General features: G+C 38.8%; 3 protein-coding genes, 1 long non-coding RNA gene and 3 pseudogenes across 4 annotated transcripts; 4 read left to right on the forward strand and 3 right to left on the reverse strand.

The window, feature by feature from the left end:
* Positions 1-10,288: 10,288 nt before the first annotated feature.
* Positions 10,289-37,605, forward strand: LOC150012141 (pygopus homolog 2-like; annotated as a pseudogene).
* Positions 28,746-28,899, forward strand: LOC150012142 (U1 spliceosomal RNA; annotated as a pseudogene).
* Positions 37,606-52,587: 14,982 nt separating the features above from the next.
* On the forward strand, positions 52,588-183,699 carry FRS2 (fibroblast growth factor receptor substrate 2). Its single transcript, XM_090273597.1, has 10 exons — positions 52,588-52,715; positions 112,081-112,175; positions 113,087-113,129; positions 147,130-147,231; positions 163,670-163,764; positions 177,004-177,096; positions 178,029-178,215; positions 178,971-179,129; positions 179,492-179,655; positions 181,291-183,699. Exons 6-10 carry the CDS (start codon positions 177,031-177,033, stop codon positions 182,239-182,241), a joined length of 1,527 nt encoding a protein of 508 aa, XP_090129723.1. The 5' UTR covers positions 52,588-52,715; positions 112,081-112,175; positions 113,087-113,129; positions 147,130-147,231; positions 163,670-163,764; positions 177,004-177,030; the 3' UTR covers positions 182,242-183,699.
* LOC150012144 (mitochondrial import inner membrane translocase subunit TIM14 pseudogene) lies at positions 65,491-65,763 on the reverse strand (annotated as a pseudogene).
* Positions 183,700-193,274: 9,575 nt separating the features above from the next.
* Positions 193,275-213,349, forward strand: CCT2 (chaperonin containing TCP1 subunit 2). Its single transcript, XM_090273598.1, has 16 exons — positions 193,275-193,359; positions 194,227-194,301; positions 194,396-194,461; positions 195,126-195,237; positions 195,556-195,632; positions 195,758-195,870; positions 196,688-196,890; positions 198,329-198,429; positions 198,637-198,764; positions 200,531-200,634; positions 205,618-205,737; positions 206,110-206,238; positions 206,422-206,525; positions 206,812-206,911; positions 207,786-207,927; positions 213,070-213,349. Exons 1-16 carry the CDS (start codon positions 193,357-193,359, stop codon positions 213,098-213,100), a joined length of 1,608 nt encoding a protein of 535 aa, XP_090129724.1. The 5' UTR covers positions 193,275-193,356; the 3' UTR covers positions 213,101-213,349.
* Positions 213,350-216,685: 3,336 nt separating this feature from the next.
* Positions 216,686-220,305, reverse strand: LRRC10 (leucine rich repeat containing 10). Its single transcript, XM_090273599.1, has one exon. The coding sequence runs from the start codon at positions 220,220-220,222 to the stop codon at positions 219,386-219,388; it is 837 nt and encodes a 278-aa protein (XP_090129725.1). The 5' UTR covers positions 220,223-220,305; the 3' UTR covers positions 216,686-219,385.
* A 5,521-nt stretch (positions 220,306-225,826) lies between these two features.
* On the reverse strand, positions 225,827-228,832 carry LOC150012147 (uncharacterized). Its single transcript, XR_016510498.1, has 3 exons — positions 228,537-228,832; positions 226,783-226,978; positions 225,827-226,547 (listed from the first exon to the last, which is right to left on the reverse strand). It is a non-coding gene; the product is annotated as an uncharacterized LOC150012147 (long non-coding RNA).
* Positions 228,833-240,975: the final 12,143 nt, after the last annotated feature.

Raw genomic sequence — 240,975 nt, forward strand, 5'->3', positions numbered from 1 at the left:
ACTTTGAGGATTAAATATAACTAGATTGCTGAGAAGAACATGGGCAGGAATCTTGACTAAATTGCATGTCTCATTCTTTCAGCTACTGAATGTAGAGCAGTAGAAAAAAATGATCACAGCATGTTTTAGAAGGGTGATTTTGCCAGGGTGCGAGGAATGAGATTTGGACAAGGGGTAAGAGGCTGGAGGGCCATTTGGGAGGCCAGGAGTTTTGAGGGCCTGAAGACCTGCGTCGTAGGTCCAAGGAAAGGGGGAAGTGAATTGCAGCCTAAATCACTGTGAGAACTCTATCAACAATTAACTAGTTGTGAGGGACCTGCTTTGGTCATGGGGAGGGGGCAAGAGGTAGGATGAGTTGTATTTCAGATGTATTAAATCTGAGGTGCTGGAAACACATCCTGCAGGATATTTCCAGAAGACCATTGGAGATGTGTGAAAACAACATGTTGAAATGGCAGAGAGAAATTTGGTTATTCTTTACATGAACGGATAGATAACAAAAGCATATGACTTCATGAGCCCATAGATATGAGTGGGTCCTAGATAGGAAATTCCAGGACCAAAATTTAGGGAAAGTTTTCACTGGGGGGCAGGAGGGAAAAATATTAGCAAAATTGGCATTAGGGATCCAAGAGGGCCAGGAACAAAATGTGCTGAGAGGTGACAGAGAGATGCAGAAAGTTCAAGGACAATGAAGATGGAGCAAACACATGTGTATCTCATAACCGGAAAATCACTGATGAGTTTCAAGAGGGTGCTTCCAGTTGAAAGGTCAGGATTTAACCGAAAATCTAGCAGGAGACTGCAAACTTAAAAGCTTCTAAAGACCTGACAGGTAACAAGTGAGCAAAGCGGGTCAGAGGAGACTGAGGTTCAGGTGATCACATTCCACCCACAAGCAACAGCTGTGTCCGTCAGACCACTGTTGCGACATGGGAAGGCTGGCCCAGGGTAGCCAGCTGTCTGACCTTTACAAAGAAGACCAACTGAAATCCATATTTTTAAGTGAAATTTCCAAATTTAAAAACACTGTAAGAATCAAGTGAAATACTTTTAGAGGCTGTATCTGGTATTTGAGCCACCATGTATAGCAACCTCTGCTAGACTTGAAGGCATGGATGACAGAACAGGAATCTTCTGAGATTAAAGATAGTGCAAGAGTAACCAGTCTGACGGGTGTTTTAGAGACCGAAGAGCTAGCAGATGTCAAAATAAAAATTAGATGTTCTGGGGAGAGAGGTCCAAAGAGGGGGCAGAGAGCATGAGATATGTAGGGAGAAGAGATGCCTTTTCCTTTTAGATGAGAGGGATGAAGACCATGAGAAACAGAGGTGTCAGATATTGGCAATGAGGGTTGAGGGAAATGAGGGAAGATTAAGGACTCTGGACATGTCATCAATGAGCTCTGAGAAGAAAGTCTTGAGATTACGTGCTGAAGATGAGGGAGACAAAGACTGCACTTGAGCCATGGGAGACTGGGTAGTGTTTGCAACAGTTTCCAGGGTCAGGATTTAATAAGTGACTAATCAAACAAATAAATACCTGGTTAAGATTGATAAAAAAAAATCCATCCTTTGGGATTTTCCATTTAGTCATTATTTGTTACATGACTTCTGCATTCTGAGCACTGGGCTAAGCCCTGGGGATTTCCAGTCAAGTTAAGGAGCTAGATGAAGAAACAAGTAATTATCACAAGACTTTAAAAGTCTAAAAGGGGCATAAAGAGAGTTATATTGAGAAAAGAGGAGAAACATCCTGGAAGTCTTTCTGAGGAGGGGACATTTAAGACTGTATTTGAAAGATAAGTTGTAGTAACTATGAAGAAAATGTGGAAAAGTCAGAAGAGACAATATATACAAAACACTGGAGGTAATGACCAACATGGTACATTCTTGGAATTTCAGTTCATTATGTGTGTCTGAAATGACAGAGTGAGAGATGAAATCGGAGTTAACATAAAGAAGCATGAATGGTTACAGGACTTGGATTTGCCCTATAGACAAGGAAAAGCCACAGAAGAATTTCAAGCATGACAGTTACATCATCAGCTTGTTTGTTGGAAAGAACACACTGACTAGAAGCAAGAAAATCAAGGAGGCCAATTTTGACATACAATTATGTACCTAGCTACAAAGAATACATCTTGATTGTTTTAAATTAATTATGTCAATCTTAATCTAGGGTTGGGGTATGCAACCCACTTTACGTTAATGGGGTATAAAAGGATATTTACAAGGAGATACTGGGAAAGAGCTTTCTGATAAAGAAGAAATGCTTGCAAGGAAAGCTTCTATTGTCCCTTTCCTTCCTCTCTTTCTGCTTCTTACTCTGTGAAGGTGTAATGTTTGGAGCTGTAGCAATCATTTTGAGACTATGAGGCAATAAGTCAAGGGATGAAAGCCACCAAGTTGAAGATGGCAGAGCAGAAGAAAGACCCTGGGTTCTTGGTGTCGGAGGAGGTCATCGAGAGGATGTGACTGACCATTGACCCTCAAGCTGGACACAAGCATTTGAAGGCTACTCACCCTTCCTCTGTCCTTGGAATGTACATTCTACCCACTGTCTCCATAGTCAGAGCCCTTTCAAGGACACAGCCTTGAGAGAGTCATGTGTTGTTGGTTGAGACCATCTGGACTGTGTATGTGACTGAACCTCATTAAAGCCTCTATATACACTTTTAAGATTCTGGCATTCTGGTTGGTATGAGATCTACTCAACCTGCAGTGGCCCAAGACAAGCCTTGAATGTGGGTTCCCTTGCTTATTAAACCTGTCCCCTACCTATTTGGAGTGGTCTTCCTCAATCTGCAATCTCTCCTTGCCCTCCCTATAAGAGGACCACTTTTGGATTTCATGGGTTGTGAACCAACCCACGGTGACACTGTTCTGTTTCCAATATCACTCTGAGATGGCCTGCCTTGGACTTAACCAAGACAATCATGATTAGCTGGATTTTTTGTTAATTGCCACATGCCTTATAGTGGCCACAACAGTAGAAAGTTTAAAGAGCAAGAATTCCTAAATGGCTAGAGGGAGTATATTCAGGTAGAGTCCTTTTTCTGTGCTCAGGAGACAAGATGCATACTCTGGTTAACCTTTAACCTCCCTCACCAGTCTTTATCCTTCCCTTTCCCATGTCTCACCTGGAGTAGGGAAGCTGCCTTACTCATTCTTGTGCTCTTCTTTGTAGCTTTCCTTGCTTTCTCCCAAACAGAATTCATTTTTCTCATTTGAAGTCTCAGTGTCTTGGCATTTATTATAGTAAATTATAGTTAATTAGGAGGCCAGGGGTCTTTTTTATCTGTGTACCCCTGGCACAAAAGCTGACAAATAATAGATGCTCAAAAAAAATGTGTTTTAAGTGGTTTTTTTAGATAGGGGGCCTGAATAACATTACAAAGCATATTGGACCTATTTTCTATATTTCCCCAGATTTGCTTCACTGGTTTCCAAGCTACTTGCTAAATGGAGAGTCCTGGTGGTGTTTCCCTGCCCTGGTGTGAGGGCCATCCCAGGCCTGGCCTCCATTGCTTACATACATTGGGAGCTGCAGTGCAGCCAAGAGTGTGGAGGCAGCTCAGCCTGACTCATGGAGTTTCTGTCTCCTGCCACTTGCAAGCAGCACTGCGGCTACCTAGAGAGGTCTTGAGTTACAAGTCCAGGCATGCAAGGGAGTTATCACCCTGTGGAGTGTCTACTTTGTCCAAAGAGAGATAGGAGGTGAGAAGGAACCAGCACATTAACTCCTTCCCCCCCTCTTGGACCACTCTGCGTGTATAATTTCATATAGCCTGACCAAGTGACTCTGTTTCCTTATGAAGCCGTCGCCAGTTCCCGTATGCACCACTTTGTATTTGCTGTTCCTCCACCCTGACTGACTTTCTTTTTACTCACTCTCGCTGCCCTGGAATTGTATTCCTTTCTTTCCAGTAACATTAGCATGTACTCTTGCCTCAACCTTTGTGTTCTAGGCTAATACAAAGAATTATGGATATGATGCAAAGTCGACTTTCTCTTTGCATATTTGTGGATGACCCTTCAGTTAAAATTTTTCTTCAAACATGTCAGCCAGGGATGCCAAAACAGCACAGGGTCTTTCAAAGCTCTTTGTGTTTAAGTAAACCATTGTTCATAAGTGGCATTTCTTAAAAATCAGTCTGTCCATTTTTTAAAATGCTCTAAAGGGAGTGAAACAAGGCCTCAGGGCCAGTAAATTAACTCCTAGAATAAGCACATATTTAATTGTCCTCGAGTTTGAACACTTACTTGCCAGTTTGAGCTTGATAAGGATTCCTTTAAAGTGATATTATTTCTCAAGGCATCAAACCTGTGTTGACAAGTTTCTTGAAAGAGAGTTGGAAGAATAATGGAAAGATACATAATTATCCTTTGCTTGATGTTTGGTTATCTTAATGTCATCTAATATCAATAAAAGCTACAGCAACTGATCAGAATATCTGAGTTATTTTCTTTTGACAGATGTGGAACACTATAGTATTTATTAGGCATTATTCTATTTATCACAGACAACTTTTTTGGTGTAAATTTGTTTTATATTGAATACATGTAGGAGTTATATAAAATTAATAGAAATGTCCTCAGGGAGGCTCTGACCAGGTAGTTCAGTTGGTTACAGCATTGTCCCGATATGCCAGTGTTGCAGGTTTGATCCTCAACCAATGAACACACAAATAAATGGAACAACAAATCAATGTTTCTATCTCTCAAATCAATAAAAAGGCATTAATTTACCATAAAGATATTAATCTACATAATCTTGTCAAGGATATAAGAAATAAATTCAGAACATTTTAGCATACTGCTAAACAATCCAGAAGAGAAGCACATGGACAAACTGAAGAGGTAAAAAAGAATAAATACTGAGTCTGTTCTGGGAAGGATCAGCAGGGGAGCTGTACAAGTTGTAACGGGTTCCTCAAGAAGGAATTCAAAAAAAGTGGTACAAAAAAAAGGCAGCCCTGGCTAGTGTAGTTTAGTGCTGGCCTGTGAACAGAAGGGTTGTCGGTTCGATTCCCAGTCACATCACATGCCTGGGTTGCAGGCCAGGTCCCCAGTTGGGGGCACACAAGAGGCAACCACACATTGATATTTCTCTCCTTCTCTTTTGACCTCCTTTTCCCTCCCTCTGAAAATAAATAAATAAAATCTTGAAAGAAAAAAAAAGAACAAGAAAAAGAAAACATAGAATATAATAAATCTGGCAAAGATTACATTCTTGATAAATTTAATTTTAGATTATTTAACCGTACCTTCTTGAGAATAGAAAAATTTTCAGAACCTTCCTAAATGAGACTGGAAAAGAATATTGTAGCATTCACATTGAAATATGTACACATTATACACAGCCAGCTCTCAACCATCCTAATGGATAAGGGTACAGTGCACCCCAAGTCAATCAGCAATTGCTTGTTAACTGCTAATCATGAGGATTTTGCCTAGAGACCTCAGCTTATGTGCCTGCAACTAGATTTCCTGGCTAAGCAGGAAACTGCCAGCATCAATTATGACCTGCTTTATAATTGAGTTTTTCTAATCACCAAGGCCTTCTGGAGAAGAGAAGATAATAACAAATAGGGAAAGAATGAAGAGAATGGTAAGATGGTTTCAAAGGAAAATTTTAAGAAGACAGTGATCCAACTGTCATAGGGGATGGAGGTAGGAGGGACTGGATGAAAAAAGGTGAAGGGATCAGCCAAAGAACATATATGCATAACTCATACCGACAACAGCATGGTGATGGCCAGAGAGAAGGGTGGCAGGGGCTGGGTGGCTGCAGGCAAAGCAAGGGGGTGGGAATGGGGACATCTGTATAGTGTCAACAATAAAAATAAAGGAGCCCTGGCTGGTGTGGGTTGGTGGATTGGGCTCTGGCCTCTGAACCAAAGGTCACTGTTTCAATTCCCGATAAGGACACATGCCTGGGTTGCCAGCCAGGTACCCAGTTGGGGGTGTAGGAGAGGCAACCACATTGATCTCTCTTTCTCTTTCTCTTCCCCTCTCTCTAAAAATAAAAAATAAAGTAAAGAAAAAAAAGAAAAAAAAAAAGACAGTGATCCAAATGTTGTCCCAGAAACAAGAGGAATAAGGCAAAGCCTTTGGATTTACTTAGAAGCAGTCACTGGTGTTCTTCATAAGAGCAGTTTCAGACTCTTATCTTTTTGCCATCATGGAATAATTGGAACTGAGATTAACCTTAAACAACTAGAAAACTGGACAAAATATATGAAACAAGTATTTTCAGATTTTGGACAAATCCTGTGGGACTGTAGTCTCTGAGAGAAGGTGGCCCTAGGGTCATCCTAGCTTTCTGCCCGGAGACACACGCCTGCCATGAAGTGGGGAAGGGGACCCCATGTGACATGTAGTGGTCTTACTGAGTGGAGCAGGTGAAGATCGGAGCTCAGAGAGCTGAAGCTGCTTGAAGTTGTAGGGCAGAGTTGCAAAGAGGAGGAAGGTACCTGAAAAAAAAGCATGAAATTTGCATGGGCTCATTTTGAGTTTTTGCTGAATACAGTGAAACTCTACAATGTGGATAAAGAGAGACTGGGGAGCTGTGAACTGAACAGTTCCTGATCTTATCCAGGGCTGAGGTTGCTCACATTCTGACCTGCCAGAGAGGTATACTTGTTGAGACTAGGAACCTTCTATAGAGACCCTTGTCGATGTAAGAATATCCAAACCTGTAAAGAATGTTTGTAAACATTTATTTGAGCTCAAAAGAGGATACACTTGGAAACAAGATCTCCACAGACTGAGAATGCTTCCTAGTATGGCAGGTTGTAGCTTCTTTTACACATTTTAAATTAAAGGGGGAACTACCAAAGATTCCATGATAGTGGGAGAAAGGGAGGCAGGGATTGGATTACAACATAGTTAAGATTACGTGCTTTCTGGAAGGTGGCTTCTAAGGGGTCTTACAGGAGGCATTTGAGAGGTGTGTTAACCTAGATTCACAGAAACAATGGACCAAGCTTGCTTAAGGCAAAGAGAAACATTTACTAAAATGTTATGTGCCTGGGGGCGTGTGACCACTCAGCCATTACCTGACCACTTAGGAATTTATGATCAGATCACCCTGTGAGGTTACATTCTGTAGAACCCTTTTTCATCCACACTCTAAAATGGCCATGCTTAGTAGTGTTGCTAAACTACTCCTAGAATAAAGGTTATTTTATGTCTGCCCTCAAAAGGCTTAAAAACAAGCTCAAAAGGATCAACAACAAAACTGGACAATCTTTAAAGGAAGACAACAAAATCCAGACACTCAACAATGTAAAACCCACTGTATCTAGCATGCAAACAAAACAAAACAAAACACTAAGTAGGCTCAGAAGCTGGAGCATGACCTGTAGGCAGAAGAAAAATCACTCAAAGGAACAGATCCAGATGTGTTAGAGATGGGTAGAATTAGCAGACAAAAATGTTAAAGCAGCTATAATAACTATGTTTGACTAATTAAATGAAAACATTAAAAAAGTGAGGTGATCGATGGAAGATATTTAAAAAAAATAAAATTTCAGCAAAGTGGTGGAGAAGGACAGCAGAGTGAAAAAAAGGGAAGGGATGAGGAGGATAAAATGAAGGTAGTGGGCAAAGACCGTTTATTCAAGAAGTATGGCTGCAAAGACAGAAAGGGGCAGCAAGAACTAGGAAAGGCTTGGGTTGTTTTTTTACTCTAATGATAGAATAAAAAAAGGAAAACTAAAAATGAAAGCTAAAGAGGAGGCAGTTGAGAAAGAAAGATTTAATTAATTAATTAAGTTGTCAAATGGTCTTTGTTTTTTATTTTTTTTTAGTTTTTTTGGTTTTTTTTTTTGGTTTTTCAATTACAGCTGTCCCATTTTCCCCCATTGCTCTCCCCCACCCAGCCCACCCCCTCTCCCGCAATCATTTTCCTCCCCCTTGTCCATGTCTATGAGTCATTCATACAGGTTCTTTGACTAAACCCTTCCCTTACTTATCCCCCTTCTCTTCCTCTCCCCTCCCCCCTATTGACTGCTATTCTGTTCTTTGTTCTATTTAGTTCTTTTGTTTGTGTTGTTCTTTAGTTTCCTGTATTAGGTGATATCATATGGTATTTTGCTTTCTTTGCCTGGCTTATTTCACTAAGCATAATTCTCTCTAGTTCCATCCATGTTGTTGCAAATGGCAGGAGTTCTTCTTTCTTTCTGCTACATAGTATTCCATTGTGTAAATGTACCACAGTTTTGTGATCCACTCATCTACAGATGGGCACTTAGGTTGTTTCCAGCACTTAGCTATTGTAGACAGTGCTGCAATGAACATAGGGGTGCATAAGTTCTTTTGAATTGGTGTTTCAAGATTCTTTGGGTATAATCCTAGTAGTGGAATTGGTGGTTCAAAAGGAAGTTGCATTTTTAATCTTTTGAGGTAATTCCATACTGTTTTCCATAGTGGCTGTACCAGTCTGCATTCCCACCAACAGTGCAGTAGGGTTCCCGTTTCTCCACATCCTCGCCAGCACTTGTTGTTTGTTGATTTGTTGATGATGGCCATTCTGACTGGTGTGAGGTGGTATCTCATTGTGGTTTTTATTTGCATCTCCCTGATGGCTAATGATGTTGAGCATTTTTTCATGTGTCTATGGACCTTCTGTATGTCCTCTTCAGAGAAGTGTTTGTTCAGTTCCTTTGCCCATTTTTTAATTGGGTTGTTTGTTTTCTTGCTGTTGAGTCATATAAGCTCTTTATATATTTTGGAAATCAGTCCCTGTCTGTGATGTCATTGGCAAATATGTTTTCCCATATGGTTGGTTTCCTTTTCATCTTGCTGATGTTTTCTTTTGCTGAGCAGAAACTCTTTAGTTTGATGTAATCCCATTTGTTTATTTTTTCCTTTATTTCTCTTGCTTTAGGAGATGTATCTGTGAAGAAATTGTTACGTGAGATATCTGATATTTTCTTGCCTATGTTTTCCTCTAGGACTTTTATGGTGTCATGGCTTACATTTAAGTCTCTGATCCATCTTGAGTTTATTTTCGTGTGTGGTGTAAGTTGGTGGTCTAGTTTCATTTTTTTGCAAGTCCCTATCCAGTTCTCCCAGCAAGATTTGTTAAAGAGGCTCTTTTCACTCCATTTTATGTTCCTTCCTCCTTTATCAAATATTAGTTGACCATAGAGTCCTGGGTTTATTTCTTGACTCTCTATTCTGTTCCACTGATCTATATGTCTGTTCTTATGCCAGTACCAGACTGTTTTGAGCACAGTGGCTTTGTAGTATTGTTTGATATCTGGTGTTGTGATTCCTCCTGCTATGTTCTTCTGTCTCAAGATTGCTTTTGCTATTCAGAATCTTTTTTGGTTCCATATGAATTTATGGAGTATTTGTTCTAGATCTGTGAAATATGTCATTGGTATTTTAATAGGGATTGCATTGAATCTGTAAATTGCTTTGGGTAGTATGGCCATTTTGATGATGTTGATTCTTCCCATCCAAGAACATGGTATTTGCTTCCATTTATTTGTATCTTCCTTAATTTCTTTCTTCAATGTTATGTAATTTTCAGAGTACAGATCTTTTATCTCTTTGGTTAAGTTTACTCCTAGCTACTTTATTTTTCTTGTTGCTATAGTAAATGGTATTTTCTTTTTTATCTCTGTCTCTGATATTTTATTGTTGGTGTACAGAAATGCCTTAGATTTCTGTATATTTATTTTGTACCCTGCTATTTTGCCAAATTCACTTATTATATCGAGTAGTCTTTTAGTGGAGTTTATAGGATTTTCTAGGTATACTATCATGTCATCTGCATATAATGATAGTTTTACTTCTTTCCCAATTTGGATGCCTTTTATTTCTTTTTCTTGTCTGATTGCTGTGGCTAGGACTTCCAACACTATGTTGAATCGGAGTGGAGAGAGTGGACAACCTTGTCTAGTTCCTGAATTCAGGGGGAATGCTTTCAGTTTTTGTCCATTGAGTATGATGTTGACCTCAGGTTTCTCATATATAGCCTTAATTATGTTAAGGTATGCTCCCTCTATTCCCATTTTGCTGAGTGTTTTCATCATAAATGGGTGTTGTACTTTATCAAATGCTTTTTCTGCATCTATTGATATGATCATGTGATTTTTGTCTTTCATTTTGTTCAAATGATCTGTGATTGAAATATTTTCCTTTGTAGTTCTTAACTAGTCTGGCATTCACTGCAACACTGATGATGTCATGAGAGTGGTGGCTATCAGCATTGCAGCCCACAGACAGGGCAGCCCCCAGGATCTCTTTAGTGGTTTCAGGGAGTTTTCTAGATGAAGATTGATCGGTGCCGAATCTGTTCTTTGAGGACTTTGATGGTGAGGGAGAGGCAGAAGCACCACCTCAACCTGGGCCTATCTGTTTTGAATGGTCACTTTCACTGTCATCCTCAGACCCTTCCAATCACGGGTTGCTTTGGTGATGTCATCACCAACCTCTTTTGGAGACAGGCCAATGAGCTGACCCAGGAGGCTGATCTTGAGGGCCAGGGCACACGTGGCACCAGCTTCCCCGCCAGTGCACCTCAGGTATATGACTTCGATCTACTTGGGGTTGAACTTCAGCAGTGGGGTGGAGGCAACTGGTGGCAGATGGACCTGGATTCAGTTGACAGAAGAAAGTTGCACCTTAGCCTCCTCTGAGATGAAAGCCTAAACATATTTGATTTATAGAAAGCGGAAATTACATGCAGTTACTGGCTTTAGGAAGCTTTAGGAGGGAAAACTTTTATCTGTAAAAAGAAGAATTATTTTTCCCTTACACAAAGGAAATAAGATGAATATAAAATAGAGACAAAAAGTTCAAGGGAATTAAGGCTCAGTAACTAATGGAGTCTCAGTAAACAGGAGGCAAAATTTTTCACTAAGAGGCCACATGAGTGGGAAAGCCAGTGAGTGAAAACATGAGAAGAGGGAGCCTGAACCAGTGACTGTGGGAAACAAGCTTCAGAGAAAATATAAATGATGAATAAAAGGATTGCAGAGATGTAACACCAATTAGCCCAATTGCCCCAAACACAAGAATTGATTAGATTTTACAATTAGTGAGAAGGAAATCATCAAATGCAAATGAGGAGGGATTTGAGTTTAAGTGTTAAAAGAAAAATGATTTTCTTTCTTTTCGTATTAGAGTGCTAAGTCCAGATGAAAACATTCTGAGAGGGTAATGATGTCAAGGGGGTTAGAACTGTGAAGGAACTGTAGGCTGTATTGCATGGTGAGGTAAAAGTCAGGCCAAGAGTCAGAAGACAGAATACCGAGTCTGGTCTCTGACGCTGACCACCATCGTGGGTTAGCGATCTCATCTCTCAGCATCTGTTCCTGCATCTGTAAAATGGGCAAAATGCCAGTTATGCCTGCTCTGTATGTATTGGCACAAGTCAAATGAGGGTATACATGAAAACACTTTGTATGCTGCTAAATGCTATAAAATGTGTTTAAGATCTTTTGTGGTTATTTACCCAGTTTACAATGACTCATCTTTCTGAGAATGGCCTTCCTGTCTGCTGGGAGGAATCCACTCCCCCAGCTGTTTTACTACGTCACTGTAACCACCTATCCACAGCTGACTGGACCAGAATTGAACACCGGCTTCTGAATGGGCCAATCAGATGTCCTCTCTTGAGAATTTAGAACTCAGTACAAGATTATCCAATTTGAACTGGTCATTTGAATAGAAATGTAAACTCTAGAGCAATGGGTAGTCATCTTCTGCCTGCTGAAGGCACGGAAATGCACAGAAGGCAGGCAGGGGAAGACCAAGATAAGGAGAGAGGGCCCTGACGGGTGTGGCTCAGTTGGTCAGGCATCATCACACAAAGCAAAAGGTCACTGGTGCGATTCCTGGTCAGAGCATATGCCTGGGTGGCAGGTTCCTCCCTGAGGCAACTGACTGATGTATTTCTCTCACATTGATGTTTTTCTCCCTTTCTTTCTCCCTCCCTTCCCCTCTCTCTAAAAATAAATAAATGTTTAAGAAAAAATAAGAAGAGAGGACCAATACTTTTGATAGCTGTGCAGTTCCAGGTTCCTCCTCCTGAGGACTGACTGCTTTACTGCCTTGAGGGCCTGTAAAACACTCTTCTATCCTATTAATAATTTCTTTTTGCATAATATGGCTCAAGGATTATTCTGTAATTTTCAACTAAAGAGTCTTAACCAAAACAATATAGTGGGTTGAATAGTGTCCCCCAAATCATGTCTACCCCAAAGCTCAGAATGAGAACTTATTTGAGAATAAGCTCTTTGCAGATGTAATTAGTTAAAATGGGCTTATACAAGATTAAAGTGGGTTTAATCCAATGACTGTGTTCTTATAAGAATAGACGAAGACACAAGAGTACAGAGAAGAAGGCCATATGAAGACAAAGGTAGGCAAAAGTTGGAGTTTTGCTGCCACAGGCCAAGGACTGCCTGGGGACACCAGAAGTTTGAAGAAGCAAGAAAGAATTATTCCCCAGATCCTTCAGAGGGGGCATGGCTCTGTTGACACCTTGATTTTTTACTTCTAGCCTCCAGGACAACGAGAGAATAAATTTATATTGTTTTCAGCTACCCAGTTTGTGGTACTTCATTACAGCAGCCCTAGAAAATGAAAACAAGGAATATTATAGGACAATCTACCTCAAAATTGCTGCTTTTGAGCTAGTTGTCATGGAAAGGGCTGGACTCTACAGTAAGGAGAAACCCTTGAAGCTCTTAAGTGCCTTCTAGATCCACAGCCCTGTTTTGAGAAGCAAGACTCTAGTGGTTTGCTCTGCATAAAGTTATTATATTTCTTGCCACGTCGAGCCAGCCTGACTACTCCCGCCACACTCAGTTGGAGCCAAAGTCCCCTGGGAATGGGCCAGTCAGAAAAAGGCCAAAAAGAGTTTGATGTCAAACTGTCTAATAGGGACACTGTGCATTAGACATTAACAAATCGACTCAACCAGGGAGTATAACTACTAAACAAACAAAGAATAGGCAATATCCCAGTCCATGCTGAGCCTTTGTTTTATTTTTCCACAAGCCTAGTGACATCCTTGTCTGGGAAGCTCTGTGATCAAGAACTGCTGCCCAGCCCTGACAGAGTAGCTTGGGTGGTGAGAGCATCTGCTTGATGTGATACACCGAGATTGTGGGTTTGATCCCTGGTCAAGGCACATGCAAAAATCAACCAATAAATGCATAAGTAGGTGGAACAATGAATTGGTGTCTCTTTCTCTCTCTTTTCCCCTCCCTCTCTAAAAGTCAATTAAAAATAAATAAATAAAAGAATGGCTGCCCAGCTAAGGACAGAGGACATCCATGCTACCCCACAAATCCTAGCAATAAACCCCCATTATTAGGGATCTTATGGGTATGCTTCCTGTTTCAACCTATTTTAGTCTGCTCAGGCTGCCATAATAATATTATTGATTGGATGGCTTAATCAACAAGAAATGTGTTTTTCACGGTTCTGGAGACTGGTAAATCCAAGGATCAAGGTGCCAGCCAATTTTCCTGATAAGAGCTCTCTCTGGCTTGTAGATGACTGCCTTCTTGCTGTCCTTATTTGGTCTTTGTTTAGTGTGTGTGCGCAGAGAGAAGGAGAGATCTCTCTTTCTCTTCTTATAAGGCCATCCGTCCTATCAGATTAGAAATCCAACCTTATGACCTCATTTTAACTTTAATCACCTCTTTAAAGTCCTATTCAAAATACAATCACATTGGGGTTTAGGGCTTGCACATATGAATTTGGGAGGAGAGGCACATAATTTAGTTCATTTAGTTCATAAGGTTTAGCAAACCTTAAAGGATCCAACTAATAAAGGCTAAGGCATGTATGCATATGATGACCATAGAGGTTTAATAAACATTTTGGGGAGTGTAGCAAAGCAAATAAAGTTTGTTGTAAACTTTGACATCACCTCCTGTACACCCTGGTGCTGTCACGGGAAATTCCTGGTCCTCTATGGCCTCCCTTCCAGAATGTCTGCCAGAGAGCTTGTTTCATGGGATTGGCTCAGCCCGCTAGAAGGAAAAAGGCATCCTGGGAGTGTGTGCACAGGGTCAAAATTATTTTTTTCTCCTTAACATGTTATTAGAATACTCACCAGACAAACAACTGATTCCAATGCAGGGGTAAGGATGAAAGAAAATCTTAGATTATTTTTGTGACCTTGCCAAGACACAAAGTGCTTCTAACTACATAAATTTAGAGATATATATATACATATAAATATATATAAGCATATATGAATGTATAATTACATTACATATATTTATGTATACATGCATACTTCCTATGTGCCAGGCATTGTGCTAAGTGATTTATGTATATTAATTCATTTTATCCTTATAACAATCTCATGAAATAGGTAGTATTATTAACTCAGTTAACAGTCTAGAAAATTAAGTCAAAGAGAGGTTGAATAGCTTATCCCAGCTCATATGGTTAATAAGTGTTGATGTTGGGACTCAACCCATAAAATCTGGCTTCAGACTTCATGCCTTTAACCACAATATTTTTTTGTAAATAAACAACTACAAAATGTAAACAAACTATAGTGAAAATGTGAAAATTACTATAATGGAAATTATGTAAAAAGATGTGGAATCAGAAAGTTATCATTTTGTACTCTTTTGAATGAACCATCTCTCAGCCTACTGATAGCCATAAGGTACTCTCAGTCCCAGAAGTAATACAACTTTCCTTGAAATGAGACTGTATTAGCATATGGCTCCATGGGTTAACTTGATCTGTTTTTGGACAGTGGGCAAGCCATTTGGTAGATGTGGAAAGATGCAAAGTCTTTCTTGTCACATTCTGCATGTCCTGAGCAAAGAGCTGCTCACTCTGAAGTTTTGTCCCCAGGGCAGAAAAGGAAGAAGATCGTCCCCCTTCCCATCACTCTTGCTAATCAAGTGCCCCTGTGTGCTCCAACAAGAGGTTCTTCTTAGCTGGATGAATGGATGTGTAGAGAGGCAAGAGGCCAGGACTTATGGGCTCAAGAATGTGTAAGATTTATTGGAGCTGCTGGTTAGAACACTGCTGTTTTCGTAAACTGGACCAAAATGCTCTCACACTAAGTTTTCAGCAATAAAATAAATAGCCTCAGGTGTCTGTCGACCTAAGAGGACCTGCTTGTAGTAGATATAATTGCCAAACCACTTGCTGGAAACTTGACAGATGAATCCTTTAGCTTTCAATCCAGGATGAGAATTTGTACGAAAAAATAAGACTGATGCTTTTTGAAAAGAAATGCAAATTTCTATTTTCTTAATGTTTCATTCATTCATTGAACAAATATTTCTTGATTACTTACTATGTGACAGGCATTATCTTGGAGATTGGAATACACCAGTGAGCAAAACAAAGATTCATGCCTGAGATAGATGATTAGTAATAGACATAGTAAGCAAACTTATAGTGTGCTAGGAAACTATAAATGTTATGGAAAAAGAAAGAAGTAGAACAGAATAAGAGGGACTGAGGATGTTTGGGGCTGGTTGCAACTTAAATAGAATAGTTAATGTAGGCCCTACTGAGGAGGTGACGTTTGAGCAAAGACTTGAAGGAGTTGAGAGGATCGGCGAAATACACATCTATGGAAAGAGCTTACCAGGCAAAGGAAAGAGCAAGGCAGGACTGTGTCTGGGATGTTTGAAGAATAGCAGGAAGCTCAGGTGGCTAGAGCAGTGGGAGGGGAAGGGTGGACTGTGGAAGACAGGAAGAGGTAGAAAGGATTCGATGGTGTGTGGTCTAGTAGGCCACTGTCAGGACTTCTACTTTTACATTGTAGGACTTTTGCTCAGAATGAGAAGGGACTCCATTAGAGAGTTCTGAGCAGAGGAGTGACATGTTCTCTCTTATATTATAACCATATCACTCCGACTGCTGTGCTGCAGATTGACTGCCTGAGAGCCAGAGTGGAAACAGGGAAACCAGATAGAATGCAATCACAATGATCAAGAAGAGATAATGCTGGCTTAGACAGGATTGTAACAGTGGTGGTGAGGAAAAGTAGTCAGCAAGTGAGTTTTAGGATCAAATTTGAGGGCAGAGTCAGTTGGAGTTGCTATAAATTAGATGTGGTGTGTAAAGGAGTAAACAAGACAAATTAGAGGATTACAACCCGGTTGTTGGATATATGAGTCTGAAGGTCAGGGATAAAGCTTGGGCTGGAGATGTAAATGTGGGAGTTGTTTGCATAACGATGGTATTTAAAGCCAAAGACTGGATGAGATACCAAGAAAGTGAGTGTAGATAGAGAGGAGGTCCAAGGACTGGGCCTTTCAGCAATCTAATATCAGGAGTTGGGAGAAAAAGGACCCAGCAAAGGAGATAAAGATGGAGTAATCAGAGGTAGGAGCAAAACCTAAATGCTAAATTCTGAAAACCAAGTGAAGAAAGTGTGTCAAGGAGGAGATAGGTATCATCTGTGTCAAATACTGCCAAGCACTCAAGTAAGATGAGGACTGAGAATTGATGATTGAATTTAGCAACATGAAGATTATTGGTGATTTTGCTAACAAATGTTTAATTGGAGCAGTGGGAAAAACCCAGATTGGGATAGATTTACATGCGAATGGGTGCATTTTATTTACTATGTATAAGTTATACTTCAATAAAGTTGACTTAAAAGCACAGAAAGAGGAAAGGTATGAAACAGGTTAAGCAAAAACTTAGAAATAACACAAATGTCCATCAACATTAGAATGGATTAATAAATGATGGCATACTTATTCAGTGGAATATTATAGACTAAGCAGGGGTAAGCAAACTACAGTGTAAGAGTCAAATCTAGCACAAGCCCTATTTTCACAAAGTTTCACTAGGACGTAGCCACAACCACTTGTTTAAGTGTGGTCTATGGCTGTTTTTGTGGGCTACAGCAGCAGAGGTGAGTAGTTGTGCTAAAGTCCTTATGGCCCACAAAGCCAGGTATTTGCTACCTGGTCCTTTACAGAAGAAGTTGCCAACCCCTGGATTGGAGCAATGGGAATGAGTGAACTATTGCTGTTCATAATAATATGGACTGATTTCACAAATATAACAATGAGGAAAAGAAGCCAGAGGCAAAGAATACACACTATATGACTATGGTGCAAAGTTCAAAAATAGGAAAACTAATCTATGGTGCTGATGTTGGAATAGTGATTACCCTGGTGTTAGTGATCAGGAGGGGTTAGGAGGTGAGCTTTTAGGGTGCTGATGATATTCAATTTCATATTTTTACAGCTAACATGCATCACCATAGTTACAATTTTTTTTCGTGTGATGAGAATTTTTAAGATCTATTTTCTTAGCAACTTTCAAATATGCAATACAATGATATTCTAATTCTTGACCTGGGTGCTGGTTACCAAGATTGTTCACTTGATCAAGATTAACTGAGCTTAGAATTTTGTGTCTAAATGTCTAAAATAAAGTTTACTAAAAATTAAAAATGGTAAGAGAGGAACTTCTCTTTTGTGAAGTTTGTTGCAAAGGAGAGGAAAGAAGTGAAAGGTAGTTCAAAGATGAAGATTAAAAAAGGTGGGTTTTTTTGGTTTTGGTTTTTTTTTAAGCTGGGAGAATAATAGCATGTTTCTACATTGACAGGAGGAGGAAATGGAAGATTTCAGGAAGAGGAGAATGCTAAAGTGATGCCCTTGGCTAGGTGAGAGGGGATGCATCCTGGCATACACATAGAAGGACTGGCTTTGGATAGAGCACAGGGAGTTCATCTATACTAACAGCATATTTTGGGGAAATGAAGGCACCTACAACCTGGTGCCTATCTTTATATGTAGTAAAGAATAATTCTTCATTACCAAAGAATTCCTGTTAGCCATTTGGTGAATAATAATCTCACTAACAGTCATTACGTGACAGGTACTTTCACCCAGCTCTCATTCAGCATTCACCTTCCAATAAACATATATTCTGTCTTTCTGATGAGATGGCACAGTGCAACTCAGAACAGCTGGTAATAGCCTAAGGTCCCCATGACCAAGCCACGATTATAACCAAGGTATGCATTCAATTGCTAGAGCTGCCTTAAAAAAGTACTGCAAACTTGAGTGGCTTAACAACAGAAATTTATTGCCTTAATAGTTCTGGAAGCTAGAAGAGTGACATTAAGATGCTGGCAGGGTTGACTCCTTCAGAAGCTGGGAGAGAGAATCTGCTCCATGCTTCTCTCTTAGCATCTAGTGGTTCTCTGGTAATCTCTGCTGTTTCTCCCTTTCTTTTTTAAAGATTTTATTTAGAGAGAAGGGAAGGCAGGGAGAAAGACAGGGAGAGAAACATTAGTGTGTGAGAGAAACATCGATCGGATGCCTCTCGAACTTGCCCTGACCAGGGGCTGAACTCGCAACCCAGGCATGTGCCCTGACCGTGAATCTAACGGGCAACTTTTCACTTTGCAGAACTATGCCCAACAAACTGAGCCACACTGGTCAGGGTAATCTTTGCTGTCTCTTAACTTGTTGATGTGTCACCCTGATCTCTGCCTTTTTGTTCACATGGTGTTTTTCCTATGTGCATGTCTACTTCTTTCTAAATTTTCCCTTCATATAAAGACACCAATCAAATTGGATTAGAGGCTCACCCTATTTCATAACCTCATTTTAATTTAACTAATCACATCTGTAATAACTCTATTTCCAAATAAGGTCACATTCTAAAGTACCGAGAATTACAATACAACATATGCATTTGAGCCCTGGCCAGGTACTCAGTTGGTTAGAGCGTTGTCCTAGTACACCAAGGTTTCAGTTTTGATCCCTCATCAGGACACAGACAAGAATCTACCAATGAATGTATAAATAAGTGGAACAGCAAATCAGTGTTTCTCTCTTTATCTGTCTCCTTCTTTTCCTCTCTCTCTCTCTCTAAAATCAATAAGTTAAACATTTTTTAAAGTTTAAAGAAAAGCATAGGTATTTGGAGCAGGGAGACACAGTTCAACCTATGGCAGTTTTCTAATGTCACATTTGGTGTCAGCCTTAATTGCAGTAGATCAGGCAATTGCAGACCAGATAGGATTGAGAATCAATGGGATTGAAAAGGTCTTCCTTGTGCAACTCTCTGATGCCTGCCAGTCCTATCATGAGAAGTTTTTGTCTTTGATGTGACTGGTTTGACATCTTTTAGAAGCAGAACCTTGAAGAATAAGAAGTAACTACTGGGAAGGTGAAGAATAAAGGAATTTGCAGAGGGAGATATTACTCTAAAGCGTGTTTCACACTTTGGTCCAGGACCATTTGAACTGAATATATTTGACTTTTATAAAGCAGCTTCTAGGACCTCACCCCTGAGATTCTGATTAAGCAGGCCTGGAGCCCAGCAATCTGCATTTTAGCATGCCTTAAGGTGATTTGGTTGCCACATTTTGACAAAGATTTCCCTAAACAACCAGTGATTAGTGGTTTAAGAAAACTGAAGCAGTAAGACATTGGGTTGGAGCCAGACTGGGCTTTGTCATCCAGAGAGAGTGGAGAGAACCATAGAATCTCTGAGGTCCAAGCTCCAAGGGCTGGAAGAAACCATCAAGATAACCTCCTCATTTACCAGAGGAGAAAATAGAGCCTAGAGCTGGTAAAGCCAGTGCATTTTGAGCACTTAAGAGTAGGGAGAGAAGCTAAAACATCATTTCAATATAATAAGAGGATTACAATGGATAAAATGAAAAGAGAGAAGAAGAATGTGAGCTGGCCTTAAGTCAGTGTCTAGACTAGATAATGTCTTCTTTTCAGATCACAGAAATTGTCGAGCTTCAGAGTGGGCCACTTCCATGCTTCCAAGGTAGCCCTGAATTCCAGAAACAGGTATTTGCCCACAGGATAAAGAACAGATCTGTTTTTAATGGTTATTTGTTGAAGTTCATGCTTCTTGTGGCACTGCATTATCCTTAGCATGCAAAGACAAAATAAGAACCTGAGAAAAATACTTTGAGTGTGTGATTAAATTGATTGATGATCTTCAATTAACACTGATTAGAATTTGATAATTAGGCTTCCTGACAAAATTCTGAATATAATAATCTATATCTGCATAATTTCTTTATTGTTCTTGCAACTTATTGACCTAATTTAGTGTTCACAGTAACCCTGTAATAGGTATTACCCTCCCTGGACAGACCTTTCAAGATGAAAATCTGATCATGTTCTTTCCCTGCTTATATCCTTCAGTGCTTCCTCACTGTCCACCCATTGACTTATTCATTCTCCCTTGAGGATATATGTTCCAAGTTAATAACCTGAAAGAAAAAAGAGCAATTTGTATAGAACATACGTAACAGCTTTATTCACTATATTAAAAAACTGGGGACAACTGTAATAGAAAAACAATAAATAAATTAAAAAACAAAACAAAACTGGAAACAACCCCAATCCCAACAATAAATGACAGGGCTAAGCAAATCCTGCTCTATTAGTATACTGAATACTCTGCACCTACTTTAAGTAATAAGAATCTGGTCTATGCTGAGGCATGAGCATGTGTCTAAATGTATGTGTCTCAAGGAAGTAAATGTGGAATAAATACAATAAACAGGATAATAAACATTCTGATTTTAACTCTGTAAAAATATGCAACTATACGCTAATAAAGCCTAGACAGTAGCAAAAAGTGATAAAATGTTTGGCACTGTATGTAAATTAGACCTTCTGTTTAAGTGTGACATAAAAATTAAAACGTGGAAAATAATGCCTTTCAGATTTTCTTTTGGGGCCACTCACCTACAAATTTATACTGTGAAGAGTAAACTAAACATGGAACTTCAACTTAAGTCCTCAGTACATCAGGGTGGGCTAAGGACACAATGACAGCTCTAGGTTGGAATGCAGTGTCAGGGTCAAGTCAAGTCAGAATGGGGTTGGGGTTATGGCAATCTACAGCGGCTTTCTTAGAGTATTCATACACGCATGTGCACATTGGGCCTGTAGTTACACCGGGTATTGCTGTCGCAGCAGTTCAAGACCAGTGAGGAGTCACAGAGCAGGAAAAGAATTGCCTTATCAACTGAGAGACAAACTGGTCAGACTCGATCAAGCAGAACATCAGTGTATGATGTCAAACTGACCTTAGGTACAGTTTCAGAGAGGCCCCAGGAGCAATTCACCAAATTCTCTTCTCTGTATTGTATTTGTTGTGGTTAAAACCATAAAAGCATGGTGCCGAAACCTCACTATTAATATACACAAATGGCTGAAGTATCCGAAATTTAGTATCTATTCAAATGTGTTCATTAGGTCTTCTCCTAGTTTTCTTTCAAGCTTCTCCCCTCCTCCTAAATCTTATGGTATTTGCCTTTTGTACTTTTCAGTAAACAATGTAATCGGTAATTGAGTTTCTTAGGCATAAGACCTGGGTTCCGGAAATTCTGGTCTAATTTTAACAAGCCCTAATAAATCTGCTGTCCCTTCAGTAACTGCTGACGCCAGTGGCAAGGCCTGTGTCCTTCAAAGGTATCTTAGTCTGCTGGCAAGAATTTAGTAACTTTTCTGTTTTAGTAACTTCTTAAAGTTCTCAGAGCCAATTCCCCCAGAGCCATCTGCAGAGCGTCCCTTTAATGCCCTCTCTCATTATCCCTTAAAAAAAAAACCTGCCTTACTTTTTTGTTCGGGGCTGACGCCATCTTTGGTCTCAGCCCGCCTGTTGCAGTTGGCTAAATAAACCTTTTAAACTCATGTCCCGTTCTCCTGTCATTTCTCCTTTCACTCTCACTGGACCTAACATTCGGTGCTGAAACCCGGGACAGTGAGAAGGAGCAGCTAAGGAGCCGGCACCTGCCTCCCTTTTGCCTGACCTTCACATCAACACCAGCGAAAATTTACAGAGTAAGGAGCTTGCCTCTCCCAACAGCACTCTTTTCGTTTGGTACCGGGTACCATTTCAGTGTCCACGACACTTGCGTCTGAAAATCCCAACGCTGGGTGAGCGGCGTCGCTGGGTCCAGGACCCTTGGGAACTCTTTCTCCCCCACCCCCACATCTGGCTTAAGGTTCTCTTCGGTGGTACGTCCCTGATGAGTCTCCTTTGGCCAGAAGAGGATCTCTTGACTCCCTGTCAATCATAGGGAGTAATCTGTTTAAGTCCCTGCAAGGTACCCCCCTCAGATGTCTCTCCAGAAACTTAAAAGTCAATGACAAAGAACTCAGGCCTAAGAGATTAATCTTCTTCTGTAATATGGCTTGGGCACAGTACAACTTCTGACTAACCTTGACAATGATTATCGCCGTCTGAGCAGATGAAGTGAGGTTCCATATGTATAGGCCTTTTTTGTTTTTAACTGCACAGGTGTCCCCCTCTCTCTGTCAATCCTCCTCTCTGCTCTTCCTCCAAACTCAGCTCTGTTTCTCCTCTAACTCTCATTGGACCTAACAAAGTCCTCTTTACATCTGCTGTTTTCATTTTGTAGAGATGAAGAATAAAGTGATGGTCAGGATCCCCTCTAGATCTCCCTGGCTTTTCCGTCATTATAAATCTGGATCCTTAGTCTTGGCTTATCCAGGCTTGATCTGGTCCAGGAAAAACTGGCTCATGCATCCCGAGCTCACGTGAGTCTGATTTGTGTCAGAAAATCAATTAAATCATTTACAATGAGAAATGTATTCATGTTGGCCATTTGCAAGTTCTCTTCCCACAGATGAAACCAAAGATTAGAACTCTGTTGCTGTGTAAGCATAAGTTATTTGTACAAGGATGGGGTCAGAGAGAGATTTATTTACAAATTGATGTACCTAGAATTTCCCAGTTCCCTTCCAATGCCAGTTCCTCCCATCTCACACCTCACCTATTCTGTGAAACTTCTAGCCCTGAACCTTTGGGGAGAATTAATCACTCACCTGGCCAGGCCACCATACCTTTTATACCTCTATTATAGCACCAGTCAATCACCTTGTAGTCTAGTACGTCTTGATGTGCCTGTTGCCCTTGCTATTTCAATAATGGGACAAGCACTTTCTTATACACTTTTGTTTCCTCGCAGAATGAATGCATGTATGTATGAATGAATGATGAAGTAAGGAAGGAACTTATTTCTCCATCTACCTTAATGACCTTTCCTAAGTGAGGTTTTTAAAAATATTTTTCTTTCTTTATTTTTAGAGAGAGGGGAAGAGAGGAAGAAAGAGAAGGAGAGAAACATCTATGAGTGGTTACCTCTTGCACACCCCCAACTGGGGACCTGGCCCACAACCCAGGCATGTGCCCTGACTGGGAATTGAACTGACCACCCTTTGGTTTGCAGGCTGGCACTCAATCCACTGAGCCACACCAGCCAGGGCTTTAGTCAGGTTTTATTAAATGGGTATAGGTAGATATTAAGAGCAATTGAGAGAGAGGGTGGGGGGAGAGAGAAAATTCCATCCATTAACTGTGAGAGACCTGTCCAAACATGATACCATAGAGAACCTATAAAAGCCAGTTATAGCAACACTCAGTGCTTTACATTTTCACCCACTCTGATCTGCTTATCTGATTCATCTATATCAGTCTCTGGCTTCACTTCAGGCCCTGGCTCATATATGCCGTAGCCTGCCTCCTCGTTTTAGTGAACAATTTGACCCCCTTCACAAGCATATTGATTTGGGTTCTCCAAACTCAGCTTTTACCCATCTTCTCTGCTAATCTCTGCTAATCTCAAGACACTTGAGATCTCTGCCTCTCAAATGACCAGCCCATAAGCATGACCTGAGAACTTGTTCGAAATGCAGAACTTCAGGCCCCAGAACTATTGAATCAAAATCTGAATTCTAAGACCCTGAAGTGATTTGCATGCACATTACAGGTGGAGAAGCTTTAAATCTTTTATGAACCACTGCTCCTGACTCATGGTTTTTCTATCTTGTCTTCTGCTATCCTCAATGCATCAACATCCATTGTATTAGTTATCTATGTAATCACCCCAATTTATCAGCTTAAAACAACAAACACTTATTATTACACAGTTTCGATGCCTCAGGAATCTGGGCAACACTTATCTGGATCCTCTGGCTCAGGGTCTCTCACAAGGCTGCAGATGTCTGAGGCTGCAGTTACCTGAGGCTGCAGTCATTTAAGACTGGGTTGCGGGGCAAGGGGTTGTTGACAAGCCTCAGGTCCTCTTGGGCTATTGTACTGAAGGCCTTGGGTTCTCACTGGCTGATGGCCAGAGGCCTCTCTCAATTCCTTGCCTGGTGGGTCTCTCCATTGGGTATTTCACAATATGGCAGCTGGCTTCATAGAGCAAGCAAGTAAAAAAGCAAGATGGAAGCCAGAGTTTTTTTGTAACATAATCTCAGAAGTGATAGCCCATCATTTGTGCTTTACTTCTTTGTTAAACTCACAAGGTCCAGTCTACGCTCAGGGGAGCCATACAAGGGTGTGAGTAACAGGATGTGGTGATCATTGGGGGCTATCTTAGAGACTGTCTATTACGCCCATGCTGATTTTCATCTTAGAACTTGGCTAACTAGTGTCCACATCAGTTACACATCTCTATGGCCATACATGGGACCGCAATGGCACTTGAAATTTTACATTTTTAAAGCTTTCTCCCTCTATGATTTCTGACTTTGTATGTGTGTGTGTGCTTTGTGTCTTGACTACAACTTATTTCCTCTACTTGTTCCACACCTTCACTCCCAGTAAGCCTTCCTTCACAGCAAACACAACTCCCTATCCCTTTCACTCTTTTTTGTTCTAATCTATTAACGCTCTTTCAGGCTTACCCAAAGCCAGTTGTGAGCAACACTCAATGCCTTCTGTTACAGAGTCATGAGTGGCTAGTTATGTACAGTCTTATTGAAAACATAGAAATACCCACGGTCACCCATTTAATTTGTGGGATTTTTACCTTTTCTATTCCTCTCTAGGGAAATTCTAGCATTCTCCGGTTTTCTTCCATTTCCAGATTTTTGAGCATCCCTGAAGGAAATCATCAAATCATGCTGATTGGCTTCACTATAAATGTATGCTGTCTAACTTCATCTGGGTAACACATCTCCTCCAGATTGCATTCCTGCAGAATTTATCCAGCAGCATTTTCAGAACTTTCTCATTCTCTTCAAGTTCCCAAACCCACCTTCACAATTCCTAATCTACCCTTAGACTTCCTCCATTCAAAGGCCATTTCCCAGTTTGTCTGTCTCCACTTTAGAATGCTCTCATTTCTTCACTCACTATTTTTTGTCCTTCTACCTCAGAAATTGGTGCTGATCAGTCTTTCTAGATCTCAACTCTTCACTTGTTCTTATACTCTATCCTATTCCACTTTTTGACTTTGTCCAATCCGTTACTCCTTCTCTCTCCATATTGCCTCCTTTCAGCTTATAAACATGTTCACAGTAAAAGCAACCTTGACTCAATTACCACCTCAGACTACTACTTCATTATTTTCTTTATACCACTTGTATATTTAATTTTATTATATATACAGAAAAGTATATTTGAAATATATCAGCATAATATATACCAATATACTTGTATGTAGATTTAACAATTTGTCATATTTACATCGTATTTGTTTTCCTGAAGCATTTTAAATTAAATTATAGACATAATGACATTTAACCCCTAAATACTTTAGAATACTTCTCTTAAAAATATCATTATCACAGTTAATACAACATATAATAATGCCTTCATATTATATAACAGACTATATTCACATTTTTCCAGTGGTCACAAAAAAATGTGTTTTACAGTTGTTTTTTCCAGTCAGGATTCAATTAAGGACCACAGGCTGCTCAGGTTGTTCTGTGGCTTAGCTTAATTCTCTTTTAATTTGAACAATGTTCCCTTTCTTCTTAAAATTTTTTTTTAATTTATTAATTTTAGAGATAAAGAGAGAGAGAGGGAAGGAGAGAAAGAGAGTATGAGACAGAGAAAGAAACATCAATTTGTTATTCCACTTATTGATTCATTCATTGGTTGATTCTTCTATGTGGCCTGTCTGGGGATCGAACCCACAACCTTGGCACATTGGGATAATGCTCTAACCAACTGAACTACCAGCTAGGGCTCCCTTTCCCCTTTTTGGTGTCATTGAATTGTTGAACTGGGCCCATTGTCCCTCTAATATCCAACCTCTGGATTTGTCTGATTGTTTTCTTTTTTCTTTTTTTTTTTTTTTGTTGCTGTCATTGAACATGTTCATCTACCCCTTATTTCCTGTAAACTGGTAAACTTCAATTCAAATTAAACATTCTTGTCAGGAATAGTCATTGCTGTATACTTTTTATTGCATTACATTTTAGATTGACTCACTTTTAGTGATGCTAACATTGATTACTGAGTTAAGGAAGCAACAGCCAGATCTCTCTGGTATTGTTACTTTTTTTTTTTTACTTAAAAAATTTTTTACCCATTTTATTGTTATTGAATTATGGTTGACTTTTTTACTTTCAATCAGCAGATAATCCATGAAGTGATATTTTGGCACCATGTAATGCCGGGAATTTTTTAAAGACTGTCATATTGCTGCCTCATACTCCATTCCCTAATTCTTCTTCCTCCCCTATGAGGATAAAACTTTTCTGTAGAAGGTCACTGGTGACTTTTCTAAAAATCATTAAAAGCCTTTGACTTTTCATGAAGATGGCACTGAAAGCAAAGAGGGAAATTCTTCCTCCTTCCCCTCCCTAAGCTGAAGCCAAAGCAAAGGCTTTGAAGGCCAAGGATTTAGTGCTGAAATGTGTCTACAGCCATTAAGAAAGAGAAAAATCCGAATGTTATCCACTTTCCAGTGGCCCAAAACACTGCAACTGAGAAAGCAGTTCAAATATTCTTAGAAGAGTGCCCCCAAGGGCAACAAGCTTGACCACTATGCCATCATCAACATCACTCTGACCACTGAGTTAGCCATGACAAAGATAGAAGACAACATACTATGTTCCTTATGGATGTCAGGGTCAACAAACACCAGATCAAACAGGCTGTGGAAAAACTCTGTGACGATGTGGCCAAGGTCAACATCATCATCAGGCTTGATAGAGAGAGGAGGGCATATGTTCTATTGGCTTCTGACTATAATGCTTTGAAACTCGCCAAAAAAACAGAGATCATCTAAACTGAGTCAGGCTGGCTAACTCAAAATATAATTTTTCTTATCATATTAAAAAAATAAAAGTAAAACCAAGACCCTTTTCTCATCTTCCTATAGCTTTCTAAAACATTTTATATTAGTACATACTTCTTTTTTAAAGTATATTTTATTGATTATATTGTTACGATAGTTCCAATTTTTTCCCCTTTGCTCCCCTCCGCCCAGCACCCCCCTCCCCCAGCAATCCCCCACACCAAGTCCATGCCCATGGGTCATACATACAAGCTCTCCCACCTCACCCTTTCATATATTCTTCTTCTTTTCTTTTTTTAAATAAATAAATAAATATTTTAACAATAAAAAATAACAATCCCTCCCTCTCAGACTTAAGACCCTTTATAATCTTATAAAGGACAATGGGCGAAGATCTCGAGCTCCTCTACCTGCTTCAAACTGGACACGGTCATCGTCCTACCTACCCTTGGGTCCAGAAATCCCTAATAAGAGTGGGGGTGTGGAGGGGAGGGTGGCCTTCCCACATTGGGAGGGATTGTGCAGACTCCAGGTCAGTTGGCTGTCCCCGGACAACGGCCTGCTTGATTTAACAGGCTGGCGTCCTTGTTGTATTCTGGAGGCAACAGATTTGGCAACAGAGTACATACTTTTTGAGAATTTCTTTTTCCCTGCTTTCATGAAGTTTCTTATTTTATGTACTTCTCTCTCTAACTACTTATTTACATCTTTATTGAGTATTTTTATTCCTCTAACCTTAAAGAGAGTCCAGGTTCTATTTTCGGTCTTCAACTTGATCTCAACAATGTCCTCCCTTTTAGTAATCTTACCCACTTCCACAGATCAGGCAGATTACTCCAAAAAATGGGTAACTGTAGCTTGACATTTTATAATTTGTTGATATTTCCACCTCAAGTCCCATCAAGCATGACTTAAACTCAGTCAGCATAAAAGTAAAGTCATCTTTCTCTGTACCTCTACCCTTCCAGTATAGGAGTTTTGATTCATTCATTATTTACATTGTTATGCTTATGTAAAATACTGTTTACTGCTGATACATAGTGTATTATGATCATATTTCCTTTTTCATAAGAATAATTATGATAATAATTGTCTTGTTTTTGTGTTTGCTTTGTTTTTTATTTACTTGCCATGATTTATCCTTTTTCTCTTCCAAGACCTGTAAAACTCCTCTTTTTACAGTTAAATTCTACAGGTAATTGATCAATTTCAGGGTTTTCCCCCTACTTTCTGGAGACCTTCATCCTGCTTTCTAGCCCTGCTGCACAACTGGCCATCTAGGACTTCAGGTAATTTTCTTTTCTCTCTATGTAGGATCCTCTTTTCCTGGATTTCATCTATGCCTCTTTCCTGGTTTCTTCCATTGTTTGAGGGGGATGCTTTCTCCAATAGCTTCCTCTTTTATATTCTTTAACAATACTTTTCAACATTATTTTCCAACCCTTATATTGAATTTTGTGTTTTTGCTATCACATTCCTAGTATTCACAAACTTTTATAATTCCCCGATGTTCCCTTTTAATAGCATCCTCTTCTTGTTTCAAAGATGCAATATTTTCTCTATATGTGAATATTAATTATAATTATAACATGTATGCTTTCTTCTGCTCTGTGTATTGTTTCTATTTCTTATGAATTTATTTTTTAAATGTTTGGAGGTTCCCTATATTTTGTATTAAAATCTTTACCTGATTATCTGGTGACTTTCAGTGAGGTAATATACTTACCCAGCAGGGGAGATACCATGATCATGAAGGTGGTTTTTCCCGGAATAAGGCTTGTCCATTGCACTCTTGACCCCTGACATTTCCCAAATGTGGAAAACTCAACTCCATAATTTATAGTAGTGGGAGACTACTTTCGCATTCTCATATGACCAAAAAAAAGAAAAAGAAGAAGGGAGGGTGAGACAATAAAATGGTTAGAACCTCTGTGCATGGGCAGGTTGATTAGGCAGAGCTCTGGATGTTTTCTTGCTCTCCCCAAATATTTTCTCCTGGAAAGTCGGTAGCTCCAAAGTTGAATGCTTTAATATTCAACCTGAAGATGAGGTACTGTAAGCCTTTGGTCACTGTCTAGAACTGGTATAAAAGGGGTGGGGAACTCACTGTTCAATATGCAGACTTCATTGAATCTCTATGGGTCTCTGGATCCCGAGTCTTCCTGGTTCAGCCTCTCTAGATAATAAACAATCTTTTTTGTTTTCCAGCTGATTTTAGAGAGAGAGAGGAAGGGAGAGAGAGAGAGAGAGAGAGAGAGAGAGAGAGAGAGAGAGAGAGAGAGATCAATTTGTGCATTCATTTGTTGATTCTCGGATGTGCCTTAACTGGAGAACAAACTCACAATCAACTGAGCTACCCAGCCAGAGACAATAGGAAACATTTTATTTTTTTTTAAAGGATTTGTTTATTTATTTATTGAGAGATGGGAAGGGAGGGAGAAAAACATTGGTCACTGATTGGCTGCCTCTCACATGCCCCCAGTTGGGGGCCTGGCCTGCAGCTCAGGTGTGTGCCCTGACTGGGAATTGAACCAGTGACCTTTCAGTTCAAAGGCCAGGGCTCAGTCCACTGAGCCACAATAGCTATCACAATAAAAATAATTTTTTTAATGAAATAAAATAAAATAGGGTGGTCAAGGAAGGCTTCACTGAGAAAGCGACATTTGAATAAACCCCTGAAGGAGATAAGGAAACAGGCCATAGAGACACTTGATGGAAGAGCATCTTAGAGAGAACAACAAATACAAAGACCCTGCAGATGAAGCATAAATGCTGTGTTTAAGGAATGGCAAGGAGGCCACTGTGGCCAAAGCTGAATGAGAAAAATGAGTCATAAGAGACAAGATTTCATCAAAAAGTTGGGGATGGTGTCTGTAGAATGTAAAACGAGTCCTCAACCCCCGGGTGGGGAGCAGTACCAGTCTGTGACTTGGTAGGAACCAGGCCAGAGGGAAGCTCACCTGAGCTCTGCCTCCTGTCCCTCCCTGCTCCCATCCATGGAAAAACTCTGGTGCCAAAAAGGTTGGGTACCGCTCGTGTAAATGATATTGTAGACCATTATAAATAACATGACTTTTATTCTCAGTGAGATGGGAAATCACTTGAAGGAAAGAAAAATTTGAGCAAAGGAGTGACACAATCTGATTTACTGTTTTAAAAGGTCCTCTGATGGGGACAAAGGCAACAGTAATTTGAGTGGCTTTCAGAATAATCCAGGTCCTTATAAAGCTAAATTAAGTAAGCTTTTAGAAAATGATTGGCAATGCTTGCTGACTTGACTTGCTTGGTCAGATATTTGAATGATGGCATTATTGGATCTATTGTAACCCAGGCCAGTGCTCAATCCACTGATCCACACTGGCCAGAGCCCCATGCCTCTAACTGTGGAATAAAGAATAATATAGAATATGAGACTACATTTGAACATTTACTCTTTGTTTATATTATGTATTAGCCTTCATCAAAACACATTTATTAATTTTTAAAATTGAACAGTTCTGTAATTGTAACTATTGTTGCTGTTCATGTAACAAAACATGCTTATGATAATAACATGAATAGAGATAACCCAACATACTATATTTTTAGTTCACTTGTAACTGTTCCTCTTGTATTGGGTCGTCGTCGTCGGCAGCCGTCCGTCTCGAGAGACGATGGTGTAGCTTCTTAAGAGTCTATCTGCTCCGCCGAGAATGGCTGTGCAGTCCGACTCGGGAGTGACATGGTATCTGTCTCCTCCTGTGTTGAATCGACATCTTGAGATGACGCTGAAGCTACAGAGCCTGGGCAGGGTAATATGGAGGGTCTGCTGTTGCCCATGCAGCAGACCCCCCCTCTCTTCGCAGCTGAAGGGTCCAAGGGAAAGACGGAGTCGATACAGCTTGGCTTCAGGTGCGCCGCAGGAGTTGCCGGTGTTGACTACAACGTCAAACCGCCTTAGGGACTCCGGCTCCGGATTTTCTGTCGGGGTTTACTCCCTTAGCCTTTCCCCTGAAGAGGTATGCCGCAAGGCAGCGGAGGTTTTTTGGAGTCAGAGTTTTCCTTCTCTGATGTACCCTGACTGGAAGATCGAACCAGCGACACTTAGCTCGCAGGCCGACGCTCAATCCACTGAGCTAAACCAGCCAGGGCAATCTTGTATTGGGTATGATGCAATAAAATTTGTAAAAATTTTAACATGAAAAATAAAATTTGTATTCCTCAAAAAAAAAAAAGTTAATCCAGGTAAGAGATAATGGTGGCATGATTAAGGTGATACTGAGATGGTAAAAAGTGATTAGAGAAAACTAAAAGATAACTGTGGGTAACTATGACCTACCTGAGGCCAGGTGGTATTTGTTGGTCACTTACTAATTAATCTTTGTTTTCCTACTCTAGAAGAACCTTCTCTAGTAATGTTTAGGAGCTGAGACTGTGGATGGAGAAAACAAAGGTGACCAACCCACTGGTGGAATTGGTATGGCTATAACAGCAAACAGATAAAAATGATAAAGGCTTGGGCCAAAGTGGCACCAGTGGAGGGAGTGAGAACTTTTCGGAATCTAGGTTTATTTTGAAAGTAGAACTAATACAATTTGTTGATAATTGGGCAAGAAATATAAGCAAAAGTAAGAAATCAGGGATGACTGTAGGATTTTTGTCCTGGAATGTTAGAGTTCCCATCAGTTCATAACAAAAAAACTTCAAGACCAGATTTGTAGAGAAGATCAAGAGCTCATTGCTGGACCTACTGAGTCTGAGTTGCCTTTTAGACATTCAAGTGGAGGTGCCCAGTTGGCAATTGGCATTCATGTAACAAACAACCCCCAAATCTCAGTGGATTATAGCAACAAGCATTTATTCCTGCTCTTGTTACAAACATATAGGCAATGGGTTGATGAGAGCTCTGCTTTAGGCTGTGGGCTAGTTATGTGTCCGATTCAAGTGTCTCCTAATTTGGGGCCTAAGCTGAAGAAACAGCCACTATCTTGCACATCCCATAATCGCAGCAAAGGGCAGAAACAAGAGAGGTCAAATTAAACAATGCAATCCAATTTAAAGCATCTCCTTGTACGTGACATACACCACATGCTTCCATTTCATTCTACTGACCAAAGAAGTCACATAGCCCAGCCCTTCAATAGGACAAGGATGTGTATTATGCACAGAAGAGGCATTTCAAGACAAATCCAAAGGGTGTGGATGTACAATCCCCATAGAATGGAGGAAGCAAATAGTTGTAAACCATCGTTTAATCTACCACAAAGTGAGTGTAAGCATGGGAGAGAAGAAATCCAAAGACTGAGGTATTTCAATGTTCAGAGGTCAGGGAGATAGGGAAAAACCAACAAATGAGACTGAGAAGGACAAATAGTAAAGTAGGGAGAAAATGGTTAGAAGTCAAGCAAAACATCTCAAGAAGATAGGAGGGATCAACTGTGTCACATGTTGCTAATAGGTCAAGCAAGATGAGGATGGACATTGATCATTAGGTTTAGCCATGGAGAAATCTTTGTGATCTTGACAAGAAAATTGATGACATGGTACAGGACAAAAACTTGGTCAATATAGATTCAGGAGAGAGTGGGAAAAGAGACAATAGATGAAGTAGATATAGGCAGACTGTTCTTTCAAAGACTTCTGCTAAAAGGTAAAGTAAGGAAATGGAGGAGTAACTGGAAGGAAAAGTGAGATCAATAGGAGTGTCTTTTTTTTTTTCCCAGAAGGAAGAAATAAAATTGTTACTTATTGATGGTAGAAAAGATCCAGTAGAGAGGAAAACTGGTAATGCCAGAGAAAAAGTAGAGAATTGCTGTATACAAAAGCCCATGAACAGGCTACAAGGGATGGGATCTAGTACAAAGTGGAGGACTGATCTTCATTAGGGGTATAGGCAGTTCATTATAGTAATAGGTGAGAAAGCAGAGCATATGGACACAGGTGCAATAGATGAGTAGATACGATAGTGTTAGCATTTGAAAATTCTTTTCTTGCTCTGACTGGTATGGCTCAGTGTATTGAGTGCTGGCCTGCAAACCAAAGGGTCACCAGTTTGATTCCTAGTCAGGGCACATGTTTGGGTTGCAGGCCAGGTCTCCAGTTGGGGGTGTGCAAGAGAGAATCACACATTGATGTTTCTCTCCCTCTCTTTCTCCCTCCCTTCCTCTCTCTAAAAATTAAGAAGTAAAATTTTTTAGAAATTTCTTTTCTGATTTCTTCTATTTTTAAGCAAAAGGATATGCAAGTCACCAACTGAGAGTGAGGATAGGGAAAAATTGTCAGAAGTTTGGAAGTTAGAAGGAAGTTCGAGTAGTCAAGAAGAACAGGAGATTGAATGCAAGAGGGAACATTAATGATTGACAGGTAGCATAACCCACTCAAGGTTAGTGATGGTTGTGTGTTTTTTCTCCTCTGGCCACAATCCGCTGCAGCGGTGTGGGTGCAGAGTTAAGAGGAAAACTGAATTTATCCAGGTAACGAATACTCAGAAAATTTGATTTAACCAGAATTTTTCAAATTAAAAGAAAGAGCAAGAAGGACACGGTAGTTTAAGATGTCTGCAAGGGAAGGCTCATATGGCTCCTTATGAAATTTAAGTTGCATAATAATGAAAGTAGAGCATGACACAGATTGGGGGGAAAAAGTAGTAGAAGAATTGATAGATTAGGTAAATTTGACAAATTGCTGGCGTGAGGAATAAGCTTAAAAAGTCTCAGTGAGAGAGTGTGGTGCTTAATGTTGACATTACGGAGGAGTGGCGGTTATGGGTAATGATAAGATCCAGAGCAGCACTATCCAATGGGAATGTTCCATATCCACTATCTATTGTGGTTGCCACTAGTGGCACTGATCACTGGAAAGGGGGTCAACTAAAGAAATGACATTTAAATTGTATTTAATTTTAATAAATTTTAGATTAAAAGCAAAATGAAGCTAGTACCTACCATAACGGACAGTGCAGTTCTAGAGACACAACCATGTTAGTGAGTGACTAAGAGAGAACACAACGTTAATGGAGAAGACAAGGCCAAAAACTTTAGAAGCTAGGTTATTGAAAAGACCATATCGGTAAGTGGATATTGAAATCACCAAGAATTATGATGAGAATAGTATTGGAATGACAGTGAAGTACCAGCTAAGATCTTTAAGAAAAGAAAAATCTTAGGACAGCAGGATGGGTATAACAAGGAACAAAGTGATGGTATTGTCAGATAACATGTTAATCAAAAGAGAGAGTTTTAAGAAGGAATGAGAAAGTTTAGAACCAGTGATGTAAGGAAGATGCCTACTCCTTGTCTAGGTCCAGTGGTGTAATATGTGCTGATGTATTATTTTCTTTCATTGCAAAGAGAAGTTTGTGGATTGTCATATCACTTATTTTTTATGTCTTTCATTGAATAAAAGTTTCACTTTTCTTTTAACTATATTTTATTGATTATGCTATTACAGTTGTCCCAACTTTACCCTCTTTGTCCCCCTCAATCTAACACCCCCTATTCCCTCAGGCAATCCCCACACCATTGGTCATGTCCACGGGTCATGCATATAAGTTCTTTGCCTACTCCATTTCTTATATTATACTTTACATTCTCATGGCTATTCTGTAACTACCTATTTGTACTTCTTTTGTTTAAACTTTATATTTTATTGATTATGCTGTTATAGTTGTCCCAATTTCTTTTCCCTTTGCTCCCCTCCACCCAGTACCCCTCTTCTCTCCAGCAATCTCACCCCCCTTACTTTATGTCCGTGGGTCGTGCATATAAGTTCCTTGGCTTCACCCTTTCTTATATTATTCTTAACTTCCCCCTGTCTATTTTGCACCTACCAATTATGCTTCTTAATCCCTGCACCATTTCTCCCCCTTGCCTGGAAGCTCTTTATCTGTTCTTCAATTCTAAATGCTATGTTTTCTGGGTAAAGCAATCTTCACTGTAAGTCCCTGCTTTTCATAACTTTGAATATTTCTTGCCAATCCCTTGTAGCCTGCAAAGTTTCTTTTGAGAAATCAGCTGACAGTCTTGTGGGGGCTTCTTGTACATAACTATCTACTTTTCTCTTGATACTTTTAAGATCCTCTCTTTGTATTTAACTTTGGCAGTTTAGTTATGATGTGTTTTGGAGTGGGCCTCTTTGCATCCATCTTGCTTAGGACTCCCTGTGCTTCCTGGACTTGCATGTCCATTTCCTTCATCAAGTTAGAGAAGTTTTCTGTCATTATTTTTCAACTAGATTTCCAATTTCTTTCTCCTTTTCCTCCTTACAGCAGCCCCCTATTGCAAATATTGATATGTTGAAGTTGTCCCCAGAGGCTCCTTACACTATCCTTGTTTTTTTGGATTCTTTTTTCTTCTTGTTGTTCTGAATGATTATTTTTTGCTTCTAAATGTTTTCTCTCACATTAAATAATTTCTTCCCACAGGAGAGTTGTAAAAGGATATATATACATACACATATGGTCCATCCTTAATATGAAAAATAGAGACATTTACTAAAGAAGATTCAAGATACAAGAAACACTGTACATAGGACAATAATGCCTCAGTCCCCTTCAAAGTAGCCACCTTGGGACCTCACACAGTTTTCCCAATCACCATCACCTGCCCCATTGTATTTTCCTGAATCTCACAATGATCTGAAATCTCTTTCCTTTCAGAGGTGATTTTAGTTTTGGTAAAAGCCAGAAGTCACAGGGTGTCAAATCTGGACTGTAGAGGGGCTGAGTCACCTGGGTGATTTGATATTTCACCAAAAAACTCTGCCTGAGATATGATGCATGTGAAGGCACGTTGTTGTGATGAAGCTGCCAGTCACCAGTTGCGTGTAGCTGCGGCCTTCTGAGTCATATGAATGGTTTCCGCAGAGGAATGTACAACCTTAGCACAAAATTTGATGCCATTTCATTGCTCTACTTGCTCAGTCATTTTGAATGCCACAGCCACACAGTACACATGCTCGCTCAACAGCATCTACCACCCCCACTTACTAGTACAGTGAAGTCATCATTGTTCACACATGTGCATTCAGGTCCACTGTCCTTGGCTGCCAGGTTACATTAACGTCATGCAAACTGTTCTTGTTATATTAACAATGGCTGAACTTTTTCCAGATATATGGCTCACTACTATATTCTAAAGGTATCTCTCAGTACTATCTTTCAGTTCAGTAAAGTCACCCTTTAACTGTATCTAGTCTAGAGTTTACTCACTATTAACTTTTTAATGGCTATAAAAATTTACAAACTCTAATAGTCTCTCTTTAGTTGCACCTTTTTATTTAGTTGTTTTTATTTTATTTATGCTTATTTCTCTTAAATTCTTATTCATTTTCTTTTATTTATATCTTTTCATATCCTAAAATATTTCTTGTAAAATTATTGTCAAACTATTGTGTAAAATTAATATCAGGAGAGGGCTGGGGGCTGGAGAAGCTGAGTACCTGGGGACTTCAGAGGGAGAATAGTTGGGTGGCGAGAGGCAGGAATCCTTAGGTGGAGAGTCCTGAAGAAGATGTGTGGGTGAAACCCTCCAGTGGTTAAGGGCAGGAGTCCTAGATTGAGGACCCTAGGGTTGGGAGGCACATGGAATTTCAGGAGTCACTTAAGGATCTGAGGGTATCAAGAGATGGGATGTCTCATTTAAAGGAAGCTGAAAGTGTGGTTTGCAAATGAAGAACCCAGAAAAGAAGGGAAGGAAGTCAAATACTCAGGGCCCTGCATATTCACATCTGACAGAGTTTGCAGCATCCCCAACTCCTATGTGGATCACCTGCTTACATCCAAACCTTCTGAGGATGACTTCAGAGCCCCTAAGGTAGGGGGCACAGCCTCTCCATTCCTTAGCAGTCCTGTCCCCTTTGGAGGCTTCTGTGTTCAGGGGTGCATGGCAGGCAAAGTACCCACAGGCTACAAACTGGAGGTGGAAGGGGTCCCCAGCCTCTTCATCAATGACCCCCCCTTTCCCTCCCCACCCTACAGGCCCTGCTTTCAACATGCCCCCAATTGCCCTGGCTACCCACCCCCAGGCAACATGAACTTTTCTAGCCAACCCTTCAACCAGCCTCTGGGTTAAAACTTTAGCCCTCCTGGTGGGCAGATGATGCCAGGCCCGGTTGGGGGGTTTGGCCCTATGATCGTGATCACCCATCATGGGACAACCTCCCAGAGGGGAGCTGGGCCCTCCTTCTCTCTACCCATGCTTTGTCCAGCAAGGGGCACCTTTTGGCCTTTCTCTTCAGAGACCTGGTCAGGGGCTCCCCAGCCTGCCTCCCAACACAAGTCCCTTCCCTGGTCCAGACCATGGCTTTCCTGGCACTGGTGGTGAGGATGGGGGAAAGCCCTTGAATCCACCTGCTCCTACTGCTTTTCCCCAGGAGCCCCACTCAGGCTCCCCAGCTGCTGCCGTTAATGGGCATCAGCTCAGTTTCCCCCCCAAACAGCAGTGGACGAGGTAGGGGCACTCCAGATGTCAACAGCCTGGCAAGGCAGGTGGGGGCTCAGAGCCCCAGCCTCCTCCAGGCCTGGTGTATCAGTGCAGTGCCTTTTGGAGTGAGGTTTTTTATTTTAAAGTGCTGCCTGCCAGAGATGGGCCTGGGGCCTGATCAGGAGCCCCTCACACTGATCTTCTCAAAGCTCATACACACATTCCTCAGTGGGGTGGGGAAGGCAGGCTTGAGAGGAGTTAGTGGTTGCCTAGACCCCAGCACGTGCAGAGGAGACAGGTTCACTGCAGAACTCATCTGCCTACCCAGGTGGAGCGGGCAGCCTTTCAGGCCATGTGAAAGAAGGGGCAGCCTCAGGGCCTCTTTCAGAGCCTCCCACTCTAAAACAGCAGAGAGAGAGAGAGCAGCCCTCTACTGTTCAGCTTTGTGTTGTGTTTGTGGTTCTGTTTGCCCCACTTATCTGTTGCTCTTTTTGTGCTGCCTTCCCTGATGTCAGCATTTTGTAAAGTAGCTCCTGTGGGAAGGTCTACTTAGTCCCTCCCTCACTGTTTTGGAAGAAAGTGGGGGTGGCAGAGATGTGGTGGTGGGAGAGGGGTCTTTTGTACAGTTGGATTAATAAAGCAAGTTGAAAATTTAAAAAAATTAATTTCAGTTGTAGTGAATTCATGTGTCAATTGCTTATATACTTTTTTTCTTGTAGCCTTAAATTTTCCTATATTTTAGAATTTAGACTGATTTTGAGTAAGAGGGCTTTTTTCTTGTTTGCTTATTTTCTTCCCCCATTTCCTGTGCTCACTCCTCCTTATCTATCTGTTTTGTGGCTATCTCCACTCAGACTCAGTTCCCTCAATTCAAAATCATGTGCTACAGGGGCATTTCAAAGTTCCTGTCATAACTTTGGGATATAAAGGATGTGACAGATCTAATCACTGAGGCAGTGGTTAACTTTGCTCAGCTCCCAGTTACTGTACCTTTGTCCTTCTACCTCCTCAGGTCCACAGCTCTACACTAGCACCCCCAGCCCAGGGTTCCAATGCCAGGAAGATATGTCTCCATAACTTCTGGCTGCAAAAACCAGCAGGGATTGAGGCTGTGGAAGACAGAAACTGATGGAATCCTAGCCAGTTCCTCTTAAAAGACACTCACACAGACTCACTTGGACTCACTCCCTCTGAGCCCAGCACTAGGGCAGCAGATTAGAAGGCATTAGAGGCATATGGGGAAGAACATAAATGTCTGGCATCAAGGCAAGAGCTGGGGGACAGCTTTCTCCCAAACAAAAGTGGTGGCAGAGGCCATTATTCCTTTTTTGAACCCTCCTCCCCCAGAGTCAGAGGTGGGCACCCTATCTGAGACTCCATCGTCCTGGCTCACACTGTTTGCCCCACCCTGGTGATTCCCTGAGGCCCTGCTCCACCCACCTTTCAGGCCCACACAAGCTGTTTCCAGTGGCTTTTCTGTACAAATGGCTTGTATTGGCCCATGCCTTAGATCTTCCTAAATTCTCTCAAAGAAGTAGCATCTGGCTTCAGTAAGCCCCACACTTCTTGCTAAGTTGCCCCAGGCCCAGCACTAGAAGCAGCCAGCCTTGGTTCACAGCTTGACCTCTCCTGGGCACCTCCAAGCCCAGCACAAGTAGCAGCCATCTGCAGATAGCTTTGTAGCTTCTTATGCTGTGTGACCACAGACAGAACACAGGCGGTGGCTGACCTTGGATGTGCCAACAGCAATCAACGCTCAACTACAACAGGAGGGTGTACACAGCCTACATGGTGGGAGCACCTTGAATACTAAGATTGGGTTATAAGGGACAATCTGTAGAAAATTCTAATAGTAACCCTTCACCTATCAAAGCTGTCACCAGTACTTTCTTCAGCTTTTTATTTGCCACTTAAATCAATCTTATTTTAATTTTTGACATGTAGAAGATTTCATTTTTTTGTAGTTAAACTTACTAATCTTTAGTGACTCCTCTCCTTGCTTTTAAGCTTAGAAAGAGATCTCCTCTATCCAGAGATTTAATAAACATACACTTACATTTTCTTTTTTCTCTTTCTCTCCTTCCTTCTCCCTTTCCTCTGTTCTCCCTCCTTCTTGCCGCTGTCTCAAGGCCAGCTTTAAGTAAGCTGAGCCACTACCCTGCCCCCAATCACTTTGGTCTCTTGGGTATCCTGTAGACCAAGAAAAACGTGGGGTTGGGATGGATTTCTCTACAACACAACCCCCTCCTTTTTCCTCCTACATAAAAAGCAGTTCAGTCTCGAGCTCCCCAATAAGGGCATGTACGTCTGACAATTAATAAACTGCTCAAGTGAAAGGTGGCCTTTAGATATTCTGTGTATGAATTTAGCCAGTTATACAGAGAGAATGAAAAAAAATATGCCCCGATTCTGATCAGATGCTGCTTGTTTCTCCTTACACCATGGGGTTCTGTTCTATGTCATTTCCTTTGAAGTCAGTGGGAGCTCTGTGCAGGACCGCCAGGCGAACACGGGCCTCTATACATGAAGGTGAGAACTGCCATTACGATAAACTATTCAGCAATGCGGTGGAGGGAACATTGGTTTAACACACTTGGTGGCTACCCTGCAGATCCCACTGTCTGTGAGAGCTTTGTTCAACCAGAGCAAACAAGAACTTTTTGAATCTTGACATACAAGGGCTCATTCAGCAGAGCATCCCCTGTTATGAGAGGAGGCACAGTGCCGGGCAGGCGTTACAGTTTTTAGCCACAGCACACTGAGGGCATTTCTCTCACATTCTCTCCATCTGTAAAGAGACTGTTTTCAAGACCCCAAAACGGTTTTCTATAGATTGGAGAGATGTATAAATATTTTTACATGTTTGTATTCATATAATGGGAGGCAAATTACAGTCATGTCAAAGTGGCCAGGCCTTTAGATATGGAAAGAAAGAATTCTTTGCAAATTTTAGCTGAGGGTGTTCCTTGGTGAAACGCAGAGATTGTAACAGAAACAATGAGGAAACTTTAACATGGAAAAGGTATTGAAAATGAAGAGTCTTGTGCATCTGCCTTCTGTTTCGGGAGCATTAAAAATTTTTTTAAAAAATCTATTGATGAGAGAGAGACAGAGACAGAGAGAGACAGAGAGAGAGGGAGAGAGATTTGTTGTTCATGCATTCATTGGTTGCTGCTTGATGTGTCCTAGCTAGGGATCGAACTTGCAGCCTTGGCGTATTGGGATGATGGTCTAACCAACAAAATTGCCTGGCCAGGGCAGGAGCATATTTTGTTAATTAGCCCACAGAGAACTTTCTCCCTTTCCCTCTCACAGTGAGTTATATACCACTTTTTAGAAATCCAAATCAAGGGATGTTTTCAGGTTGTTATAACAAATATTGAAATGAATAGATGTCAAAGAGCAAATTGTTCAAATTTGGTGATTTTTTTTTCACCCACCTTGTTCCCTGACTTTCAAATAGTCATGTCCCCTTACTAATTCCTTTCTTTTTTTAAAAAAGTATATTTTATTATGTTGTTACAGTACTCCCAACTTTTTTTCCTTTGCTCCCCTCCACCCAGTACCCCCCTTCTCTCTCCAGCAATCTCACCCCCCACCCCCTAGTTCATGTGCATGAGTCATGCATATAAGTTCTTTGGCTTCACCCTTTCCTATATTATTCTTAACTTCCCCCTGTCGATTTTGTACCAACCAATTATGCTTCTTAATCCCTGCACTATTTCCCCTTCTCTCCCGCCTTCTGCCTCCCAGATGATAACCCTCCAAATGATCCCATACCTATGATTCTGCTCCTTTTCTGGTTTGCTTAATTCGATTTTGTTTTTATTTTTTAGATTCAGTTGTTGATAGTTGCGACTCTATTGTTATTTTAATGTTCATAATTTTGATTTTTTTCTTAAGTAGTCCCTTTGACATTTCATATAATCATAACTTGGCGATGATGAGCTCCTTTAACTTTTCCTCGTCTGGGAAGCACTTTATCTGCTCTTCCATTCTAAATGATAGCTTTGCTGGATAGAGTAATCTTGGTTGTAAGTCCTTGCTTTTCATTACCTTGAATACTTCTTGCCAGTCCCTTCTTGCCTGCAAAGTTTCTTTTGAGAAATCAACTGATAGTATTATAGTCACCCCTTTGTTAGTAACTCTCTGCTTTTCTCTTGCTGCTTTTAAGATTCTCTCTTTATCTTTAACCTTTGCCATTTTAATGATGATGTGTCTTGGTGTGGTCTTCTTTGGGTCTAGCTTGTTTGGGACTCTCTCTGCTTCCTGGACTTCTATGTCTATTTCCTTCCCCAAATTTTGGAAGTTTTCCTTCATTATTTATCACATAAGTTTTTGGTTTCTTGCTCCTTCTCTTCTCCTTCTGGCACTCCTATGGTCTGGATGTTAGCATGTTTAAAGTTGTCCCAGAGGTTCCTAAGCCTCTCCTCATTTTCTTCAATTCTTGTTTCTTCATTCTGTACTGGTTGACTGTTCTTTTCTTCCTTATGTTCCAAGTCATTGATCTGAACCCAGGTTTTCTTCCCTTCACCATTGGTTTTGTGTGGATTTTCCTTCGTTTCACTTAGCATAGCCTTCACTTCTTTCCTTATGCATTTGCTGTACTTAAGCATATCTGTCAAGCCTGTGAGCATCTTTATCACCAGTGTTTTGAACTCTGTGTCTGTTAGGTTGGCTATCTCCTCATCATTTAGTTCTCCCACCGAAACCTTGATCTGTTCCCCCTTTTGGGCCATAGTTCTCTGTCTCCTCATTTGACAGGCTCCTGTGTTTGCTTGCCTCTGTGTCTTAGGAGAAGCTATTGTTCCTGTTATTTTGTAAGGGGCGGAGCCTTAGGTATTCGTCAGTACAGGGTGACCCATTTCCACATTGTGGCACTGTATGTGGGGAAGGGATCTGAGAGGGAACAATGCCGCTTGCTCAGCACTCGCCCCTTTTCCAAGCACTTCTCCCACTTCTGTATGGGCCTGGCACCTCTCTAGCTATTGCCATGACTATCATTCCCAGAGTGGGAATGCGGGAGTTCTAGGACCACGGGGGCCCTTTAAACAAGTGGACTCTGCTGAGAGACCGGAAGTTTCTTCCTCCGCCCCAACCCCCACTGGTTTGCACAGTTGAAAGCAATGAGGCTTTATTTTCCCTCGCGCTGGGACCGTGAGCTGCACAGTCTGGTCTGGTGCTGGTGCTGGTGCTGGGAATGCTCCCCAGGTGTCCCTCTCTACTTTTCAAACTATGTTATGGTGCTTTCCGCCGGCCTGCCGCTGCTGCTGCTGCTGCTGCTGCTCCTGCCGCCACCACACCACGTCCTCTCCACCCTGGCTCCGCCCCTCCTAACTGTCTGGATGAGTATTTCTTCTTTATATTTTTGTTTGTTGGACTTCTGTGCAGCGTGACTTTCTGGAACTTCTGGTTGTCTCTAGTTTTCAGGTAGTTGTATTCCTTCTTAGTTGTGAAGGGAGATGCAGTGTGTCTGTCTAGGCCTCCATCTTGGCCAGAAGTTCCCCCTTATTAATTTCTTCGTGTCATTCTGCTCCTGTCTCTGTGCTCTTGCTTAAGCTGCAGCATATACCAAGCTTCAAGGCCCTTCACTTCCAAGGACCCCTCACAGAGCAGGATACCCACATTTTGTATTTGTAATTTTTCTTACTGCATAGCATGGAAGTGGAGCAGGTTTTTTTTTTTTTTTTAATACAATTTTGAATTCTTTTTTAGAAAATTTGTGTTTACCTCTGCATATAAAATACCCTTTCCACAATGCATCATCAAATGGCTAGCATGTAGACAATATTTAAATCTGTGGGCCCTGATATGGTCAGCAAGGGAAGAAACATAGTTGGAGGAGAAGAGAAAGGACTAACTTTGAAGAACTTCAAATTTAAGAGATTGGAGAGAAGACAAACTATATCTGGGAAATTATTTCCTAATAGTACACAGGGAGCAGCATCATTTTTGGAAATAATAGTTGTATGGCAACACAGTAGTTATAAAATATTCTGTGTGAATAGACACTAATTTATATAGGCAGTCCTCTACCAATGGCTTCTTATAACTGTTCCTACTATTCTCAGTTTACCCTCACTCCAATCCACTCTATGTACTGCTTAAGTTAACCCTGGACTAATTTTAGTCATTTGTGCCTGGATAGAAAATGAAAAATTGGTTAAGTAAAATATATTATGTTTATAAGGTGAAAGAATTAAGTTATTTTTAATAAGAACATACCAGCAAAATAATGTTGAGTGAATCAAGCACGATTCCAGTTTATACACAAGCATGTACACACGCACATACAACCAGAAAATCTGTGTTACCCATCAAAAGTGTAACCTTTCTGGATGGTGGGTTTCCAGGTGACTTTTGTTTTTTATGCTTAATTTAGTGGTGAAGACCCTTCAGACTAGAGGTCCAAACTCTGTTGCAGTTAAAAGGATCTGCTCAATGTCTTCTGGATGCTCCCTGTATTTTCCTATTTCTATACTTTCCTGAAAGCCAGGATTCTTTTAATTTTTCTCCTTTGTAGGTAATTTCTTCAAATCTTTGAAGACACTATTTAGGTTCTACCCCTTGGTTCTAAGACCATGAATACAGGAAGAGGTCTCCAAATGTTAATAGCTTTATTATTCATTCAGCATCAATCACAGGATGCTTTGCATTATTATAGTTCTTTTTCTGTGGGTCCATGATTTATCTCCCCAACTGACATTTTTGGTTCTTAAAGGACAGGTTCTGTGACTTAGAATCACACTCTGTGGAGATTGAAAAGGGGTTATATCACAATGCCAGACACTGGTACAGAGCTCTACATGTATTGATTTGGTATCCCCTGAACAACTGTGTCTTGTTCACAGCAAGTGTGTAATAAACATTTGCCATACATATATATAAGCTCTGGATTCTCTTTACATATATATTCACATCTTCTGAGGGCATTGAGCTGATTGAAAGAACAATAAATTTTCAGCAGCTATTTATTATAAGGGAAATACTTTAAAAACCATACAGTTATGAACTATTGCTTAAGCTTTCTTTCTTCCTTCACAAAAGGTCACTGGTCTTTTCTTCAGGGGATGTTATTTTCTTAGTGTCTCCTGAAATACAATGTAGCTTTACTTTTCTTCCTTATTTCCTGGTTCCCAAGTATAATCTCCACATGTGCTCTACCTGGGTAAGTGAAATACTTCCTGCCTCAGGGAATTCTAACTCCCAAATGGATTTCTGTTGGTGTAGGGAGCAACTTGAGGATTTTGCATTTGGCACTGTTTGATTTCCTTGGCATCTCTCCATAGTCACCATTTAGAAAGCTCCTGCTCGGCAGGATTTCTCTCTACCATACATTCTATGGATATTTTTTAAAAAGGATTGCACTACATTGGCTTGAAAATGTGATGGAAAATGAAATTTGCTTTACCAAGAAAGGAAGCTTTTGAAACTCAAATTGTTCTATCAGGACCCTTATAAAGTGATAGTTAGTAGTGGAGTAAAATGGCAGATATGGTGAAAGTTCCTTCTCATAGAGATAGCTGCTAAGTAAATACCACTATGTTTAAAATTATTCACACAAATAAAGCAAGTTGCAAAATACTATTATTATATTTATTTTCTCAAAAATATGGGTGTATATATACTTATAAAGTAAGCGTGGATTAAGATCTTCAGGAAGGTCCTGAGCAGTGAAGAGCTTATGGTGCATATGAAATACTATCTTATCATTTACTTTGAGATTAAAGCCATTTTAAAACTATAGTCTTGGCTGGGTAGCTGATTTAGAGCATTGTCCCAATGTACCAAGGTTGCAGGTTTGATCTTCAGTCAGGGCACATACAAGAATCAACCAATGAATGCATCACTAAGTGAAACAACAAATCTCTCTCTCTCTCTCTCTCTCCCCCCCTCAAATAAATATAAAAAATAAATAAGACCATGTTAAAATTAAGCAATCATAAGTCCCAACAAATTCTGATTTTTTTATGTCTATGCATTTGTAAAAAGATCAAATTCTCTATAAAATTCTTTTCAGTCCTGGTTTGCTGAAGCCTTAAGTAAATATTTTGTCTACCTATTGAGTAATTCTATTTCATCTATGTGAATGTAAATGCATAGAAAAATGTGTGGAAAGAAACACACTAGAAAAGAATGAGGTGGAGCATTCTGTTTTACTTTCTGTTCTTTTTCCTAACCATCTATAACCAAAATATAGTCAATTTACTTCATGTACAATTATTGAAAACAAAAACACACTGGAAAAGTAAAATGCTTCATCTCTTCTTTCTCTATCAAAGTTTAATATTAAAGTTCTTATATTTGATAAATGTTAATATAACTAGGGGGCAGCTCAAATTATCCTCCACATCAAGTGAATTGATTTTTCTTTCTCTTTAATTCAATAACGTGATTAAATAGCTGCCCACTATTAGTATTTTTTCAGATATTGCTCCTAGTCTTCATCACCAGTAACATTCATTGAGCTCTTATAGCCTCCTAAGCCACTGGTACGGAGCTCTACATGTAGTAGTCTCTTGAATTGTCACAATAATCCTGTGAGGTGGGAATTATTATTACTGTCATTTTACAGTTGAAGAAAAAGAGGCCGGAGAGGTTTAACTACCCTGTGAGAGCTGGGTCACACAGCTAGCATGTGATGGAACTGAATGTGTCTCTGGCAGACTGACTTCATATTCTGCATAGGAAAGAAGGGAGTGGAACTAGTCAGTGATTTAATTTTTTTACTTCATTTTGTAGTTGGCATATACACTTTTGTCTAATTGGGAGCTGTGTAAAGGCATCTGAGTCTGCTTGATGTGTTGGCTGAAAATTACTATTATTATGAGGATGATTATTATAGTATTTAGTAATTATGCAGTGCTTTATACTTCAAAGAACTGTGCTTTATGATCATCTATTAGCTATGTCTCACAATATCTCTACCATATAAGGTGCACTTATGCATATTTTGCAGAAAGAGAAACTGAGGTAGAATAAGATGAGCCACATCTTAATAATAAAGAGTGAAGGTGAAATGCAATCTCTTAAACTTCTGATATCCAGAGAAACAGCTCAATCTGGACAACAACAAAAGTTTAATTCTTTAAACCCTTTAAAAGAAGTTGTCAGTTCCAATATTGTTCTCGAGTTAATTAATTAAAAATTAAATGCAAAATATACTAAAAATTAATGACCATTTTCTTGTAGGTTCTCTGTTTTTGAGCTTTCATTGCATTGAAGTCATGTGACATTTTTGCCCTAATTCAACCTTGCTGTCTCCCATTTCTCCACACAAGCACAATTTGACTACAGATACTGGTGTTCAGTGTCAATATTATATTGCTTCAAACTGCTTCCATTGTCTTTAAAAGATGCCTTTTCTTCACCACATGCATAGGACTCTTCATAATAACTTGCAATAAATACAAACTTTGTGCAAGAGTTATATTGGAATTAAAGGAAGTCTTAGATGTCTGGCAGTCTGTACACTTCAAAATGGAAGATTATAAGTATGTCCGTATAACTTGGGGTGAGAGGGGAAGAGAGATGAGAAGGACCTCTTTGGATTTTTGCAGCACTCTATAAAAGGTGTAGAAGAAATACAAGGCACTCTTCCATAACTTTGGTAGTCTCTTTCAGTTGGAAGGCAGTCATGACCATAGTGCATGGGGAAGGCTCAATAAATACTAATTTAGTGGTTGAAACCATCCCTGTAAAGACAGACTACCTGGGTTCTAATCCTGGCTACATTACTTGTTAGTTACATGAACTAGCTGTGCTTATGTTTCTTCATCCAGAAGAAGATAAAAAGAGGATCACACTCCATAAAGTCAGTTATTAATAATTTTTTAAGTATTTGCTATTATTTGATCTTTTTATTTCCAAGGCAGTTGACAAATAACATCAGCTATAACTTCATTAAATTGTTGGTGATAATGATATTTATACTGAAATAATTTGATGTCCACACTTGCCTGGCTTGTTTAGAAGTGGTACAATGTAGTACCACACAATTTTCTACCCCAGAGAAAATTTAAATTACTTCAAAATACATTGGAATAAATAGTTATGAGTACATGTAAAATATATTAGGCAAAATTTTATACTTGTTTCTCCAAAACATCCATGTGATCCTGAGAGAGGGGCCAGAAGCCCCAAAACTCGGGGGTTGGAACTCAGTGGAGCACAGCCATTTTCCTGAGAGATACCTAATTTCTTAATATGTAAATATCTATGGCCATTCCATGCATCAAGGAGATGGGAGAGGCTTTGACCGCAGAATGGTGATGAAAACTTACGCGGCCTGCGCAAAATGCTACAAGTGGCCACAACTCTTCACCATACCCACTATGACACAGGCCATAGTCAGGGATTTAAAAAGAAGGGTGCAGCCACTAAGCAGGGGAGAGAGAGAGTCTCGTGGTTTGAAAGAGAGCGGAACTACCCTACCAGCCGGCTGTGAGATCAGGTGTGTAAGAAGGTGCCACGCAGTTCTGGATTAAGAGTAAAAAAACATTGTGACACAGGCGAAACCTCCCCAATCTGGCAGGAATGAATGGTTGCTGCCATAAAATTGAACTGTGTCTGGGAAATACAAAGCCACAGATTTCTATTTTCCCAAAGGGAAACGGGATCTCTGACTTTTCTGTTCTGAAACTGGCCTCCTTTGACAGGGGGAGGCAGGACTATATGGTTTTAGGTGTTTTAAGGGGAGTGGGACTTAAGGCAGAATTCTGCCATTATTCTAAATCTGTATAACCTTTAAGTAAACAATTCCTTTCCTTTTCACCAAACTCTGGTACTGAGAGTTATGCTTTTTGGTGAACATAACTGAACAGCCCTTGGGTTCTGTTTCAATCCCATACATCAGTGGCTCCAAACTCAGTGCCTCCCATAGAGATTTCATGCACAAGGGAGGCCAACTCACTGCACAATCTGAATAAAAATGCTGAATCTGAGCCTTGACCAGGTGGCTCAGTTGGTTGGAGTATGATCTGTAAACACCAAGGTTGCGTGTTCCATCTCCCATCAGTCCACTTCCCTAGGCTGCATTTTGGTCCTGGTTGAGGTGCCTATGGGAGGCAGCCAGTCAATGTCTCTGTCTCTCTCAAATCAATGGATGTATTCTTGAGGGAGGATTTAAAAAAAAAAAAAAATCAACCAAGGGCCCTGGCAGATGTGGGTCAGTTGGTTGGAGTGTCGTCCAGTACACAAAAGTTTATCAGTTCGATTCGATTCCCAATCAGGACACTCAGGACACATACCTAGGTTGTGAGTTTGATCCTAGGTCAGGACACTTATCAATGGATGTTTCTCTCTCACATCAATGTTTCTCTTTTCCTTCTCTCTCTCTCTAAAAAAAGAAAAGTAAAGTCAATTAAAAATTTTAAAAAATAAAACTACTGCATCTGAGCTAAAGATACTGATGGCTTTGTGTTGGATGCATGCCCAGTTGGCCAGTGGCTAAATTTTCAAGGGACTCCAGAAACTTGGATTACATTTTTTTTTTTTTTTATGTGATATTTCTCAATTTGAAATTTTGGCTCAATATAGTTCTTGGTACAAAACTGTGGGTCAAACAACACACTTGAGGGCCATTTGTCAAATCTCTGCCAATTATACTAGTACCTACATAGGAGTACTCTGTGCCAATATTCATATCAACAAATGCTTTTCAATCACTTGTGTCAAGGCCTGGATACAAGGTAAGGAAGACAAAATATGACAAAGTCTTCACAAACTCACAAGTCTGGTGGGGAGATAAACAATACTGTCACAGGAGAGGGTGAAAAATTCTGGTGGTTTTACTATTTGATCAGGACCACTATAAAAAAAAAAACCCTAAAAACAAAGAACCTCACTATTTGAAAGCTTGGCAAATGGTGACACCCAAGTAGATGGCTCTTTTGTTCAACAAAACAACTTAATGGATTTTGAGGGTGGGAACTATACATAGAAAGGGCCACAGCCTTGGACAGTTGCAGGGGGACCATTCCTATTGTGGCCTCTGCAATTGCCATCCCCTTGAGTACCATTCAGGTTGTATTCTTTGTGAATGGTACCGCTTGGAATTGTGCAGCCGGGATGATTCTGACTATAAACACAGGCCTGAAGTCTGGCCTGACAGGAGGATTGAGAGCTAAATCCTTCTACATAATAAAGTAAGAGGGGAAAAAAAAAAAAAAAGAGGAATTGTAAGTCTTCACCTAATGGGCAGAGGAAGGAGGATGAAGAGGTGCCTGTAATGGGAAGAAGACAAGGGTTTGGAGAAAACATCTCTAGGATGAGGACAGGACAGCAATTTGGCAACAACCTGGAGCCCATGAACCTGGTGAGGTATTCCCTGTAATTTGCAAAAGCGACGCATAAAATCATCTGTGATCTCCTTTAACTTCCAGGAGACACGGACAAATGAAGTCAAACAACCTTTTCATTGGCATCAAGTATAGCCTTCGCATCTCTCATGCATGAATTAGGAGACAGGCAGGAAAGATGCAATGCTCAGGCTCACATAGCAACTCTTGGCTAAACATACAGTCCTACAATAACTTTCCTTTTTATTGTTTTTCTTCAAAAAGCTCAAAGTGCTTACACTTTTATTTCCTCATTTGTTCTAACATTCTGGTATGGGAGGGGCAGATTTATGACATTATTTATAGATGGAGAAATTGAAAGAGATTAAATCTCTCACTCAATTTTGCACAGTTGGGGTGGTGGAGTCCACACTGAAATTTGGTTCTCTAAGCTCCTGCCATGAAGTGGAAAGATCATGAGTTTTGGAATTAGAGGGATCTTTGTTTGAACAATCCTGATCTCTGCCCCTTAATAAGAATGAGGCCCTAAGTCAATTACTTCATCTAAGTCTCACTTTTTCTTTCCTGTATAATTAAGACCATAAAACTTCATAGCAGCGTAGTAAAGATTAATTTAGAAAATGCATGTAAAGCCCTGGTACACAATAGTTCTCAAATAATATTAGTTCTGCCCCCAACCCACTGTTATCTGGTTAAATTTCAGTACAAATTTAAAGCAATAAAAAAAGAATTCCACATTAATACTAATTTTTTTTCTAGCCCCATCTCCCACTAAGAGCAAAGTGAATAAAAATGCTTCAGTATGTCATTTAATTCAATAGGAATAACTTTTGCTTCTGTAGAATTATTCCTCTTGGGGGCAATTAGAAAAAGGAGGAATATGTGGAAGACAAGAAAATAGAGTACAATAGTTCTAAACCTTGAGAATGTACCACAATCACCTGGAAGGGCTGCTAAAACACAGATTTCTGGGTCCCACTCCAGAGTTTCTGATGCACAGGGTCTGGAGTGGGGCCTAACAACTTGCATCTGTAACAGATTCACAGATGACGGTGATGCTGGTAGCCCTGAGAGTAGACCTCAGAGAACCACTAGCATGGTTAAACATAATTCTGGGGGTGGAGCCCAGCAATCAAGACCTCCAGGTGATCGTGATGCACTCTCAAGTTTGAGAACCACTAGCAGAGTGGTGAAAAGCATCTGAGGAGACAGACCCACATTGAGATCCTGACTGCACCATTTACTGGTTAGATGACTATGTTCAATGACAACCCTCTAGCACTTCTGTGTCTCTCAGGAAGTCTGAGAATGTCTGTGATTCAGGATTCCTCTAACTTTTCCTCTAAGCTCTTGGTAAAAAGAGAAGTTAGTGGGTTTTGCCAACCCAGGCTCTGTTTTTTCTTCCTTCCCACTGCAAGGCATGAAAGGCTGCTTAAATTTGGGTATTAGGAAAGTATTTACAAACACTTCTGTAATCACAAAAATAAAATAAACAAGACAGCACTGTAAATAAAGCCAACAGCAAAGGCATTGTTTGCATCTTAAATTCATAGTAATGGGCTGTAAACCATTGCCATTTCCCTTGCCTTTTCAAGTAGAAAAATTTTTAAATCTTCCTTCCCCATAGATGCTTGTAAATTTGTTTTGCAGAGAGCATGCATGCTAAGTCTTTATTTCCCCTGTATCTGGCCTGAGATACAGAATCTGCCTCAGATGTTTGATGCCTTCCTGATTTTGTGACTGAGCAATGCCCTCTTTCTTTTTCCCCCCCTCCTTTCTCTGCCTGGCAACTGACTGTGGGTCCTACTGTCTTGGCTCACAGTGTCACAAGTATTTAGGCTGGCCACAGGACGTTCTTTGGCTCACCTATCTTCGTTTTTCCTGTTGCAAAAACCTCTACGGTTCTTTTATTTCCTTAATTAACGTTTTCTGTTGCCTATTGCTAATCTGCTGTTTTCCAAATTACTCCCTGTCAGAGTGACTCCACTGGAAGAGAATTTTTTCCTACCGATGATGAGATATGAGAATCGTACTTTTATCCAGTCCTATGTTGATACTAGGTATACTGAAATGTTTATCATAAATTTTCACTTTGAAGTCCTAAAATTCAGAGATGATTATATATGTATATATACACAGAGACATACACATATCAGATATTATAAATGAGGAAACTGAGGCTTTGTTAGAGAGGTCAAGCAACTTGCCCAGGGTGAAAAAGTTAAAGTAACAGGACCCAGGCAATACGTATGGAATATAGAAACATAATTTGGTCCCTGCACTTAAATAATTTAAAAATCTTATTAGGGGTAGATGAGATTTTTGCACAGAACACAAGTTAAATCAAGAGCTAACGTTTGTAGTAGAGTTTTTTGCACCTTTGACCGGTTTCCTCTTCTGCAAGGTGTTCTTAATAGCACCTATCCCAAGGGGCTTGGAGGTTCATTAACTGAGTTAAGCACTTGAAAGACTTAAGAGGGTACCTACAAGGTTGTAAGCCTTCAATAAAAGTTAACTATTATTATTTTCAAAGGAGGCAGATTGGAATAAATACTGGAGAGAGAGGCCGAGTATATGCGGTGTCCCCGTGTCATCTGAATTCTCCGAGCCTCGGTTTCCTCCTACGTAAAGTTAGGTGGCTGGAACGAACAACCTGAAAAGCAGCAGTAGCCTGGGGAACCAAGGAACCAAGGGGCAGAAAGGGTTCTCCAGGCGTCCGGGGGGAGGATTTGCTGGCACCAGATGAAAAAGACCCCGCCCCGCCCGGGAGGCCCTGGCAGCTCCAGCCCCCGAGCAGTTCCGGTGCCAAAACCCTTCCCTCTCCCGCTCCCCCGGAAGTGCTTTTCCAAGGTTCGGCCGGAGAGAGGCCTTGTAGGCACAGCAGCTGAGGCTCGATTGCCTCGGAGTAGGGGCTCCTTCCCAGTTTGGAACCCGGGGACCTGCACCCTGCCGACCCGTGCCCCGACCCCTCCCAACGCCCGGGCCGACGGTGAGTGGCATGGGGAACAGCCTGGGACGGCCGTGGGCTGTGTCGGGGTTGGCGCTCTCGGGCCCCCGCTGCCCGCTAAGGGCTCCGGGCTCCGAGCTCCGGGCTCCTGGCTGTGGGCTGGGCTGTCGGGGTTCCAGGAAGCTGGTTGTCGACCGCTGCAGTCTTTGCTGAACTCGCCGGACGGGAGGGAGCGGGCAGCGGGGCTGTGGGGTGGGCGGGGCGGAGCCGGGGTGAGGGTTCCCCGAGCTGTTGTTGCTGTTGGGACTGGAGAGTGGGGATGGGCTGGGCCGTGGTCCATCGGATCCCCTCTTGTCTGCTGCCTCAAATCTTCGCGCTGCCTCCCAGATTTGGGTTCTGTGCCCGACCTGGGTGGGGCTGGGAACCTGGATGCCAGACTCAATCGTGCGATCCAGTTCCCGACTATTTTGTCCTCTGGGTCTGCCTTCGGGCTCCGTAATTATCCCGGGTCCCAGAGGTGTTATCTCCTCAGTCCCAGGGTGGGTTGGTGCGTGAGTAGATGCCCGGGATCTTTTGCAAAGCTTTTCATCCAACGAGCCTAGGGGTTGCCCGGAATCGATTTCGACTGCGCTTGGGACCGGTTCTGGATAGGTCTGTGGCACCAGCGTGCCTCCCATAACCTTTAGTGACTGGAAAGCTTGCTTAGGCTATTGTTAAAGTCACTTAAAACAAACAACTTGAAAATCGGTTCAGATCAGTTTCCTTATTTTCTTGCAGACGTAAAAAATGATGCTTTTCTCTAATCTGTATTCTTAATTCCTGTGGCTATTTGAAGTCACAGTTGTACAGTTGTATGAGTTCATTCTGCGGTTGTTGCACAAATGGATTGCAGAGGGTTGGAGAACTATTATGCCCCCTCTTGCTCGAAGTTTGTATATCTTCATATTTGGAACTGTCATTTTCCTTAACTTCTAAAGAATTGTTTTTGGTAACTTCTGAGGGTCCTTACACTGTTACAGCTGTTGCTGCAATGCAGAATTCACACAGGTGGGCAGAGGTGATTTATTTTACGTGTTTTTTAAAAACTTATGAACTATTTAGTTCGGATAAATTAAGAATTTTCTAAATGAAAAAGCAATGTAAGTATTTTTAACGAACAGATTTAAGGTAATAAAATACTACTGAAAGGTTTGTAGGAAATACAGGTTTTCCACATTTAATAGAATTTTTTCATTTATGATCATAAGGCAGTGCAGTTACTGCAGATTATGACTACCAGCAGATGACCTGTGTTTTTGCAGTGTAAAGTGTGCACAGACCTCCTTTGTGAAGCATGTGACACTTTCCCACTTATTAGGACTTATACTGTAGATATTTGGGTACTTATCTCATTCTCTTCCCCACCACCGACAGGGGAGGTAATATGAATTACGGAAAATAGACTAAAGTGACAAGTTCAGTGAGCTCATCTATGCAAAAGAATATTTATTTCAGGGTTGTTGATTTTCAGGCAAAGGGGGAATGATAATTTTAAGTTCCCAGAAAAGATTGTGGAGGGAAGGTTAGTTGCCTGACATTTCCATTCAGATAGAAACTGTAAATTCTTCACCATTTGAAGTGGTTAAGTGTTTAGAGCATACAGTTGGAATGAGGCAATTGAGAGAACCTGGAAAAGGAGTCAAGTTAGATATGGTTATGGATCTGTAGTGATGGTAGTTGATGTCTTTTGAAGGGACGTATTTCCAGAATTGTAACAGTAGAAAAAGATACTTGGGGAAAACCAGATACCCTTAGGCATTGTAAATTTTATTATGTTCAAGTCAATTCAATAGGTATTGAACATTTGCATTGTAAATTATGTTCTGCTGGTCAGTTCAATAGATATTGAATATTTGCTATGTTAGACAAACATGTGGGAGCAAATAAAGTTACAGCCCTAACAACTAAGATTCGTGTTTTGGAAGTACAGTAATTTTCTACTGTGTCAGAAATCATGAAGAGATGGATTATACTGTTTAAATATATTAAACACTTTTTCTAATTGGAGGGTGGTGGTGTGTGCTTCATAAAAAGCATTAATAGGCTTCATAGGATACAAAGATTAAGTTTTTGGTTTTTAGGAATTTGAAATCTAATGGGATGTAAGATATTTGCATAAAAATTTGCAACTTAAAGAAATATATGTAAATATTTAGATTTGACCTAAAGTTTGGAGTTGTATGAAAGGAAAAGAGGTTCAGTTTTAGCTGGAGTAATTATGGAGCGTGGTGGAGATATAATAATACTTAGCTCTGAAGCTATTTATTCAGCACCAAGTGACCATCAGGCTTTCTGCTAGTTGGGGACTATGTAGCTAGCAGCTAACTGAGTCCTAATTTGAATCCAGATCTGCCTGGTGCCAAAGCCTGTGTGTTTCCACTACATCATGTTATCTCCCAGTAAACCTGAGTTCAACATTGCAGGTAAGACTTTCCTAAGAGAAGAACTTAGGGGTTGGGAATAGGTGGATGAAGAAGGCTTTTCAAATAAAAGGAATGATATGAGTACAAGTGTGGAGGAGGGAACAGTTCATGATGTACTGAGAGAAAAGATAGTGGGCCAGATTACCTAGAATATACGGTTCATTTGGGGGAATAAGAGGTGAGGTTTGAAATATAATTTGGGGCTAGAACATGTTTAAATGCTTTATTTAGGAGTTAAACATTTGGGAGGTAATGAGAAACTACTAAGGTCTAAAAGTGTAGTGTGTAGAACTTTTCGTTGTGTAAAGCTAACTTTCAATATATAGAGTTGACCCTTGAAAAGCAGAATGGAACTGCATGGAGCTGTTTATATGTGGATTATTTTCCCACTAATTATGTGTAATACTCTAAATTTTCTTAATAACATTTTCTTTTTTCTAGCTCACTTTATTGTTAGAATACAGCGTATAATACATACAACATACAAAATATACAGGGCGGGGCAAAAGCAGTTTTATAGTTTGTGTGGAAAATAATACAATAATTAATAAATTAGTACAAGAACAAATTCTATTTCCTGTACTCAAAACTAAACTACTTTTGCCTCACCCTTTATGTTAACCAGCTGTTTATTTTAGTGGTCAACATAGGGGAGTCAAGTTACGTGTGGATTTTTGACTGTTGGGCGGGTTGTTGGTGCCCCTAACCCCCACTTTGCTTAAGGGTGGGCAGCAGTATAAATACTGGGCAAGTGTAATGGCATTGGAATGATTTAGTGGGTGGGTGGAAGGAAGGATTGCTGGGAAAGGTTTGGAGGAAGGTGAAGTTGAAGGCTATATTTATTTTTAAAATTATTTATTTGTTTACTTTTAGAGAGAGGGTAAGGGAGGTGGAAAGAGAGAGAGAGGAACGTCTATGTGGGAGAAAGACATCGATTGGTTGCCTCGCGGGACAGAACGGTAACCTAGTCATGTGCCTTTGACAGGGAATGGAACTGGTGACCTTTTGCTTTGTGGGAAGATGCCCAACCAACTGAGCCACACCCATCAGGGTGAGGTCATATTCATTTTAGTGTGGATGATGGCGATGGTGGTACTATTACTAGAAATATGGGAAAGGGAGTGCATCATATGGTCAGTTTTGAATATGTTGAATATTTTTTTAATATGCTTGCCAAACATTGGAAATGCCCAGAGGCTTTTGGAAATATGGGTTTGTAGTTCTTGAGAGAGGGCTGTGCTAGGCATTTATTAAACATGGGTATAGATGATAATACAAAACATGTACTAGTTAAATCTATATAAGGAGATGAAAGAATCAAGGAAGAGTTTAGAGGGGAAATAAATCTTTTAGATGGCCTCTGTTTAAAACAGGAAAAGACACTAAGTAGATAATTTTATATAGTGGGTAAAGAACTTGGTAATCTGTGTACTGTCCTTCACATTGCAGATTCAGATGGCATAGAAAGAGTTTGATCATTGAGAATCCATTGGGAATAAAAATTTCTTACCATTGCTATCAGGAATACTATGCTATCATTGCCCTGTTTCAGGGAGGGCAAACTATTTCACATTCATTTGGTCTAGACTTTCAGACTTTGGTTACTTAAGAGATGTTTGGTTGTTTCTTTTGGACATTTGCTGGCAAGTGGTATGTGAGGATTTGGAAGCAAATCTCTGATGCAGTATTCTGTTCATTTATATATATGACTTTCAATTTTTGGTTTCCATATCAAGAACTTGAAATATTCAAAGATAATTTATGTGCTTTCTATTTCTAATGGCTGCTAATAGTGCCTTTCATAGAAAATGGTGTTTAATTACATATTTTTCTTCTAATTCTCTTTAATAAGTACTTTTGATTAACATGATATTGTCTCTAGTGTCCTGATTACCTTAGAGGGGATAGAATGATAAGATACTTTTAACCATCATCTGATACATTCTGGATTGGCCAAAAAGTCCATTTGATTTTTTCTGTAAAATAAAAGACGCATTTTTTATTTTCACCAATAACTATTGATTTTGATATTTTGAGTATGCTGGTTGTCTCCTGCTATTTGCTTCTAGTGGGTAGAGGCCAAGGGAGCTGCTAAACATCTTCCAATGCATAGGCAGCCCCACAACAAAGAATTATTTGGCCAAAATGTCCATTGTACCAAGAAACTTCTCAAACCACTTTTGAAACATTCAGTCAGTCACAGCACCTTCTCCATACATTGCATAAATCTTTTCTTGTGTTTCAGTTGCGTTTTTACCTTTCTTGAAATAATAAAGCTTAATATGCCAAAAATGTTGCATATCTTCTTCCATCTTTAATATTAAAATGGCTTCACAAAAACTCACCAATTTTGATAAGTTTTTTTTAAATGCATGCTGATATGACAGCTGTTACAATAAACCTAAAAAATTGTTTCAAATGAAGTTAAACACAACTAAGCACTACTAGAGTCATTGTAGGGAAAAAATGTAACAGACATTTTTGGTCAATCCAATATATAAAATCAGTTTTAATTTGGAAACTATGAATTTATAGAGTTTTGTGTGGTTTTCTGTTTAGATATTTAAGTAGGGGAAACCTGTGTATTAGTGTATAAAAGATTGTAATAGTTTGCAAAATGAGGCTTACAGTTATAACTTTTTGAGGGCAAATTTATTAATTTTAGACTGAGTTACCATGGAAGTGTTTATTTCCTTCTGGAAATTAATACGTTCATTTTGTTTTTCAGGAATATGTTTTTCACTATATCACAGAAACTTGGGACGGTCCTAACTAAGAGTCCTGCGTCAGTGTTGCTGGAGGCAGAGGGTTTTGTGTGTGCTTTGTCTGGGCTGGTTGGCTTAGTGGCAGTGAGCCTGGTATTAATGAGGCAAAGGTCAGGGGCTCCATTAGCTTCATTCTGAATGATGGCTAGGGAGTACACCTCTTACTCCTGCCAGCTGTCTTGGAAATTCCTCGGTTGTCATTGGTCACAAAGGTGACTGGATTAGGGCAGATCTTTATAGCACTGGAAGAATATTAGAGGAAACAATATAATGGTTAGGAACTCTGGCTCTGGAATTATACAGACCTGTGTCAAATTCTTGGTCCATGACCTTCGGAGAGTCCCTAAATTTCTTAAGCCTCTATTTCCTCATTATTGAATAGGTTAATATTTTGTTTGAGCATGTCTTACGGTTGCTTTTTTTTTTTTTTTTTTTTTTTTTTTGCTTTCTTTTTCCAAGTGATCCCCAGATGCTGCTGTGGAGTGGTGTCAGTCCATGACAATGTTTTCACTTGTCTGAAGTGAAATGAGAATGAGTTAGCTTTTCTTAAAGCTAAATCTACTGGCATAAAAATTTTTTTTTCTAAAATTATCTTTTACCGTTTTTCCTGTAAGCTTATTAGTTCTTTTATGAAATAATGATGGTAATTGGTAGTTATTATTTTTAAATGTCCTTGGCAAAATAAAAGTGGCACCTTTGATTTATTATTATGTTTTTAAAGGTTTTGGTTCTGTGAAATCTGATAATCTTGGTTTAAACAGAACCAGGGGTTTGGGGGAGAGTACTTATCCAACATATTCATGCATATTGAAGTTAGGTTTGTGATACAGTCTGCCCTTGTATTACCCTACAGGGATTGTATTGTGATTCTCACCACCATTGAATTTAATTTTGTCAAGTTTTACATTGCTTATAGCACATTTCAAGGGGCAGTTCAGATTGTTTTAAATTGAGTTCAAAGAAGTTTCTCAAAATTACTTGTTTAAGTCTTGTGTTTCTCAACCAGAGTCCCAGGAGGAAGTTGGTGAACTGTGGGGGCTGCCTGAGGGTGCTTGCTGTAAGTCATTACTCTGTTGATTAGCCAACAAGACAAATAACTTGCCTTCGACATAGTGGAATAGTAGGAATTGGCTTTCCTTTTCACCTCTTCTGCAGGAAAGATCCTTGAAGCTACAGCAAGAAAAGCTTTTTTATTTAGCATAGCAAGTAAACCTTGTACAAATATCAGTATTCAAAATGCTTCCTAGAGAAAGAATAGTTCAGCACTTTGCATAATGGGTTATGTAAGTGGAGCCACAGAAGTCCTCCTGGGGACACAAACCAATTATTAGCATAAGTGTTCATTGAAATTGCATTCAGTTGTCTACATGAGAAGCTTATTGACTCCCTGGGTCACTTAAGAGTGTGTGTGGGGTAACTATAAAGGTGCAAACCTTGCCTAAGTGACTGTTAAATTAAGGCTTAACATTTGTTTCCTTTGAGTGTTTTTGGTTAGGTAATTTTAAAAATTGAGAGTGCTATAGAAATATATAGAAATGTATGTTAGAGTCCCTAAAGCAAAATGTTTACGTTAGGTTGAAATAGCTTAGGCCCTCTGTCCTTTAGTTTTCAAGAAAACTGAAGGTTTAATGCTTTAGATATTAAAGGATCATTTTATAGAGTTTTTTTGTATAATGTTTCTCGTAAATAAAAATAATCATATAGAATTCATTTATTTTAACAGTGCTTAAGTTTTTCCTATAAAGTAATGAATGGTATGCTCAGAAGTCTAGAGATACAGTTTTGCTGTAAGTGTTGCCCATAAGGGCTCACTGCCCCATGGGCATAAGCCAATACTATGACACCTGCTTTTGATAAAAGAGAAGCTTACATCGCGAGGTCACCGGCCAAGGAGATTGGGGGCAGGGCTAAAACCTGTCTTCCCCCATCCAGGGTTGGGGGCTTCTCAAAGGGTTCTGTATTCAGGTTCTGGTCATGTCTTAAGTCCTTTGAGTCGGAAAGAGAGGGTGCCAGGGGAGGAGGAGTTAAGGGTTCCACAAGTGTTTCTCATGAGTGGTATTCACAAGTGGTATATCCAAGGTTTAAACTTTGGTTATGGATCTTGTTAGAAGCAGGATAGGACCAGTTTGAGCTGATTCTGCAGTTATATAAGTAGGACATTTCATGATGCCGATAGGGTTTAATTTTAAAAATTCATATGAATTTTGTACTTTGTGATTTTATATGTATGTGAACAGTGCTTTAAAGTACTGTCAACCTAAATTCATACCCCCCAAAAGGGATATGTTCATCCTGTCATTTTTTTGTATTCCTGTGACATGGTTTGTATTCACTTTAGTAGCACTGTGCTTAACTAATCGCTTGACCAAAAAGTTCATTTAACTTTTTCATGTATGATGGCTCTAGTAGGCTTAGTTGTCTTTAACTTCATTCGAAACAATTTTGTTAGGTTGTATTGTGACAGCTGTCATATCAGCATGCATTAAAAAAAAAAAACTTATCAAAATTGCTGAGTTTTTGTGCAGCCATTTTAATATTGAAGATGGAAGAAGATATGCAACATTTTCGGCATATTATGCTTATTACTTCAAGAAGGATAAAAACAGAACTGAAATGCAAGAAAAGAGTTGTGCAGTGTATGGAGAAGGTGCTGTGACTGACTGAACGTTTCAAAAGTGGTTTGAGAAGTTTCTTGGTACTATGGACATTTTGGCCAAATAATTCTTTGCTGTGGGGCTGTCTTATGCATTGGAAGATGTTTAGCAGCTCTCCTGGCCTCTACCCATTAGAAGCCAATAGGAGGAGATAGCTGACATACTCAAAAAGTATCCAAATCAATTAAGTTACTGGTGAAAATGATAAATGTGTCTTTTGTTTTACAGAAAAACTAAATGGACTTTTTGGCCAACCCAGTATTTAATTTTGTCTTGGTAAAAATAATCCTTTGTTATGATGGGTCTGGTGGACCATAGGAGATGGTGAACAGTTCCTGACAATTTCTGTATATTTTTGACAAACAGAAAACTACTACTAAGGAGCAGTAATGACTTTAAAAGGAGATTTAATAAATTTTAAGATGTTCTTTTATATTTAAGATTATTTAATTGTCAATATATTTATAGTGTTATAAAATATAGGAGCACTGTTTAATAGAACTTTCTGCGCTTATGAATATGTTCTATATCTGTGTGATTCAACATAGTGACCTTCATATATATATTAAACACTGAAAATGTGTCTGGTGTTACACAGAGACTAAATTTTAAATATTATTTAATTTTTATTAGTTTAAATGTGAATAGCCACATGTTGCTAATGCCTACTGTATTAGACAGTGTAGTTCTCTAGGGTTAGGAAGACAAGAAGGAGAAAAGAGTTTAGACATCTTCTTGCCACTCCTCAGTTCAGTTAGAGGCAAAAATAAGTTTGTTTAATGAAACAATGTATCTTTTTATTGTTTCAATTTCAAAGACCAAGTTTTGTGAAGTAGTCTAGATTTCTTAGGGAGTGATCACTGATGATTTGATTTTTTCCTTTTGTGTTGATTTTTAAAATTACTTTTATTACAAAAGTGTACAGTATAATACATGTACAGTTTAATTAACTATAAAATGAACTACCATGTACCACTAGTAAGCTTAGAAAATCGAACATTGCCAGGATCTTCGAAGCCCTTTATCCTCCTCACCATTTGTGTTTCATAATTCCCCATTCCCCCTTCCACCAGCCCTGGCAACAACTCTTTTACTTTGTCTCTGTGAATTCAACTATTTTAGGTAACACATATATATAAGTGGGTCACAAAATATTTTCCTTTGTGTCTGACATATTTCACTTAGCATGATGTCTTCAAGGTTTATCTGTGTTGTAGCATGTTCATTGAGTTTTTAAAAATTTCATGTACTACATTTTTTTATTTCTGGAAGTTTCATTTACTTTTAAGACTTTTTGTAGTCTTACTCCTTTTCTTGATCATGTTCTCAAGATTTATTTTTCTTAAAAACCTATTAAATATATGTATTTTACATATTTTTCCACTTATTTATTTGCTTTTATTTATTTATTTTCCCACTAAAATCTTTTGTTTTTCTATTACAGTTGTCCCACGTTTTTCCCCATTGCTTCCCCCCACCCTGCCCACCCCTTTTCCCACAGTCAGTCCACCCAGTTGTCCATGTCCATGGGTCATTTATACATGTTCTTTGACTAGCCCCTTCCCCTTCTTACATCCCTCCTCTCCCTACCCCATCCCCTCTTGTCACCCTTAGTCTGCTCTTTGTTTACATGCCTCTGGTTCAGTTTTGCTTGCTTGTTTGTGTTGTTCATTAGTTTCCTGTAATATCATATGGTATTTGTCTTTCATTGCCTGGCTTATTTTGCTAAGCATAATTCTCTCTGGTTCCATCCATGTTGTTGCAAATGGTAGGAGTTCCTTCTTTCTTTCTGCTACATAGTACTCCACTGTGTAAATGTATCACAGTTTTTTGATCCACTCATCTTCAGATGGGCACTTAGGCTGTTTCCAGCACTTGGCTATTGTAAATAGGGCTGCTATGAACATAGGGGTGCATAGGTTGTTTTGAATTGGGGTTTCAAGATTCTTCAGGTGTAATCCTGCCAATGGAACTGCTGGTTCAAAAGGGAATTCGATTTTTAGTTTTTTGAGGTAATTCCATAGTGTTTCCCATAGTGGCTGCACCAGTCTGCATTCCCACCAACAGTGCAGTAGGGTTCCCGTTTCTCCACATCCTCGCCAGCACTTGTTGTTTGTTGATTTGTTGATGATGGCCATTCTGACTGGTATGAGGTGGTATCTCATTGTGGTTTTTATTTGCTGTTTTATATTTTATGTCTGATAATTCCAATATCTTTGCAGATATGATTCTGCTGTTTGTTTTTGCTGGCTCTTGCTCATGTGCCATAATTTCTTGTTTTTTTTTTTTTTCACAATTAACCTATAAAGTTTCTTAGAACTTTCTCTGTATTAATATTACAGTGTTTTTTCTTTTAATCTTCACCCGAGGATATGCTTACTAATTTTAGAGGGAAGGAAGGGAGAGAGTGAGAGAAACATTGACTGGTTGCCTCTCATACACACCCTGACAGGGGACTGGGCCCACAACCTGGCCCGGGAATCAAACCCACAATCCTTTTGGTTAAGAGGACGAAGCTCCAACCTACTGAACTATACCAGCCACAGCTTGCAGAGTAATTTTTAATAGTACTTTAAAATTCTATAGCTTAGAGCTTATAAGTAAACCCCTGGAGGTTAATGTCCTGTTTTCTTAAACTTTTTATTTTGAAATAATTTTAAACTTATAGAAAAGTTGCAAGAATGGTACAGTAGATGCTTGTATACCTTTTTCACATATTCACCAATTTTTAACATTTTGTCATTTATCTTATGGCATATACACACATTATTATTTATTTTTGTGACCCATTGAAGAGTATGTTGTATGCCTTCTTACCTCGTAATACCTTAGGGTATATTTCCTAAGGATAAGGATATTCTCTTACGTAATTACAGTGCCCCTATCAAATTCTAGAAATCTAACATTGATACTTTATACTTTATATTCCAGTTTTGTCATTTTGATCATGTATTGTATTTGGTTGTCATTCCTCTTTACTTTCCTTTAATTTGGAACAGTTTCTTAGCTTTTATTTATCTTTAATTAATTGAAGAATATAGGTCAGTTATTTTATAGGAAGTTTTTAATTTTGCATTTGATCTGATTTGCCTCGTGATTGAGTCAGGCTCTATTTATCGTTAGTCTGTCTACTACAAAAATGATGTGTTCCTCTCAGGATATTACATCTGGATATACATAATGTCCCTTATTAATGATTTTAATTTAGGTCAAGATGCTACCTGGTTTATTTACTATACAGTTACTGTTTTTTTCCCCCTTGAAACTAGTAAGCAATATGCAGGGTGGTATCCTAGTGTTTTGTTTTTTCTTAATGAAAAGTTAGGTACAATAACAGTAAACATTTATATAGTGCCTTCTAGTTTGCAACCATTTTTATATTTTATGATTTTATTTTAATCTTCATGACAATAGTACCTTCTATAGTTCTGGAAACTAAGATTCAGAGACATAGCTAATAAGAGGGAGTATTGAAATTCAAACCCTGGTTTTCTTAAGATTCTTTTTACTAGCCATAGCTGTCTTCATAGCTGTCTTTAAGTTACTAGATAGACCATAAACTTAGACATGATCTGTGTCTTGTTCACTGTTATATTGTCACTACCTTGGACTTTTGAATGAATGAACAGCATAGGCATGAGATGCTGTTTGATTTAAGTGTCTTAAACAGTGGTAGTTCTAGTGTAATTGATTATATATTTTGTATTTCTATATGAATATAGACATGATACATATGTGTAAGTATATATAATATATGTTATTGCTGAGAGCCTAAAGCTTGTGTGGAAGGGGTTTTTGATGCTTTGCATAACAAGCTAAGATTTTTTCAGATCAGAAGTTGATAGATTTTCCCTAGTAAAGAAAATTTGGCTTTCTTGAGAGCATTATGTGATAAAGATTTGTGAAGCAGATTTTCTGATACTAACTCAGTTCTTTTTCAAGATGTATTTAAGAGTCGGGTGATCAGAGGAAATTATGTAAGGTTTTCCTAAGGTCAACTTTTGCATTGATACTAGGGTGTAGTGTTGGTTAATGTCATCTTTTGACCTGGTGAATTGATAGAAGCTGGACCCTATCCAAATTTACCCCCTTTTCCTCTTACCTCTTACCTTCTATCCCCATTCTCAGTTAAAGCTGGAGGAACTTGGGCATTGAATTTTAGTTAAGAACATGAATTAATTCCTTGATTAATTGGTTCAGTAAATAGTTATTGGGAGCCTACTATATATTAAGAACAGTGTAGTCTTTAAGTTTAAAACGATAAATTAAGATAGATGTCATTGCTGTCATGTAGCACAGTCTAGAGGTGATAAACTGTTATATGCTTTGTATTAGCCATTTGTATATTTAAGTAAGTTAAATGTATGTAAGGAAAATCTTAGTTATACTTGTTGAAACTTTTCTGGCAAGGGAGAAAATTTTGAGGGCTGTTGCTTAATGGATTATATAAGTATAGGGTTTGAGGTTCAAAACTATTCAGTTAAGCATATTCTAAAAATTGACTGATACTTTCATTTAAATTGAAGCCTTGTATTCAAAGCTGACCTAAGAAAATTGTGTTCAATCTAAAGACCGCCATTTGCTTCCTGTGGGGTTTGGTGAATAGTTAGTGGTAGTGGTACCTTGGAAATTATACAAGGTGGGCAAAAGTTAAGTGTGCAGTTGTAATTATGTGAAACACAGAGTTTATTCTTGTATTATTAATCAATTATTGTATTATTTTTTCTATTCAAATAGTATCCACAATTATTGAACATTAATTTTCAAATGTTTTATAACCTGATTTAAAATCTTCAAGTTTAAACTAGAAACTTATACCAAGGCTTTGACTTTGTGCTAAATCATTTTTAAAATTTGTAGCTTTATTTTTTAATTATAAAAAGCTGGTACTGATATACATAACTAATAACAACTTAAAATCCATCATATTTTTACATCATTTTTTAGCTTGACCTTCTAGTAAATCTTTAGCTTCATTGGTTTTGGCTGCTACATAAGGAGATCCTCCCTCGTCTGGGTGATTTAAAAGCACAATTTGCGTCAATGAGCATCTCTTATATTTCCTTTATTGGCAGTAGGAACCTAGTGTTAATGCTGCTTCCTGTTTTGTCATTTTGGGTTCAAACCCACCTCTGTAATAGCTACCTCTGAAGGCAGATTTTGGTAGACTTTGAAAAACTTGTTTGACTTGAGGTTCCATATGCTTCATGGTCCACAAACCCTGCATCAGCAATTGTCAGTCCAGCTGCTACCACTGTACTGGCCGAGGCTGGACTTGGTTCCTTGGCCTCCACCGAGAGCATGGTTCATCCCAGCCCAGAGGCTGCAGCCACCAACTCCACGCACCCACCATAAAGGAAGGTGGCCACCACTATCAGGGCTAAAACACCTAGACGTGGGCGCCCCAGAAAACATGGCAGTGGCAGCCCTTAATTGTATTATTTTCCATATGAGCAACTGTAAACCTACTTTTGTCCTGCCCTATATATTATATGGGTCATTTTACATTCCCTTATTTTACAACACCTCAAAAGAAAGCTTAATATTATACATGCAAGCACATGTTTATTTCTTTTAACTTTTATTTTGAGGTAAAGACTCAGAATGTTGCAAAAATAATAGGGACCTATATCCCCTTCACTTAGTTTCCCCAGTAGTGGTATCTTACGTAGCAGTCATACAATATGAAAACCAGGAAATTGATATTGGTACATTACTATTCACTAAACTATAGACCACATACAGATTTTACCATATTTAAACCTGCATTTCTGTGGTGTGGGTGTGTAGTTCTGTGAAATACTATTCCATATATAGTTTTGTGTAACAACTACCACAATCAAGATACAGAACTTCCTGGTATTACCTCTGTGTATTCACACACACACTCACTACTAGTTTTGTCATTTTGAGAATGTTTGTTATATGAATGAAATGATACTGTAGGTAACCTTTTGAGATGTGTATTTTAAAATATAACTTGTTTTAATTCTAAAAGTAAAATAACATTTTTAAATGGTTAAACAATAGAAAAAATATATTTTGAATCCACCACTCTAATACAGTCATCATTTTGGAGTTTTTTATGCCTTTTCCATATGAAGTTTTATGTCACTGTTACAGTGTATTTTTAATTTTGTTTGCCACTTTATTTTAATTTAACATAATATTAAGTATGTTTTCTGACACCATCACTTAATTTTTGTTGTTATAAGAAATGTTGCTGAAAAAAACCTGTGTGCATATAGATGTCTTCATATTTTTAGGTTTTTGCTGGGGCATATTCCCAGATGTGTGCTACTGAGCCAGAGGATATGAGGGTTTCTTAGTCTTGAAACATTTGGTCAAATTGTTTTTCAAAAGGATGGTACAATTAGTACTATTTCACTGTATCCTTGTTAGAGTGGATATTATTAATGTTACTGCCCACACTAAATAGGTGAAAAGGTACTTCATTATTTTAATTTTAGAGTGCATTTCTTATTCTTTTAAAGTATATTTTATTATGATACTGTAGTTCCAATTTTTTCCCCTTGGCTCCCCTCTGCCCAGTACCCCCCTTCCCTCCAGCAATCCTACCCCCCCTTAGTTCATGTCCATGGGTCGTGCATATAAGTTCTTTGGCTTCACCCTTTCCTATATTATTCTTAACACCCCCCTGTCTATTTTGTACCAACCAGTTATGCTTCTTAGTCCCTGCACCATTTCTCCATTTCTCCCCCTACCCCCTCCCAGCTGATAACCCTCCAAATGATCCCCATACCTATGATTCTGTTCCTATTCTGGTTTGCTTAGTTGGATTTTGTTTTTAATTTTTAGATGCAGTTGTTGATAGTTGTGAGTTTGTTGTCATTTTAGTGTTCATAGTTTTGATCTTCTTTTTCTTAAGTAAGTCCCTTTGACATTTTATATAATAATGGCTTGGTGATGATGAACTCTTAGCTTCACCTTGTCTGGGAAGCACTTCATCTGCCCTTCCATTTCAAATGATAGCTTAGTTGGTTGCAGGTTGCCTTTCATCACATTGAATACTGCTTGCCAGTCCCTTCCTGCCTGCAAAGTGTCCTCTGAGAAATCAGCTGATAGTCCTATAGGCACCCCGCTGTAGGCAACTCTCCGCCTCTCTCTTGCTGCCCTCATGACTCTGTCTTTATCTTTCACCTTTGGCATCTCAGTCATGACGTGTCCTGATGTGGTCCCCTCTGGGTCCAGCTTACCCAGGACCCTCCGTGCTTCCTGGACCTGTATGTCCATCTCCTTTGTAAAATTTGGGAAGTTTTCCTCATTTTTTTCAATTCTTCCTTCCTCATTCTGCACTGATTGACTGTTTTCTTCCTTATGTTCCAAATCATTGATTTGAACCCCGATTTCCTTCTCTTCACCATTGCTTTTGTGTGGATTTTCCTTCGTTTCACTTAGCATAGCCTTCACTTCTTCTCTTACGCGTTTGCCGTACTCAAGCATATCTGTCAAGCCTGTGAGCATCTTTATCACCAGTGTTTTGAATTCTGCTTCTGTTAGGTTGTCTATCTCCTCATCTGTTAGGTTGGCTATCTCCTCGTCGCTTAGTTCTCCCACTGGAACCTTGATTCGTTCCCCCTTTTGGGCCATACTTCTCTCTCTCCTCATTCTGACAGGCTCCTGTGTTTGTTTGCCTCTGCATCCAGGTAGAGCTGTTGCTCCTGTTACATTGTAAGGGGTGGAGGCTTAGGGATTTGTCAGTACAGGGTGACCTGTTTCACCACGTTGTGGCGCTGTATCTGGGGGAGGGGTCCGAGAGGGAACAATGCCACCTGCCCAGCACTCGCCCCTTTTCCAGGAGTCCCTCTAGCTGCTGCCCTTGCCATCGGGGCCAGAGTGGGTGGGTCTGTGGACGTTCTAGAACCATGGGGGCCCTTTAAACAAGTGGACTCTGCTGAGACTGGCAGTTTTTGCCTCCACCCGAACCCCCACTGGTCTGCACAGTCAGAAGCAATGGGACTTGATTTTCTCTGGTGCTGGGACTGTGGGCTGCGAGGTCTGGTGAGTAGCTGGGAACACTCCCCAGGTGTCCCTCCTGACTTTTTAAAATGTGTGACTGGGCTTTCTGCCAGCCTGCGGCTGGCACCACCATTGCTGCCACCACCACCACCACACCGCATCCTCTCTGCCCCGGCTCCATCCCTCCTACCTGTCTGGATGAGTATTTCTCCTTTATATCTTTGCTGGCCTTCCATGCAGTGATTTTCTGGAACTTCTGGTTGTTTCTAGTTTTGAGATAGTTATATTCCTTCTTAGTTGTGGAGGGAGACACAGTGTGTCTGTCTACGCCTCCATCTTGGCCGAAAGTCCCCTAGAGTACATTTCTTATGTAGCAGTTTTCTATGAAGAATAAGATTGATTGTAATGTCAAAATGACATAACTTTTAAAAATGTGATTTCGCTTTTAAGTAATTTGGGAAAGCATTTTAACACCTGTGCCAGTGTTTAGCAGTTCTGAGCAAGAGATTGAATCACCAGATTCTTCCCGTTACCGAACCTGTAACCTCTTTAGTTTTACACAGGTTTGTTGCCTACAAAATGATTGCCAGTTTGTGCATTGCTTCTATCTCTGGCCTCTGCCATAATCTTCTAGTTACTTTTCTCAATTTGGATCCTTGACCTTTTCCCATGTCTGTTCCCTCTTCAAAGAGCTGCTGCTCCCTCCACTGGTACCACACCACACCTTATTTATTTTTCCTGTGTTCTTGTCAGCTCACATGTTAATCCTGACATATTAATGTAATACCTTAATGTTTCCTTACAGTTGAGTATAATTCTGGGTGACTGTACTCTACTGGGGCTCTTAGGAGTATTGGCTATCTTCACTTTTTGATGACCACCACAGAAGTTACGTGGCTAAACACATATGGAGTATAAATAATATACAGGTCCATGAATACAAAATAATAATAAATGTGCACCTTTTACTTTTTTGTATGTGTCCTCAGAGCAGTAGGCCATCAGGGTAATAACAAATCCTAAAGTAAAGTAGAAGTTTTTAATTGAATATTACTAAGTGCCAGGCACTATGCTTACTTTATTTAGTCTTTACAGTATGTATTCCTATAAATTTTTGCGGTAGCTACATATGAAGGTCTCATATGTGATGTTGAGTAGGTAGTTAAAAAGTTGGTTAGCAGGGATTTATAAAAAATGTTTTAATTTTAACTTGGATATACATACATTCTTTCACCATTTTCCCCCCATAAGATCGAAGTTTTTCTTCATGGACAGTCCTTTGATTAGAGTTCTGGATTTTCTTTTTAGCATAATCCACACCCATGAGGCATTATCTGTTAAATATCTTTCTTAGAAAAGAGAGAATTAAAAGGCACTTTCAGTGTGTTAAATAAAAGCTTTCTACAGTTTTATGCTTTTTTTCTTTATTCTCTTAGAACTTTTACATACACCCAATTCCATAATAACTTTAAAAAAATAACTAGCCTTTGAATCTTTTTGAACTTTTTAACAGAATTTCAGAGAAACAACCCCTTTCACACTCATACTTCATCAGTTTACATAATCTTAAATTACATAATTAGAATAACAAGTCCAGTTGGCATAAACTGGTTTGGGATCAAACAGCTGGCTCTTGTTAAGTGTCCAGCTCATTTGGTGAGAGCAAAAGGGTGGAGATATATTAAGAAAGTGGTCTACTTAGAAGACTACTGGGTCCAAATGGTCAACCTGTGGTAGGCGTCAGGGAGTGATTTATGAAGGGATTGAAGAGCTGTATTTGTAGAAGCTGATAGGCTACAGATCTCTTAAAAGAGTTTCTACTAAATTATTGTTCTTATCTCCATCTTATAGATGAGAAAGCTGGGGCTTCAGAGAGTTAAGTAACATTAGATAGGTAAGATGTGATGGAGTACCAGGATTTGTATTTAGATTTGTATAGGTTCACATATTGCATGTTCCCTTACCTGCTGTGCAGGTGCTAGATGCTTAGATGTTATCTGCTTTACCCAGTCATTAAGGATTCTTGCCTGGTCTTCAAGTCATGTTTGGGGTAGTTCTTGCAGTTAGTTATCCTACATCTTGGCTCCTAGTTTCATTTTGCTCCTTAGTGTTTCTTTAGCACTAATGCTATGTAAAAAATGAGGGTACATTCCAAGGTGAAAATTTGGCTTATAATTTGTTTTATTTTATATTGAATATGTACAGGTGAGAACCATGGCTATGATTTTGCAGAGTTGTAACTGCTGAGGTAATTGTGAAATAAAAGAGTTTAAGGAGGGAAAAGGAGTTGGAGAACACAGATGTAGACTCTCCCTCCTGTTAAATTTTCTTCATAGTTGGGGTATGATCAGTCTTCTTTTGTCATTACTTCTTTCTTGAAGCATCAATTGGGCCTTTAGGATTTAAAGAAAAGGATATATATATTTCATAAGTGTCTTTCTGTCTTCACCCAGCACACACAACAAGTCTTTTCCTGATAAACATTAAATTTAAATATTTTATCATTATGTAGAGTCTGGTATGTATTTTTAGTTTCCTTTTTGCTTTTCTAGACTATTAAGAACACCCATACTACACTATTACACTACTTTTCAGGTGTTACAATCCAAAGAAGTTGTTCCACAAAATAAAATATTACATAATTATTAATTGAGTTTTCTATTTTTATTGTCGAAGATTGTAACTACAGCCAGAGCTTCTAATCACTATGAAATAATTTCTATTACCGCATTAAGTTTTAATTCTATCCCTTAAAATGAAATTTGGTTATCTTACTGTACAAAACACTATTTCATACATTTTGTTAGGCTATTTTTAAATTTTGACAATACCTTAAGGAACTCTTAAGTTTCTATCTTAGGTGGTCCTCGACTCAGGATTGAAAGCCTTGTTGTGATATTAAATGTTCATATGTGTAGTTGCTAATCCCTGACTTTGATATGATTATAATTGATATTATGATTAGCATTACTATTTGAGTATCAAGTACTCAGACACTCTTGAGCCATAAATATAAAATCATATAGAATAAAAATAAAAATTAGTTGATAACATTTTTGACCTTTTGTAATACTAATTCTGAGGCAGTTTTTACCTCCTGCTTTTTTAAGTATAATTTATTTCATGATGTTGGGTTTTATTTGTCTGTTTTTTGGCATTAGTATGAGTGTTTGAGTCTGGCAAAGGAATGTACTGGTTTTTGATATCCCAGCTAGCATCTTTCATTTACTGAGATCTATTCTAGCATGAGACTGTAATTGATTATGACAACAAACTTTGGGCTATATAGTTTGAATTTTAAAAATATATATTTTATTGATTATGTCGTTACAGTTGTCCCAGTTTTTTCCCCCTTTGCTCCCCTCCACGCAGTACCCCCCCTTCCCTACAGCAGTACCACCCCCCTTAGTTCATGTCCATAGGTCGTCCATGTAAGTTCTTTGGCTTCACCCTTTCCTATACTATTCTTAACATCCCTCTGTCTATTTTGTACTTACCATTTATACTTCTTAATCCCTGCACCATTCCCCCCATTCTCCCCTTTCTCCCCCTTCCCCCTTCCAGCTGATAACCCTCCAAATGATCTCCATATCTATGAATCTGTTAACTGTGCTGCTTGTTTGCTTAGTTTGCTTTTGGATTCAGTTGTTGATAGTTGTGAATTTGTTGCCACTTTAATATTCGTAGTTTTGATCTTCTTTTTCTTATATAGTCCATTTAACATTTTGTATAATAATGGCTTGGTGATGAACTCCTTTCGTTTTACCTTGTGTGGGAAGCACTTTATCTGCCCTTCCATTCTAAATGATAGCTTTGCTGGATACAGGAATGTTGGTTGTAGTTCCATGCTTTTCATTACTTTGGATACTTCTTGCCAGTCCCTTCTTCCCTGCAAAGTTTCTTTTGAGAAAGAGCTGAGTCTTATGGGAACGCCTTTGTAGGTAATTTTCTTCTTTTCTCTTTTGGCTTTTAAGATTCTCTCTTTATCTTTCACCTTTAGCATTTAAATTATGATGTATCTTGGTGTGGTCCTCTTTGGGTCTAGCTTGTTTGGGATTCTCTGTTCTTTCTGGACTTGTATGTTTATTTCCTTCACCAAATCAGGGAAGCTTTCCTTCATTTTTTTTACATAAGTTTTCAATTTCTTGATCTTCTTCTTCTCCTTCTGGCACCCCTGTGATTTGGATGTTGGCATGTTTAAAGTTGTCCCAGAGGTTTCTAAGCCTCTCCTTGTTTTTTTTTCAATTCTTGTTTTTTCATTCTGTACTGGTTGAGTGTTTTATTCCTTCCTGTGTTCGAAATTGCTGGTTTGAATCCTGGCTTCCTTCCTCTTATCGTTGGTTTCATGTGGATTTTCCTTTGTTTACTTAGCATAGCCTTCACTTTTTTTCCCTTATGCATTTGCCATACTCAGGCATATCTGTTAAGTCTGTGAACATCATTATCACCAGTGTTTTGAACTTTTTGTTAGGTTGGTTATCTCCTCATCACTTAGTTCTCCCACTGGAACCTTGATCCATTCCCTCTTTTGGGCCATACTTCTCTCTCTCCTCAACTTGACAGCCTCCTGTGTTTTCCTCTGAGTCTTTGGTAGAGCTGTTGCACCTGTTGTGTTATAAGGGGTGGAGCCTTAGGTATTCCGCAGTGCATGGCCATCTGTTTCACCCTGTTGTGGTGCTGTGTGTGTGGGAAAGATCAGGGAGGGGACAATGCCACTTGCTCAGCACTCGTCCCTTTTCCAGGCACTTCTCCCACTTCCCGTATGGGAGTGGTGCCCCTCTAGCTGTTGCCCTGGCCATGGTTCCCAGAGTGGGTGGATCTGCGGACTTTCTAGGGCCATTGGGGGGGGGGTGCTCTAAACAAACAGACTCTGCAGTTTCTTCCACCACCCCAACCCCCACTGGTTTTCACAGTCAGAAGCAATGGGGCTTTATTTTCCCTGGTGCTGGAACTGTGAGCTCTGCGGTCTGTTGTGTGGTTGGGATCACTCCCCAGGTGTCCCTCCCGACTTTTATAATGTGTGACTGCTTTTTCCTCCACTGTCTTGCTGCCCCCCCGGTCACACCACACCATGTCTCTGTGCCCCAGCTCTGCCCCTCCTCCCTGTCTGGATGTGTGTGTATTACTTTTTTCTATGTTTGTTTGTTGGACTTTCATGCAGTTCGATTTTCTGGTAGTTCTGGTTGTTTTTAGTTTTGAGGTAGTTGTGCTCCTTCCTATAGTTATGGAGGGAGGCAAAGGGTGTCTACTTATACCTCCGTCTTGTCTGAAAGTCTATAGTTTGATTTTGTTGTTTAAACAGATCATTAAGTTTATAAAATTAAAATGTGTTCATAGTGATATAGCAGCTTGCTTACATGGCCAAGTCATAATGTTGTTAATGAAAGCCAATAAAAGGGATTAAAAAACAAAAACAAAAAAAACCCCGATTCTCTTCCTAAATATTACCATGTTGTGTACTCCCCCTCTTCAAGTCCCCCCCCCCGGTTTTATAATCAAAAAGTGAGATTGTAATACTTTTGAATGAGAGAAAGAAGAGGGGGGCCAGTTTAGTATTAGCTGCTGTTAAAGTGATCTCTTTATCTGCTTGCAAAACCAAAAATCTCATTAAGTAGCAACATTTAAAATTAGCTTGAAAAAGAGTTTAAATTGCTTTATTCTTGAGCTTTAATTACTGAAGGCCAGCTATGTTCAACTAACTTGGAATTTAAGTGCTAAAGGGAAAATTCTGTTAGAAAAATGTTATCTTAAACATTTGTTCTTTTGTAGTTTGAAACTGCCCGTGACTTTGTTCTCCTCCCTTCTCTTGTTTTGAACTGCCTTTTGGATTCAAATGATTTTGACACTTCTTAGGTTCTTTACAAAATATTTCTGGTGCATGTAGCCATTGAGATCTAGACCCTAACTAGAAATTCCAGCTCGATAGTCTTTTTCTTTTGATGAAGCATGGTGTTTAGAGTGCTGACAAAATTATATTGTAACCAATTTTATTTCTGTAATAAAGATTGCTCTGGGTAAGACAAAATTTTCAACTATTTTTTTCACCTATTATACTTTGTTTTGATTGATGCAAAGTTGTCATAGTTGTACTTCTTTGCATTAAGGAGAAAATGAGCCTTTACCGGAGTATATTTGTTATTGGTAACCTCTAGTAGCTTAGATTCTCAGTTTTAATGAACATTGCCTACAGATGAGCATAGTAGAACTATGTTTGATGCATCAGAGGATCAGAGAAAATGGTCTAAATTCTTTAACAGATTTTTAACTTTTTTTTAACAAAAGGGTAATATGTGTACATGACTCAAAATTTAAAGGTACAAATAGGTTTATTGTGAAAAGCAAGTCTCTTTTCCTTACCTCCCTGTCTACTATGTTTCCTCCCCCGAGGCAGTTGCTGTTTGTAGCATATTTTCTTCCTACATCTTCAACCATATCCACTCTTTTTATTGGTTGCATAGTATTCATTGTATTGAATGTAATATAAATTAAGCTTGCTTTTTATCTTTTGCTTTTATAAATAACGAGGCAACAAGTATTGTATACCTGTTTCATATCAGTGCAAATATAGCAGTACTTTAAGTTTTAGAGGTGGAATTTCTGTGCCAACAGATACAGTAAAAATTTTGATAGGTATCACCAAATTGTTCTTTTTGGTGTATTCATTTCTCAAGTTAGATATAGTTTTCTAAGGTACTTCTGTAAAAGTATGATCACTAGTTATGTGCTGTTTTATAACTAAATTTATTTTATTTTTCAATTACAGTTTAAATTCAATGGTATTTTGTATTAGTTTCAGGTGTACAGAATAGTGGTTAGAGAATCATATACTTTAAAGTGTTTCCCCTGATAAATCTAGTGCCCACCTGACACCACACATACTTATTACAATATTATTGACTGTATTCCCTATGCTGTACTTTACATCTCTATGACTATTTCATGACTACCAATTTGTACCTGTTAATCTCTTCAACTTTTTCACCCAGTCCCCCAAATCCCCTCCCCTTGGGCACCCAACAGTCTCTTCTCTGTATCTATGACTCTGTTTCAATTTTGTTTATTTATTTTCTTCTTTAGATTTCACATATAAGTGAAATTATATGGTATTTATCTTTCTCTGACTGATAGACTTAGCAGAATGTCCTCTAGGTCCATCCAAGCTGTCACAAATGGTTAAGATTTCATTCTTTTAAAAAAAAAAAATTAATTAATTAGTTTATTTATTTTATTTTTAGAGAGAGGGGAAAGGAGAAAGGGAGAGAAACATCACTGTGTGGTTGCCTCTCACTTGCGCCCCCAATTGGGGACCTGACGTGCAACCCAGTAATGTGCCCTGACTGGGAATCAAACCAGTGACACTTGGCTTGCAGGCCAATGCTCAGTCCACTGAGCCACAGCAGCCAGGGCTCAAGATTTCATTCTTTTTAATGGCTGAGTAATATTCTATTATATTAGATTTATTTTATTTTTATTCATTATGTGGTTGCAAGTATGAGTCACTCACTGCACAAGCTACTTGTATTCACTTGTTTACTTTGTCAAAAATGTATTGTTTTAATTACTAGTAGTTACTGTAATTTTGCTTTTATATAGGTAGCTTGTATCTTGTAAATGAATTGTTTAAAAAGAATTTTAGTTAAGGGTAGGGGAAAGCCAGGAATTAAAAAGGAAAATGCAATTAGAAGCCTATTTTTCCATAAGAATGGTGTTTAGCTTACTAGGTCAGGCAATAAAAATGATGTAACCCGTGATATTGCATTATATTCAAACCACCTTTATTTTTTATTTTAATTTTTTTATGAGTTAAATTAGTGTTATTTTATTTTTTATATTTCATTTTTTATATTTTATTGATTATGCTATTCCAGTTGTCCTGATTTTTTTCCCCTTGTGCTCCACCCAGTACCCTCCACTCCCTTAGGCAATCCCCCACCATGTTCATGTCCATGGATCATGTGTATAAGTTCTTTGGCTATTGCATTTCCTGTGCTGTACTTTACATCCCCATGGCTATTCTGTACTATTTATTTGTACTTAATCCCCTCACCTCCTCACCCATTCCCCCACAGCCCCCTCCCATCTGGCAGCTATCGAAACTCTCTCCATATCCATGACACTGTCTCTCTTCTTCCTGTTTGCTTAGTTTCTTTCTTTCTTTCTTTCTTTCTTTCTTTCTTTCTTTCTTTCTTTCTTTCTTTCTTTCTTTCTTTCTTTCTTCATTCCTTCCTTCCTTCCTTCCTGCCTTCCTTCCTTCCTTCCTTCCTTTCTTTCATTCAATTGCTGATAGATACGTATTTAATGCCATTTTCTTGTTCATAGTTTTGATCTTCTTTTTCTTAAATAAGTCCCTTTAACATTTCATATAATAATGGTTTGATGATGATGAACTCCTTTAGTTTTTCTCTTGTCTGAGAAGCTCTTTATCTGCCCTTTGATTCTAATTGATAGCTTTGCTGGGTTGAGCAATCCTGGCTATAGGTCCCTGCTTTTCATGACTTTGAGTATCTCTTGCCAATCCTTCCTAGCCTGCAAAGTTTCTTTTGAGAAATCAGCTGACAGTCTTATGGGAACTTCCCTATAGGTAACTAACTTCTTTTCTCTTGCTTCTTTTAAGATTCTCTCTTTATCTTTAACCTTAGGCATTTTAATTTATGGTGTGTCTTAGTATGGTCCTCTTTGGGTCTAGGCTGTTTGGGACTCTGTGCTTTTCGGACTTGTATGTCTATTCCCTTCACCAAATTAGGGAAGTTCCTTTCATTATTTTTTCAACTAGATTTCCAATTTCTTGCTCTTTCTCCTCTTTTTCTGGCATCCCTGTGATGTGAAGTTGTCCCAGAGGCTACTTATACTATCCTCATTTTGGGGGGTTCTTTTTTCTTTTTGTTGTTCTGATTGGTCATTTTTTTCTTCCTTATGTTCTAAATCATTGGTTTGATTCTTGGCTTCATGCACTCTACTGTTGTCTCCCTGTAAATTGTTCTTTATTTCAATTAGTGTATCTTCTGTTTCTGACTGTATCTGTTTTATGCTGTTGAGGTCCTTACTAAGTTCTTTGAGCATCCTTATAACCAGTGTTTTCAACTCTGCATCTGAGAAATTGCATATCTCCATTTTGTTTAGTTCTTTTTCTGGAATTTAGTCTGTTCTTTCATTTGGACCATGTTTCTTTGTCTCCTCATTTTGGCAGCCTCCCAGTGTTTGTTTCTGTGTATTAGGTAGAGGTGCTTTGACTCCGTGTCTTGGTTGTATGGCCTAATGTAGTAGGTGTCCTGTAGGGTCCAGTAGCATAGTCTCCCCTGTCACCCAAGCTGGATACTCAAGATGCACCCTTCATGTGGGCTAAGTACACCCTCCTCTTGTAGTTGAGCCTTGGTTGCTGTTGGCAGGTTAATGGCAGGGACTTATCCAGGCCAGTCAGCTGCGAGGACTGGCTGTGACCACTGACCACCAACCTCCACCCTCCGTGGAGGATCATCTATGCAGGGGCAGGCTGGTGGTGCTCCGATGTGGTCTGTAGCTGTCCACTGGGTGCACTGGCCCTGGGGTTTCCCTGGGTGGTGCAAGCCAAGGTCAGTCCCCATCTGTGTTTTGCCTAGGGCCACCCTGCCTGAGCTGTAAAGCAATCTGAGATGGGTGCTACCTATGCTGCGCTTGGAGATTCCCTGGTAAGCCAAGCTGTGACTCTGGGTTGGCTTGCTGCTAGTGCAGGACCTGCAGCTCACTAAGGCCAGCTGTTGCTGGTTTGATAGGATTTAGGAAGTTGTGAAGCTTGAGCCAAGACCAACCATTCATATGGAAAAACAGTTTGGGTGGGACTGTAAGTTAGGTGGGGCGGAGTCTCTGGGGCTTTCCAAGGTGGGTCAAATAGTGTGAGCCTGGTTGGGTTGATGGAGTCTCAGATAAAAGCACCAGCTTGCTGGCTCATTCTGGTTAGATGTGGTTTCTTTAATTCTGTAGTGGTCAGACTTTTATTCAACTGGATTTCTGATGGTTCTGAGTAATGGTTTTTCTATATTTTAGTTGTAATTTTGATGTGGTTATGTGAAGAGTCAAGCCATGGCTGCCTACGCCACCATCTTGGCCAGACTCGGACCACCCTTTGTAACATTGGTGGAAACTCAGTTCATGCTGCTGCATCCTTCTCTTGGGGAACTGAGTCTCCCCCATATCTAGGCTTTTGGTTGCGACCTCCATTACCTGAGCGGGAGAGTAGAGTTGAATAGTGTTCCGTAGGGTGATCAGCCCAAGGATCACAATGCCTAGAGCAGTGGTTCTCAACCTGTGGGTTGCGACCCCTTTGGGGGTCGAATGACCCTTTCACAGGGTCGCCTAAGACCATCGGAAAACACATATATAATTACATATTGTTTTTGTGATTAATCACTATACTTAAATTATATTCAGTTTGTAACAATGAAAATATATCCTACATATCAGATATTTACATTACGATTCATAACAGTAGCAAAATTACAGTTATGAAGTAGCAACAAAAATAATTTTATGGTTGGGGGTCACCACAACATGAGGAACTGTATTAAAGGGTCGTGGCATTAGGGAGGTTGAGAACCACTGGCCTAGAGGGAGCAGTGAGCTGAATTAGGGTAACAAGTGAGAAATAGCAAGAGAATAAACTTAAGGTGGTTTATTCCTTCATTTGCTGGCACTCTGCAGGGTTGGGACAGGATAAAGGAAGGAGCAGGGAAATGGGAAAGGTGGGATTTACCTTTCTTTTCTGTCATTGTAACTTGTTTTATTAGTCTCATTCATAGGACTCCGATACCTGGTATTCAGGTGAGTTGAGATGACATGAATTAGGGTTTGTTGGAGGTAATAGAGAAGGGATGAAGAATGACAGTGTCTTTCACTGTCAGGAAGGTTTATAGAGTCTGAGAATATAGATACGAAATGGAAAAGAAGATTTCTAGTGATAAGACAGAGAACCATCTATCTGTGTGTTAAGCATTTATAGTTTGTTCTTTAAAAAATTTTTTTTTGTATTTTTTGAAGGCACATGGTTGGGCAGTGTTGAGGGCATTTTAGGCACTGTTTTTTGGAGGAGAGGACAGTAGTATCTTGGCTCCATGTGGATTTTTTTAAGGGTACTCTGACCATTGTTCCCTGAAATGAGAACATACAGAGACTCTGACTTAAAGAGAATGTTCTATTATATCTTAATTGGTTTAAAGGTATCTCTCCTGGTCTCACTTGAAGTAGAAGCAATAATTCTCTTTCTATTCAGTTCCACGGTAGAGCTAAACACAGCTGACTATGCAGCCGTTGTCCTTCAGACATGTCTAAATTCCTCAGTCTATTTATGAGCATCAACAAACACTTTGTGCATACTTCTGCCATGGGTTGAATGCGTCTCTTTTTCTTTAATTTAGCTTAAAACTAGTAATGGAATTCCTGAGGTTTTGAGAGGAATAGTGTTGGCAAGTTTAGTTTTGAAACTAAAGGCAAATTAAGATACCAAGCAAAACAGACTATTACTTTAGAAAGGGATCTTAAAACTGCTGACATTTGCAAACTTAGTGTCATATTTATATAAGCTTTAGCTAGCAACTACTATTTTTCTAAAACTGTTGGTTTAAAAATAATTGTTATATTTGTGCATTTAAAAAGTTGCTTCTAACACACTTTGGTCTTCAGCAAAATACTCAGACATTTGGGCATCAGCCCTTTTGGTTTTATTCTGTCTCAGGCCATTTAAGATAATTAAGATAGATTCTGAATGTCAGGAATTTGATAAGCTTCCATTAAAATCTAATGTGGTTTAAAAATTGCTTAAAATGGCCTTTCGGCCTATTAAAATATGCTATCATCATCTGAATTATGAAATTTAGCTGAATATTGCTAAAATGACAAATGTTAGCACTTGTCATTTTAATGTTTGTTCTTTAAGTGTATTGTTTCATTGCCTTTCTAAGATATTAGCTGCATGTACTCTGAAGGATTATACTAATTGAAAATAGGCCTCCTCTGATTAAAACTGTTTAATTCTAACTTTTGCGTGCATCTCATTGGTATTCATTTGTGACCTCAGCTAGTTATGTGAGTTTCACCCTTCTGTCCATGAGCTTTTTTGAGTGTCTCCTTGTGTTAAATCTGTGTATTTTGCTTTGTTGTTAGGCATCTCTTACTATTTCAAAATTTCTCCAGGACAAACATTGTTTTTGTACATTCTTTGATATTTCTTCACAATGCAATGCCATGAATGCTTTGTTGTTGTGAGTAGGTACTGAGAGAGCTTATTTGCCCATTTAAAAGATACTTACCCAATACTTATTTTGTTGTGGAAGCTGAGGATACAGAGTCCTATAAAGTAAGGACCCTGCCTTCACGTTGCTTAGACTTTGATAGGAGATGGAGATAATAAATCAATTATAGTACCATGTGTCATTTATATTTTGAAATGATCTTTGGAGGAGCCAGAGCTCTCTACCTCTGATAGAAAAGATTTTTGTACTTCGAAGAGTGGGAACTAACATTTGTAGAGTGTCTAAAGGCTTCTGTATTAGTTTATCCTTCTAAATCCTTCAACATAAGCATGTTATCCATTTTATACAAAAGGAAACTATGTTCTAGAGGTTGTATGATTGGCTGAAGGCTCTTAGCTAATAAGTTATAGAGCTGTGATTCTTTCTCACTTAGTGCTCTTTTATTACCAGGGTTTCTTAACATTAGCATTAGTGGCATTTTGGGCCAGATAATTGTTTTCGCAGACTGTGCACTTTAGGATGTTTAGCAGTATCCATGGTTCTTCTCCAGGCCTGGACTTGGGTGAAACAAGGAGGTACCTAGGGCACAAAATTTAAGGAGTCAGTCACTCATTCTCAGGGTCTTTTAAGTGCTGACCCGCCATTTAATCCTCACAGTATCTGAGAAAAATTCTCCCATACCAGCCTGTTGCTTCTAGATTTTGATTTAGTAAATACCCTAGGCATTTGGATGTTCCTTGGGAGCTGAAGAGCATTAATGAGCAGGAACTTTTTGCATCATTTGTCTTTGTCATCCAAGAACACATACTCTTAAGCAAAAGAGACAGTAAGAAATGGCATTTATAAGTGCTAAGTAAATACCCTCTAAATATTACAGAACTAAGAAACTTTAGGTGATATGTTGTAGAACAAAAATACCAGTTGCTTCAGATTAATGAGAATTTAGAGCAACAACTATACATTGAATATACTCAGCTTAATTTATTTTGTTCCTGATACTTACCTGCTAGTATTAACTTGATACCATTAGAAATCCCATTAATTATTTTCCCATGTCTCTGTTTCAACAGTATATACTTATATGGATAGATCTGTTAATACTTTTTGATTAACTAGAGTGTAGCTTGACACAATCTAGGTTCTTTGTGTAGTTCTACAGAATGGAGTCTTTAAAAAATGCAATATGTAATAAAAACCTGAATTTTAGGAGTATTAACAGTGCCCAACAGAATTCTTAGTAATATGCAAGATTTTTGAATCTTAAGTAGTTTTGACATATTTAATTTTCTGATAAAACATGAATATTTGACTTGAGATAATGCTATTTAAAATTTTTTTAGACTCATAGAATTGTAGCTTGGTTATAGAAGTCCCTGAAAAGCTGGTAGAGTAGGCAACTCTTATTATTAGAGCCATTTAAGACTGTCAAATAGAAGAGTAATTTAGTAAAAGTAACTTTTCAGAAATACTATTCTGACAACACTATATATAAGGTGTATATATAATGTATTGGGCAACAATTTTCATGAAGGTCAGTTTAGAGGCCAGGCAGGAAGACATAATGAGAGTCTGAAATTAAATGCTTGTCCCATCTTATGTCCTCCTGATCCTGCCCCACACCCCCATTTTTGGAGAAAGAGTTCATAAGTCTACGTATCTGTTATAGATTATGAAGTTTTTAAAGAAATGGCTTTCTAAAGTCACAGTTTTATTCATGTGCAGCAGGAACACAACAGGTGTTTGAGGAATGAATGAGTGAATGAATGATTGATTCTAATTTTCTGTGAATTACCCATAATAGTACTTTGTTGTTATTTGCATAATAACATTTATTTTAAAGAATATCTAAGAACACATTTTTTGATACCTTATTTTCAAGCTGAATTTACGTGGTTGGCCCCAATTTAAGATTAAACTTTATCAATTAAAAAGACTTCTTTAGAAATTGTAGTACTAAAAAAATAAAATCATTAAATTGTTATATACCCTGATTCAGCCGTAATCCCCTCCCCCCGTTTAATGAATGAGACAAAATATAAATAAATGAAATACATAGTGGTGGTTGCCAGGCCACAAAACCCTATAATGTACCTGTAGTACAGTACTGTACTGCATCATCTAACCACCATTTATAACAGAGATTCTGTGGGACAGAAAGACATTCATGACTCCAAAGCAGTTAATCAACAAATCATTTTTGGAATGTACCATGTTTAAGTTGGGAACTGCTGTAGAAGTAAGTAATTGATTTGGTCTGAAAAAAGATATATTAAAAGAGAATTAAGTATCTCTTGCCACTATACTCTTGAAAGTGTCTTAATGTTTTGGGAGTCTATTTCTGGGGGAACATTTCTCTGCTTTTACAGTGGTGGGAAAGTAGGGTTCACTGTGTAGTTCACCTTGGACTAGTAATTCCATAAAATGAAGGCTATATATAATATGAATTAATCTGTTTAATGATAAGGTTTAGGGATAAACAAGTACTGACTGTATTTTCATACTGGGGAAACATTCAGATTGGTTATATCAGTGAACAATGTGTCCCATAAGTTTTAATTTATATTTTAAAATATACAGGTGGTCTTAGTTAAATCTAAACAAGAATACCACTTAAAAGACTTCCAGTGGAGCATAAAAGTTCTATTAGACATGGAGCTGTGTTTCTGCCAATAACTCGACATTTTGAGGACAGATAGCATCCCATTTCCAATTTTAGATTGGGTACAAAAATATCCTAGGGCTGAGAATAGGCATAGTAAATTGCACCAACAAAAACCTTTTGTGTTTTTATGGTGAAGGAAAAGTCTTGAGTGGGTGTGCATGGAAACAATGATACAAATTCCTTATGCTTTAGCACAGTAGATAGGACCTCATTTTATTATGGTTATTACTCTGTATGATAAATTTCTATGCAAATTCCAAAAATATTTCTGCACATGAGTTCCTTGACTTTTTTTTCTGTTATTTTCATCTTTGGCTAATTAGAGTCCCACTCTACCTTTACTGCCAGAAGTGTTCATTAATTTTTCTTCTCTTATTTTTATCTTCATTTTTAAAAAATTAATGTTTTTATACTACTTTAAGCTTAAGTTTTTTCCTGGTGCTTTTAAAAATTATGGGACAGTAAAGTTGTCTTCAGATGTCTGTTATTTTCACTTTTAACATTGTTGGAGTTGGCTTTTAACTCATGCTTATTCTGCCTAAATTTCTCTTAAAGGAGAAGAGCATGTCTAGCATTAACACTTGGGAATTGTTTCAAAGTTTAGTTTATTGTATTAATGAAATTTCCAGAAGTCCTGATTTTGTCCTGTATCCCCAAAGAGTAGATTTGATTTTGTTGTTTTAATTGGGTTCTATGTAATTTGATTTGATCCTAGATCTTTCAAAGAGTTCTAATTAACTTTTAGTCTTCTTTCTAATTTATTCAGTATTTTAGATTGCTGATAAATTGGGAAAGTACCGATATGTGTTCTTTAGGTAAAATAATTTTAATATGTTAATACTATTAATAACAACTATATTTAAAGAGACAAATGTTAATACTTAACTATTAGATAAAGTTTTGTGGTGACAGGAAGAAAAAAATGGGTGATATTATTTTTGGTGAGCTATAGAAATTTATATAGCTTTTTAAATGGTTATCAGTAAAATGTAACTAAAGTTGAATGGTATCTTAACTGTCCATTAGGGCATCTTTTGTTGTTTGAAATATTTAACTAGTCCTGATACATGACTGTTGAAACAGACTAATAATTTAATACTTAACAGTCCATGTTGTATGTGTGCATGGGTGCACATGAGCTGATACGTTTTTAGAGAATAAAAAATAATACATTCCTTAATGGCTAATGAAGTACTTTAGTAAATGTTATTATTCATTAATGATTTTCTGAATGTGATTGATAAAGCACTGATTCCAGTTCCTGGTTTGCTCTTGATACCCACTGTAATTACTTCCTTTATTGATAGGCTCAGGTAATATAATTTTAAATATTAATCTAAGATGGATGTAATCAGGAAAACGTGCTAAAAATCATATAACTTACCTGAAGGTAAGTAGATATAATGATCCATCCACCACTACTAACTACATGACTGCTTAGTGGAGTGATAAGGAGCATGGCTAGTATCAAAGACTACTAAGTTAAGGTAGTTTCCTAGATGTGCCTTTTGGAGGCTGAACATGGCAAGTTGAAATGCTTGGTCACTCAACTAAGAAAGTGGCAGAGCTGGACTCAAGACTGTTCCTCCACACCAGGTACATTGCTTTCTGTACTATGCCACAGGTACTTTATAGGGCTGACAGTTGTCTTTGGCTCTCTTGTGCCTCCATTCAAAACTCCCTGCTCCTTTCAATCACACTTAAACACATGCAAAAATATTGGAAGGAAACTTAGTTACATCATTCTGTATACTATGTAAATGGGATCAGTTAATTCAGTAGTGGATCTCTGTGGAAGGGGGAGGGAACTCTTGGCTACTGTTTAGGGGGCTTTCAGGTGGAAGTGTAATGGGAGAGTGTGAGATTCTCTTATGCCTTTGGGTGTGAGAAAACAGAAGGAAGCGAGAGAGAGTATAAAGGACTATGGCTCCTGGATGCTGGACCAATAAGTGTTCTTCAGTTTATGGTGAATGTTTATCTAGTTTGGCAAACACTAATAAACATAGATACCCATTTGTGGATGTGGAAAAACTAATAAGGTCTTATTAATTTAGAGAAGGGTAAAAATTAGGTGTTAAAAGTAATATTAATTGTAATTCCTGAGAGAGCTTATATGTTTGTAGCTAATAGGGCATATTTACTAGTGCAATTCATGAATGTGATTATTTTGTGTGTTTTATTTAGATATATTATGTTTTTTTCTTTGCATTTCAATCCCTATTTATGCAGTTGTTAGCATACAACCAAAATAATTTAGGTAAAACATTGAGAAGTTTTATATATGAGTTCCTTGGAACTATGACTAACTCTGAAATGTACCTGAGCATTATCTTCTCTCCTTCTGACGGTTAGAATGGATTGTTGCCTAGAGGACACACTGGAATAGTAACATCTCACTATACTGGAAAGGCCACAAGGTTCTGGTCATAAGAATTTCACGGCTTAAATAAACGAGACCCATGTATCTCTTACGTAATGCAGCAAACTTTAAAATGGACATCTCTCTCTTTTTTAAAAAATAGTAGCTATAGCATCCTAATGTTTTGGTTTTTGTGAGAGATTGAAAATGAAGTAAGTCCAGTGTAAAATACTTAATACATAAAGTAGTATGAAAAATAATGGATAGATTATAGGACTGGGAGTCAGGAAATCTTAGCTGTCCTTGGTTTTGTTGCCAAACAAAAATTTTTTGTCATTCTTTCATTGTGGAAATGGGATTATAAAGCTCTGACTCTTATTCTCCCTCAAATAATGGAATGAGGCTAATCAAAATAATGTGTACATTTATTGATACACAAGATACATGGTTCATTTTTTTCCCTTTGTTTTTCATTTTTTAAAGTTGAGAGGAACTCTGTTTACTAGTTCATTTATTTTTTTCTTTTCTCGGCCAGTTGTCTTTCTATTTTCCTTTTGTGATTTTACATACATTTACCCCTCAATTTCATTATGAAAAAAATTTAAATGTACAGCAAAATCTGAAGGGAGAGAATGGCATTGATCTTTTCCCTTATTTCTTCAAATGCTTTTCTAATTCTTTGGGGCCCACCCAGTTCAATGCCTACTTCCTCTTTCAGCCCACTAATACCTTCCTTTGATCTAAATTTATAATTGTCTTTTATATTGTATAGTTTAGTACTCAGTCATTTCACCATTTTATATTGCTCATGATTTTGTTTGTTTTTTTCCATATTTTACTTTGGCATTCCTACCAGTACACACTTTTTATCCCTTCTTGCACTTCTAAATTCCAGACTCCCTGAGTGTAGGACTTGTCCCCTGTGCATTTCTCTCTGATGGTCCCTGACATATGGGCATTTAGTGATAAATACTTGAGGTTTTCTTTGGTTGCTGTTTATTTGACTGTTTCTATTATGTGGATTTTCATGTAAAATAACATGATTTTAATGCTCTTAAGCCTTTGCATGAGTTGTTTAATTATTTGTAAATTTGTTACATAGTTGATACATGAAACTGAATAACTGTTTTGTAAATCATCACAGTCCATTGATTGCTACTTCTGGAAAAGCGAAGTCTTATAGTTTTTGTGTTTTTAAAATTTTTAAAAAAATTTTAGACAGAGAAAGAGAGAAACATGGAGTTTTTTGTTGTTCTACTCATTATGCGTTCACTAGTGGATTCTTGTATGTGCCCTGACCAGGGATTGAACCTGCAACGTTGGTGTATCAGGACAATACTGTTAACCAGCTGAGCTACCCCTCCAGGGCCTAAGTCTCATAGTTTTTATATGCAAATAACTTCATTAATTAAAAAAAAATGTCAATAGATTCTGATGTTGTTGCTCATAGTTTTTTAATCTTGTGCTTTGAAGTTTGTTTACTTTTTTTTCTCTGGAATGAGGTTCTTGGTTTTGACTGTAGAAGAAATATGCTAGGTTATATTTAATTGGTGAATTTATGCCCACAAGAATGTGACTTCTAAAAAGTTGCAAGTTGCTGTAGTTCTTGCAGATAAGATTGTTTCCTGTTTTCTTTTGTGCATTTAGTACTTTGTATTTTTTCCATGAAGTAGCCTTTCAGTTTGTCCACTTGTATAGTTTGACATTCAGACTGTAATAAGTTCAACTCTACCATCACTAGTGCTTACAAATACCAGTCATTCAAAATGTCAAAATTTGGATTTCACCCAAGAGTTACAAATAATATAAGCTTTTATATGATACATCCAAATACATGTTCTTAGGAGGAAAGGAATAAATAAAATACTGTTCATGGAGTGGTTTTAAACAGTTAGGCTTTAGAATTGCTACATGCCCAAAGTATTTCTCCATTGAATTGCATACTGTATCAGTTCATGAATTGTGTTATAAAAAAAGTAGTTAGGACCTGGCTGGGTGGTTCCATTGATTGAAGTGCCATCCTGTACTCTATGTAGGTTCAATTCTCAGCCAGGGCACATACCTAGGTTGCTGGTTTGATTCCCAGTTGGGGCACAGGCAGTCAGTCTATCAATATTTCTCACATTGATGTCTCCCCTCCCTTCTCCTCCCCTCCCTCTTCCTCTCTTTACTCCTTCCCTCCCTCCCTTTCTCCCCCTTCCTCTCTAAAATCAATTTAAAAAATATCCTTGGGTGAGGATAAAAATAAGTAGTACTGTTGATTTCAATATTACTGAACTTCAAGTTGACAGAAATCAATATAATAGCTTGGAAAAAATGATATATACTCAATTTAGACAATTTTAGATCTTTTAAAAAAAAGATGTTATATATTTAGTTTTAGAGCGAGGAGAAGAAGGAGAGAAAGAGAAGGGAGAGAAATATTGATGTGAGAGAGAAACATTGTTTGGTTACCTCCTGCGTGTCCCCAGCTGGGGACCTGGCTCACAACCCAGGCATGTGCCCCGGCCAGGAATCGAACCAGCGACCTTAAGTTCTGTGAGCAACACCCAACCCATTGAGCCACACCAGTCAGGGTCAATTTTAGATCTTTCTAACATCATGACATAATCTGCTTTACCTCTTTAAATTTTTGTTTATTTTAAAAATAAAATATTTGGTCCCGTCTGGTGTGGCTGAGTTGGTTGGATTGTCATTCTGTACACTGAAAGGTTGCAGGTTTGATTCCTGGTCAGGGCACATACCTAGGTTGCGGGTTCGATCCCTGGTGGGGAGCCTATGAGAGGCAACCAATTGATATCTCTCACATCGATGTTTCTCTATTTCTCTCTCTCATTCTTTTCCCCTCTTCCGCTCTCTAAGAGCAATGAAAAAATGTCCTTGGGTGAGGGTTTTAAAAAAAGGAAAAAAGTACTTGTGCATACTTAGTGTTAAAGTCAAGTGAATATTTCAATGCTTATAAAAACAGCAGTTATCCTCCAAATCCTAATCTTTAGAGGCATTCAGTTTCTTTTTTTTCTTTCTTTCTTTTTATTTTAGCTCTTTGTTCCAATGTGTTCCTTTATTTTTCTAAGTCCAGTTCTGCTTTTTGTTGGCTTTTCTTTTTAGACAGTAGCTACTGATTTCCTTCTAAGAAAAGTGAGGATTTATAACCTTAATCTCTGTACCACATATAAACATTTACACTTGATTTCCTTTCTCTCATCTTTCTTTTATAAGATACCAGGTTTGGGGGTAAATTCTTTATTAACTATTTAAATTATGACTGTGCAAATATGTTTTTTAATTTTATTTAATTTTATTTATTTATTTATTTATTTTTACTGTGTGGTTGCCTCTCACTCGTGCCCCTAACTGGGGACATGACGTGCAACCTAGTAATGTGCCCTGACTGGGAATCGAACCAGCGACACTTGGCTCGCAGGCCGATGCTCAATCCACTGAGCCACGCAGCCAGGGTTTCAAATATTTTTTTTTTCACAGCTTGGTTACAAAATTCTCTATGATAGTATTTTATTTTGTCCAGCTCATTGTTTTCCTAAATAATTATTTGAGTTTAAAATTTTATGTACTTTATGCTGATTGTTAGTTCATTTGTATTTCTCTGACAGATCTAAAATGCTTTTGAATATTATTGGACACAATCAAGTACTCCATTTTTTTTCTTCTATGCCTTCTGAATCCTGTTTAGAATGCAGATTTTCACATAATTCTTCCTGTTTTTTCAGTATGACATTTTGACTTTCTTTCATTTGTGACTTGTGTTCCTAAGATCGGGGTCTCTGGTACACTCTCTACAGAGGTGCACCTCTGGACTTTAATAAAAGATGGTCATAAGGTTGGTTTTCAGGGTGAAGCCACTAAAATGAACTTCCAACCAGTCATCTGGTTTCCAGACCTTTCCTGTGTTTTTGTTTTGTTTTGTTTTTTTTTTTTAAAGTATATTTTATTGATTATGTTGTTACAGTAGTTCCAATTTTTTTCCCCTTTACTCCCCTCCACCCAGTATCTCCCTCCCCCAGCATCTCCCCCCAAGTCCGTACCCATGGTTCGTAAAAAATAACTATCCCTCCCTCTCAGATATTAAGACCCTTTGTAATCTTGTAAAGGACAATGGGCGAAGGTCTCAAGCTCCTCTAGCTGCTTCAAGCTGGACATGGTCGTCGTCCTACCTACCCTTGGGTCCAGAAATCCCTAATAATAGTGGGGGTGTGGAGGGGAGGGTGGCCTTCCCACATGGGGAAGGATTGTGCAGACTCCAGGTCAGTTGGCTGTCTCCGGACAACGGCGTGCTTGGTTTAGCAGGTTGGCATCCTTGTTGTGTTCTGGGGGGAACAGATTTGGCAAAAAGGGTTAAAAAGCATCATTCAATCCATAACTACTAGGTGACAAAAGGCAAGGATTAATTTTTCAATGTTCCACATTAGGAGAAAAAAAAAAGGGGGGGGGCTTCTTTGGAGGAAGGTGTGCTAGGCACATCTCGCCTGTCCAAAACCCTTTTGCCCATTATATTTAGTTTGGGCTGAGGGAAATAGTTTATGTTTCCCCCTTCTCAGACCTCTGGGCCCTTTCTGTCCAAGCCATTAGGATAGAAAAGAGAATTCAGTTTTAAAGTGAAGCCCACAGACCACCCTATTCTTCATCAACCCAGCCATTTAGTTCAGCCAAACCGTTGAGTCTCAGGAGGCAGCGCTGCAGAGAGGATTAAGTGAGCCTTTTGCGTACAGACAATCACTGAGGTAATGCGGTCATAGGCTTATGCCCTTTGAAAACAGAAAACACATGTTAATTTATGTAACATAGCCAACAAACAAGTCTCTAAATCTGTAAGACTGTCTTATTGGGAAGACATCCAGTTGCAAGGCACTTGACATTCTACTTGCCTGCAACTTGAATCTCTTTGGTGATATCACAGATATGGTTTAATTTTCAAGTGAAACCATTTTTTAAGTGAGAAGAAACTTTTAAGACGGTTAGCTGCCCTACTTTACAGTCTGCCACTGATCATTGTGATTTTCCTTGAATAATGATTTTTCTCCCTAAGATTACTCTCCTTGTCTTTAAAGGGGCTACATTAAGTCCATTTTTAATTTATCCTGTTCGTTTGCATAAACATAACAAGAGCAGCAAATGATCACTTATGATCTTTAGTTCTGTTTTGCTGGAACTTACCCAAGGAACATTTAGGGTGGCCCTCAGTCTGCTCTTCAGGGCACAGAAGCTGGGCCACATACCTGGCATTCATCCTTGCCTGTACACACCTGTCCTTTCCAAGTCTTTCTGGTTTTCCATTGTGCCTTAAGGTCCCTTCTAGCCATCTTTCAGGAAAACAACCTTCATTCTTTCCCTGGAGAGATTGCTGTGGACCGCACAACCAACCATGGCAGCAGGCCTTTTATTTCGCGGGCTTTTATTACCTTTGAAAGTCATTCCCAGTCATTCCCATGCCCATTTGCTTGAAATACTTTTTTCCATCCCTTTACTTTCAGTCTGTGTAGATCTTTTGTTCTAAGGTGGGTCTCTTGTAGACAGCATATATGTGGGTCATTCTTTCTAATCCATTCAGCTACCCTATGTCTTTTAATTGGAGCATTTAATGCATTTACATTTAAGGTTATTACCGATAAGTACTTATTCACTGTCATTTTTCCCCTTTGTACTTGTGTTCTTCTCTGTCTCTCTCTGTTTCTTTATCTTCTTAGAGCAGACCCTTTAGCATCTCTTGCATTGCTGGTTTGGTGGAGATGTATTCTTTTAGCCTTCTTTTGTCTTGGAAGCTCCTTATTTCACCCTCCATTTTGAATGAGAGTTTTGCTGGGTATAGTATTCTAGGTTGTAGACCTTTGTTTTTCATTGCTTGGAATATTTTTTGCCATTCCCTTCTGGCTTGTAGTGTTTCTGCTGAGAAATCTGATGATAGCCTTATTGGAGTACCCTTGTATGTTATTAGTTGTTTTTCTCTTGCTGCTTTTAGGATCCTCTCTTTGTCTTTGAATGTTGCCATTTTAATTATGATGTGTCTTGAGGTGGGCCTGTTGGGGTTCATCTTCATTGGGACCCTCTGTGCTTCCTGGACTTGCGTGACTCTTTCTCTCGTCATGTTAGGGAAGTTTTCTGTCATTAGTTTTTCAAAGAGGTTTTCTATCCCTTGCTCTTCTTCTTCTCCTTCTGGAATTCCTATGATACGGATATTATTACGTTTCATGTTGTCCTGCAGCTGTCTTAGAACCTCTTCAGTCTTGTTCAGTCTTTTTTCATTTTGTTGCATTGTCTGGGAGTTTTTGTGTAGGTTGTCCTCCAGCTCGCTGATCCGATCTTCTGCTTCCTCTAGCCTGCTTTTAATTCCTTCTACTGTGTTCTTCAATTCAGAGATCGTATTCTTCATTTCCTCCTGGCTCTTATTGATAGCTTCTATGTCCTTTTTCATGCTCACGTAATTTTCTGTGAGTTCCTTGTAGTTTTTCTGGAGTTCTTTGAAGTTTCCGCTGAGCTCATTCAGCTTCTCCATAATCCATGTTTTGAATTCCATATCTGATAGTTCGCTCCCCTCTATTTCATTTAGCACTCTTTCTGGGGATTCTACCTTTCCTTTTGATGGGAGGTTGTTTCTCTGTCTCCCCATTTTTTTGACTCCTATTGTTTGTTGGTGCTTCCTAGAATGATCTGCACTTCCTGGATCTGCCTCTGGTGGCGTCAGATCATGTACCAGTCTGGCCCTAGGCAGCCTGTTGGAGACTTCCAGGGATCTACTGCTGTTGTCTGTCTTCTTTGATTGTTAATCTGCTCAATCTGTGATTAGCTGTCAGGCTTAAGGACTGTGGGTGTGGCAGCTTAATTCCCGTCGGCAGGGCTTTTGCTTCCCCTCAGGCTGACGCCACTTGGAGGGGAATGGTCTACCCGCAGTACTGGGGATGAGTCAGCACTGGGACCCAGTCGGCTGCTCCTCCAGTTCTTCCCTCAAAGCCACCGTGCCAAACTCTCCCCAAGTGTCTCCAGTCCTCTCTGCCTTCCCTCTGCTTGAGCCCAGGGTAAGTGGTGGCCAAAATATTTTCGTATGTGATCCACTTAAGAGCTCTTTTTCTCCTGCTGTTTCTCTCCGGCTAGCAAGAAACCCTGTGGCTTTTCGCTTTTCACAGCTGATACTGTTTTACTTTCCACTCTGTTGCTGTAGGCTGGGAAGCCCAGCTGGGGGTTTAGACCCTGCCCTTCTCAGGGGGAATCCCCGGCTGCTGAGCTGTTTCTCAGTCCCTTCAGCTGCCACCCATGTGAGCCCAGCCAGCCCTTCCGCGTCTCCGCACTCCCTACCGGTCACGTTGTGATGTAGCGGCCTTTTCTGTCTCTCCGTGGTTATAAGACTTCTTTCCAGCTAGTGTTCGTTGGTTGTTCCAGATGATTTCTCCAAAATTAAGTTGTAAACCCAGACTGGTCCTGGGAGGAGGTTAGTGTAGCTTCCATTTACTCCTCCGCCATCTTGGATCTCCCTTTCCTGTGTTTTTGTGTTCATCATGTTTCTAATAGCTGAATCTCTCCAGAATGGGTCAATGCTGTTGCTGCTGCTGCTGCTTTTTTTAAAATTGTGGTAACATAGTGAAATATATATAACATGAAGGTAACAATTTTAAAGTGTACAATTCAGTGACATTAAATAGATTCACGCTATTGTGTAACCATTACTCACTATCCATCAGTCTCCAGAATTTTCACATCGTCCCAAACTGAAACTCTGTACCTATTAAACTATAACTGTCCAACCATCCCCATGCCCCTCCCTCCGCCCCCCACCAGCCTTTGGCCACTATTACATATTCTACTTTCTGTGTATCAGCTTGCTTCTTGATGGCTTCTTCATCTCAGGTTTTGGTTTCACCTTTTTGGTCTTGTTAGGTTAGTTGCCACTTTTCTCCCTTTCTAGCTTCCCAAATATTATTGACTTCTGTCATTTGCTGTTATGTCTTTCCCCATTCTTTGTATCCCTATGGATTTTATACTTCTAGAACAACTAACTTTTTAAGGTGAGGTATCAGGAAAGAGTCAAAGTTAGGTATACTTAACTGAAGACCTGCTTCCCCGCTACATTTCTTACTATTTTTTAAATTTGGGATTTCTTAAATTAGGAATTTAGATACAGGTATTCCAAACAAATAATGGCAATTGCATAGCTATTTTGCCTATAAAGTTAAGCTTGATAGGTGGGCACCTTTTTTTCACTGGTTCCCATTGTATTGTCAGGGGTTTGATTTCTGAGACCTATTGTAACCCAGTAGTCCTCTCTCCTCTCCCACTAGCAAACCTAAGATGGTGCCACTGCTTCCAGACATGTTCTGTGCTACTGCAGCAGTTTTCATAGCAGTGAGAACCTGGCCCTTACATGCTATGGGAAGTGACTTGGCAATAAATTTCTGTAAGTTTGTTAGTCAAGGTACAGTTGAAGTAACTCCTCCTCTGTGCAACTTCTCTGACTGCCCTGGGCAAAGTTAATTACTCCTTCTGTGACATGACACCCGTGAACATTCTATTTTATTCTGTTGCATTAGATCGATCTACCTTGGATATCTATAGTATATAATCTGTCTTGATTGTTTTTTCTTAGACTTAGTGTTTCTGAACATTTGGAGAACATTCTAATAGTTTTTGGTCCACAATAGGTAATGAATAATTATTTACTAAATGAATAATTCATTTGGATTGATTGAATTTTCTCGGGCCTTCATCACCAGTGTCCACTGAAAGCAGTGCCAGAAACTGTTAAATGCTTTTTGCTTGTTACTGGGAGTCAGTTTTGTGTAGTGAGTTGAAGTGTGGCCAGGATGTCATGGTTCAAAAAACTAGCAAGTTTCTTAGCCTCTCTGTGCTTCAGTTTTTTTTTTTACCTATAAAAGAGAGATAATAGTAATAGCTACCATGTAATGTGAGGATTAAATTAATATATCTGAAGTACAAGATCAATGCCTGGCTTATTGTTTTGTGGTGTACCTTTTTCATCTTTATGGGGACCTTGCCTTCTATAATAGCAGTAGAACCTGATTATAATAGATGATGATTTTTGATAGAAAAATAGAAGTAAAATGACAAATCTAGCTATTATTAAAATAGTAAACTTCTGGTCAAGATGGAGGCATAGGTAAATATAGCTTGCCTTCTTGCACAACTACATCAATATTACAACTATGTAAACTATAGAACAACCATCATTCAGAACTGTCAGAAATTAGGCTGAATGTAAGTTCTACAACTATGGAATTAAAGAAGAAACCACATCAAGACTGGTAGGAGGGATGGAGACTTGGAACAGGTTGGTCTCACACCCATGCGTGATAGATAAAATTTGGGAGGGATATCTCAGGAGCAAGGGGTCTCCCAGCCCCACACCAGGCCCGCAGCACAGGGTTCCAGTGCCAGGAAGATAAGTTCCCATAACTCCTGGCTGTAAAAAACTAGCAGAGATTGAGGCTTTGGAAGACAGAAACTGTTGGAATCCCAGGCAGTTCCTCTTAAAGGGCCCATGCACAAACTTACATGGACTCAATTCCCTCTGAGCTCCCTCTGGTGCAGCAGATTGAAAGTCATCAGAGACATACAGGGAGAAACTGAATTGTCTGGCATTAGGGTGAGAGCTAGAGGGCAGCTTTTTTCCAGACAGAGGCCATTGTTCCTTTTCTAAGCCCTCCTGCCCCCAGAGCCACAAAGCCAGACAGGTGGGCACCATATCTGAGACTCCATCAACCTGACTCACACTGTTTACCATACCCTGGTGATTCCTTGAGGCCCTGACCCTCCCAGCTTTCAGGTCTGTTTCCAGTGATTTTTCCATAAGAATGACTTGGCCTGGGCCTGTGTTTCCAATTTTCCTAAATTCTCTCAAAGAAGCAGGACATGACTTCAGCAAGTCTGGTACCCCTTGCCAAGTCACCCCAGGCCAGCATTAGCAGCAGCCAGCCTTGTTTAAAAGCTTAGCATCACCTAGGCACCTCCAAACCAAGTACAAGTAGCAGCCATCTACAGATTGCTTTGTGGTTTATGCTATGTGACCCCAGACAGAACACAGGTTGTGGCCGACCTTGGATGTGCCAACATAATTCAAGGCTCAACTACATGGTGGCCGCACTTAAAGACGCAGTGTGGGTAATAAGGGAGGCTGTGCCACTAGGCCCTACAGGACACCTGCTACATTAGGCCACTATATCAAGCCTAAAAGACATAGCAGCTCTACCTAATACATAGGAACAAACACAGGAGGGCTGCCAAAATAAGGAGACAAAGAAACTGGACCCAAATATAAAAACAGAACAAAACTTCAGTAAAAGAACTAAACAAAATGGAGATAAGCAATCTACTAGATGCAGAGTTCAAAACACTGGTTATAAGGATGCTCAAAGAACTTAGTGAGGACCCCAAGAGCATAAAAAAAATATATTCAGAAACAAAGGATACACTAATTGAAATAAAGAACAATTTACAGGGAATCAACAGTAGAGTATATAAAGCTGAGAATCAAATCAGCAATTTCGAACATAAGGAAGCAAAAAACCAAGCAGAAGAGTAAGAAGAAAAAAAATCTTAAAAAAGGAGGAAAGTATAAGGAGCCTGTTGGGGCAACTTCAAGTATACCAACATTTGCATCATGGGAGTGCTGGAAGGCTGAGAGAGAGCAAGAAATTTGAAACCTATTTGAAAAAATAATGACAGAAAACTTTCTAACTTGGTTAAGAAAATATCATGCAAGTCCACAAAGTGCAGAGAGCCCCAACCAAGATGAACCCAAAGAGGCCCACACTGAGACACATCATAATTAAAATGCTAAAGGTTAAATGCAAAGAGAGAATCTTTAAAGCATCAAGAGGAAAGCAGATAATTATCTATAAGGGAGCTGCATGAGACTGTCAGCTGATTTCTTAAAAGAAACTTTGCAGGGTAGAAGGGATGGGCAATAAATATTCAGAGTGATGAAAAACAAGGACCTACAACCAAGATTATTCTATCCAGCAAAACTATTTATTTAGAGTCAAAGGACAGGTAAAGAGCTTCCCAGACTAGAAAAACCACCAAACCAGCATTATTTGAAATGTGAAAGTGTCTTTCCTAAGAAGGGGAAGAAGGTCAAAACTGTGAACAAGAAAATGGAAATAAATACATATATATCAACAATTGAATCTAAAAATTAAAATAAACAAGCAGAAGAGAAAAAGAATCATAAACAGAGAATGTTTTGATGGTTGTCAGATGGGAGGGTGGTTGGAAGGATGGGTGAGAAAGGTGAAGGGATTAAGAAGTATAAATTGGTAGTTACAGAAATAGTCATAGTCCATCACAGAGGGAATACAGTAGTCAAAGAATATATATGCGTGACCCATGGACGTGGACACAGTATGGTGGTTGCCTGAGCAAGTGGGGTGGTGGGGGCAGAGGAGGAAAAATTTGGACAACTGTAACAGCATAAACAATAAAATATAATTTAAAAAAATATTTAGCTCTTTGTCCTGATGAGTTGGCTGAGTTGTTTGGGCCTTGTCCTTCAAAGTAGAAGGTCACTGGTTTGATTCCTTACCAGGGCGCACGCCTGGGTTATGGGCTGGGTCCCCAGTCCAGGTGCATATGAGAGGCAACTGAGGGGTGTTTCTTCCCCTCTCTTTCTATCTCCCTTCTCCCTTCTCTAAAAATAAATAAAATCTTTTAAAAAGTAAATAAAATATTTAGCTCTTTGAATTTTATATGTGAACATGTTCTTAATGAGCGCCATGGGCAATAACAGATTATGGCATTTAGACAACAACTTAAGTTGGGAGAAATAATGTAATCAATTTGTTGTACATCTACTAAAATACTATATTCTTTAAATATAAGATATCCATACTCTTTTAAACATAAGGAAATATATTGAATGGCAGGGTCAATTTTTATGCTTTTCTCTCTCTAAAAAGAGTTTTATGCAGCCCATTAATGAACTTGATATTTGGCATGATTGTGGACTTCTAACTTGGGAGAATTTCATTCTATTTAATTCTCCCTTCAGACACTATGCTGAGGGAAGAGAAATCTTCATTCATTCAGCAGTTCTTGAACACTTGCTCATGTACCTTGCCATTCTGGATACAAGGGAGAATAAGGCATGGTTGTTTCTTTTGAGGAACCATCATCCCTTCATCATTTCAGTAATATTAAAATCAGATGTTCTGGCAGAATGTATTCACAACTCTTTGACCCAGAATTCCATTTATAATACTTTATAAAGGAAATAAAAATGTGCACAGAGATTTATATGTACAAGGTGTTCGTTAAAATATTAATTATAAAAGCAATAAAAATAAGTGGATTTTAGTACATTCATTATATTTTCTAGACTTTCAATTAGACACATGTTATTACTTAAAGAATTAAAATTTTATTTTAAAAAATCTGTTCTGGTGGGTTTACATTGGTGGATGGATAGAGGGTAGGTCAGTTGTTGAAGTCCATGGAAGGAGTGGTAAAGTGTTTGTGCCCTAGTTAGAGCCCCAGTTCTACCACTTACTCTGATGTATGATGCTGGCAAGTTGGTGGTTTAAAATTCTGTAAACCTCAGTTTTTTCTGTATTTAAGTTGGGCATCATAAGTAGCTATGAAGTTTGCTGTTAGGATTAAGTGAAAGAGTATATGTAACCTAGAAATATAAAATAAGAAATAGCTGAGTAAATATTTGAGGCTCTTCTGTTAGGGCTCTTTTTCCTTATACCCATTTTCTCCTTAATAATTTTTCTCCGTACCCTTCCTCTATAGTCAGTCCAAACCAGGAATGTCAATATTCTGTTTGGTCTGACAATCCCCATTGCTTTATAATAACATTCTAGATGTTTCTGATGCATTTGCCAAGCTCCAAAGAGCTGTCTGTCACCTGTTACCTGTGTTGGCCAGTTTTGAAGGAGAGGAAATAGCAGTACTTGTGCCTTGGGGTTGTCACACTTGCTGTAAAACCTTCTTTTACCTCTTTATACACATATTCTCTCCCTGTTCTCTTTTGGGTTGTATATATTTCTTGTTCTTATACCTTATTTTAATAAGAGTTGTTAGCTACTTTTTAAAAAAAAATATATTTTGGCTATTGTTGTTTCATAGCATAAATTCCTCTTCATAATAAGGTAGTAATCCAGTGCTAGCCTTAGGTCCTTTTTAGCCCTTCTGCTTATAGGCCTCTTATAAAATGCAAATATAGCTAATTTGTCAGGCTGACTTGGCCATGCCTCATTTAAAGAAGATTAGATTTTGCGCGACCTTCTTTTTCTCCCCTGAGTAGAAAGCAGCTCCCATTTTTAGTATAAGGTAACCAAATGCAAAAGAACGTCTCCATATAAGGGATTATGTACCTTTAGTGCAGATAGATTATGACCAGAAATTTTTTTTTTGTTAAATGTAATAAACGTATTGGTGGTTTTTAGGTATGTTATGTTCTAAGGGCATGTATTAAATAACAACCAGTAAATTATAATTGGTGATTAATGATATAGCTCTTAGAGCACACAAGCAAAAATTATTTTATTTTTAACACATTTTTGGAATTACATAGAAATGAACTTATGAACACCTTAAAAAGTTCTGCTTTTTTAAAAAATTATTTTTCTGTTACAGTTGTCCCTTTTTTCCTCCTTTGCTCTCCCCTGAAAAGTTTTATTATTTTGATGACTATCTACATTGATAAGTCCAGAGTATTTATAAATAAACAAAAATCAGAGTTTTATTTATATTAATGAGTATTAACAGTTGTATTTTGAAATCACTTGCCTTGAGTTTAAATTATTTTGTTATTTTAAATGCAGGAATTAATATTATATGGTGTTCAATTAACTTTATTTTGACTTAATTTGAAGGAAAAGCTGAAGATGTTTTAATGACATCGCCCAGCTAGAAATCAGAACTAGGCTACTCGGGTAAGTTGCTAACTCAAGGCCTGAACTACTTCTGTCTTATAGCATAGCTCTAATGCATGATTTCAGGAACCATAAAATTCTGTGGACATTTTTTTCCCACGCAAATCTCTGCCAAAATTCAGGGTTGGTTTTTTTATTTGTTTGTTTTTTATTTTACTGGTATTTTTAATGTTAGGTGGATAGTTGACATCAATATACATTACCAGTGCTTGATATTTTTCCTTAAATTTTCATCTGAAAAGACTTATCACTTTTTTTTTTTGCTATATTTGGTTTTGTTTAGATTGTTCTTTTATTCATTAAAACATAGTTTCAACTCTATATGGTGACTTGCTCCTGAGATTTAGAAGAAAATACATTTAACCCCCTAGTTTCACCCTCCCTATAAACTTTGTATCACATTTATGTTGATAAATTAACATCAATTAAATAAATAAACAGGTTGAGCTTTAACATTCTAGACAGTGGAGAAAGCAATACTGAACTATAAAATAGCCGCACAGAGAAATATAGCAGAGGAAGAGGAGTGTGTTCTACATATTGAAAAATCAACCTATGGCAATGCGGCTGTGACTTGCAATGTACTGTTTTAACAGAGAATTGAATAGTTTTGTTACATGGATTCTTCACTGAGTTATTTGTTAAAGCAAATGAGGAATATTTAAGGCCTTTTGTTAATAATGATATATTTTTTTACCTTAACATGACCCTCAAGAGGCAGAGGGAATTTCTTGGTTATAGAACCTCAAGTGAAAAGCTCCTGCTGGGAAGAAAGCTGTAGAGGGTAGTTATAGGCATGTTGGAATAATTTGTAACTTCAATGGTAGTTGCTCTGTGGATAAAGGTGTTTTCCTGTATCATCTCTTCTTTTTCCTGTGTCATCTCTTTTTATGTTCCTTCGAAATAAATTTAAAATTGATTAGATATTTGTCATATTCTAAATTAGGAAAATGATTATTCAAAGTTTATAAAAACAAGTTTTCCAATACTTCATAGGATAAATTTGTTGGTTGAACATGAACAACACCTTACTGTATCTTTGGAGAGATGAAAAATAATCTATTTTCCCTGTGGTGGTGGGGCAGGTGAGAATAAATGTTACCACTACCTGATCTGTCAGTCAGAATTCTTGGTGGCAATAAAAACCAATTCAAACATATCACGTAATGTATTTAAAAGGATATTGGGTACAGCTCAGTGGATCATCAAATTGTTGCAAGGGTTAGAGAACCAGATTTAGGACTAAACAGCCAGAAACAAAGCCCCAGATCACATTGCACAATGATTCCCTCGAGGATACCAGCACCACCTAGAGACAGACAGATGCCATAGCCTGCACCAGTGACTAGCTCTGGATGAGTAAATGCTGCCACATCTGCCCTGGACTTGACCTGGCTACAATTATTCCACCGTTAGTGGAATAATTCCTTCTGGTCTCTACTTTTCTCGTTCACTAGGTGTCCATTTCTAGTCTGGGCTGGGCATGTGTGTTTGGCAGAGCCCTTGTATAGTGCTTGACTTTTTGAAATCATAAGATGGAGGAAGTTCTTAAATTCAAGATATGGAAAACTATTTGCCCTTCTGAAATCATAAACTGGGAAGTTCAGATGCTAGACAGAAAGAATGAAAGATGCTCACTGCATCTGATGTTTTAGATGTAATATGTGTTGAGCCTTCACTATGTGGTAGGCACTATGCTAAGTGTCTTACAAGCATTATCACACATCATCCCTACAACATTAGACATAAGGTAATAGGCCGAGAGAGTAAGTAACCTACCCTAGATCACAGTGCAGAGCTGGGACACAAACTCAGAGCAATGATTCCAAAGACTTTGCTCATAACCTCTCTATTAAACTGTATTAAATTTTCCCCCTTATATATTTAGTTCAAAATCCTATAAATGAATGTTTTAGGTAGACTCTACTAAGTTTATTATATGTATGGTGTGTGTATATATTTAGGCATTTTAAATGAGGTTGAAAATTTGTGGCTTTAATTTTATCTATTTACAGCTAATTGAATAATTTCTCATTTTGTGATTTACTGTAATTCAATTTGTCACAAACTGATAAAATTCTGTCTGTCTGAGTATCAGTGTTTGGAAACCAGTTATTGAGTATAAGAGACAGGTCAACAAGACGGAGGGGCTGTAGAGTGACCAAGACCCAGGCAGGGAGGTAGAAACATCCTGCATGTGTGCACACAGGAGGGGGAGGGGGAGGCAGAGACAGATAGTTGCATATTGAAGGAATGGGAACGCATTTTACAAAGTGGTGGTCTCTTTTTTTTTTTTTTCCTCCTATTTTTTTTATTATTGATTATGCTGTTACAGTTGTCCCAACTTCTTTCCCTCCTGCTCCCGCCTCTCTCCAGTTGCCCCCTCTTTTAGTCCATGCCCATTGGTTGTGCATATAGTTCTTCTCAACATCTTCCTGTCTACTCCACTCCCTCCTACTATGCTTCTTAATTCCTGTACCATCTTCCTCCCTTACCCCACTACCCCCTCCCCACTGACCTCCCTCCAATATGTTCCCAGTACCTATAATTCTTTTCCCCCTCTCATTGCCTACTTAGTTTGCCTTTGTTTCAGTTCCCTAGCTTCTGCTGTTGGTTGTTCTGATACAGTTTTCATTTTAATGTTCATAGTTTTGATCCTCCTTCTTCTAAACAAGTCCCTTTAACATTTCATATAACAGTGGTTTGGATCTAATAAACTCCTTCAGTTTTACTTTGTCCTGGAAACACTTTCTCTGCCCTTCTATCCTGAATGACAGCTTCGCTGGGTAGAGTAATCGTGGTTGTAGGTTTTTGCTTTTCATTACTTTGAATATTTCTTGCCTGTCTCTTCTTGCCTGTAGAGTCTCCTTTGAAAAATCCGCTGATAGTCTAATTGAGACCCCTTTGTATATAATTCTCTTCTTCTCTCTTGCTGCTTTTAAGATTCTCTCTTTATCCTTAAATTGGACATTTTGATTATAAAGTGTCTTGGTGTGGTTCTCCCTGGGTCCAGTTTTTTTGGCACTCTCTGTGCTTCCTGGACCTGTAAGTTCATTTCCTTCCCGAAGTTAGGGAAGTTCTGCTTCATTATTTTTTCACATAATTTTTCAATTTCTAGTTCTTCTTCTTCACCCTCTGGCAATCCTATAATTCAAATATTCCTTTGCTTATAGCTGTCCCAGAGGTTTCTGAGCCTCTCATCATATTTCTCACTTTTTGTTTCTTCTTTCTGCACTAGGCTGACTGTTTGTTCCCTCCCTATGTTCCGATTTGTGGATTTGATCCATGGCTGTCCCTTCCTCACCACTTGTCTTGTATGTTTTTTGTTCATTTCAGCAGGACTAGCCTTCATTCCTTCCCTGTCTTGATTCAGCCCCACTGTTAATTCTGTAAGCTGCCTTATGACTATAGCCCTGAACTGAGCCTCAGAAAGATTCACTATTTGTTCATCAGTCAAAGCTTTTATTTGTTTTTTGGTTAGCTGTGTGATTGGTATTTCAATAATTAATTCTGCCATTCTGACTTTTATTTATCTGTCCTTCTTGGGCGGGGCGCTGTCACACCTTCTACGCTATATTGGGCGGAGCCCCATGTGCTCCTCAAAACCTGGTGACCTTTCTCACCACACTGTGGCGCTTTGCGTGGGGGCGGGGGTCCAAGGTGGATGCCAGCTGTTACCCTCTGCTGAGGAACAGGGCCGCCTCCCAATGGGGTCTGTCTTCCCCAGCATTGGAATCGCGATCCGAGGGATCTGGTCTGCAGCCGGGGCTGGTGCCGGCTCCCAGGCACTTCTCTCCACCCCCCAAATACAGGTGCCTGCTTACCGGGTCCACTGTTCGCTGCTGCGGCTGCTGCCTCCAGCACAGTTCGATCTTTCTCAGCTGCGGGTTCGCACTTCCTACCCCTCCGGATAAGCACCACTTGTTTATGACTTAATATGTTGGACTTCTATGTAGCTTTATTTTCTGGAACTTCTTATTATTTTTCGTTTTGCGGTAGTTGTAATCTTTCTTAGTTGTAGAGGGAGACAGAGCGTGTCAGTCTATGCCTCCATCTTGACCGGAAGTCAGCGGTGTTCTTTTTATCCTTTGTTATTTGTAATGGTTGAAAAACAATGAAACTCCCCTTCTGCTTTAGGAAAGTAATTGAGGCCTTTTTCTTTTAAAGTTAGAATTAATGCTATCTCTAGAGTAAACAGTAAGTTTAAAGCCTCTGTACCAGTTTGTATTTTAAATTGACTTATGTACTTCTATTTGAAAGCTAAAAGAAATTTGTGATATCTAGGGGTAATAAATTTAACTTGGGACATATCCAACTTGGTTTTGGGGGAAAAATCATAATGACAAACTCACATAGTTACTGTGATGTCAACCACGTTAGTGTATTTCTTCATAAATTTCTTCTAAATTATTCTTTCAGTACAGCAACATTTTATAATAATGTTATTTTATTTACTTGTGCCTTCGGAACTAAATGGGCAGCTGTAATTTTTGTTCAGATGAGTAGATCAAGTGCCCTTCCATACTCTTCTAGACTGTCTAAATGTGGGTTGAGTGCTAGAGAAATACTTGATATAAGGTAAATGTCTATGGAATTAAAAGTGATTTGTGTCTTCCTTATTACATTTTTAGCACTGAATATACTATGCTTTTTGTCCTTACCTCCCCATCTGATCTTTCCTAGGATATAAATTTTAATTTGAGAACTCTATTTCTCTATGAATTTTTGTTTTTGGTCCAATGCAGGCTGTATACAAAGGATTTTTGTATAAATCCAATTGATGTTGTATACCCTGCTATTCCATTACTTTACTTGAGTGTTATGCCTCTTTTATGAACTGTTTTAGTGGACTAGCAATCCTCAAATGGGCAATAGTCCTTCTATTAAGCTACCAGGTTGAAAACAGGGATGTTGGCATATACACAGTTTATTATCTTTATGGACATTAGCGAATGATGGATTTAATTAGTCGTCTATAGAAGAAATGCCATGCTGGGCCAGAGCAGTGATCATCTAGCCTAGACGGTACTTAAGAGCTACACCCAAGGAAACAGGTTACTTTTGGAATTCTGTCATTCCTAAGATACCCACGAGCCATTTCTAATTTCCCTTAGCTTAAATACTCAGAGTTCATGCATTCATTTAAATTCTTCTTGTTCTGGTTGCATATGTTATATATGTATTAAGTTAAAATACTTATTATAGATTTGTTGGAATAAATAATTCTGGGGGAAAATAGCACTTGGAATGTGAACTTCAGTTCTTTTATTTCTTATAAGCTGCTTCATTTTCTTCACCTATAAAATATAAAATGATTACATTAGTTTATTTTTTCATACTTTCAAAATTTGATCTCTTATTTTGAATGTGGCCAATTTATGAGGTTTGTCTTTCTCACCCTCCTTCCTAGCATTTTTTTCCTACATACTATTTAAATATAGACTATTAAGTTAGCTCTTTATATATAATGAACGAGAGATGATTATGGAGGGCCACTGAATTCCTTTGAATTATTTGATGGCTGTAACTGAAAGTTTTGTGGATTTGCCCTGGCTGTTGTGGCTTAGTGAATTGAGTGCCATTCTAGTGACCGAAAGGTTGCACATCTGATTCTCAGCCAGGGCACATGCCTGGGTTGTGGGCTAGGTCCCTGGTTGGGGTGTGCAAGAGGCAGCCAATCCATGTGATGTGTTTTTCTCACACATCTCTCACATATCGATGTTTTTCCCCCTTTCTCCCTTCTTTCCCCCTCTCTAAAAATAAATAAATAAAATATTTTAAAAGTTTTGTGGCTTTTAGGAGAAACATTTTTGTAGCTGCAGTTCTAAGAAAACAGGTATTGCTTGTACTGAGTATTTAGGATATGGATTTACTAAAAGTCCTTTTATGAGACACAAATTCTACTTGAAGACATTGGTCATTCTTCTTTTATAACCCAATATTGATTTCAAAACTCTACAGACCAGTCTATTATCTTATTCAGTCTTAGTGATAACACACAAAAGTGTTTTGTTGTTGAGAAAGAAACAAAATCCTGAAGTAAAAAAAAGAAAGGTTGTATTATTTGTAATTGGTATCGGGGGAGAGCATGTCCTTCCATCCCTCCACTTCTTTCCTTCATCCTTAATCATCAGTGCAGTGAATTAGGATTGTGAGGGCGATTTTGTTTTTTTGCTTTTTTTTAATAACAGTTGGTTTACACTGAAAATTCCCAGGACACAAGTACAGGCTTCCCCACTATCTGAAAGTAGTGTTCCTGTAAAAACTGTTGTAAGCTGAACCTTGGCCAGGTAGCTCGGTTGGTTAGAGCATTGTCCCTGTACCCCAAGGTTGTGGATGTGACCCCCAGTAAAGGCACATACAAGAATCAACCAGTGATGCATAAATAAGTGGAACAACAAATCGATGTTTCTCTTTTTCCTTTCCACCCTCTCTGAAATCAATTAAAACAAAACAAAAAAACCCTTTGTAAGCTGAAATGATGTAAAGCGAGGAAGCAATTACCATTAATTTATATGAAAATTTTTGTGTGTGTTTCCTGACCCCCAAAATATCCTACCAAATCATATCAAGTAATGCATAGAACCAAAATAACATGGACATATAGTAAAAGCAGGACCGATATAAATATACACCATGCTTTGTGCACCCATCAATACACCCAGTCAAGAGACTTTCCATTTTTTCCATTTTATCCATTGCTGAATGCTGGCTAAAAGAAACCACCTCACTACTAGCAGAACCAATAGTAACTCCAGCAGCTTTCAAGATTCTTTCTGTGTAAATAGTAGGAATGGTAGATGCAGGCAATGAGCTTGGTGGTGCCGCTCTGGCTGTTTGGGGTATACACTCACTGCCTCTATGAGGGCTCACTGCAAACAAACGTTGAACACTATTTTTGCTTTTAGCCTTTTTTTCATAAAAGTAGAAGTCCTCTTTGATTTCTTTCAGTTAGCAAAAACGTTACAGCAGGTCCTTGAATGATGTTGTTTCATTCAGCATCATTTTGTTATAACATTGAGGAGATGCTTTAGGAACTTAACTCTTGTTTATATCCTTTAGCCTTTGGTAAAATCGATTTTGTTATATGTTGTTTTGCCACAGTCCCAAGATTCTATACACAGTGTTAAGTGAAGACTTACTGTACTCAAGTAGGTCTTTCATAAAAGTGAAGTGTAACACAGACTTTCAAAAAGCAGGGGATACTACCCCTGGCTGCTGTGCCTCAGTGGATTGAGCATTGGCCTGCGAGTCAAGTGTCGTTGGTTGGATTCCCAGTCAGGGCACATGACTAGGTTGCATGTCAGGTCCCCAGCTGGGGACGCAAGTGAGAGGCAGCCATACAAATAATGTTTCTCTCCCTCTCTTTCTCCTTTTCCCTCTCTCTAAAAAAAAATAAACAAATTAATTAATTTTTTTTTTTTAAAAGCAGGGGATACTTAGAAGGCTAGCGTATGTATGTATTTAGACCTTTGAGAAACTTTAAACCATCAATTTGTTGAGTTTCTCCTCTACAGAACGAAAGTTATTTAAATAACATGTGTTTAGTCATTGGATATAATTTCTTCCAAGGAATTCTCACTTTCTCCAAATAACTGAGGACCCCTTTAGCGTAGCAAGGCCACACTTCCTGGTAGTATGCGTCTTCATAGTTAAGTAATTGTCTTTTTATTTTATAATAAGGATGTTACTTTTACTGTGTGGTAGGCAGTGTGTGCATCTTATAATAACCAATAAGCTTACAATTTAGAAAGAAAATACTGCTATAAAATGTTTTCTGATAATGACGTTAAAAATCAGATTCTGTTGAGTGTAAAGAACTGACTCTAATAAGTGTTATTACGTACTGTCAGGAACTAATGTGTTGCACATGAAAGAGTTTTCCAGAAAGGAAAAGTTAGTAATCATAACTTTAGTAACTTTGCTGTTAATTTTTAAAAATTTATTTTTAGAGAGGGGAAGGGAGAGAGAAAAAGAGAGAGAGAAACAGCCCGTGTGAGAAACAGATAGGTTGCCTCTTGCACACCCCAAACTGTTGGCCCACAACCCAGGTATGAACTGGCGATCTTTCCATTTGTGGGACAGCGCCCAACCCACTGAGCCACACCAGTGACAGCAATTTTGCTGTAAATTTTAATAAATTCATGGAATATTTTAATCTGTGTATTTATTTATATCTATTATGAAGAGAGAGGGAGAAGTATTTCAAACATCCAGGAAAACTACAGAAACTATTTTGATGAATAATTATGTTCCTACTCTATTAAATCTTAACATTTCTTTCCTAACTTCTCAATGTATAATGAAATAGCCATCACTTAGAGATGATTAGTTTAATTGTGGATGAATACTAATTAGTAAACTGTGCTCTGCCTTGCTTACTCTTACTCAGTTCACCTAGATCTAAATATAACACATTCTTCTGATTCACCCCATAACGCCACAGTTTTCTTATTAATGTATAACAGTAAACCTTCCCCTTTTGCCCTTTTATCTAAAGCAACTTTGGAAGAATGGAACAAGTTTCTTAAATGAGAAGCCTGGATTTATGTTACTCTCATGGAGCAAATGTGATATTTATGATGAATAATTTTATTCCGGTTTACTGCAGATTATAATAGTGAAAAAGAAAGACAGATTTTGCATTGTGGTGCTGTCTCTTTCTGGTTTGGACTTGATATTTAACCACCATATGTGCTTTGTTAATACCTTTCCCATAGGGACGTTCTCAGAATTGTGAGCTAATATAAATATCTGGCACACAGAAGTTGCTCAATAAAGGTTACTTTAAAATCAGTAGCCTTCTTTCACGTGATTGGACCTGTTCAAGTCTGATTCCCAAATGAGCAGGGGCATTTCTGCAAAAAATATTCAAGGGAACCCCATCCTCCTCCCCCCCGCAAACAAAGCAGATTTTAACATTCGTCGTCGTCGGCAGCCATCCGTCTCGAGAGACGATGGTGTAGCTTCTTAAGAGTCTATCTGCACCGTCGAGAATGGCTGTGCAGTCCGACTCGGGAGTGACACGGTATCTGTCTCCTCCCGTGTTGAATCGACATCTTGCGATGAAGCTACAGAGCCTGGGCAGGGTGATATGGAGGGTCTGCTGTTGCCCATGCAGCAGACCCAGATTTTAACATTAAATTTCATCATTCCATTCTTAGAACCCTTACTGATTGTTTTCATTGTACTGTTGGTTTATTTTGTACTGAGGTCTGATAGGCACATAACAAGTGCTTTGTGAACCTTAAACTAAGTGAAAATAAATTGTTCAGATGAAAGGTATGTGGATAAGTCAGTTTGGGGGCAATTCTAGAGTGCTCTTGCCAGAACTGGTATCTTTGTTTTGATCTTCAGACTATTAAATGTGATCACTGAGTCATACCTGCTGTTTTCTCTGTCCCCTGGCTGTCTCTCTTAAGACCCTGAAGCTTGCCAGCCATAGGGTGTTTAAAACAGAGTAGGCCTTAACCCAGTGGGAGTTTGTTTATTCAAAGAAAAATAATTAAGTTCAAACATCCCAACCATGTCATAGCTTGTCTAGTAATGTTATAGAGTTTGTGAGTTCTTTTCTGGGGGTCATGGTGCCTGAAGGTAACAGATACATTTGAAAGTAAACTTTTCCTGAGATTACTTGGAACTTTATCATGTAATCTCTAACAGAAATCCTTGAAAGAGTGGGAGGAAAGGGAATACCATTTATTTTGCTAGTTGTTTTTTAATGGGACCCATTTAATTCAAATCTTTAACCCTCTTCTTTCTAGTGTTATGATACAGATGATTTAAAAACAAGAGAAAACAAAAAACCCCACGATATGGTGGCTCTATCTTCATTAACTTTTTGAAGTTGGGGCCGTAGAATCTAAAATCTCTTTAAAAGGACAGTATAATTCTATAGATGTATAGACACAAAGATAATGACAATTGATGACTTTTGTGTTTCAAATGATTGTCATTTTGGAAATGTCTGACTGATTACTCCTAGCATAGTCTCTCCCACATAAGAACATCTGAGCCAGAGGTTTGGGGCTTCCCTAAGGTACCAGGGTGTATCTTGTTGATGAGGTAACTTGTAAAGACTGGATCCTAAGGGAAGTGGAGGAGGAATAAGCCAGAGAGTTATCTTACTGTCTTTGGCAGAGGGAAAAACAAAGCCTGAGGCCCTGAGAACATGCCTGATGTGTTTAAGGATATAAAAGAGACCAGTGTGGCTAGAATGAAGTGAACAACAGGGAGAGTGGTGGGAAATGAGGTTAGAGAGATGGGGAAGGGAAATGTCAGAGCATGGTCCTATGTCTTTATAAGGACTTTGCCTTTTAGACTAGTGAGGTGGACTCAGTTAGAGGGTCGAGCAGAAGAATGATCTGACTTTCTTTTTGAAAAGGACTAATCTGACTAATTTGTTGAGGTGAGCAAGGGAAGGGGAGGCTGGGAGATCAGATAGGAAACTACTGTAGCAATGCAGATGAGAAGTTAGGTGGCTTAGACCATGGTGGTAATATTGTAGATACCATTTGAAACTGGAGCTCTTAGGATGAACCTTAATGGTTATTCATGAATACTTACGCACATATCTGGCTGACATATTTTTAATGATGTTAAGATTAATCACTAGGTTCAGGGTTTTTTTGGTTTTTTGTTTTTAAATTTTATGTATTTATTTTTAGAGAGAGGGGAAGGGAGGGAGAAAGAGGAGAGTGCCGGCAACTGGGGACCTGGCCCGCAACCCAGGCATGTACCCTGACTGGGAATCGAACCGGCGACCCTTTGATTCACAAGCTGGTGCTCAATCCACAGTGCCATACCAGCTAGGGCTGGGTTCAAGTTTTGTCAACCTGATTTATCCATTATAAAATTTGCCATCAGCCTTTTACCTCAATGGTTTTAATAACCATTGATCACTTTTAAATATCCATTATTTCATTAGGGGTTACAAAATGGTGATTTTCTAATCCTATCGTTCCTTCTACATTTAATTTTGGAATCCTGTAAAAAAGAGCTTTCATTTATTGACTGCTTGATTACCCTGGGATATTTTTCATAAATGCCTGATAATTCCCCTTTATCGATTTTCAGATGATAAGTTACGGCTCTAACAACTTCCAAAGATGACCATGAGTTTTTTAATATGTTAATGTTTCAGTCAGTGGTAGTCATTATTTTTTTGAGATTCAAAATGTCAGTATCATTTGATGTTGGTCTTAAAAGTAAAAACTATAAGGTATATTCTGAGAAGTCTTCCATTTCTGTCTCTTCTACTCTGTTTTCTCTTTTCTCTGTAGATAACTCTTTAAAAATGATTTGGTTTATTCTTTCCATTGCTTCTTTTTGAAAGAAAAAAAGCAAGTCTGTATTAACATTTGTATTTCCCTATTTTTTACAAAAAGAGTAGCATTTTGTGGAATACAAGTTTAGGTACAGTGCTGAAAAGTAGGGAACTCCTGGGTTCCTTGAGGGTTATTTTTGAGACCTGTCAACTTTTCACTCCTTATGAAAGATTTTCTCTTACATTTTAGCTGTCTTCACAACGAGCACCTCAAAGAACACACATATTTAAAAAAGAAAAAGACCCTCACACCATTTGGCAGTTTTAGCAAAATTGCATATGTAGCAATTCCCCTTCCAGGAGTCTTTCCCAAAAGTTGCACTAACAAAATTACGAAGTGACATATGCCTTTATTCTGTTCCTTGAAGGTTGGGATTATGTCTTGATTGTCTTTTAATAGGGGCTTTATTTATTGGAGAACAAAGCAATAAAGATAATATCGTTGTCATTAACATCAATGGTGTATGTGTGGAAGATATGGCATTTTGACACTTTGCCATTTTAAAATACTGTCAGGTTAAATATTTTATCAGTTAATATTAAATCATTCATCAGTTTATTCATTCTTTCAGTAAATATTTACCAAGCACTTAATGCATGGTAGTACATTGTCTTGGGTGCCTGAAAAATACTAGCAAATGAAACCAATGGATATCTCTGGAATTTACTTTATATGTGTGAGAAGGAAATAGACAAACAGAATTAAAAAATAAGCAATTAATTTCTTTTTTTCAAATATGCAGTTTTAGTGCTTCTCTTCTACATCTTCACCCCCCCCCCCAATCTAGAAATGGCATTTTAAGAATTGCAAGACCCTGGTGGGTGAAAGGGATTGAGGAGTGAAGAGGTTATGGTTTTTTATACTCAGTACTTGCAATGTAACTATTGAATTCTGGGCCTGTGGGACAATAGCCTGTATTCCATCCATCCCAACTTACCCTCAGTTAATGTTTTTTTATTTGAAAGTTGCTCAAGAACTGTTTTGCTAGTTCCCTGTAGCCACTGAAATTTAGATAATTGTCATTAAAGATTGCATGTTTTTATTATAATATATTCTTAATTACTACATCTTTATTTCAGAAATGACCATTAAGAAGTAGATGCCCAGATGCAAAGTGATGAAACAGCCAGTTTGTCATAAAATACAATGCAGCTGTGGCTTTTCAACCAGATTAGTAAGTGTGGCCAATATGTTTTTTAACTTTATACTTAATTTATCTACTTTGAAAAACATTTACCTAAAAAATATAGTGAACATTTTAAAAGTGTTAATTTATATATTTTTTCTTTTATTTTTACTGTGACTTTTAGTACAAATTCTAGCATATAGCTCTAGAAAATATATGTCTATGCTATAGCTTTTTAGAATAATAAAGGTGTACTAAAATCATAGCTTTAGAGGAAATAGATGAAGAAGAGTGAGTCATTATAATACCATTATCCAAACACAACTACTTTTACAATTTTTGAATATTTGTTTTCTCTACCAGTCTTTGTTCTACACATTTAAATAAAACATAATTTTGCTCATTGTATTATAAAGAGTATGCTTCTTATATATTTTAAAAAATTGTTTCAAATATTTCTTCCTGGGGGAAGAATGTTTGCTTTCAGTACAGTGTTCCTTATTGAGGTGACAGAAATGTTTGGAGTTACATGGTGGTGAAGGTTACACAACTTTGTGAATATATTAAAAACTCTTTTTACACATCAAAAGGAAGAATTTTACAACATGTGTGGAAGTACCCTTTAGAATATCAAATCTTGACTAGAGTAAAACCCAACTGAGTAACAATGTTTTAGAATATGAAAATGTGCCACACATCATTATGTACCTAGAAAAAATGATTTGCTCTTCAGTAGAAAAAGTATGTTTGTAATGATAAAAATAGTAAATTTTATAATAAATATTTTTATAAAAATAATAAATTGCTTTTATTATTGAAGACTTATTGTCTCTTAAGTTTTGGTAATACCAAATGTTATAATATTTTGTATATACTATGTTCACATTTTGTAACTTCATTTCAAGAGACTTTCTGTTTTAAAACTAACATTTCAACTTTTCTACCTGAAATTTTTTTAGGAACAAAATCGTATCTATTTTTCTCAGAAGAGAATTTTACAAGGTAAGACATTATTGGTATAGTAATAAAACAAATATAGTTGAAAACAGGCTAAATTGTTCTTGATTTTTAAGAATTCTTAAAATATATTTTAAATACTCTTAAATATATTTTCTTGATTATTATAAGATTCTCACAATTTGTTAGCAAGTTTTTACTACCTCAGAGTTTGCTAGAAAGACACAGGCTCATTTTTATTTGAAGTTAGGATTAAAAAGGTATGGTAAAAGTAGACACCTCTGAAACTCAAATGCTGCTTTTCACGGTTAGAGCTTATTCCTAGTGTCAGTAAGAGTGAGTGAGTCTATTTTAATGAAAGTTCTCATCTTCCATTGGGGCCCATCTGCTTTTTACCTCAGTGGACATTACCTAAATGACTTTGCTGAGTAGAAGGTTCATAGAAACTCTTATGGGCATTATTTATTTATTTATTTTTAAAATAAGTGATTTTATTTTTAATTATTTTTATTTTTTCATGAGTACTGATGGTTTTATTTTTTAAACATATTTCATTGCTTATGCTATTACAGTTGTCCCAATTTTTCCCCCTTGGCTCCCCTCTACTCAGCACCCTCATTCCCTCTGGCAGTACCCCCCTTAGTTCATGTCCATGGGTCAGGCATATAAGTTCTTTGGCTACTCAATTTTCTATAGTCTTCTTAACATCCCCTATTTCTTCTGTACCTAGCAATTTGTGCTGCTTTTTCTTTTTTTGGTAAGAATTTTAAAAAATAATTTATTTTTATTATTGCTTTTCAGTTATAGTTGGCCCATTTTCCCCCCATTGCTCCCCCCCAGCCCACCCCTTCTCCCACAGTCATGTCCCCCCACCGTTGTCCATGTCTGTGAGTCATCCATACATGTTCTTTGACTAAACCCTTCCCTTACTTATCCCCCCCTCTCTTTCTCCCCCTCCCCTCTGATAACTGTTAATTCTGTTCCTTGTTCAATTTAGTTCATTTGTTTGTGTTGTTCTTAGTCTCCCATATTAGGTGATATCATATGGTATTTGTTTTTCTTTCCCTGGCTTATTTCACTAAGCATAATTCTCTCTAGTTCCATCCATGTTGTCGCAAATGGCAGGAGTTCCTTCTTTCTCTCTGCTACATAGTACTCCATTGTGTGAATGTACCACAGTTTCTTAATCCGCTCATCTACAGATGGGCACTTAGGCTGCTTCCAGCACTTAGCTATTGTAAACAGCGCTGCTGTGAACATAGGGGTGCATAAGTTCTTCTGAATTGGGATTTCAGGATTTTTTTGGTATAATCCTAGCAGTGGAATCGCTGGTTCAAAAGGCAGTTCCATTTTTAGTTTTTTGAGGTAATCCCATACTGTTTTCCATAGTGGCTGCACCAGTTTGCATTCCCACCAACAGTGCAGTAGGGTTTCCGTTTCTCCACATCCTCGTCAGCACTTGTTTGTTGATTTGTTGAATTTGTGCTTCTTAATACCTGCACGTTTTCCTCCATTCTTCCCCTTTCCCCTCCCAGCTGGTAACCATCCAAATGGTCTCCATATATATGATTCTGTTTTTGTTCTGCTTGTTTGCTTAGTTTGTTTTTTGGATTCAATTGTTGATAGTTGTGAATTTATTGCCATTTTATTTTTTAAGTATATTTTATTGTTTATGCTGTTACAATTGTCCCAATTTTTCCCCCTTTGCCTCTCTCCACCTGGTACCTCCACTTCCCTCCAGCAGTTCCCACCTTGGTTCATGTCCATGTGTCATGCATGTAAGTTCTTTGGCTTCTCCCTTGCCTATACTATTCTTAACATCCCCATCTATTTTGTTCCTACCAATTATGCTTCTTGATCCCTGCACCTTTCCCCCCTTTCCCCTCCCAGCTGATAACCCTCCAAATGATTCCCATACCTACGATTCTATTCCTATTCTGATTGTTTGCTTACTTTTTTTTTTTAGATTCAGTTGTTGATAGTTATGAGTTCATTGTCATTTTAATGTTCATAGTTTTGATCTTCTTCTTCTTAAACATTTCATGTAATAATGGCTTGGTGATGATGAATTCCTTTAGATTTACCTTGTCTGGGAAGCACTTTATCTGCCCTTCTATTCTAAATGATAGCTTTGCTGGATAGAGTAATCTTGGTTGTAGGTCCTTGCTTTTCATCACTTTGAATACTTCTTGCGAGCCCTTCTTGCCTGCAAAGTTTCTTTTAAGAAATCAGGTGATAGTCTTACGGGAACTCCTTTGTAGGTAACTCTCTTCTTTTCTCTTGCTGCTTTTTAGACTCTCTTTTTATCTTGAACCTTTGGCATTTTAATTATGTGTCTTGGTGTGATCCTCTTTGGGTCCATCTTGTTTTGGACTCTCTATGGTTCCTGGAGTTTTTCAAATAAGTTTTCAATTTCATGCTCTTTCTTTTCTTCTTCTGCCACCACTATGATTTGAATGTTGATTTGTTTGAAGTTGTCCCAGAGGCTCCTTACTCTCTCCTCATTGTTTCTGATTATTTTTTCTTGCTGTTCTTATTGAATTCTTTGTTCTTCCTTGTGTTCCAAATCGTTGATTTGATTCTCAGCTTCGTCCATTCCACTGTTGATTCCCTGTAAATTGTTCTTTATTTCACTTACTGTAAACTTTATTTTTTCCTGGGTCTTTTTTATGCTGTTGAAGTACCCAATGAGTTCGTTGAGCATCCTAATAACTGGTGTTTTGAACTCTGCATCTGATAGATTGCTTCTCCATTTTGTTTAGTTCTTTTTCTGGAGCTTTGTTCCTTCATTTGGGCCATATTTCTTTGACTCCCTACTTTTTCAGCCTCCCTATGTTTGTTTCTATGTATTAGGTAGAACTGCTTTGACTCTGTATTAGTAGCATGGCCCAATGTAGAAACGTGCATCTGTAAGTTGGATGAAGCAAAGCCCTTAGGTAATCACCTGGGTGGAGCGATCCATGTGAACCAGGTTAATGGAGTCTCAGCTATGGTGTTGCTGTTGTGTGTGAGGGAGGGCTCAGTACGGGGACAGTGGCTGCTGCCTGGCCTCTGGACTTTTGTCTGGTAGAGAGCTGTCCCCTATCTCTCTCCCTGATGCCAGACACTTCAGTTTTTCCATGTATGCCACTGGTGCCCTTCAATTTGCTGACCCAGTGTTGGAGCCCAGAGGGAGTGAGTCTGCCTAAGTCCTAAGTCCGTTGCAGACTCTTTAAAAGGAGACACCTGAGAATCCTGCAGTTTCTTCTGCCACCCCAACCCCCACTGGTTTTTACAGCCAGAAGTTATGGGCACTTATCTTCTTGGCACTGGATCCCTGGGCTGGGGGGCCTGGTGTGGGGCTGGAATCCCTTGCTCCTGAGATATACCTCCCGATTTTTATCTACCACATGTGGGTGTGGGACTGCCTGTTCTGCATCTCAGTGTCTCCACTACTCTTACCTGTCTGGATGAATGTGACTTCTTTAATTTCTTGGTTGTTGGACTTCCATACGCTCAAGTTTCTGACAATTCTGGGTGATAGTTGTTTTGTAATTTAGTGTAATTTTTGCTGTGGTTGTGCAAGGAGACGAGTTATGTTTATATACACATGCATCTTGACTGGAAGTTAAATAATTTTTTTAGGGGCTTTAAATTAAAGGAAGTTGTTTAGCTATGTTTCCATATATGGAAATTGTACAATTGCTATACGAGTGTATTTAGTTTAAAAGTGTAATGCTTTTTACTGGGTAGACAATAAAAGGTAGAGTAACATTAGTATTAAAATGTTTATTTATTGATTTTAGAGAGAAGAAGGTAGGGAGGGGCGAGAGGGAGAGAAACATTGACTTGCTGTTTCACTTATTTATGTATTTTGGTTGACTATTGTATATGTCCCGACTGGGTCTGAAGCCACAACCTTAGCATATCTGGATGATGCTCTAAATCAACTGAGCTGCCCAGGCAGAGCCTAACATATAGTATATTAAAGAAATACTGAATGATTACCATTATTATACTCTTGACATCTGAAAGATGAAATGTTCAAGAGAGTAGATAGTAAAAATCTCCTTATTGGTATGCTTACTGTATTTTTGGAACTTAAAATCAATTGCTTGGCAGCCTTGTTACTTTGGTTAAATTTTCTCAGGAATTTTTTGTGTAGGTAGTGGTGACCACTGCAGATTAATTTAATCCATTAACTAGAAATGCTTATATAGTTAATTATTCAGATCAATAACTCTCATTTATTCACTTTTTCCAATATCCTATATGCTAAATGGAACTTGAATTCTCAAACATATCTTTTCCACCTAGTGTTGACACTGCCACAGATTTAGTTATTAGGTCAGCTTTTATACTGATACTGAAAGCAGGGGTTAAAATAAAGGGACTGATGAGGCAGAAGGGAGGACAGATCACCAATAGCTGTCATTTTAAAATTTCTTGTGAAACTTTTTTCTCTATTTTTTCCTTCTACTTCTGGGGGTTAAAGGAAGGGTTCCTGAACCTGTGTGGAGCACTATCTGATCTTACAGGACACTGCTCAGAGGTTCAGGAGAAATCCAGATATTTCTTTTTCAGAACACAGTGCTTAAAGCGTAAACAGAAATTTCAAAAGGTCTAATCTTCGTGAATTTGGTCTGTTACATCTTTGCCTCTGTTCTTTTTGTAAATGAAATTTAAATATTTGACATTAATATAATGCATAATACAATGACAGTGGGTCATAGTGTCTAGTACCCTTCTGGCTCCCATATAAGTATCCAATAAATATTTGTTTTTACAAATACCCAGGACATTTTATAATTTTTTTTAAGTAGAAAATAACCAAAACAAGATTATTCACATTTATATAGTATCACCCTGCTTCACAAAGGTATTAAAAGGACAATGAGTAAGTTTTGTTATGTTTATTTCACCACAATTTAAAAGTTATTGTTTGAATTTGGGGGCAACTGTTTATTATGAAAGAGGATGGTTTTGTCTGAAGGATCAGTTTTTAACCTCAAGTACAAGAATATTATAGTGAATAATGCTCCTCCATTTGTGTTATACTGTCATCATTGGTTTATTAAAGGACTGTTTTTCTGTTTGTTTTTTATAAGAAGTCCTCATATAGGAGATCTTTTTAAGTGCTTGATATGTGTCCTTTTGTTTGTGTCTGGTAAAAGATTTTAATATTTTATTTATTAGCTCTTAATCTAAATCTCGTGTCTCCTCCACCCTCCTGCCTCTTCTTTTTTCTAAGATCTGGCCATGTTGCTGAGTGTACATCCAGTTTCTTTTGTCCTACTATTCTAGGTTGTTCATAAAAATGAAGCTGTTAATGTGTATAAGGTACATCAAAATGCGCATTTAAGAAAAGCCAATTTGTGCTCATTTCTTTATATTAGAATTGAAGTTAAAGAACATGAGTTAGATGCTGTACAATATTAGAGGAAACATAAGCATCTGTTCAGAAAGCGGTCTATAAGAGTCTGTTAGAACAAGCAAAGATTTGTGGTATCTAAGAAAAGCATGTATTTTTCTTTTGGAAACAGTGTTATTAAAATACTTAGGTCTCATTGTTAGCCCACAAAAGCTGAATAATTGAAAGATATTGGTAATATTATGGAACCTCTGCATTATCTATTACTTATTATTTTCTACATCGTATTATATTTGAACATTTCACCTTTTTTTTCCTATTAGTTCCTTGATGCAGACTATGTTCTGTGAATCCCTGTCACTGAATCTAACAGAGTAAGAGCAGTACAAATGCAGGATTCTAAATTTGGGATGCAGAAACAATTTTATTCTTAGTAGTATAGTATCAGCAGAAGCAGCTCCTCTTGGATCCCCTGAACTAGACATTGTCAGAGAATGGGAACTTCAGAAGCTCCAAGTCCATGGTGATGGTATCCCTCCTAGTCATGAAGAGGAGGGAGAGGGAGAGACGCCTATGAGAAGATGGGGTCAGACATGACATTAGGAGGATAATGACTGCAGTGATCAGATCAGGGAGGGGCTTCCATTAAGTAAAGAAAGCTGAAGATACCACATTGGGAGCAGTTTCTTTGTGTGAGAGAAGGATCTTAGGAGCACTCAGTTCAGGGTGCTAGGCGGAATGTGGAACTGATTCAGTAGTGGAATGGAAAAGGGTAAGGGAATTCACATCTGCTAAAAGCGAAGCCAGTGTTGAGGCTTTTTGAAAGAAGTAATTTATATGTCAACATAACTATTCATAAGATCTTTGGCGGGGACCTCTTGAAGTTGATACTGATTTGGTATCCGATGCATTGTTAAATACTCCTCCACTCTTTTTAAAAATAACAATTCAGAGAATTAGACAACAGGTAGCATATCCTTTTTCTCTAGTTTCTTTAATTTTTTGAGTATGTGGTACAGCATAGTTATTTCATTATTCTCATAAAGTAAAACAGATACTATTCTCTTTTTACAAATGATGGAACCAGTAGTGGAAATAGCTTTAGCTTCTTTGTACTAATCTGTACTGCCACCTTATGAACTGATATTTTGTTCTTTTAGAAGAGATAATTTTAACTTGAAAGAAATATTTCTAACCATGAAGAAACTGATAGCCTGAGAAGTTTAAGAAACACACATACAAACAAAAATATAACCAATGGATAGTGTAGGTGGTAGTTACTTAACCTTAAGGTTCACTCAAACATTTTTAATTAAGCATTTATTAAATTAATATGGATTTTGTCTACACAGTTATATAGGAAATTATAAATATTTCCCAGTTACAATGAAGGCCATAAATTTTAGTTGTCCCTTAGTTTTGAATATGCCTATATACTTTCCTGAGAGATGTCTCATTTTGATGGAGGGAGATTAGAACTCCTTTGTGCATATGGAACAAGCAATGTGATCTCACATATTTTAGAACATGGTAATTCTTTACCTCCAAATTACTTAACTGTAATATAAAAATGAGGCAAACTTTGTTATAAACCTGCATCTTTTATCCCAAGATACTTAATTTGGTTCAGGCCCAATTTTCATGGTATAAGCATAAGATCAAGATTGGTTTGAGTAATCCAATGCTATTCTAGGTCATTATAGGTCTGGAGAATTCTCAGGTATACTAGCCATTTGGTTTCAATACCTAATTTACATTTGAGCCTTTGGAAAGATTGTGAGATTTTACATGTAGGTGGTGAGATCAATCTGTTGATTCAAAGTGTATTGAGTAGATTGAAGTTTAGGACTGAAGTTTAGCAGTATTTTTGTTGTCCGAAATTAGGCTGTGATGTTTAAAAAGACAGATCTTCTGACTCTGATTTCTTATTGCATATTAAGGCTTCAGATGTTACAGTTCAATTTAAGTAAATCTGAACTTTCAACAATGTGGATAACTTTCTCATATTATAAAAGAATACAATTATTTCAGGTACCTTTATTTTTCATGTTCCACTCTTCCTTAGAATTTCATATGAGCTGCCTTTATTTTATTTTTAGCCACTTGCTTTAGATTAAAAAAAAAAAAAAAACCCAAAATCCCAAACTCAGAATAGTTTGAAACTCGACCCAGCTTGCTGCCACTGAACAAAAGTGCTGATCAAGTTGAATCAACCCCTGTAATGTGTATTGAAAGGAAAACCTCCTCTTTCTCCCCCGATTTGAAGAACAAGCATTTTCCCTGCCAAGAAGGGCTGACTTTAAATGGACCAGCTGTCCATATTAGGAGCATAGGGTTGCTAGGGTGACCATGGCTGTTTGGAGAAGAATGCAGCTGAGTGGGCAAGTTCTTGATGTGTGAGCTGAGGGAAGGAATGTGGTGTGATTGTGCATCATTCCTCCTAATCACATGCTCACAAAGTGCTGTGTGGGCAGCATATACAAACTACAAGTCTGAGTGCTGCAACTTGTGTGGTTAAAATCATTTTGTTTTTCATGTGAGCCGCAGGATTACAGTTTAGATTGAAAAATATCTACTTTGTATTTATGTGTGTGTTTTTGGAGAAAGGGGGAGGGTGTCTTGATGTAGAAGAAATGGGAATTAATTTATTTTTCTTGGTGGACACATGATTTCATATTATTAAAAATTTTATTTTCGGATAAATATTTTTCAAATTCATCCCTTTGAGTCATATATATATATTTTCATATATAGTTATATAGTTACATATTTAATAATATGTATAGTTAATAGTTTCCCAAGTGAATGATGTATTCCTTGTTTTGTGCTTTTCTTTGCACTTTGAATTTCAGAATTATTTGAATGTCCTAAGAATATGTTTTCTTTTTAAAAAAATATCGTTCTAACTCTTTCCAAAGGAAACCTTATCTTAATATATTAGGTGCTTCTTACCTGAGCATCTGAAGAGAGGTACTGGCTTTTGGTAAAAAAAAAAAAGATGATTCAAGGAACAATGGGAGGGTTCAAACCAATACACTTATTTGAAGCACTACTAAGATTTTACCATGGATATCCTTGCTAATATTTGAAATGAGATATAGACTCAAACATTGATGTAGTAACCTACAGACCATGAGGTATTTGATTTTTTTAAAAAAAATTCTTGTTAACAAAACCTCACAATAATGTGCTGATATTAAATGAGGGCATAAATATAATGTATTTAGTATATGAAGTAGTTGGAACATTGGAGGCTGTATATTACATTAACATCATATTATTTTTTTTAATTAGGTAGTCGACTTCCTTTGACATGATTGCTCTTTGACTAAGTTATGAAATATGGAGGGAAATTAAAAAAAAATAATTACATCTTTGAATTCATTTGGTTGTTTGTCATTTCTCATGTATACCTTAATAACTTCTGATGGCATTCTCAACTAAAATCTTTCACATTTAATTATTTTTTTAAAAAGATTTTAATTATTTATTTTTAGAGAGAGGGGACGGGAGGGAGAAAGAGAGGGAGGGGAACATTGATGTGCAAGAGAAACATTGTTTGGTTGCCTCCCGCACACCCCCAGCTGGGGACCTGGCTCGCAGTCCCAGGCATGTGCCCTGAATGTGAATTGAACTGGTGAGCCTTTGGTTTGCAGGCTGGCACTCAGTCCACTGAGCCACACCAGCCAGGGCCACATTTAATTCTTAAATCTCCTAGTAATGGCTCTTTTTTTTCTTTTTTTTTTTTTTACTTTTTGGTTATGATATTACAGTTGACCCAATTTTTCCCTCTTTGCCCCCCTCCACTCCCTCTGGCAATCCCCCTCCTTTGTTCATGTCCATGGGTAATGCATATAGGTTCTTTGGCAACTCCTTTTCTTATACTTGCTCTTAACATCCCCCTGCCTATTCTGTAACTACCAATTTGTACTTCTTAATTCCTTCACCTTTCCACCCATTCCCCAGACCACTCTCCCCACTGGCTGCCATCCCAATGTTCTCCATATCTATGATTCTGTTTCTGTTCTGCTTCTTTGCTTAATTTGTTTTTTAGATTCAATTGTTGATAGTTATTTATTCATTGCCATTTTAATGTCCATAGTTTTGATCTTCTTTTTCTTAAATAAGCCCCTTTAATATTTAATATAATAATGGTTTGGTGATGGTGAACTGCTTTAGCTTTACTTTGTCCGGGAAGCACTTTATCTGCCCTTCCATTGTAAATGATACCTTTGCTGGATAGAGTAATCTTGGTTGTAGGTCCTTGCTTTTCATCACTTCAAATACTTCTGGTCAGTCCCTTCTTGCCTGCAGAGTTTCTTTTGAGAAATCAGCTGACAGTTTTATGGGAACTCCTTTGTAGGTAACTCTCTTCTTTTCTCTTGCTGCTTTTAAGACTTTCTCTTTATCTTTAACCTTTGGCATTTTAATTACTACGTGTCTTGGCGTGGGTCTCTTTGCATCCATCTTATGTGGGACTGTCTGTGCTTCCTGGACTTGTTAGGTCTATTTCCTTCACTAAATTAACGAAGTTTTCTTTTATTATTTTTTCAGATAGGTTTCCAATTTCTTGCTCTTCCCCTTCTCCTTCCATCACCCCTATGATATGAATGTTGGAATAGTTGAAGTTGTCCCAGAGGCTCCTTACACTCCTCAGTTTTTTAGAATCTTTCTTCTTGCTGTACTGGTTGTATGTCTTTTTCTTCCTTATGTTCCAAATCATTGATTTGATTCTTGGTTTCATCCACTCCTCTATTGAGTCCCTATAAATTGTTCTTTATTTCAGTTAACATGTCCTTTATTTCTCCTTGGGTCTTTTTTTATGCTGTTGAAGTGCCCACTGAGTTCCTGAGCATTCTTAATGGCCAGTATTTTGAATTCAGCATCTGATAGATTGCTTATTTCCATTTTTGTTTAGTTATTTTTCTGGAGTTTTGTTCTGTTCTTTCATTTGGGCCATATTTCTTTGTCTCTTCATTTTTGCAGCCTCCCTGTGTTAGTTTCTATGTATTAGGTAGAGGTGCTTTGATTCCGTATCTTGGTAGGATGTGGCCTAATGCAGTAGGTGTCCTGTAGCATCCGTGGCACAGCCTCCCCTATCTTTTAAGGAGAGTACTCTTAGGTGCTCCCTCAATCTAAGCTGAGTACTCCCTCCTCTTGTAGTTGAATCATGATTGTTGTCAGCAGGTCAATGGGAGGGATTTACCCAGTCCAGACAGCCATGGTAGGACTGGCCATGACTCCTGGCCAGCAACCATCTCCCTCAGTGGCTTGTGGAGGTGGTTGGGTGGTGCTTCAATGTGTTCTGTAACTGTCTTCAGTATGTACAGGTTCTGGGGTTTCCTGAGTGGTACAGGCCAAAGTAAGCTTCCACTTGTGTTCTGTCTGGGGCCCCTTTGTGTAAGTTATAAAGCGATCTGCAGGTGGCTGCTGCTAGTGCTAGGCCTGCAGCCACTCAGTGAGAAGTACAGGGGCTGGGATCAGCTGTTGCTTTTTAGAGCGGATTTAGCAGTCTGAAACCTGTGCCCTAGCCCAGCCCTGTATTTGGGAAAGCCACTGTTACCAGGGTGGGAGAGTTGCTTGGGTGGGCCTGTAAGTTGGATAGGGTGAACCCTTATGTATTTGTCAGGGTGGAACTTACCATATGAGCCAGGTTGATGGAGATTCTGATATGGTGCCTTTGCACTGTGGCTATGTGTCGGGGAGGGCTCAGAAAGGGTACAGTGGCCGCTGTCTGTAGTTCTTTCTGGGAGAAAGCCGTCGCCCAACTCTCGCCCTGATGCCAGACACTTCAGTTCTTCTCTGTGTGCCACTAGTGCCCTTTAAGTTGCTGCCCCAGTGCTAGAGCCCAGAGGGAGTGAGTCTGAGTAAGTGCAAGTGTGGTGTGAGGCCCTTCAAGAGGAGAGGCCTGAGAATCTCACGTTTTCTTCCCCCTACCCGACCCACACTGGTTTTTATTGCCAGAAGTTATGGGAACTTATTTTCCTGGCTCTGGAACCCTGGGCTAGTTGGTCTGATGTGAGAGTGGGATCCCTCTTTCCCCAGATATCCCTTCATTTTATATCCACTACCTGTGGGTTTGGGACCAGCCAGTTCCCTGTCTCTGCCCCTCCATCCCTCCTACCCGTTGGATGAGTGTGGTTTCTTTAATTCCTTAGTTGTCAGACTTCCATACAGCTCAATTTTCTGATGGTTCTGAATGATGGTGGTTCTATATTTTAGCTGTAATTTTGCTGTGGTTGTGCAAGGAGGCCAGTCATGTTTACCTGCTCCTTCATCTTGACCACTAGTCAGTAATTGGTTTTTGTGAGAGGTATAGGATACAAATTCACTCTTTCCACAAAGATAATTAGTTATCCCAGCACTGCTTATTAAAATAAATAATCCTCCGTGATAGGTAAAATTCCCTCTGTTATAGATCAGGTTTTTCATACATGTGTCGTTTTATTTGTGTATTCTCTGTTCTGTGTCATTGGTGTTATTTGTCTACCCCTGAGTCATTACTATACCACCTTAGATATTTGCAGATACTCAGAGTTTGTTTTTTGTCTTGTTCATGACATCAAAGGAAATACTTTAAATTTCACCACTTAAAATGATACTTGTAGTTTTTTTTTTAGGATGGTCTTTATCAAGTTAAGGAAGTTTTAGTCTAATCTTACCTTGCTAGGAGTTTTGTTTTGTTTGTTTGCTTTAAGTCATAAGTAGACAGCTGAGCTCTATTAAAAAATACTTTTGTGTAACTGTAGAGATGAGCAAATTTTTTTCTCCTTAATCTGTTAATTTGGTCAGTTATATTGATTTTCAAATTGGGCTAACTAAGCATTTCTGGGATAACCCAATTTTAAAATTATTTGATTTGGCCTGCTTACATTTTGTTTAGGATTTTTACATCAGTCTTTATGAATCAGTTGGCTTGTAATTTTCTTTTCTCAGAGTGTCCTGGTTGGCTTTTTTAAAAAAATTTTTAAATTATTAAAACATTTTTAAATTGTAGTTAAATACAACTAACAATGTATACCACCTCACCTATTTTTTAAGTGTACAGTTAAGTAGTGTTAATTATATTCACATTGATGTACAACCAATCTGTAGAACTTTTTCATATTGCAAAACTGGAATCCTGTACCCATTAAATTCCTCCCTCGTAGCCCCTGGCAACCAACATTTTACTTTGTTTTTATGAGTTTGATTACTCTTCATACCTCATATAAGTGAGATTATACAGTATTTATCTTTTTGTGCCTGGTTTATTTCACTAAGCACAATGTCCTCAAAGTTCATCTACATTGTAGCATGTGTCAACATTTTGTTTTCAAGTTTGAATAAAATACCATTCTATGTATAAACACTTCGTTATTTGTTCATTTGTGAAGGGATAGTTGTTACTTCAACCTTTTGGCTATTATGAATAATGCTGCTTTGAACATGGATAAACAAATATTTCTTTGAGACCCTGCTCTCGGTTCTTTTGGATATGGACCCAGAAGTGTTTTTACTGGATCATATGGCAATTCTGTTATTAATTTTTTGAGGAACCACCATCCTGTTTTCCAAAGTGGTTGCACCATTTACATTCCCAGCAGCAATGCACAAGGGTTCCAATTTCTCTACATTCTCCCTAACACTTGTTTTCTGGGTTTGTTTGTTTCTTTGTTTGTTTTGGAGTTAGCTGTCATGATGTGGGTGTGAGGTGGTATCTGTCTCATAGTTTCGATGATTTGCATTCTCCTAATGAGTAATGATGTTGAGTATCTAATCATATCTTGTTGGTCATCTGTAGAGTTTCTTTGGAGAAATGTCTATTTAAGTTGTCCACTTTTAAATCAGGTTTGTTTTTTTTTTTCCTTGCTCAGTTCTTTATATATTCTGGACATTAACCCCTTATCAGATATATGATTTACATATATTTTCTCCCATTCCATAGGTTCCCTTTTCATTCTTAATTGTTTCCTTTGATGCACAGAAGTTTTTAATTTTGAAATAGTCCAATTTATGTATTTTTGCTTTTGTTGCCTGCAGTTTTGGTGTCATATCCAAGAAATCATTGCCAAATGCAATGTCATGAAGCTTCCCCCTATGTCTTCTTCTAAGAGTTTATAGTTTAAGGTGTATGTTTAGGTCTTTTAATTCATTTGAGCTGATTTTTATATAGGTTTAAGGTAAGAGTTCAAGTTCATTTTGTTTCATCTGGGTATCTGATTTTCCTAGCACCATTTGTTGAAAAGACTTTTCCTCCATTGAATGGTCTTGGCACACTTGGATTATGATATGAATTAGAAAGTGTTTATTTGATCTTCCTTGACTGTTTAGTAGGACTTAGCTGTAAGACTATCTGGACTTTGTAATATTTTAGTGGAAAGATTTTAAACAGCTGCTGTTCAATTTCTATAATGATCATTGTACTATTCAGATTCTCTTTATTTTTAGTAGTCAATTGACTTATCTATTAAAAATTAATATATAATTTACATACCATAAAATTCACCCCTTTAAAATGTAACATTCATTGATTTTTAAAAAACCCTCACCCAAGGACATGCTCATTCATTTTTAGAGAGAGGGGAAGAGAGGGACAGAGAGAGGGAGAAATACATTGATGTGAGAGAGAAACATTAATTGGTTGCCTCTTATACGTGTCTGGACAAGAGACTGAACACTCCCTGACCAGAAATTGAACCTGTGACTCTTCGGTTTACTGGATGATGCTCTAACCAGGTTGGAGCCACACCATCCAGGGCAGATGCAGTATATTTTTAAGGAATATTCTCAAAGTTGTATAACCATCATCATTATCTAATTCGAGAACATTTTCATCATCCTAAAAAGAAACCCTGTACTGATTAGCAGTCACTTCTCATTCTCTCTTCCCCCATCCCCTGAGAACCAGTAATTTACATTTTATTTCTATAGATTCGCGTGTTCTGGACATTTTTATAAATAGAATCATAAATATGTAGCCTTTTTTGTCTGGCATATTTCATTTAGTGTAATGTGTTTCAAGTTTATTCTGTAGCTAGTATCAGTACTTCATTTCTTTTTGTGAGGAATACTATTCCATTGTGTAAATAATAACACATCTTGTTTATGTATTAGTCAGTTGATGCACATTTAGATTGTTTCTTTTGACATTATTATGAATCATGCTGCTGTAACTCTCCGCATACAAGTTTTTGTGTGCACATGTGTTTTCAGTTCTCTTGGGTATGTATGAAGGAGTGGAATTGCTGGAGTTATATGGTAATACTGTGTTTAAATTTAACCATTTTAGGATCTGCCAAACTGTTTTCCAAAGCAGTTGCACCATTTTACATTACCATGAACAGTAAATGAGGGTTCCAGTTTCTCCTCATTCTTGCCAACATTTGCTGTTACCTTTTCTTTTTTTAATCCTTACCTGAGGATATATTTTCATTGAGTTTAGAGAGAGAGGAGAGAGATGAAGGGGGGACAGGAAAGGAGGGAGAAGGAGGGGAGAGAGCGAGAGAGAAAGAGGGAGAGAATCTTTGGTAGGAGAGAAACATCTATCGATTGTGTTTCATACGCCCCTGACCGGGAATGGAAACCCCCAACCTAGGTCTGTGCTCTGACTGGGAATTGAACTTGTAACCTTTTGGTGTTCAGAACAGTGCTCCAATCAACTGAGCCACCTGGCCAGGGCTGTTGTTATCTTTTTTATTATAGCCATACTAATGAGTGGCAGTGAAGTGGAATACTTGGATTTGATTTGTATTTCCCTAACGACTAGTGATGTTGATTATCTTTTTTTTAAACCTCACCTGAGTGTATGTTTATTGATTTTAGGGAGAGAGGAAGGGAGAGGGAGAGAGAGAAAAAGTATGACACATCAGTGTGAGAGAGAAACATTGTTGCCTCCAGTATGCATCCCTAGTGGGGATTGCACCCGCAATCTAGGTATGTGCCCTGACTGGGAATCAAATTATAGCCTCTTTTGGTTGGTGTACTAGGTGTTGCTCTAACCAACTGATCTACCTGGCCAGGGTAATTAATCTTTTCATGTTTTTATTGGTCATTTGTATATCTTCTTTGGAGAAATGTCTATTCAAATCTATCCATTTAAAAATTGGGTTATTTGGCCCTGGATGGTGTGGCCCAGTGGATTGGACATCAGCCTAGGAACCAAAGGGTTGCCAGTTCGATTCCTGGTCAGGGCGCATGCCTGGATTGTGGGCCAGGTCTCTGGTTGGGGGCATGCGAGAGGCGACCACACCTTGATGTTTCTCTCCTTCGCTTTCTCTCTCTCTTCCCCTCTTTCTAGAGATAAATAAATGAAATATTTTTCAAAAATTGGGTTATTTGTCTTTTTATTGGTGAGTTGTAAGAGTTCTTTATATATTCTGGGTACTAGACTCTTCAGATATATGGTTTTCAAATATTTTCTTTCATTCTTTGGACTATATTTTTACTTTTTGAAAGTATCTTTTGAGGCACAAATGTTTTCTTTTAAAAAAAAAAGATTTTATGGAGAGAAACATTAATGTATGAGCTATACATCAATCCATTGCCTCCCGCATGCCCCCAAATGGGCACCTGGCTTGTAATCCAGACATGTTCCCTGACGGAATCAAACCAGTGACCTTTCGGTTCACAATCTGGCACTCAGTCTACTGAGCCACACCAGCCAGGGCTGAACTAGCTGCTTTTATCTGTAACACTTCCTCTTTTTCTTCTTCATTGAAAGAACAGCATAGGCGAGCTTTGGTTATTCGAACTTATGTATTGACATTTGTTTTTTTCAAAAGTGAATTAAGTGAGCCTAACACTTTGAGAAAAATAGCTATATTTGTAGGCAATGATAAAAAATTTAAGTTTTCAAGTGAAATTTAGAATTTTGGAAAACATATCTAATATTGTGAGCTTGACTGATAGCTTCCCAGATAGACTTTTCTGGTGAGATGTGTAATGATATTGGAGAATGTGATTTTTTTTCTGACTTGTCAATTTGGAATATCTGGCTAATTTATTGAACTGATATTTACCAGATGACCAATGTATGATGATACAAAAATCACACGAGTAAGGGTGCATTCAAAGTACAAGATAAACCAGAGGATTTTAATGTAGTAGAGTGTGAAAGTTCATTTATATGGTTATAGAATCCACATTGTAACTAACTTTCAAGAAACTACCATTTGTCAAGTTTTGGTATTTGAAATGATTATTGAAATATTCTCTTTCACAACTACATATCATCATATGCTTGTACACTGTAATTGAAACAATATACCACAGAATGTCATAAGAATTCACTGTCTTTTATAAAGCCAGACGTTGCATATATTTGCAAAAATATGAACCACTGTAACTTTTCTCACTGAGTTTTTTTTTGGAAAATAGGTTTGTTTGTTTGTTTTTACCATGAGTCCTTTCGGTTTTTATTCAATCCCTCCAATTCCTAACATCACCATCCCCAGTTGTCATCCTGCTCTCCATCTATGAGTCTGCCCCCATTTTCCTTGTTAGTTCAGTTTGTCCACTAGATTCCGCGGATGAGTGAAGTCATATTGTATGTCTTTCTCTGAGTGGCTTATTTCACTCTCACTTTTTTCAGCCTTTTGTTGTACGTAAATTTGAAGATTGACTTGAAAAACCTTTTGGGAATTGTGATTGAAGAAAATAGGTTTTTTTAAACAGTAATATTTTCATAAAAATATATATGTAATATGTGAAAGGCTTATTGTTTTAAATAAACTAATATATATTTTAAACATTTCACAGATTTAACTTATAATTTAGTAAATATGAATAATAGAACCCAGTTAAACAAAAGTTCTTTGTAAAATTTTCAAATAATTTTTAAAATTATAAAGGGGTCTTGACAAAAAGTTGGTGACTTGCTGATCTACAGAAACCATAATGATACTTTTCTGTTCCTGACATTATGCATTTGTACCCCTTTTCTTTTCTTTTAAAGAGAGCATGTCCCAATCTTATATTTTTAAAAAATCCACTCTTACATTTTTAGATTATGTTCAAAACATATCTGTAAAAGAAAATAAATATATCTATAATTGCATTAATTTAAAAACTGGAGGCCTGTTCTAGTTTCTATATGAATTTATTTCTATATTTTATATGCAGATTCCCCACAGAATAATATAGTATTCAGTTAAAAACTGATGGGTCCCAGAGCAATACACCCCAGTAGCAAGAGCACACCTTGTGCCCAGGTTGTGGTTCCTCATACAATCCTCCAATAAAATGAACCAGGGCTCCTTGGAGAAATGGCTGGTTCTAGAACTGGGGCAAGAAATATATAAGATCAGCCTGGAGCATTGTGTATTGCCCAAAAGTAAGAAAGTACTTAAATAGACACACCCACAGTGATGGTAATAAGTCAGAGGGACATAGGTGCCAACTGAAGGAGCTCTCAATGGCCAGAATTGGAATAATATGAGCAAGAAAGTAAGTGAAGTGTAAAGCAGTATTGAGTTATAACTCAAAGTATAAAATAAACATCCAAGGCTTCATACTGATATATAAATGGAGAAAAGACAAATACTCTATGCATAAGAACTTCAAATAATTTATGTCGCTATACTGTCTTCAATAAGGTAGAGCATAAGCTCCCACTCCTTAAACGTGGACTAGGCATCGTGACTTCTTTCGAAGAGCACACTAATAAAGGGAGGTTGGGAGTAACTTTAGTGAAGAAGCCTGACAGACACTAGCTCAGCATAACCTTAGTCTACTCATTAAAAAATTAAAAAAATTTCAGTAGAGGGGCATTTTACAAAATCAGTACTCCCTGAAATGGCCAGTGTCATCAAAAACAAAGAAAAATCAGATACCTTGTACATCCAGGAGGAGCCTAAGGAGGTATGATTAAATGTAATCTGATACCTTGGATAGGATCCTGGAACCAAAAAAAAAAAAAAAAAAAAAAAAAGACATCATGTATAAACTAAGGAAATTTGAATAAAGTATGGACTTTAGTTAATAATGATGTATCTATATTTATTAATTGTAATAAATTACCATATATTAAAAGATACTGAGTCTCTCAAGTATTTTTTTAACCCAGAAATCATGTACTTCACAACTTTTACCAGATTTTTGCTCATTTTTTATTGCTAAATACATATTATTCCTAGAGCAACCCAAAGTTTAAACAAATCTAGTAATAGCCCTGGCCAAATACCTCAGTTGATTAGATTGTTGTCCTGATACACTAAGGTTGTGGGTTCCACCCCCGTCAAGGCACATATAAGAATCAACCAATAAATGCATAAATAAGTGGAACACAAATCAGTCTCTCCATCTCCCTCTCTCTTTCCCTTTTTCCCTCTCTCCCTTCTTCCCTTTCCACCCTTCTCTCCCTCCCTCTCCGCCCCACTTCCTCTCTCTCAAAATCAATAAAAAAGAAAGAAAGAAAGAAAGAAAGAAAGAAAGAAAGAAAGAAAGAAAGAAAGAAAGAAAGGAAATTTAGTAATAGAGTAATTTGCCTGAGGATATTGCATAACTGGTTCTTGCAGACAGGCTTAACATTTATTATGCTGCATTTACTGCCAGCTGAAGCCTTGCACGTTGTAGAAAGTTGTGTTTATGATATTCTTAACTTTTTTTAGTATCATTAAAAATTTTTAGCCTTCAGATCAACCAAAATTCTTTTTTTAAAGACTTTATTTATTTTTAGAGAGAGGGAAAAGGAAGGAGAAAAAGAGGGAGAGAAACATTGATGTGTGAGAGAAACATCGATCAGTTGCCTCTCACACATGCCCCAACCAGAGACCAAACCCGCAACCCAGCATGTGCCCTGACCCAGAATCGAACCAATGACCTTTTGCTTTGCGGGGCGATGCCCAACCAAATTGAGCCACACTGGTCAGGAAACCAAAATTCTTATAAAAAATATTGACTGTACCTTCGAAAGTAAAGTTTGTTAACCTAAAAATCCTTTCTTATTCTTTGATGTAATCTTTACACATTTTTTAAAATGTAAAGAGGGATAATGGTTTCAAATAAGGAATTTCTCTATTTCTCAGAAAATTTTGTCTTAGTCACTTGAAAGATGGTTTTGTTTTGTTTTTAATACTCAAGAATCACTGAGGCCATATCCATGACGGGGCAAAAGTAGGTTTACAGTTGTGAGGACACGAAACACAGTTTATGATTATTTATTAATTGTTGTAGTATTTTCCAGACGAACAGATGTCAACCTACTTTTATCTCATCCTGTATTAGGAAAACAACATTGATTGCTTCCAACCCAGATATTTTCTTGGAATGGGGTGGAGTGCGTTTTTATATTTTTCCTTACTAACAAACTAGTTTTTACAAAATAAACGTTGATTTGTAGCTTTTTAATTGAAAAGTGAAAATGTTCATGCTGGCAAACTGGTGTTAAACAGTTTTAGCCTTATCAACAAAAGGAATTTAAGCCTTATTTTGTTAGCTTTATCTTTGGTTTATTTATAAAAGAAAGGGAAAAAAAAGATGAGCTGTTTTATTCTTTGAATTTTTAAACAGATTTTTGAGTGAATTAGTGTAAAGAAAGAAAATATTTGAAGAGCAACTGTTGTAATAGTTAAAGTTATTTTAGTAGCCTGTGATGTTTCAGACTTGCGCTTTTCATTTACATAACCACATTCCTCTTTTAGCTGAAATAACTACCAAATACCTACACCAAAGAAATACCAAGTAATTAAACCAAAGATGTGGTGTTGGAATTGCATAGGGCAGGTAATTCAAGTGATATTCAAAGAAAATACTAGTTAATATTAGGCACCTTTTAAGGTTAAAAATTAGAAGAATTTAGGGGAAGGGTTAGGATCAGAAATCCAACATAAAAGTACTCAGCTCTAAAGTTATTCACCATCACCCAGGCTTATCCTGAGACTGCAGGAATTTTAAAAGAGTAACCTAGCTTGGAGGAAGTAATACAGGCTGGAAAATGACTTTTAGGCAATTGACTTGCCCAGATAAATATTCAGACATCACATCTGCTGTAATAACTACAATCCAAATAACATTCTTGGAATCTATGTAGTATGAAAAGAAGGACATCTGGTGGCTGCTAAGTCTTGTGAATATTCAGTACTTGCTCACTTTGGCAGCTACAATGCTTAGAAGCATTGCTTCTAAGAAAAGTTTGTGATACTAGATGCTAAATTTCAAAGCATTTTACATGAAATAGCTGTCAGTGTTTCAGATAAATCTAAGTGATAATTTTAAACTCTATTTTTAAAAGTAATCAGTAACTATTAATTAACATGTTAATTAGTAAAAATATAGGATTGTTTGGTTGTAGTTTTATTGATAAGTTTTCCTGTTGCAGAAGTTCAGGGACAAGATTTATCAAGAAGTATGCTGCTGTTTTGAAACATTATCTAATACTAGGGTGTTTATTCATTTAACTAGAACTTATTGAGCATTTAATGTGTTTGGCACACCAGGCACTAGGGATATAGTAGTGGAGAAAACAGTCTTTGCCTCAATGGTGTTTACATATGGTGGCTATAGGGTAGAGAGACAAGGACTCAAAAAATAAAGAAATCAATATATAATGTGTCAGTTGGTAATAAGTCATTTGGAGAGTAATATAGCAGTGTACGAGGAAAAGGGAGTATTGTCACAGGATAGCGGTTTGCCTGTTTTTAGTTATTTTACAGTTTTGTAATTTGTAGAAAACTTAAAAGTGCACGAGTCTTATCCTTAGAAGTGCAAATGAATTGTGTCTAGTAGAATGCAACTGATTATTACCCTGTGAATAAGAACTGTTTTACATCTCTTCGTAAATTCATTTCAGAATTCCTCATTCTCTATGTAGGTGTGCTTCTTGGAACTCTTCTTTGAACTAGTTGTAACATCTTAATGGTTTCCTCATTAATTAATGAGTTAAATAATATCTTTGACATGTTCACTCTACCATGTTTCTAAGAGTCATGATTTTTACAATTTAAAAATATATCCAATCCAGTAACACTTATTAACAGAAATACTCTGGTTGCTCTGTTGAGAAAAGATTGGTGGAAGACAGGAGCAGAGACAGAAGCCTTCAGTCAATTAGAAGGCTATTGCAAAAATTCAGACAAGAAATGACTGTAGCTTGAACATGAAAAGTAATGGTGGAGATGGTAAGCAGCTGTTGAACTGGGATATATTTTTAAGCTAGATCTGAAAGGATGTATAGATTGGAGATAGGATATGAGAGTGAGGTGTCATGGAGGACTGTTAAGATTTTAGAGGTATTAGTCTCAGTAATATTTACAAATAATTACTTTTATCTACTTTTTTGTGTTGTTAATTTTTATTTTTCATTCTTAGGAATTTAGTTTGACAAGAAATGTAAAAGGCTCATGGCTACTTTCTCATGCAGCATTTCCTATAGTGATTATAAGTACAATATATAATCACTGTATTGAAAATGTAAGTAACAACTATGAGTCTGGATTCCGGCAGGAAATAACACTAAGAGTGTTAATAGAAAACAATTTCATGAAGGGATTATTTACAGAGTTTGTGCATGTTAAAGAAAACCAGCAAGCAATGATGACCAGGCTAGCTAGTAACAGCAGGAGCTGTTACCACCTGGGTCTGAAAGGGACAGAGGAAGGGAGTGATCACCTGAACCGGCAAAAGCTGTAGGTGTAGGAATGGTTGCCGGATAGGAGCCAGCAGTAAGGAATGGAGCCACAGCCAACCTGGTCTAGTGCTCCATGCAAGTCAGACTCCTAAGGCATGGAGCAGGGTGGCTCTGAGGGCCAAATGGAAAATATCCAGCATTGCAAATAATTTTTATAAACTGTCACATAAAACAAGCATACAAACATAAAACCAAGTAAACAAATAAACATAAAACAAACATAAAAACAAACAAGCAAATGAACAAACTGATGTGCCTGAACTTTAAAATGAAGAAAAGAAAGAACGTAATTATTAGTAAAAAGTTATATTATAAAAATTCAGTTGGGTAGGTTTTCATAACATGCAACAGAAATCTTAGAGCTAAAATCAGTCATAAAAGTTTTTATATCATGTTAAATGTTTTACTTTGGACTGACAAGGTTATAAAAATCCCTTAATCTTTTTAATATGTTTTACTTAGAATTAATTTAATCTAATTTTAACCCTTTGAGTGCCAATGTCGCTGTAAGAAACGTTGACAAATTTTCCCAAAAGTGCAAGCATCACTCCCAGAGACTCTCTTTTTGATGGCTATAAATGTAAATAACAATGGAATAATTCATATTGTATGTTTTGGTCTCTTTTTTTTTTTTTGTACCTCAGGTTATATATTGATGTAACTTTTTCTCATGTTGATCCAAATTTCAAATTTGTACGCTTGTTCCAATACTGACATACTAATTCTGTTATAATTTTTACTCACATTTTAAACGGTCCTGTTAATTTTATTTATCTGTGCAATAATCATCGAAACTCCAGGCAATGCACATGATAAGGAAGCTTTTGCTAATGGACATTTTCATTGCTTCACGGTATAGTGTTAGCATTTCTTCCAGTGTCTCAGCAGAGTAGGTTTATTGCTCTCGTGATGGAAATGCGGAGAGTCCTTGAAACATTTGACCCCCTCATCTGGAGAGATAAGGACCTGATATTCTCTGACAATGAGTCAGCCTTTCTGAATGAGGGGAACGTTGTTTACTGCGGAAATGCGAAGTGCTGCATTGGCTCTCAGGGTATTTCTGTAGTAGTTTGTAAACACAATGAAGGTTAGTCTCTCTGCATCGGAGCAGATTTGGATGTCACCACTGCCTGACAGTGTTTGCAATAAACGCGCACTTTCTTCTGCTTTGAATAAAAATTATCAAAAGTTGGCATCCTCTGGGTGAAGCGATATTCTTATCATACTAGCGTGGATCATTCTTTTGTGCTGCAAGAGCAAGACTACTTTTGAGAGTTGTAGATGAAGAAAAGGATTCAGTTGAACTTTAGCCCAGGGAGTGATCTTTAACGATTCTTACGGGTAGTATTCATTCATTTTGTGCCCGTGCTTTTTTATATTGGAAAGATGTTTATAGAAAAACTGAAAATCAGTGCCCCAATGAAGAGAAAGGAAACTTTGCGTGAAGAAGAAATTTCTAAATTGATCAGTGATGAATCGAGTGACAGCGATTTTGTGAGAAGTGATCTTGAAAGCAGTGCATCTGAAGATGAAGTGAGTGAAGATGAAACTGAACCATCTTCTTCTGAAAGTGATGCTAGTGAAAGCTGTTGGGCTGAGAGGGATGCAGATGGGCAGGACACAAAACAACTTCAACATCAGTTTGCAGAGCTTCCAGGTGTGAAGCATGCCCCACTGACTGATTCTAAGCCAATTGCTTATTTTCATCTCTTCTTCACTGAAGTGCTGCTGAAGCTGATGGTCACCAAAACCAACAGATACGCACAATAGCACCTCAGTCATACAAAACCTTACCCCTTAATTCCAGAGTGAGTTCTTGGAAACCAACGACAGTTGCAGAAATAAAAGCTTTTATAGCTTGTATACTGAACATGGCCATAATTACTAAACCAAGCATGTACAGCTACTGGTTGAAAAAGAAATCTTTGTCAACTCCTTGGTTCTAGCACATGTTCTCTCGTAACCAATTTCAGTTATTGCTGAGTTTTTTTTCATCTTGTAGACAATTTCAAAATCCCCACTCCTGATGATCCATCTTATGACGTATGTGCTAAATTTCAGCCAATACTTGATAATGCCAATCGTATCTTTCAGCATTACTATACTCCCCACAAACAATTGAGCATTGATTAGAGTTTGGTTGGTACCAAAAGTCACAGCAGATTATTGCATTACTTGCCAAATAAACACCATCATCACTGGGGAGTAAAATTTTGGATGATGTGTGATGCAGTCTCAAAGTACTGTCTTGTATTCTATGCTTACCTCAGAGCAAAAAGTAATACAGACAAAGGTGATGTGAAAAAAAATGGTTTGGCCTATACTGTAGTAATTAAATTGCTTGCCATAGGAAATTATACGAATAAAGGTCACCACATCTCTTGTGACAGTTTTTTTAGTTTGATTCCTCCAGCTAGGTACCTCCCCTCAGTAGGGACATACATTACAGGAACACTTTGTAGGAATCGAAAATTTCTCCCTCACCAGATTCTACAAAAGTTCAATGTGGGAGAGGTAAGATTTTTTAGAAATGCCTTCCTGTTACTGTGTGGGTTTAGGAATAAGAAATCTCAAAGAAAGCAGGTATTGCTCCTTAGCTCTTATTCATGTCCAACAGTGTCAAAAATAGCATCAAAAAGAAATATGATACCAATTTCCAAGCCAGATATCATATTGGAATACAACCAATACATGGGAGGCATAGACACATCTGATATGATGCCTTACGCATTAAAGAAGAACACTAAAGTGTTGGAAGAAGGTTGTTCAAGAATGCTGCTGAATGAGTACATTCTTTATAAGGAAAAATTTTTTAGGTGGGAACAAACCAATGTCTCAATTGAACTTCAACACCTCCATAATAGAAGAGCTTGCCAGAGAATGGCATGAGGTTAGAGACACTGTTAACAAATCCAGCAATGAAGAAAAGCCACCAGGTCCTTCTCACATATGTGGCACAAAGATGCTTCCAGAAAGAAAGCTAAGATTGTGTAAGGAATGGTCAACACCAGAAAGAAAAATCAGGTCGAGAACAGTAGGTATGATGTGATGAAGGGCTACACCCAAGATGTGTCAATAGCCACAAATGTTAATATATAAACATTTTACTATTATTGTATTGTTTTTGCATTTCATTTTTGTTTATAAACTCTTTTTCACTGTTGACATCTATTGATATATGTCTCTAGTGTGAATGCCATTTGTGTTCATTTTTTTGTACGTTATGAAGTTTTTTTTCCCCCAAAACTTATGCAATATTTGGCATACTTCTTGCTTGTTATCCATGTTGCTATGTGTTTTTTCAAATTATAATCATAGGTTTTATATTATGCCATATACTTCAAAAGCAATATTGAAGGGAAAAATTTATTTTTTCTAAAATAATTGTTATAATAAAATAATTTTAATGCAATAAAATTTTTCTAAATTGCCTTAAAGAACACTGCTTACAAAAGAAGAGTGTTTTTACTATATGTCATGAAATTTTCAGCTAATTATTATGAATAATAATGTTTTTATAGACATTTTTCATAAACTTTGCATTTCTCAGCAAAATGGCCTGGCATTTCTCCACAAATTTTAGCAGTTATGCATAGCACTCAAAGGGTTAAAAACTCTATATCACCATTACTTTCTATTTCCAAGTACTTTTTAAGTATATTTTATTGATTATGCTATTACAGTTGTCCCAATTTTTTTCCCCTTTGCCCCCCTCTTCCCAGTACCTCCCTTCCTTCCAGCAATCTCCCCCCTCCCTTAGTTCATGTCTATGGCTCATGCATATAAGTTCTTTGGCTTCTCCATTTCCTATAGTATTCTTAACATCCCCGTTTATTTTTTACCTACCAGTTATGCTTCTTGACCCATGCACCTTTTCCCCCATTCTCTCTCTTCCCTCTCCCCACTGATAACCCTCCATATGATCCCCATACCTATGTTTCTGTTCCTGTTCTAGTTGTTTGCTTAGTTTGTTTTTGTTTTTCCTACATTCAGTTGTTGATAGTTAGTTTGTTGTCATTTTACTGTTCATAGTTTTGATCTTCTTTTTCTTAAATGTATCTCTTTAACGTTTCATATAAGGGCTTGGTGATGGTGAACTCCTTTATCTTTACCTTGCCTGGGAAGCACTTTATCTGACCTTCCATGCTAAATGATAGCTTTGCTGGATAGAGTAATCTTGATTGTAGGCTGTTGCTTTTCATCACTTTGAGTACTCTTGCCAGTCCCTTCTTGTCTGTGAAGTTTCTTTTGAAAAATCAGCTGTATTATGGGAACTCCTTTGTAGGCGACTCTCTGCTTTTCTCTTGCTGCTTTTGAGATTCCCTCTTTATCTTTAATTTTTGGCATTTTAATTATGATGTGTCTTGGTGTGGGCCTCTTTGGGTTTAGCTTGTTTGGGACTGTCTGGGCTTCCTGGACTTGTATGTCTTATTTCCTTCACGAAGTTAGAGAAGTTTTCTTTCATTATTTTTTCAGCTAAGTTTTCAATTCTTGCTCTTCCTCTTCTCCTTCTGGCATCCCTATGATTTGGATGTTAGTACATTTGGGGATGTCCCAGAGGGTTCTTATACTATTCTTGTTTTTTGAATTCTTTTTTCTTCTTGCTGTTTTGGTTGAATGCTTATTTCTTCTTTATGTTCCAAATCATTGATTTGAATCCTGGCTTCCTTCCCTCTACTGATAGTTCCCTGTAAATTTTTCTTTATTTCACTTAGTGTAACCTTCATTTCTTCCTTTATGTTGTTGCCATATTTGATCATTTCTCTGAGTATCCTGTGTATAGATAGAGCTGCTTTGACTACCTGTCTTATTAGCATGGCTTATTGTGGAAAAGGCACCTGTAAATTGTGTGGGGAGGAGCCTTATGTAATTGGCAAGGTAGGGCAGCCCGCTTCACAGTTCTATGGCTCTGTGTGGGGGGAAGGGCTCAGGGAGGGGACAGTGATGCTGCCTGGCTTCTGGAGGTTTGCCTGGCACTTGCCCTGTTTCCAGTCACTTCAGCCACTTCCCATTTGTGATTCGCACCCTTCCAGCTGTTGCCCTGGTGGTGAATCCCAGAATGGGTAGGTTTGTGTCCGTTCTATGTTTGTGTAGGCCCTTTAAGCCAACCAACTTTCCAGAAAATTCACCAGTGTCTTCACTGCCCCAACCACCACTGGTTTTTACAGCCAGAAGTTATGGGGATTTATCTTCATGGTGTTGGAACCCTGGGCTGTGCAGTCTGCCTGGGGCTGGGATCCCTTGCTTCCAAGGTATCCCTCCCAATTTTTATCCGTGGTACATGAATGTGGGATTACCCATTCTGCTGCTGCCACTGCCTCTCCACCCAATTTCACTACTCTGTCCCTCCTACCCAACTGGATGACTATGACTTCTTTAAAATCCTTGGTTGTCAGTCTTTGATACAGCTTGATTTTCTGTCAGTTCTGGGTATTACTTGTTTTTTAGATCTGGTTTTAATGGGTGTGCGAAGAAGTGAAGCATGTTTACCTATACCTCCTTCTTGACCAGAAGTCTTGCAACTAGTTTTAATAGGCTTGGGTATCTGATTACAGAGTCCATAAGGGGTCAAAAGAGTAAAATAAAAATAAAAACAAGCAACAAAATACACACATGAATGTTTATTAAGTGACAATTCTGGTACCTACTATATTATAAGCTGAGAATGAAGGTGATCAACAAAGTAAGAATTAAAAACTATTAAAAAAAAAAAAACAAAAAACGTAAAACCCAGAACTGGCCACATAACTCTGTTTCACTAGGGGCAAACAGCCTGAAGACACACATAAATCACCCTGATTACAGTTTGGAAAAGATTCTTTATCAAAATGCAAACTGATTCCATTGGCACATTTTTTTAAAGTATATTTTATTGATTATGTTGTTACAGTAGTTCCAGTTTTTTCCCCTTTGCTCCCGTCTGCCCAATACTCCCCTTCCCTCCAGCAACCCCCCCCCCCTTAGTTCATGTCCATGGGTCCTGCATATAAGTTCTTTGGCTTCATACTTTCCTATATTATTCTTAACAACCTCCTGTCTATTTTGTACCAACCGATTATGCTTCCTAATCCCTGCACCATTTCCCCATTTCTCTCCCTACCCCCTCCCAGCTAATAACCCTCCAAATGATTCCCATACCTATGATTCTGTTCCTATTCTGGTTTGCTTAGTTGGATTTTTTTTTTTATTTTATTTTAGATTCAGTTGTTGATAGTCGTGAGTTTGTTGTCATTTTAGTGTTCATAGTTTTGATCTTCTTTTTCTTAAGTCCCTTTGACATTTCATATAATAATGGCTTGGTGATGATGAACTCCTTTAGCTTCACCTTGTCTGGGAAACAACTCATCTACCCTTCCATTCCAAATGATAGTGTTGCTGGATAGAGTCGTCCTGGTTGCAGGTTGCCTTTCATCACATTGAACACTGCTTGCCAGTCTCTTTCTGCCTGCACAATGTCCTCTGAGAAATCAGCTGATAGTCCTACAGGCAACCCCTTGTAGGCAACTCTCTGCCTCTCTTTTGCTGCCCCCAGGACTTTGTCTTTATCTTTCACCTTTGCCCTCTCAATCATGATGCATCCTGGTGTGGTCCCCTCTGGGTCCAGCTCGCTTCCCAGACCTGTATGTCCATCTCCTTCACAAAATTTGGGAAGTTTTCCTCATTTTTTTTTATTCTTGCTTCCTCATTCTGCACTGGTTGACTGTTTTTTACTTCCTTATGTTCCAAATAATTGATTTGAACCCCGGATTCCTCCCTTCACCATTGGTTTTGTGTGGATTTTCCTTCGTTTCACTTAGCATAGCCTTCACTTCTTCTCTTATGCGTTTGCCGTACTGAAGCATATCTGTCAAGGCTGTGAGCATCTTTATCACCAGTGTTTTGAATTCTGCATCTGTTAGGTTGTTATCTCCTCATCTGTTAAGTATGCTATTTCCATGTCACTTAGTTCTCCCGCTGGAACCTTGATTCTTTTCACCTTTTGGGCCATACTTCTGTGTCTCCTCATTCTGACAGGCTCCTGTGTTTTTTTGCCTCTGCATCCCAGGTAGAGCTGTCGCTCCTATTACATTGTAAGGGGTGGAGCCTTAGGGATTTGTCAGTACAGGGCAACCTGTTTTAACAGGTTGTGGCGCTCTATGTGGGGGAGAGGTGCGAGAGGGAACAATCCCTCCTGCCCAGCACTCGCCCCCTTTCCAGACACCTCTCCCACTTCCGCACCAGACTGGCACCCCTCTAGCTGCTGCCCTTGCCGTCGTTCCCAGAGTGGGTGGGTCTGCGGACGTTCTAGCACCATGGGGGCCCTTTAAACAAGTGGACTCTGCTGAGAGACCGGCAGGATCTACCTCCACCTCAGCCCCCACTGTCTGCACAGTCAGAAGTAATGAGGCTTGATTTTCCCCGGTGCTGGGACCATGAGCTGCAAGGTCCAGTGAGGAGCTGGGAACACTCCCCAGGTGTCCTTCCTGACTTTAAAACATGTGACTGTGCTTTCTGCCAGCCTGCCCGCCACCGCTGCTGCTGCCATTACACTGTGTCCTCTCCTCCCCTCCTACCTGTCTGGATGGGTATTTCTTCTTTATATCTTTGTTTGCTGGACTTCCATGCAGGTTGATTTTTCTGGAATTTGTGGTTGTTTCTAGTTTTGAGGTAGTTGTATTCCTTCTTACTTGTGGAGGGAGACACAGCGTCTCTGTCTATGCCTCCATCTTGGCCGGAAGTCTCCATTAGCACGTTTTTTTAGGACAAAATATATTTTATTTTCTCATTTTGATTGGGGAGCATTTATTGTTGATTAATTTTCCTCTCTTCTTAATGGAGGTTCCTAGAACATACTTTGTTCTGAAAATATTAGAGAAGAAAAATAACAAAGAAAAACTTTCTTGATACCTATCGAACATCTGAAAAAGGATTTTAGTGTGTAATCCCAGTGATGTCTAGATCCTGATCTTTCTACTCATGTTGCTCAATGGCACCGGAGTGCCATTTTTAGACCTGAGGGTTAAGGAGTTCTGTATAGGTTATTAGGAAGGTGTTAGGAAAGAAGACATAGTAGAGGAGAAAAACTTAAAGAACAGACTCTGGTACTGAGGAGTGTTTCTAGAAGCTCTCAGCAGGCAGTTGTACACTGGATGACCAATTGCATTATTTTTGTTTGGAATAAACCCGGACTATGTATATTCATAAATTCTTAGTATTAGGGGGCCTTTTGGGACATTCCCCCAATACATGTGAATTCTGAGAATAACTTTGCTGACTGCAAGCACCTTGAGCCTAAGAGTGGAGGTTAAGTTCTGTGCATTGACAGATCTCCAGCATTTACTAATTAGGTTTTGCCTGCTTGCATTCTGCTGGCAGTATCCCTTGGCCACACTCTGCCCTAACCTGTTTTGTATGCAGTCTGCCTTGGGGCTCTGCTTACACATTTATAGCATTTCTTTCTAAAGAAGCCTTTCATAAAATATTGATTTGTATATATTCTTTAGCTAATTATTTGTTGATTATAAAAGCAATTCACACTCAGTAGAATATATAGATAGAAAAATGCCTGTCATGTTATCACCAAGTGAATCAATGTTAACATTTTAGTGTGTTTTAGTCTAGTTTTTTCCCCCTGAGGTTATGTATTTCATGTAGGGGTAGAAGAGAGGCAGATAAGTGTGAAGGCTTTTTTTCCTTTTTCTTTTCTTTCTTTTCTTTTTCTTTTTTTTTTTAAATGAGAATCCTCTCAAATTTGGTACTGGTCACTAATAGTAATTTTTAAAATAAAAAATTTTCAGAACAATTTTAGAATCACAGAAAAATTAGAAAACTAGTACCAGAGATTTTCATATACCTAATGTTAATCAAAACTAAGAAATTAACTCTGATATGATATTATTAACTAAACTATAGGCTTTATTTGGATTTTGCCAGTTTTTCCACCAATGTTCTTTTTCTGTTCCAGGATCCAGTTCAGAATACCATATTGCATTTTAAATGTACAGTTTTGGTCTTTTTTTTCTGTTTAACTTTATACCATGAACATTTTTTGGTCATTAAGTATTTTATAGACAAATCTTATTAATGGCCCCATAAAAGTACATCAAATGGATAGATGTACTCTGATGTAAATATTTCTGGTTAATTCTTTGGGGGGCATTTTGTGAGGGTAGAAAGTGTTAGAAAACCCATGCATACACTGAACATTTTTATTAGTATTGTATTTGAATCAGGTGAGTTTTCTAGATTGTAACAATTTTTAATGCGTTGCTCTAAAAGTAGAAAATAAATCATCAGTTTATTTTTTTTGAGAATATGTTTAAGAGAATTTTAGATTGAGTTAAATGTAGAAACTGATGAGCTATTCATGAATTTGATTTGAGGGTTAGAGTGCTTGGCATTTGGCTTAACTTATTTTGTGCAGATTGTGTGTATTAACACATAGTTAATATTTAGGCTTTTAATATGAGTCTGGAAACGAGCATGATAACCACTGAGTTTGGAAATATAGGGTTATGGTATATTCTACTTATACACTTGTATATTCGGTTTTGAAAATTACCCTTTTTTACTTTTGTTATGTTTAATTGTTTATTTAGTTCTAGATTAAGCATATTATATAAAAAGTAAAGTTGCCTGGAGATTTTCTTGCATGTCTTATATTGTTTTTTGATTGTTGTTAAATAAATACTTATTTAACATGAAGTGTAAAGTCAGAGTGACTTGCATTTGCGTTTTGTTGTTTTAAAGAAGAAAGCCATGAAGCCAACTGTTTTCTAAGAACTATTGTGTACCATACTAAGGAAAATACTGTAAAATTCATTCTTGGGGTCTACTGTGCTTAATTTAGTAAAATCTCATAAGTTAAATATTATGCTAGAGTTCAGTACTTCCTATTGAACTGGTGTCTGTAACAGTACATTTATAAACTGGAGATTTATTATGAGGGTTAAGCAGTCATTTGTTAATTTGACACAGTTATATGGATTAATATACAGAAATAATATCTGAGTTGAAGAGTACAAACATGGCATTCTGATACACAATACTTACAGAATATTGAATGCACTGTCTTTGTAAGATCAAAATATCCATTGCAGTTTTCAGAATTAATTATAAATGCTTTCTGGAGAGTGCTTGTACTTTCTTCTGCTATCTTAAACAATCACTTGTCTTTTTATGGTGTAGTCTGTGAATTTTTAGTGGTGAGAGCTTCATGGTCTGTCATACAGAATGTTTATCACTTTGATGTTGGCTAGAGGACATTATTTTATTTCCTTGTACATATTCTTATATTGCAACATAAGGCACTAAACTAAGAGTTTCTTTGAGAGTTCTCAAGGCTGATGATATTTTTTTTCTGTGATTGAAGGTGCTGGGAGTTTTGCCATTGGCAGTGATTACATTATTGAATTAGCTAAGGCGGAGTGACTCATCTGCTGGTTTGCACATCTGTAGGTGTATTTTTTTATATCTTGGGGCAGAGATTATAGGTACTCTGACTTAATTGTGTAAATTTTATCACCAGGGTTTCTGTGTATAAGTATGTTTCAAGGTCATAGATGACTCTAAGATTGAATTAAGGCAGATGTGTTTTATATCATTTTCCATTTTAGCTTTCTTTTATTTTAGCAAGCCATTTTAGTACCATTTTATCAGTGTTTGATAAGTACACATAGTTGTAAATTAATAGATTGATAGATGGTAGATAAAGATGTAGATACAGCCCTGGAAGTGTGGCTCAGCTGTTGGAGTGTTGTCCCATACACCAAAAAATATGGTTGCGTGTTCAGTTCCTGGTCAGGGCATGTATGGGAGGCAACTGATCAGTCATTCTCTCTCTCTCTCTTCCTCCCTCTCCCTCTCTTTACTCCTCTCCCCCACTCCCTCTTTCCCTCCCCCGTCACTCCCTCTCTCTTCCCTTCTCCCTCTTCTTCTTTCTTTCCCTCTCTCCTCCCTCCCTCTCCCTTCCTCTCTCTAAAATCAATGAGCATATCCTGCAGTGAGGATTTTTTTTAAGCTGAAAAAAAAAGATATAGTTACAGATACAGATTCTTTTATTTCTGTTTCTAAAAGTCAATATGCATAATTGAAAGTGACTGTCAAATTCACTGTAAAGCATGAGACTAAAGTGGGTGGCTTTTTCTAGGTCTGAAAGGGGTATCTGCGGTTTATGTCATCATTCTGCAATGATACTCATTGCAGGTATAGATGCTATTGGGAGAATGTTTATAGATGGTTGCTGTTACTTTTACGTCAGACTTTGGGCATCATAGATAATAAAACACCATTAATTTTATTCTTAGGAATTGGACGTTCTTGTATGGGCTGTAGATTTTCTGCCTCTATGAGAAAGTATTTGGTAGGACATTAGTGGTGTCTTTAAGATTATAAAGGAAAATGTGAACTGCCCGCAGCTGTGCAATCTGGCTCTTCATGAAATCCTATGAACCTACCTTTCTGCCTATCTCCTACTGTTTTCCCATGCATTACCTACATTTAAGTTATAAAGAACTACTTGCTGCTTCTGGAACAGGCCATGTTCTTTCACAGTTTTGTGTTTTTGCATGCAGCCTTCTTGATCTCAATTGCCCTTGACCTGGCAAACTCCAGTCTGTCTTTCAGGACTTAACCTTTCCCAGGAAGCCTCCCTTGTCACTTCTCTCTTTTCTTCTGCTCACAGTTAAATGTTGTTATGGCACTGGCTCAGGGGTCATCAACTCTACCATGTATTATTTTCTTGTCTGCCTCCTTCACTAAAGAGTAAGCTCCTTGGGATCAGGGAATGTGTATCTTTATTTCTAGCATTTAATTCAGTGTCTGGTAAAAAGAGTTAGTGCTCAGAAAATACTTGTTCAGTGTGCTTCAATGTGTAGATGAAGAAATGAATGAACTCATTTTTATTCTATCCTTAATATTCATAGCTTCTACAAATCATTTTATCTACTAAATGACCTTTTTGTTATTTCTAACAACTATGAAATAAAAAAATGTTACTTTATTAATATTTTAGATTTATCCATAGGGAAATGAATTGATGGCAGTTTAAATACATGTATGCTTATCCTTAATCTCTCTTGATCATCCTGGTTTTAACTTGTCTCTTACAGAGAAAACAGACATGAGAGGAATCTCGTTTAAGTTACAGTACAAGGAATTTAGAGTAGACAAAGAGTTTCCAGAAAATAAAGTACCAGATATTGAAGTGATTTGTAAGTAATATAATTTATTTCTTTTTTTGAGAGTTAAACATGTTGGGTGTGGATGGAGGTTCATGAATTGCAAACTGGTTCACAAACTTTGCCCTTAGTAGAATAAAAAACCTAAAGCAAGAAAAATCTTTTTAGTAGTATACAGATACAACCATATTCATAGACAGATGCTTAAAAATAGTTGGATAATTTTTGGTTTTGTGTGTATATTTGTACTTTAAGTTTTCAGCTAACAAGGAAACTGTTGCAGGTGTCCTTACCTTTCTCAGAATGGCTTTGGTTTAGGTGAATACCAAAATGTACTGAGAAATCTCCCTCATTCATTACCTTTTAAAAAAAATTCCTTTTTCTTAGAATAATATAAATGTAATGAAAAATTCTTAGCAATGTTAAGAATAAGTCAAAAACTAATGTGTATCAGTAAAACAAACAAAAAGAACTACCCAGTAGTTTAAGAACAATGCAGCAAGATCATTGACACAAAGAACAGATTTTTGAATGCCATTCTCTTGATTTAATGTAATTAAATATGGCAGTTAGCTGTGCCCAAAATTTAGAGTTATATTACTAAGCTTCTAACTATAGATATTCTGTCCTGGCTAAATTTGAACAGAACTTCTGTAGTATAGGCCAAATTCACCCTCGGTGCTAGTGAACTGAAAGAGTAAATATACCTTCCTGAGCACCAAATTTATAATCACACTTATGAATAGAGGTCAGTGTTCTCTTTGCTTGTCAGTCTGCAAGAATCATATTGGAATAATTTAGGATAGTTTTACTAAACTTATTAATGTAACTCTTGTTATGAGGATGGTGCTTAGTTTTAGGAATCTGTGCTTACAGTGCAAAAGGCTTCTTTGTGATGGAAGAAACAGGTCTTATTGGTAGTGATGCTATAATAATGCCTTGTCTTTTTAAACACTATATATTTTTCTAAATGTCTTCATAGCCCGAATTTATTTTATTTTCACAATATCTCTGTGAAATAGTTGCCCTAATCTTATAAATGAGGAAACTGAGGGACAGAAGGTTGACCAGCTGCCAAAGGCATACAACATTGCTTTAAGATAAATCATCATTATTAGTTCAATAGCTAACATTTACTAAGTGCTTACTATATGCTAGGCACTATTTTAAGCTACTTACATGTATTAATTATTAAGAGTCAGATCCGGATTTAATTCTGGCTCTTCATCTTATCAACTATTGACCTTGGGAAAGCTACCTAACCTCTTCAAGGTTTGGTTTCCTTATTTGGAACACAGAAATAATGATAGTGCCTACCTTGTAGGGTGATTGTATGGATTGACATAATCCAGATAAATCTGTGTCTGGCATACAGTTAGGGCTTTAAAATCAGCTTACTGTTGAAAAATAAGGTGCTAGTAGATAGTATTTAGTGTAATTTTTAGCTTCTTGATGATTATTCTGTTAAAATCATTGTAGTCTTCTTGAGTATAGAATCATAGTAAATGCTGCTATATATACCTATTTTATAGAAAAAAGTTCATGTTACAAGATCATAGCTCTGTATAGTGACTATCGCTACCTCTTCACTTTCACTATTTCCCAATCACCTTTTGGTTCTAAGCCTTCTACTAGTGCAAAGAAACCAAAGGGAGTTAAGTAGTCATGGAGAGTATCTAACGTATCTGTGTTCTAGAATCAGTGGCAGGACACCTGCAGTCCATTGGATTATGTTCATTCTAGAAGTACTATGGTATATCTGTTATTTGGAACTCAAACGTGTTTTCTTGTAGAAAGTATCCTTTTAAAAAAATAAGGCACATAAATTCTTGTAATCCCTGTTAACAGCTAACATGCTGGATATTTGCACACAAAAACAAAAACGCCACAGTATTTTGCCAATGCCAATAATCAAAGTATTTAAAACAATAAAACTGAATATATATTGGTCCTCACAAAGAGGTCTGGAGGAGTCTGGGAAGATGCAGTAGGAAGCATCAAGAATATGTCTCCCCACCTAGATAACAATTGCACTGCCAGAATCTGATGTAATTATTCTAAAACTCTGTAGTTATTGAACATTTACAGCTTCCAGGAGAAAAGGCTTAGATGTAAAATTGTACCTAATTTTGGTCAATTTCAGCATTTAACACAGTAGCAGCTACCCATCATCACTACTCATAGCCCTGTACAGCTTACACCCAGCTTGTAGGAACCAGGATATGACAAACGGACCCTCTTCTCCAAATATCAGGGATCTGCTTGAATCAGTGATTGCTGCTTTTGCTAACAGAAGTATAGACTAAGAGGTGGGCAACCATTGTTGTTGCACCTCCCCATTTTTGCAAGCCTTTTCTCCCGTGGCCCCCCCCCCGCCCCCCAGCTGAAGTGACTTCTAGGATATTTAAAGGGCTACCACCCTCTTGCCTCATTTATTTTTCTCCTTTTTCCATTTTTGGGAGCCAGAAATTAAAGACTAGGACATTCAAAAACAATTGCATAAACAGGAAAATTTAGAAAGTGCAACCAGAGAAAGACTCTGGGAACACCTTAGGTTTATATACCTCAGACTGACGGTTGGTACAGAGACAGCCTACAACAATAAAAAAAATAAAACAAAATACAGCAAACATTGGGGGAGGGGGAGACTCTGAGTTCAAGAGTTAAACCATTTTTAGATTCAAGTATAGTTTTCAACAACAACAACAAAAAAAATCACAAAGTATGCAAAGAAAAAAGAAGCTATGGTCCATTTGAAGAGGGAAAAAATTAATAGAAACTGATCCTGAAAAAGACTTTATGGCAGGTATATTACACAAAGACTTTAAAACAACTTTTGAAGATGCTCAGAGAACTAAAGGAAGATGTGGAAAATGTCAAGAAAATGATGTATGAATAAAGGAAATAATCAATGAAGAGAGAGAAAACATAAAAAGGAACCAACTAGAAATTGTGGATCTGAAAAGTACAATAACTAAAATGAAAAAAAATCAGTAGAAGTATTCAAAGTCTGATAATGTAAGCAGGTAGACCAAAGAATCAATGAAGTTGAAGATATGACAATGGAAATTATCAAGTCTGAGGAACAGCAAGGAGAACAGATTGAAGAAAAATGAACAGAGACTAAAGGATATGTGGGATACTTTCAAGTGGACTAGCATACATACTGTGGGAGTTCTAGAAGGGGAAGAGAGAGGAAGGGGCAGAAAGAGTATTTGATGAAACACATGAATATAAACATCCAAGGAACTCATTGCACTTCAGGTAAGATTAACCCAAAGAGACACATCAAGACACATTATAATCCAACTCCCAAAAGCCAAAGACAGGAATCTTGAAAGCAACAAGAGAAAAGCAAATTATTGTTGTTGTATGTACACTGTATGTACAAGGGATCCTCAATAAGATTATTAGCAAATTGCTCGACAGAAACTTTGGAGGCTAGATGGCAGTGGACATATAGATTGAAAGTGCTAAAAGACAAAAACAACAAAACAATAAAAATAAAACACCTGTCACCCAGACAATCCTATATTTGAAAAACCGTCCTTCAAAAATGAGGGAGAAATGAAGACATTCCCAGATAAACAAAAGCCAAGGGAATTTTTTGCCAGTATATCTGCCCTGCAAGAAATGCACTCCCTCAGAAAGTGACGCCTGCGAGGTGAAACAAAAGGACACTAGACAGTAACTTGAAGCCATATGGAGAAATAAAGATCTTATTAAAGATAAATACAAAGGAATTCTAAAAGCTAGTACTATTAAAACAGATTTGTAATGGCACTTTTTGTTTTCTGAGTTAGTATTTAAGAGATTAGTACATTTGAAGAAAAATAACATCTAAAAGCTAGTATTTAAACTTTGGTATTTCACTGTTTTCTATATAATTTAAGAGACAAATATATTTTTTAAAACAACGTTTTTTAAATTTAAGAATTTGTTTTTATTTTTAGAGGAGAATGGAGAGAGAAAGAAAGAGAGAAACTTCGAAGTGTGGTTGCCTCTTGTGCGCCCCCAACTGGGGACCTGGCCTGCAACCCAGGCATGTGCCCTGACTGGGAATCAAACCAGCAACTGTTTGGTTCGCAGGCTGGTGCTCAATCCACTGAACCACACCAGCCAGGGCAAGAGACAAATATTTTAAAAGAATTCTTTGTGTATGTTTTGGGGAACAGTGTGTATAAAGGTGTAGTTTTGTGACATCAGTAACTGAAAGGAGTGAGGACAGCTATAAAGAAGCAGAGTTTTTGTGTATTAATGATGTTAAGCTGATATAAATTCAAATAGAACTGTTAAAATTTTAGGATGTGCAATGTAATCCCCATGGTAACCACAAAGAAAATTGCTACAGAATACACACAAGAGGAAATGAGAAAGGAATTTAAACACCTTACTACAAAAAGTTAAACACAAAAGAAGATAGGAATGGAGAAAATGGGGGACAAAAAAGCTGAAGACATATAGAAGACAAATAGCAAAATGACAGAACTGCTTCCTTATCAGTAATTACTTGAAATGTAAATAGATAAAACTCTCCAGAAGACAAATTGGCAGAATATATAAAATCATGATCCATCTATATGCTGTCTATAAGAGATTCACTTGAGAATTAAAGACGCAAGTAGATTGAAAGTAAAAATCCAGACTTCTGGCCAAGATGGAGGCAAGTAATAAGGAATAAAACTACCTCAAAACTAGAAACAACCAGAAGTTCCAGAAAACCAAACTGCATGGAAGTCCAGTAAACAAAGATATAAAGAAGACATATTCATTCAGACAGGTAGGAGGGGCGGAGCCAGGGCAGAGAGGATGCGGTGTACAGGTGGCAGTAGCGGCAGCAGTGACAGGCCAGCAGAAAGTGCAGTCACACATTTTAAAAAGTCAGAAGGGACACCTGGGGAGTGTTCCAAGCTCCTCACCAAATTGTGCAGCTCCCGGTCCCAGCACCGAGGAAAATCAAGCTTCATTGCTTCTGACTGTGCAAACCAATGGGGGTTGGGGTGACGGCAGAAAGTGCTGGTCTCTCAGCAGGGTCCGCTTATTTAAAGGGCTCCCATGGTCCTAGAATGTTTGCAGACCTACCCACTCTGGAAATGACAGCCAGGGCAACAGCCAGAGAGGCACCAGTCCCATACGGAAGTGGGAGAAGTGCCTGGAGAAGGGGTGAGTGCTGGGCAAGCGGCATTGTTCCTTCTCAGACGCCTCCCCCACATATAGTGCCACAGCATGGTGAAATAGGTCGCCCTGTACCAACGAGTCCCTAAGGCTCTGCCCCTTAAAATGTAATAGGAGCGACAGCTCTACCTGAACCACAGAGGCAAACACACACAGGAGACTTCTGGCCAAGATGGACACCTAGACTGACACTCTCTGTCTTCCTCCACACCTAAGAAGGAATACAATTACCGCAAAACCAGAAATAACCAGAAGTTTCAGAAAATAAATAGAAGTCCAATGTATGAAGTTATAAAGAAGTGGTTCGCGTCTGGATGGGTAGGAGGGGCGAAGCCAGGGTGGAGTGGTCAAGCTGTGCTGGCCGCGGGATGGTGGTAAGCACAGACACTTGTATTTAAGGGGATGTGAGAACCACCTGGGGAGCACCCCGGGCTGCAGACCAGATCCATCACCTTGTGATTCCAATGCCGGGGAAGGCAGACCCCCATTGACTTAAACTGTGAGGCCCAGATGGGGTGGGGATGGAGGAGGAGGCTCCCGGTCTCTCAGCAGAAAGTGAATGGCAGGAATCCATCTTGGATCCCCACCCCCGCAGAAAACGCCACAGCATGGTGAGAAGGGTCACCCAGTTGTCACGAGTGCATGGGGCTCTGCCTCCTATATAGTGTAGGAGATGTGACAGCCCTGCCCAAGGAAGCAAAGGTAAACACAGAAGTGTCAGGATGGCACAGATCATGATAGAGATTCCGGTGACGCAGCTGACCAGACAGCAAATATCTAATCTAACAAAGCAGCAGATAGGAAATCTTTCTGAGGCTCAGTTCAGAGCTTTGGTTATAAAAATGCTTGCAGACGTAACAGCACATCTTAAACAAGATGGGGAAGAAATGAAGGCTAGTCCTGCTGAAATGAACAAAAACAGGTACGAAACTAGTGGTGAGGGAGAGAAAACCAGGGATCAAATCAACAAATCAGAACATAGGGAAGGAACAAACAGTCAAGCAGTGCAGAAAGAGGAAACAAAAAGTGAGGAAAATGAGGAGAGGTTCAGAAACTTATCAGACAGCTATAAGCGGGCCAACATCCGAATCACAGGGTTGTCAAAAGGTGAGGAGGAAGAACTAGACATTGAAAAATTATGTGAAAAAATAATGAAGCAGAACTTCCCTAACTTGGGGAAGGAAATAAACTTACAGGTCCAGGAAGCACAGAGAGTTCCAAAAAACTGGATCCAGGGAGAACCACACCAAGACACATTATAATCAAAATGTCAAAAATTAAGGATAAAGAGAGATGTTAAAAGCAGCAAGAGAGAGAAGAGAATTATGTACAAAGGGGTCTCAATAAGACTCTCAGCTGATTTCTCAAAAGAAATTCTGCAGGCAAGAAGGGACTGGCAAGAAATATTCAAAGGAATGAAAAGCAAAAATCTACAACCACGATTACTCTATCCAGTGAAGCTGTCATTCAGAATAGAAGGGCAGAAAATGTGCTTCCAGGACAAAGTAAAACTGAAGGAGTTCATCAGATCCAAACCACTGTTATATGAAATGTTAAAGGGACTTGTTTAGGAGAAAGAGGATCAAAACTATGAACATTAAAATGAAAACTGTATCACACCAACCAACAACAGAAGCTTGGGAATCTAAACAAGGCAAACTAAGTAGGCAACTAGAGTGTGAAAAGAATTATAGGTATGGGGAACATTATGGGGGGAGGTCATTGGGGAGGGGGAAGGGGGTAAAGGTAGGGAGATGGTACAGGAATTAAGCATAGTAGGAGGGAGTGGAGTAGATAGGAAGTTGAGAAGAACTATATGCACAACCAATGGGCATGGACTAAGGGAGAGGACAACTGGAGGGAGGGGTCACTGGGTCGAGGGGAACAAAGTAAAAAGAAATTGGGACAACTGTAAGCGTAATTAATGAAGCATATTAAAATAAATAAAAAGAAAGTAAAAATACAGAAAAATATTATGTGCAAGAGAGGAGAGGGGTGACTATACTAATATCAGACATGAAAGACTAAAAAAGTTACAAGAGATAATGTACATTATACAATATATTAGTAAAATATTTGGTAGAGCAAGAAAGTGGAACAATTATAAACATTTATGTGCCTAATGATAGATCATCAAAATATATAAACCAAAAAATGATAGAATTAAAGGGAGAAATATTTCTACAATAATAGTTGGAGACTTTAATACCCCACTCACAATAATGGATAGACTAACCAGACAGAACACTCGTCGTCGTCATCGTCGTCGTCGTCGTCGTCGTCGTCGTCGTCGGCAGCCGTCCGTCTCGAGAGACGATGGCGTAGCTTCTTGAGAGTCTATCTGCACCGCCGAGAATGGCTGTGCAGTCCGATTCGGGAGTGACAATCCCTGCCGCACTTGGTACAGGTGAAGGCAGATGGCTGTTGTTGCTGCTGCTGACGCTGCTTCCGCCTCGATCTTTTCTGGACCGCCTCCTCGTTGCGCGCAGCCTCCGTGCGTGACGTACCTTGCCTGACCGCGAGCTTCCAGGCTAGGCGGTCGTCTGCTTGAACTTCCCATGTGTTGAGATTGATGGAGCATTGTGTCATGTCCTTTTTGCAGATGTCTTTGAACCGCAGTTTTGGGCGCCCTGTCATCCTCTTGCCTTCTGCTAGCTCGCCGTACAGGAGGTCTTTGGGGATACGGCCTGCATCCATTCTTTTGACATGGCCGAGCCACCTGAGGCGTCTCTCGCTAAGAATTGCATGCAAACTGCTCATATTGGCTCGCTTCAGCACCTCGGTGTTGGGGACCTTATCCTGCCAGGCGACATGCAGGACGCGTCGCAGGCACCTCATGTGGAAGCTGTTGAGTTTCCTTTCGTGCCTTGCGTAGGTGGTCCACGTCTCGCTGCCATAGAGGAGAGTGCTGAGTACGCAGGTTTGGTAGATGCGCAGTCTGGTTTTCTCAGTGAGGCTGGAATTGTTCCACGCTCGCCGGTTCAGTCTGGCCATAACTGTGGCTGCCCTGGCGATTCTCCGGTTGACCTCCAAGTCGACTGACAGAGAGCTCGAGATGGTGGACCCGAGGTAAGTGAAGTCGTTGACAACCTCCAGGGTGTATCCGTCGATGGTGATGCATGGGGGAGTCCCCGTGCCTTGAGCCATAACATTCGTCTTCGTCAGGCTGATGGCTAGTCCGAACTCCTTGCATGCGTGGGAAAGGCAAGTGACTAGCTGCTGGAGTCCCTCTTCGGAGTGTGATGTCAAAGCTGCGTCGTCGGCGAAGAGCATCTCACGGATGAGCACCTCTTTGACTTTGGTCTTGGCTCGTAGACGGGCCAGGTTGTAGAGCTTGCCATCGGATCTGGTGTGAATGAAGACACCCTCGCTGCAGTCCTTAAAGGCGTATTGGAGGAGCATGGAGAAGAAGATTCCGAACAGCGTAGGCGCGAGCACGCAGCCCTGCTTTACTCCGCTGCTGACTGGGAAGGCCTCAGAGGTCGCGCCGTTGTAGGACACCGTGCTGTGCATGTTGTTGTGAAAGGACATGACCACAGCAAGCAGATGTGGTGGACAGCCAATCTTCCGTAGCAAGCTGAAGAGTCCGCTTCGACTGACCAGATCAAACGCCTTCGTGAGGTCAATAAAGGCGAGGTAGAGTGGTTTATGCTGCTCGTGACACTTCTCCTGCAGCTGGCGTAGGGAGAAGATCATGTCCACTGTTGATCGGCCAGCTCTGAAGCCACACTGGGACTCTGGGTATACGCGGGAAGCAAGGGTCTGCAGGCGGGCAAGAGCGACCCGGGCGAATACTTTGCCGACGACGCTGAGGAGAGAGATGCCCCGGTAGTTGTTGCAGTCGCTGCGGTCTCCTTTGTTCTTGTACATGGTGATAATGTTGGTGTCTCTCATATCCTGGGGGATGTAACCCTCCTTCCAGCAGAGACAGAGTAGATGGTGGAGCGGCTGTAGCAGGACTGGTTTCCCGCTCTTTAGGATTTCTGGAGGGATTCCGTCGCTTCCTGGTGCTTTCCCGCAAGCAAGGCGGTCGATGGCTTTGCCGAGCTCTGCCGCAGTAGGTGGGGTGTCTAGCTCCTCCATGACTGGTAGGTCTGGGATGGCTTTAAGGGCAGTGTCTGTTACGGTGTTCTTCGTTGCATACAGCTCGAGGTAGTGCTCGGTCCACCGCCGCATTTGCTGTTCCTGGTCAGTGATGACCTCACCTGTCTTGGACTTAAGGGGGGCGATCTTGGAGGGGATTGGGCCTGTTGCCTTCTTGATACCCTCATACATCCCTCGTGCGTTGCCTATATCGGCGGCTTCCTGAATGCTTCTGCACAGGTTTAGCCAATAGGTGTTGGCACAGTGGCGGGCGGTCTTCTGGACTTTGTTCCTGGCAGCCCGTAGAGCTTGAAGTGTACTGGGAGTGGGCGTGACCTTGTAAGCCAGTAGGGCCTTCCTCTTAGCCTCGATCACGGGTTCCATTTCTTCCCAGTGAGCCTCGTACCAGTCAGCGTTCTTCCGCTCTTTCTTCCCGTAAGCAATAATGGCGGAGTTGTATATGGCGTCGCGGAGACGTGGCCAATTGGATTCGATAATGTCATCTGCCGCCACTCCCTCGCCGAGTGCATCTTCCATCTTGTTGATGAATTGCTGGGTCTTAACTGGGTTGCTGGCACAACTGGTGTTGATGCGTGGGCGACCCTTCATCTTGGAGTGGTGCAACCTCTTCGGCATTATGCGCACCTTGCTTACCACGAGGGCATGGTCCGTGTCGCAGTCTGCACTGTGGTAGCTGCGGGTGAGGAGTGTGCTGCCAATATCCGTTCTTCTGGTGATGACGAGGTCAAGCTGGTGCCAATGACGGGAGCGGGGGTGGCGGGGGTGGCTCCATGACACCTGGTGGATCTCTTTGCACTTGAAGAATGTGTTTGTCACGCACAGGCCGTGGTGACACAAAAGCTCAAGCAGTTGCTGACCATTCTCATTGATCTTTCCTCTCCCAAAGTTTCCAAGGCAGGTGGGCCAGGCCATGTGGTCGGCTCCTACTCTTGCGTTGAAGTCTCCAAGGAGATAGAGAGCGTTACTTCTGGGAATCTTGGATAACGCTTCGTCCAGTGCATGGTAGAACTGTTCTTTCTCTTCGGTGGTGGCGCAGAGGGTTGGGGCATACGCGCTAAGAATGCTGACTGGGCCGAAAGTTGTTGACAATCGGAGGGTAAGTAATCTCTCTGTGCCTCCTGTGGGTGGCTCTATGGAGTTAACAAGCGTGTTCTTCACAGCGAACCCAACACCGTGCTGTCTTGGTTGGTCCGGAGACTTCCCTTGCCAGTAGAAGGTGTAGTTGGTTTCTCTGATAGTTCCGTTGTCGGCCAACCGGGTCTCCTGTAGAGCCGCAATGTCGATGTTTAGTCGTGCCAGTTCCCTATCGATGACAGCGGTTTTCCTGGCACCCTTGATCCACGGAAGGTCTGCAGTAAGTCCGGGGCACATGGTCCTGATGTTCCAGCTAGCGAGGCGAAGAGCCGGAGGCTTCTTTCTTGTTGTTTGCTTGGAATTAACTGGTGCGGGTGTTTTGTGGCCCACTTTTCGAGAGGCGCCTCTCTGATCCCCACGCACCCAGTGGGGCAGGCGAGCCATGGCGAGACGGTAGCTGTCCAGTGAGGCGCGATGACCTCTCCCACCGTCAGAGGAGACCCCTGGCGCTCGTTTCCTTCGCCAATCGGATGAGCTTATAACCGGTATCTGTCTCCTCCCGTGTTGAGTCGACATCTTGCGATGACGCTGGAGTGTCCTCTCAAGTGAAACTGAAGCTACAGAGCCTGGGCAGGGTGATATGGAGGGTCTGCTGTTGCCCATGCAGCAGACCCCCCCTCTCTTCGCAGCTGAAGGGTCCAAGGGAAAGACAAAGTCAATACAGCTTGGCTTCAGGTGCGCCGCAGGAGTTGCCGGTGTTGACTACAATGTCAAACCGCCTTAGGGACTCCGGCTCCGGATTTTCTGTTGGGGTTTACTCCCTTAGCCTTTCCCCTGAAGAGGTATGCCGCAAGGCAGCGGAGGTTTTTTGGAGTCAGAGTTTTCCTTCTCTGATTTTAGAGATGTCCTTCCTCTTTCCTCCTTTACAGTCTTGAGGGCAGCATTTACAGGCTAAAATAGAAAACTGGCAGTGTAACCTTCTAAGGAGATACTACCAATACCCTGCTTGGGTATACTCACCCAACAATAAACATCTCTTAAATGTCCTCCAAGTGCCATGCCTCGAATTAGTAAATGGCAGTGCAATGGCAGCCAAACATTTGGATCAGTTTCACTAAGTAGACCACCAACACAAGTAGAACACTACCCAACAATAATAGCATAAACATTTTTTTCAAGTGCACATGGGACATTTTCCAGGATATACCATATGTGAGTCCATAAGGGGATGAAATTAGAAATCAACAACAGAAGAAAAACTGGAAAATTTACTAAGTTGTGGATATTTAACAACATACTTTTAAACAACCAGTGTATCAAATATGAAATCACAAGAGAAATTAGGTAATACTTAGAAATGAAAATAAAATCACAACATGCCAAAACTTAAGGGACACAGAGAGAGAGAGCAGTGCTAAAGGAGGAAATTTATAGCTATGAGTGCTCATCTTAAAAACAAGAAAGACCTGAAACCAACAACCTAACTGTGATGTAAGGAACTAGAAAAAGAAGAACAACTTAAAACCAAAGCTAGCAGAAGAAAGAAAATAATAAAGTTTAGGGCAGAGATTAATTAGAAAAAAGAAAGACAAGAGAAAATCAATGCAGCCAAAGCTGATTCTTTGAAAAATTCAATAGAGCTGACAGAGTTTGGCTAGATGAGTTATGGTAAAAAAAAAAAAAAAGGGTAGACTCTAATTACTTAAATCAGAAATGAGACATCACTACTGATTCTGCCAAAATAAGTATTATAAGAGAGCACTGTGAACAATTGTATACCAACAAATTAAATAACCTAGGTGAAATGGAAAAATTCCTAGAAACACCAAACCTACCAAGACTAAATCACAAACAATTAGAAAATCTGAGTAGAACTATTAAACTAGTAAAGAGATTGATTCAGTAATAAAAAATATGACTAAAAAAGGCCTGGCTTCGCTAGTGAATTCTGTCAAACATTTAAAGAATTAATATCAATCCTCAAACTTTTCTAAAGTATTGAAGAAGAAGGAACACTTCCTAATTCATTCTGTGAAGCCAGCATTACCCTGATACCAAAGCCAGACAAAGGCACTACAGGAAACCTACAGACCAATGTTGCTTATGAACATTGATTCAAAAATCTTCAACAAAATACTAGCAAACTGAATTCAGTCACATATTAAAAGGATTATACACCATGACAAAGTGGGACTTGTTCTTGGAATGCAAGGATGGCACAACATACAAAAGCCAGTCAATATAATACACCGCATTAATAAAAGGAAGATTAAAAAAGCACACTATTATCTCAATCAGTACAGAAGAAACATTTGACAAAATTCAACACCTTTTTATCATAAAAACATTAAAAAACTAGGAATAAAAAGAAACTGCCTTGACATAATAAAAGCCATATATGAGAAACCTACAGTGAACACCATACTCAATAGTGAAAGACTGAAAGCTTTCCTCTAAGATTAGGAAAAAGACAAGGATACCCACTTTAACCACTTTTATTCAACATAGCACTGGAAGTTCTAGCCAAAGCAGTTAGGCAAGAAAAATAAATAGAAGACATCTAAACTGGAAAGGAATAAGTAAAATGATCTTTGTTTGTAGATGATGAGATCTTATATGTAGAAAACCTTAAAGGTTCCACAGAAAAGATTTAAAAATAATAAATGAATTCAGCAAAGTAGCATAATACAAACTTAATATGCAAAAATTAGTTGCATTTCCATACACAGTGAACAATCTGAGAAGGAAATTACAAAAAAAAATTTTATATAAAGCAACATCAAAAAGAATAAAATACTGAGGAATTACATTAGCCAAAGAGGTAAAGGCCTGTACAAATAGAAACTATAAAACGTTGCTAGAAGAAATTAAAAATAAAACTTTCTGTGTTTATGGATTAGAAGGTGTAATAATGTTAAAATATCAGTGCTATCCAAAGAGATGTACAGATTCAGTACAATCCCTATCAAAATTCTAATGCTTTTTTTTCCAAAAAAAAAAAAAAAAAACAAACACAAAAAACCTATCCTGAAATTCATATGGTATCTCAACAAACCCAAGATAGCCAAAACAATCTTGAAAAAGAACAAAACTGGATAACTTAAACTTCTGATTTCAAAACTTACTACAAAGCTACAATAATCAAAACAGTGTAGTACTGACATAAAGACATACTTACAGATCAGTGGCTATAGAAGAAGAAAGAACTCAGAAGTAAGTCCTCACACGACCAAAACCCTCATGGTCAAATAAGTTTTGACAAGGGTGCCAAGACAATTCAATGGGGAAAGGGCAGTCTTTTCAACAAATGGTGCTGACAGAACTGGTTATCCAGATGCAAAAGAATGAACTCTGATTCTTACCTAACACCATATGAAAATTAACTCAAAATAAATCAAAGATATAAATATCAGACCTAGAACAATTAAATTCCGGGAGAAAATACAGTACAAAAGCTTCACAACATTGGATTTGGCAGTGCTTTCTTACATAAATCACTTAAAAGCACAAGCAACAAAAGCAAAAATAGACAAATTGCACTTCTCTGAAAAATTTTTAAAATGTGTACATCAAAAGAGGTAGCTCAGTCAGTTAGAGTGTTGTCCCGATACATCAAGGTTGTGGTTGGATTCCAGTCAGGGCACATCCAAGAATCTACCAATGAATACATGAGTAAGCAGACCATCAAATTAATGTTTCTCTCTCTCTCTCTCTCTCTTTCTCTCTCACTCTCTCTCAAATCAATTTAAAAAAAAAAAGACACTATCAAGAGAGTGAAGACTGCAACCCGCCAAATGGGAGAAAATATTTGCAACTTATATATTTGAATAACATAAATAGCCAACATATATAAAGCATTTCTAAAACTCAACCACAGAAAAACAAACCACCTGGTTCAAAAATGGGCCAAGGTCTGGAATAGACATTTCTCCAAAGAAGATAAGCAGATGGCCAAAAAGCACATGTAAAGATGCTCAACATCCCTAATCATAAGTGAAATGCAAATCAAAACTACAGTGAGATACCACCTGATAGCCATTAGAATGGCTGGTACCAGAAACGCAAAATAAATGTTAAGTGAGGATGTGAAGGAATTGGAACCCTTGTGCATTGCTGGTGGGAATGTAATTGTTGTAGCCATATGGTCTAATAATAGAATTAAATACCCAGAAGCAATACTACTGGGTCTATATTCAAAAGGATTGAAATCAGGGTCTCCAAGACATACTTGTATATCCATGTTTGTAGCAGCGTTGTTCACAGTAGCCAAAAGATAGATTAATGTCTAACAGATGAATGGATAAGTAAAATTTGGTATATACATACAATGATTAATTATTCAGGCTTGAAAAGGAAAGAAACGCTGACACGTGCAACAACATAAATGAATTCTAAGGACATTAAGCTAAGTTAAATATGGCAAGCACAAAAAGGTAAATAATTGTGTGAGCTCACTTATTATATGAGGTACCTAGAGCAGTCAAACTTATACAAACAGAAAGTAGAATGGTGGTTGCCAGGATTTGGAAAGAGGGGAAGTGAGTTGTTTAATGTGTGGAGTTTCAATTTTGCAAGATGAAGTAGTTCTGGATAATTGTACAACAATATTGAATGTATTTAACAGTAGTGAAATATATACTTAAAAGTGTAGATGACAAATTTTATGTTGTGTACATTTTACTACAATAAAAAAAAATGGACAAGGAAGAAAAAAGAAGTCTCATGGTGGACAGAATAAAGTTTCCAGAGATTCTAAAGGAGGCTTTTTAACATTTTCAAGAGCTTTATAGGTTGGTACACCGATTCTTTAATATGTTTTCATTTCAAGAGTTAGGACTTTTACTTGATACAGGAGTATAGACAGATCACTCATTCTCTTAGTTTTATTTAATATGATTAAACTCCTTTCAGGATGGGGGTTGTGGGATGCTTATAAGTGGAATGAATAAAGAGAGGAAGAGGGATTTTCCTGAGTTGGTTGCCTAAACTTTCTTAAAAGAGAGAGAAGGACAAATAGAATGTATATTCATATAAAAGCAATGAGTTATGGTAGAATTAGCTGGACAATTTTACAAGCCAGAGACAAAGCATTGTGTATGTTTAGTTTCTGGAGAAAAGAAGGGTATTCTAAGGAAGGGGCACTGGGTTCCTGCCCACCCCTAATGTGGTGTGTAGCAGCACCTTCTGGGGGGAACAAGCAAATATCTGACTGAGTGCTGATTTTATATACATTTGTGAAATCCAGAATTGAAATGTTTGATTAAGTATGGGTTCATGGTTTTGGAAATGTTCATTTTGGATATCAATCATACTTGTTCACTCTAATTAATATATAGATTAAAGCGAGAACTCTTCGCAAAACCTCTAACATAATGCCTGACGTAGCGTAGCAATAAATTTTAGTGTCTGTGTTTGAGTGAGTTTGATTTTTTTTTATGTGCTGTAAAATGTGAATAAATTGATCAGAAAATTTTCAAAAGTATATTGGAATCTCTTAAAACTTTAGATTGTACTTGATTGCTATAACTTATGAGTATATTGTCCCATGACTGTGGTGTGTTCGTTCATATGGACTGTTCAGTGAGGACTGACTCCTCTGATTTGACTTTGGGGGGTTTTGTAGAATAGGAGGATGCAGAAGTGGGGATCCTAAAGAGAGTCACCACTTTTGGAGGGTGATGGTGAGGTTTAAGAAAAGTGACTGAAGCGGGGAGAATTAGCCTGACACTGGCTAAAACAGCTTTTAGACCTGGAAAGGAATCTTGGGTGATTTAGTCTTAATTTCTCATTTTATGGATGAGGAGATACGTATAGGGAAGCATAGCTATATGGAGAAACCATAATCAGTGGCTTCCAAAAGTCCTGATATCCAAACATCATAGAACTCAGACTATTACATTTTTACTCTTTCTTTTGAAAGAGTTCATCTTAATGATAACATCTATAGATCACATTAATTTTTAAAATATATCCCATACTTAAATAATTTTTAATCAAATTTTAGACGTTTGATTTTAAATAGATAATTTGAACTAACAGTGCTGCCAGAAGTCTCATAAGGACAATAATTATTTTAAAATAAATAAGAAATTCTCAACTGTTTTTTTTTTTTTTTTAGGTTAACTCATCAAACAAAGAAAACATGGTATTTTGAAGTATGATTAAACTCCTGATGCTGCAGCAGAGGCTAAGAATATTAATGGCCAGATCTAGGTAAGTAGAAAATTACCTTAAAAAAATATTTAAGTCCACAGATTTTATTTTATTTTTTTAAGGTTTTATTTATTTATTTTTAGAGAGAGGGAAAGGGAGGGAGAAACAGAAAGAGAGAAACATTGATGTGAGAGAGAAACATCAGTTGTCTGCCTCTTGGACGCCCTCAACTGGTGACCTGGCTTGCAACCCAGGCATGTGCCCTGACTGGGAATTGAACTGGCGACCTTTCAGTTCACAGACCGGCTCTCAGTCTACTGAGCCACATCGACTAGGGCCACAAATTATATTTTTTAAACGAGATTTTGATAATGTTTTCTTCTTTAATTTTAATTTTTCAATTACAGTTCACATTCAGTATTATTTTATATTCATTTCCAGTGTACAACATATTGGTTAGACAATCATAGACTTTATAAAGTGTTCCTGCTGATATTTCCAGTATCCAACTGGCACCACATAGTTATTACAATATTACCTACTATATCCCTATGTTGTACTTTACATCCCTGTAACTGTTTTGTAACTACCAATTTATGCTTCTTCATTTCTCCACCTCTTTCTCCCTGTCCCCACCCCTCCCATCCTCTCTATTAGTCTGTTTCAATTTTATTTGTTTATTTTGTTATTCAGATTCCATATATAAGTGAAATCATAGGACATTTGTTTTTCTCTGATTGACTTATTTCACTGAACATAATACCCTCTAAGTCCATCAATGCTATTTGTAAATGGTAAGATTTTATTCTTTTTTATAGCTGAGTAATATTTTATTGTATATATGTACCACACACAGCTTTTTTTATCCATCATCTGTTGATGGGCACTTGAGTTGTTTATATATCTTGGCTATCATAAATAATGCTGTGCAAATGAACAAAATTGAACCAGAGGTATGTAAACAAGAAAAAAGAAATAATGCTGTAGTGAACATAGGGGTGCATATATTCTTTTGTATTAGTGATTTGAGTTTCTTTGGATAAATCCCCAGAAGTGGAATCACTGGGTCATAAGGCAGTTCCATTTATAATTTTTTGAGGAAACTGTACTGTTTTCCATAATGGCTGCAGCAGTCTGCATTCCCAGGACACAAGGGTTCCCTTTTCTCCACATCCTCGCCAACACTTCTCATTTGTGCATTTATTGGTGATAGCCATTCTGACAGGTATGAGGTGATATCTCATTGTGGTTTTAATATGCATTTCTCTAACAATTAGTGACGTTGAGCATCTTATATCTACTGGCCATCTCTATGTCCTCTTTGGAGACGTGTCTGTTTAGGTCCTCTGCTCATTTTTTAATTGCATTTTGTGTGTGTGTGTGTGTGTGTGTGTGTGTTGAGCAGTATAAGTTCTTTATAAATTTTGGATATTAGCCCCTTAATCACATATATTATGTTCTCCAATTTTAGTAGGTTGTCTTTTTGTTTTGTTGATGGTTTCCTTTGCAGTATAAAAACTTTGTAGTTTGATTTTCTTTTCTTTTTCTTTTATATGCTTTATTGTTTATGCTATTACAGTTGTCCCAATTTCTTTTCCCTTTGTTCCTCTCCACCTAGTGACCCCCTTCCAGTGGTCCCCTCCCTTAGTCAATGCCCATTGGTTGTGCATATAGTACTTTTCAACATCTTCCTGTCTACTCCACTCCCTCCTACTATGCTTCTTTATTCCTGTACCATCTCCCTCCCTTTATCCCCTTCTCCCTCCCCAGTGACCTCCTCCCAATATGTTCCCCATACCTATAATTCTTTTCCACTCTTGTTGCCTACTTAGTCTGCCTTTGTTTCAATTCCCTAGCTTCTGTTGTTGGTTGTTGTGATAGTTTTCATTTTAATGTTCATAGTTTTGATCCTCCTTCTAAACAAGTCCCTTTAACATCTCATATAACAGTGGTTTGGATCTGATGAACTCCTTCAGTTTTACTTTGTCCTGGAAGCACATTCTCTGCCTTTCTATTCTGAATGACAGCTTCGCTGGATAGAGTAATTGTGGTTGTAGGTTTTTGCTTTTCATTCCTTTGAATATATCTTGCCAGTCCCTTTTTGCCTGCAGAGTTTCTTTTGAGAAATCAGCTGATAGTCTTATTGGGACCCCTTTGTATGTAATTCTCTTCTCTCTTGCTGCTTTTAATATCTCTCTTTATCCTTAATTTTTGACATTTTGATTATAATGTGTCTTGGTGTGGTTCTCCCTGGATCCAGTTTTTTTGGAACTCTTCATGCTTCCTGGACCTGTAAGTCTATTTCCTTCCCCAAGTTAGGGAGGTTCTGCTTCATTATTTTTTCACATGATTTTTCAATGTCTAGTTCTTCTTCATCTTCTGGCAACCCTGTGACTCAGATGTTGGCCTGCTTATAGCTGTCCGATAAGTTTCTGGGCCTCTTCTTATTTTCCTCACTTCTTGTTTCCTCTTTCTGCACTGGTTGACTGTTTGTTCCTTCTCTATGTTCTGATTTGTTGATTGGATCCCTGGTTTTCTCTCCCTCACCACTAGTTTCATACCTGTTTTTGTTCATTTCAGCAGGACTAGCCTTCATTTCTTCCTCATCTTGTTTAAGATGTGCTGTTAGGTCTGTAAGCATTTTCATAAGCAAAGCTCTGAACTGAGCCTCAGAAAGATTTCCTATCTGCTGCTTCATTAGATTAGATATTTGCTGTCTGGTCAGCTTTGTCACTGGGATCTCTGTCATGATCTGTGCCATCCTGACAGTTTTGTGTTTACCTTTGCTTCCTGGGCAGGGCTGTCACATCTCCAAGCTATAGGGGGTGGAGTCCCATGCACTCATCACAACTGGGTGTCCCGTCTCATCACGCTATGGGCGTTTTTGCGGGAGGTGGGGTCCAAGATGGATTCCTGCCATTCACTCTCCACTGAGAGACTGGGAGCCTCCTCCTCCGTCACCACCGCCTCCAGGCCTCACAATCCAAGCAATGGAGGTCTGCCTTCCCTGGCATTGGAATCTGACGGGTCTGGTCTGCAGCCAGGGGTGCTCCCAGGTGCTTCTTGCCTCTCCTTAAATATGGGCGTCTGTGCTTACTGCTGTCCTCCCTCCCTTGCTGCTGCTGCCACGGATAGCACAGCTTGAACTCTTTTCTCCCTGGCTTCACCCCTCCTACCTGTCCAGATGAGCACCACTTCTTTATAACTTCATACATTGGACTTTCATTTGTTTTTTGGTACTTCTGGTTATTTCTGGTTTTGTGGTAGTTGTATTCCTTCTTAGTTGTGGAGGGAGACAGAGCGTGTCAGTCTAGGCCTCCATCTTCCCTGGAAGTCTCCTGTGTTTGTTTGCTTCCATGTCCCAGGGAGAGCTGTCACTCCTACTACGTTGTAAGGGGCAGAGCCTTAGGGATTTGTCAGTAACAGGCGACCTGTTTCACCACGTTTTGGCGCTGTATGTGGGGAAGGTGTCTGAGAAGGAATAATGCTGCTTGCCCAGCACTCGCCCCTTTTCCAGGCACTTCTCCCACTTCCGCACCAGACTGGCGCCCCTCTAGCTGCTGCCCTGGCCGTTGTTCCCAGAGTGGGTGTGTCTGTGGATGCTCTAGGTCTGTGGGGTCCCTTTAAACAAGTGGACTCTGCTGAGAGACCAGCAGTTTCTGCCTCCATCCCAACCCCCACTTGTCTGCACAGTCAAAAGCAATGAGACTTGATTTTCTCTGGTGCTGGGACAGTGAGCTGCACAGTCTGGTGAGGAGCTGGGAATGCTCCCCAGGTGTCCCTCCTGACTTTTTAAAACGTGTAACTGCACTTTCCGCTGGCCCGCCGCCGCCGCTGCTGCTGCCGCTGCTGCTGCTGCCACCACACCAATTCCTCTCCACCCTGACTCCGCCCCTTCTAGCTGTCTAGATGAGTATTTCTTCTTTATATCTTTGTTTGCTGGACTTCCATGTAGTTTGATTTTCTGGAACTTGTAGTTGTTTCTAGTTTTGAGGTAGTTGTATTCCTTCTTAGTTGTGGAGGGATACGCAGCAGGCATGTCTATACCTCCATCTTGGCCGGAAGGCCCAAAACTTTGTATTTGATGTAGTCCCATTTATTTATTTTTTCTTGTTGTGCTTGCCCAAGGAGGTACAATGGAAAAAATATTGCTAAGAAAAATGTTTGAGATTTACTGCCTGTGTTTTCTAATAGGATTTTTATGGTTTTGAGTCTTACATTTAAGTCTTTAGTCCATTTTGAGTTTCTTTTTTATGTGGTATAAGAAGGTGGTCTAAGTTTTATTTTTTTCATGTATCTGTCCCATTACTCAACACCATTTATTGACTAGACTGTCTTTACCCCATTGTATGTTTTTGCTTCCTTAGTCAAATATTAATTAACCATATAGTTGTAGGTTTATTTGGGGGCTTTTTAAAAAAAATTTTATTTATGCATATTTAGGGAGCAGGAAAGGGAGGGGGAAATAGAGGGAGAGAAACATCAGTCAGTTGCCTGTTATACCCTGACTGAGGACTGAACCTGAAACCCAGGTATGTTCCCTGATGGGGAATTGAACTGGCAACCTTTCAGTTTGCCAGATGACACTCAACCATCTGAGCTGCTCCAGTCAGGGCTATTTCTTGGCTTTCTGTTGTGTCTCATTGATCTACGCATCTTTTTCATGCCGGTACTCTGCTGTTTTGAATATTATGGCCTTGTAGTATAGTTTGATAGGTAGTGTGATACCTTCAACTTGGTTCTTTTTTCTCAGTGTTGCTGAGACTTTTTGGGGTTGTTTGTGGTTCCATATAAATTTTCAAAATATTTGTTCTAATTCTGTGAAATAGGCCATTGTTGTTTTGATAGGAATTATGTTCAATATATATATTGTTTTGGGTGATATGGACATTTTAATGTTAATTCTTCGTATACAAGGACACAGTATATACTTCCATTTATTTGTATCTTCAGATTCTTTCTTCAGTGTCTTTTATTTTTCAAGTACAGGTCTTTTACGTCCTTGGTTAAATTTATTTGTAGGTATTTTATTTATTTTTGATGCAATATAAATGGGATTTCTTTTGGATTTCCCTTTCTGATAGTTTATTATTGGCATATAAAAATACAAACAATTTCTGAATATTAATTTTGTATCCTGCCACTTTACTGAATTCATGTATCAGTTCTAGTAATTTTTTGGTGGAGTCTTTAGGGTTCTCTTTGTACAATATCATGTTATCTGCCAATAATGACAGTTTTACTTTTTCCTTTCCAATTTGAATGTCTTCTTATTTACTTTCTTGTCTAATTGCTATGATGAGGACTTTTAGTGCCATGTTGAATAAGAGTGGTGAAAGCAAATATCCCTGTCTTGTTTTTGATCTTAAGGGAAATGCTTTTAGTTTTTCCCCGTTGGGTATGATGTTGGTTGTGTTTGTCATATATGACCTTTATTACATTGAGGTATGTTCCCTCTGTTCCCACTTTGCAGAAAGTTTTTATCATAAATTGATGCTGAATTTTTTTGAAATGCTTTTTCTGTATCTGTTGATATGATCATGTGACTATTTTTTATTTTGTTTATGTGGTGTATCACATTAATTAGTTAGCAGATATTATACCAACCTTGCATTCCAGGAAGAAATCTCACTTGAATCATGATGTGTGATCTTTTTTGTGTATTGCTGGATTTTCTTTGCTAATATTTTGTTGAGGATATTTTCATCTATGTTCATCAGGGATATTGGCCTATGATTTTCTTTCTTTCTAGTGTCTTTATCTGGTTTTTGAATTAGGATAATGCTGGACTCATAAAATGAGCTTGGGAGTCTTCCCTCCTCTTGAAATTTTTGGAATAGTTTGAGAAGGATTGTTGTTTGTTCTTTTATCCATGTTTGGTAAAATTCTCCTGTGAAGCCATTTGTTCCAGGACTTTGGTTTGCTGGGTTTTCTTTTTTTCTTTTTCTTTTTTTTTTTTTAATTATTGCTTTGATTTCATTAGTTATAATTGCTGTGTTCTGATTTTCTGATTATTCTTGATTCAGTTTTGGAAGACTGTATGTTTCTAGGAATTTATCTCTTTTTTCCAGATTGTCCAATTAGTTTGTAATATTTTCTTATATGTCTTTGTATTTCTGTGGTTTCAGTTATTACTTCTGTTTTGTTTCTGATTTTATTTATTTGGGTCCACTTCTTTTTTTCTTGATGAGTCTGGTTAAAGGTTTATCTATCTTGTTTATCTTTTCAAAGAACTACCTCTTGGTTTCATTGATCTTTCTATTTTTTAGTCTCTATCTAGTTTATTTCCACTCTGATCTTTATTACTTCCTTCGACTCACTTTGGGCTGTGTTGTTCTTTTTCTAGTTCTTTCAGGTATAAGGTTAGATTGTTTATTTAAGATTTTTCTTATTTCTTGAGGTAGGCCTGTATTGCTTTGAATTTCTCTCTTAGGACTGCGTTCACTGTGTCCTCATTGTTAGCACATTCAGTGTTTAATAATATGTTATTTAGCCTCCATGTGTTTGTGTGTTTTGGTTTTTTTCTTGTAATTGATTTCCAGTTTTATACCATGTGGTCAGAGATGATGCTTGATATGATTTCAGTCTTCTTAAATTTCTTGAGACTTGTTTTGTGTCCTAACACTTGGTCTATTTTAAAAAATTGTTCCATGTACACTTGAAAAGAATGTATATATCCTGCTGCTTTGGGGTGAAATGCTCAAAAAATATCAATTAAACTCATCTAGTCTAGTTTAATGTTTAAGGCTGCTGTTTTCTTGTTGATTTTTTGTCTGGAAGATCTATCCATTGATTTCAAAGGGGGGGTGTGATAAAATTTCCTACTAAGACTATATTATTGTCAGTCTCTCCCTTAATGTTTTCTTTAATGCCAGTCTCTCCCTTAATGTTTTCTTTAATGCAATCATTTTGCCTGCTGATTTGCTGTCACCTCCCGCCCCCAGAGAATATGGAAAAATGGCTTTAATTAAACTTTAGACAGTGTTTACTAATTTAAAATATTCAGCACACTGTTGCAATATTGATCCTCCCAAACAGTAGCTACCTTTTGCTCTTGATTGTATCCTAGTTATTGGTACTTTGCTAAGTTGCTTTCTTAAGGGAGCATAGTAAATCTCTGTGTTTTTGCTGAGTTATGAACTTGGCACTGTGAGTTGATGAGATCACATGTTTGCAGTATTAGTGCATATTATTAGGTCTTACTTAACTCAGACGTGCTCTCCAAATATTAGCCTGGGGGTCATAAGTGAAGAATATCTAGTATCTTGCCTTTCTCCTTGCCTAGGAGTTTGTGGTTCAGGAAGAGGAGTCAGAGATATGGATGAAAACTCCCCATTAAAAAAAGTCCCCTTTTATGTTGAAAATTGACACAACTGCCTGTTGTTCCAGCTAATTCAGTATGTCACTCATACTAAGCCTGTTCTTCAACCTTACTGAATCCTCCTGTTCCTTTTTGCCTGCATTTTCTCCCATTTCATCAGCCGTCTTTTTTACTTCTTTCCTGACCAGACCTGATGATCCATCACTTCAGAAACTCTGCCCAGCCCTTCTAATAACCCCTGGGTATTGCTCATGTCCTTTAATTTTCTTGTTCTCTTACCGTCTGATCCTGGGTCATTTGAACTTTCTACCTGCTGGACTGCTGAGCACAGCTAGAAAAACAGTGTAAACTAACTTTGCAGCCTCTCTGAGCTCTCAGCACAGCCTGCTTAGTAACCCTGCAGTCTTTCTTGGTTAGCTCCTCAGTGAATAATCCTTTCATTCTCTTCATTTTGCAGACTTGCTTTCTATTTTACAAAGGTGATTTAGGATGATAGGTGTTAATTTTCTTCGGCTTCTGTACTATGTTCCACACATCCTTATTTTCTTCCCTTTCTCCTCAAAGGACGAGGCATTCCTCCTCCTCCTACTCCTTTTCCTTTCCTGACTTATTGATTACAAACCTGCATTAATTTGTTGTCTTACAACAGTAAATAACTCAAATATCATATTTTCTTTTGAAACCATGTCTTGTCCATACCTTAGCACAATACTCTTTTGCTTCTAAAACTTGTTTTTGAAAGAGCAGTTTTTATTCTCTGGGGCCACTTCCTTACCTTCCATCTGCTCACTGCAGTTTGGCCTCTGCCTCTGCTGCTTTAAGGATGGAACTCTCTTTCCTGACACTTTCTTTTCTTAATTAGTATTATTCTGGTCTTTTTATTTTTCTTTATTTGCTTTTCTCTACTTTAGTGCTTATACATTTGTATTCTTGAGGTTTTCAACCTCAGACCACTTTTTATACTGTCCTTGAGCAGTGTCTTCTGTTTTGTAGCTTTAATTACCACATCTGTTCCAATATTTTACCTCCTTCAACCCATACTCATGTACTGAACACTCTATTGCATGTATCCATTTTATTGTTCTCTAGAATCTCCGTTTAGCATGGCTAAAGCTGAATTAATCACCGTTATTTCCACTTGGAGACACCATTTTTTTCTGTCTCTGGCAATGGAGCCAGCACTCTGCATTTGCTGCCTGGAAGCTGCCTCTGCTTTCCCTTGTAGCTAGCCAGCCACTGATTTGTCTTCGTAAATGTTTCTTAAATTCATCTTTTCATCTCTTTCGCCACTGTTAATGTTCTGGTTTTAGGTCTTTAACATATTTCTTTCTTAAAGTAGTCTCTAACTGATTTCCCTTTTTCTGAGCTAAACTTTGACTTCAATTTATCCTGCAGAAGGATATATTTATAATGAAGTCCTGAGCACCACTTTCCTGCTTAAAATTCTTCAGTGGCTTTCCATTTTGTGTGGGATAAAATCCATTCTCCTTGTTATGGCACATAAGGTTGTTGTGTCAACGTGTTAGGCTTCCATTAATTGTGGTTGTGTGGAAACATCCAGTGTCCACAAGAGTCCCCAAGTAGGCTGCACCACTACTCACATATCCCTGCCAACACAGGAGGTGCTGCCTTAGGTGGCCTGTGAAAATGGCAAGTGGGAGAATGATTTTTCTACTCCTTTTGAGAAATAGTTTTAAAACGTACCTTTGAAGCACCATCTTTTGAGGCCAAAGCTGCACCAAAGTAATCTTTGAGCTCTTTATGTTCAGGAGTAGGTCAGTGGTGAGGCTAAACATGTGATTTCAAGAAACTTTGTTTTTATCAATTACCCTTCTGCTTTAAAAAGTTTAAAAATATGCCTCCTTCTCATCCTATAATTTATTAAACATTTATTAATTTTTTAAAACTTAAACATTATGGACTCTGTGCTCTGTCAAGCAGTATGCTTAGTGCCCTACAAAATTAAGAAGGCAACGTTCTTATCTTCAGGAAGATCACAAATGAAGTGAGTGGTAAAACAGATAAAAATTACAGTAGACTAAATAAATGCCATGGTAGGGCCCTGTCCATTTGACAGTGGGAACACTGGACACAGGCTAACTTCCCCAAGTTGGTGGGAGTCGCATATCCCTGCCTTGTTCAAGATGCTTTCTGGTTCGGCCGACCCCTGCTTATGTTACAGCCTATCCTCAGCTCGAGTTGTCCCATGTGCTTTAGTTTCTCCTAAATGCAGTGCAACCTTTTGAGACCTTTGTCTTTGCACATTCTCTTTTATCCATCTCAAGTACTTATTTCTATTTTTTGCTTAGTACACTGTTTCTGCTCACCTTTTTAAGTACCAATTCAAATGCTACTTCCCTGCCCTGCCCAACGCACAAAGTTAGTTGCTCCCTTTTCTGTACCCACAGAACTTTTCTCATATTCTAATATAAGGTTGGCCGTAATGTATTATTTGTTTATGTCTCTATCTCCCCTTTTAGACTCATGATTCTTCAGAGGTACATACTGTGATGTAATCATCTCTGTGTCATGATGTTTAGGTGGCATATTAAAGCAAAATACTAAAATGAGTCTTAATTAATTTTACTATTACTGTTTTGGTTTATACACTGATGCAATTTTTCCTTTTAATATTTATACCTGTCAGACATTCTTTACCTTTGTTTAGTACAGTTCATTCAGCTTACAAGAGAATTAAAGCACCTACTGTGTGCTAGGTATTGTGTTTGGCACGGGCAGTGCAGAAATGAATAAGATTCATCCCTGCTGGAAAGGGGCCCATAGTGGCGGGAAGGAGATACATAAGTAAACAGACAATCTACCGCAGTTTCTTCTAAAGTAACCAGTGAGAAAGATGCTGTGATATGGGAAGCCCTGGGTGCTTTGGAGATTAAGGGGTTACATAAGAAGTATAATTCGCCTAGTTGGTTGGAGTCAGAGAAAGCTTCCTGAACACACCACTCTGGGTTGAATCTTGAGAAAGGAAAGAAGCAGAAGGGGAGCAACATGGAGAGGTGTGAGAGAACAAGATGCTCTGGGGACATGGTTGAATGTGCCTGGGTAGAGCTTGGAGCAGAGAGAAGGAAGAGTTTAGATCTGTAGCCAGGGAAGGATCTCATGGCAAACTGACAAGCTTTGAATTTTTCCCTGAATGTAGAAAAGAGGCACTAAAGAATTTTAAGCAAGTTTTTAATCAGATTTATGCTTTTAATGTTTAGTAGTTTCTTGTGCTTTTTCTCTTCCCCTTTTTCAAGTGTTGTCACATTCTCTTTCCCTTGTTTGTTTTAAATTTTTCCTTTGCTCATTTGGAGTGTTCTTGAACACTTAATGTCACCTGTAACCTCTTACCTATAACCTGTTGCCTATAACCTGCTTTTCCTGTGAGAAAGCAGGATTAGATAGATACACTATCAGTCTTGCCAGTATTTTATTTATTATTTTTTAAAGTATATTTTATTGATTATGTTGTTAAAGTTGTCCCAATTTCTTCTTGCTTTGCTCTCCTCTTCCCAGTACCCCGCTTCCCTCCAGCAATCCCACTGCCCCTTAGTTCATGTCCATGGGTCATGCATATAAGTTCTTTGGCTTCACCCTTTCCTATATTATTCTTAACTTACCCCTCTCTATTTTGTACCAGCCAATCATGCTTCTTAATCCCTGCACCATTTCCCCATTTTCCCCTTCCCCTTCCTAGCTGATAACCTCCAAATGATCCCCATACTTACAATTCTGTTTCTGTTCTGATTGTTTGCTTTGTTTTTTTTTTTTTTTCAGATTCAGTTGTTGATAGTTCTGAGTTTGTTGTCACTTTAATGTTCATAGTGTTGATCTTCCTTTTCATAAATAAGTCCTTTTAACATTTCATATAATAATGACTTGGTGATGATGAACTCCTTTAGCTTTACCTTGTCTGAAAAGCACTGTATCTGCCCTTCCATTTTAAATGATAGCTTTGCTGGATAGAGTAGTCTTGGTTGTTGGTCCTTGCTTTTCATTACACTGAATACTTCTTTTCATTCCCTTCTTGCCTGCAAAGTGTCTTTTGAGAAATCAGCTGATAGTCCTTTAGGCACCCCTTTGTAGGTAAGTCTCTGCTTTTCTCTTGCTGCTTTTAAGATTCTCTTTTTATCTTTAACATGTGGGATTTTAATTATGATGTGTCTTGATGTGGTCCTCTTTGGGTCTAGCTTGTTCAGGACTCTCCGTGCTTCCTGGACTTGTATGTCTATTCCCTTCACCAAATTTGGGAAGTTTCCTTCACTATATTTTCACATAAGCTTTCGATTTCTTGCTCTTCCTCTTCTCCTTCTGACACCCCTGTGATTTGGATGTTGGCGCATTTAAAGTTGTCCCAGAGGTTCCTAAGCTCTCCTCATTTTTTTCAGTTGTTTCTTCATTCTATACTGGTTGACTTTTTTTCTTCCTTATGTTCCAAATCATTGATTTGAACCCCAGTGTCCTTCCTTTCACCATTGGGTTTGTGAGGATTTTCCTTCGTTTCACTTAGTAGAGCCTTCACTTCTTCCCTTATGCATTTGCCATACTTAAGGATATCTGTCAAGTCTGTGAGCATCTTTATCACCAGTGTTTTGAACTCTGTGTCTGTTAGGTTGGCTGTCTCCTCGTTTGCTAGGTTGACTGTTTTCTTATTGCTTACTTCTCCCACTGGAACCTTGATTTGTTCCCTCTTTTGAGCTATACTTCTCTGTCTCATCTTGACAGGCTCCTATGTTTGTCTTTGTGTCTTAGGTAGAGGTGTCGCACCTGTTATGTTGTAAGGGGCAGACCATTAGGTATTTGTCAGTACAGGGTACCTGTTTAATCACGTTGTGGCACTGTATGTTGGGGAGGGATCTGAGTAGGAACAATGCTGCTTGCTCAGTACTCTCCCCTTTCCAGGCATTTCTCCCACTTTTGTATGGGACTGGCACCCCTCTAGCTGTTGCTCGGGCTGTCGTTCCAAGAGTGGGTGGGTTTGCAGATGTTCTAGGACCGTAGGGGCCCTTTAAACAAGTGGACTCTGCTGAGAGACTGGTAGTTTCTTCCTCCACTCCAACCCCCACTGGTTTTCACAGTCAGAAGCAATGAGGTTTTCTTTTCCCTGGCACTTGGACTGAGAGCTGTGAAGTCTTGTCTGGTGCTGGAAGTGTTCCCGAGGTGTTCCTCTAGACTTTTTTAAGTGTTTGACTGTGCTTTCCACTGGCCTGCCGCTGCTGCCACCACACCGCATCTTCTCCACCCTGGCTTCACCCCTCCTATCTGTCTGGATGTGTATTTCTTCTTTATATCTTTGTTTGTTGGACTTCCATGCAGTTCGATTTTCTGGAACTTCTGGTTGTCTCTAGTTTTGAGTTAGTTGTATTCCTTCTTAGTTGTGGATAGACACAGCATGTCTATTTAGGCCTCCATCTTGGCCAGAAGTCCTTGCCAGTATTTTCTTTAAGCTATTGCTTGAACTTTGAGTTGTCTGTCTCTCTTAGTGAACTATTCCAAATTTGTTTTTGTGTCTTATTTACCAATGAATTCTTGCCTGGTGGAGTACATAAAAGATACTACGAGTAATAAAAAAACCTGCCAAGCCAGAAGTCTAGCATCCCTATGGAAATTTATTAAAAGAGGGACATGAAATTTCTGATAAGCAATAAATGTTAATTCTATGAATTACTTTATTTAAATAGTGCCACATATGAGACTTTAAATTGGCTTGCTTTTTAAGATAATTTTAAAATAAGCAGACCTTTGCAAATTAAACTGGAGGTTTTGAGATTTCTGTGACATCTACCTCACAAAATTATTGTCATTGTCACTGAGCAAAATTCACCAGTTGTGTGAAATCTATCTCCAGGCACATACTTTGTTGGGTTTAATTTTCCTCATCAAAATAATTCAGAGTTTGTGTTAGATGATTTCTAAAACCTTACACTTTATGATTTTAAATCCTATGTCTAATAATTTTTTAAAAATTATCTTTCATGTAGTGCTCACATGGTCTTCTGAAAGAAGCCATGGGTAGCTGTTGTAGCTGTCCAGGTAAAGACTCTGTCCCAGATAACCATCGGAACAAGTTTAAGGTCAGTAAAACTGCTTAAATTACTCTTACTGCCCTTTTGGATATTCTTTTACTTCACTTGATATATCTTTTTCACTTTTACCTTCAGACCCTTTTTGTTCACTCTGCCTTTTCTTATTTTAACAAATGATAATGACATTTTCTTACAGTGTAGAATATTCTTTTACCCGCCCTTTGGAATTACTTTCTCTAAAATGCCATTTTATATATCCCTCTTTAGTCATTGATTCTACCTCCAGTCATTGATTCATGCCTGGATAATTTCTTAACTGGACTCTACCTTGAGTCACCACTGTGATCCATCCTGCAGTTGACATCAAATTAATCTTCCTCTTTCATCATTCTGAAACTTCTGTGGTGTTCTGTTACCTAGAGGCTAAACACATTATTCCTTACCCATCCACAGCTATTTTACCTCTTGTAGTCTTGCCTTAGTCTGCTATAAATCATAGCCTCTGGATCAAACTTCAGTGTAGATCACAACCCTGTTGCTTCATAGTTTTGTGACCTTGGATAGGTTACATTATCACTAAGTCTTTGTTTCATTTTTGTAGGATAGAGAAAGCAGTATTACCCAGTTTAGGAGTGTTATGAGGATTAAAATGGAAAAGTACATGTAAAACACTTTGCCTAGTTCCAGGGGTACAGTAAGTTCTTTCTAAGTGATACCTGTTCTTCATAGTCTCTGGCCATTTTCTGGAACTTAATAGTACAAGGCCTTACCTTAACATGAGCTTATCTCCCGAGTGGGAATGTAAATTCTTTGCTAATACAAACCGTGTATTATCCTGCTACATAGTTCTGCGCACACATTGGTTGGTGAATGAACTAATAGAGGAGCAAGCAACTGAATCAATCAGTAGTTGGTGAAATATAGATATGACTGTTGAGTGGACACATTAGGCTAGCACTAATTAAACTTCCTTTTTTTAGGTCATTAATGTGGATGATGATGGCAATGAGTTAGGTTCTGGCATAATGGAACTTACAGACACAGAACTCATTTTATACACTCGCAAACGTGACTCGGTTAAATGGCACTACCTCTGCCTGCGACGCTACGGCTATGATTCGAATCTCTTTTCTTTTGAAAGTGGTCGACGATGTCAGACTGGACAAGGTAGGAGGAGCCATTAATTTTTTTCTACAACCCTTGTCACATTTGAAATACTATTCTTTTAGTTATTCTTTATAAAATGTTTAATATTTTACTTTCTCCTGATAGAAAAAAAATTACTCAAATGCATTATTAAGAAAAGAGATATAGTAAACTATGTATTCACTTAGCAAGCATTTATTAAGCACATTCTCTATGTCTAGAGTTTTGATTTATATCAGCTTTAAGATTTTCAGTAAGTAATTAGTCCTAGTAAATTGACTCTGTGTTCTTGCTCTTATAACTTGTTGAGAAAAGACTCTAAATTTTAAGAGTCAAACAGTACATAGTTTGATTATTTTGCTACCTATAATTTGAAAGGCCTTGGGTAAGATACCTCTGTCAAGCATAAGATTTTTTCGGTACCAGAGGTGAATGATAATCCCTGTCTTATAGAATTATTATAATAATTAAACATGATAATGAGCCAGACCTGTCAAATGGTATAGAATCATATTGGTAATAGTGAGTTGGGCTCCTCCTGCTGTTAAAAGCAGATTAAAGAAAGTGTGCAAATCTTGTTTTTATCTGCCTTACTTTGAGCCATCTCCCTTAGATAAATGAAAACTATGGGGTTTATGTTTTGAAACAGGGAATACCATTAATATATCAGGTATTTACACAGAATGCTTATTTTACAATTTTATTCTTTGACAGGTGCTCTTATATCTTTTTAAAAGATCTAGTAACCATTGTTCCCTTCTGGTTTATATTTGTAGGAATCTTTGCCTTTAAGTGTGCCCGTGCAGAAGAATTATTTAACATGTTGCAAGAGATTATGCAAAATAATAGTATAAATGTGGTGGAAGAACCAGTTGTTGAAAGGAACAATCATCAGACAGAATTGGAAGTACCCAGAACACCTCGAACACCTACAAGTAAGTACCCATTTTCCTTCTTGTATTTTATAAACTATCGACGATGGATATTTAATCTGTAAAATGTTAGAAATCACCATTGTCTAAGTGTAATGGTTGTCAGTTTTAAAAAGGTATTGGCTATAATTATAAACATGTTTAATAATTTAAATATGGTAACATTCAATGTTTCATTTTACCTAAAATGTGAGTGGAAAGTTGGCATGGAGGGATGTGCTTTTTGTGCTCTGGTTTCTGCTGTGTCTTACCAGAAACACCTTGATCCTGTCAGTACAGATTGGATTCTTAGTCATTTTTATTCTCTCTCCCCTGCCTCTGTATCCTGCTTTTCTTTGTAAACCAATAAACAAACAAAAACCCAGCTCCAGGGTTTGCTGCTCAGAACTTACCTAATGGATATCCTCGATATCCCTCATTTGGAGATGCTTCATCCCATCCTTCAAGCAGACATCCTTCTGTGGGAAGTGCACGCTTGCCTTCAGTAGGTGAAGAATCTACACATCCTTTGCTTGTGGCTGAGGAACAGGTAAGCATGTGTGACTGTCTAACAGGATAATGGCTTGTGTGGAGTTCAAGTGTAGAGGTTAAGATTTCAGTCAGTTTGAATTTAGCTATTACTGTATATGACTTTTATAGTGAAGAATCAGAGGAAATAGTGTAAATTTACTGATATGCTGAAATATGTACAGGTGTTGAGGGAAACTTAGTATTACAGTAGTTTGTGGGTTCAGGAGAGGAATATCTATAGGTAAAGACAGGCATGAGTAATAGCCAGTTCCCATTACAATAACTTCCAGTCAATTCAGAATCTATTCTACTGCTTATATTATAGTTTATAATTAGTGGACTACTAGCAGGGAGGAAGATTTTGTTGTCAGCATTTTTATAGAACTATGTAATATTCCTGACTATCCTGTTTTTCATTTGAGGAATGAATTATCTGGTTAAACATTGTGAATTAATTAGTTGCATACTTATCTTTTATAAACCCCATGGTCATTTATCATTAAGAATTTTTTTTTTAAAGAATGGATTTTTTAAAAGATTTTATTTATTTATTTTTAGAGAGAAGGGACGGGAGGGAGAAAGAGAGGGAGAGAAACATCACTGTGTGGTTGCCTCTTGTTTTCCTCCAACTGGGGACCTGGCCTGCAACCCAGGCATGTGCCCTGACTGGATATCGAACCAGTGGTCCACAGGCTGACATTCAATCCACAGAGCCACACCAGCCAGGGCGAAAATTTTGTTGTTTTAAAATTCATTTCTTTGTGTTCTTTACATAATGCATGAGTTCTTTTATTATTTACTGTAATTACATTTCTCTCAATTTTGCATTTTATTTTTGAGTTCTTCATATTTTATGAATAGACTTCTAAATATTTTTTATTTTGTCCCCCAAAATACAATTGAGCTTTTCATTATCGTTTTAGTGATTATTTCTTAATAGAGAGTATTTATTTTATTCTATGAATTTTACAGAACTCTGATTAAATCTACTAGGCTTTATTTATATAGTCAAATCATCTGTAAATAATGATAAATTTATATCTTCCTTTTTAATATTTATTTCTGAATTATGGCTTCATGCATTTATGACCATTTCTAGAACAATGAAATTATAATCCCTATTTGTTCCTGATTTTTTTTTTTTTGGAACAATATGCTTTTCATGTTTAACAATTGAGTATACTGTTGCATGTTAGAGTAGTTATTCTTTAAAAACATTTTTTAAAAGATTTTATTTATTTATTTTTAGTGAGAGGGGAAGGAGGAGAGAGAAACACTGATGTGAAAGGGAAACATTGATTGGTTGCCTCTTATACACGCTCTGACCAGGGACCAAAACTGCAACCCAGGCATGTATCCTGACTGGGAATTGGTCCGGCAACTTTTTGCTTTGTGGAACAATGCTCAACCAACTGAGCCACACTGGTCAGGGTCGAGTAGTTATTCTTTTTTCAAATTAGGAAGCTACATTTCAACAACACCACCCCTCCACACACACCTTTCTATTAGTAAAAAACAAGTGCAAAAGCCTCAAAGAAAGAATATATTTAGAGAGAGAGCTAATCAATAAAATTAACATATGTGGTCATACTTTCTTTGTTTTATTTTCATTTTTTTAAGCAAGTTACTGATTCACTTTACTCTTTTCTTTTAGGTACATACCTATGTCAACACTACAGGTGTGCAAGAAGAGCGGAAAAATTGCACAAGTGTGCATGTCCCATTGGAGGCGAGGATTTCTAATGCTGAAAGCAACACTCCAAAAGAAGAACCTAGTAGTATTGAGGACAGGGACCCTCAGGTTCTTCTTGAACCTGAGGTAGTCAGATTTGTCTTAGGACCGACTCCTGTTCAAAAGCAGTTAATGGAAAAAGAGAAACTGGAGAAAATTGGAAGAGATCAAGTCAGTGGAAGTGGTGCAAATAACACAGAATGGGACACTGGATATGACAGTGATGAACGAAGAGACGTACCCTCTGTTAACAAACTGGTGTATGAAAACATAAATGGGTTATCTATCCCTAGTGCCTCAGGGGTCAGGAGAGGTCGTCTGACATCCACCAGTACCTCAGATACCCAGAATATCAACAACTCAGCTCAGAGAAGAACTGCATTATTAAACTATGAAAATTTACCATCTTTGCCTCCTGTTTGGGAAGCCCGCAAGCTAAGTAGGGATGAAGATGACAATTTAGGACCAAAGACCCCATCTCTAAATGGCTACCATAATAATCTAGATCCAATGCATAACTATGTAAATACAGAGAATGTAACAGTGCCAGCAAGTGCTCACAAAATAGAATATTCAAGGCGTCGGGACTGTATACCAACAGTCTTTAACTTTGATATCAGACGCCCGAGTTTAGAACACAGGCAGCTCAATTACATACAGGTTGACTTGGAAGGTGGCAGTGACTCCGACAACCCTCAGACTCCAAAAACGCCTACAACTCCTCTTCCACAGACCCCTACCAGGCGCACAGAGCTGTATGCTGTGATAGACATTGAGAAAACTGCTGCTATGTCCAATTTGCAGAAAGCACTACCACGAGATGATGGTACATCTAGGAAAACTAGACATAATAGTACTGATCTGCCCATGTGAGCCTGGAAAGCATTACATTGTTTGCACCTTTGTGAATTTTTTAAAAATGAAGATGCAAGTGCTTCATTTTCTTTTCTAAACACTAACTCCTTTTATAGACTGATAAAAATTTTTTTTAATATTTCATGTGCTTCTTTAAAGGGAATTAATGTAGAGCAGGTACTCATTAAAAAACACTAATTTCATTATATACTACTCATTACTATACAGCAGCACTCCCATTTTCACAGTGCCTATTTAAAATGAGAGTTGAAGTGAGTGACATGCTGGTTGATTTTTATCAATATTCTGGACTTACGCATATCATTCATGCCTAAGTAATGGTTGGCATTTAAAACATTTTATAAAGCCTCTTGATAATGTACATTGCTAACAGATAACTAGGCTTTGGAAGTAATATTTGTAGATTCACTGTTCATGGTATGTGTCATCTAGCATGTAACATGAGGAATTCTTTATTTCATTAATTGTAGGCTTTTTGACTTGAGCCAAACCATATGTAAAGGAAATAGAAGTACCACACTCCTTATATACCAGTCAGTTCCTTTGCCTTCAGCTTACTAGAAAGTCCTGTGTCCATGAATATGGTTGCTGTTAGTGTCTTCAAAGGCAGGAAGGAGACAAGATTTTCTGTTTATTCATCTCATGATGTTATTGGAAGGGCATGCCCATGTATCTGAATCAGAATTACAATAGGCTCAAGAATCGGTCTCAGGTCACTTTACCCCAAAACATTTGAAAATCTGAACCATGATCTCTCAAAGGTGTCTCTCCTATGGATTATTAACAATAACATTGTTTATGGAGGCATTTGTGCCATTAGATTGCCATTTACCTTCAGTTTTGCCTTTGGTGTTTGGGATGTCTCGATTTTGTTGCTTAATGTTTTTTTTTCAATTTAAAATGTTTGAGTTTGTATATAGTTTTAAAATTGGATTATGTGTTTATTATGTAGTTTGCATTTTTGTCAGATTGTGGTTTTGAAGGTTCATTTGGAACTTACTGTTATTCTATAACAGGGTTGCCCTTGTCCAGTATTTATTTATATGCTGTTTACTTTTCAAGTTGATAAAAACAGTCTCTCAGTTTTAAATTTTACTTGTGTCCATAGGTGATCTCTTTAGCAGCTGAGGGAAAAAAAGGAAGCTATCTTTAATATACCAAGTTCCCTAAAGATACTGTGTTTTCTCTGTGGGCACTCTCCCCAGCACTTTAGCAGTGATTCCCTCACGTCACACGGCTGCCATTGTCCTTTGCCCACTCTAGTGCTCCTCAGCTCTGCTGTCCTTGCACTCATAGCTGGATCTTTAATTATCCTTGATTTTAATGGAATGTTAAGATTATTGCCAGCGTAGCAGGTACAGTGGAAGTCTTGTAGCAATGAAATTATGTCATAATTTAGGATTTAAAATGAATTGAAGCTTGTGTAAACTGACAAGAGGTCATATGTCCAACTCTTGGAAACGTTCCAGTTTCACAGACACTAGAGAAGATAAGAGAAGGTAGAGTGAAAAGAAGGTTAGGTAACCTTGCAAAATATTTTACCATTTTCTCTAAATTTGAGGAAGTTTGAGATTATGATCTGAATCTACGAGGTGTAACTAAGGTTAATTTAGCATGGAAGTTTCAGTCGTATAGCATCCAACTTGTTCAATAAATAACCAATCATAGGACAGTAAATGGATTAGCAAAATAATAGAATGGGACCATTATAAAGAAAATAAATTATGAACGGTGTCTGTTATTTTCAGTGCCATTGGTTTATGTGCATAGCAGAATTCCTTCTTTTTTTTTCTGTGAACTTGGTGCTTATTAAAGTGTTCACTGTTCTCTAAAAAGAGCAGTGGTGTAGGTGTGCAGTTTCCATTTTTAATATATTGTTGCATTTATGTTTCTTCTAAGTAGATTGCTAATCGTGCCAAATTTATGTGATTTTTGTAATGTGGAATAAGAATTGTGATGGAATTAGTACACATGGTTTTATCTGAAATAAGCAGTCAAGACAGAGCATTAACCTCCAAATAGAAGGGCTGACCTATTTATTCATTTTGGAGGTTGGATACTTTTTCTTTTTCTCATCCTTTGTATTTTTCCTTCCAGATTCTAATTAGTTTTTATATTTTTTAGGTAACTCCAATATAATCATTGCAGTTTATGCTTTAAATACTGTATGCTTTAAAAACAAAAACGGGACCAATTTGCTAATAATTTGATCTTAGCTACTATGAGTATTAGGAAGATGTATACATACAACTGGTGTTAATTTCTAGATATCTCTGGAAATAACCTGTGATCCTATTTAATAAAAAGTAATGTAGAACACTCCTTGTCCTTTGCAGTAGTCTAGTCATGGGCATTAAGCTCCATCCTGGAAGTAATAGTAGGTGCATTTTAGAATACAATATATTATTAGGATATAATTGTGGCCATATATTTCCGATTTTTGAGGCAGACCTAATTTTAGATTTTCTGTTCTGTTGGTAGACCATGTGATCCCACTTTTCAGTTTTGGAAATATAATCATTGTTCATATATTTTCCCAAACAGAATCCTCTTTTATCCATATAGATCATAACAGCTTTTATCCCAGGCCAGGGTTGGAAACTGATATGGGTATTGACTGCATTTTTTCTTAGTGTTTTATTTCCCAGTTTCATCTTTCTTTAAAACTGAAAATATGGTGCCTTTTCTCCCTCCAGGAAGATTGGCAAATAGTTTCTTTTATTTACTGCTGCTGTGGAGTGATGAGACATGCACTTTACTCTTGAAGACTCAGCAAAAAGCTTTTCACTTCCCAGTGTATCCAAAATAGATCACATTTGGGACTTAAGAAAATTTGCCAAGCAATCTTTGTTTTTATAGATATTGATGTTGACCCCACAGTTCAATGTTATAAGTCAGGCTAGTGTTTATCACACACCCCCAAAGGAATCTGTGGCACAACATATAAAAATGTACCTCAATAATGTTCTATTAAAAATGGGACAGGGGCCTTATGTTTTCATAATTTTCCAATAATGTGCCACCATATTTTTGCCTCAAGGTAAAAGTTTTAACAAGCTAAAAAGTACTTCCCACTTTCCCCTGTGCTGTTCCTAACCCATAATGCCCAAGTGTTTTGTGCAATGTGTAGTGTGTATGTGTAAATATATATGTATATATACATATGTACATATATATCCTTGAAATAGACATACCATCGGAGACAACATTCAGAAATAACTGATGTATTGGCATCTCATTCATATTTCTGATATGTGAGGTATATGGTACTAATTACCTTTTCCCTGATGTTTGCCAAATTTGAATAAAGGCATTGGTACGAAATTCCAAAATGTATAGAAAACGTTTTTGGCTTGAAAAATTAACAACTGTTTTATGACATACCATATGATACTCTGCCCAAACCAGCACCATATCTGTCTTTCCTTTTCTTTACATCCGTAGTCCCCATTCCTATTTCCTCATTTTTGGGGGGTATAACAATTCTTTTGTAGCATCATCACAACTGCAATTCTATGATGGACTGGTATTAATAGTACAGTAGTCACCGGTGTGCCACTTTGCATTAGTAAATGCAAAATATACATTTTATAAAGGACAAATTTTATGTTATGTTTTTATTTTCATTACATTGTATAATATTGTAAGATTACTGTATGTCCTAATTTGCATTATAAATGTTTTTTTTTCCTACATAAAGGCATAAATATAGCAACTTTGTATAAAGGTAGCTTAATAGATTTTTAATTTTTTCTTTTATAAAAAATTGTCTAACAGTGGGACTACCATTGCCAAATTGTATATGAAATATGAATTTTACCCCCTATGGTTAATTTCTTTTATAAACATTCCACATTTCTCTAATAAAAGACATTAGTGATACTGTACTATGCATAAATTGTATTTTAGTGCTGTTTCACATCAGCATTTTAAATTTGGTTTGAATTTTTCATACTGGCAAATTTTACCACTGTTGATTAAAAAAACCTTGTTGTATATGTAACAACATCTTTTGCCCTCTCTCCTTCTATACCCTTGGTTCTCTGTTTCTTTCTATCAGTGCCAACTTCATACATTTTGTAGCATGGCAATAAAATATAGCTTTTATATGGAGGCCGAGTGTGGCTTTTTGGAGGATGTGGAGATGGGAGGACTGCCCTCTAGTTGTTCTTTGCATATGACTTTTTGCCATATGAACCATGTCTCCAGGCATGAGAAGTTGTCTCATATATGATATAAACAGGCTTTTAAGGGCAAGTGTGAATGTGCTTTTAAGCTCAATTTTTGTCATAATAAGAACTAATTTTTTTAAGTCTTTGGAAGAGTCAGAGTTCTTGAAGTACAATCAAACCTTTATTAACTGGAGTACTAAAGAATATGCTAATAATTGAATTTAGTTCAACAAGGGCTAAGCAACACTTTTTCAATCCTTATTTATTATAAAGTATTAGTATACTTTATGTGTAAAACATGGTTTAATCTTAGATGATTTGGGATTTTGTGATGGCTTACTGTTGTCATTCTGGCCTAAATTTCCATAATGAGGTACTCAAGTTGATACCGGAAGCTGACTATACACTGACCTTAAGCATTCATCAAAAACTGCTTTGTTCAATAAAATCTGATCGGATTTCTTATGGTTCCTTTCCCCTTATTGCTGAAAGTAGATTGCAATAAAACCCCAATAAAAGTTTGGTTGGATACCTATTTATAGTTTTATTGTATTTATATTTTACACATGTCTTGAAGCTATGATAGGTGGTCTTATTTCTTAGTTTCATATCACTAGCTCCATTTCAAAGTGAACATATAATGGGTTAAAGATTGTTTCATCAAAGTAAAATGAAATTTTAAATATATGACAGACTTACAGTTTAATCTTTGCAGTCATTAAAACTAGTAGTTCTCAGCTCTAGGTCTCCAAAACTTGTTTTTAGCCACTGAGTGACACTGCAAAGCCTATTTGGATACAGCTCAAGATGGAGAACATTTGAGCAATGAAAGGGAGCCCTGGATAGGTAGCTCAGTTGATTGGAGCTTTTTCCAGATGTGCCAAGGTTGCATGTTCCATCCCTGGTCAGGGCGCGTACAAGAATCAACAAATGAATCCATAAGTAAGTGGAACAAGAGTCATTTCTTTCTCTCTCTCAAATCATTAAAAAAGTGGGGGGGGAAACAAGTCCATAAATGATTGGGTGCTTACTCTGTGCCAGACATCTATGGTAAAGACTATTTTTTTCTCTGAATTCCTTAGAAGACAATAGCTATTCACATGCTGTTATTTAATGCATGAGCATGAACTAGGCCCTATGCTAGTAATAAAGATACTAGTCCTTGTCCTCAAAATATGTGTAGTTCAGAATAGCCTTCTTATAGGGCAATGCCCTTTCTTCTCCCCTCAGAGAACTAAGCCCTAACAAATAAATTGTAAATGATGAAATCTCTCTGATATCTCTAGAATGGGTAATAGCTACATAGCTTAGGAGAACTGACCATTTCAGTTCTTAGTACAAACTGTGATAAAGGCTCACAAAAAGGAAGGGCATCTAACTCAGCCTGAGAATAGAGGTTTTCAAGAAAAGCATGGAGGAGCTAGCTGATCCCTGAGGTGTTTGATGACAGCCTTCATAGGTCAGAGAAGGAGGGGAGAGGATGTCTTAGGGAGAAGGAATAGCATATGCAAAACCACAGAGGTATTGAAAGATTATAATGTTCAGTGGTGGAAAGGGGTTCCTTATGAGGAGCATGGGGTGCAAAGGCAGGGTGGGAAGACAGAGAAGAAGGGAAAAATGAGAGACATCAATACCTGTAGAATGCTAAGGAGTTTTTGTTTAAATTAGGTAAGAAAATTTGAAAGATTTTAAACATTCAAGAAATAGTTTAGAAAGAACTCCGACATCAACATGGATGATAACATTAGAGAACATGTTAATAAAATGGGAGACTGAGGAGGAGGCTCTTACAGAAATGGAAGAAAAACTGGATAAATACCTATTGGAAGGCATTGTTTAGGTTATTTACTGTTTTGCACCAAACCACCCTAAAACTTTGTTGCTTAGATCAAAAAAAATTTTTTTCTCATATTGCTATAAATCAAGGTGGGTCGGCCTACGGAACCCACCCCAAATTACAAAACTAGTAAATGGGAGTTGAAATCCCAGCATACACAGCCTGGTTCCAGAAGCTGAGCATTTAAACCCTGGGATATGGCCTTGGCCAGGTGGTTCAGTTGGTTGGAGCATTGTCCAGTACACGTAAAAGGTTGCAAGTTTGATTCCCGGTCAGGACACTCCTGGGTTGTGGGTTTGATCCCCAGTCAGGGCATAAATGGAGGCAAACAACTGATGTTTCTCACATCAGTGTTTTTCTCTCTCTCTCCCTCCCTCCCTTGCTCTCTCTCTAAAAAACAATGAAAACATATACTCAGTTTAAAAATAAAACCCTGAAATACGAAGGTGACACCAAAGGAGGTCGGAAATGGGGAAGAATCAAAAACTGCAATGAAGCTGAGAGTCCTCTCATAGGGGTTTTCTCCTCACTGCCTCTGGCCCCAGCACCGCAGGTTGCAGCGCCTGCCTCCCATTCCCATCCAAAATCTGGCTGTTCACTCCAAAGTGAAGCGGGAAGGTGGGGTTGGTTTCTTCATCACCCAGAGACTCAGGATTGCCTTCCAGAGGACATATTTCCAGGTATGTGATTTGCCTACAATAAAAAGTTGCTTTGAGACTTCCAGCCAAGATGGAGGTGTAGACAGACATGCTGCGTCTCCCTCCACAATTAAGAAGGAATACAATGACCTCAAAACTAGAAACAACCACAAGTTCCAGAAAATCAAACTACATGGAAGTCCAGCAAACAAAGATATAAAGAAGAAATACTCATCCAGACAGGTAGGAGGGGCGGAGCCGGGACAGAGAAGACTTGGTGTGGTGGTGGCAGCAGCAGCAACAGCAGCAGGCCAGTGTTTTAAGAAGTCAGGAGGTTACACCTGGAGAGCGTTCCCAGCCCCTCACCAAACCACGTAGCTCACTGTCCCAGCACCAGAGAAAATCAAGCCCCATTACTTTTGACTGTGCAAACCAGTGGGGGTTGGGACAGAGGCAGAAACTGCTGGTCTCTCAGCAGAGTCCGCTTGTTTAAAGGGCCCCCACAGTCCTAGAACATCTGCAGACCCACCCACTTGGAAAGATGGCCAGGGCAGCAGCTAGAGGGGTGCTAGTCTGGTGCGTAAGTGGGAGAAGTGCCTGAGAAAGGGGCGAGTGCTGGGCAAGCGGCATTGTTCCTTCTCAGACCCCTCCCCTGCATACAGCACCAAAACATGGTGAAAAAGGTTGCTGTTACTGACGAATCCCTAAGGCTCTGCCCCTTACAACGTAGTATGAGCAACAGCTCTCCCTGGGACACGGAAGCAAACAAACACAGGAGACTTCCGGGGAAGATGGAGGCCTAGACTGACACGCTACATTTCCCTCCACAACTAGGAAAGAATACAACTACCGCAAAATCAGAAACAACCAAAAGTTCCAGAAAATAAATGGAAGTAAAACATATGAAGATATAAAGAAGTGGTGCCAGTTGGACAGGTAGGAGGGGCGAAGCCAGGGAGAAGAGGTCAAGCTGTCCATGGCAGCAGCAGCAACGGAGGGAGGACAGCAGTAAGCACAGACACCCGTATTTAAGGGGAGGCGAGAAGCGCCTGGGGAGCACCCCTGACTGCAGACCAAATCCGTCAGCTTGAGATTCCAAAGCCAGGGAAGGCAGACCTCCATTGCCTTGGACTGTGAGGCCGGGAGAGGCTGGGGATGGAGGAGGAGGCTCCCGGTCTCTCAGCGGAGAGTAAACTGTGGGAAACCATCTTGGACCCCCACCCCCACAGAAAACGCCCACAGCGTGGTGAGAGGGGTCGCCTGGCTGTGATGAGGGCACTGGGCTCTCACCCCTATAGCGTAGGAAGTGTGACAGCCCTGCCCAGGAAGCAAAGGTAAACACAAAGCAGTCAGGATGGCACAGATCATGATAGAGATGCCGGTGACGCAGCTGACCAGACAGCAAATATCTAATCTAATGAAGCAGCAGATAGGAAATCTTTCTGAGGCTCAGTTTAGAGCTTGGCTTATAAAAATGCTTACAGACCTAACAGCACATCTTGAACAAGACGGGGAAGGAATGAAGGCTAGTCCTGCTGAAATGAACAAAAGCACATATGAAACTGGTGGTGAGGGCAAGAAAACCAGGGATCAAATCAACAAATCAGAACACAGGAAAGGAACAGTCAACCAGTGTAGAAAAATGAAACGTGAAGTGAGGAAAATGAGGAGAGGCTCAGAAACATCGGACCGCTATAAGCAGGCCAACATCCGAATCATAGGGCTGCCAGAAGGTGAAGAAGAACTAGAAATTGAAACATTATGTGAAAAGATAATGAAGCAGAACCTCCCTAACTTACAGGTCCAGGAAGCACAGAGAGTACCAAAAAAACTGGACCCAGGGAGAACCACACCAAGACACATTATAATCAAAATGTCAAAAATTAAGGATAAAGAGAGTATCTTAAAAGCAGCAAGAGAGAAGATAATTACATACAGAGGGGTCCCAATAAGACTCTCAGCTGATTTCTCAAAAGAAACTCTGCAGGCAAGAAGGGACTGGCAAGATATATTCAAAGGAATGAAAAGCAAAAACCTACAACCACAATTACTATATCCAGCGAAGCTGTCATTCAGAATAGAAGGGCAGAGAAAGTGCTTCCAGGACAAAGTAAAACTGAAGGAGTTCGTCAGATCCAAACCACTGTTATATATGTTAAAGGGACTTGTTTAGGAGAAGGAGGATCAAAACTATAAACATTAAAATGAAAACTGTATCACAACAACCAACAACAGAAGCTAGGGAATTGAAACAAAGGCAGACTAAGTAGACAATGAGAGTGGGAAAAGGATTAATTGTATGGGGAACATTTTGAGGGGAGGTCATTAGGGAGGAAGAAGTGGGTAAAGGGAGGGAGATGGTACAGGAATTAAGAAGCATAGTAGGAGGGAGTGGAGTAGACAGGAAGATGTTGAGAAGTACTATATGCACAACCAATGGGCATGGACTAAGGTGGGGGGACCCCTGGAGGTGGGGGTCACTGGGTGGAGGGGAACAAAGGGAAAAGAAATTGGGACAACTATAATAGCATAAACAAGAAAGCATTTTTTTTTTTTTTAAGAGAGAAGCCACATAAAGGGCCTGTTGTAAATTAAGGTTCCAACAAAAAAACAAAAACAAAAACAAACAGTTGTTTTGTGTAGGTATCTTAGCTTCTTGTTATTGAGACTTCTCATTCTAGTGTGTGATTTGGTATATACCTGTCAAAGAGCATTTCCTGAAAGAAGAGCAAATTTTCCCATGAACACACAACCTCTGGTAGATTTAAAATAATAATTTGTCCAGTCTGAACATCACTTTTCATAATGGGCCTTGGGCATAGTGTAAACCAGGGTCAGTAAACTTTTTCTATAAAGAATCAGATCAGTCTATCACAACTACTCAACCCTGCCATTATGTAACTATTATATTTCACAGTATAAAAAAATGAATGGGTATGCTTATGTTCCAACCAAGCTATGGACACCAAAATATATTTCATATAATTTTAAAGTATCTCAAAATAGGCAAGTAGGGTTTGGCTTCCCGTAGTTGGTCAGTCCCTGGTGTAAACTAACCCTCTTAGAGTGTATCTGAAGGATAGAAACAACTAAAAATTGAAAACATCTATCAATGTTAACAATTGCCAAAAAATCCAGCTTACTAATTAATTGATGTTTGTCAAAGTGAGAGAAGGGTATTGGTAGATAATCGAAAACAAATAGATTTTTATTTTATTTTTTTAATTGATTGTAGAGAGAAAAAGGGAGGGGGAGATAGAGACATCTATTTGTTGTTCCACTTATTTATGCATTCATTTGTTGATTCATGTATGTGCCCTTACTGGGATGGATCCTACAACCTTGGTGTAAGGGACGAGGCTCTAACCAATTTAGTTACACAGCCAGGGCTAGAATTTTCTTTTTAAGCACATAATTTTGCTTTAACCATTCTGAGGGGCCAATTTAGAAGAAGTAGAAAACTGATTTTGATAAACTGAAATGTTTGGGATTGATCATGATCTCTACCAAGACATTATGTTAGAGTATATTAGTTGTCCCTATTAACGGGGGAGGAGAGGGATGCGTGAAATGCAAACCTCCTGGATGAGTAAGCAGGGCAAAGATAAAAGTAAATGTCTCCATCAGATTTCACAAAACCTTGTCCTGGAGAGTCCAAGTAAATTAAAAAGTGTTTTAAAAGTCAATAAAGGAATCTAAGTCTCCAAAATACTCGAAAAGTAAAATTAAAATTAAAATAACAATAAAAATATTATTTAGGAATATGTTGGTAAATAACCCTACAAAACAAAGCTAAAAAGGTTGAGGGTGGTGGCCTCTTAGGAGAAGCGACGCAGTTGGTGAATTATGTCCTTCATTATTAGTATATAACACTTTAATCTGTGTATATGTGGCACTTTAAGTCAAAATTTTTAAAGGTTTTACTTATTTATTTTTAGAGAGAGGGTAAAGAGTGGAGAAAGATTCACAGGTTCTCAGCTGGAGACCTGGCCTAGCAACCCAGGTATGTTCCCTGACAGGTAATCATAACCAGCGACCCTCTGGTTGGCAGGCAAGCACTCAATCCACTGAGCCACACCAGACAGAGTTAAGTTAAATTTTTAAATAGTATACTTAAGAAAAAATTGCTTAAGGGCAACACCATTACTAGAGCAAACCCCGTGGCACTGCCGCTTTTGTTGTTCGGGTCTATTACTCCCAATCCACCACGCCCCACATAAAACGTCAGACCCTCCCCTTTCCTTGTCTCGAGCAGGTGGTGCTGTAGGGGGCGGAGCGCGAGCCGAGGCCCCGCCTCTCCAACTAGAAGATCTGCGACCCGTGGGCGGTGCTAGGCTGGAGCTGCGTGGCAGCTGAAACCTCGCCCCCTACGGTAGAGCGTGTGGCGTCACATCCGGCTTCTCTTCCTCTGGTCTCCGGCCGCGAGCTGTGAGTGAGAAGCGTGAGTGGCCAACTCCTCGGAACCATGGTGAGCCTGGCCCCGCTGGCTCTGTCCCGCCATATCTCGCTGTGTCGTGCCCCTCCGTTGTCTCTTTTGTCCTTCCAGCGCAGCTGTCGCCTTTTGCCTGCCCCCCAGAACCGCAGCACATGGTGCGGGCCGTGGCGTGTGGCCTCCGCCCCACCCGCCGGTGAAGCCCTCCATGAGGGACAACGGGAGACGTGGGCCTCCAGGCCAACGTCCCGTTCTGACATGGTCTCTCCACTGTCCAGGCCTGGGGCTTACCTTAGCGAGAAACTTCTAGTACCCCGGGCGGGTTGGTGAGGCAGGCCCCGCCTTCCTTGGGGGCGGAGCCTGGAGCGGCGAGGAAGCAGCTAGGCCGCAGTGTTCCCTCATCCGTCTGGCCGTTGTCCCGCGAGTGGCTTACACCCCCTACCTGATCCTTAATTAAAATCAATTTCAGTGTCGCTATTCTTAGCAGGCTGTCAAGATCTTAAGTGTTTAATTTTTATTCCTGGAGAACTTGTAGATTGGAAAAGCAAGGTCCCCTGTTTATACCGCTTTAGAAGTCCCTCCCGCTTAAATAACGACTGCCCGGATGATAGAGAGCTTCGTTTGTTTGAAGAAGTACACTATTCTGTAAATTAGTTTTTTGTCTACCTACTTGTAAGTCTAACGGAAGGCATCTAAGTATACGTATTGAGGAATATTCGCATTTATGTGGGTACTAGACTTATCTCGGGGATCATTTTCTAAATTATAGGAGTGTCTAACCACTATGCTGGACATCTGAAACTAATGTAAAATAGTATTGAATGTTAACTAATTGAAAAATAAAAAATGAAATTTAAAAGTTAAAAGAACTGGCATTCATACTGGTTTTACTTTCCTTTTTAGGCGTCCCTTTCCCTTGCACCTGTCAACATCTTCAAGGCTGGAGCTGATGAAGAGAGAGCAGAGACAGCTCGTCTGGTAAACCTTGTTCTCATTCTTTTAAAGATACAGTGATACTTTTACAATTTTAAGACTAGAGTTGATTTTGAAAATCTTTTGTTTTTTACTCCAGTCTTCCTTTGTTGGTGCCATTGCTATTGGAGACTTGGTGAAGAGCACCTTGGGACCTAAGGGCATGGTAAGAAAAACAATTCTTATATTTTGATACCGTTTTATAGTTCTTAGTGGGAATAGACGTAGTAAATAAGTTTTTTGACGCTTTTTAATCTTTGAAACTTAAGTGTTAATTATACAGGTACGACATGGACATATTATTACTAAAAATCAAAACAGTACCCATGTGGTTGAAGTCCCATTCCATGCCCCTCCCCTTTCCTCCCTGGTGACAACCACTGTTATCATTAGGATGTAAATCTTCCCAGTATCTATTCTCTTATGTAAACGTATGTGTATCTTACATATTTTCTTCTATACTTACAAGATTCTACTTTGTTTTATCATAGATATTATTTATATGTAGTTTTTCTGTAGTGTGCTTTGTTAAAATCTTGCTTTAAGTGTCAAATAGTATTCAGCATCTTGAATTTTTTTTTGAAGTTTACATTTGTATCGAGTGACACTTAGTTTGTTTCTATTGTTTTGGCTATTTCAGTGCTGATACAACCTTGTTTATGCCTCCCTTGACCTTCTAGTGTTTTTAGGGGTAGATTCTAAGGCTTGCTTGTAGGTGTTAGCCATCCAGGATATTTTTACCCATTAGCAGTATATGAGGATATTGATTGACCCGTGCGTTAAAGGTGTACTTATGTACTTATATCTTCAGCCAAATGTGTTCCTTTTAGGACAAAATTTTGTTAAGCAGTGGTCGAGATGCCTCTCTTATGGTGACCAATGATGGTGCAACTATTCTGAAAAACATTGGTGTTGACAATCCAGCAGCTAAAGTTTTAGTTGGTGAGTCTTAAGATAATAGTGTTAACATTTTGAAACACATTTTTAATAGGCTGTGTTGACTAACTGTACTTTCAGTTAACTGTTCACTTTTTAATTATTGTCATTATTAAAATACAACTTCTGGAATGCTGTGTAATTATTGATGGTAAATGTATTGCCATTTCATACTGAAAAATTCCAAAAAATTTGTCATGTGAGGAGACCAGATAGGTGAGATTTGCATTGGTAGTGGGTATATTTGGAGGATTAGGTAAGCTAGAGAGAATTTACAAGGCAGAATCAAATGTAAGTGAGTTAATAACTAACTTGTTTTTCTAGATATGTCAAGGGTTCAGGATGATGAAGTTGGTGATGGCACTACTTCTGTTACTGTCTTAGCAGCAGAATTATTAAGGGTAAGATTGAGCAAGTTTGGCTTCATTTTATTAATTGTTTTTTACTACTGTGGTTTTGAATGTCATAAGTCAAGTTCTTCCTGCGTTTTTACTATTGACAAGTATTTTCTGCTGTTTATTGATAGGAAGCAGAATCTTTAATTGCAAAAAAGATTCATCCACAGACCATCATTGCGGGTTGGAGAGAAGCCACAAAAGCGGCAAGACAGGCTCTATTGAATTCTGCAGTCGATCATGGGTTGGTATACCAAAATACTGTTATTCAACATTCTTTGTAAAGTATGCTCAGTGCACAAAGTCTAGAGAATAAGAAAAACATACACCAACATGATCCTGCTGCCTCATCCTGCCCCAGCATGAAACCCCACATTACCCTCTAGAGATAGCCACTAAGTTCAAGTGTGGGTTTTCAGTTTTTGCCTAGATAATCACAGTAAGTGAAACAAATAGTAGCTTTGTATAGAGGGTTATTAGCTTCTTTAATGTAGTTGAATAACAACCACATTTCTGGGTGTTAATATTCTCTACAATATTTTAAATTGAGATATGCATTTGATTATATTACTGCAGTAAAATTTACTTATTTATAGTTGGACATTAGTGTCTTGACAGTGTTTAGCTTTATGTTGAGATAAACTTGTTACCCCCAAAAGATGTTTCAAGAAGTATTCCTGGGTTCAAAGATAAGTAATTTTCCAGAAAAAAATGTACTGATTTACACTTCCAGTACCTGTATAACTGCCTGTTTCCCAATGTTCTTGACATCGTTCGGTATGCTTTTGTGTGGTTGTGTTTCTTCATTATAATTTGCCAGTTTGATGGTAGGGAAAATAGTATCCTTTAATTTGCATTTCTTGTGTACTAGTGAGGTTTAATTCTCATCATGTGAATCATAACTGGTTGGGGTGAAATTATCTATTGACAGATGAGTATCCAAATAAATTTTGAGAAGTAAAATAGGATTGATTGCTGAGGAAACATTGAAGAATAAAGAAGTAAAATTAAGCATTTCATTTTAAGAAAGTCATGAGTTTTCTTGTTTGATTGTTTTTTAGTTCCGATGAAGTTAAATTCCGCCAAGATTTAATAAACATTGCCGGAACAACATTATCCTCAAAACTTCTTACTCATCACAGAGATCACTTTACTAAGTTAGCTGTAGAAGCTGTTCTCAGGCTGAAGGGCTCTGGTAATCTGGAGGCAATTCATGTCATCAAGAAACTAGGAGGAAGTCTGGCGGATTCCTATTTAGATGAAGGTGTGTATATATGTTGAATGTGGCTCAGCAAGCTATGGTGGGATGTTGAGGGGTAAACACTTAGTGAATCATGTTTTACAAATTAGTAAGGTTGAATATGTTTGCCAAGGTTGCATAGATAGCCTGTATGCAGCAGAGGCATAATTGGGTCCAGGTTTGTCTGACTCCATTGTCCGTGGCTTTTTCATATTATTACTGGCCTTTAAATTTCAATGATCTCTAGCACTACCTGTGAATCTGAATCTTCACATCTTGTTTTCTCTTGTATTGGTTTTAAGCTAATGAGAGTGAATTTAATACCTTTACATTGCAGGCCATATTCCTGTGTATGTAGTTTACTGTATATGTGGAATGTTTCAAAATACTGTGCTCTAAATATTTGTGCTGTGCTCTTAACTTTTTCTGTTTTATGTATTTTTAAAATGACCTGCTAAAATAATTTTTTTTCATTTTTACCAATAACTTTATTGATTTATTTTTTATTTTTATTTTTTTAATATGCTTTACTGTTTATGCTATTACAGTTGTCCCAATTTCTTTTCCCTTTGTTCCCCTCCACCCAGTGACCCCCTTCCCTCAACTTTTCTCCCCCCTCAGTCCATGTCCATTGGTTGTGCATATAGTTCTTCTCAACATCTTCCTGTCTACTCCACTCCCTTCTACTGTGCTTCTTAATTCCTGTACCATCTCCCTCCTTTTCCCCCCTTCCCCCTCCCCATAATTTTTGTGATCACTTTTCTAGTGGAATGCTTTAAATAGGGTTTCTCTAGGAACTTGGACTTAATCTAAGAATTAAAGTCTGAAATTAGACTTCAGTGTATTCTTTGAAAGTATTGGGTTGGCCAGAAAAGTTTGTTTTTTTCCATAAGATGGCTCTAGTAGTGCTTAGCTGCCTTTAACTTTGTTGTTAGACTGTATTGTAACAGCTGTCATATCAACATGCATTAAAATAAAACCTCATCAAAATAAGTTAATTTTTGTGTAGTCATTTTAATATTAAAGATGGAAGAAGATACGCAACATTTTCAGCATATTTTGCTGTTTTATTTCAAGAAAGGTAAAAACGCAACTGAAGCACAAAAAAAGATTTGTGCAGTGTATGGTGAAGGTGCTGTGACTGATTGAACATGTTGAAAGTGGTTTGCTAAATTTTGTGCTGTAGATTTCTCGCAGGATGGTGCTCTATGGTAGACCAGTTAAAGTGTTAGGGATCAAATCGAGACGATAATTGAGAACAATCAATGTCCTACCACGTGGGAGATAGCTGACATAATCAAAATATCCAAATCAATAAAGTTATTGGTGAAAACGAAAAATGTGTCTTTACAGAAAAAAACTGAACGGACTTTTTGTCCAACCCAATAATTTGATAAAGCAGACAACTTGTAAGAGTTACTAACTTTGAAGTATTTAATATAATTCTCTCCTCATATTGTAGGCTTTCTGTTGGATAAAAAAATTGGAGTAAATCAACCAAAGCGAATTGAAAATGCTAAAATTCTTATTGCAAATACTGGAATGGATACAGACAAAATAAAGGTATGTTTACATTTCTTGAAACTCTTGATTGCTAGCTGCTATAAACTCGGGCTGGGAGTCAGTTGCACCAAAAGGCTTACAATATATATAAATAAATACACACATGCAACCATATTTTGGTGTATTTACATAAAAATGTTTACATATGCTATGGGACTCTGAAGAGTAATTAAAATGATGCCAGTTTTCTGCTTTCCTCTTTCTTAGATATTTGGTTCTCGTGTAAGAGTCGATTCTACAGCAAAGGTTGCAGAAATAGAACATGCAGAAAAGGAAAAAATGAAGGAGAAAGTTGAACGTATTCTTAAGCATGGGATAAATTGCTTTATTAACAGGTCTGTGTGTTCTTATGCTATCGATACTTACAAAGATTTAAGAAAGAATTATTTTTCTAAAAAGGCTTAGAGAGATACCTTATATTGAATTAGTGATTTATTTAAGAACTGCTGTTTTTTTGTTTTTTTTTTTAATTTTTATTTATTTATTTGTTCATTTATTTATTTTTAGAGAGAGGGGAAAGGAGAAAGAGAGGGAAACATCACTGTGTGGTTGCCTCTCACTTGCGCCCCCAACTGGGGACCTGACCTGCAACCTAGTCATGTGCCCTGACTGGGAATCGAACCAGCGACACTTGGCTTGCAGGCCAACGCTCAATCCACTGAGCCACAGCAGCCAGGGCTTGCTGTTTTTTTCTAATTAAATTTATAGCAGAGCATTTGTATTAAAACTATTTTAGTGATATTTTGTGACTATACTGAGCCTTTTCTGTTAACAATAACAGTTTTCTGATCTGGCAGTTACTAGTTTTGACTATAGTATACATATATTCGGAGGACAGTTAATTTTGTATTAAATGATGGGAGTTTGAAGTAGCAAAAAGCTAATAGCATAGGAATACGGATGAAGAGATGAAAATAAGAATTTAAAGGCTTTTCTTTTAATTTGTATGAAAAATATATGTAAACCTTATTCATGTATTCTTAATTACTAGTATTTAAGGCCTTTTTATTTTATTTTTAATCTTTATTTCTAGAGAGAAAGGAAGGGAGGGAGGGGGGGGAGAGTCATCAATGTGTGGTTGCCTCTTGCACAATCCCCAAATGGGGACCTGGCCCACAACCCAGGCATGTGCCCTGACTGGGAATCAAACCTGTGACCTCTTGATTCATAGGCTGGCACACAGTCCACTGAGCCACACCAGCCAGGGCAGTATTTAAGGCTTTTATGGATTGTTTTGAATGAGGGAAGTATCAAGAGGAACAGCACATTTCAGTGAAATGGTGTTAGTTAACTTTGAGAGAGAGTGTATGAGGAGAAATAATTGTTTTGGGCCAAATGTTTGTTTTTGAGAAGTAAGTTACTAAATTTCTATGTGATCTATGAATCTGATAACACAAGGTTTGCTTAGCAATGTATTATATAATTATAATTCGGCTTTTTTTTTTAATTTACAAACTTAAACATTTTTTTTATTCCTATTGTAAAAGTAACATAGGCTCATTTTGGAAAATAGAAAAGTATCAAGAAGAAAACAATCTAGGGTCTTACTTCAGGAAATCTTTTAAGTTGATTTGTGTGTGTGGTGTTTTAGTTTCCATTTTTCACTTAGTTGTGGTCATATGCTGTAAACTTGGCATTCACTGTTTAAATCTAACAATATATATATTTACTTAAAATTATAAACTTTTTAACAATTTTTAAATTGCCATTTATACAAATATACTTTCCTAGTGGACATTGAGATCACCGGCAAATTTTGTTATTCTATATAAAAGTTCTTACCAGTATCTTCATTACATGTTTTAATATCTAATTTTCTTGACGTAGATTATCAATTGAATTAAAGCATATGAATATTATAGTTTCGATACATTACTGTTGAATTTCTTTCCAGTTTATACTATCAATAACAATATAAAAAACCTGTTCTAGCATGGATGTGGTAGTGTTATAATTTATAAATTGTATAGATAAATTGTATCCTGTTCTAATTTGCTTTTCTTTGGTAACTATTGAGGCAAAAAAATTTCTTTTTTCTTTTTTTTTAGTCCAATTATTTTATCTTGTGACGTAACAATGTATTTATGTATTTTATTTACAGGCAATTAATTTATAATTATCCCGAACAGCTCTTCGGTGCTGCTGGTGTTATGGCTATTGAACATGCAGATTTTGCAGGTGTGGAACGCCTGGCTCTTGTCACAGGTATGGGGAAAAGTCATTAATTTCTAACAAACGTAATAATCACTCTTGGATTTATTGAGTTTTAGTACAGTTGACTCTTTGAACAATGCGGTGGACGCCAACTCCCAGCCCCAAGCAGTTGAAAATCTGCATAGAACTCTTGATTTTGCAGACACTTATAGTCAGCCTTCGTACCCAATTGCAATGAAAAGCTGACCCTTGCATAACATGGGATCGAACTGCATGGGTCCAGTTTTTAAAGCCCACTTATAAGTGGACCCATGTAGTTCAAACTCATGTTGTTCAAGGGTCAACTATATATATAACTCATTGCTGAGAGTACAAAGAAGTCCCTTTAAGTTAGTCTGAAATCTAATGTATACTTCTTGGCTATTCTTTGTTTAGTTACATTATTTTTATTTTAAAAAAGATTTTATTTATATTTTTAGAGAAAGGGGAGGGGAAGAAGAAAGAAAGGGAGAGAAATATCTCTCAGTTGCCTCAGTGCCTGCAACCCAGGCCTATGCCCTGACCAGGAATTGAACTGGTGACTTTAGTTTGCAGGCTGGTGCTCAATCCACTGAGCTACACCAGCCAGGGCAGTTACATTATTTTTAATACACTAAATTATATGCCAGGTTTACCATTGATATAGATTGCTTTTTGTAGTGTTGTTTTAAAGATAAATACTACATTATTTCTCACAAACCCACAGTACCAGTGTTCTAAACGTAAGTCTATGTAAACTAGAGTTTAAAAAAAGAATCTCATGTCTTACCTAGTTTTTCATTTTTTTCTAATGCTAAGTGAGTAGTTTAATGCTTTGTGACCTGTATGGTAGTACAGTTATGATAATAATCTTTACTGAACACTTAACCATGTAATAGAGAGTGGGTCAAGTACTTAAACATTGCTTTTGTTATGTATTGAAAATTTCTGAAAGTAGTAAATTTTGAAATAAGTGTGAAACAGTCTGGCAATGCATGATGAAAAGTTAGTAGACTCCCAACACCCTTCAGAAGAGGTATGAGTGACGGAATTCCAGTTGTATACAATAGAAATGATGTTTATAGGTAAGGTATGTCTAAATCAAAATGACATAGAGTGCAACTTGTTTACTTTCTGTTGTGGTATTAGTTTTTAAAGTGGCCTCTTAAGTAGCCCTGGAAGAACTAAGCATTAAAAACTTTTATTATTCTCTTAATTTTTAGGTCCTTGAAAATGAATGAATAGGTGGGACAGTTGGTTTGGGACCTGGCAATGAGAATTAAGGAGAGGGGTGTGAGATGGAAAGCCACTGCGAATGTTGACTTCAGTTTGGAACTGCCATGAGTAATAGAAGAAATTAAAGGATACTAATGAATGTAGAGAGTAGAATTGGTCAGATTCTTAAGCCATTTTTAATAATCTAAGAAGCATAATCTTCTGACCTAAAAAGAGACATTTTCATTTTATTACATTGAAGTGGGCTTACCTACTCTAATTAAAGTTCTTCAAAAGCCATTGCACACTTGCTGATTAAGGTGGTAAAACTTAAGATGCTCATGTTTATGTAACTCCTTTAATGCAACAAATTAAAGACGTAAGAAATGTGAATGATAGCACACTCATGGGATAAGTTGATATCATAAGGACTTGATACATGAAATTGCCACATATACCAACTGAGGTTGACTCACTCAATGGTGGCTCCCACCCTATTAGCTTTTGTGTTGTCATGGTGTGTGAAATTGGTTCTTGAATGACCATAGGATAAGTGAACATTCTCAAGGGCCAAATTAGTCTCAATTTGAGGATATGATGTCCTAAACACTGATTAGGTCTCTGATCTAGAAAACAAAGTCTCAGGAATTTGCCAGCCAAAAAGAACTTCAGCCATACAGATTATCAGTATAAGTTAATAGAGTTGGGAAGACTGGAGTTCTTTTTATAAGTTAATTGTAAAATAGATACACATGTAAAGCATCAGTTATTCAGATATATCAATAAGGTGAAGAGGGTTGGGTGATAGATGTATTCTACTTTATTAAAAGAGAGATTGATGAGCTAGAGAAAAGGATTTTAAAATGGAAATCTAACTTTTGCTTAATTGAGAACCAAGAAATGGCTAGTACTTTTAAGTTTACAGCATGGAAGATGGAGGGAAAATAGTAATAGATATAAGACATAAGGATTAAAATGAATTTACTTTTTTGACACCTCAATTAAGTTTGCTCTGGGAAATTCTCAATATGTACTTCCCCTTTTCTAGATCTTACAGGGCTTTCTGACATTTTACTTGTGATAATGAGCAGATATCAAGTGCTCACTAAGTTGTTCCTAAAGTTCATACATCTGTTGACATAATAAGACTAGTTAAATATTCTCATTTTTGTTTGGGAGATTGGGTTATAAGAGTACTGGTATTCTAGACTGGATTCAGAAGAGAATCTATTTAAATGCAGACTTAAAGGTAAATGTTATAAAGTTTCAATTTAACCTTTGTGGGGGTAGTGGTATACAGTATGTGCACATAGGTCTGAAGCCAGACTGCTTGGATTTGAATCCCACCTTCACCGTATGTGTTCAAGCTGTGTAACCTTGGATAAGAAACTAAACATCTCTGCCTCAATTTTATCATTTCTAAATGGGATGATAATGGGCCATATCTCATTAGGATTGTTGTAAAGACTAATCTGCCAATTTCATAAGAGGTACTTTAAAGAGTGCTTGGCATATAATAAGCAATCAAATGTTAATATGTTAATTACTGCTTGTTGAAAAACAAATTTTATTTTTATTTTTAAGTATATTTTATTGATTATGCTGTCATAATTGTCCAGTGTCTTTTCCCTTTGCTCCCCTCCACCCAGTTCCCCTTTTCCCTCCATCAATTCTACCCCTCTTAGTTTATGTCCATGGGTCGTGCATATAAGTTCTTTGGCTTCACTCTTTTTTATATTATTATTAACTTCCCCCTGTCTATTTTGTACCAACCAATTATGCTTCTTAATCCCTGCACCACTTCCCCATTTCTCCCCCTTCCCCCTCTCAGCCAATAACCCTCCAAATGATCTGCATACTTATGATTCTGTTCCTGTTCTGGTTATTTGCTTTTGTTTTTATTTTTTTAGGTTCTGTTGCTGATAGTAGTGAGTTTGTTGTCATTTTAATGTTCATAGTTTTGATCCTCTTTTTCTTAAATAAGTCCCTTTAACACTTCATATAATAGGGGCTTGGCTATGATGAACCCTACCTTTACCTTGTCTGGGAAGCACTTTATCTGCCCTTCCATTCTAAATGATAGCTTTGCTTGATGGAGTGATCTTGGTTGTAGGTCCTTGCTTTTCATCACTTTGAAAACTTCTTTGCCAGTCCCTACTTGACTGCAAAGTTTTCTTTTGAGAAATCAGCTGATAGTCTTATAGGAATGCCTTTGTAGGTAATGCTCTTCTTTTGCTGCTTTTAAGATTCTGTTTATCTTGAACCTTTGGCATTTTAATTATGATGTGTCTTGGTGTGGTCCTCTTTGGGTCCAAATGTTTGGGACTCTGTGTGTTTCCTGAACTTGCATGTCTATTTCCTTCACCACATTTGGGAAGTTTTCCCTCACTATTATCTCACATAATTTTTCAATTTCTTGCTCTTCCTCTTCTTCTGGCACCCCTATGATTCTGATGTTGGCACGTTTAAAGTTGTCTCACAGGTTCCCAAGACTCTCCTAAGTTTTTTTTTTTCAATTCTTGTTTTCTCATTCTGTACTGGTTAACTGTTCATTCCTTCCTTATGTTCCAAATCATTAATTTGAACCCTGGTTTCCTTCCCTTCACCATTGGTTTTGTGTGGATTTTCCTTCATTTCACTTAGCATAGCCTTCACTTCTTCTCTTATGCATTTGCTGTACTCCAGCATATCTGTCAAGTCTGTGAGCATCGTTATCACTGGTATTTTGATATAAATATCTGCATCTGTTAGGTTTGCTCTCTCCTCGTTGCTTAGTTCTCCCACTGGAACCTTGATCTGTTCCCTCTTTTGGGCCATACTTCTCTGTCTCCTCATTCTGACAGGCTCCTGTGTTTGCCTCTGTGTCTTAGGTAGAGCTATCATACCTGTTACGTTGTAAGGGGCGGAGCCATAGGTATTTGTCAGTACTTGGAGACCTGTTTTGCCATGTTGTGGTGCTGTGTGTGGGAGGAGTCTGAGAGGGAACAGTGCTGCTTGCTCAGCACTCGCCCCTTTTCCAAACACTCCTCCCACTTCCATATGGGACTGGTACCTCTCTAACTGTTGCCCAGGTTGTGGTTCCCAGAGTGGGTGGGTCTGCAGACGTTCTAGACCATGGGGGCCCTCCAAACAGGGGTACTTTGCTGAGAGACTGGCAGTTTCTTGCCCCACTCCAACCCTCACTGTTTTCAGTCAGAAGCATTGAAGCTTTATTTTCCCTCGCGCTAGAGCCGTGAGCTGCGTAGTCTACTCTGGTGCTGAGAGTGCTCCCAGGTGTTCCTCCCTACTTTTTTAAATGTGCGACTGTGCCTTTTGCTTGCTGGCCACCGCCACTGTCACTGCCACCGTGTCCTCTCCACCCTGGCTCTGCCCCTTCTTCTCGTCCGGATGAGTATTTCTTCTTTATATCTTTGTTGGACTTCTGTGCAGCTCGATATTCTCGAACTTCTGGTTGTCTCCAGTTTTGAGGTAGTTATGTTCCTTCTTCATTGTGGGGGGGAGACACAGTGTGTCTCTATGCCTCCATCTTGGCCAGAAGTTTATTTTTTATAATTTTTAATTTTTTTGAAGAAATTCTTTCATTTTCATAGAGTAGAAGAGAGGGAGAGAAACATTGATTGGTTGCTTCTCGCAAGTCCCCGATTGGGGGGCCTGGCTCGCAACCCAAGCATATGTCCTGACTGAGAATCAAACCAGTGACCTTTGAGTTCACAGGTTGGCACTCACTCCACTGAGCCACACCAGCCAGGGCCAAAAACAAATTTTAAACCTGTTGTGCATTTAATTTATTTATGTTCATAGGTGGTGAGATTGCCTCTACCTTTGACCACCCAGAACTAGTGAAGCTTGGAAGTTGCAAGCTTATTGAGGAAGTCATGATTGGAGAAGACAAGCTCATTCACTTTTCTGGGGTAGCCCTTGGTGAGTGATCATGTAGATCTTGGTTTAGGTTCCTAAATCCTTGCTAGACTGTTGAAGTGAAAGAAATTGTTGCATAGTTACTGGAATATGTGTCTTAATTCTTCAGAAGCGTGATACATGTTAATTTCGATCTATCTTGAGGTCAGCTTTAAATTAATCTTATCTTCGTGAAGAGTGTATTTTCAATATAATTGTTTTTTAAATAACTTAGAATTATTATGAATATGGATTGTCAGCAAAGAGAATGTAACAGTGGAAGGTATGTCAGCTCTTAAAGTAACGTGACTAGTACCTACATAAATGATAGGAGGCAGATTTTTATGTTTTGTAATTAAGTGCTCATTGTGACATAATATTATTTTTTAACATTAGGGGAGGCTTGCACTATTGTTCTTCGTGGTGCCACTCAGCAAATTTTAGATGAAGCAGAAAGATCTTTGCATGATGCTCTTTGTGTTCTCGCCCAAACTGTGAAGGATTCTAGAACAGTTTATGGAGGAGGTAAAACATTTTATTTATTTTCTTAAAGTGTAATATAAATTGTAAGTGGTTTTCATCGTTCTGATAGAACTATATATTGCGTTTGCTTTTAATTTTAAAGTGCTTAACATATCTAAGGGAAGTAATTCAATGTCTTTGAGACAACTAAGCATAATGATATTTTGTGGGATTTTTTATCCATAGGCTGTTCTGAGATGCTGATGGCTCATGCTGTGATGCAGCTTGCCAGTAAAACTCCAGGTAAAGAAGCTGTTGCAATGGAGTCTTACGCTAAAGCACTGAGAATGGTAAGTTAAGATATGTGAACTTTAATTTTGTTGGTATTGATGGTTTTTAAGTAAATATATTTTTCTAACTTGGGCAGAAAGTGTTTCTTTTCTTGGTCTTAAGAAAAAGTGCTCTATTATATCGCCTTTAAATGTGATTCTGGAGTTTATCTGCTTTATGAGCTGTAATTAAAAGGAAGCAGATTCACAATGTTTCCAAATATGTAATTTTTAAAAGCTATCCTAGTTAGGCATAAATGCGTTCTACTGGGATAGATAATAACCATTTGTCTTCTTCACTTCATAGTTGCCAACCATAATAGCTGACAATGCAGGCTATGACAGTGCAGATCTGGTGGCACAGCTCCGAGCCGCCCATAGTGAAGGCAATACAACTGCTGGGCTCGGTAAGAAAGCAATTGGGACCTTGTAATTGTTACTAGTAACTGTTGGCCGATTTTCTTTACCTGTTTTTTGGTCGATGAATTCTCATGATAACTATATAAAAGACTCCTTTGGCCCTTTTTGTAAGCATTACATATTCTAGGAAAATGTTTTACTTCATATTCTCAACACTGCCAAACTTGGTTATTCCATAAAGGGTATAAATCTAGTTAGAAGATTTATAACTAGTTTGTTATATTATGAATATAGAATTTAAGTATGTAAGCAGTACTTATGTTCCTAAATAAGTGTAAACTTTACTGTATCTCTTATAATCAGCATTAATTCCCAGTCTCACAGTAAGCTTATTCTGAGCCATTCTTGAGTGCAAATCTCTGATACATAGATAAAAGTGGGCAAAAAGGCAGTTTTAATTCAGACTGGAAAATATCCCAACAAACTATCCAGGACATTATAGGAATCATCTTAGACGGTAGATAATCCTGTCGCCAGACAGAAGAGAGCTGGTGAATGATGATCTGTACGAAGATGAGATAAGATCACAAGAAGAAAAATAGATGACTTCTAAGTTTTCTCATCCAACTCATGGTTACCAGTGATGAGCAAATTTTATGTAGTAATTTTACATGTAAAAGTAGATTCAATAGGTGATCTAGTGTTTTGTGTAGATTTTTCATTATTTGACCTAGTTGCCCTCCATTAATACAAGTCAATAGTTGGTGTTTTGATTTTTTTAAAAGGCTTTTCTTGAGTGATAAAGTAATTGAGTGTTGTGATTTTATTTTTCAAAACAGGATTAATTTTATTTAAATCATTAGTGATGTTTTGATACTTGTTAAAACTGTAGTTTATTTAGTAAATACTCTTTCTTTTCAGATATGAAGGAAGGTACTATTGGCGATATGGCAGTACTGGGTATAACAGAAAGTTTCCAAGTGAAGCGACAGGTCCTTCTGAGTGCAGCTGAAGCAGCAGAGGTGATTCTGCGTGTGGACAACATTATCAAAGCAGCACCAAGGTATTGTAGCACTATAAAACACCTCCTGGAAAAAATTATTAACATGGAAATTAAAAAAATAGGTAGCTGCCTATAGTGGTAGTTGATAGAAAGTATAGCCATTTTTATCTAAATATAAATATTAATGCAAGTTATTTAAAATATGTAATCACAGGTCTTAGATTTAAGCCAGAAAAGTTTGATGGGGAGTAGGGTATGGTAACACAGGATAGCTCTTAGGATTGAAAGGGCACATACAGAGCCAGGCTTGGAAAGGTCAAGAACCTTAGAGCTTTTGCGCAGGGTTGTGCAGTAGTAGGAACTGATGTCTTTACCATGATGAGTCAGCTCCAGTCATTTTCTGTCCTGGGTATACTTTTCCATATCGACATTCTTAAGCACAAAATTAGGACAGTTCTTAACATGTTCCTGTGCCAGCAGTATTTCTAAAATGCCTAATTCTTTTAAAAACTTATTTGCATAAAAATGATTGAAAGGCCAGAAAACCTCAACTTTTGAAAATTCATTTAATAATTGTTCTTACTAATAGTTACTGAAACCATTTATTTTACCTGTTGGGGGTAGTTCAGGGAGATGGGAGGGGATGGTGGCTTGGACCAGCATATAGAAGTGAGGGTGGTGAGAAGTGGTTGATAAAAAGTATATATTTTGAAGGTAGAGTCAGCAGGATTTGATATGGGTTGGATACAGGGTGTGAGAGGAAAGGGGATTATGGATAATTCAAGGTTTTTGTAGGGAGAAATAGAGTTTCTCTTAACTGAGATGGGAAAGTCTTTGGGAGGGAAGAAGTGGATTTCAGTTTGGGATATTTGAGATGTCTCTTGATAATTCAGCTGGGAAGTTGATTCTGTAGTTTAGGAGATAAGTAGGAGCTATAGTAATAAATTTAGGCCTTGTCAGCCTTTGTGGTATCTAAAGCCATTAGACTGGTCCAGTCACCAAGAAAGTGAATGTAGCTAAAGAAGGAAAGTGGTTTTAAGGACTGAGCACTATAAAATTTGTTATAACTTTGGAACGATTTTAGAGCAACCAGCGAAGGACACTGGAATGTAAAGAATGGATAGTTATTTAAACTAGGTGATGGCCAATGAGGGTTCACGATACAGTCTCTGCTTCTATGTGCAATTTGAAATTTTTCATAATACAAAGTTTTGGTTTTTTTTAAGATTTTATTTATTTGTTTTTAGAGAGAGGGGAAACAGGGAGAGAAACATCACTGTGTGGTTGCCTGTCATTCCCGCCCCCAACTGGGGACCTGATGTGCAACCTAGTCATGTGCCCTGACTGGGAATCGAACCAGCGACACTTGGGTCATAGGCCGACATTCAGTCCACTGAGCCACAGCAGCCAGGTCATAATACAGAGTTTTAAAGATTGGGTGATAGGGGGTTGCTGCTGAGGTGTGAGGGAAAACCAAGGGAATGTGTGTCCAGAAGCCAAATGAAGAAAGGATTTAGGGAGGAGGAATGATCAACTACCAAAATGATGCAACTAGGTCAAGTAAGATAAGGACTGAAAATTCACCTTAAAAATTGGATTTAATAACAGGGGCCATTAGTAATCTTGACAAACCGTTTTGGTGGCATGGAGGCAGTGGGACAAGAGGATTGTAGAGGGTGTCCATAGGCTGCTTTTTGGAGGAGTCCTGTGAATGGCAGTGGAGAAGTGGGATAGTAGCTAGGAGAGGTATAGGTCTTTACTTTGAAAATTCGGTTTAAGTGGGAGCAATTTCCTGGAGAGGAAATGATTGAAGCAGGAGAGGGGAGTTGTCCACTAAGCAGTTGCAAGAGGGAATGGGAGATCAGAGAACAAGAGCAGGAACTGGTTTTAGACAGGAACACAGAAAGCGTTCATCTATAGTAACAGGAGGGAGGTAGGAATGCTACTAGGAAATTGCACCTTAAATGCACTAAGGTACAGAGGACCTTTTTTTGTGCAGAACCCTGCAGTACTCATTTCATTGGCTTCTATGAGTGTTTTGTGTCCTAACGTTATTAGGGGAAAGAAAGAGTAGAAGATAGTGATTTGGATGTAGAAAGAACATGAAATGGTATTTAAATCCCTGTGATGTGCAGTGGAAAGAGGGCTGGGCTGAAAAGTCTCGAGATTCTCTGCTTCTGTATTGGGAAGGTAGGGTGATGAAGAGTATTTCCCTCACCAGTTTAGGAGAAATTGACAGAAAGTCAATTTGGAAGTAGTGCCACCCAAGATGGTTAAATGCAGTTATGTTTTTTATTGTCTTTAAGCAGAATGATAGCAAAAGGAAACAGTTCTGTAGTTAAATTTTTCTGACAAGGGGTCAAGGTCACATAGCCACATTCACTCTCAGAAATCTTCACAATAACGCAGCCACCTTTGAAATGCACACTCTTTTTTTTTTTTTTTTAATGTGTTTTATTGATTATAATATTACATTTGTGCCAATTTCCCTTCCCTCTGCTCCCCTCCACCCGGTGGCCCCCCTCCCTCCAGTTGTCCCCCCCTTTTAGATCATGTCCATTAGTTGTGCATACAGTTCTTCTCAACCTCTCTCTGTCTATTCCATTCCCTCCTACCATGATCCTTAATTCCTATATCATCTCCCTCCCTCTCCCCATTCCCCCTCCCTGTTGACCTCCCCCCAATATGTTCCCCGTACCTATAGTTCTTTTTCCATTCTCGTTGCCTGTTTAGTTTGCCTTTGTTTCAATTCCCTAGCTTCTGTTGTTTCTTGTGATGCAGTTTTCATTTTAGATTTCATTGTCTTGATCCTCCTTTTTCTAAACCAGTCCCTTTAACTTCTCATATAACAGTGGTTTGGATCTAATGAACTCTTTCAGTTTTATTTTGTCCTGGAAACACTTTCTCTGTCCTTCTATTCTGAATGACAATTTCGCTGGATAGAGTATTTGTGGTTGTAGGTTTTGGATTTTCATTACTTTGAATATTTCTTGCCAGTCTCTTCTTGCCTGTAGGGTTTCCCTTGAGAAGTCAGCTGATAGTCTAATTGGGACCCCTTTGTACATAATTCTTTTATTCTCTCTTGCAGCTTTTAAGATTCTCTCTTTATCTTTAATTTTTGACATTTTGATTATAATGTGTCTTGGAGTGGTTCTCCCTGGGTCCAGTTTTTTTGGAACTCTCTGTGCTTCCTGGACCTGTAAGTCTATTTCCTTCCCCAAGTCTGGGAAGTTCTCCTTTATTATATTTTCACTCAATTTTTCAAGTTCTAGTTCATCTTCCTCGCTTTCTGGCAAACCAATGATTCTTATGTTGGGCCTTTTATAGCTGTCCCAGAGGTTTCTGATCCTCTCATCGTTGCTTCCCATTTCCTCTCCCTGCATTGGTTGACTTCTTGTTCCTTCTCCATATTCCAGTTTGTTGAAATGAACTCTGGATTTTTTTTCCTCACCATCTGTCTCGTATGTGGTTTTGTTCCTTTCGTTATGAGTGTTTTTTGCTTCTTTCTCATCTTTTTCCAGATCTTTTGTGAATTCTGTAAGCCACCTGATAACAATGGCCCAGAACTGAGCATCTGACAGGTTTCTTATCTGTTCATCTGTCAGGTTCTCCATCTGTTGCCTGGTGAGCTGTGCCACCGGGATTTCTATAGTTGTCTGCCTCATTTTGACAGATGCGTTTTGTTTTCTTGGGCCGGCTGTAGGGGGCAGTGCCTGTGTACTCGTAATGACCCAGCGACCGGCCGCCTTTCGGCAGCCTTTCTTGCTGTGCCGTGGTGCTTTGTCGTCACAATCCAACGACCGGTGCCTGTCCGTGACCTATTTCGCAGCCCTGTGGCGCTTTCTTTGGGGGCGGGGGTCCAAGATGGGTTCACACAGTTATTCCGCTAGGAGACCGGGATCCGTCCTCCCGCCCCCCTGGGCCTCACTGTTCAAGGCAATGTGGTGGCTGCTTTCCCCAGCGTTGGGGTCGCGAGCTGCTGGGGGTTCGACTGCAGCCGGGGTTGTTCTCCCCGCCGCTGTCCCAGGTGCGACCGCAAACAGCTCCGCCCCCTTTCACTCTTACCTGCCCAAAGGGCGCCGCTTGTTTATAACTTCATATGTTGGGCTTCCGTGTAGTTTTATTTTCTGGAATTTCTAGTTATCCTTTGTTTTGAAGTAGTTGTATTCCTCTCTAGTTGTAGAGGGAGACCTAGCGCGTCCGTCTAAGCCTCCATCTTGGCCGGAAGTCTGAAATGCACACTCTTAATACCTCACCTGATCTGGTAACACTGTTTTAGAGGTTTAAGTGTCTATTAAATATCAGAATTTCTGATACATGGGGCTATGGACTTTTCATACTAGTTAGTAATATTTAGGGGACTCGTTTTCAGATAAGTGCCCTTTGACAGCTGCTTGATAACTTTTTCTGTATTGACATCTTTTAGCATCCTTTATTATAATTCCCATTAGCCACTGAGGTTGGAAGGGTTTCTCTATATGATTCCAGAAAGCTGTACCCCTTGGGGTTGTTTATAATCTTTTCTGCTTTTAACTGTTCCTTGCCTCTAGAAGCAGTTTCTCAGGCCCTAACTCCTTGAAAAGGCATTAAGCAAAAAATTGCACTAGTACCTCTACCGTGTCACCTTCCTGAGCCATTTATTGTATGGTTACCAGAGAATAGAGGTTTTAACATCTCAGGTGCAAGAGGTACTATTGGCGAGTTACTCAATCCCATCACCACCTTACCTCTTGGCATTTGTTTTCTTCATTTAGGATCATGATCTAGAGCTTTTCATCTAGAGGCCCCAGAGCCTTTTCATTTTACATTTTCTGGTTAAGAGGATCCAGACTAAATTAGTCCTTGACTAAAATTCCTTAACACATATTAGTTGAAAACATGAATTAATCATTTTCTGAAAAATACATGTTATCACTTTCTGGAAAATAACACATTTGTTAAGTAGGTTGTTTGCACAAGAAGTTGAGAACTGCTAAATTAATACAGACCTTCATATTTCACAGGTTTTTGTAATGTCTTAATAAAATGGTAATTGAGGGATGTCAGGAGGTAGAAATGACTTGTAGAAAATTGGTTATAATGGTCTTAATAAAATTAGGATTCTAGCTGTGTTTGTATTGAATGTAAACTTTTGGCTACAGTCATGCTTTTTATTTTCACCACTGACTTTTTTCTTAACTGTATGTTGTATAATCCTTGCAGGAAACGTGTGCCTGATCACCACCCCTGTTAAGCATTCCTCTATGCCGTTACGTGCTCTGGACCAGTTCATAGTAAAGTTGTTGGAAAGACTTCAACTTCTTAAGGAAGACTATGGAATTGAAGTTTATCTGTGGTTATTATATCCTTAAGCTTGGACATTTAGTTGACCTTTTACTTTAAAATGGGTCTAATTTATTTGCTGTTCGTATTCCATAAAATTTAGTTGATTTAAAAAGTCCATTTCTAATACTGTCTATCAAAATAAAGGTTTGAACAGTTACTTAGTTGTTACCTCTCTTAGTGATTTCTTCTTATAATGGGTGTGAATGATTGTACGTTCAATATAGAGTTGTTTCAGCTTAACTACTGATTGACCTTAAACATTTATGAAATAATTATCTTGGTCAATATAAGTCCAAGTCAGGTGTGATAAACATACACTAATGTTTTGGTTCTCAATTATACATAACCTTTATTAACTAGACATTTAGTGGGAGTACCATAGTCTTTAGTACTCATTTTGTATAAACTAAGTAATGTTTCTTATATAGGAAAAACTTAGATGGTTTCTGTTACTTGAAGTTTGAAAGAGTAATAATTTTTATGTTGTTGCAAGCTGCTTTAATTACCTCTGATGCTTTATAACGTAATGTTCTTTTAAAGAAGATGGGTCTGATGCTTTATAACGTAATGTCCTTTTAAAGAAGATGGGTTTTGTTAGACTTCAGCATTGTTGATGGGGTTTTTGTTTTTGGCAAATGGATTTTAGAGAGAATGATAACGGATATAAGTATGTATTGAGTTTAATGGTCAATTTAGATTTGGAGATTACTTATACATCAGTATATCGCAGAATGCACCAGAAATAAAATGAGAAATCCCAGCAGTAGGTTACAAGTTTTTACTGGGTATCTGTCTTTGTTAGCATCATGAAGACATTTTATTTCCGGAGAGGAGCAAGAGGATTTTCAAAGAAACATTGATTAAACCAACCTTTTTTGTTTTGTCTTTGTCTAAAAGTTTGTTTCAACATTTAATGCTACTTTGTAGAAGCTATTAAAACTGGAAAAATTTGGTTTTCTTAGTGATACTAGCTTTTGTCCTCCAACATTCACCTAAAGGAGAAATATGCTGAGATCATTAAAGAGAATAGTATTGATTTTATATTTTTATTATTTATTTTTTTACTATTAGGGACATTAATAGTACTGTTTGCTGTGTAATTTTTTTAAGTACTTTATCATACATGATAACATTAGTTTACATCCCACAGCGCAGGTGAAGCATATCAAGAAAAGCTGCAGAGGTTTCAGTGGGAGAGGTGGGTTTAAACATCTTTTTGAGAGACCAGATGAGCTGCAGTAGCATTTTAATCTAAAAGTGTACTTGGGCACATTTTTTTTTCTCCAGAGGTCTTAAAACAGATACACCAGTTAAAGTTCATCTAAAAAGAGGTAGAAACGGGAATTTAATTGTTATATCCAGCAATACATCCATGCCCCTTTTCCTCTTTGAATTCATATCTTTTGAAGCCCTTACAGATTTTATTGTCATGGCCAAAGAATATTCCAAGTTAACAAATTTTAAAATCTTTTTAGTTTTTAGGGGTAGTTCTAACATAGGCTCCTCTAATTCCTATGAGGTTTGGAATGGAGCTTCTGTAAGGCCTGAAAAATGGCAAATGTGGAAGCATTGTTTTTGATTTTCACAAGATTTTGTCACATGGAAATAGACATTTGGAATGAACATTAATAGCTGCTGCATAGAAAATTGTCTTAAGTGCTCAGGAATTTTAAGTCTGTTCTAGCTTTCAGGGTTTTATTTTTTGTTGTTGTTTTTGAAGGAGAATGTGTGCTGGTTACTCTCCTTTTAGCCCTCCGCAAGCCAGGATCCATTCTTTGCCTGCTTGGGTGCCAGGGGGCTTCCCTTTGATGACTGCTTCACAACTCACTGTGGACTGTTTTCTCATGGTGTAACTCGAGGCACTGGCAGCATATGGGAGAAAATCATTTTCGTTATGCTTTTACTTTCTGTCTCTAGAAATGGCTGCATCCTTGCAAGACCTACCACTACTACCTCTTTGCAGGGCACCCTCAGCTCTTACTGGATATGGGTAACATTTCTGTTCCTTTTCAGTTAGCTGTGTGGGTAATGACAGCTGCTGCAGATGCTCTTGTTTCTGTGCATCAGTATTAACTACCTCAGTAATAGTTCCTTCGTTAAAATCTCCCCATGTAAATCATATGGGAGTGAATGAATTTTCTTGCCAGGATCCTGAATGATAAGTCAACAGAATGCTCTTTGTAAAGAATTCTAAAGTCTGCTTTGCCTTGTACCATCTCTAGTGTATTAGAACATCCATAGAACAGAAGTATAAAGATGACTTAACCCTCTTTAAAATTAGTATTACTGTAGAACATTTCAGATCCTCAGTATGAAGAATAAAGCAAACCTGATTTCAGAGTTTTTGTTTTTATATTGCGAGCTGTACAGTACAAAGGGATGTTGAACAGGTTATGTGAATGAACTTACAAAGACCCTGAGGATAGTACCACTCTTGTGGGCTGGGTACATGATAAAATCTTGAAAATTCAGGTAACTTGGTAGAATTGTGCTAGCCACCGGGGGTTCAGAGATAAATATCACCTGCTTCCTATTCTCCAGAAGTAGACAGTCTATAGAGGGGAAAAAAGGCATATAAACTTAGTTGTCTTTAATAGTATTAATATCCCTTCTAGGGTAGTGATTATAAGGTATATGCATTTTTTGACAGTGACAAAAGCCAGAGAGTAAAGTGTCTAGCAGACAGGCACCATGTTTTTAGTCTCATGCCTTCTGTCCCTCAAGGCACGTAAAGGTTCAGTGCCAAGGAATAGTCTCTCGTTTTTAAGTACAGCAGTTCTTCATAATTTTTTTCTAACATCGTTTAGCTAAAACGTTTATGCGATGCCATAGCAACGTTAACTGGTTTATGTCAGCCTATGGTAAAACTGGCCGTTATATGTCTATTTGCTTAAAGTCATAGAACATATCAATGTTCAGTGAGGACCTAATGGTACTTTGGTGATTTTGCCGATTTTAGAATAACAGGGAAAGGGCAAAGTATATTCATTCAGAAATTTAAAAATGAAATCTTTGGTAGTCATGTCTATGTGTTTTCTATTTAGGTAAGCCAGATGCATTGGACCACATTGCAGTTGTATTTCTCATATTAAAGACTAGATGCTGTTTAAAATTTTACTGAAAAAGCTTTTTTCCATTGTATTTGTTCTTTTGCCTTCAAGCAAGGAATTATAAGTATTGTGCTGCATGGTATAACAATAAAAGAACGTGGTATGTAAACATTAACTGTCACCTGTCAGGCACTGTTCTATGCACTTTATCCACAATAATTTGTTTAATCCTTAGAGCATTCTGAGAGGTAGAAACTTAACCATTCTACTGATGGGAAAATTGAGGTACACAGATGGTAAATGACCAGTAATGAAGGGCAAACCTGAGATTTAACCATCTTAATACACCATGCTTTCAGTTAAAATTGGACAGTCCCACTTTTTAAGTGTGAAATTACAGTGATGTTGCATTTTAGGACAGAAGAGAAGAAAAAACTGGTTTATTTCTACAGAATCCATGTTAAAGATTTTAGTTGGCATCACTAAAATTCTATGCAAACTTCTGGGAAGAGATTTTACTCTGATATGTAACACTGAATTTTAGGACTTATATACTTAAAAAATTATTGACTTTATTGGAGTGACATTGGTTAATAAAATTATGTAGGTTTCAAGAGTACAATTTCATAATACATTATCTGTATATTGTATTGCATGTTCACCACCCCAAGTCGTCTCTCTGTCCTTCACCACTTATCCCCACTTTACCCTCTTTACCTCCCGCGTTCCCATTTCCCTGTGATAATCACACTACGAGGCTTTTTTTTCTTATTCCCTTCACCTTTATCACCACCCCCCCCGCCACTAACAGCTATCAGTCCGTTTTCTGTATCTGTGAATTTGTTCTATTTTGTTTGTTTTGTTCATTGGATTCCATATATCAAGTGGTATTTTTCTTTCTCTGACTGGCTTATTTCATTTAGCATACAAGGTATACTCTCCAGGTCCACTCATGCTGTCCCAGAAGGTAGGGTTTCCTCCTTTTTTACAGCTGAGTAATACTCCCTTGTATGTGTGCCACAGCTTTTTTATCCACTTACCTGCTGATGGGCACTTTGGCCGCTTTCAGGTCTTGGCTGTTGTAAATAACACTGCAGCGAACAGGGGTGCATATATTCTTTCTAATTAGTGTTCTGGGTTTCTTCGGATATATTCCTGGAAGTGGAGTCGTTGGGTCTTAAGAGTTTCGGGACTTAAAATCATAAGTAAATTTATATTTGGTACTTTATAATTGTATCAGAGTTGCAGGAAAACATTAGAAGGTAATGGAAATGTAAGTATTTATTTATACAGGTACTTTATAAAATTGATGGAAACCCTGTAGTGCAAACATTTTTGGACAGCAAAATCAGTGGTAAATTCTTAACCACATTGTTTGAGAAATGTTTATTGTGTATTGATTATTTCAGACGAGAACAGCTTGGCTGTGTGCCAAAATGTTTATAATTTGACATTTGATTCAGACCAGTTAGCTCATTAGTCGAGAACTCCATGTAGGTCATGTGGCTTCACTTTGTTTTATGGCTTTGGCCTGTGGCTACACTGGAAAAGGTGGGTCTGTTAATCTCAGGAGGGTAAAGATAGGGTCAAAAGAAAGTCAAAGCACTCATAAGATGTGCTGGGCTGTAGGTACAGGCCAGAAGGCAGTGCTGTCATCAGATGAGTATGGTTTTGTTTCAGTCATTAGGAATGAGAAAATAGACTATAAATCCTACTGTCTCTTGACTCATTACTAAAGGAGTTAACATGTTTGACAACCTATTACATTTAATGTTTAAAGTCTAATCAATGGGTTGCAGATATTCTACAGACTAGGGGTGATAGATTATGTGATTTAGAACTCTGGTTTAGCAAGAAATATTTGGTAGGAAAACATGAAAATAGTGTGCTGTGTAATGTCATTTGAGAACCAAATTTGGCTTGGTTAAGATGCTTTTATGCCAAAAGTAACATTTTAAAAGCTATCTGTACAGTATGTTTTAGTTAAGATGACACTGTCCTTGATTGATAAAAAGGATCATGTTATCAAATCACCCACTGACGGCAGTTTACAGTTGGCATATTCATGGGAAGAAGGTCACAGTTTACATACTTAAAAAATGGCCAAAATACCTCGGTTTTTACACTGATCATCAGAAGACCCTATATACGAAAATCAGAACAAAAGCAGAGATACTGAGGCTAAAGAGGCAGAAGTTCTCTCTATATACCACAACCTGCAATTCAGATTTCCAAATGCTTGTTTTAAGTGAGCAGATGTCTCACCTACTACCTTTAACCTGGCAGGATTCTGGAAATGTGGTGTTTCCCTTTATGGAGGGGGATTTGATTCAGCGCTGGCTCGTTAATGTGAATAAACAGGAAGGCTCTGCTTCAAAGAAGCAGCGAGGGTTACAAGTAGGCTTGATTTTAAAGAGATCACATTGCCATAGAGAGATTCTGCTTTCTAGATGACTTATACATTGTCAGTGACAGTTGAGAACAGACCTTGGGTCAGACCTTTTAGGGAAGATGAGCTAAGTCTGCATGAACCACTGTCAAGTTTAAAGTGGCAGCTGGGCTCCAGCGGGAGGCATTCTTCATCGGGTGTCTGACTAGCCTTCACTGAACAGGGAACAAGCTTCATCTTGAACCTTTCTAACAAGGTCCTTCTGTGTGTCTGACTGATAAGGTAGAAATGTCCTTTTACAGTGGCCTGAATTAGTAATATTTTCATACTGTTCGCAGTCACTCATAGAAAATATATCCTGCAAAGTGCTGGAAATAGTCCATCTAGATAACTACTATAACAAATATCTTATTTCAGGAGCTCACAAACCTCATGACCAGCCAGTTCTGGGGAGTGGAGGAGACCACAGTGTCCCAAGCTTTGTTCTTCACTGTTTGAAAATACCTGCTTGGAGAGACTAGTTTTCTGACAAGGGAGTTGTCCTGCTGCCTATAGCACACAACTTCCCTTTGGCAGAGCAGTTTGCCTGAAAAATTTTCTACTTGTTGAGATTTAGGGATTTCATCTGACTCCCATCAGCCCCCACTGGTACAGATACCCCAAATATCCCAGAGCAGTCTTTTACACTCTCCTGGAGAGGTCTCCAGAAGATGTTGGAGTTGGGTTCTTGGCATTAACCTACCACTGAAGCTCCTCAGGAGTTGGTAGGAGCAAGTGGAGGAGGCAGGACAAGTGCCTGTGCCTCCTGGCTTTCCTCGGCCAAAGCATAGCGCCTGACTCTTCTGCGGTCAGGCTCCGGTGTCTCCTCCGACCATCTTCCCACGCGGCGCACACCTTTGGCTACCTTGGGTGCATTCCTGCAAGGATTGTGGTCATAGATAACCAGCTTCAGACTTGACAGGTGGGCCAGGCTGGGGAAGTAACGGATGCTGTTCCGGTCTACATCAATCACCTCCAGGAAGGGCATGTGAAGCAGCACAGGTGGAAACTCGGTCAGCAGGTTGCCTGAGAGCCAGATGGTCCTCAGCTCACGAAGGCGCCTGAGCTGGCCTGGTAGCAGACACAGGGCATTAGAGCCGGCATGCAGAGTCTTAAGGAGACTGAGCTCACAGACCACATCTGGCAGCTGGGTGAGGCAGTTGGCCTCCACCCACAGGGTCCGGAGATTCTGGAGAAGGCTCAGTTCATTGGGGAGGTCGCAGAGTTTGTTGTTGCCCAAGTAGAGGATGCAGAGCTGTTTCAAAGTACACACCACCTGGGGCAGAACCTTGAAGTTGTTGAAATCCAGGGCCAGAATCTGCAGATTCTGTAGCTGCCCCAGCTCCAGCGGCAGGCTGCTGAGGTGGTTGTCACTCAGGTAGAGCTTGACCAACTCCTGGAAGGAGCACACATGCATGGGGAAGCGGCGTAGCTGGGTCCCACTCAGATCCACCATCCTGTCCAGCGGCATCTCCCGGAGGTCTCCGATCACGAAGTTCTGGCAGCGGTCCGCAGGAATGAAGGCCACGAGGGCCCTGATGGCGTTCCCCATGCAGAGGCTGGAGGCGTGGCGAGCCGCAGCCCACCGAGGACGGGGACTACGGCCTGCTGCTGACTGCTCTGAGGCCTGTCCCCCGCTCCCATTATAACCTGGGCATGGAGTGACAAAAGCCAGTCACTTCAACAGAGAAAAGTGCTTTTGATAGCAACTGGAGTGTCGGGTGACAGGCCCTACAGACAGGCAAGGTCCAGAAGTCCTGACTCCCATACTTGTTTTCAATCCCTCAAACCCCAATCTCCTTTATATATGTTTTATTTGTTTCAAGTTGAGAACAGCTTCACTTTTTTTTTCTAATGATAAAACAATGAGACATTACATAAAGGTGTAAAAGAGGAAATTGGAAAACACCCATAGTCGTACTGCTCAAGGATAAATACTGTAAACAATTTAATATATGTCATCCAGCCTTTTGCTACAAGTAATCAATTTGTTTTAAAAAATTATTTATACTGTTTAGGAGTAATATCTTTTATAAAATGTGGATATATTTTTTAATATGCTTTATTGTTTATGCTATTACAGTTGTCCCAATTTCTTTTCCCTTTGTTCCCCTCCATCCAGTGACCCCCCTCCCTCAAATTGTACCCCCACTTAGTCCATGCCAATTGATTGTGCATATAGTTCTTCTCAACATCTTCCTGTCTACTCCACTCCCTCCTACTATGCTTCTTAATTCCTGTACCATCTCCCTCCCTTTACCCCCTCCCCACTCCCCAAAGACCTCCCCTCAATATGTTCCCCATACCTATAATTCTTTTTCCACTTTCATTGCCTACTTAGTCTGCCTTTGCTTCAATTCCCTAGCTTCTGTTGTTGGTTGTTGTGATACAGTTTTCATTTTAATGTTCATAGTTTTGATCCTCCTTCTCCTAAACAAGTCCCTTTAACATCTCATATAACAGTGGTTTGGATCTGATGAACTCCTTCAGTTTTACTTTGTCCTAGAAGCACTTTCTCTGCCTTTCTATTCTAAATGACAGCTTCGCTGGATAGAGTAATTGTGGTTGTAGGTTTTTGCTTTGCATTCCTTTGAATATTTCTTGCCAGTCCCTTCTTGCCTGCAGAATTTCTTTTGAGAAATCGGCTGAGAGTCTTAATGGTACCTCTTTGTAGGTAATTATCTTCTTCTGTCTTGCTGCTTTTAAGATTCTCTCTTTATCCTTAATTTTTAACATTTTGATGATATTGTGTCTTGGTGTGGTTCTCCCTGGGTCCAGTTTTTTTGGAACTCTCTGTGCTTCCTGGACCTGTAAGTCTATTTCCTTCCCCAAGTTAGGGAAGTTCTGCTTCATTATTTTTTCACATGATTTTTCACTTTCTAGTTCTTCTTCTTCACCTTCTGGCAGCCCTATGATTTGGATGTTGGCCTGCTTATAGCTGTCCGATAAGTTTCTGAGCCTCTCCTCATTTTCCTCACTTCTTGTTTCCTCTTTCTGCACTGGTTGACTGTTTCTTCCCTATGTTCCGATTTGTTGACTTGATTCCTGGATTTCTCTCCCTCACCACTAATTTCATATGTGTTTTTGTTCATTTCAGCAGGACTAGCCTTCATTCCTTCCCTGTCTTGTTTAAGATCTGCTGTTATGTCTGTAAGCATTTTTATAAGCAAAGCTCTGAACTGAGCCTCAGGAAGATTTCCTATCTGCTGCTTTGTTAGATATTTGCTGGCTGGTCAGCTGCATCACCAGGATCTCTATGATGATCTGTGCTATCCTGACTCTTTTGTGTTTACCTTTGCTTCCTGGGCAGGGCTGTCACACCTCCTATGTTATAGGGGTCAGAGCCTTGTGCACAAGTCACAGCCAGGCGACCCATCTCACCACGCTGTGGCGTTTTCTGCGGGGGTGGGGGTCCAAGATGGATTTCTGTCATTCACTCTCCACTGAGAGACCAGGAGCCTCCTCCTCCATCCCCATCCTCTCCGGGCCTCACAGTCCAAGGCAATAGAGGTCTGCCTTCCCCAGCTTTGGAATCGCAAGCTTACGGGTCTGGTCTGCAGCCAGGGGTGCTCCCCAGGTGCACCTCGCCTAGCTCTAAATAGGGGTGTCTTTGCTTATCGCCATCCCGCCGCCCACCGCTGCTGCTGCCCCAGACAGCACAGCTTGAACTCTTCTCCCTGGCTTCGCGCCTCCTGTCTGGACTGGCACCACTTCTTTATAACTTCGTATGTTGGACTTCATTTATTTTCTGGAACTGCTGGTTATTTCTGGTTTTGCGTTAGTTGTATTCCTTCTTAGTTGTGGAGGGAAACGGAGTGTGTTGGTCTAGGCCTCCATCTTGGCCAGAAGTCTCCTGTGTTTGTTTGCTTCCATGTCCCAGGGAGAGCTGTCGCTCCTACTATGTTGTAAGGGGCGGAGCCTTAGGGATTCGCCAGTAACCGGCGATTTGTTTCACCATGTTTTGGTGCTGTATGCAGGGGAGGGATCTGAGAAGGAACAATGCCGCTTGCCCAGCACTCGCCCCTTTTCCAGGCACCTCTCCCACCTCGGCACCGGACTGGCGCCCCTATAGCTGCTGCCCTGGCCATTGTTCCCAGAGTGGGTGGGTCTGCGCATTTGTAGTTCTGTGGGGGCCCTTTATACAAGTGGACTCTGCTGAGAGACTGGCAGTTTCTGCCTCCATCCCAACCCCCACTGGTCTGCACAGTCAAAAGCAACGAGGCTTGATTTTCTCCAGTGCTGGGACAGTGAGCTGTGGAGTTTGGTGAGGGTCTGGGAACGCTCCCCAGGTGTCCCTCCTGACTTTTTAAAATGTGTAACTGCTGTTGCTGCTGCTGCCACCACCACACCGAGTCCTCTCTGCCCTGGTTCCGCCCTGGCTCCGCCCCTCCTACCTGTCTGGATGAGTATTTCTTCTTTATATCTTTGTTTGCTGGTCTTCCATGCAGTTTGATTTTCTGGAACTTCTGGTTGTCCCTAGTTTTGAGGTAGTTGTATTCCTTCTTAGTTGTGGAGGGAGATGCTGCGTATCTGTCTACGCCTCCATCTTGGCTGGAAGTCATATGGATATATTTTTATGTTTTGCAGGTACCTACACAATTAGAAACAACTACAGAATTATTATTTGGATGCACTGTAATTTGAACAGGCCTCTATCATTGGGGATTTAGGTTGCTTACAGTGTGTCACTATTATAAATATCCTCATATATACACCGTGAGCAGTAATCCACTGATTTCTTTAAGAAATGTCCTTATAAGTGTTTCTGAGTCAAAGATGTGGGTCCTTTTAAGGTTTTTCATTGATAGTGTCTCCTCCCTACCTCCACCAAATCTCAACCATTGTACATTCTCTACAGATGTCCATTTTCTTATTTCTTCATTCTTACCAGGTAATAGTTTTCCACACTTTAAAAATTTGTCTTTACCTTGGCTGCTGTGGCTCGGTTGGTTGGGCATCATTCCATAAACTGAAAGGTCGCTGGTTTGATTCCCAGCCAGGGCTCATGACCCGGTTGTGGGTTCCGTCATGAGAGGCAACCAATTGATGTTTCTCACATTCATGTTTCTCTCTCACATTCATGTTTCTCTACCTCTCTTTCTCCCTCCCTTCCCCTCTGTCTAAAATCAATAAGCATGTCCTCAGGTGAGGATTAAAAATTTTTTTTGCCTTTGACAAGACACAAATAGAAAAGTAGAAAAAAGAGAAGGAAAGCCAGCCTGCTAAACCTTAGATAGCCAAAAATGTATTGCTATAGTGCATCTGTGGCAGATGTAGCTAACTGCCCAACAAAGGTTTGTGCTTCCTTGCTACAGTGTGGAGTTGTAGGAAGCAGCTGTCCAGCTGGGACATTTTCTAGTAGCAGTCTATGGCAGGGAGTCTTATTCTGGCCAGTGAAATGTGGACAGAAGTGATATATGTCACTTCTAGACCTGGCTCATTTAAAACAAACCTCACCTTCCTCCACACCCTGTCTCCATCTGCAAACTGGATATTGACACCCAGGGCAACCTTAGAAGCCACCGAGTATGTGGAAGTCACATGTGGAAGTTGGCAGGGCCTTGGTTGTCCTGGATCCCTGAGTAAATGCTGGGATCAGAACACCTTCTGCCTCCCAAAACACTCCCTACCACCAACTGGATTCAGGTAAATGAGAAATAAACTTCAATTACATTAAGCCATCCAGATATGATGGCTTATCACATGATCTTAATTGTTAAAAATAAGCAGTTGTTAAAAATGAGGTAGAACTACATATATCGATATGCAAATATATTCTTGATAAAATTGGGGGGAAGCAAGTTTCAGAATAGTTTTTTTTATAATCCCATCTGTAAAAAAAATGCATTTATTCTTGTATGTGCATAAAAATGTCTAAGAAATAACAGTGATTGTCTCTGGGGAATCTGCCTGACAGTTTGGGGGTGATAGGAATGCTAATTTTTCTATTTACACCCTTTTGGACTGTTTGATTTTTTTTTAACTATAGACATACATTACTTTTACATTGAAAAACTGTAGTCCAAAGGAAACAATCCATTTAGCCTGTCTGCTCTCTGGATAGTGTCTGAGTTGTGAGGGAGGGTGGCACAGCTTTTGACCTGGGCAGCCTTTCCTGAACAGAGCAATAGGAAAGCATTGCCCGGGAAGGGCCGTCCTGCAGAGCTCTCTGGTGATGCAGCATCATTCTCCGCCTTCTTTCCACTCAGTCACACTGTGTCCTTGGACTTTCTACACATCAAATGTCAAGGGCTATTATCTTGAGGCTTCTCATTGTTTTGTTGCTTTGTACTATAATAACTAGCCTCTCAGCAGGTACTGTGCTTTACCTCTATATTTAGTGTGGCCAGCAGTGACCACAAATGGTCATGAGGTGGCTGCCCTGCTGTCTTTCTAGAAATGATAACAATGATAATGATTGCTACTCTTATTTATAACTAATCTGCTAAATGCTAAGCACTGTGTCTGGTGCTTTACATAGACTATTTCTTCTCACAACACATGCCAGATAAATATTTTTATCCCCAATTTTCAGATGAGAAAACTGAGGCTCAGAGAGGTTTAATAATAGCATCAAGTAATTTTTGAGCACCCACTATGTTTTAGATGCAGGGCATCTGGTAGCTAAGAAGATAGATAGGACCCTGATCTCACAGAGCATGTAATTCTATCAGAGCATGTGTGTGTGTGTAGTGGGCTAAGGTTGTACCAGTTGACAAAGTGTGTCCTTACACACTGAACTTCACTCAGCACTTTAATGCCAGCCCCTAAATATGAGCTAAGGATAACCAAAGAGTTGTGAAGGGCCTTTACACAAAAGATGGAGACCTAGTAGGTTTCCAAGGACTCTGTGCTCACAATACACACACACACCCCGCCCCGAATTGTCATGGCCCATAGGGTTGAATTTTATTTTTTTAAGATTTTATTTTATTTTTTAAGTATATGTTATTGATTATATTGTTACAATAGTTCCAATTTTTTCCCCTTTGCTCCCCTCTGTCCAGCACCCCCCTCCCCCAGAAATCCCCCCCAAGTCCATGCCCATGGGTCGTACATACAGGCTCTCCCGCTTCACCCTTTCATATATTCTTCTTCTTCTTTTAAAATAATTAACTAATTAATTATTTTAACAAAAAATAACAATCCATCCCTCTCAGACTTAAGACCCTTTATAATCTTATAAAGGACAATGGGCGAAGGTCTCGTGCTCCTCTAGTTGCTTCAAGCTGGACATGGTCGTCGTCCTACCTACCCTTGGGTCCAGAAATCCCTAATAAGAGTAGGGGTGTGGAGGGAGGGTGGCCTTCCCACACGGGGAAGGATTGTGCAGACTCCAGGTCAGCTGGCTGTCCCCAGACAATGGTGTGCTTGGTTTAACAGGCTGGCATCCTTGTTGTATTCTGGGGGCAACAGGTTTGGCAACAGGGTTAAAAGGCATCATTCAGTCCATAACTGCTAGATGACAAAAGGCAGGTATTAATTTTTCAATGTCCCACGTTAGGGAAAAAAAGATTTTATTTGTTTTATAGAGAGGTGGGGAGGGAGAGAGAAAGAGGAGAGAAACATCAATCAGTTGCCTCTTGCACGCTCCCAACTGGGAACCTGGCCCACAACCCAGGCATGTGCCCTGACTGGGAATTGAACCTGCAACCATTTGGCTTGCAGGATGACACCCAACCCACTGAGCCATACCAGTCAGGGCGGGACTGAGATCTTGAGGCTTCTGGGAAAGAGCATTGGCCTCTTCATCTCCATTGTGCTCTCACAGGCCCCCACTCTACTCATTTCTCACTTATCAGCTCCAGCGCCTCCTCCTGGGGCCATGCAGAGCTTCGTCACTCCCCACCTCTAGGCTGGGCAAGGACTTCTTGTTCCTGTAGAATGGAGCCCAGACTCCTCAGTGAAGCTTAAAGGACCCTCCAGGATCTGGCCCCTGCCCATCTCTCCAGCGCATCAGAGTCTACTGTCCCCCTCCTCGGGCTCCTGCTTGTTCACCAAATATGTCAACCTTGCTTCCAGTCAGGCCTTCCCCCATGCAGCCCCCTTGCCTGGAATGCCCTCCCCCTCCCACCTCCCTCTCTTCACTCTTACTCATTTGTGCTGTCTCACCTTACATGTCATTTCCTGACCTCTCAGAGGGAGGTAGTGATTTTATAATGTGCTGTCCATACTTCTTTCTGTAAATATTTGTGGACTTCCCATCTCCCCCACTGCCTCGTCCTCTTCACGAGGACAGCGATCAGCTGGAAACCTGCACCCTGGCGGGTTTGTCGGTCTCTGCCTCAGCTCCTGGCACCTGATAGATCTTCAGCAAGCAGAAATAAATGAGCTGATGCTAACTGACTAGTGAAGTAGGCTTCTATCTGCACACATAAAATTATTTTTAAATACTTAAAGATAGAACTAAATATAGGAAAGACATTTAATTTATTACCCTTTGTTAGTACTGCTACAAATAGTGCCTTGTGTAAAAAACTTGAGTTTTAAATTTATGATTGTACTTATAATGTATTTATTATGTGACACATGTATGTAATTTTGCATATAAAAGTTGTCTTTTATTGGGGGGGGGTAGAGCTGGACAGTTCCAGATATAGAATAATCAGTAATAGTAAGGTTACTTTTCTAGGTGGTATTTTAATCATAAAGTTCTTTTGCCCTCTAAGTACTTCTATGCCCATAGTCACAAAATATATACCTTTGGGAGTAAGCCCAGGGTCAGGCCCAGGAATAAAGGTTTTTCTTTTTCTATCACCTACAGTATCATTAGCAGTTCAAGGTCTTCTTACATATTTATTACCCAGTATTATGGCAAATAAAATTGTTATGGGAAATAGAGTGTCTTCTTACCTTCTTTTTACTGAGTAATAAAAACAATTAAGCCTCAGGACCTTTGTGCTGAAGTCTTCCCTTAGCTCTGAAATGTTCCTTTGAAGCTAAGGGTATATCTGTGTATGTGTGTTTGGTGTGTATATGTGTGTGTGGTGTGTGGTGTGTGTCTATGTGTGGTGTGTATGTGCATGTGTGTGATATTTGTAGTATATGTGTGCATGTGTGTGATATTTGTGTGTCTATACGTGCATGGTGTGTGTGATGCGTGTGTGTGTTGTGTGTAGTATGTGTGGTACCCTGCACATCTTTTCAGGCTAGATCCTCATGTTCAAGTCTCTGCTTAGTGGTTATTTGCTCAAAGAGGTCTCCCTGAACACCCTATTTAAGCTAGGCTGTCCTACTCTACAGTTTCTCTCCATTTGAGCTCTTTCTACAATTTGTGATTGTTATATTTGTTTCTTTGTTCTCTTGCTCCCTTGCTGGACTATAAATACCCTGAGGCTAGCAACTGTGTCACTCCTGTTCACGGCTGCATTTTTAGCACTAAAGACAGCACCTTAAATGAAGTGGGCATGAATTAATTCAACAAGTAAGTGGTGAGCCACAGACAAATTTACCTGCTCTTCTGGAGCATTTGAGTGTATGAATGAATTGATGTACTACTCTCAGTTTGATCATGTAAACTCAAATTGCTGGCAGTCAGTGACTTCATATTTATGAGTAAATAGATTTTTCTTCTATCATTGATTATCACTGAAGTAAGAGAGTGAGTGGTTCTGAGAAAGATTCAAAATATATATGCAGCTACATGTACAGGAGAGGGAAAAGTAGATTTACATTTGTGAGTACACGAAACAGTTTGTTCTTGTATCATTATTAATTATTGTATTATTTTCTGTACAGACAGACACTGTAAACTATAAACCTACCCCTCTATATCTAAAACTGTATCTGTATCTGTATTTATCTACACCTTTATTTACTTGTATACCTATATCTATCTGGTTGGAAGAACCCAGAAAGGAACTCACATTTGCTTTGTTGGTAACCTGTAGGATAAACTCCAATTTTGTACTTTCCAGAGCACAATGCCGGAGTGGACTCCAAGGGTTTTCCTGAGATTTCTCCTGTGGACATGTCCGAAGCGGGATTGCAGGGAAATCTCCCAAAATACTCCGTGAAGTTAGGTTCTCTTTCAATTGTTGAACTGCTTGAGTCTGTTCAGTTGCGACCGCTGTGCTGAGACAGTTATTCTGAGAAGAGGAGGCTTCAGAAGTGAACAGTGAAATGAAACATGAACCCCAGAGGAGTTCCTCTGAGGGGCAACTGGAGCAGAAGCCTGGGGAAAAAGTGGGAAGGCAGCTTCCCACAGGTTCTCTGAGAGTAAAGAAAGCAAAGTCAGGGGAAGGCCTTGAGGGGGTTCTGCCTCACACTCTCTAGGAACCAGCAAAGAGGAGATATCCTCTTGGAAGCTGAGTTTCTTGATGGCCGGGACAATAGGCCTGTCCATGTACAGCTGAAGGCCGTTTCAGTGCCCCTGTGCTTCCTACGTTAGGAGGTATGATTTGCTGTGGTAACGCAGATCAGTACTACTTCACTGGAGTGTTTCATGGTTCTGTCAGGTTCAATGTATTCCTGAAAGTAAATGGGTCCTTTCAATTTATCAGCTTTTATCAGTGATTCTTAACTCATGCCAGCTGGCCTTATCCTCCAGGAGACAGTTGGCAATGTCTGAAGGCATTTCTGATTGTCATTCCTAGAGTGCCCCTGGCATCTTGTGGGTAGGGCCTGGATGCTGCTGTCTTTCTACAGTGCCCACCACAGACCTCACAAATTGTTGGGCCCAAAACGTAAATAGTGTTGAGGTTGAGAAATGCTGGGCTATCCTAATCCCAGCCAGTCCTTTTCCAGGAAAACGCAGCACTGTAATTGTAAGGTGGATACAACTAGTATTTTATCTCCTTGACTGGAATACTATTTTTTCTTTCAGTTGTAGAGAAAAATTTCTTTCAATTTGATAAAGTGGATTTGATAGTATGAAATACTTCATATTAACTATACTTTCAAGATTTTGCTTTGGCAGTCTTGATATTCCCCAATCTTCCAGGTAAGTAAAGGGTTGATAATGTGAATGCAGCTTTGGGTTTGGACCTGTGAAATTTGAATTGACTGTAAACCTTATAAAGGACTCATGAAGTCTCTTGTAAGCTGTTGGTTTTATTGGGAGGGGTGGTAGGGAGCAGTCGGGTGGATGGATCTTATAATGCATTTTCCAGTAGAAACAATGCTAAAATACTGGGTCCCAGGTTAATCTACATGGGTTGGTATAACCCATGGAACAACAGAAGTGCAGTGATAATACAGTGTTTGCAGTCTTACTGACTGCTGTGTGTAAGATGGTTTCTATGAGATAACCAACTCTGAGCTGCAGCTGAAGCCACCTGGAACTGGGTGCATTGCTGCCTCAATGCAGCCAGGGTTCTATCAGAAAGGAAGGGTTCAATAGGAAACCAGCAGTTTCTGCCACAGGAATGTCTACTGTATGCAGGTTGGCAGGCAGTGGGCTTGAGGTGGCATTTTAATTCCACTATTTCCTGCCTGTATGCCTTTGGTGAGGTTGCTGAACTTCTTGGGAAGTCTTTAGACATTTGTCAAATGAAGATAATAACAATGTCTGTGAGGATTAAAAGACAGTATATAACCAGAACACAGTAGAAGCTCAATCCATGCCAACTTTTCCCTGCCCACTGCAAACTTTCTCTCGTCAATAATTGCTTGGTACGACCTCACATCTTTAAAGGATGTCAGTATTTACCCAGGGCACACCTTTTAACTGCCGCCAACTTAGAACCCCCTGGAACTGATGGAGCAGCTTCACACCTTTGGTAACTGTGGAGCCAACAAAAAGCCTTCTGAGTAGTGAGCAGCCACTGAGCAAGGACAGTGAAGCTTGTCTTGGTCATGCTGGTGTGCCTAGGGACCCTCGTGGCACCAGAAGGTAAGGGAGCCTTGGTGCAGCTGGAGGTTGTGACATCATCTCTCCCTGACTGTTGCCTCTCATTCCCCACCCACTGCAGAGCTGACAGTGGAACCAGGGGAACTGAAACTGGGGATGGGACTGCCGCCATGCGCTTACTCATTCATCTCTCTCTACTTTTTCAGGATTTCTTTGGTCCAAGTTCAGTCCAGCAGGTATCATCCAGAAGCAGGGACCCTGGAGGAGTTTATGAAAGACCATCAGCCCTGGCTGGTGTGGCTCAGTGGCTTGAGCGCCAGCCTGTGAACCAGAAGGTTACTGGTTCGATTCACAGTCAGGGTACATGCCTGGGTTGCGGGCCAGGTCCCTGGTTAGCAATTTATCTCTTGCACATTGATGTTTCTCTTCCTCTCTTTCTTCCTCTCAGCCCCTCTCTCTAAAAAGTAAAATAAATAAAATCTTTAAAGAACAAAAAGAAAGAAAGACCATGAGCTGCAGGTTTTGCTTGTAAACATCAGCAGTGCTCCCCTCAGGGAGTGTTTTATATAGAGAAAGACAAAAGAGGGCGTCTGGCTGTGAAAGGCCACAAATCCACTGGACTCCCCAGAGATCTAGGATGATCTGTGATCATCTTGTTGGAAAGTTTCTCCCTTCAATTTTTTATTCACCATTGCCTTATCCTAGGCGTCCCTCTGACAGTAGGGCTCAGTTTTAACACCTTGCTGAATCTTGCGCAGATCAAGTCCTGTTGATGAGATGGGGTGGTATTGTGGGAAGGGTCCCAGACTTGGACTCTAAAGATCTGTGTTTGAATTTCTCTAATTGCGGTGTGATCTTGGGCCTATCATTTAACTTCTCCAGCTCGCCTTTTCCTCATCTGGAGACAAGAGGGTTGGACTAGGTGGTTCCTCATGTTCCCATCAAGCTTGGCAGCAAGGGCCTCCCACTGTGTGACTCTGTGTTGCCAAATATGTTGAGTCACTCAGCTGTAAATGTTTGTTAGGGATGCGGCAAATGGCGTGGAGGGAGGGCGGTGCTTAAGAAAAACATTGTTTTAGTGTGAAGACCCTGACCTGGCCTTCCTTTTTTGTAACCCCCCAAGATGCGTAGAGGGGCCAGAATGAAAAAAGGAAAGAGAAATTATGAGCTTTGGAGTCAGAAGAGTTTGAATTTACATATCAGCTTTGATGTTCGCTAGGGTAAGTTAAACAATTTCTCTGAGCCTCAGTTTACTTACCTGCAAAATTGCAATAACATCACCCACTGCATGGGTTGTCTTGAGGTCTGTAAGATAATGTGCTGAAAGTATCCTGCATGTAAAAGGTGCTTAAAAAATGATTGCTATTATTATCCTTTTGTTACAAATGTTATTCGCTACTGGGCTGGGATTGTTGAGTCCTAATGGATGCTCAAGTGAGTTGAACCCTGAGCCAGCTCTGAGGCTGCTTCTCTCAGTTCCTGGGGCCAGTCTGGCCTCCTGGGTTGGTGTTGGGAGGGCCTGGAGCTGACTGGGCCAACTCTTTATCCTTTTGGTTTACTATCCCAACTCCTTCTCACATCATGATTATTAAAACATGACTTAATCCTGCCCTGGTCAGGTGGCAATTGGGTGGAGCATCATTCTGTACACCAAAAGGTTGTAGGTTTGATCCCCACTTAGGGCACATACCTAGGTTGTGGGATCGACCCCAGGCAAGGCATGTGTGGGAGGCAACCAATTGATGATTCTCTCTCACATCGATGTTTCTCTCTCTTTCCTTCCTCTCTTTCTTAAAAAAACAAAAGTATCCTAGGATGAGGACTAATAAACAAATAAACAAACAATAAATAAAAACATAACTTAATTCTGTGGTTTCCTGTGTAGGCTTCCTTACAACACATAAAGGGCTCTTTACTGATATTCAATGATATTCTTTGACATGCTGGCAAGATGCTCTTGTTTGAGCAGGACAATGTCTTATGTCTTCCTTCCCAGGGCAGAAAGCAGTATCACACTGGGCACCCCCACCTGGGGAATGAGCTAACGTTTTATAAAACCTTTGGTCAAATGCTTTGAATGTTGGTCCACAAACCCACAGAAAATAAGCCGTAAGTCAGGCAAATGAGTAGAGTGGCCACATGTTCACAGGCTGTGCCTTGGGAGAGAGCTGGCTGGCTCCTTTGTCAGAGGCAGAGCCTTGGAAAGGATGCCTTTCTCTAAAAATAGAACAGTTTAGCAGAGAGTCTTTCCAGAAGCTCTGGGACAGGCCAGCTGATAAAGCTTTCTGCTCTGGGTGCCCCAGATTACTCACAGCTGTTTTTCCAGACCAAAGGACCCTGGGGACGTTGGCCTCACGCCACACGTCAAGTGCTCTTCACCAGACACTACACACAAGGCAGGAGTCAGCTTGATCAGCTGCAAAGCCTCGCCTGGCCTCTCGAAAGGATTAGGAAGGGTTGGAACCTTAACTGCAAGCACATTCCAAAACCCAGCAATCTCCTTGTTTCACTTTACATATACATATTTTTTTCTTTTTTACTTCTATTAAAAGTTTGATTTTCCCTTCATTAGAAGTTGGGAGATAGTAAGTATATCATAGTGGTTAAAGGGGTGTGCTCTGGAGCCAGACTTCCTAGGTTTAGAGCCTGTTTTCTTTTAATTAATAAATTTTATTTTTTAGAGCAGTTTTATGTTCACAGAGAAATTGAGCAGAAAGTACAGAGTTCCCATATATCCCTATACCCTCTGCCACCACACACAGCTCCTCCTACTGTGGTCATCTGGCACCACAGTGGTACATTTGTTACAATCAAACCCACACTGACACATCATTATTGCCCCAAATCCATGGTTTACTTTGGGGTTCACTCTTGGTGCTGTACATTCTATGAATTTAAACAAATGTATAATGACTGTATCCACCCTTGTAGTATTATTCAGAGTAGTTTCACTGCCCAGAAAAATCCCCTGTGCTCTGCCTAATCATCTCTCTCTTTTTCCCAACAGGCAACCACTGATCTTTTAACTGTCTCCATAGTCCCCCCATCCCCTCTCACCGCCGGAATGTCATAAAGTTGTAATCATACAGTGTTAGTCTTTTTTGATTGGCTCCTTTCACTTAGTAATATGCACTTAGTAATTTTCTCCATTTCTTTTCATAGCTTAATAGCCAATTTCTTTTTCAGTGCTGAATAATATTCTGTGTCTAGATGGACTACAGTTTATCCATTCACCTACTGAAAGACATCTTGGTTGCTTCCAAGTTGGTAATTATGAATAAAGCTGCTATAAATATCTGTGCTCAGGATTTTGTGCAGACATAATTATTAAACTCTCTTGGGTAAATACAAAGGAGCAAGATAACTGTATCACATGGGAAGAATATGTAGTTTTGTAAAAAAGTGTCTTCCAGAGTGGCTGTACCATTTTGCCTGCCCACCAGCAAGGAATGGGAGTTCCTGTTGCTCCACATCCTCGCCAGCATTTGGTGTTGTCAGTGATCTGGATTTTTGAAGACTGTTTTTGCTTCTTCTTAGCTTTTGATGACCTGAGGCCAGTTACTAAACCTCTCTGCCTTGGTTTTCTAGTTTGTGAAGACTGGAAAACTGCAGCACTTTTATTATTAAGTTGTCCTAAGAATTAAATAAGTAATGCATGTAAGGCATGTAGACAGAGCCAGAATATGTATATTCTCAATACACATTAGCTAGGATGTTTGGAATAGGTTGGATTTCTATTTTTAAAAACACTTGAAATTCTTGGGCATCAAATAATGTTTAGGTTGGGGATGGATTCCACGAGTTTATTTTTAATAAAAGTAGAATCCATGTCATTTACCACACTGAGGGCTTCTCATTTGAATATCACTACTGTGCTACAGAGTAGATATCAGCATTATTTTATCCTCTTTTAGATAAGGAAATTACACCCCAGATAGGTTGAATTGACTTACGCAAGGTCACCTAGCTCAGAAGAGGGATAGTTAGGACTTGAACCTGAGTTTATGGGATACCAAAGTCCACCACTTAGCCCCTGTGACACTACCTTCTAAGCCTGTTCTCCCTGCCAACCTACACCTTGGGCTTGAAAATTTAGATTTACAGGGTTATAGTCTTTCCAAGCCATTCTCTGATTAGGGAATAAGCGAGGCCTATGTGTTAGTATTAATTGCACTTCAAATTTGACATATCAAAACGATTATGTTAAAGTTCATGTCAACTATTTTGTTATTCTAATGGCTCATACTTCTTCCACTTCTTCATCTGGCCAGCTCACACTCAGCCTTCAGGTCTTGGTTTAGACATTACTTCCTGCAGTGAGACTTCTGGGTTAGGTGCCCCTCTTTGCTCTGTTAGCACCCTGTCTTTTCCCACTATAGCTCTTATCACCCTTTATTGTAATTTTATGTCTGGTTCCTGTACTAGGCTGAGCTTCATGAGTGCAAAGACCCTACTGGTCTTGCTCACTGTTGTATGCCCAGCCCATAGGGACAGCACCTGACATCTATATGAGATTAACAAATATTGGTGGAGTGAATGACTGTATGATCGACACAAAAGGCTGGTTGTTAGGCTGCAACACTGGGTTTGGTGTATTTTTCTTCTGAACATGGCACTGTGGCTTTATCAGTATTGGCTCTAACCTCAGCAATTCACCATGGTGTTTAACTTGGGATCATCCAACTACTGGGTCTCTTTCTCCTATTGCATCATCAAGGAAGCAGGAAGGAATGATGTGGGCAGGGGTGGCTTAACACTTGAGTAGCCTCCTGGGCTCTAAAGCCCTTCTCCACAACTCTCTCACCCTGCAAGCAGGGCAGGAGCACCAAATGGGCTTAATCCATTCTGTGGTCCCCTGTATTCTTCATGGGGGTCCTACAGTGGCTTCCCATAGTGGTGTATTGGGCATATTGGTTGTTTAAATGTCAGCATACTTCCATACCAGTTGGTAAAGAACCCTTGCCCAGAGCCTGTTGAGTATTCCCTGCATTTCTCCAGCTTCCCTGGCCCCTGTCCTGGGACCATTGACCTCCCCATGATCCAGGAAATAAGGTGGTAACCCCTGGTACAACAGGTGACTCCCAGAGCCCTGTTTGAGCATTATGGCTGGCATCGTATTGCTTCAGTCTGTTCTTACATAATTTGAGTATTATCCCTGGTATAGTCCTTCCTGTGTTCTTGGAAAATGGCACAAAGAAGAGTGGGGAGAGGTGAGGAGGTGCAGAAGAGGACTCAGGCAGTCTCCCTGCTCCCCTGGCACTTGCTCAGAACCAAGAGGATGCAGGAATTTGAATATTCCAGATAAGTGACAAGTGACAAATTGTTTACATGTGGTTCCCAGCTACCTGATGCACACAGAGCTTCTCTACACCTTACTTCATAAGCGATCCATATGGAGATGGTTTCTAGAACAATAGCCACAATTGTTTTTTAAAATTTTATTTATTGATTTTAGAGACAGAGAGGAAGGGAGAGAGAAAGAGAGAGAAGAAAAAACACACACATTAGTTTGTTGCTCCACTTATTTATGCATTCATTGGTTGTTTCCTGTATGCACCCTGACTGGGGATAAAACCCGCAACCTTGGCATATCAGGATGATGCTCCAGTCAACTGAGCTACCCGGCCAGGGCCTTAACAGCCACCATTTTTGAGCTCTTAATATGCATTCAGTACTCATCTAAATGTCCATTTACCTCTCCTAACAAGTGTGTGAGGATGAACAATTACTGTACTGTTTCTGCACCTAAGGAATCAGGTGTGAGAGATTAAGTGGTGCCCAGGTCACAGAGCTTATAAGAGGCAGAGTTGGGAGTCCGACTCCAGAGGCCGCAGCCCCACAGGGACTACATTGGTGAGGAGTGTCTCAGCATTAAGGGAAAGGGACAGAGGCTACTGGCAGGGGAGGCACTCTTCCAGGGAAGAGGGCAGAAAAGTGAAAGAGAAACTTGGAGAGGGCTGCCCCATAGCCACGTTCCTTGTTGCCCGGGACCCACAGGAACCCTTCCCAGGAGTGCTCACCATGTGGATGGCTGCCCTGGGCCCATGCTCTGAGACTCTTTGCTAGCCTCTGTTGGAAGTGAGTCAGCCATAGTTCCCAAAGGTCTTCTCTGGGACATTTGCCCCAAGGGTAGTGCACTCAACTGGCCCTCTGACCTTTCCTAAGGTTTCAGTCTACTTTTAGTCTCCATAGCAACCTTGGCTCTTTGAGAAGCACACTGGGCCAGGCTGGGATTTGACAGAACTTCTGGCATGGAACTATGGGTCACTCTCTTCCTGGATGTCTCTAAAGCAAATTCTTGTTGGTGTGACTTTTAAAAAATGTGAAGATCACATCTAAAAATAGAAAATTCATAAAGAAAAAACACCTTTAAAAATATTCTTTTTAGAAAAGGTGTGACAGCTCTACCTAAGACACAGAAGCAAACAAACACAGGAGCCTGTCAAGATGAAGAGACAGAGAAGTATGGCCCAAAAAAGGGAATGGATCAAGGTTCCAGTGGGAGAACTAAGTGATGAGGAGATAATCAACCTAGCAGATACAGTGTTCGAAACACTGGTGATAAAGATTCTCACAGGCTTGACAGATATGTTTAACTCTGGCAAATGCATAAGGGAAGAACTGAAGGCTTTGCTAAATGAAACAAAGAAAAACCCACACAAAACTAATGGCGAAGGGAAGGAAACTGGGGTTCAAATCAATGAGTTGGAATATAAGGAAGAAAAAAGCGGTCAGTCAGTACAGAGTGAAGAAGCAGAAATTGAAAAAAATGAAGAGGGACTTAGGAACATTTGAGATAACATTAAACGTGCCAACATCTGTATAGTAGGGGTTCCAGAAAGAGAAGAGGAAGAGTAAGAATTTGAAAGCTTAAGTGAAAAAATAACAAAGGAAAATTTCCCAAATTTGGTGAAGGAAATAGACATACAAGTCCAGGAAGCACAGAGAATTCCAAGGAAGCTAGACCCAAAGAGGACCACATCAAGACACATCATAATTAAAATGCCAAAGTTCAAGATGAAGAGAGAATCTTAAAAACAGCAAGAGAAAAGCAGAGTTACCTAAAAAGGGGTTCCTATAAGACTATCAGCTGATTTCTCAAAAGTGAGTGACAAGTATCAATGTGATGAGAAGCAAGGACCTACAACCAAGATTACTCTATCCAACAAAGTTATCATTTAGAATGGAAGGGCAGATACAGTGCTACCCAGACAAGGTAAAACTAAAGGAGTTCATCATCACCAAGCTATTATTATAGGAAATGTTAAAGGGATTCATTTAAGAAAAAGAAGATCAAAACTATGAACATTAAATGACAACAAATTCACAACTATCAACAACTGAATCTAAAGAATAAAAACAAGATTCAACTAAGCAAACCAGAATAGGAACAGAATCATAAGTATGGTGATCATTTGGAGGGCTATCAGCTGGGAGGGGGAAGGGGGAGAAATGGGAAAATGATGCAGGGATTAAGAAGCATAATTTGTTGGTATAAAATAAACAGGGGGAAGTTAAGAATAATATGGGAAAGGGTGAAACCAAAGAACTTAAATGCATGACACATGGACATAAACTAAGAGGGATAACATTGCTGGAGGGAAGGGGGGTACTGGGTGAGGGCAGCAAAGGGAAAAAATATTGGGACTACTGTAACAACATAATCAATAAAATATACTTTAAAAGAAAAATATTCTTTAAAAAATATTTTTTATTAATTATGCTGTTACAATTGTCCCAAATTTCCCCCTCTGTCCCCCTCGGCCCAGTACCCCAATTTCCTCTAGCAATCCCCCCTCAGTTCATGTCCATGGGTCTTGTGTGTAAGTTCTTGGTCTTCTTCCTTCCCTATATTATTCTTAACATCCCCTTGTTTATTTTGTACCTACCAATTATGCTTTTTAATCCCTGAACCTTTCCCCTGATTCTTCCCATTCCGCCTTCCAGCTGATAACCATGCAAATGATCTCCATATCTATGATTCTGTTCCTGTTTTTCTTGTTTGCTTAGTTTGTATTTGGATTCAGTTGTTGATAATTGTGAGTTTGTTGTCATTTTAATGTTAATAGTTTTGATCTTCTTTTTCTTAAATGAGTCCCTTTAACATTTCCTATAATAATAGCTTGGTGATGATGAACTCCTTTAGTTTTACCTTGTCTGGGTAGCACTGTATCTGCCCTTCCATTCTAAATGATAACTTTGTTGGATAGAGTAATCTTGGTTGTAGGTCCTTGCTTCTCATCACATTGAATACTTCTTGTCTGCAAAGTTTCTTTTGAGAAATCAGCTGATAGTCTTATAGGAACCCCTTTTTAGGTAACTCTGCTTTTCTCTTGCTGTTTTTAAGATTCTCTCTTCATCTTGAACTTTGGCATTTTAATTATGATGTGTCTTGGTGTGGTCCTCTTTGGGTCTAGTATGTTTGGGACTCGCTGTGCTTTCCTTTGCCAAATTAGGAAAGTTTTCTTTCATTACTTTTTCACATAATTTTAAATTTTTTGTTTTTCCTCTTCTCCTTCTGGCACCCCTATGATTCATATATTTGTATGTTTGGAGATGTCCCAGAGGCTCCTTAGTTTATTCTCATTTTTTTTTAATTCTTTTTTTTTTTTTTTTTTTTTTTGCTTCCTTATGTTCCACATCTTTGACTTGATTCTTGGCTTCAGCCCCTCCACTGTTGGTTCTCTGTATATATTTTTTTTTATTTCACTTAGCATAACCTATATTTCTGCCTGGGTCTTTTTTTATGCTCTTGCAGTACTCACTGAGTTTTTTGATCATATGATAACTGTTGTTTTGAACTCTACATCTGATAGGTTGCTTATTTCCACTATGTTTAATTTTTTTTCTGGAGTTTTATTCTGTCCTTTTATTTAGGCCATATTTCTTTGTCTTCTCCTTTTGGCAGCCTTCCTGTGTCTGTTTCTGTGAATTAAGTAGAGTCTCATTGACTCCCTGTCTTAGTAGTGTGGCCTGTTGTAGAAAAGTACACCTGTAAGTTATATGGGGCATAGCCTTATGTAATCACCAGGGTTAAGCGGCCTGTGTCACCACTCTGTGGCTCTGTGTGGGGGATGGCTTGGAGAAGGGATAATGCTATTGCCTGGCTTCTGGAGATTTGCCCATGAGGAAGCTGTCTCCTAGCACTTTCCCTGTTGCCAGTCACTTCACTTTCTCCCAGTATGCCACCTGTGTCCTTCCAGCTGTTGCTCTGGTGCTGAATCCCAGGGTGTGTGTGTGGGTGTAAGTTCTAAGACCTTTCTGGACCCTTTAAGAGGGGTCTTCTGAGAATCTTGTATTTCTTCTTCTGCACCAATCCCCCTTGTTTTTACAGCCAGAAGTTATGGGGACTTATCTTCCTGGCACTGGAAAGCTGGTCTGAGTGGGCTGGTTTGGGGCTGGATCCCTTGTTCCTGAAGTATCTCTCCAGATTTTTATCCATCACATATGGTGGGAACTCCTTAGTAGGTAACTCTTCTTTTCTCTTGCTGCTTTAAAGATTCTGTCTTCATCTTGAACCTTTGGGATTTTAATTATGATATGTCTTGGTGTGGTCCTCTTTGGGTCTAGCTTGTTTGGGACTGTCTGTGCTTCCTGGACTTGTATGTCTATTTCCTTTGCCAAATTTGGGAAGTTTTTCTTTATTATTTTTTTTCACAAAAGTTTTCAATTTCTTGCTCTTCCTTTTCTCCTTCTGAAACCCCTATGATTCTGAAGTTGGCATATTTAAAGTTGTCCCAGATGTTCTTAAGCCTCTCCTCATTATTTTTTCAATTCTTGTTCCTTCGTTTTGTACTGGTTGATTTGTTTATTTCTTCCTTATGTTCCAAATCATTGATTTGAACCCTGCTTTGCTTCCTTTTACCATAGGTTTCGAATGGGTTTTCCTTTGTTTCACTTAGCATAGCCTTCATTTCTTCCTTTCTGCATTTGCCATATTCAAGCATATCTGTCAAGTCTGTGAGCATGTTTATCACCAGTGTTTTGAACTCTGGGTCTGTTAGGTTGGCTATCTCCTCATTGCTTAGTTCTCCCACTGCAAACTTGATCTGTTTCCTCTTTTGGCCTATACTTCTCTGTCTCCTTAACTTGACAGGTTCCTGTGTTTGCCTCTGTGTCTTAGGTAGAGCTGTCACACCTGTTACATTGTAAGGGGTAGAGCCTTAGGTATTCGTCAGTATGTGGCAACCTGTTTCACAATGTTGTGGCACTGTACATGGGGGAGGGGTCTGGGAGGGAACAATGCTGTTTTCTCAGCACTTGCTCCTTTTCCAGGCACATCTCCCACTTCCTATATGAGACTGGTGCCTCTCTAGCTGTCGTCCTAGCTGTGGTTCCCAGAGTGGTTGGGTCTGAGGATGTTCTAGGACCATGGGGGCCCTCTAAACAAATGGACTTTGTTGAGAGGCTGGTGGTTTCTTCCTCCCCCAAAACCCCCATTGGTTTTCACATTCAGAAGCAATGAAGCTTTATTTTCCCTGGTGCTGGGACCATGAGTTGTGCAGTCTGGTCTG

Source organism: Furipterus horrens, unplaced genomic scaffold (genome assembly GCF_987537825.1).
Source record: "Furipterus horrens unplaced genomic scaffold, mFurHor1.1.pri manual_scaffold_4, whole genome shotgun sequence".
NCBI classification, from domain to species: Eukaryota; Metazoa; Chordata; class Mammalia; order Chiroptera; family Furipteridae; genus Furipterus; species Furipterus horrens.

Bases quoted from the DNA above. Each gene is read 5' to 3' on its own strand.
- LRRC10 (XM_090273599.1), bottom strand. From the start codon at position 220,222: ATGGGGAACGCCATCAGGGCCCTCGTGGCCTTCATTCCTGCGGACCGC.
- CCT2 (XM_090273598.1), top strand. The intron at 194,302-194,395 runs GTAAACCTTGTT...TTTTTACTCCAG, and splicing joins GAGCAGAGACAGCTCGTCTG to TCTTCCTTTGTTGGTGCCAT. The intron at 200,635-205,617 runs GTATGGGGAAAA...TTATGTTCATAG, and splicing joins ACGCCTGGCTCTTGTCACAG to GTGGTGAGATTGCCTCTACC.
- FRS2 (XM_090273597.1), top strand. From the start codon at position 177,031: ATGGGTAGCTGTTGTAGCTGTCCAGGTAAAGACTCTGTCCCAGATAAC. The intron at 177,097-178,028 runs GTCAGTAAAACT...TCCTTTTTTTAG, and splicing joins ACCATCGGAACAAGTTTAAG to GTCATTAATGTGGATGATGA. The intron at 179,656-181,290 runs GTAAGCATGTGT...CTTTTCTTTTAG, and splicing joins TGCTTGTGGCTGAGGAACAG to GTACATACCTATGTCAACAC.